Below are 288,358 nucleotides of genomic sequence, written 5' to 3'. Positions count from 1 at the left end.
GGAAGGACTGTATTTACGTAATCTCACTTGGACGGCATTGTCCAGGGGTTCGCCGTCCTTCGTAAAAACGTCCACGTACCAACCGTCAAAGAAAACTCCGCCGTCCGGAGCGTACTGAAAATCAAGAATGTCGCTGGCCAGGTATTCGATTATTTCCTGACTGCCACTGCCAGCAGGATTTGTCCGGTTTTCCAGGTTATCGATCCGCTGCTGCTGCCTCGCGATAAGTTTGGTGAGCTACAGAATCGCGTTCTACAAATACGCATAAGATATTTTCGTCAGGCTTTAAAACATTCATTTCTCTTACGTTGCCAATTGTTGTAGCCCTCCCCAAGGTAATAGGTTGGTAGTTCGGAGTGACTAAAACAGGCTACCCTTCTTGGTGGTTGACTAACGAATGATAATCTTTATTGAACAAATTAAATTCATAGCATTGCCAGAGCAAGGCCTACTAGAAAGAGTTATTTGAACTATCGTAAAAATTCACTTCAAACTTTTTATTGGATTTTTACCGGAAATTTTCTTTAAATAAACTAATCTAATTTTTCTTTCGATTTCTCAAAAATGGAAAAACATTTGCAAACATTTAAATTTGAAAGCCTATCATCAGCACATAAAGTAATAAACAGCTTGGAGCCTTCTAGCAGAAGACAATTGTTGATTTGGAACTTATTATAAACTAAATTTAAAAATCTGTAATGGATAGATCGCTGCACATAGTTGACAAAAGTGATGTAAGCATTACTAAAAAATTTTTCCTGATAAACCCAAAAAAAATCTGCTTTTGAAGTTCCTAGATATAAATCTGGCTGTTTTCTTTAAATTATGAACTTTAAATTACAACAGAGAACCTTCTCCGATAAGGCTATCATGAATTTTTCAAATTTCGATTAACTTCCCTCACCTGAACGGCCAAGAAAACACAAGACTCAAACGTGACTGGGAAAAAAACCACATTAAAGCATACTCTTCAAAATTTTGAAGGACCGAGCTTCCGCTGTCGATCAATTTCTACCCATTCCTGTTCCCCGCCGACCAGGCTGCCAGATGAAACGCATAAAATTTGCGCTTCCGTTCTTGCGTTCGCAGCATCCTACACACGGCAATCGAGTTTCCCCTCTATCGTGGCATCCAGCTTCCACTTGTACGCCGACGACCCGACATGCAGCAGCACAGAGGACTTTTCGTACGTTCCACCACCCACCACCAGCCAGCACCACCGTGGAGGTCAAACCAAGGTTACGGCGAAACTCACCCGCCGCTTCCGGGCCGTGGAGAAGTTTGTTGCCGAGCAATGTGTCATCATCCCACAGGCGCAGGCTGCCACGCACTGACTGGGCTGCACAAGTGGGAAGCTTTATCCTGTGCGCAGGCTGCAGCAAATTCTAACCAGAAGACCCAGTGCAAAGAACGGGTTGGTTGCTGGCTGACCGAAAAACAAAAAGTTTATGATAACCTCACGCTCTGTTAGCTTTTTTCCTCTGCCGCCCCCCACCTCAACCGACTTGTTTGCTATCTTTTTATCGTCGACCGAAAGGGCAGCAGCAAAGTTACGATACCGGAAGTGGAATTACTTACTTTTTTTTATTTGCTAAGTTTCCGCCTCAGTGAAAAGGACTACTAGATCGAGGGGGTCTTCTTTCAAGTGGTAGTGGATTTTGCGTCCCAAAAAGATAAGGACGCAGCTGGAACGGCCTGTCCGGGCCCAAAGGGGATGTCTGCTGTAAGCTAAAACTAGGTCAACTGCTTTCGGCAAAGTTTTCAAGTAGCGAAATAATGAAGGTCATGTGCGAATCGTCGCCCATTGGCATATTGTCGTTTGTTTGAACGGATTTGCTGATTAGATTGGTTTGACCGGATTAATATTTTAACTTTTGAGTCCTCCGTTAGCGTAGTGCAAGATGGGGCAGGCTAAAGTTCTAAGTAATTTGTTTTGAAAATTGATGGTTTTGTCAGTGACGCAAGATGAAAACCGTAAAATGTAAAACTGAAGTAGTTTAAATGAACAGTAGATTAAAGTAGATTTGAGGGAGAGGAAACTGTAGGAAATGTTGTCTGGTAAAAATAGATATTTATTATTATGAAATTTACTGAATTTACTCCAATTTAAGAGTCGCATCACTGCTTCCAAAAGAGACAGAAAAACTTTGCAGAGCAAACGAAGAATTCTGCTGAAGGACCTAAGTAACAATGAGAGATTCCCTTCGTACATCTTCTTTTTCGTTTATTACAGCGATGCAAACGAACTTTGGCACAGCACTATTCCAGCTTTGCAGGAAACGGTTACTGGCGTCACTAGCCAGTTAACCATCAAGAAAACTATTCAATGTGAAATTCAATATCAAAATCAAATTTCAAGATGAGTTTCAAGCCTGATTCAAGCTAAATTTCAATTTCAAATTCAATTCTAATCTTGAGTCCAATTTTAACACCCATTGTTTTAGGACCAATTTTAAGTGCAGTTTCAGATTCAATTCCAAATGCAATTTCAAATATAATTTAAATCCAATTTATATCCAATTTCAATTCCTTGAAGTGTAATTTCTTGTCCTTTGCCAAGTCTAACTTCAACTTTGATTTTAAGTCAAGCTTCAAGTATAATTTCAAGTCCAATTTAAAACCCATTTTCAAGTCTAGTTCCCAAGTCTAGTTTCAAACATAATTTAAAACAAATTCATTTCTATTTGTAAGTTCAATTTTAGGCTATGTAATGATGGAAAACTCCAAAAAAAAAGTTGAAAAATTGTGGCTGGTAGCCAGTTTTCCTGAAAAGGTATTTACCTGATTCAAAAATTCATATCTCATGAACTAAATTACGTAGAGCAAACAAATTCCTATGAAAATGTTAGTTATTTTTCTGAGCATATATTCACAGATGGATCCTTGATAAATCTAGAGATAGTCCGTTTCTTCTTGGTCTTCAACAAAAGCAAAAAAGGAAAAATGAGAGAATGAAGGAGAAAAAACGGATGAAAAAACTAAGGAAAACTTACCAAAAACTGGACAAACGGGATGGAAAAAGTGGAAAAACGTGAGAGGGAAAAAATACTGGGAGAAAATTTAAATATTCAAAATAGAATTTCTATATATATAAAAGTGTGCGTGAATATTTTTGTATGTTTGAATGTCTGTTCCACCATAACTTCAGGACGCCTTGACCGATATCCTCCAAACTTGGCACACATATTCCTTGATATAATGGAATCAGCACTGGGGGGTTGATAAGAGGGGGGTTCGTAACAAGAGGCCATAACTCCGGAATGCCTGGACGGTTCTTCATCAACTTGGCACACATGTTCCTTGGCATAAGGGAATCAAAACTCAGGGAGTTGACAAAAGAACGGGGTCATAACAGGGGGGAACCAATAACTCCGAAATGCCTAGACAATTCTTCATCAAACTTGGTACAAATGTTCAGCTTGGCATTATGGAATCAGCACTGGGAAGTTGACAAAAGGGGGAATCCCTAACAAGGGGAGAGAGATCTAAATAAGTAAAAGGGGTTGCGTTTCTCTTGCATTTTGAACCGATTGCAGTTTTGCATTGCAACTGACTTTGAGAAAAGAGGGGGAGAGATTTTTATAGAGCAAACCGAAGCATAATTAGCTACCTGACAGAAGGGGGAGCCGACTAGAAAGGAACCTTCAACAGGAACTTTCGCACTGTTCTGCATCAAACGTCGTTTGTCAAACATATGTTTTTGGCATAAAATAATCAGCACCGGGGGGTTAACAAAAGAGAGTAACCGTCTCTTACAAGGAGAGAGAGAAGTTCAAATGGGTAAAGGGGTGCGTTTCTCTTGCGTTTGGAACGATAGCAATTCTACAAGTTGTTTTATTTCTGAAAGGGGGAATAGAGTGGCCATTAAAAAGGGGGAGGTTCCGTACCGCACCATTCGAACGTGTTCTGTTCTGTTTGCTGCTGTACTCCTGAACTGCGGCTGTCCACGTGTGGGACCATGTAGCTGTCGTCCTACACATTCCGCGTGCACACTAGCACCCTCTGTTATGCATATTACGGAGTAGCTTATATTTGTAGGGTTTTATATTGTGGTGTTTTTACAATTGTATGGTTTTATACTTAACACTCGAAGCCACACTCAAGTGCCACCCACGATGCGAATTCAAATAATGCAAGATAAACACCTCTTTGTTAATTTTAGCCTCCTTCTCACGTTGCGTACTTTCGTTTACCTTCGTTTAAAAAAATCCTATAATGCAGCAAAGCAAAGCTAACTAACCCTCCAACGAACGACTTTTTTGTGTGAGCCACTCTGAACCGCTCATTTGCTGCCGCGAACCGGTTCAACGCGCGCCTAAGTAACAATTCCAAGTTTTATTACATTCTTATAATGGTTTTCACGACCAATTTTATAAAACTGCTAATAAAACTATGAACTCCGCCAGAACTTTCTGATGTCTTCTATAAAATTGCCTTCTGAGCAAGTGGCCCACTCCTCAGCAGTACAGCAGTTCAGCAGCACATCCAGCACTTAAGCACCGAGATGAATAGAACCCGTGAGCAAATTTGTAGGCAGCGAGCTGAGATTTTTGCTACGAAAACACGACATCCTGTCGAGGGCCTAGTTTTGGTCACCGACAACAATTTTACGACGCCCTGCCGGGGACCTAGTTTGATTACAGACGAAATAAAACGCTTAAAGTATTTAGATTTTCCACACGACGATAACTAAGTCGGATTACCATTGGTGGATGGTGGGGTCCAAGCTTAGATCGAAGATAAAAGTCTATGAAGCAAAGCTATCGCACAAAAAAATTTGACTTCAAACTTCATTTTGCTCATCTTATGCATACAGAGGCAGAGCAATCTGCTCTTCACAACGATCAAGTTCAAGATCAAGTTTCCTCTCCCTCCGAACGATGCCTGAATACTGTTTTCTCTTACGACCACTCATCTTGCGCGGAAGGAGCACAACGACAATCAGAGCTAATATTTTCTTCGCACACTGGTGTCACCAGACTATTCGTTCCGTGTCCCAAAGAGAGTAGCGCTCCGACAGAAAAGAAAGATGAGACCAAACTGATACTGACTTGCTGGCAGAGCAAAGCAAAACAAATCTCGGCGCTTCGAAGAAGGTAGCCTTCGACTGAGAGAGAGCAAACCGATTCGTCTAGTGCGCTTTGCCAGTAAAACGCCGAGAATTAAAAGTTTTTTTTGCAGAGCACGGCAGAAGCCTGTTTGACCTTGAAAGTTTTCGTAAATTTTCACTATCTAACGATTGGAAAACAATGCGAACCAACAGAATCCGTTCTGAATAGGAAAAAACATTAACGTGACAACGTAACGCTGGCTTGAAGCTAAATTTTGGATTGACACCCTGCGCAGACTTAGTTCTACGTCAAAAGATTAAAAACTGGCATGAAAAAAACACGATAGAAAAACACCTACCCTCATAGACATTGCAGAATAGGAGGGGGAATAGGGAAAACGAAAAGACTGGATAGAAAAAGATAAATAACTAAAAAGAAAAGAAGAAAAATGAAGGAACATAATAAAGAAAGTGAAGAAAACGCGAAAAAGAATGAGGATAAATTGGAAAATGAAGAGAAACCAGACAGAAAATAAGACAAGCCGGGATGAAAAAGGAGCAAAAGAAAAAGTTAAATACGGGATCATGAAAATGGAAAAAAGAGAACAGAAAATGAGAAAAAGAAGAGAAAAACTGTAAATGGCAAACAAAAAGGAAGAAACAGAGCAGAAAAACAGAACGTGACAAAAAAAGAAGGAAATCACGACCTAATAACAGGAAGAATTGAACAGATATAAATGTATAATGGAAAAAAGGAAGTAAAATGCAAAGGAAGGCAAAAACCGTGACCGAAAAAAAGAAAAAAGTCGAAACGTGGCAGAAACTGACAATAAAAAGAGCTGAAATTAAAGAAAAGAAGAAAAGTTTTGCCAAATTAAAGTCTACTATTAATCAATTATTCCTGACAGATACGGTTTTTGCCTACGACTTGCCGGCTTTATCAGTGTCTGTTTTCGAACTAGTTCGAAAGGTTTAATCGCCTCGTCGTAAAGAATTTGCTATCTATTGGGCAAGGGACTTTTGTCACTTTTTCTGGTAGGCTTCCCTAACAAAGACATCAAATTGGACAGGGTTTAATCGCGTTCGTGAAAAATTTTGTTGGAACGAGGAAGTCTGGTCACTCTTTCTGGTCAAGCAAAAACATCAAAATGGTCCAGATTTAATCGCGGTGTTAAGAAATCTTGTTCAAACGAGGACACTTTCTCATTTGTTCTGGTTTATTTCCCAAGCACAGATATCAAATTAGACTAGGGTCAATCGTCGCACAGAATCCTCGACTTTATGAGACGGGGAGATTTGATCACTTTTCTTTCTAAAAATACGCTAAAACTATGATGGAGTTTTTTCCCATCACGAAGTGAGTATTTCCAGGTGTATGAAGCTTCATTATTTCCAATTTTTATAAATCAATAGTTTTCTTTATTGATGTTGATACGTAGAAGATTTTCGAACATTGGATCGATTGGCGCAAAAGTATTATTCAATTTAATTCCAGGTTTCGTATTCTACTAAGACGCTCCAAAAACTTCAGGCAAAAATATTGAAAATCGATCGGAAAACCGCTAAGCTATTAGCGCTCAAAATCTTTCATTTTTTCGTGACGCTCCGATTTTGCCCTATTGGACACCCTATTCCAAACGTTGCCATAAGACGTTATTCTACGTCAAAATCGAGATAGAACAGGAGGGAAAGAAAATTAAAAAATACGGGAGCATCAAAAAAGAGAAACGGGAACAGAAAATGAAAAGAGAAACTTAAAACATAAGGCAAAAGAAATTAAATTAAAGGAAAAATAGAACGAACCAAAAAAGGAGAAAATCAGGACACAATAAGAGGAAAAACGGAACAGACGAAAACGAAAAACGGGATATAAAAGAGCGATAAAAGACGAAAACCAGAACCGAAAGTAAGAAACAAGACGAAATGGAATAGATCACGACAATAAGTATTCATTAAGACCGCATTGTGTCCAATGAATTTTTAAATAAATGTCAAATGACAAATGACAAATGACAAACGGGAAGAACGGGACTGAAAACGACCAAAATGAGAAGAAACAAGACGAAAACAGAACAGAAAAAATCAGGACTCAGGAAAAGGGCAAGAAACGGGAAAGGAATAGAAAACGAACAGAGAAAGAAAGAAAGCGAGAGAGCAAAAACGAAACTTGAAAAAGAGTATAGAATAGAAGCAAGAGAAATTAAAAGGAACAAAAGAGAGACAGAAAGAAGAAAACCTAAAGAGGAGATAATGAAAAGGGAAAAAAGAGGTTAAACGGGATATAAATAGAGAAAGATGAGGCGAGAGATGGGAAAATGGGACAACAAGAGTTCAAAAGAAAACCTGAAAAACATGCTTTTCTTTAGGTATAATGGAAGAGAAAAAGACGAAAAACCGGAGATAATAAAAGAAACTTATAGAAAAAAGGGAGAAAAGGGGATCCCAAAATTATTCTGTTTTTGACGTGCCAGAAAGGACGGAAAAGCGGAGCCTCAAAAAGAGGAAAAACGGAACAAACAAAAATGAAAAATAAGAAGAGACCGAGATAAAAAAAATCAAACAAAAAATTAGAAAAAATATCAAACACTGGAAACGAAAAAGAAAAGACGGGAAACGGGAAAGAAAATAGCAAAATTTAGTGAAAAACTTTAAGAAAAACAGTTCTAAAACTTAGAAAAAAGGAGACAAGAAACGAAGAAAAACGATAGAATGAAACAGGCAGCACGGAACAGAAAGAAAGAAAAACGACAGAAAAAGAGGTAAAACGGAAAAACCAAGAAAATGGTACAGAATCGGGTAAAAACCGAAACATAAAGCGGTAAAACGGTACTAGAAAAGAGAAAAATCTGAAACAGAAAAGAGATAAAACTTAAGAGAGAATAAGACGAAAAATGTAAATTATAATTTTGAATAAAACTTCGTATTTAATTTCGTGTCCTTGTCCAGTTTGAAGTAGAACTTCATGTTCAAATTAGTCTAAATTCAAATTCTATGTCAAGGCATATCCGGGTGTTCGACCAATTTCAAGCCTTATTTGAATCTAATTTTAGGTTCAACTTCAACTCAACTTAAACTCTGATTCTAAGTCCAATTTCAAGCACGATTTGATTTTCAGTTTCAAGTCTAATTTCAAAAGAGATTACTAATGTAATGTCGAGCCCAATTGAAATCCAATTTATGTCCAATTTCAATTCCAATTTTAAGTTCAATTTTAAGCTTAATTTCAAATCAAATTTTAATTCCAATTTCAATTTTTATTTCTAATCCAATTCCAAGTTTAATTTAATTCCAAACCCAGTTCCAACAAGATTTCATATCCAAGGAATCAGGTGGAACCAGAAGAAATACCTAATTCCGTTCAACTCTATGAAATCAAGGGGAAGGAAGAAATTGTGAACCTCCCGTACTGAACGCTTCCTGTATAATATGTTTGTTTACAATAGAATCGTTGGGTGAATCTTTGCTAATAAAGGTTAAGTACTTCGGACCCTCGAGGATGAACTAATGGCATCTAGAGCAGAAGCCAAACTGCATTTGGCCAAGGATATCTGAAAATAGATTAAAGACACCAACACCTGAAAATAAAGTTGTTTGGTTCAATGGTTAGATGGCTAGATAGGGGCTTTTTTTGGTTTTTGTTAGAGGGTTTGACCACTGTGACCATTATTTTGATCTATTGTGGTATAGATAGGGGCTTACGATGGCTAGAGCCATGTTGGTCGCTTCTTCTTAGATGTCTTCCCCATTTCTTACCCAAATAAAATTTCATGTCCAGCTTCAAAACTTGTACAGTCACCCCAGTATTATGGGCCACCTAGTATTATGGGCCAGTCTATACTTTCCGTTAATTTTTTACGCAACAAATTAATATTTAACTATCGAGAATGAGTTCAAAAGATAGCAGCAACATTCTGCTGCATGGTTGACAGCAATACACTCAGTTCCAATGCGTTAATTTTCTTAATTTTCCGATAGTTGTCAGTTGGCTCCAATCGACCTTCGATTTGTTGTTATTTTTGCGGTTGTTATAAAAAGTCGGTTGTGAATTATAAGCTGAATAACGGCGTAAATTTGTGTGTCTGAGCGTAAAATGGATGGAAATCGAGAGAATAGGTATGTATTCAAAGAATTACGGTGAAACCACCTAGAAAAATGCATTTTCCGCTTTAATATACGAAATTAAACAATGGCCCATAATACTGGGAGCAAAATTGACTTTTCCCAGTATTATGGGTCAAGCATATAGATCAACAGTATTCGCTGTTTTTGACTATAATTGTAATTTTTTTTCTCAGTAAAACTAAAAAACGTGCAAGGAAAATCAAGATACAGAAATCGAAGCTCCATGATCCTGATATACTGCATTACGCTCTTGATCTAGCAAGACAAACCGAAAAAATTCGGAAAGTTGCAAAGGATCACAATCTACCGTACAGTACAGTTTCGCGTTATTTTTGGAAACCACCCAAAACTAATAAGCCAGGACCAAATACTTTTCTTCTTCTTGAACTTACTTACTTTACTTAGTTGGCTTGCCATTCTAAGACAAAGCCTGATGAACAAAGTTTCTCCAATGCACTCGGTTGTAGGCTAACGCTCTCCAATTTCTCAGGCTCGCTCCACCTAGTCAAACCATCTTGCTCGCTTGCACCCGTAGTCGTCTTATTCCTACCGAATGTGAGGCAAATACTTTGCAGGGTAGTCATTCGGCATTTTTGCAAGTTGTCCTGCCTATCGTATCCGGATAGCATTTTGTACTCTTGGTTTGTCAAGTGCTATCCTGGAGACCATCACTTTGATGAAGCCCTCTGCGTGATTCGAATGAACTTGACAATCTACTCGAAATCCGAACACAGCACTGAGCACTTCCAAGTAACATTTTTGTTGTACAATAGCTTATCAAGTACTTGTTCCACGTGAATCAGCTGTACAACAGTTTAATAAGCTATTATACAACAAAAATGTTACTTGGGCTATCCTTCAATCTATATCAGTTTAATGAGCTTCCTGAAGAAGAAGCTAAAATTGATTCTAATCTCAACTCACTCAGACAGTTGCTGAGTACAGTCCAAGATACAACAAGATCACTAAATCGCGAGAACTGCACACACACACACACACACACACACACACACACACACACACACACACACACACACACACACACACACACACACACACACACACACACAAACACGCGCGCTCGCTTTTCTCTAAATAAAACCGATTTTGTTTTACTGACCCATAATACTGGGAGCATTGACCCATAATTCTAACCAGGTTTAAAAGTGGCCCATAATACTGGGAATGGAACATGCTTACATTTTGTTATTTTGCAGAAAAGTGTGTGATTTTGGAATAAGTTTGCCTACAGAACATCAAATAATGATATATTTACAACCAATTAAGCTATAAATAAACTGTAAATTATTTAAATCTGTGTTTCTACCAATAATTTTGTAGCATCATCATGCTTAACTGGCCCATAATACTGGGATGACTGTAGTGTATCTCTAAAATAATCTAAATTTTGAATCGTAGGAAAGTAAATAACTCTTCAAAACATTGTCAATGTTTTTGGCAAACTCTGTATGGCTAGTTTTTCTTTTGGAATATCAGACAAGCGGTCATTTTCTTCAAGATGCGCTTCAAACAGTATCGAAAACACTGACATTAATGCTGAAATCACACTGAACAATCATATGTTTTACTATGGAACCATAAACATTGTCACTATCATTCACAAAACATTCTATACATTTGCCCTAACGTTTATGTTAGAATGGCCTATTGAAGAAATAACTAAGTCATTTGACGACATAACCTACTTGCTGATTATTTTGTATTTCAACATGATATTCGACATTCATTTCTAATCTCGAGCAAGATCGGACCCTCAACTAGTAATATTATAATGACGAGAAAAACGTTATAATGACGTGCGACCTTCAAAATCGAATCAAAAGACACATCATTATAACGTTCTTCGATGTCAAGAAAACTTTGCTAAATGACGCTAAAAGTTGTTACATTCTAATAGCTGAGATGAATAAGGTGGAATTGCTATGCGAGAGGTCTAACTGCAATTACACATGCCTTTCTAGGCGCTCCACAGGTTAGCAGAGGTCGCAAGCAGGCAGGTCGTAGGCATGTGGCAACACTAAAGTCGGGTCCACTTAGAATCTGGAACTATGAAATCTACTCTATTGATTGGGATTGATTTAACTTGAGAAATATGTTGAGTAGCTAATATTAATGAACGATAAAATACAGCGTACGCTATGCTGCTTCAGTGAATCGTGAATATTTTAGTTATCTTAGATGAACATTAACGACAAGGTCGTCAGAGTACGTTTATGGCACCCTTCCCTTCCCTTCTTCGGTGTACCAACATGCTCCCATCGACTCGGGAAACCATCACAAACAAAAATAAAATTAATTCAACTAACCTGCAAGCCGTAATAAGATCTTGCAACTCAAAGCACTAAACATTGTATTCTATAGGTTCTATTACTTTTTGGGGCATAAATTACACTAAATATTGAGATTTCTGCCCAATTGAAATTCATCACTATATTTTCACTTTTTCGACGTCGATTTTTTACTAATTTTTTTCGTCACATCACTCGCGAAACTTAACTTGAGGCACAGAAAACTTTAATTCACCACCCGAACAGTTATTTAGTAAGATATTATAATGATTTTGCCCAAACTGTTCACTTGAATTGAGAGGAAAAACTTCACTTCGTTTCGATTGCAATTCCGAATCCGCGACCGTCGTTGTTGTGCGTTGCCAAGGGAACGGACGTTTGTATGGAGTGATGCCAACGTAAACATTTGAGCATGAAATTGACTAGTTATTTTCGCTATTAAATTAAAGGTCGTAGAGTGTCGATAATATACTTATAAAATTCACTGATAATAAAATTCACCGTAAATAACATTTTATGTGATATAGAACTACTATAGGATCTAGTTCAATAGCAAAAATAGATACACGATTCTACGTTTCATAATTGTTCATAACAGATTATTACCTACTACTCTCAACAAAACGATAATGGCAACAAGTACTGAAATCAGTAAAAAAGCAACGACCTTCACCTTAACAAAACACCATTAAAAAAACACCAGTCAAAAGAAAGCTTTAGTTCACCCTTCATACGCACCAGATTTGTTGCCGATCGGCTAGCATTTTTTCCAATAGAAGCAATACCTTTTTAGTAGATTACTGAAATTCACTTCTGCTTAAGTTCTAGAATCTCAAAGGACCAAGAACCATTTCGCTACTCGGAATTTTTATTTCATGCCAGAATGATTAGTACGAAGTTTAACTTTCAATGTAAATTATTTTTACATTTTCCAAACCGTGAACATTCCCATGCTCAACCAATGTTAGGTGAACCCAAGAAACCGGACCCTTCCGACCGTGGCGCTTGAATTCCTGGCGATATTACCGCAATCGTACGAATGTTTTTCCACCCGTCGTCGTCTGTGCACCCAGCAGGGTGCTGGCCAGGCTGATAATAACAGTCTTCAACTACGCTATCAGCTGTCCGTATAGGGTGTAAGTACGTAGATATACACACACGTCGGTATCGGTGCAGTGCAGTGTTTAGAGACCTTAACGCGAGTTCGGTTTTCCACGCGAAGCCTTCATTTAGCGGCCTAATAATAGCCTTCCAGGAACAACGCGTCTAACTGCTACGCTATTGATGGACGGTCGGTTAGGCCGGTGCCAGCAGGACGGACGGTGCCATTTCAGAAATTCAAAATGCGAGGAAAAGTGGCTGTATTGCGTTTTTCTCCGACGGACGGAACAAACGGAACGACACGGGTGAGGTGAGTGGTGAGAGTGACTGGTGCGAAGCAGATAACAGATTAATAAGTAATTGGAAGAAATCGTTGCACTTTTCTGCCGTCCGTCCGCGGTTGCAACTGCGCTACTTTTTCAGGTTTTGTGGTGTTGTTGTTGTTGTTGTTGTGTGGAGCAGTTTTACGTTCTTATGCTGCTGTTGATCCCTGCGTGCCTGCTGCCGCACACTGCCGGGAACGACGGTGGCTCGGTCAGTCAATCTCGGGCATCAACCTTTCCGGGCGTCGTCGTCGTCGTCGTCGTCGTTGACGGTTGATGTTTTCAGCAGCAGGAGGCACCAGTTTCCTGGCAAGAGGTTGCTTTCAACTTGCGGATCCGCCAACTCGCGCACGGAGAAGATCTTGTTGGGTGCTAAACGAAGACACGATGAGCAATCGCGCGTCAACCGGTTTTTTTGTTTTGTTCTCGTTTTTTCCCCGGCCATCAGTGCCGGGCCGGGGCCGGATGGTCCGTTGATGCCGGCTGAGCACTGTTGCTGTTTTTTCTTCCCGTCCCGTGTCAACATCCCCCCCCCCCCCCTCCCCTTTCCCGTCGTGGCAGCATCAGCGGCAATCGTCGTCACAAATGATGCTGCAAAATTTGTTGTTGTTGACGTCGTTCGGATGCGCGATGTTTTTTACCGCTTCTTGATTTCTACTGGCCGTTTTTGTAGGTCGCCCTCGCGCCTACCGAGGGTACTCCCCGGCACGGAGAGCATCCTGGGTTTCTCAAAGGCTTCACGCGGGGATTTCACAACTGTAACTTTGATTGCGCTTTGACTTTCTACATGTGATACTTTACAACGCAATTACTCGCCGCTGCGCTGCTGCCGTGAACGGTGCTGCTCAGCTGGGTTGCGCACCGAAGGCTTGGGCCGTTTGCTTGCTATCTAACTGGGCTGGCTTTTGATAACTGTTTACCATCGAACAGATCATTATTTTAGTCAGTACCCTCGTAAAAAAAGAGAAGAGAACAATGTCAATCGATACACGTAGCATGGATTGGCTAATAAAATAACATTCAAAACGTATGAAATCTTCGATACTTGACCAACTTATACAATGTTAGAATGTGCATTCGCTTGCTTCGACCGGTCGACCGGTTTGGTAGCATAAATTTAAATAACTATGTCATGCCGCACGGTCATCGCTTTGGCTTCTTTCTAAATTCAAGCAACAGCAGCAGCAGCAGCAGCAGTGCTTCGATACGGACGAGGTCAAAGCATGTCAAGACTTACCGTGAACTTTATCGGAAATATCAACAACTTCGATGGTTAGGCTACTGAACGCGTCAACGTCGTCGTCTCCAGGCGACCGCAGCACTGTGAACTTTTGGGCAGGAAGAAGTCAATGTGCTCACACGCAACTACTGTCGACGCTCGACTGTAATAAATTCCTGTGGTTTGTTTTTTTCCTATGTAGGTACTTGACATATGTACACATTGTAGAACAAGGCTACTTGGATCGATGCCTGGAACAAAGTTTCTTCGATAGCTCTTATTACCGCTCGATTTATTACTTTGATCGACACATCGTTCGAGAGCTACCTGGCAAGTTGTCCGCTTAACCGTGATGCCAGGTTTTGCTGGAGAAAAATCCGTAGTATTACCATCTGTGTTTTGACGTGGGACTACGTCTTACGGCAAGTTTTGAGATAGGGTGTCATTCCAAAAAATCGAAAAATGCGAGCGTCACGAAAAATGATAGGGTAAAGAACTAGTTTTAAGCAGTCTAAGCGGGTCACTGATTGTTTTACCTTATTACAAGCGATGGGTTGACTAAGTGGGGGATATCAGCATACCAATCTTCTTGCGATCTTTAGTTCTTCGAGCTGTTACCATTGGAAGACACTATTGTTGAGCTAAACTTTTGATTTTTCGCTTAAAAAGTTGGAGCGGCGGAACTAATTTTGAACACACCGAACCCATTTTCACCCGCAAGGTGCTTTTTTAAGCAATCCTGAAATCTGAATTTTTTTACGTCCTGTTAAAAAATCCCTCGAACTTTTCCCCCTATTCAGTAAGTTCGCGTTCCTATCCGCGATCAGTCGATCGGCATCTGATGCGTAATCGGCATAACGTATCGACATAGATGCGTAAAATGCCATCTGTCTAAATTGTTTATCGGGGCATACACTCACCGCACCGTTCGGCAAACGGTATTCGTCGTCTCTTTTATTCTCTGATGTTCTTATGGGAAACTGCGAGTTTGACGTCTCACTCACTGTTCATAAGGATGGTGGGAGAACAAAAGAGGTAAACATATAGCAGTACAAACGATCCGACTCAGAACAGTGTTGTCAAAGCAAATAACATTGAAACACATCGTTGCTTTATTAAATCACTGAGAAAATCTTCGAAAATTATTGAAAAAGCTGTCTTTTGTGTTGTTTTTAATAAAGAAAAATTAATTATGAACATACATTTCTCTTGAAAGTATTGAACCACGTTTTCACTATAGGAGGTTTCAGTTAATTTCAAATTTAAAATTCTTATTTCCAGAACCGAAACAGTGTCTTGGCAACACGATAGTTCATCAGTTGTGCTGCAGCTGCTGCTAGTGGTGAACAGGTTCCGTCAATTCAGAATTTGTTTTCAGTTTTGTTAGAAAATAATAATACTTTCGGCTAGTGACAAAGCCTTAGATAATAGAAAAAAAGAGAGTGAATAATATGGTACCTATGTGACAATTGAGTGCTTGACTTTTAGAGTGGTTGTAATCAGTGCTGAAAAATGTGATGGATTCGTTAGTAGCGAGGTGGCGATTGCCTTCAGCAGCTGCAAAATGTACGTTTTTGGACAACAATTTTTAATTCATCATATTTCTTGTGGGAAACCCAATAAATTGTGTTTGTGTGAATCAAATGTATGGTTAAGTGATTTGTGAAGATAATCCTATCAAAAGATTTTGAAAATATGAATAAAAAAGTGCATTTTCGGCTCATTTATGTTCAACTGATTAAAATAGGTGACACTGTTTAACTCGTTCCTTACCCTAGGTTTTGAGCGCTAATAGCTCAGCGGTTTTCCGAACGATTTTCAATGTTCTTACACCAATCGATCGGAAAAAAAGTATGAATTCTTGATGATGACTACTGAAAAATTGAAAATAATGAACCTATGTTTTACCAGAATTCTCGCTTCGTGATTGGTTGTTGGACATGACGTCATCAAAGTAGAAACGCGTTTTCACGCTTCGGCTTATAATTCAGTCAATTTTCCATAGATTTCCAAGATATTTACACCAATTGATCGGAAAATCGATTTGGAAAATATTGAAAATATAGAAAACTATTAATTTTCAATACGCGTCATTGAAAAATTGAAAATAACTCTAACTCGGTCGTACTAGAAATTGTCGCTTTGTGATTGGTTGGAATAATTTCCAATTATTATCGAACAAGTCTTGGTACAATTCAGGATGCACCGAGAAAGTTAATAGAAAGTTCCATTTAATTCTACTATAACAAAGTTACAAGAGAATTAAATGGAATCATACCCTTTCTCGTTGATTGCTGATTGGCTTGAAAATTCCTTATTGAGATGTACCACCAACGGCAACACGAGCGGTGAGTCGGTGATACAGTCGTGCACGTCTGCAGTTCCCGGTCGGTCGTATTCATCAGCTGCTGCGGAAACGAAAGTATGCAGAGCGTGTGTTGGAGCTGGAGCACTCGTATCGCTGCCGTGAAGGAATATCTGGCTGCTGAAGTTCTGAAATTGGCAGGAAACGACCAGAATTATCGTCACTTGCAGCTAGCCATCCGCAACGACGAAGAGTTGAACAAACTGCTGTCCGGTGTCACCATTGCTCAGAGAAGTGTTTTTCCGAACATCCAAGCTGTTTTGTTGCTGCCCAAGAAGACGGAAAAGAAGACTTAAATTTCCAACATATCACGTCGAAAAACCGTTCTTTTAAGAATGAAACATATGTTCATGAAGATTTAAAGAATTTCCACACACTGATTTTATTTCTATTTATTTTAGTTTGATCTAATTGTTCGCTTCTTATCAAATAATTTTAACCGATCACCTCTCGCGCTTCTGTTCGCTTGTTGCTGCTGGTTGAGTTGGCCGTCTCGGAAGGTACCAAAGCAGCCAGCAAATATTCCAGCTCCAAGTAAATGTATTCGGTCAAGCGTCAAAATGCATAAAACCATGGGTTTAATAAAATGAAATAGTTTTAGTAACATCTTTTGCATCTTCATATGAGAATTTGTTCGTTCTTCAAAGAACGGTTTTCGGTAATTGATGAAAGCTAGGAAACTTGGAACTTAGGGCTTTTTACTCGGTTTTCCTTAGCAATACAAATTTATCCGTCACCAATGCTACAGTAATAATACGTAGCGTAATTTTTCTGTGGCAGCAAAAGGCGAACGGCTCACTGGTAACTTTGTACTTTTGTTCAGACTGAAATTGAAATGCTCCATTTTATTTAACGTAGATGATAGAATGAAGGACCATGAAAAATAGGTGTGGTCGATTCTTGTCGCTTGCTCTGGTACATAACACGAGGTGAGCCGGCGAACAGCATTATTCAAACGCTAGCTGAGCTACTGCCAACATCGTTTGCCAGGGCAAACGAAAGTCACGCTGGACTCGTGCACGTTTGCAGAGTGTGTTCAGCTGCAGTGCATTGTGTTGGAGCTGGAGCACTCGTTTCGCTGCTGTGATGAAATATCTGGCTGCTGAAGTTCTGGAATTGGCAGGAAATATGCTTCTCGCGACAACAAAACGACCAGAAGCATCCCACGTCACTTGCAGCTGGCCACTTGGAGTGGTGTTTCATCGTGATTCAGGACCATACACGAACGGCTTCGTTAATCGCATAGCTGCTGAAACTTTCCGGCTGATCCGTTGCAACAAACCGCACCTGGTTAGCGGTTATCGGTACTCCAATTTACCGAACAGAGAATTACGTTATGTGCGTTAGTGCAAGTTTATTGCAAGCTGGAGTTATGATAATCAAACAATCGGTCCTTTCAAGGGCCACACAACGATTGAAGAATTTAGTATATTTTCTTGCCCAGTTAATACCATAATAATACAGGCAACGAGGGAAAAGCTGAATTTTTCGCCTTTGCGGACGACCAACAAATGACGGAAATAAGTTTTCTGGTCACGGGAGACATTTTCTGAGACTTTCAAAATGTCTGCAGGTTGTAAATGCTTTATTATCAGTGTTGTTTTGTAAGCCGCAGAAAAGTTGCGCAAAATTTTCAACTTTTTGAAAACTCGCGCGTACCGTCTACCGATTACCAGAGAAAAAGCACTATTCAACGTAGAAACATATCATAAAAATTTATTTACTGTTTGGTTTAGAGTGACTTCGTTTCGTTTTAATAAAATAGATTCAATTAATTCATGGTTATAACTCCAAAATCGGTTGAGGGTTGAATGTATACAAGGTTACTACTTTGATAAACGTTAGGTATGTAGCTTGCATACATGAAGAATCGTTTTATTACATGCATGGATACACCCTACTATCGCTACAAAGAGACTTACGTAGTCCTACGTCACCTATGCGGTTGTGTCTTGTGCGCAACCCCTCTGATTTTTTTGTGCTATGCGTACTCTGTCGCGTTTTGCTGTCGCCTTCTTATCGTTTTCGTTGTTGTTGTTTTGACGTAGGACTACGTCTTTGTTTACTATACTGGGACTGGGTATCACTTTGTAAAAACGAGAAATAGAAGTGTAACGTTTGAATGAAATATTTCAAACGCTAATAGCTACTATACTACTGAACGAAACATAACAGTTAATATGTCGTTGGATAGATAAAATGTCCAGCAATTTTATAGTAACATACTAATAATAATTTTTTATACGCTAAATAGTGAAAATGTGTGTAAAGATTCAAGGTCGAATTTTTCCATACATTTCCCTTGTTATCGCCTAGCTTCACAGGCACGGACGACAATTAGATACACCAAAGGATTTGGATCCAAATGATAACCTTGAGACCACTTTGTAAGCCACACCCCTTTTCCAATCCAATCGGCAACATCGATGGCTATTGACGGCAACACCGGTCCCAAAGACAAGCGGAATCAGAGGGCAATGGCCAACGTGAATCCCACACGATGCACTTAACATTACATTTTGCATTATCCCCATCGCAGACATGCGAAATTGTTCGATAGCTTGCTCAATCAGTGTCGGACAATCATTTAAGCAGCAGCAGCCGATATGGTTTCCCCCACCACCTACACTAGCTTACAAGCAGCAGCGGCAGTGCCAGTGACTATAAAATGGTACTCTTGGTTCGCCGTCTGCTCATTCATCGCACAATCGCACTGACGGACGGTCAGTATTTATCATCGACGGCTATTGGTGGCGAAACCAACGGCATTTAGCGGCAAGACCGGTTATTGGTGGCAACACCGATTGTTGACTGCACTGAAGAGGTTGATGTTACTTGTAACCAATGGCCCTTTTAAGGGCCGCAAACTAATTAAATGAAGCATAATCAGAATTTATCTCAAATGTGCAAAATGGTTTTGATTATTATTTGTAACCAACGGCCAGAAACTATTTGAAGGAAGTTGGTTCAAATATCAAACTACGCATAACATATTTATTACAATGATCTGTGGGCTGGCCATTCATTGCTATTTCAACCTTTGTGAAATACAGTAGTGATTTGTTAAAGAATTCGCTATGTCTAAATGGTTGCAGGCGTTATATTTACGTAACCACCGTAAACGTATTCGTGAACAAGTGGCTGGTGTAGTAATTGAACCAAGGATATCCTTAACAGGAGCAGAGCGTACTAGATTATCACGCAAACGAAAGCGTGAGAGTGCTTCTAGTTCGGCAGGTGAAGTTGCAAGTTTGTCGCACGAAGAGGCATCGCCCGCAGATATCAATCCAGCGCATACCGTTATAATTCCGTCACATGAAATGACAGGTAAGCATATTTATAGAAAATTATCGCATGCTATTTGAGCTGTTTAGAAAGAAGTTCATAATAAATTTCGTAGCGAAATTACAAAAATACACTACAACTCAGTGCATTGATGGCAACAAATGTTTGTTTATTCGTGAATCTAAAATTGAATCTAAAATTTCAACTTAAATTAGTTGTGAAAATCTGGTGAATACTTAAATTACATAGTGGATCGTGAAACAATGTTCAAACTATCTCTGCTCTATTTACTCTATTTACTGCTAAATTGCTAGGGAATAGTAGGGAAGTGAACTGCTTGTATCCTCATGACTCAAGAAATGCACCGATTTTATTGTCCAGTCCCAGATACACCTGGCTGAGCTTCTATCAAGCAGTTATTAATAATTGTGTAAGACAGATTATCTAGTTTGACATATTATTTAATGAGTATTATATGACACAGTCCTACGTCACCCTTTCGTACAACCCTTAGGGCTGTATACCTTGTAGTTTTTTAAATTAGATCATAGCTATAACTATAGCTAGATAGATTACAACTTCTTTAGGGTTGGTTTTCTTCAGTTTTAATATAGCATATTGATGTGTTCTGCAAAGTTTTAGAGCATGTTATTATAAGAAATTTTGTTGAAGACAGCAACCTTCTATCTCTTCAGCGAAGATAGAAAAATCTTATTTATTATATATGAATTTGCAAAATCAGTTTTTTTTATTTTAGCTCTTTTTGTAATTGTTGTATGACTTTTTCTTTATTACAAAATTGTTCAAATAGTAAAAATACACAACTTTGTTAAACATAGTATACCTCTATGTTTGCTTGTTTAGGTACTGTAGAACTTTGATTGTAAGAAATACCCTAATTTTGACCCCGAATTGGACTACCAACAGACGAATACATTTTACATTTGCTGATAGGGTATGTTGCTACATCGTCGTAATTGCCTATTCCCGTCCTATCCAACACAAATTATAAAAAATATCAGCATTTTTATGACACACAATGCAAAACTAGTTATTCCCTAATATTTTAGTTAGTTGTCTATCATACGAAATCAATCAAAGTGAGCTGAGATCTATTTAAATGCTTTTTATCATTAAAGAAGTCCTACCAGGCAAATTTCCTACGTTTTTTCGTGCGACGAAGAAGACAATGTCGACTAATCGTTTTAATTTCCGTCATTCATAAATGAAAATAACTTACGCAAGGCATTGTCGTTATTCTACAGCCAGGAAAACTTGCCTGACCTGCAGAAATTTTGCAGAATAACGTTTGTCATGCCGTCCTACACAAATACATGCGCGTAAGCTTCGTAAACATTGTTGTGATTTTTAGTTCGGACGATGAAAAATTTTGTTGGACGGATTTTAAAACGGTACGACGAATTTTAGCAATAAAGTCAGTTGCGTAATTTCAATAATATGCTTTAATAGTCGCTTTTTAGTTATTTCAAAGTTCACGGATCGGAACGTAAGTGTGTTTTAGTCAAGTCAGTACAAGAACTTTTGGAGTATTCACTAAATCCATCCAGCAAATGATGAAAATTAGAATGGCTTTCCTTATTACGACGGGAATTAGAAAAAGACCCTAGTTTTGCTGCATGCAGACACAATTTTTCGATATAAAGAAACGAGAGAAAATTCCAGTTGGGGTCAATTGCGGTACACCTCACATGCCGCTTGCTTCGTTTCTGTGATGTCGTTTTATGCTGATCTATTTTCTTAACAATTTAAAGTATTCCTCTTACAACTTACTTTTACTTGCACTTACTCACATTAGTAACAACTTACTCAGCAATTTCATCAAAAAAGAATCAATAAAAATTTGTAAGTGCTCCTATTTTGTTCAAATTTTGTAAACTTATTCAATTTCCAAAAATTTTATGTAAACCAGCGCATTACGCAGCGTTAACCAACAGATGAATTATGTTCCGAAGACGTGTCGATTTCTATCTGAAATAGCAAGTAAGACCGTATATCAGTATCAGGTATCAGTACTTGTGGCTTGAGCAGCACGTTCTCCTCATTGAAAGTATAACAAAGGTTCCTTTCACCACTAGGTGGATTGAATCGGGTTTTTTCTTGCATTTTTAGAGAAATTTTTTGGTGAATACATGTTTTCATTGTAGTTTTGTCATATTTCGTCTTTTAGCCTACTTGTCACCTCTTCTTTGTCACATTTCCGTAGTCTTTTCGCTGAATGTCGTCGTCGTCCTCGACAGCAACCAAGAGCCGGGTTGGTTCCGGCTGTTTCAAGCAATCGTCTCCATTCGACGCGATCTTGGACCATTCGTCGCCAATTTCCCAGTTGGCTCAGAAGTTGCAACTGACTTTCGACTTGGTCGAACCATCTTGCACGCTGAACCTCTCTGTTTCTGGTGCCGGTGGAGTTGTTGAAGAGAACTGTTTTCGTCGCATTGTCGTTCATGGCATCCTTACGATGTGTCCGGCCCACAGTAGCGCCAGATATACCATGGGAATCTCTCCAAGCAGTGCCTGTAGCTTGTGATATGTCTCCGTTATTCTCCGCTTTCAGTTTGTACTCCACCAAATATCGTTCGCTGTACCTTCCGCTTAAACACGACAAGGGCTCTTATGTCTTCCGTGCGCAACGTCGCGGCTTCAAGAAGTTCATTGCCGTCAATGGTTTCGTCCGTGGGAGGCATGGCCACGGGTTTGGTTCCTTTGAGCCTCTTCCTTTCGTGTATTTGGTCTTCGATGCATTTATTTTTAGCCCAATCCTCCTAGATTCTGCTTTCAATCTGGCGTAGATTCCCTTTGTAAAATTCCTGGCCACAATATTAAAGTCATCTTAAAAACCTAGCAGTTGGCTACCCTTGGTGAAAATCGTGCCTCTCGTTTCGACACTTCCTCTAGAGTGATGCAGGATAAGCCGTCACCTTTGTCTCAACACTCGCCGCGTCTCAAAGGAACTCGAAAGTGTCCCCGAGATGCGCACGAAACTCGTCACTCGATCCAATGTAACTCTGATCAGTTGCGTCAGTTTATCAGGCAAATCGTGTTCGTGCATAGTCACGAACACCGTCCCAATGATGGGTTGACTTCTTAAAACTAGTGGTCAAGTGTATAAATAGTAAACAATTAACCTAAACATAAATAAGAACGGACAAATAAATTAATTGGACCGGCGAAAGAAGCAGTTGAATTGCTCACATAGGGTTCGCCGTGATAGGTGATAGAAGTGAAATATGGATGCTACTTTGTCAAACGTTCCCTGGAGACCGCTACTGAGGGCTCCGTATTTACTGTAGTTCGTACGGTGGTGTAACATCCTCAGCATAGCAATATTTCGAAGGAATCTAGACTACACTTTAAGATCGATTCGCTTAAAGTTTTGAGGGCAGCCTACTTTTCCTCGAAGAGTGTCGGCGACTAGCAGACTTTTAACTAGATGACTAGATTTAACTAGTAAGCAGTAAGTGGTAAGGATTTCGCCTAGGCAACCGATGAAGACTGAAACGCAGGAAACGACGCCGAACGGATTCGATTCGTTCAGAACTGTTGCGGTAGTTCGGGTTCCAGACCGCAGAACTGTACTCCAGAGTTGATCGGACCAGGGAGCACTATAGTGCTTTGGAGTAGTAGACATCTGTGAAACTTATAGCAGTGTATAGTTAAAAAACCCAGCGTCTTTTTTTCGTGAGAATTGAGCGAAAACGGGAGAATTTTTTCAGATCATTGGCATATGATAATCGTGGTCCTTCAAGCACGAGGTTCATGTCGTTAAAATAGATCAGGAATATGAACGGTCCGAGATGACTGCCCTGCGGAATACCTGAGGTGGCACAAAATGTACTGAATCTGTAATCGCCGAAGGCAACCGCTAACGATCAATTAGATATGAACGGAACCAATACAGAAGAGTTCCGCTGATTCCAAGTCTTTCGAGTTTAGTGATTGCGATTACGTGGCTGAGCTTATCAAAGACAACTGACAGGTCGAAATACAAGGCCTGTCGGTTTGCGTCGACGATCTGCGTAGTAAAACATAGCAAATTGCTAGTAGTCAGGGATGGAAGATCAGTGATTTTAATCAAATCTGTGAGTAATCGCCACACGCACAGATCACGATCCGTACAGATCATGACAAACAGTAAATCTTTAGCGTTGATCAGAAGTATTTGTTCTCTAAACAGTCTCAGCAGTCGATCACAGTGTTACATCTTACCTAGCTGCGAGAATAAAGATCACTCATGTTATTTGTATTGTGATTCATACGATGCACACAACCAATCGTCTGTATCTGTTATATTTCTCAACGCAATCATGCAATGAACATGATCTGATATGAGGTTTGTCATAATCTGTACGGATCGCGACAAAGTGTTTGTCGCATACAAGCACTGACGTCAATGAATCTGAATCTGACCGCTTCTATGATCTTGATCGCTAGAAGCGACTTTTTTCCAACCCTGGCAGTAGAGGATCGACCAGGAAGGAATTCGGGACATATCTATCAATGACATACGATAAAACATTTGAGATAGTTTGCGCGTCTGCGCAAACTGTAGCGATGGTGTTGTCAAGATCGTTAGCGTGGTTGTCTTCTACAGACATTATTAACGGAGGATGATGAGGTACGTCTTTAACTAACGGCAGTGGAGCTGTTGAGATAAATTATGTAGCATCTTGTGCAGAGAAGAGACAGAGGTCAAGCCAGTGGTTATGATCATTAACGATGTAATTGATTTGAGACAGGGTGATGGCACTGTAACTGTTGAGAATGCTGGTAGCGCCGGAATGTGCCGTGGGACGACTCTTCGGGCTGAGGCCAGGGCCTTGGCTTGTGGCGCGGAATGAACCGCTCCAGCATCTCTGGCGATCGCTCTGCGGGCGCCATCGCTTCCTTGGCGTTTGCCATTACGACCCTGTAAGCATCACCCCACGGGTTCGCTATGGCACTAGCACATAACCTTTCTAAGCAGGCTCGTTTACTAGCTTCTATCCCACTCTTAAGCACTGCGCGTGCAGCAACAAGTGCTACTCGACATTCAGCCCTTCAGCGTTCGTCCGAACGAGCTCTTTGCATAATTCTCTAAGCAAGCTTCCGACTGCTTGAGCACGCTCAGTGGCCATACCGTCCACCCCACTTTAAGCCTAGCAGCTTTCAGGGCTTCGTTTCCGTCCACCAGCGGAAGTCGTATAGTGGCTACCTGGGTCCCGGCCGGACCCTTCCAAGGGCGAACCGCCTCGGTTGCCACCACCACTCCACTTTGCTCTATGAGAACTTGTACGACCTCGCGCACTTCAGTGATCTCATCCAGGTTCTTAAGCTGGAGAGTCACTTCTGGTGTGAGAGCACGTCCCTGCACTCCGTCCCCGAGCACTCCTTCCGTATCGACTTGTATGCGGAACTCTTCTTGGTGGCGTCCTTCTTTAACTCAAGGATCAGCAGGGCGTCTCCTCTCATGGCCTTCAGAACCTCCGAGTATTTCGACCCGTCGGTTATCATGATAGAAGCGTCGCCCTTCTTCACTCGCTTCCTTGCCGGTTTAGGTGGAGCTGTTTTTTAGTGGAGCTTCCTCTGTTTTTTTTCTTGGTCCTGACCTCGGCCCACGGGCCGCTCGTCTTGGAGCTCCCACTGGTTCATCGGTTAGCTCTGCCAACGCTAGCTTGAGAGCTTTTACCGATCAGGCGATCCGGAGACTGTCTCAGACGCTTGACAGACGACTTACCGCTGCTGGTAGTGCTTTCCGTGGCTTCCTAGGCCGCTTTGCGACACTCCGTCAACGGGCAGGCGTCCGTCTGTACTGTCTTCGACGCTGTCACGGTCACCTTCTTCGCCTCTCCTGCACGCGCCACGAGGTCGTTGTGCGTTTTGGTCGTTGCATTCAAGGTTCTCCGAAGCATGAGCAAGCTCTGCTTCAGGTCCTGGGAGAAATTACCGTGACCTGACGTGAATTCGATGATTATATCGAGCTGCTGTGACGCTGCTACCACTTTAGGTACTGCGTCTTTGATAGAGACTCTCTATTCTTCTCCATCGCCCTGATTAGCACTGGGTCGTTCATCGCTGTGTGGGGCGTGGGAGGCATACCGCTGCCCTTGACACCCACACTGGCGCTTCTATTTGCATCCTTCTCCACCCTTGGTGGAGAACGCTAAATACCTCCACTCGCGAACGAGTTTTCCACCGTATCTGCACTTGTATTTTTGATTTTGTTTTCCATAAGAATCCCACGAGTTGAGGGGAAATAAAAGTCCGCCACATCAGAGACCCTCATGATGCGGCAAGGCCGGATTACTGTGGAGGGCGCCCTCGTACTCCACAGTCTTCGTTTGCGGCAGAGTACTTATAGAATTCAATTCAATTTTAGCCACATGCTGTTATTCGCAATCGGACATTTATACGAAGAAAAGCAGTTTGTTTAACCCATGGTTACTCGCGCTGTTGTATTTTGTAGAAGAGCTGTAGAACGTTAATCTCATCTCGGTATATCTCGCTATTCCAGCAATAAAGAAAACTACTGTTTTCACCAAGGTTGATCCGCAGACTAAGATCTTTTAATCGGTGGACAAAGTTTCATAAGTTTTTCGCCAAGTTGCGCTAGTATTCGAGTGAATTCTGTTCTGTTTTAATATGTCTATGGATCTAGGTTGGTGCGAGTAACTAAAGGTTAAGTATATCCAGCATTCCCATATGAATTTATACAAAGTTCAAATGATATTAGTGCATATGAGACCGCTCATCCCATCAAAAAACACTGGCGCTGGGAATACAATCATTTTTTCCATGCTCAAGCATGTTTGTGACGCTGCTTTTGCTATTGTTTTGCCCCCCGATTTTTCAAGTCAATTTCCAAGGGGGGGGGGTGACAAAAACGTTGAAAATGATTTGCAATGGCTTAATTACGCACCCTTGGAAAGTAAATATAATTACTGCACGCAGAACGTTCTTGTGAATTTTACTGTTAAATAACGAATTTGATAACTAATAATTAAAAATATCGTCGATTCAATTATAAATTTTTCTGAGAAACTAAAAAAAACTTGGTTACAGTCGACAGGCCAGGTCACACCGCTAGGTGGATTCATTCAGGTTTTTATTCTTATATTTCTCTCCCCCTTTTCTATCTCTAACCGGTTTCTCCAGTAAGACCGTTACAAATATTTTTTTATGTTTTTGTCCTTCCGATGCTAGACAACTAAAGGGGAGGGGGGCGAAAAAAAACAAAGAGATTTTTTTAATTAGGCCTTTGCTAATTATTATTAAAGTTTTTGTCAACCGCCCCCCCCCCCCTTGGAAATCGGGGGGCGAAAAAATAATGTGTTGGATAAAAGTTAATTCTGTTTTATAAAATCAATTGTCTGTGGGCTCGACTGCTTGAAAAACTCGAACAATGAGTATACGAGTTGAGTTACCGCTTCTAATACGAAACAGAAATGGAAATTCAAACAATGAAATTTCCGAAAATCTTCTAAAAAAAATTTCTTTCGTTTTTGTCTTTTTTTTTGCATGGAAAATAATAACGTATGTAGTAAAAGCAAAACTAGATTTGGTTTTCAGGTTTAAACTTTAAGTAAAAATGCTTCAAACCCAGATTTTTTTTGCTCGATTAAAAAAATCTCTTTGTTTCTTTTTCGTCAAAAATTTAACTTAAATTGAATTAATATATGGATGTAAATTGGATTGTGTTTGAAATTCGACTTGAAACTAGATTTAAATTTTTCTTTTAACTTTTTACTTTTTACTTTTTACTTTTTACTTTTTACTTTTTACTTTTTACTTTTTACTTTTTACTTTTTACTTTTTACTTTTTACTTTTTACTTTTTACTTTTTACTTTTTACTTTTTACTTTTTACTTTTTACTTTTTACTTTTTACTTTTTACTTTTTACTTTTTACTTTTTACTTTTTACTTTTTACTTTTTACTTTTTACTTTTTACTTTTTACTTTTTACTTTTTACTTTTTACTTTTTACTTTTTACTTTTTACTTTTTACTTTTTACTTTTTACTTTTTACTTTTTACTTTTTACTTTTTACTTTTTACTTTTTACTTTTTACTTTTTACTTTTTACTTTTTACTTTTTACTTTTTACTTTTTACTTTTTACTTTTTACTTTTTACTTTTTACTTTTTACTTTTTACTTTTCAATCCCTTTTCAATACTAAAATATGTTATTCCAAACTCTGAATACGGTCATGTTATTGCTTTGTTATTCAAATAACATAAGTAGTTATTCTTTTGGCCTAAGGAGCAAAATTTTGATATTATTTTTTGTTATTTTACCAACTATGTCAGCCAAAACAAGACCAAATTTTGATACGATTTCCATAACACATTTTGATATTATTTTGCTCTTCGCTCCTGCTCGGGTTTGGACGTAAAACGAGAGGACGTTAATTCAAGTTTCGGATGTAAAACCAGAGGACGTTAATTCAAATTTCGGACGTAAAACAAGTGACGTAAAACGAAATCATGTAAAATGAATGGACGTAAAAAGAGATTCTAGTGTATTACAGAGAAGGTGGAGCATTCGACTTCAAATTAAACAGGAAATTAAACTTGAAATAGAACTTAAAATTGAGCTCGAAATTCAACCTAAAAGTGGCATAAAATTTGACTTAATACCAGACTAATTTAGACTTGAAACTTTACTTCAAATTGAACTGTAAGTTGGACTTTACATTGAACTCGAAGATTTGAAATTGTATCTGAAATCAAATTTGAAATTGGAATTAATTTATTCAATATATAGCAAAGTTTTCCTTAACAGTGTTGCCAGCTTTTCAGTTCTTCGTTTGGTTTATAGCACTAGATGAGGAAATGTTACTTCAAAAAGACGTCATATATACGATAGTTGTTTGATCACAGCCTTGTAAACTGTTTTTCATCTCGCTAATAGACATGAGCTCTTACCTTCCTTGTTTATTGCGTTTATTGTTGCTAGGAGACTAATATTCCCTTAATTAATGTAACTAATTATACGGGAAACTGAAAAGTTGGCAACACTGTTAAAAAAACCTTTTTATATACTGTATGAATGCTTTTCCGATATGCCAAAGTATTTTGCTCTTAGTTTTACATTAAAAATGGGGAACTGCTTGCTTTAAGACGCTGTATCTCGGGATCGGCAAAGAATACAACGGGGCGTTGAGTGATTCTTATGTAAAACTATCTGCGGAACACGATGAAGTTAAAATTTTTGAGATAAAATTGTCTTCATTGAGAGAAAAATGTAAATTTAGTTTAAATTGAGTTTAAAAATGTTTAGCAGCACTGGTGCTCAAAAATAATACACTCAAATCTCGTTTTACGTCCACTATTGGGGGGACGTAAATCAAATCGGTCGTAAAAAAAGTGGGCGTTAATTCAAATTTCGGACGTAAAACGAGAGGACGTTAATTCAAATTTTGGACGTAAAACGAGAGGACGTTAATTCAAGTTTTGGACGCAAAAAAAGTGGACAAATTGACATAATTGGTTCCAACATGGAATAACTCGTGATCCTGACCGTATAGCACGTTGATGTCTTCGACAAAGTTGTTTAGCAGATCAAGGGCTTTTCGTCGGATTGTATGGATTATAGAATTGTCTCACTACGTGGCGCTAGTGTATATGTAGTACTCTTATGCAGGCCATATCTTGCGCTGCTGACTATCTAGAATGTTGCGGTCTTCGGGAAGTTTACTCAAATGACTGACACCTTCAAGATGGTATGGAAAATAATGCAGAATTCGCTCATTACGTGGCGCTAGCGTATATGTAGCATTCTTATACAAGCTGTATCTTGCGCTGCTGACTGTTTAGAAAGTTGCGGTCTTCGGGAAGGTTACTCAAATTACTGCCACCTTCAAGATAGTATGAAAAATAGCGCAGAATTGACTCACTACGTGGCGCTAGCGTATATGTAGCATTTTTATACAAGCTCTATCTGGCGTTGCTGACTATTGAGAAAGTTACGGTCTTCGGGAAGGTTACTCAAATGACTGCCGCCTTCAATATGGTATGGAAAATAGCGCAGAATTGACTTACTACGTAGCGCTAGCGTATATGTAGCATTCTTATACAAGCTATACCTTGCTCTGCTGGCTATCTAGAAAGTTACGGTCTTCAGGAAGTTTCGGAAAAATTTCTGTTTTATTTGTATGAGAGTCCTTATCCTCGTACCACAGGAGTAAGGGGTCTCAAAGCATCGTAAAATAAATTCATGTCTCCAAAAACACCCACAAGCCAAATTTGGTTCCATTTGCTTGATAAGTTCTCGAGTTATGAGGATACTTATATTTCATTTGTATGGGATCTCCCTTCTTAAAGAAGGCAAAGGCCTAAATTCACTATAGAAAAAAATCTTACCTCCAAAACCCCTTACATGCCAAATTTGGTTCCTTTTGCTTGATTAGTTCTAGAGTTATGAGTAAATTTGAATTTCATTTGTATGGGAGCCCCCCCTCCAAAAGAGGGAAGGGGTCTCAATTTATAATAGAAAAAATTCTTGGCTTCTGAAACCTTTATATACCAAATTTGGTTCCATTTGCTTGATTAGTTCTCGAGTTTTGAGGAAATTTGTGTTGCATTTGTATAGGAGCTCCCCCTCTTACGCCCTTCTTAAAATTGCTCTTTCATCCACCCTTAAAATTGCTGGTCATTTTATCTATCCAACGACATATAAATTGTTCAGTTTAGTTCAGTAGTTTAGTAGTTATTCGCATTTGAAATCTTTCATTCAAACGTTACACTTCTATTTTCGTTTTCACAAAGTGGTACCCAGTTCCAGTATAGTAAACAAAGACGTAATCCTACGTCAAAATATTTTAAATGTTTGAGCAGTCAATGAAAACCTTGAGCTTTAACTCCATATTTGGTACCAAAATAATAAAAATCAATTCAGTGGTTCAAAAGTGATAAATTATTAAAGAAGGAAAGCTTGGCAAAAGTTGGGATTTGGGACCACTCTTTCTCAAAACGGGGCTCCCTAAGTGCCAATTGAAAAAATACGGGTGTAAATTTTGTAGAATTTTTATGGACGGTTGACCAAGCGGGAAAGCGAGGGATAAAAAATACACAATCATCCTAAGAAACTTCCCCGGCCCCAAAAACTTGCACGTTAATTCAAATTTTGGACGTAAATCGATAGGACGTTAATTCAAATATCGGACATAAAATGAAATCACGTAAAATGAATGGACGGTTCGGTAACTTAAACTACCTTTCCGAAGAAAGGAACTTCTTGTACAACCAAGATCATGAGTTATGGCAAATACAAAAAAACACACACTAGTGCAGCCGGTTCCATACCACCTTGAATTTTCCATACCATCTTGAAGGAGGCAGTTATTTAAGTAACCTTCCCGAAGACTGCAACTTTCTAGATAGCCAGCAGCGCAAGATACAGCTTGTATAAGAATGCTACATATACGCTAGCGCCACGTAGTGAGTCAATTCAGCGCTATTTTCCATACTATCTTGAAGGCGGCAGTCATTTAAGTAACTTTCCCGAAGACGTTAATTCAAATTTCGGAAGTAAAACGAGAGGACGTTAATTCAAATTTCGGACGTAAAACGAGAGGACGTTAATTCAAGTTTTGGACGTAAAAAAAGTGGACGTTAATTCAAATTTTGGACGTAAAACGAGAGGACGTTAATTCAAAATTTGGACGTAAAAAATGTGACGTAAAACGAAATCACGTAAAATGAACGGACGTAAAACGAGATTCTAGTGTATCTTTTTCGAATTCCTTGGATGATTTCCTTTGAAAATGTGAAAATAGTGTCTTCCTAAACTTAATATTTTCGGAGATACAGTGGTATTCCGATTATATCTACACCTGGTTTAATCTACACCCGAATTTAGGTACCCCCGATTTTGGCTACCATTTAGACCCGGTTTTATCTACCTTTTTTTAAATTGTCATTTCGGCATGAAAATTTGAAAGATTTCATGAATTTATGCATAACAGGGAATATTTCTTTGTATTTTATAGTTTACTATATGGCATCTAAAAATAAAAAAGAAGAAAACTTATCCAATTTAATTCTACTATGTGTATTTTATTCACGACAGATACGTATTTCGCCTACGACTTGCAGGCTTCCTCAGTGTCACTTTTCGAACTACTACTACTAACTACTAAGACGCTCCAAAAACTTCAGTATATGGCATCTGTGGCATGTAATTATACACAGAATGGGTATAATAATGCTGAAGTCAAATACGCAAAGCAACTTCCATTTATTTTGTAACGCATATTTTTAACATTTCATAATGATCCTTTTGATATTTTTCTATACCGTAACGCTTACGGGCACACCCTGTCTCCGCTAGAAACTATGGTTATCACCTTTCTTTCCTTAAAAATACTAATCTTTAGAACCATTGAACCGATTTTAATAATTTTATTACCAATTAAAAGGAATTTCATGAGCTTTTCAGGAAAAAAACAATAAACTGACGTTCAAAGTTTTTTATGATTGCAAAAACATTTTTTGTAGGAGCCTTGAAACTCTTAAAATCACCTAAAACATTTAAAATATTCGTTTTTGCCTTTCTACTATATAAATATATAGTATAAAGGTATAGCAACCACTCGAAAACCCGGAAATGGAAAGAAGGTTTAATTTTTTCATTATACTTTCAACGACAAGCTAGTTGTTTACATACGATATCAAAAACAGACATCTGACATTGTTAGTTTTTGAGATACTCTTTTTTAAGAAATAAAGATACGAAAATGCAATGGACTCACAAGGCGTTTTACTTTAGAAACGCATTTCTTTGTCAAAAACCCCCTTTTATTACAAGTAAAAAAAAAAACCATGCGTCTCCATTGTATTCTCCTTTATGAAAACTTAGAATTTCTTTGGTCTACACACCATGGAAACATAAAAAGTGAATATTTTCAATGTTTTTGCGATAATAAACAAAATTGGGCTTCAGTCCAATATTTTTTTCTGAAAAGGTCATTGAAATACTTTCCATTTGGTATTAACATCATTGAAATCAGTTCAATGGATCAAAAGTTATGAATTTTCAAAGAAATAAAAGCTGGAAAAATGGTAACTTTTGGGACCACACTGACTCAGAAAAGAAAACCCTAAGTACCAATTAAAAATACAGATCTAAAATTTACTGCAAAAGAATAAGTACACAAAGTTTGAATAAAATCGGAGCAATTTTGAATTTCGATATGTCCTTTTCCATAATATTGCTGAGTTGATATGCATTATGGCTAATGGATGATATGAATAAAATGAGCCCTATGCGTAAAATTACGCTAAAATAATACATAATTGAAAAAAATGATCAATATTAACAATATTTTTTGTTCATTTAAATTATTTTGGAGCAATTTATTTTTCCCCAAATTTGGCTACTTTCCAAATATATCTACCGAAAATTTTCGGATGGGTAGATAAAATCGGTAAACCACTGTATAAGCAAAAGAAAATAAGAGGTTTTGACAAAATCGGGTATTTTCCTTAAAAATGGAGGTGCTCCCATTAATCGAGGAAATGTTCGATCCGTACCAAATTTTGGATTTTTACTTTCTGACCGAAAACGAACAATCTAGCAAAATTTGGTTCAAATGCGTGAAGGTCGATTACACGTTTGAACTTTTTCTCGGGCACTTGGCATGGAATGACCCCTATGTTTTTTTTGCTCAATTAAAAAAATCTCTGTTTTTTCGCCCCCCGCTTCAGTGGCCCAACACCGGAAGGAAAAAAACTTTATAAAATATTTGTAATGGCCTTATTAAATTAAAATCTTCTAATCACACCACGCAGAATTATTTTGTTACATTGGATTTAAAAGAGAAGATGTGGCACGTGCCCCAGTGTGCCGCAGCCTGGACACGCAAGTGACTGTCATGAGAATATGGCGGATTGACGGCCCTAATCTCAAAGATCCGGTGAATCCGACAGCTCCCAGTACGCCCCTGGCACGTATGGACATATTATAGAGCAAGGCTACTTGGATCGATGCCTGGAATCAAGCTTCTTCGATAGCTCGCCCTTATTACCGCTCGATTTATTATTTTGATCGACACACCTTTCAAGAGCTACCTTGCAAGTTGTCCGCTAAAGTTGTCCGTACCAATCCGTAATGATTGCGGCCCTTGCTTAAACTGGGGCTAGTTTCCGATGTTTTGCCCGCGGGCTTGCATACCTATCTACTTCATACGTGTTATGTTGTTTCGAATCGTTGAACGCGCAGATCGAGACGCTGAATTGAAATTCCTCGAAATGATGTATGGCTCTGTGAGCTGGATGGAAACCCCTGGCGGGGATATTGGGCGGTTTCCTCTGTCCGTAAATAACTCCAGCCAGCAGCGAAGAGTTTGCTGACATTTTACCACCGCACCGTGAAGCGCAGTGAGTGACCTCATTACGCTCGAAGGTTTTGTACTTATTTATTTATTTATTTGTGTTTTTGTTTCAAGTCCTTTTTCAACGACGAAACTTTTCCGATGCACACCTAATCGGGCCAAAGTTGGTTCTATATTTTCACAAACCTTGAAATTATCCTTTTCTTCACCTTTGAGCACGACTTTCAAAGCTTCTTTTTATCGCAAACCCATTCTTCTTGAGCGAAGAAAAAAAATATTATCATTGACAAGCTCTTTGCACCCGCCGAGAGGGAGAGGAAAAAAAGAAGGAAATCATGCAGGCGCATATTTTTTAAAAGGACTCATTATATCGTCCTTCTCAGTATCCCTTTTTTCAGCGCTTAGATTCACAGCAGCCGCAGCCTACTCCGGCTCCGTAATTTGCCACCTGCTCGAGAATTCGAGAAAGCCAAAACGAGCCAGCGCAATGCCGGGACGGAAGGTACGAATAAATAAATAAGCCAACAACAGCCTTGCCCCTTGGTAGTTGTAGGATACATGGTGGTGGCTCTACCTGCGATCCGTTTTGATGTGATGTCGTTTCTTGAGCACTCAGATTCAAGAGCATGCTGAACACCGAAGAAGAAGAAGAAGTACTTATGTACACGTGGAATTAAAATTATATAAATGTGAGCCTTTCCTTCGGAACCGATTTTATGTGCCTCCTTGTACATGCCACTTCAGTCACAACTCAAAATTCGGTAGATTATGCGATTTTTCCTTGGTATGCGGGAGTTCATAATTCGCCCCGATACTGGTAATGGATCGGGTCTTAGGTTCGCATTAAAGTATTGCTCGACGATTCAGCCGATGGTTTATTGAAGCGAAGCGTTAAATGAGATTTTTTTGGGGATTTGGTTCTTAGCTACTGTCGCATGTTTTGGGAGCGAGCGGAGTGAACCAATTTGAATAGTGTCAATTCAATACCTAGCTTCTTCCGTATCATAAAAATGTTCAACCTAATCCCACGCAATATAATTTCCGCACTCGTTGCCGGTCGGTTGGTCGGTCGGTTGGTCGGTCGGTTGGTCGGTCGGTTGTCGTCGAATCGACAAGTGGCCCCCGGGTGACCGTCGTCTAACGAAATAAGGAATTTGTCATACTGACAACCACTTCACATAAGCAACAACCCCCTGTTACCCACCCACCACCGCACCGCATCGCACCGTAACCGGTGATGCTACTTTGGCTCTATCACACGGCAACAACAAACAACAGGGTCAGTTGTGGTTTTTTGCTGCAAGTTTCGCTTGACCTTCCCACTGCATTGTGTTGTGGTTTTTTTTCGTGCCTTCGTTGGGGCAGCCACCGCAAATAAAGCACACTGCACCACCGTGCACGGTGGGAAACGGAACGGCTCGACAACGAAGAAAAAAATCCTATTGGTATGAAACCAGCAACCAGCCAGTAGTGCCTAGTGGAGAGTCCGCACAATTTATGCAGCAGTCAAATTCGAGCCGAGTGAAGTTCATACATAGTAGGCTAGGCCGCGCACACAGCTGGCCGGTTAGCTGGCTGGGCCGGAAAAATGATCTCCATCGCGCGGATCGGAATGATGAGAATAAATTGTCTTCATCACGTATGTTTCTATTTCTACTGGCAAGCATCATAGGACGGACGGGTGCGTATGTGTTTGTGTGTGGATGTGTACGAACGGGCGCATGACCCAGTTTCCGAGTTTGAAAATAAAAGCCCCATATAAGCCAGGCCGGTTGGTGCCGGCTTGGAGCTGCACCGACGCACGACGCAGGCTGGCTGGCTGGAGACCGAGTCCGGGGAGTAGCGAGCGTTCGAAGTTGCAAAACAGTCAACCTTCGCCTCTCTCCCTGTCCCGGTTCCGAAAGCCGGGATATTGCTATCGAGAAGGAATTTTATGACAACCGTCTGACTGGTTTGGCATTTGAGCTGAGCGTACAAAGAGAGTCTGCCCGCTGGTTGGCTGGCCTGGCTTTATGCTCGCTATCTAGTTATGTAAGTATTTACTAGTTTTCGCGAGTTGTTCTTAGGAATTCATGCAAAACTAATCGAGAGTGTTTTACGACACTATGACTACATTGATTACTGTAGTTTTGGTCTCGAGGCACGTGCGGTAACAAATTGTGCAATGTTGAAAATTAAAGATAAAACTCTCTCTCGCTCTTTCCTTCTCTGCAAAGGTCCCCTTTGGCGACTGGGCTACTATGATTTATGTTGTAAAGTTTTAAGATAGATGAAAAGACATTTCACTCAGAGATGCCAAATGTACTTTTGAAATTCTTATGTAGGTAACACCAGATCATAAAGTTTACAATAAAATTGTACCACACAAAGTTAATTTGCAAAATTCGAGTTTTTATCCGATTGCCATCAAATATTCAGGCCATCAAATATCAGCTTTAATTTATTTTATTTCATCTCCATATCCGACTGCATATATGTTGACCTTAACCCCACCCGTAGGGTGTTGAACGCCCTTGGAATCAACAGGAACTGGTTGATGAATTCGTATATTTGGGACCTCTGGTCACTGCCGACAATAATACGAGTAAGGAGATTCAACGACACATTCAAGCTGGAAGTCGAACCTACTTTTCCCTTCGCAAGACGTTTCGATCAAGAAGCATTCGCCGCCGCACAAAGCTCTACGTAGTCCTCTACGGACTTGAGATAGCAACGTTGCTTACGGAAGATATATTTGCACTTCCAATATTTGAACGAAAGGTTTTGCGGAATATTTTGGCGGAGTCAAACGGAAAGCGGAGACAGGCACTACATGGAGAGATTCCCATCTTACACGTGGCGAAAGTTGGGAGACTACAGTGGGCCGGCCATGTCGGAAGAATGCCGGAAGACTGTGCAGTGAAATCCGTTCTCTTCACCCCACCGGTACCAGAAAAATAGTGGCCCAACGTGCCAGCTGGCTCGACCAGATTGAAGACGACTTGCGCATGTCGAGACGCACAACGAATTGGCAACGAGTAGCCTCCCTACTAGCACAGTTGTTATAAACTAGTTGTGGTAACCGATTAATGACTAATTTCAGTCATAAATAGGTTGCAGCAACCAGAAAAGTGTGCTACTTGGGCTAGGAACGAGTACAAAGGAAATGAATTCTCGATATGGCAAGAGCTTCCTTAGCTTCCGCGGCTGGTAAACAACAGCACTACAGCAAGTCCTTTGCGTAATGGCATGAAGCCAAATCCGGCCAGAAGATCGTATAACAGTTGTGATATTTCAGAAGAGAAAGAAGTCGCTGTTGGCAGGGCCAGTGCTTCCCTTAAGCAAAACAAGCAGCTGCTTGGAGCACCACTTCGAGGGGGCACCATTTCGCCTACATTGAAAAACTTTCCTTCTTCTTCTCTAGCAGCATGAAGCCGGGCAAGTGGTGTACCTAAATTAACTCTCGGCTGTATTGGGCTATTTGCCTCAAATTCGTTGAGCATCTCGACACTAGCAAATCGGCTTCAACCTGGTCGAGCTATCTAGTAAGTTGAGTCTCTCTATTCCTAAAGACCCTCATACACGTGCAAACATGTTGGCCGATAATGTTTATGAATTCATGTTCGGTCAACACTCTTGCCTGTGTATGAGCGCCACGAGCCAAGCAGGCAAAAGAAGAAGTTGGGCTTGTCGCTCGACCTAAATGACCCGACAACATTTCATTCGTTTCCAATCTAACATATGTGTACGTGTATGAGGCCCTTAAGGCCGATGAAGGTCTAGGAGAGAACAAATTCACTGGACAGTCATCCGGTATTCTTGCGACGTGACCGACTCAGCGTACTCTCCCAACTTTTGACAATTGTACTTTGAGAATCATTCCGAGTAGTGCCTGCAGTGCATGATTCACACGCCTACGCCATTCTTCGCTTTTCGTTTGCGCTCCATCTCCTCCTGCTGAATATCTATTCGCAACAAAACACAACAATCAAAACACTCAGTGACTCAGATAAACGTGGTGGGAAAGTGGCATTGATGATACTCAATTAATTAGAAATTTTTCGGGAGAGATTTTCGAATCTCTTCAGAATCCGCAATCAGCAGATTCATCTTCGATGAAGTAGCAAGGCATGAGGGCGAAGTTTTTAAAGTAACAGGAAATATGAACTGAACTTTATCGTTTTTTTATCTTTCTAAACGGGTTTCAAGAAACCGACAATTATTCAAAAGAAATGGCAATTGACTGTGACCAGTGTTGCGAAGCCCGCACTAGTGTGGGCTAATGTTCTCACACACGCGTACTCGTTGTAATGAATACGCCGGCATTAGCATTCCTTTCGGACTCCCGCTTTTGTTTATTCATGCACTACAACGACTTTTGCGAGTGTATATTTTGCTAACAGCCACGGTCGTCACTCTCGCACGTCATTGCAGCCGATCACTCGTGAGGACTCGCACTCCCACCCGCTTGTAGAATCGAGAGCGTAAGATGAAGAAGAAAACAAGAAGTAATGCAAAATCTGTAGCCCTCAAGGGCAGCTGGCTGCTCACGGGTTGTTTACCTCGTGAGGGGTTATGCAGAAAGACGCTACGAGACTGTGCGTTTGCGAGTGTGTAGGTAGTAAAATGCACACAGCAACGCCGGCTGTTTTTCGTTTGTTCTGGGGGCGCCATTTTGAGAATTTGCGTGGAGCGACAAATTGGCTAACGTCGGCCCTGGCTGTTGGAGGCACTTTTTCAAATACAACTGTCTATTCATGGTATCTGTGGTCACGAAAGGTGTACTCCGCTTTCCATAACGCAGCAGTATGGCTTCATCAACTTTTGATCATGTACGGTTTTACGCCACCGTAATCTGTTTTAGTCACGGTTTGACGCCTTCTGAACCATGACCGTACGCAACTCAGCTTAAGTTTTGATCTTCTGCGCGAGTCTTATGCTCAGTATTAGTTTTGGCACAATTTGCCACATCTCGAACGGAGTAGTTACGATCGACAGACGATCTTCGAACCGAGAACGCCGTTTTCCTGAATGTCATGCATCGTCTTCGACAGTGCAAATTCATCGGGTCCAGACTTCGCCATTTTATCACAGTCATAATCGAAACACAGGTATTGTTGAAGTTCAGCCGATTGTCTATCATTATTCCCAGATGCTTGACAGCACGATGTTGAAGCAATAACATGCTCTCAAATGGTGGTAACAGTCCGCTAACACCTCTTCCAGTGACTCGCCGGCCTCCGATAACACAATGTTGTCCACAAAGCCGACGATTACCGCACCTCTGGGCATCTTCCAAGTCAGTACACCATTGAACATCCCGTTCCAGAGCGTAGGCTCGAGAATGGAGACATACGGAACTCCCGACGTAATGTTCATCGTCTTACACCCCTTGGCGGTCTCCCCAGCTAGCACCAACTCGTATATCAGTGTACGAAAACTATCGTAAATATCTCCTAACAAACTCGAAATCGTAACAAAAGCTGGATAAAGTGGGATCAAGTTGATTTTCTGTCGTATATAATGATAATGACTGACATACATACGATTTTTAGCACAAAATCGTAGAGTCGTACGGAGCGACTCGCGCTTAATCGGATATTATCGTATAAAAATACTTATATAGTCGTAACGCTCAAAATTATTCGTAATCACGTATATCGCCTCCAAAATAGTACGGCCAATTTTGCGCATGAAATACGATTTATTTAGCATGTATATCTGTACGTAATGCTGATTTTTACCTTTTTTATACATATGAAAATGCTAGCTGGGTCGTAAACAAGTACCTGGTTCCGAAAGTAACTCTTCAGAATTCTGTATAGATATCCCGGATATCCCTGCATTCTACGCAGCAACTCGGGTAATGATCTCCCAGCTAGCATTGTTGAAAGCGTTTTTTACGTCGATGGTTACAGCGGCGCAAAAACTATCTCCGCTTTGCTTCTGCTTGGACGCCTGTTCGGCTTGCTCGACGTCTGTTTGGATGGGCATCCACAGTGGATCTTCCTTTCCGGAACCCAAACAGACCGTGTTCACCTTCCGTGTACCTAATCCTCTTCCTGGTTTCGGCACTAGCACTAGATTGGTCCGGGAAGTGACCATCTCATAGCAATTTTTGCAGCACCGTCCTGAACATATCCGGAAACACTTGTATTGCAGACTTCAGGGCCACGTAAGAGATTCCATCCAGACCGGGCGCCTTCTTGATTTTTAGCAGTCTAGCCACTCTGCCAATATTTCATCGTTAGAGACTTGCAGACTATTGTTTGTTTCCTTGGAGCCTCTTCTTTTCATGTATTTGGTCTTCGGCGTATTTATTTTTAGCCCAACTCTTCTAGACTCCGCTTTCAGTATGGCGTAGATTGCCTCCACCGTCGCAAAGTTCCTGACTATGATATCGAAGTCATCTGCAAAGCCTAGAAGTTGGCTTGGCTGGTAAACGGCTGAATAATGCGTACCGTCGGTGCCTTGTGCACGTGTAGGCATAAAATAGACCCTACAGTGGTTCATAGCCTCTTATTCAGCAACTCCTATTCCTACCGCCTCGTGGTACCAGCCGGGATACGAGCAACTTTGGTGGAGATCGGGTAACCAACCCCGGTGGAAGCCAAGGTCGTATGCTGACAGGAAAGGAGTGCTCTTTCGAGCTTCGTTGGCCCTCCGGCGAAACAGGGGGTTGGTGTAGCAGGCTTTGCGAGCCGTCACCACCAAAAACACTAAAGCACGGAACGAAGAACAAATATATTCTTACTGGAACAATCGGAATAGACCCACGCGACGAAAAAGGACTATGGATTGGAAACTCGGGACGTGGAACTGCCGATCTCTCAACTTCCAAGGGAGCACTCGAGTGCTCTCCGACGTATTGAAGAGCCGCAAGTTCGACGTCGTAGCGCTGCAGGAGGTGTGCTGGAAGAGCTCAACGGTACGTACGTTCAGAGATGGACATACCATCTACCAGAGCTGCGGCAACACACACGAGCTGGGTACAGCTCTCATAGTGATGGGCGAGATGCGGAAACGGGTGATTGGGTGGTGGCCAATCAATCCTCGAATGTGTAGGTTGAGAATCAAGGGCCGATTCTTCAACAGAAGCATTATCAACGTACACAGCCCTCACCTCAGAAGTACCGATGACGACAAGGATGAATTCTACGCGCAGTTGGAGAGTGAATACGACCGCTGCCCAAAACATGATATCAAGATCGTCATCGGGGATTTCAATGCTCAGGTCGGCCAGGAGGAGGAATACAAACCGGTGATTGGAAGGTTCAGTGCACACCATCGAACTAATGAAATGGGCCTAAGACTTATCGACTTTGCCGCCTCCAAGAATATGGCCGTACGTAGTACCTTTTTCCAGCACAGAATCCACCATAAGTACACCTGGAGATCACCAAATCAGACAGAATCACAGATCGACCACGTTTTGATCGACAGTCGGCACTTCTCAGACATTATCGACGTCAGATCCTATCGAAGCGCTAACGTTGACTCGGACCACTACCTAGTTATGGTTAAGATGCGCCCAAGACTCTCCGTTGTGAACAACATTCGGTACCGACGCCAGCCTCGGTTAGATCTCACGCGGCTGAAGCAGCCAGACGTCGCCGCAAACTACGCGCATTCACTCGAAGCTGCGCTGCCGGAAGAGGACGAGCTGGACGAAGCCCCTCTCGAGGACTGTTGGAACACTATCAAAACAGCCATCAGCAGTGTAGCAGAGAGCTCCATCGGGCATGTGGCCCGGAATCAGCGGAACGATTGGTTTGACGATGAATGTAGGAGGGTGGTGGATGAGAAGAACGCTGCGCGGGCGGCCAAGATGCGCAGTGCCACACGTCAGAACGTGGAAAGACACAAACAGAAGAAGATGCAGCGAAACCAAATCTTTCGGGAGAAAAATCGCACCCTGGAAGAGCAGCAATATGCAGAGTTGGAGCGGCTGCATCGTTCTCAGGAAACGCGGAAGTTCTACCAGAAGCTGAACGGATCCCGCAAAGGCTTTGTGCCGCGAGCCGAAATGTGTCGGGATAAGACTGGCAGTATTCTGACGGACGATCGTGAGGTGACGGATAGGTGGAAACAGCACTTCGACGAACACCTGAATGGCGCCCAGGCGGAATGGCGGCGTGGAAAGCGATTTCGACGGTGCAGCAAACGGGGAAGAGGTGCCAGCCCCAACGATAGGCGAAGTTAAGGAGGCCATCATGCAGCTAAAGAACAACAAGTCAGCTGGAAAAGATGGCATCGGAGCGGAGCTTATTAAAATGGGACCAGAAAAGCTGGCCGTTTGTCTACACCGACTAATTGTTAGAATTTGGGATACGGAACAGCTACCGGAGGAGTGGAAAGATGGGGTTATCTGCCCGATCTACAAAAAGGGCGACAAGTTGGACTGTGAGAACTATCGAGCGATCACCGTTCTCAATGCCGCTTATAAAGTGCTGTCCCAAATCATTTTCCGCCGTCTATCACCAATTGCGAATAGATTTGTGGGAACCTATCAAGCCGGCTTCGTCGAAGGTCGGTCTACAACGGATCAAATATTTACATTGCGGCAAATCCTGCAAAAGGGCCGTGAATACAGAGCTCCCACGCATCATTTATTCGTTGACTTCAAAGCCGCATATGATACCATCGACCGGAAAGAGCTATGGAAAATCATGGACGAGAACAGCTTCCCCAGGAAGCTCATCAAACTGATTAAATCTACGATGGATGGTACACAGTGCTGTGTTCGGATTTCGGGTGGATTGTCAAGTTCATTCGAATCACACAGAGGGCTTCGTCAAGGTGATGGTCTTTCATGCCTGCTGTTCAACATAGCGCTACAAGGTGTTATGAACCGAGCGGATATCAACACGCGGGGCACGATATTCAACAAATCTAGTCATTTCGTCTGCTTTGCCGATGACATGGATATTATCGGCAGAACATCTGTGGCGGTGGCTGAACAGTACACCAGACTAAAGCACGAAGCAGAAAAGATTGGGTTAAAGGTAAATACGTCTAAAACAAAGTACATGCTGGCCAGCGGAACCGAGGCCGAACGACACCGCTTGGGCAGTAGTATATTGATCGACGGCGATGAGTTTGAGGTAGTCGATGAATTTGTCTACCTTGGCTCACTGGTAACGGCGGACAATGATACCAGCCGTGAGATTCGGAGGCGTATTATCAGCGGAAGTCGTGCTTACTATGGGCTCCACAAGCAATTGCGGTCGAGCAGACTAAGTCCCCGTACAAAGTGCACCCTGTACAAGACCCTTATTAGACCGGTTGTTCTCTACGGGCATGAAACATGGACAATGCTCGAGGAGGACCTGCGGGTGCTCGGAGTTTTCGAACGACGAGTGCTAAGAACGATCTTCGGCGGCGTACAGGAGAACGGAGTATGGAGGCGGAGGATGAATCATGAACTCGCACAGCTCTATGGCGAACCCAGTATCCAGAAGGTAGCTAAAGCTGGACGGATGCGATGGGCAGGGCATGTTGCAAGAATGCCGGACAACTACCCTGCAAAGATGGTGTTCGCCTCAAATCCGGTAGGAACAAGACGACCAGGAGCGCAGCGAGCAAGATGGTTAGACCAGGTGGAGCGAGATCTGGCGGAGAGTACTCGGTGTCCGAGGAATTGGAGAGCGGTAGCCCTCAACCGAGCTACATGGAGAAATTTTGTTCAACAGGCTTTGTCTTAGGACGGCAAGCCACCTAAGTAAGTAAGTAGAAGTTGGCTACCCTTGGGAAAAATCATGCTTCTCGTCTCGATTCCCGCTCGTCGGATCGCTCCCTCAAGAGCGATGTTAAACAGCATACAGGATAAACCGTCACCTTGTCTCAACCCTCGCCGCGTCTCGAAGGGACTCGAAAGTGTCCCAGAGATGCGTACGAAACACATCACTCGATCCCATGTAGCTCTGATCAGTCGCGTCAGTTTGTCCGGAAAACCGTATTCGTGCATTATCTGCCATAGCTTGTCTCGATCGACTGTATCGTATGCTGCTTTGAAATCAATAAAGATGTGATGCGTGGGCACGCTGTACTCCCGACATTTCTGCAAGATCTGTCGGATAATAAAAATTTGATCCGCAGTTGCGCGAGCCTCCATGAAACCCGCCTGATAATTCCCTACGAAACCTTGTGATATCGATGACAGCCGGCGTAACAGGATCTGGGAGAGTACCTTGTAGGCGGCGTTTACCAGCGTGATACCACGATAGTTGCAGCAGTCTAGCCGATCACCCTTTTTTTAGATGGGACAAACCACTCCTTCCATCCATTCCTCCGGTAGCTTTTCCTCCTCCCAAATCTTCGAAATAACCCAGTGTAGAGCCTTTGCTAGCGTTTCCCCGCCATGTTTATAAAGCTCTGCCGGTAGGCGGTCCTTCCCAGCGGCTTTATTGGTCTTCAGCAGCCTGATTTCTCGTTTGACTTCTTGGAGATCAGGTGCTAGGACATCACTATCTTCCATGGGCGCTCCTAGGTTAATTTCCGTTCCGCCTCCTTCTGCGACTTCGCCATTGAGGTGTTCATCGAAGAACTGCTTCCACCTGTCGACCACCTCGCGCTCGTTTGTAATTAGATTCCCTCCCTCGTCAGGTTTCGGTGTGTGACCCTTCCGAGTTTGGTTCACCTTCTCATAAAACTTCGAGGTTTGAAGCACCTAACTCCTCGGAAGAAGGCAGTGCCTCATTCAGTACTCGCGCGTAGTTCTCGGCAACCTGTGGGTTATCTAGCTGTCTGATGTTCAGCCGAGGAGGGCGGCTTTGACGTGTCCGGTATACGGTGGACAGCTTTGAGCGCACATGTACTGCTACTAGGCAATGGTCAGAATCAATATCCGCATCTCGACGGGAGCGTACGTTCGTGATGTTAGAGAAGAACCGGCCCTATATGAGAACGTGGTCAATTTGGTTCATTGTACGTTGGTCAGCTGATCTCCAGGTGGCTTTGTGGATATCCTTGCGCGGGAAAAAGGTGCTTCGGATCACCAGGCCTCGGGAAGCTGCGAAGTTTATACATCGTTGGCCGTTATCGTTTGTGTCGGTGTGCAGGCTATGGGGTCCTACCACCGGTCTATACATTTCTTCCCTACCGACCTGGGCGTTCATATCCCCGATGACGATCTTGATGTCCCGTGACGTCGTACGTTGCCTCCAGCCTCGCGTAGAACGCTTCTTTCTCATCGCCGGGTCTACCTTCGCGCAGGCAGTACACGTTAATGACAATGATAATTGAATCGGCCCTTTATCCTCAAAACACACATTCTCTCGTTGATCGCCTTCCAATCTATCACGCGTTCCTGCATTCCGCCCAACACTACAAAGCTCGTTCCCAGTTCGTTGATAGCGCCACCGCTCTGGTAAAACTGGGCCTTTCCGCCACGGATCTTCCATACCTTCTCTCCTTTGCGACAGATTTCCTGCAGAGCTACGATGCCGAGTTTGCGGGGTTCAAGCTGTTCAATCAACACCCGCTCGCAACCTGCGAAATTTAACGAACTGCAGTTCCACGTACCGAGTCTCCATTCGTCGTCCTTGTTCCGTCGTCTAGATCGATGCCGAATATTCCGCCCCGAATTTGCTTGAATTTTGTTAGTTATTTTAATTTAGGTTTGTAGCCGTACTGGGGCAATACTACCGAGTCTCACGATGGGGCTGCCATCTTATAGTGCCGAGACTCACTATACCTTCTTCCCGGTTAGTATATGGCCTTAGTTTCCACTGGGGTTAGTTACCCGATCTCCGCTAAGGTTGCTCGTATTCCGCCTGGTACCACGAGGAGGTCGGGATCAGAGTTGCTGGATACGAGGCTAACGACCACTATGGGGTCTAAATTCCGCATTATCCAGCCATTTACCAGGCATATCCAAGTATCATGGGATGCTATTCCTCAACAAATGCTGCAAAATTTCGTCGAAAGTATACTTACACAGCTCATGGCAGTAATGGAGAATCATGGAGGGCATACGAAATACTGATGTACAAGAAATAAACGAGAAATGGATGTAAAACAGCTGAATAAGATGGAGCCGACAGGGGAGAGGACGAGGAATGTGAGTATGAATGTATGTTCCGCTATAGCTCCGGAACACCTAGACGGTTTTTCATCAAACTTAGCACATATGTTCCGTGACAATAAAGAATCAGCGCAGTGATGTTGACAAAAAGGTCATACAAGGAAGGGAAGAAAGGTTCAAATGGCTTCGTTTCTTTTGCTTTTGGACCGATAGCAGTTGTCCAAGTGGCTGGATGACAAGGGACTTTCTGAATAGGGGAATATGGTGGCCATTGACAAGGGGGAGGCTCAAAAACGCAAAAAGGACTTTGTCTCGCTTTATAGGGATTATCCAAAAGAAGACAGATTTATATGTGACTAATGGACAGCATCAGGGAGGGGCTGACAAATGGAGGAGACACATTCAAATGGAGAAAAAGCGTTTTGTTTTTTGCATTCTGCGAAGTTTCATTACAATAACAGATGTACAAGTGGCTGAGAGACAAAGGAGCCCGAGCAAAATCGGGCAATCAGCTAGTTGTTAATAATAACATAGCGAGACTCTCATCTATTGCATATGAATTCAGCGACTACCCAATCTGTATAGACTGAAAAGATGAAAAGATACTAAAACTTGCATGATACCATTGTGAATGTCCTCCGGTTGCTTCCGTCCGTCGGTCGTAGCGTTAAAGACAGAGTGTTTAGTGTTTTGTCGAAACAAGTTTCAACTGAAAGTTGTATAATTTTTCATTACGGTGACACTTATTATCATACAGTCAGCATCTAATCGGATTTGGTGCCATACGTGTGCCCTCGTGCTGGCTGTGCACAACCGAATCCGTCGCGGTTCAAACAGGTTTCCCCCTCGGGTGTCAAAGATTTCGAAATATCGAAACTTGAAATTCGGCACCAGCCGAAGGCCAACGGGTCGCGCGCTCGAGTCTGGTCTCTCGAGTATCGCGTCATCATCACGGAACACTAAAGCTGAAACCCTATACGATACGAGGATGCATATCACAACGTTAGACGAGAAAAGCTATTTTTCAGCGTGAAAAAAAACTAGCTACTTAATACATTATTAAAACAAACAATCCATCAGTGAATAGTAGTAGTCCAACAAACGGCCGAGCTCGGTTTGGCTCGCTCCGTTTGGAAAAGGCAAACAAAAACAGCCGGGATAGTGTGTTTGGTAAATTCCGCGAAAAAAGGGCCCCGTCATCACCGCGCCGCCGCCGGTTCGTACGCAAAAGTGAGAGCAAAAACAAATGGCCTCCCGTTCGCTTTTCATGAGCTTCGTTCATTTACTACTCATGCACACGCTTACACGTAGGTTAGGTTCGATTGGGAAACGAGGTGCCGTCCAACATGATCTAGTAGATGGGAGCGATCGACGAATCCCCCGTAAACAAAAGCCTTGCCTACCCGGAGCCCCGGCTTCGGCTGCTGTAGGAAACAAAGAAGGCACAAAAAATGAAAACATACCCTCGTCCCTCCCCAACAGCGCCAACTCAAGACACGAAGAGTTCCACCGTTTCGGCCCCAGATTGGGTAGGGGGTTTTGCGGTGGAGATTGTTGTTGTGCCACTCTCATGGCCGCTTCGGTGAAGAGCGAGTGTAAACATCGGCGCAATGTAGGCTTCCAAGTTAGCGGAGCGTACGCTTTTGCCTACTACGACGCGGACGACGACGAAAGTGCGGCCGGGCCAGGAAAGCGGCTACTAACACCACACGCGCAACATAAGAACCCATCTAGCAACCGGGTGCACGGCACGGCACGGCGGCGCGCGGTGATGAACTCTGGAAGCGTTCGCCTATGCTGTGTTTACTATGAATTCCCTGTCCGCTATAGGCCTCGGTATTCCACTACCACTGGCCACCGCCACCTCCACCGCCATCACCATCACCGTTAGGCCGTTATTTATTATTGCCTTTCGATCAACGAGCGGATTTTATGCCGATGACGATGGAAGAGAAACATATGCGCGCGCGCCCCAGCGAAATACCTATGTTGCTGCTGGTGCTGGTGCTGCTGCCGCTGCTGATCCGAGCGAGCGGCCTTCTGCCTAACGGCGCATAACAACCATGACGAAATCGCGGTTGCGGTAGGAAATCGGGATTGGCACTGGATTTAAAGATCGTAGTCGTTTGAGCAGATAAAGGTACAAACGATGGACCACTACTGGGTCTAAATAGCTTGGAGTCGCGGCTGCGACTCAACACTGTTTGGTTTAACAAAAATAACGCCAATTTGATTTTATTCAGTTCGAGGAAAACTCTCCGATAAGCTTGTAGATTCATCTGCAGAAACTTATTGGACTCTTCTCAGAATGTTCATTTCTAACATTCATCATCATCTCGTTGTTTGAGGAAATTCAATCTTACAATTTACTCCACTACCATTTAATCCACCTGGTGCTGGAAGGAACCTTTGTTGTACAATCTAACTTGTTACTTGAGATAGAAATCGACACGTCTGCGGAATATAAATCAACGGTTAGTTGACACTGTGTTAATTGGCTTATATCATTTCTAGTAATAGATAATTAACGATTAAAAAAATACTTCTGATTTTTTACATTAAAAACTGAGACGCTGGAATCAATTTTAATCAGTCGAAACGCATTTTATTTACCAAAGTCCTGAACAGGGCCCGATAACATCACCTTCAATTGCACTTTACTCTCCGACAAATCCTCCAGAAACGTCGAGAGTACAACGTGCCCACGAATCATGTTTTCGTGGATTTCTGAGCTGCATATGATACAGTTGAACGCGAACAGCTATGGCAGATAACGTGCGTGTATGGGTTCGAGTGACGTGCTACGTGCGCGTTTTGGGGATACTCTCGAGTGCTTTCGAATCGCGCAGAGGGTTGCGACAAGGGGATGGACTGTCCGCTATTGAAGATGTGATCCGGCGTGCGGGCGTCGAAACGAGAGGAACGATCTTCAGCAAGAGTAGCCAACTCCTAGCCTTCGCAGACGGCCTAGACATCATTACTAATAACCTTAGGACGGCGGAAGCAATCTCCGTCGGACTAAAAACGGAGGCTAGGATGATAGGGTTACAAAACAATGCGTCGAAAACCAGACATATAGTAGAAAGAGGCTCCAGAGAAAGCAGCATTTGCCTCCCACGGATAGTGACTAATGACGGCGATGAACTGGAAGTGGTTGACGAGGTCGTATATTTGGGATCTCTGGTCACCACTGACAATAATACGATTAAGGAGATCTAACGACACCTTCAAGCTAGAAATTGAGCCTACTTTTCCCTCCACAAGACGCTTCGATCAAGGAGCATACGTCGCCGCATAAAGCTGACGATGTACAAAACGCTAATCAGACCGAAAATAAAACTTTAAGCCCGATCGTCATGATGAAGTGAAATACGTTTCACTGAAGCTGATTAAGGCCAGTTTTGAAGCGAAGCGGTGGTCCTTCAGTTGAAACCGAAGCTTCATTGCTTCACTTGCCGATGGACGATTTGCAATTGAAGGCGACGCTGTCGTGCCCCCTGCTCTAAACTGTGAAATTTCTAGCTTTTGAAAGTGTAGAACAAATTTTCTTCTGTGCGGGGGTTGAGCCCTCCAAATTATGCGGAGTTTCGGTTCATCAAACAATGGCGGCCAGACAGCCATCCCAAGCCCCTACCTAGCGCCTCCACGTGGTCATACCTGGTAATGCTCTATTGAGTAGCCAAGCTAGGAGGTGCGATGCTGGGTGGTTCCCGGCTGCCTGGTCTCAAAACCGCAGTTTTGGGCAGACGACGGAGCCACACGGCCTAGCTAATAGGTAAGCCTAATAAGTTATTTTAATTATTTTTTTTCGTTTTAGCTTATGAAGTATTTCCTGCTATATAGTAAAAACTTTGGCCAACACGAGCTTTAATACTGCACATGGATACCAGAATGAAAAATTAAATTAACTATTAGAAGCACTTATGGAACCTCAAAGCACGCTATTCCATACGAAGGACTGCTGGTGAGATTGTTCTAATTTTACCCATATATGCCATATTTCATCTTAACATCATCCCAAGTAGCACTTGTAACTAATCATAAAAATAAAAAAATACAAAAAGATTGCACAGCAGTTACATTTAGGATACTTGTAACGAGTTAGGTTACATAAAATTAAAAACAGTTATTTTTTAGTTTCCTAGTGACAAAAATCTCAAAAAGTTACCAGGTAGTTACCAAATGACCAAATTGAAACCTTTTTTTCGAACTGTCAACAACTTGGTCGTCGCAAAACAGCCACCTTTTAGTTACGAGTTACCAAATAGTTATCAAGTGACAGAAATGAAACCTTTTTCCAAACTGTCATAAACTTGCTGGTCGCAAAACAGTTAATTTTCCGTTACGAGCAGTTACGATGTCAAAAAAGTCGGCTAGTAACACTTTCGCAACAACTTCTTGACTGTTCCATGTAAACACAATGGATTAAGCAATAACTAGATCTCAAGAATTTCACTAATGGTAAAGATAAACAATTGGTTCACGGGTTGTAAAATGCTCTTGTAAATGCGTTTATTTACTTAATTGATGGTACTTGGAATTTTCTCCGCATAGACATTGATATTAAGTAAACAAATTTTGATTGTTCTCAAACGTCAAAACGATCAAGTTACATCGAAACTAAACCGGCAATGAAAATAGGTTACAGTGTAACTTAGAAATGACGACATAAGAAATAAGTGACCACAACAGATTTAATATTGGTTACCGTAACCGATAGCGTAACCAGGTTGAAGGCTAAGGTTACGTGAAACTAGAATGTAACTGAATTGTAACCTTCTATGATAAACACTGCTGGTAAACTGTTTTATTCAAACTGAAACTATTCTTTGATATTAAATTAACACTTTCTTTTCACAACAATCACTAAAAACACCTTTTCCCGATATCTTTGAACAATGTCTGCTTAAAATCACTCCATGCAATATGCCGACAACGATATAAAACTTCAAGGACGATGGTGTAGTGGCAAAGGCAAAATGGCTATGAATTTTACTAAGTGATAGCGAAAACAATTTGTTTATTAATGATTTCTAGGTGAATGCTCCACTAATTCTTTATTGCTAAGAATAAATTTAAAAAATCAGAAAATTAAAATGTTTTATATTTGTACATATTTGTTTTGCAAAAAATCAATTTTTCAATTTTCAATTTTTCAAGTAACGAAAAGCTAGATTAAATAAGAGCGCGTGAATTTTTCAAAGCTAGAATCATGCATTTCACCATAAATTTAAAGCTGCATTAAAATTTGTGTTGAAATAACAAGTGAAATTTAAACACTCTTCTATATTCAACAATTAAATTTACTGCTTGACGTTGACAGCCATAGATTGCAATAATAAACCTGCTGCATTGTTTTCGCAATGCAATAAAAGTTTCAAGATAACTAATTTGCCACCAATTGAAAGTCAATTTACAGTTTATGTGTAACTTCAATAGTAACCATTTTGTAACCATACATGTTACATATTGGTTATTGAGTAACTGTTAATGTAACCATATTTAGTTACATAAGTTACGCTATTTCGGTTACACAACTGTTATATTTTAGGTTACAGTAACCGAAGTTTTACATTTAAATTTGTCGCATATCAGCCGCTGCGACTCAATTGTGACAACGTGTGCTACTTGGGATATTATTAACAGAATTATTATTGATATCATAAATGTGGAAGACTGGATGATGGAGTGGATTGCCAACCTTAATCCTTAAGGTCTGAAGCAAATATGGCACTTATCAATTTAAAACAAACAAATCATCTCGTGGGTTAAAGTTGGTACTGCGAAATTGATTATTACATGGAAGGATCCTAATGCTGGAAGGCGACTCTTATAACCCCGGAATGCGCACAAGTGCCTCTGCTTGTGGATCCGCACAATCCCTTTTGGTCCTTCTGTAACAGCATTAGTGTGAAATTCATTTGATAATCAAATTTGGATCTACTGTAATTCTACCCACATACATTGGTCCTTGAAATGATGGTGGCTTTCCCCTATTACTACTACTACTACTATTACTAATACTATCAAACAATGGCGGCCAGACAGTGCTAAAGAATTGCGTTCAAAGTGAAAGAAACATGCTGATTTAGTCGCATCGACAACTGTGCAGAATATGATGAGTTCTATTAAGAAAAAATTTCTTAATAGAACTCATCATATTCTGCACAGTTGTCGAAAACAGAAAACAAAAAACAGAAAACAGAAAACAGAAAACAGAAAACAGAAAACAGAAAACAGAAAACAGAAAACAGAAAACAGAAAACAGAAAACAGAAAACAGAAAACAGAAAACAGAAAACAGAAAACAGAAAACAGAAAACAGAAAACAGAAAACAGAAAACAGAAAACAGAAAACAGAAAACAGAAAACAGAAAACAGAAAACAGAAAACAGAAAACAGAAAACAGAAAACAGAAAACAGAAAACAGAAAACAGAAAACAGAAAACAGAAAACAGAAAACAGAAAACAGAAAACAGAAAACAGAAAACAGAAAACAGAAAACAGAAAACAGAAAACAGAAAACAGAAAACAGAAAACAGAAAACAGAAAACAGAAAACAGAAAACAGAAAACAGAAAACAGAAAACAGAAAACAGAAAACAGAAAACAGAAAACAGAAAACAGAAAACAGAAAACAGAAAACAGAAAACAGAAAACAGATAACAGAAAACAGAAAACAGAAAACAGAAAACAGAAAACAGAAAACAGAAAACAGAAAAACTTGAAAATTGAAAATTGAAAATTGAAAATTGAAAATTGAAAATTGAAAATTGAAAATTGAAAATTGAAAATTGAAAATTGAAAATTGAAAATTGAAAATTGAAAATTGAAAATTGAAAATTGAAAATTGAAAATTGAAAATTGAAAATTGAAAATTGAAAATTGAAAATTGAAAATTGAAAATTGAAAATTGAAAATTGAAAATTGAAAATTGAAAATTGAAAATTGAAAATTGAAAATTGAAAATTGAAAATTGAAAATTGAAAATTGAAAATTGAAAATTGAAAATTGAAAATTGAAAATTGAAAATTGAAAATTGAAAATTGAAAATTGAAAATTGAAAATTGAAAATTGAAAATTGAAAATTGAAAATTGAAAATTGAAAATTGAAAATTGAAAATTGAAAATTGAAAATTGAAAATTGAAAATTGAAAATTGAAAATTGAAAATTGAAAATTGAAAATTGAAAATTGAAAATTGAAAATTGAAAATTGAAAATTGAAAATTGAAAATTGAAAATTGAAAATTGAAAATTGAAAATTGAAAATTGAAAATTGAAAATTGAAAATTGAAAATTGAAAATTGAAAATTGAAAATTGAAAATTAAAAATTGAAAATTGAAAATTGAAAATTGAAAATTGAAAATTGAAAATTGAAAATTGAAAATTGAAAATTGAAAATTGAAAATTGAAAATTGAAAATTGAAAATTGAAAATTGAAAATTGAAAATTGAAAATTGAAAATTGAAAATTGAAAATTGAAAATTGAAAATTGAAAATTGAGAATTGAATATTGAAAATTGAAAATTGAAAATTGAAAATTGAAAATTGAAAATTGAAAATTGAAAATTGAAAATTGAAAATTGAAAATTGAAAATTGAAAATTGAAAATTGAAAATTGAAAATTGAAAATTGAAAATTGAAAGTTGAAAGTTGAACATTGAAAATTGAAAATTGAAAATTGAAAATTGAATATTGAAAATCGAATATCAAATGTCGAAGGTTGTAAATCGAATATCGAGAATTAAGAATCGAAAATCGAAGATTGGAAAATCGAAAATTGAAAATTCATAATTCAACAATCAACGGTCAAAAGTAAAAAGCATAAAGAAACAGGAAGAATAAATAAGTAAAAAATAAAAAGTCAAATAGAATATGTAAAGAGTAAAAAGTCAAATATAATAAGTAAAAAGTAAAAAGTAAAAAGTAGAAAGTAAAAAGTAAAATGTAAAAAGTAAAAAGTAAAAAGTAAAAAGTAAAAAGTAAAAAGTAAAAAGTAAAAAGCAAAAAGTAAAAAGTAAAAAGTAAAAAGTAAAAAGTAAAAAGTAAAAAGTAAAAAGTAAAAAGTAAAAAGTAAAAAGTAAAAAATAAAAAGTAAAAAGTAAAAAGTTTAAAGTTGCAAATGGCAGATCAGATGTAAAAAGCAAAACAGTAAAAAGTAAGGACTAAGTACTAAAAAGTTTAGAGTATAGAATGCTGAGTGCAAAAATAACTATCAGTTTGTTCAACTGAGCCCGGGAAAAAGTGAAAGCTTGAATATTGTGCAACTCATAGGTGCAGAAATAAGCTCATAAACTATCAAATACCACCGGGCCAGATCAATAGGAAAACTTCAAACACACTACAATAAATCAACCAGACAACAACCGTTTCATTGCTGCAAGGCATCGATAAACAATTTGCACCTGTGGTAAGTACCTACCTACCCATGTGTGCTCATGTTTTGCCTGCCAAATGTTCACACTCGGAGTGTAGCGACCATAATAGTTGTACCGAAGCCCACCGCCGGCCGTCGCACCATCCAGCTCTGGTGCAATCAATCGGTTCCCGCTCGCGCTCCGGTCATCCGCCGGATCGCCGGCTTAGAGCTAAACCGGCCGAATGAGGAAAACGAAAATTGTATCCATCGCAATCGATGGATCGTTCATGTTCCAGCAAAATCGGTACAAAACAGGCTGGTGCGTGGAAAAATAAGCGAAAAACAAGCAATTTGAGTAGTTTAACGTCGAAAGAAAACTTTGAAAAGCCGACGAACTGTCGACGGCGGTCGGCGATGAGGCCGACACGACGTCAACGGCGCGAGCAGGCGAGCGAGAAAGGGAATGCATCCGTGCGATCGAGTGCTGTCGACGATGAGTAAGCAGGATGCAAAATCTTTCAAGTAGGCTGCTGTTTTGGTTGGACGGTCGGACGAACCGACGGACGGAAGGACAGAGACGAATGGTTTAGAAGAAAACGACTTTCACTTGTAATTGAGAAAGTTTCGTAACATTTTTCCATCGTCAATAAACATAAACTATGCGCAAAGTGGGCATGCAGTAGCCGTGGGTCGCTCGGTTCGGCTTGGCGAAGCTTGCCTATGTCGGAGTCGGCTTCGGAGGTCCCACCGCCCGCCTCGTGTGGGACTTCGAGCGGTTATTTACCGCGTGTTTGTTGTTGACTTGGGCAGGAAAAATGCCGGCCGCCGCCAAGTTTGTGTGCCACTTTGGGAAATTTCACGGAAAACGGCCGAAGCCGATGCATCGGCGATGGAGCGTTGCACGGAGTGCACGGTAAAGTGCATGTTAGTACCGAAATATGTTGAATAATTAGTTGTTGTTTTTTCTTCTTCATCAAAACAGAACACGTTTCGGTAGGCGATCGTTTACCGTTGATGATGAATTTAAGTATGTAAATAGGAAAACTTACATAATTTAAATGTTATTACTGCAGATGTCAGTTGAAATCGCATAGCTTTGTACGGATGATTGAACTGTTTACTAGCCACTTACGAGAGAACAGCTTGTGTCGGCCAGTCAGCAACGATATTGGCACTTTCTGTAATATGAGTCGAGGTTCGCCATCTCTCAGGGCGTATGTTAAAATGTAAACACGAACGTTTTTAGTAAGTAGCGTTGTATGGTCGATAGTTGGAATGCTGCTCCTACACTGAGCGAGTGCACAAGAAATGAAATCGGCAGGTCAACAAGGTTGGTTGATCGGTGAAGTTGATTTTTCATGTTTTGATGGAGGGGGCAACTTTAGCAAGAGGAACAAATCCGTCAAAACGTAGAACGATATAGACAGAAACTAAGGCAATAGACTCAATTTTTCCAGGATAAGAAGCGCCGCCTAGAACAGCTACCTGTGTGAGGATTGAAGTTTTTGGAGCGTCTTAGTAGAATACGAAACGTGAAATTAAGTTCGAAAACAGACACTGATGAAGCCTGCAAGTTGTAGGCGAAATACGTATCTTTCGCGAATAAATATAGATAGTAGAATTTAATTGGAATAGTTTTCTTTTATTTAATTTAAGGCTGTGTGAGGATGTCGAGCGCGTTATCAAGCCCGTTTGAAACACGCAGGAGACTTTTACAAGGCGATGGTGTTTCCTGCCTTCTGTTCACCATCGCGCTAAAAGGTGTTGTGAAACTTGCGGGTTTTAGCATGCAGGGCATGATCTTCATTTAATCTAGCTAATTTATCTGTTTCGCTGACGACGTGGACATTGTGGGAAGGGCGTTCCAGGCGGTTGCTGAACAGTATACCAAACTGTAACCTGAAGCAATGAAGGTTAGATTAGTGATGAATGCGCAGACGTATTTCTGCCGGAAGTCACGCTTGCTATTGACTGCACAAGACCCTAAGGTCTAAGAAGCACCTCCGTGTTTAATAATCATGATAAAAAACACTAATAAGACCTTTAGCCCTCTACGGAAACGAAACGTGGATAATGCTCTACGAGGATTTGAAAGCACCGACCGTTTTTTGAACATCGTGTGCTTAGCCAAATTTGGAGGGGTATGTGAGAACGGAATATGGAAGACAAGGACCACGAGCTGGCGCTTCGGCAAACCCAGAAAGCTGCTAAAGCTGGAAGGGTACAATGGGCGGGATATGTTTTGAGAATGCCGGACAACAATTCCGCAAAGATGGTGTTCACCTAGAACCGGTTGCAAGCAAGTGGAGAAAGACCTGGAAAGTGTGGGACACTTGAGAAATTAGAAACGGACAGCCATGGACCGAGTTTGTTCCCGAAACATTGTTATGCAGGTGAAACCCTTAGGTACATCGCACCAGGGTAGGTACGCAAGTAGCACACTTTTGTCATTTCTGGTTGCTACAACCTATTTATGACTGAAATTAGTCATTAATCAGTTACCACAACTAGTTTATACAACTGTGATAGTAGGGTAAACCATGAAAGTCATTCAAATGCTATTGCAGTTTAATGCAGTCAGTTGTCGAACAGACGACAAGGTAGAGCTTGAAAAATACAGAGAATAGTAATGGCCCCAGGTTACTTCCCTGGGGTACGTCCGAGTAGATCGAGAAGCCTTGCGATTCATAACTTCCTATTTTTAGGAATACCTTTTCATATCCCTAATGCAATGCAAAGTAAACTGTGCTAAAGTTCTTGTTCTTGAGATTTGTTGAAACATATCTTTTGGCGTCCCGAGATTGGTTGCCACCAACTAGGATTGCAAACAAGTTGAAACCTATTACCGATTAGAAAATTACCGACCGATTACCGATAAAGTGGCCGATCCTTTTCAAACTTTCAGACAATAAAATATAATGCTTTAGTAAGCTTTTTGCATATTTATCTCATTCAACTTCAATACCATAACTGTTTGCTCGCACCTTACGCTCAACTCCAGTCATAAGGCTCTGTACAACATCTGGATGCAGTTTCTTCTGTACGGAAACCCACTTTTTCTTCATGTCTCCTTAAAATTTGATCTCCTTGGTATGCTTCCGTAGTGCCTGCTTCACAATTGCCCAGTATTTTTCGATGGGCCTTAGTTCCGGGGAGGGGGAGTTAGGGAAAGGAGGTTCATGTCTTTGGGTACGAATGGTGACGCCATTTTTTCCAATTGTCGAAAAACTGACAGCAATAAAAAATATCAGTGTCAAAAATATACACTCTAAACTACTTCTACCCAAATTTTCAAGAGAAAATAGCCAATGGGTAATTTTCAGGATGTTTATGATGGTTGCTGTAACTATTTATAAGTAGTTTTTGACTTGTATTATCTTAGTATTGCGAAATACCATGATAAAATTTTACATCAAACTGAGCATTGACACGAAATTAGACGCAAAGTTTTACTTGAATTTAAAATTGTCATTTTTCGTCTTATTCTCTCGCACGTTTTACCTCTTTTATGTTATGTTTTGTCTTTTGTCCAGTCCTGTTTTATTGTTCTTTTTATAGTTTTTTTTTGGTTTACTCTCACTTTCTATCCGTTATTCATTTTTTCTAATTTTCCTTTTTTCCGTTCCGTATTTCCTGTACCAGTTTTACTTAATTTCAGTCTTGTTTTTATTTATGCTTTTCACTCGTTTTTTGTATTTTTTTTTCTCGTTTTTAGTCGTAGTTCTTCTCTTTTTCTCTTTTTTTGTTTCCAATTTTCATATTTTTCCTACTTATTATCTCCTTTGTTTCTCGTTTTACATTGCGGGCTGTGCCGTTGACCTCTTGATGGCCTGTTTATCGTTTTTTCTATCTTTTTATGCTGTTTTTGGCTCAATTTTTTCCCTGTCCTCTCCAGTTTCCCTTTTTATCTCCCGCTAATCGTCTTTTTCTTTTCCGTTTTGCCTTTTTACCTTTTTTCTGTCTCATTTTCTGCTTTTCTCTTTCGTTCTTTATCCTTTTTTGTCTAATCTTTTCATTTTTTCCTCGTTTTGCCTCTATTTCTGTTCGGTCTTCTTCTTTTTCACTTTTTTCTCTTATTTATGCACCATTTCTTTCTCCATTCTATCACGTTTTTTTTCATGCCAGCTATATTTTCTCGCGTTTTTCCTCTTTTTATAATCGGTTGATCCAGTTTTTGTCATATTTTTTTTCGGGCTCTTTTACATTTCTTCTCTTTTGGTCTAATTTTTCTTTTTTTCTTCTTTTCTAGAGAGCAGCAGAAGACGGACCAGCTCTTGCTTCATCTTGGTAATCTATCTGTGAATAGCTAAGGAAATTTTCTGGCATTTTCATAATAAATTGTTTACTTTATGTTATTATGTTGTAGAATTTTAGAATTAGGTCAAGCATCTGGGAGTAATGATAGATCCTGGTTGTCTGGCGTCCGGTGGAATGGTATTGCAATGCAGCCGGCGAGGAGGTACATTGATTGGCAACTGTTCTAGTAATGCTGGCCATCAATGTTTCCCTACATTAGATTAAACAGGAACATCCTTTGTTAATTGGTACGTCTTTCTGAAAGTAAATCGAGTTTCATCAGTTGACGCCGAGCTGAATATTAAAGAAGGTTGATTGGTTTGTTCCAGGGCGCAAAAACTTGTTCTGTACTCGCTCGATTACAAGGCCTTACAAAATGTGGGCACCAAACGGTAGAAGTGTAAACCAATATGCTACGCACCAGAGAGCAGCGCAGGGATTTGAGTGCGTAAATGACGGTAAAGCTGGAAGTCGAACGACGACGAATGAATCCTAGTGAGGATAATACCTTCGCGGTCACAATTCCAATATACTCGTTGAATCCGACTTTCGAGTCAATAGTGGCGCCCAAGTCGGAAACTGAGTAAACGCGATCTACAGTATCTAACCTCATTGTTGCGTTGTTGCTTCGAGTGAACGTTACTGTTTTATGTTTTGCCTTTCTACTATATGAACATATAGTATAAAGGTATATAGGAATCACTCGGAAAACCGAAAATCTAAAGAAGGCACAGCGGGACGAATATCAGATAGTATTCGAGTCAGTTTCGAAAACTGAACATTCTCTCTCTCTCTGTGTGTGTGTGTGTGTGTGTGTGTGTGTGTGTGTGTGTGTGTGTGTGTGTGTGTGTGTGTGTGTGTGTGTGTGTGTGTGTGTGTGTGTGTGTGTGTGTGTGTGTGTGTGTATGTGTGTGTGTGTGTGTGTGTATGTGTGTGTGTATGTGTGTGTGTGTGTGTGTGTGTGTGTGTGTGTGTGTGTGTGTGTGTGTGTGTGTGTGTGTGTGTGTGTGTGTGTGTGTGTGTGTGTGTGTGTGTGTGTGTGTGTGTGTGTGTGTGTGTGTGTGTGTGTGTGTGTGTGTGTGTGTCAAACGCATTTATTCCCACTCAATTTTCTCAGAAATGGCTAAGCTGATTTTGATGATCTTAGCGTCAAATGAAAGTCAAATCACAATAGTTTTTAATTGTTTTAATAGATCACAAATGAAAGGGGAGCCATTTCATGGCGAATGGACATAAAAGTTACATAAAGAAATGTGAAAAAAGAGTATTTAAAATGTATTTTTGTTACAAATAAGCATTAATTCAATAAGAAACATTCTACCATTTATTAGTATTTGAAAATTACTGTTGAGATCCTGTTGAGAAGTACCTTATATTAAGCCGTTCAAAACGTGTAAAACCAAAATATATCAATCAAGGGTCGACTGTAATCAATGTATGTGTGATATATGTATGAATGTATATATGTATGTATATATGTAAATATGCGTGTATATGTCCATGTATTTGCAATTTGTTGTGCAATTGTACAATGCTTAAAATATCAAGAAAAGTGAGAAACATTTCATTTGTCATTTTATTCACGTTACTCGCAATCAAACTAGACAAGCAGAAAAGCAGTTGATTTAAGCATATAAGTATAGTGGTGTATAGGATTGGAAATGTTAATGAGTTGATATTCACAAATGAATTTACACAAATTTCAAACAAATTTTGCGCATGTGGGACCGACTGTCGCAGAAGGTAAGCGCTGAAAAACGATCATGTTTCCCAACCTCAAGCATGCTTATGGCCCTGCTTTTGCACTATTTCTTTTATTATCTCGTTTCCTTAACCCTCTAACGGGCAACATCTTATAAACGATGTGATCAGGTTAGGCCATTACAAATATTTTATAAAGTTTTTGTCCTTCCGGTGTAGGGCCACTGAAGGGGGGGTCAAAAACAACAGAGATTTTTTTAATCGAGCAAAAAAAAATATTGATTTTAGGCATTTTTATTTAAAGTTTAAACGTGAAAACCAAATCTATTCTTGCTTTTAAAATATACGTTATTATTTTTCATGCAAAAATCTACGAAAAAAGGCAAAAACAAAAGAAAAATTTTTTCTTCTTCCGATTTTCGGAAATTTCGTTGTTTGAATTTCCATTTTTGTTTCGTGCTAGAAGCATTAACTCAACTCGTACACTTATTTTTCGAGTTTTTTTAGCCCACAGACCCACAGACAATTGATTTTATGAGAAAAAAATTAACTCATACCCTACAAATTATTTTTTTGCCCCCCGATTTTTCAAGCCAATTTCCATTTAAATTATTTGCAATGGCCTTAATGGCTATTTTTTCATGAAAATATAAAATCAAATTTTGTGCAAAAATAATTATCTGAAGAAGTGCCAACTGAGGAAAAGCCCAATTTCTCTGTTTCGTTCTTTATATCTAATGCTCTACCCAGTTATGTTTTCATCTTTTACATTACATTACATTACACATATTACATGATTGAAGTCAAGCATTTAAATCACTCATAGACAACTTTTGAGGTCAATCTTTTTGTTTTAGATATCCTTTTGTTCAAACACGAAAAAGGAAATATTCGCGGAATAATTATTTTTGTAATTATTCAGAATTCTTGTTTTTGCTGTTGTAATGAAGATATTTGTACATAAATTTTTCAAGAAGCTCCAAAAGCTAAGGCCATCTACAGATCTTTTGTGTTAACATACATGTTTAAATCATTCAAATATAAAAAAAGAAGGTGTTCATAAAGTAAATTAAATGATGCTTACAAATAATTCACACCCTGGAAAAGAAAATATAATTATTGCACGCAGTACGTTCTTGTGAATTTTACTGTTAAATAAGGATTTTGAGGGCTAAGGAACTAATATTTAAAAATATAGTCAACTTAATTATAGATGTTCCTGAGAAAAGAAAAAAATAATTTTTGTTGCAGTAGAAAGGCTAGGCCACACCACTAAGTGGATTAATTCGGTTTTTTTGTAGTTGATGCGCGTTGTCATATCAAATTAATAGATTGTTTAGATCCTTTTGCAGTTCCATATAAAGGTATACCTCGATATATGGCAATCAATTATTTCAAAAAGTTGTATTATGTCGAAATTGTCTTATATGTATATCGGAACATGATTTTAAAAAAAATGCATTAGCAGTCGCCAATTTTGCTCTGTGTTGTGTGTTATTGTTTGAGCTATTAGAGCTATTAGTTTTTTTTACAAAGGGATTTGTCTTATATCGAGGTAAAAATTGCCTTATATCGAGGTTGTTTTATAACGAGGTTGTCTTAGATCGAGGTATACCTTTACTTCTATACATATAGTTCCATGTAGTCCGAAACCGTGGAGCACCCAAATCGTTTACGAAAAGATTGAAGAGCAGTGATCCGAGTACGCTTCCTTGGGGTACGCCGGAAGCAATAAGAAGTTCACTACAACGAATTTCGTGCGGTCCGTCAGTTATGAACAGAGCCATTCAGTAATCCAGTCCGGAAAGCCTATGTGCTTCAACTTGTCGATAACTAGAATGAAATTGAGCACGCGTCGGTGCCATTGTAGTGTACGCGATTAGGAATGCAGTCGCTTCTTTTCAGCTTCCCAATATTACCCCAGAAACGTGCAGGGTTTTGTTTAACACTGAGCTGGATCCTAGATATGTAATTATCACACGTTGTTTTTAGTCATTCTTGACTTAGCCTGGAGAAGGGATGCTCAGTCCAATTCTGACATGAAAAGGAAGAATCGTTTTCGAGATTTACGGAGTAAGTTGCACAGGTTGCGCAATTCCGAAGTTCACCAAGGTTTGACAAAGGCAGAGTTAGATGTTCGGTGTCTCTGTGTGGGACAAGATCACTGATGATTCCATGGAGAGTGCTATAGAATACTAATAACGCTGATTTCTCGTAGACGACCAGTTCGTCTACGGCAACCAGACGATCGTCACCACCGTACCGTTCAATATGCTGTAATCGTACCGCACGACAGTCAAGAATGAGACAATCGTCTCGATCGTCAAGTGGGATAAAATCGTCAGTGTTTTCGTTCAATAGTAAAATAAACGTTGCGTGGTGAACGAGATCCATGTACTTAGAATGGTTGACAAAGGCGAGGTCTAGAAGTTTGTCGTTAAGATTGACGATATTGCACACTAGTCGTAATTCCGCAATGAGCAGGTCTTCGACTGTAGCACGCTCGTGTTCGGTTGATATATTGCAGAGAATGAGACCGCCGATATTGTTGTCAAACTGCCAGCGTGAGTATAGGTTGAAGTCTCCTATAGATCAGCATCCGAAGAACGATCTGTCATGTACTGCATAGCCTTAGCATGCGCGGAGCATATTTCATGATTATTTTCGACGTTATAGCAGGCAACATCGACTGTGCGGATATATTGAGCAAACTACGCTTCAACACGCCATCACGGGTGATGCGCCAAACTGACTTTTTTCGGCAATTGCCTCATCGCACTGTTTATGGAATGAATAACCCGCTGGAAGTTTGCTGCAGTCGTTTCAATGAAATTTACTATCTATTCGACTTTGGTTTGTCAAAAAGTGTATTTAGGCTAAGAATTAGTAGTATTTAGTTAGTTAGATAAGTTTTATGTCTGTGCGATGTTTTCTTTATGTCGAAGATAAATTAAATTAAAATTAAAAAAAAAATTAAAAACATAGATCGATCGATGACGCAAATTTATGCAAACTCTTATTTGCTCGAGGTTTTCGCAGTTATCCAGAGACACACAGTACCTTCTTAGATGATTCTTAACACCAATTAGCATGCCGCTAACCCGTGGATGAACGCTGGTTGACGGGTTGTGACGGGCCGGTTGATTTCGCTGCTATTGTAGAACCTTATTTTCGTTAGAATGTCAACGTCGTAGTCACAGCTACTCAATAGCAGCCGTAGTTGAGCGATTGTAGTACACAAACCTCTCACATTCTGATAATAAATCGAAAACAGTTCATCGGAGGCAATATTTTCCTCGATGACGGGCGAATGATGACTGGAAGCATACCGAGTATCGAAATTACTACATTTGGGAGTCAAACGAAAAGCTCAACCTACATCTCAAGTGCAGAAGAAAATGTCATTGTGACTTCTAGAATGAAATGAGCACCGAGAAGCAAGAATTCAATAGGAGACGTCATACAAAACAATGCTTTATGTTGGACGCAATTGGACTCGGAGATGTACTCAGAATATAACTGGAATACTGTTAAATCGAAACTAAATTATAGGTACATTATAACAACAAGGGTTGGCACGCCTCAGCCAACATTTTGTCAGGCATGTTTTGTCAAAGTTAAAGTATGACGTTGGCGTGGAAAAAATGGCCTCAGTGGCGTGGCGGCGTATGCAACAGTGTCAGCGGCGGTGCGCAATGGCGACGCACAGGTCTATCTCATTCGCTTGCAGCATTTATCTGTCCTAATCGTAAAACTTTATCGAAATTGTGAAGAAGAAATTCAGAAGTTTATCATTCATCATGGATCTATAAAACCTCTATTCGAGTACAGAATAACTACTCATGCCTTCTTGTCAATATCATCTCAATCTATTTTGTTTATTTACAAAATCACAAAATGCTAAGCTGAAGCCCTTGATTCGGAACGTTCAACTCAAGTTCCATGAAAACCCATAAAAACTACTTATCACCCCGTAAAACCGGAACCGAATGCAGTTAGTGTGATGGTGACTCATTAGTTTGTAAATAGCCGAAAGTAAAACCTCCGAAACATAATAAACCCTCCCTCTGGCTCGAGGTCGAACTGCCGGAATCTTGATGCGATTTCCATAATAAACCCGGAGCAGAGACAGACAAAAACATCAGCAAGCAACAATCTATGCTATCGCGCCGTGTTGCAGTTGCGCTTCTTTGTCTCCAACCATCGTGGATAGATTTCGGTATTCATCATACACCGACACACACATATGAACACAAACACGGATGTGCAGTTTATCTCGTTGTCTCGATTCGAGTGTGCGAACGCCGCCGCGGCAAACAGAAAATCCGCCAGCAACAGTGTCAAATGTCCGGCACGCGCAATCATCATGACAGCGCACCAGCACAGCAGAGCGCAGCGTGATGACGACGGTCGCCCGTCAGTGATGATCATTGAGCGCGAGCTGAGAAAAATCCCGTCGTCGACGGACAAACCTAGGCCTAGGCTAGGTTGACTCTGATGCGGTTGTGTTTGTTTACCACCACACGCCAATGGCAGTGGAAAAGCAAGTGGTGTTACAGCAGGCGGTGCGATGCGGTGTGCGGTGGTAAGCGCGGCAGGCGAGATCGATTATGATACAAAGAAGGCAAAAGCAACAAAAAATATTTCAATCACGATTTACCTCTCCCTTGTGCCGTCGTTTCCGCTTGCGAAAAGGTTACGAAGGCATTCACCACCATCAGGCGGGCAAGCAGGCACAGGCAGGCCAGCAGGCGAAAGGTATAGAATGCAATGCACAAAGCGCGAGCAACAGAGAGAGCGAACATACGAGGAAAAACAGCTACCCGATCAGCTGGCTTTGCCTTCGGTGCGATGGCCTGCCAGGCAGGCTGTGTCAGCAGGCGGTGTGGTGCGACGATCGAGGAGCGAATGCCGGCCCGACTAACAATGCTCGGCAGTGCAACGAAGACGGCAATCAAACAAATATGCTCCGACCCGTTTCGTCCAATACAGTACAGTGGGGTGGGGTGGTGTATAGAAATGAAAAAACCGGCCGCTTCGTCACCGCACTCGTCCTCACTCACCACCACCACACACACGACCTCCGCAGCATACAGTTTTCCTACACCCCACCAGGTCGGGCAAAGCCAGCCGAGCACCGAGCGTAGTTGGCATTTCTTTGTTTTGTTCGGTCCTTCGCGTACCGCGCACCGCCTGCTCTGCACAACCCAGCCCAACCCGATTCGACCGATCCCGACCGACCGACAAGAAAGAGCCGGGTCAACCAACGAAGTCGAGCCGAACATCTGACTTCGCTTTTGCTCGCTCCGTTCGTTGGATCGGATGGACGGAATACAACCCAGCGCAGCAGCAGCAGGAGGAGGAGGAGGAGGCGAAAAAACGGTTCGTGGCATATATTTTCCATTATATCATTTATCTATGCTCCAAGCGAGATTTTACACAACGGGTTCCGCCCCTCCTTCCGCGGGTTCCTTCCGCTCGCCGATGGACTGTTGTTGGTAGCAGAGCAGCAGTACGGACTTTGCCACTTTGTGTCCCCTTTCTTCCTCTTCCTAGCCTGTTCCTTCTACTAGCCCGTTGACCGACCGGCACGGGAGGGTGGGCTCTACGGATGTAGTGGTGTGTCGGTACCGTACGTACCGTGTTTGCGTCCGTCGTAGTAGGCAGAGGAGACATATGTATCTGTGTATGCCCTCGGGATCGTAGCAGCACAGGAAACAAAAAAACCTGACAACATAACCATCACAGTGTGTGTGAGCAAGTTGCTCTGTACATAGGCCGAGTGAGCTGAGCTCACTTCGTGCATGTGTGTGTGCAACGATTGCTCGTTTCTGCTCGTTTCGCTCGCTCGCTCGCTCACTGACTGGCACTCTGGCTAGCTGGCAGGCAGGCGGACTTTGCGTTGTTTACCAGCAGCATATTTGGTTCAGTTCTCAGTTGTTTTTCGTGTCGGATAGTTGTCACTCGTCAGCAGCAGCGGCTCCACTTTCGAGAAAAGAAGTTAGATCAGAAAAGAAGTTAGTGTGTGCATTTTATTCTAAATTCAGCAAACCATCAGCAGCCAGTGTGTGTTGTGCGTGTGGTTCATTGTGAATGAAAACACACAGTCCCCCACTCCCACGCAGAGACGGTGCGTGTGTGCTTTGTGTGCAGTTTATCGAAAACAATAGTGCTTGTTCTGGTTGCAAAAGTTGCGTTTTACCGTGGCCTACTAAGTGTCAAGGTGACGAAACGAAAAGGTGTTAAGGACATTGCAGCAGCAGCAGCCTACAGAAAGCAAGTGCATTTTTTTGTGTTCTAAATACTTTTATGTGTTCTTTGTGCTCCTTGCGCTACTCGAACCTCGGGCCCTTGGGAATCGTGCAACCCAAGGCCTTCCCCAGTGTATAACTGTGCAGTGTAGTAACAGAGTGCTGGTCTCGGAATCACCCCGGACGACTCTGCCACCCTCGAAATCTGCTGCAAGCAAAATATGATTTGGGATAAGTCACGAGCGAACAATCGGAATCACTGCCAAGATGCATCGACTGATACTGCTCAAGTGACGCGCTCGCAGCTGGTCGTCTTTGCTGCCGCTACGGAACCGGAAGTATCCAACCGAAGCTTGCACCCTGGATACAGCAGCCAACGGGCGCTGTCCAGCCGTTTAGAGTCGTCAGTCATAGTGCCGGAAGTCTACCGGAGAAGCTCGATTACCGAAAGTTACTACAGTCTGGACAAGGTCGTGTCGTGAAGTGTGTGTCGGGAAGTGGTGCACGGAGTGCCGTACAGGCGATAGAAAGCTACGAAAGCGTTGGCTTCAGGTGTGTACAATAGAAAGCTATCAAAACGATATTACGAGTTACGAGCAAAAGTGATAAAGTAAAACTGGAGTTTAGTTTGAGAGTAAAAGTTGTTACCTGTTCCGCCGAAAAAAAAGCAAAAAGTTCGAAGCATAGTGCTTGAAACCTGTTGAAAGCGAAAAAGAAGAGAATCGTGATCGAAGCTTGTGAAGCAAAGTTGTTGCGAAATTTAGGGGGCTGATAGTTTCTCATTTGATATTTATCCGTTTTTTCTGTTTCTCCAATTCGTCTGCATCGTTTGACGTAACGTAAAGTGCTTGTGTGTCAGTGTGTGCGTGCGTGACGAGTTGAGTCCACCCCCTCGTTACTTATGAAAAAGTACTTCCTGAATAAGATGTCAACCGGTAAGCGCTTGGCAAAACGCTCCATCATCGGTACCCGGGTGTGTGCTCCGGGCGCCGATGGTATCTGGTATTCCGGCGTGATCCAAGCGGTTAAAACGCCCCCGTTGGCCAACCAAAAGGACAACACCAACTGCATCAATCTGACGCCGAACACCCGCTACTCGGTACGGTTCGACAGCAAGCAGGACATCTCGCGTCGCGGGCTGGCACGGGAGTTCCGCGAGAGCGAACTGATCGGTCCCGGTTTCCGGGTCATCGCGGACGTCCGGCTGAAGCCGGGCCAGAAGGTGTTCCTCACCTACAATGGACGCGAGAGCGCCGGCGAGGTGCTGCAGCACGATGATCTGAAAGACGAAATTACCGTTAGGATCGTACCCGTTGGACAAGAGGTGAGTCTGGGTAGTGTCGGGGCCCCCCGCTTTGGGTGCCTTTGTGTCAGAACTTTTTCCTGCTCGCGCCTGCGTACGGGGACGGCCCTTCCAGGCAAGGTCGTTTTCGGGATGGCTCTCCTATTCTAGCGGGCATTTTTGTAAGGGTTTCACTCGGTTGAACCATTTTTTTGAAAACTTACTATGCAACATCGTGTGATAAACCATTATTTTTGACGTCTTGCAAGAAAACGGTTTTAATACTAATAACGTTACCATTTCTCACGCAATTCTTAAGATATTTATATCAAATGATCAGACATTTTTCTGCAATTTGAATAATAGGGTGAAAGTAATTTTTATTTGGAAATTCACTATTAAAAATTGCATAATCGTCAAGCATTGTTGTAATTGATAAATCGTAAAAGTGCGCAGCCATTCCATAAGTCCGATCGATTTAAGATTGACGACATTTTTATAGGAATTTTCTCTGTATTCCAAAAAAAAAATTTGCCTAAAGCATTTTCAATGCCTGTTTTGAACCTGGTCAACTCTGGAATTTTAAACAATATAAATTAGAACTAATTTAAAAAAACAATAACTTATAAGCTCAAATGCCGCAATAATGAATCAAAAATCAGCTATAAATGGCAAAACTTGATAGAAAAACGACACTTAAATGTTACAAACATGACAGAAAAATAAATAAAAACACAAAATAATACCCAAAATGACATAATGTTTGAACAAAAACATAAAATTAAATATAAAAGCACAGAGGAAAGAAATAAAAGTCATAGAAATGAACACAAAAACTCAAAAAAACAAAGCTGAAATGAAAATGGCACAAAAATAAGCTATATTAATTGTTTTGGCTAAAAAAGTAAATGTTTTAAGCTTCAAGCACGCCATTTTAAATTATGCTTTATCCAAGAAATAGCACAGAAACCTGAACTAAGATACAAGCATGACACCAAAATGATACAAAAATGGCAGTAAAATTACACAAAAATTATGCTGAATGACTCAAAAATGATACAAACATAACACAAAATGACAAAAATGTACCACATTTACCATTACCAAACTGATCCACATAAGATAAAAACATTGTGCAAAAATGCTACAAAACAGAAACCAACATAATTATGATGCCAAAATGAAAAAATCAAACGGATAAGACCCAACGTTACAAACATTAATTGACACAATGCCACAAGCATAAATTTCACAAAAATGATACAAAATGATGCAAATTGGATACAAACAATGACACAAAACATTGTACAAAAAACTCATCTACACACACATACGCTGCACCAGACGTACGAATGGTTAGACTGGAGGGACGGAAACTAGATGTGAGACTATCTAATGTAGGGTGTCATGTGGTGATAGTTTAACTGTCAAAACACTCGGGCACCAACTGAGAGAGTGCGGGTTAGAGTCCCACTTACCAATTGAACTACGCAATATATTTTTGGCCTCACATCGAAGTTTTGCAGTTTCATCCAGCCTACCATTTCTCTCACCAAAAGTCAGAGACAAGTGAAACGGAAAACATATAAAAATATACCTAAAATGGTGTAAAAAATTGCACAATAACACACAGAGATACAAAAAAAAAAAAAAAAAAAATAACACAAAAAATATAAAATTGATTCAAAACAATGTTTTGATTGCAGAAAATTGTCAAAAAGTTGTTCAGCATGATATCGGATATTTATACAAAAATAATACACACAAAAAGACACAAAAAAGATATGAAAAAGACAAAAATAATACAGATCTCAAGTAACAACGTGAGTTTTATAGTGCTCTTATTACCCTTTTCATGACAAATTTTAGTCATAAAAACCATTATAAGTGTGTAATAAAGCTCAAATTATTACTTGGGTTATAAAATGATACAAAACATAATAGAAAATGACAAAAATAATACTGTTAAATGAATCAAAATTGAGTCAAAGTGATCGAACCAACCCTGACCGTGGGCTTAAACCGTCATTAGACATTACCCTTCTTTATCGACAGACTTCGCAGCCGCAACTGCTTAGAGTACAGAAAAATTACGGGACCAGTGTTACGATCCTACGCCTCAAGGGCGGACAAAATAGTAGTAAAAAGACAATAACACGTAGTAAACAACAATATTAGTAGTGAAACCATTACAACATTCAAATGTGCCGAAATTTTATCAATGCTACCCAAAAGTACTACAAAAATGACAATGAACAACTCAAAAAATGTACTCAAATAATGATATTGGTCCATCTCCATATACGATACAAAAATGCCACAGCAAATGACAAATATTAAAATATTGAACGAAAGTCAGCAAGAAAAACAAGAGGACGTAATTCAATTTTTGGACATAAAAGAGAAAACCGGAATTCAAATTCTGGACGTAAAACGAAAATCTTTTCTGTTCTGTTAGTTTCGGTCGTAAAAAAGAGGATGTTAATTCAAAATTTGAACTTTAAAAGAAAAGTCATTATTTCGAATTTCCTGAGAAAATCTCATGGTATTTGACGAGGACGTTAATTTAAAGTTCAGACGAAACTAGAGAGGGCGTTAACTCGAATTTGAGACGTAAAAAAGGAAAGGACGTTAATTCAAACTTCGGGTGTAAAACGAAAGGACGGTAAAGCAAATTTCAGACGTAAAATGAGAGGACGTTAATTCAAAACTCGGATGTAAAAAAAGAGGACGGTAATTCTAATTTTGGACGTGTATCGACTAGACGTTAATTCAAATTTCGGACGTAAAAAAGTAAACGTAAAAAAAATCACGTAAACTCAGGCTTCATTTTCGATTTTTTGCTCAGTAGATGCTCATTTGACCAGATCGCCACAGCGAAACAGAATTCGAAAAAGTGGGATAAAGAGCCATTGTAGAGGTGATTATTATCTACAATATTGTTGAAGGCAGTATAGTTTTATCTTTTGTACTTACGACGCTATGGGGTTGCTTTCCCGTTTGAAAGCCAAATGAGCGCTCCTTTTGCTACCGATGGCGTCGTAGCGCCATAGCGCCATAAATACAAAAGATAAAACTATACTTTCTTCAACAATGTTATAGATAATAATTAACTCTACAATTGCCCTTCATACTACTTTTTCGAAAACTGTTTCGTTGAGCCGCTGGCTGTAGTCAAATGAGCATCTACTGAACTAAAAAACCGAAAATGAAGCCGGATTTTGCGTGATTTGTTTTTATGACCACTTTTTTACATATAAAATTTGAGCTAACGTTCTCTTGCTTTACGTTCAAAACCTGAATTACCGTCCTCTTTTTTACGTCCGAAATTTTAATTAACGTTTCCTCGTATTACGTCCAAAATTTGAATTAGCGTCCTCGTCGAATACCACAAGGTAATCTCAGGGAATTCGTAATAACCTTTCCTTTCTCTTTGCATCGAAAATTTGAAATAACGTCCTCTTTTTTTACGTCCAAAATTTGAATTAAAGTGCTCTTTCCCACATCCGAATTTTGAATTAACGTCCTCGTCAAACAAAGGGTGTCCCACAGCAAATTGCATCACGGAAAAACGCTGTGGAAAATTGCGCTTTGGGTATTTTCTCTAATTTAGAGTGTATTGTTTATACTGTATTTTTTTGCTGTCAGTTTTTCGAAAATTGGAAAAACGGCGGCACTCGAAAAGCGACGTCGCGACTTGATTTTCCGCAAGCACCTGGAAAATCCTCAACTCTCTCATCGAGACATCGAAAAACAACTCGGAATTGTGCAGTCAACGGTGACCTTTACCAGAAGAAGTATGATTGTGGCCTGATGAAACTCATTGTCGAACTACAAACTCTGAGAGACGGATAAACTGATATACAGAACGCGGGCCTTTAGGAAATTTAAACTTATCTTCTTGTATCAAATTTATAGGAATGTGTCAGAGCATTTATTACAATACTGTAAATTGAAAATTTGCGTGACAAACATTTGCACGTCAAGCTTTGTCGAATTGAACCTACATTCATAGAACCCCTCGTTCGTGCCCCTAAGCAGAGGCTTTCATACTTTTACGTCCAAAATTTGAATTTCGTCCTCTCTTTTTACGTCTGAAGTTTGAATAAGTGTCCTCTCTTTTTACGTCCAAAATTTGAATAACCGTCTTCTTTCTTTACGTCCAAAATTTGATATAACATCCTCTCGTTTTACGTCCAAAATTTGAATTTACGTCCTCTCCTTTTACGTTCAAAATTTGAATTAACGTCCTACGTCCTCTTTTTTACGTCTGGTATTTGAATTACCTACCTTTCTTTTTACGTCCGAAATTGGAATTATCGTGTTCTCTTTTTACGTCCTAAATTCGAAATAACGTCCTCTCGATTTACGTCGGAAATTTAAATTAACGATCTCTCGTTTTACGTCCAAAATCTAAATTTACGTCCTCTCTTTTTGCGTTCAAAATTTCAATTAACGTCCTCTTTTTTAACGCTTAAATTTGAATTCACGTCCTCACATTTTAGGAGCGAAATTTGAAATAACGTCCAGTTTTTCCCGTTCGAATTTTGAATTAACGTCCGCTTTTTTACGTTCGAATTTTGAATTAGCGTCCTTTCTTTTTACGTCCGAAATTTATTTAAATTACCGTCCTCTCGTTTTACGTCTGAAATTCGAATTAACATCCTCTCTTTTGTCGTTCAAAATTTGAATTCGTCCTCTCTTTTTACGTTCAAAATTTGGTTTAACGTCCTCTCGTTTTAAGAGCGAAATTTGAATTAACGCCCTCTCCTTTTCCGTCTGAAATTTGAATTAACTTCCTCTTTTTTAACGCCGCCCAAAATTTGAATCAACATCCTCTTTTTTACGTCCGAAATTTGAATTAACGTCCTCGCATTTTACGTACGAAATTTGAATTATCCTCCTCTTATTTACGTCTGAAATAAGAATTACCGTTCTCTATTTTTACGTCCCCCCAAAAGTGGACGTTAAACGAGATTTGAGTTAAGTAAAGACTCAAAAATTGTTATAAAAATAATTTAAAATGACACAAGAATCATAAAAAATAACATAAATGGCAAAAAGCTATAGAAATAATACCGCAAATGACCCAAAAATAATACAAAATGTACGCAGAAAAGATTTAAAAAGTACAGTACTAACATATATTTCATGTTAATTGTGTTTAGTACGTTTCCATTGTTGACACATTCCAACGTTACGAGACACACAATTAGCAACCATTTTTACTGTGTAAATTGGCTCTTGTTTCACCAAATTTTTAGCAAATAGCTTGTAAAATTGGTGCCTAAAGGGGACTTTACTTTCCAGATGTATGCCAAGGATTTGGTTCAAAAAGAACTTCACAAAAAGTACACAAAAAAGTGAAAAAATAAAAACAACATGATAGAAAAGATTCAGAATGGTAAAAAGCAGAGTAAAACAAAACTGACAAAAAATCTATTCAAAAAAATACACAGAATGACACTAACACGGCACAATAGACGGCAAATGTGAGACAAGAATGAGACGACAATGACGTATTACGAATTCAATGTAATAATCAATGTCGATGTTGCAACGTGTAGCGAGAAGCAAACGATGCCTACTCTCACGCGAGCGAATATGAGAAGCATATTTAGCATCTTACGCTTACGCCACTGATGCAAGCGTACGACAAACAGCCGCAGTTGCTGACAATGCAGACATTCTGCTACCTACACGTCTTTCTGCGTAGCCCACTCGCGAGTTGTTTCACTCCAGCAAATTTTATTTTATTAAATTTCGCCTCCGTATACGAATGCCGGTACTTTGGCCTTAACCCCATCCATAAGATCTTAGCACAACCTCAAAATCGACATGGTTTGCATATTAAAACCCACACTTTCTTCATTTCTTCAACTGTTTTGACTACTTTAGGATGCTTTAGAAGAGGGGGACATTTTTTGCCTAATGCCACTCCAGTACGGCCTTTGCTCAATGGCATGAAGTTCGACATTTCGGGGTTTCGGAGGTTCTCTGGAACATTAAACTTATCCTTTGCAGTAGGTAGAATTTGGGATTCCCAACTTTTTACCGATGATGGCACGATGTGACAGATTCTGATCTTCGATGTATTTGTGCAGAACTTTTTCGCAAACGAGCTGTTATTTCGACGGCATTTTTGATATCTTTGCGCGCCTGATAAAAAGACTCACACAGTATAAACAATGCACTTTAAACTTTCTCAATGCAACATTCTCCAATGCACAATGGGCAAAAGCGAACTCGTAATCCCAAGTATTAGAAGCCGCTGCTTTGGAATCTTACAAGATACCTACTCTTATGTAAAAAAAATGCGAGAAAGCGATTGGTGACGGTTTCATCCTGCGCAGATTTCGGGAAGTGGTGCATTTTGCCCTATTATCCCCAAAAATCATGATAAAAACTAATCAAACAATATAAAAACTTATTTGCCGCCCGTGAAACGAACTCAAATAGCTTCCAAATTTTATCAAAACATCAGAAGAATCACATTCCATCCATTCCATACTGTGCGAAATGAATGTATAGTCCATTTTGCCCAATTCACCCCTAAATACATAGTAAAACCTAATTAGAGCGATTAAAACTAATTCAAAGACAAGGGGGTAAACTCGAATAGTACCAGTTTACTCGAAAGACATCAGGAGAGGTGTTAATCATCGATTAAGAGTAGCCTGATGAATTTCCAATTCGGTCCGTTTTGCCTGATTCTCTCCTGGATCTACAAAAACACGTTTTTTTGCTGTTGCGTAAAAAATCGTAATTTTTCAACAACGGTGTCTTTGGAGAAGTTTATCAACATAATACAGCGCATCTTTTCAAACTATCAAGGTAATCTCATATTCATCTACCAGGGTGATACAAACTTTTGTTTTTTTTGAATTCGTCCAAAAATTTTTTTTTATTCAGAAAAATTATAGAACACACTAGAATGAGCAACTTTGCCGAATTTAGTAACCATCTATCTTTTACTAGTTGCGAGATATAATGATTTATTTAAAAAGTACACTTAAAAATCAATTCTGTACAATAACTCCGCATCCAATTAATTTATTGCTTTCAACTGTTCTCCGAAGTTATTCAGTATGCTAAAATACACATTTCTTTTGAAGGTTGTTTTCACTTTTGAGTTAGTTTTAATTGCTTTAATTAAGTTATCTATGCATATGGGGGTGAATTGGCAAAATGGACTATTCTTACATTTCGCACAGTATGGGATGGATGGAATTTGATTCTTCTGATGTTTTCACAAAATTTGGAAGCTATTTGAGTTCGTTTCACGGGCGGCATTTATCATGATTTTTGGGGAAAATAGTGTAAAATGGACCACTCCCAGAGGTCTGTGCAGGATGAAACCATCACCAATAGATTTCCTACATTTTTTTTTACATAAAAGTAGGTATCTTGTAAGATTCCAAACCAGCGGCTTCTAATACTTGGGATTACGAGCTCGTTTTTGCCCATTGTGCAATGTGTTGCAATTTCACCGTGGACACCCTTTAGCTGAATTTTACACGAGGGTGGAAGTTTGGTATCAGCTATTCGGGCTGCAATGACCAGCGAGAACAACAACAGTGGCTGTTAACTAAATACAAATTTGCCGCAAAAAGTCGTCGCAGTGCATGAATAAACAAGAGCGAGAGCCCGTACGGGATGCTTATGCCGACGAGTGTGGGCTTCGCAACACTGGTAATAACACCACGATTTTATGAAAAAATCATATCGTAGTTTTGAAGTACTCCGAATTGGCACGATCTTTGTGTACTTCTTTTTTCTACTGTCGACGAAATGTACAATTTTTAGTTTTTGAATTGCGATTTTTTAATGAAATAACGACGCAAGAATACAATGGAAACGCGCGGTGATTTGTTTTCACCTATAGGTAAAAGACATGGATATTTTTAGTCCAAAATAGGCCAGAAACATCCATTTGCTTGCCAGCAGGATGCTGCATTACCATCAGTGAATGCTCAAATCCTCTTATATTGACTCACTAGTTGTTAAATTATCACAAAAGAAGATTGCTGCTAGGTAACTGCGTCTATTTATCGTGCTCCAATAGAGATGCAGAAACTTAAACTAAATAACTGTGGGAAATTTCCACCAAATGACTTCAAAATTTAACGAAAGATTTCTAAGATATTCTCCTACAAGAAAATGAGAAAAAAAAATCAATTTTTTGAAAGCCTTCAGATAGGCCTCCTTCCCTTTAGTACGAAACCTTATCGGGGGGTTGAACCAATTTTCGAAGCCTACTTCGAAATGGTGACCTTCCTGTGGATTGATAAAAATCAAAGCTGTTGGTGGTGGTTGATGGTGTTCAGCAGTCCCCCCGGCTCCGAAAGGGTTCAGTTGGAGGAATAAAAAAAAATCCCAATTCTCCGCCGTTCTTTCTTCTTCTGATTCGCGCTCGATCGCCAGGCCGCGCCAGCCAGGCCTCGGCCAACAAACAGCAACAGTCCAGCCAGTCAGCCAGCATAAGCACCGACTAATGACCTCGATAGGTTTTCTTGAATTGAATTAAGCCGCGCGAAGCAGCAAGCACGATCATGTTAAGTGTGTGTGTGTGTGTGCGTTTGCACGCGCTGGTGTGTATCATCACCATCATCAGTATGCATAGAAGTTGTGCGCCAGGCCGAGGTGAAAAAACAGTTACTTCTGGACTTCCTCATTTGCGTTTTAACGCTCGCAATCAAAGTGGGACACGACGGACGCCGTCATCGTCGTCTTCGCCGTCGTCGTCGTCGTTGTCCGTAAAGGGGGCAGTCTAGAACGCAAAATTGAACGATGCAATATTTGGTATTGAGTTCCGTTCGATAAAAAAAATCCAAAAGCGGACAAGTGTGTCGTTCTTTATGTTTAAAAACCACCCTCCCCAACGCATTCGGGGAGGACACAAGAATCGGCAGTAAGTAAGGGAAAGGAAAACGGCCGCCGTCAGCCAACAACTGCCGCTTATTACAACAATTCGAGCGCGAGCGAGTGGTTTCGCCTCGGCACAAGCGCGCTGCGTGTATTTTTTCGGAAACTGGGTCAAGGGGGGAGATTCATGTAAGAGTTCGCGCCTCGATTGCTGAAACTAGGTCAAAACTCACAGTCAGTCACCGCCGCGGCGAAGTGAACTGAGCAACCGAACCAACAATCAGAGCGATGCACACAGCATAGCACAGCACAGCCTGCTGCTGTGCTGTTTCGTCGCCGTAGAGTAGAGCGAGTTACACACGGTGAGTGACTTCACTGAGAGCCAATCGTCCCCCAACCCTACTGCCACCCACCAACCGACCAACGAACGCAGCAACAAGGCTCTCCAGCGATAGATAGTGAGAGTGTGACCGAAAATGCGTTTCGCTGTGCGAAGAATATGCTGCCGTTATGTTGTCTCTGCTGGCTGACTGGCTAGCTGGCTGGATTTTGACTTTTCGCTTTTTCTGCTGATGCTGCCTGCCCCGTCAGCAGCAATTTTTGGGGGATCAGCAGCAAACGTTGCGGTACGGTAGATATGTAGAAGGGCACTTGCGCACGATTATCGAAATAACACCCGCCATGTTTAGGTGCCTGCCCGCTCGTGTGTTTTTGTGGAAGCTGGAGGGGAAGGGTTGCAACATTAGCTCGCGTCGTAGAATGTGACCTGATTACACGGCCTGCTGCGCTGTGTGACGATTTATTTCGTCAAGTTGCCTATCTAGGCGAAAGATTGAATTTGCCGAAGGGCATCATCATCATCGCCAGGTTTGACACATTAGGGGGAGTGTACCAGTGTGGGCCTCCGGCCTTCGGTTTCCTCCCGGTTCGGTCGAAACGAAGGTGCAGCATACTGACTGTGGATCGATAATTCCTGCCCGAACTGGCGTGCGAGTCGTGAGCACTAGTGATACCGCGCCGCTCGCTACCTAGCGAAGTCGAAATTGGGTCAAGGACTGGAAAGGGCATCCAGAGGACACGGAGGGACTCTTTGTTCGTTTCGTTCCCTTTTTTTCGGTTCCCTGCTTTGTTTGCAACGGGATATATGTGGTTGCTTACCCCCGGGAGTGGCAAATCCGTATAATGGGAGGAAAGTTCTAATTTGACACTTGAAAAATGTAGTGACATTCAGTGGATTAGGGGCTCTCGAGGAGGTGGTTCTTTGTTAGTGAAGATTAATCGGATGAATTATATGCAGATATAGATGATATCAGATTTATCTTAATAGTTATTTGGGTCAAACAAATTAAGGTAAAATACTCAGTTTAATATCATAATTAGATGATTGAATTGATTAGTTCCAGTAACTTCTCGGATAGTTTTATGAAAAAACTGTCTTCGAACTCTCCTAACCTTTAGAAACATAATTTTCCATTTCATTTCTGCATGCCTAATACCAATAGCAGTTGAAACTGTTCCTGAAAAACGAAAAATTTAATCGTTTGGCACCTACAACCGAAGTTTTAAACTAAATAAAAATCGAAGCAAATTGTTTTCGTAGCTTGGCAAAGACTTTTATAACTTTTGTGGTTTGTAAACAAAACACAGCCAGAGAAAAAAGAAAATGAAGAAGAATTTTACAAGAATACAATGTTCTAGGCAATTACCGAAGCTCTCAAAATACACGTTTTTGCTGAAGACCGCAAATCTCTAGGACCTTTACTTGCTGAGCTATCGCATATTCATGCTTTAAATTTCCATAGCTTCACGAGCCCATGGGGTAAAATGGGGCAAGTGGATTTTTGAAATCAGCGCTTCATCTTAAAGCCTAAATCGAGTACTATAAACTTGTACGGGTTCCGCTTGTCCCCAACCACCCAAATGAGAGTACGGCAAGTACACGTTTTATGTATTTCGCGTTCGCGAAAGGCTCGATACATGTTTATTTTTTTGTGTTCGCAGATCGACACATGGTTTCTTCGGCTAAGTTATGGAAAATATAAAGATAAACAATTTTTCTAAAGAAATGTCATTTCTATCTCTATCTAGTGCAGAGCTGTAGAGTATTTTCCTTGGAAATTCCTTAAAAATTAGTTTTTCATACTTAGCTTATGTTGGTTGCATTTTACAGGAATATATGGTTCTGTGCGGTTATTGAAGGACTCAAAATACATGTTTTTGCAAAAGATTGTAAATCTCTAGAATCTTTCCTTACAAAGTTATCGCTTTTGGCTCGTGAAGTTAAGGAAAAATAGACCTTAAATAAGCGATAACTTTGTAAGTGATGACTAACTTTTGACAGTTTTAGTTTAAGGGGCATATTCATACGGATAAAAGCGCCAAAGACCATAAATGATAAAATGAAAACAAGAGACACTAGGAGAAAAGTTCCACTTTTCGCCCTTTTGGACTACTGTGCAGCGCTTTGCCTAGTCAACGTTCAATAAATAACACAGAGCCACATGCTAGTTACCGAACAAGATTCGCACTACTGGTTGAAAAATGTACCCAACTGAATGTTGCAATCCTATAACCCAAAAGAAATGTGTGAGTGTGTAGAGCATATAAACGAACTAACTTCTCCTTCTGCCTTTCAACAAAGCAAAAAAAAACATAAACGTTTTATTGTAAACCCAGCAGAGTGGTAAAGATATCAGTCACTGGGTTTTTACGTCTTCCAAACTCGCTGTTTACAGCCCAGTAGTAGCAAGGATACAGCCTTCTGTTGATATTTTCCGAATCATTGCTGACAAAGATCATCATCATCAAGAACAACCAAACTACTGCTGTCCTGTTACCTTACAGAAATCAAGGAACCCTTTCACCACATTAACAACATTTTACCAGTTAGATCCCATTTCATCAGTATCATTTCGTTGCCATAGCAAAATACATTCTCTTTTCACCACTTTTCTAATAGTTAAATTGGCAACATGCGCATACATATAGACATAGATTATAACCGAACACTACAGCTGTAGCGCACTTCTCCAACACTGATATCAAATTGGACCAGGATTAATTAACCTGTTGAGACGAGGAAGTTTTGTCACTTTTTCTGGCATACTTCCCAAGTAGAGACATTACATTGATCTAGGTTTAATTGTAATTGAGGATTTTCGGCGAATAAATAACTCGTTTATGCTTTATGCATTACATTTCAGCCTACTACGTATATTTCAGCCATCTTCGGACGTCTGTCGACGTCCTACAAAAAGCAGTTAACCTACAGCGTGAGTGCGGCAACTTTAGCACAGCATCTGACGGTCTAATACCAAAACTACGTAATATTCAAACTAAGCACAATACAACCCGGCGGGGACTCAACCCGGCGGAATACTAACGAAACTGCGTAATTTGTACGAGACGCTCATGTAGAGTTTAGACGTTCTTTTTGTAAGTGTAAATCATGACTGTAATAATTCAAAATAGTGTAATGTTTTTCTACTGTTTGACTGTTGTTAAACCACGAAATATTTTGCTCGTAGTGACAATTACTATAAAATTTGTAATTCTACTTCCAACAGGCGTCCAGAGATAGCTGAAATATACATAGTAGGCTGAAACGCGTAACGCATAAAGCATAAATGAGTTATTTATTCACCGAAAAATGTCAACAAAACGCTCAATTATAATTGCACGGTGATACAAACAACGGAAATAGGTTTAATTGTGTCAAAGAATCTTCGACCTGTTGGAACGAGGACCCTACCGGAGAAGCGAGGCGATAAAAAAGGAAAACTTTTCGTTAATTTTCAGTCGATCAATATCAAACCCCTGAAATCTTTCATATTATCGTGACCGTAACTAGAATCTAAATCATGGAATGACTCCTACGTCAAAATTATAAATTATGGAATACTCCTACGTCGAAAGGTCCAATAGCAAAATTGAGATAACCTATAAGGGGGTAACTTAAGCATTCTCGAGCCTAAACGTGTCCAATAATATATAATATGTTAAACGCAGATTGTGGAAAATGAGGAATTAAGGCAATGAAATGAAACAGTGAAATGAAGTGAAAAGCTGTGATCTTAAATTACTTCCTTGCAGTAGCTTCTTATAGTGTTCCCGACGTTCACAATTAGCGTGAGGTTTGTTAGAAACACTTGAAACTGTTTGAAAAAAGGGGTGGATACTTTCAACTTCTCTAGTTTTGACAAAAAAAATAGAGCAATAGAAAAATTAACGTTTGCTCCTGCCTTCGAATGATCCCTGAACACTGTTCACTCTTACAAGCACTCATATTGCACAGAATTAGCACAACTGTCAGGCACAGCTAATCTCTTTTTCAAACTCTAGAGAGTAGAGACTATTTGCTCAGTCATCTTCTGCGTTTTGTCAGTCAGAATTGAGGTTATTGTAAGAGCACGGCATAAACCTCTTGATAATGAAGCTATGTTGAAACTTTCGTCTAGTCTAGCACTCTTAATAGAAATTTTCATCAAGTAAAACAATATACACATGAAGAACTTTGAAACAGATAAGAGAACTTTTCCATTTTCTACTATTTATTTATCATTCTGACAGACGGTCATTTTGCCTTCGACTTATATGTGTTTCATCTGTGTCCGATTCAAACTCGACCAAGGTCGAAAAGACATTGACAACGCCTGCAAGTTGGAGGTAAAATGACGTATCTATCAGAATAGTAAATATATAGTAGAGTTAAAATTTGCCGTAACATTTTGACCTCCACCTCACCTCCATGGATCAAGGACTTCAAGTCGACACGATATATACCGGCCTTAAAGCAGCCTTTGATAGAGTCAATCACCATATTCTGCTTGCCAAACTCAATCGTCTAGGTGTGTCATCGCTGGTTCGAGTCGTATCTGACAAATCGCCGACTGTACGTCAAATTGGGATCAACGGAATCAGATGAATTTCACAATTCCTCAGGTGTCCCACAAGGCAGCAATTTAGGACCATTGTTGTTTATCATATTCTTTAATGACGCCTGCCAAGTATTACCGCGACTACCGAAAAGATCTTAAAATCTTCTGGACAATCAGTGCTCTCACAGACTGTCAGTTGTGTTGCAAAAAAGGGTTGACAAGTTTTACGACTGTAATCACGTTGACAAAGAAAAAGAACCCAATTCTATGGAGTTATAGAACAGGAAACGCAGAAATACAAAGATCAAATGTTGTACGTGACCTCGGGGTTTTGAAAGACTCAGAACTAACCTTCCGGAAGCATTATAGTTTTATCGTTGCTAAATCTCGACGGAAACTCGGGTTTATCTTCCGTATCTCAGCTGAATTCCGTGACCCATACCGCCTGCGAGCCTTGTACTTTAGCTTAGTGCGATCAGTATTGGAAACAGCAGCTATCGTTTGGAGTCCATTCCGTAGCATTTGGATCCACAGAATTGAAAAAGTTCAATCGAGATTCATCAGATACGCTTTAAGACTTCTCCCTTGGCGAAATCCAAATGAGCAAGATGCAGACTTCTGGTAATGGATACCCTCCAAAAGCGAAAAAACCTGCAAAGGACGGCCTTTGTCGGCAAACATTTGTTGGGGAAATCGACGCGCCGTGGATTCTCGCCAGAATAAACATAAATGCAGTACCACGACCCCTTCGACGCCGGGATTTCACGAGACTTCAGCAGTACAGAACGTGATTCAAACCTTACATTTAAGCCTTAGAATATTCTCAGTTCTGGGTGATTCACATCGCAGAGAAACAAATCACTGAAACGATTATATTAACGCTATTAGCATTATCAGAATACGAATAATTCGAAAATGAATAAAGTGAAAAGCTGCGATCTTAAGCTGCTTCCTTGTGGTACCATCTTAGAGTGTTCAAGCTCGGCGTTCACAATTAACGTGAGGCTTGTTGAAACTATTTGACGAAAGTTTTGATAAGCGTAGAATAACAAACATTTGCTCTGCAAACATCTCTGAACGTTGTTTACTCTTACAACCATTCCGCAGGAAGAGCACAGCTAAAAGCATAACATCTTTTTATTCAACACTGGAGACTAGAGACTATTGTGCTCTAGTGTGCTCCGGCAGAAACAAGAAGAAGAAACAAAACTGACATTCAGTAGGGGTAGAACAAAGCAGCAAAACACTGCAAGAGATAAAAAAAATCTCCTCGCTATTCGGAAAAGGTAACATCCAACAGGGAGAACGAGCGAGAGAGAGAGAGAGATCCACTCAATTTATCTTCTGTGCTTTGTCAGTCAGAATTGAGATTATTTTAACAGCACAGCATAAGCCTCCTGATAATTAAGTTATATGGAGCATTCTTCTAGTCTACCACTCACAAGAAATGTTTATCAAATAAAACAACATTAACATAAAAAACTTAGAAAAAGATAAAAAAATTTTTTCATTTTCTACTATTAATTTTTCATTCTGACTGATGCTCATTTTGCCACCGACTTGTAGGTGTTTCCGATTCAAACTAGCATTGAGCAAAATTTCCGAAAGTATCGATAATTGAATATCGATACTGAATCTGCAGCTTTATCGATACCCCCGATATATCGCGCGCTATTTAAGGTGGCATTCTGAAATTTGGAAATGCAAAATAGAAAAAAGAAATTTACCGGCTCCAGTAGCTTTGTGCAGAAGCGTCTTGCAAAGGGAAAGTAGGCTCGACTTCCAGCTTCATTGCGTCGTTGAATCTAACCGCCCAGTTAGCTTCGGGGTACGATGCTGGTCTAGCAAGTCAGTCGTCGTATGTTCGAATCTCGGCTAGACGGTGCTGCTAGATAGAGTAGTAGGATTGTTGCACTAACCCCGTAGCTGTCCTGTACTCTACCTGCCGGCTATGAAGTCTGTTGATAAAGAAGGGCCAAGTGTTATAAAGACGTTCAAGCCCAAGGCTAGGCGTCGTTGAATCTTCTTACTGCTGTTATAATCCGCTATGACCAGAGATCCCAAAACATACGAGCTCATTAACCACTTCCAGTTCGACGCCGTCAACAGTCACTGACCGTGGAAGGCCTCCGTCTTGAACCTGGCGTAAATTGCCTCCGCCTTCTTAAGGTTTCTATTAATGATGTCGAGATCGTCTGCGAAGGCTAGGAGTTAGCTACGCTTGCTGGAGATCGTTCCTCTCGTTTCGATGCCCGCTCACCGGATCACATCTGCAAAAGCGATGTTGAATAACATACAGCACAATCCATCTCTTTACCGTAATTCTTTGTGCGATTCGAAAGGACTCGAGAGTGCCCCAAAACACACACATAACACATCACTCGTTTCAGGGTAGCTTTGTTTCAGCCGCGTCAGTTTGTCCGAAAAACCGTACTCGTCCATTATATGACATAGCTGATCACGCTCGACTAAATCGTATGCTGCCCTGAAATCCACGAAAATATGATGCGTGGGCAAATTGTACTGCTGACATTTCGTGAGGACTGTAGTTTATCCTCTCAAATCCTTTAAGGCTATCCGGTAAAGTGCTGTTGCTACCGGTTCTTGGCCATTTTTGTAGAGTTCTGCCGGGAGTCGGTCCTTTCTGATTCTAGCTCTTCACGATCTCTGTCCTCCTTCTGGCACTTTTTGCTCCTCAGGGTCATGGTGAACTAATTCTGCGCTCGTCGTTACTTGGCCAAATTCTTCTTCGCGGCAATGCTTAGATTGACGTAAACAGAAATGTCAGTAATGATGATGTCGAAAATGAGTCAATTCCACTAAAGTAAATTTGAGAATTAAGCTTAGAATTGCTTTCTTGAGCATTTTTTTGCTTACATTCAATTCTTATCTTTTCAGCTGCCTATCCCAGTTTGTCAAAACAATATCGGGATGAAAGTATCGATTTTGCGTACTTATCGGCGTCGTATGAATCGATAAAATATATCGCAATATCGTCCTTCGAGTATCGATATCACGGGTATCGATACGGTATCGTCCAATACTAATTCAAACTCGACGATGGTCGAAAAGACAGTGACAAAGCCTGCAAGTCGGAGGTAAAATTGGTTTGGTTTTTTTTTCATTTTCAGATTTTGCCGTAACGCTTTGATACAGAGCAGAAATAGAAGGGCTCCTAAGGTGCTCCTTTGGGGTACATTGAAAATGTTGCTGCACTTTTTAATATATTTTGAGACTCGGGCGTTTCCATTGAAACAGTTAGATGAAAATTTCCAGTTTATCTAGCTAGTTCTGCCAAGAAAGTAGCAGAATTAATCCGATCCGACAGTGTACTTTCGACGAGTCGTTGAGCTTCCTGCTCGAATTTTCTCGGACCTCAGTAGCAGTAGCTGTTTTTCGGTTGTTGTTCAAGCAAAGTGAAACCGATCAATAAACAATTCTCGCGTAACTTTTCAAAAGAACCTAAGTAACAATGAGAGACTCTCTTTGGTCTCCCTCTCTTTCGTTTATTGCGGCGACATAAATGCATTTCAACAAAAGTTTTCTTGACGAGTAGCTATCGCCGTGGCAAACCGAAACAGAACAGGCACAAAGAGAATCTCTCATTGTTACTTACGTTCTTTTGAAAAATTCCGCGAGAATTATCCGCATTTCCTCTATGGTAATCTGCCGCAAAAACTACAAATGAAGCATTTAGACCGAATGCGTCTAGATCAGAACTTAACCTGTGGATCTCATACAACACGGCTTGTTTCCAATGTGGATCCCACCAGTAAGCAAACAAGATCTTGCATTATACCTGGGTCCCGGAACTATTTCTTATGATAAGCCAGGGGGAGACGCTTCGGACGATTGTGGAAATTTGTGTTTTAAGAGTGAAACAATCGTGTGCTAGACGGCATGCTGTTTATGTTACTGGAACTCCCAGTTTATCAAACTTAGCTAGTAAAATACTAAAAATTTTTACTCAAGTTTAACAATTTCTTTTGCTCCCCGATTTTTAGAGCCGATTTTGAAGGGCAAGGGCGAAAACTTTAAAAATAATTTGCAATAACCTAACAATCCAATCACAGTCCATTCCGATCCAAAACTAAATCTAATTCAAATGCAATCCCAATCCAATCCGATTCCAAATCCTACTCAGTCCAAATCCAATCCAATCAAATCTAAATCCAATCCAACCAAATCTTAATCCAATCCAAATTCATTCCAAATCCATACCAATCTCAATCCAGTCTAATCCAATCAAAATTCAATCCAATCTAAATCCAATTTGATTTCAATTCAAACCCAATTTAAATCCAATCCAAATCCAATCCAGTCCAAATTCAATCCAATCTAAATTCAGCCCAAATTTAATACCAATCTCAATCCAGTTCAATCCAATTCAAATCCAAGTCTAAATCCATTCCAAATCCAATCCAAAATCAATCCAAATCCAATCTAAATCTAATCCAAATCCAAACCAAATTAAATTTAATCCAAATCAAATCAAAAGCTAGTACTCTGGGTGAACACTACGCGACCACGTCTGAAATCCTTCCTCTCGGGGCTGCTCTCAGGAAATTTTAGAAATATAAAACTTTACCAATCCCCAATCACTATATAAACGATTGATACCATCTGATTTCGAAGCCGGAAAAATGCCGCAACTCTGACTGAGAAGAAATCCAAAGTCCTCCTAACGGGTGGCAACTAAAATTTTTGAATATCCTAGCTAACGTAAAAAAAAATCGCCACACGAAAAACGACTATGAACTATAACGAAAAACTGTAATGAAAAGCAGTAAATTTTTGGTTTAAACCAAATCCGTAGAAATTGTACATACAAACCTTTTCGCTACTTAGAAAAGCCGCGTCGAATTTGAATCAAACTTAATTAGGAGATCGAAGAAATATGAATGCGGACTGGGGTTTGGATTTGCTTTGAAGGGAACGAAATGTTGCTTGAATTTGAATTGGATTGGATTCGGATTGAATTTAATTTGGTTTTGGATTGGATTTTGGATTTGGGTTGCATTAGATTAGGAGTGGATTGCATTTGGATTGGATTTGGATTGGATTTGGATTGGATTTGGATTGGATTTGGATTGGATTTGGATTGGATTTGGATTGGATTTGGATTGGATTTGGATTGGATTTGGATTGGATTTGGATTGGATTTGGATTGGATTTGGATTGGATTTGGATTGGATTTGGATTGGATTTGGATTGGATTTGGATTGGATTTGGATTGGATTTGGATTGGATTTGTGTCGAAATGGATTGGATTATGATTGGGATTGGATTGGATTTGAATGGACTAGATTTGAATTTAATTTAGATTGGTGTTTTGACATAAATATTCAAAAAGGGAGCTCTTTTAAGCTTTTAAAAACTGTATTGTATTACTTTTCAAGCAACTGCGACATAAATTTTCATTCACAGATGGTTTACTGTAACAGAGTTCCGAAACTGAAATATTCCAGTTCGTAAAATTTGGACTGTTAACTTCCCCCAATCAATTTAAAGTTCATTAAAATTAAACAGAGTTTTTTTTAACAGAGTTGTTTGAATCTATGCGAACTAACATCGTCAAGTGAAATAGAAATTAAGGGCACTAGTTGTTTCACCTTTTCGCAAATATTTAACTAAATCAATTGAATTCATCGCATAATTAAATACCAGCCAAAATAACCCTTTCCCTTCAGAATCGATTCCATCGCTGCAAAATATGTATAGTCTAATTACCTTTCACCCCAATACAAAAAAACAGCCACAAATTTTAAAATAAATATAACCCGTAACAACTGTTTCGCGCGCCGCGCCGCCTCCTCGCCGTCAACCGAGAACGCGTCCGGCCCGGCCCATCGTCATCTTCCCGAAAAAAAGCAGTACCGGCAGGCATTTTCAGTGTAAGGTCAGTGACCTGGCCGAAAATAAGAACCAATCGTTCGCTCGAAGGAAGAGGCAGCAGCAGCAACAGCAGCATAAAGTAGAATGGCTTTTATATTTATTCCGTACAACAACAGTTCAGCCGATTGTGTTCCCTCACCGACCGACCGAGCCGGTCGGTGCCTGATTCGTGCCCCAGCGGCACGGCACCGCGCGGCGCGGCGCAATTGGCAAAACAATCATACCCCAAAACAACGCTGATGACGCGTTCCCTCCGTCGTCGGCCCGCGGGCGAATATTTTTGCACCGTTTTAAATACATTTGTGCGCTCGCTCGGCAACCGAGCAACGAACAGCAGCGGGAGAGATTTCTGGCTCACAGGGCATCAAAGCAGCAACACGATGATGCAGCTAATGGAAATTCATTTGACACTTCAGCAAAAAAAAACTGTCATAAAAAATTGCCAAGCTTAGCTTTGCATAATGCAATGCCACAACCTAAAAATATCCACTTCAAGTAACCGACCTTCAACTGCAAACCGGCGTGACGATGGTTCTGCCAGGAAAGCAATGCCACTCTCACCCGAAGGTTTGTCTAAATCGAATCAGCTGACATTGTGCTGTGCTGCACATAGCTAGTGGATGCAAAGCCGGAGGACGGCTTACAAACATCCGCGCACCGCAAAATAATAAACTGCAACGGACCGGACGGAACGGAGGAGGTTGGCTGGCTGGCTGGCTGGCTGCTGCATATATACAAATTGCGCATGTACCTACGACAGAAAGCGCAAAAAAACAGTCGTACCGCGCAGTTGAACTAACAACATCAGCTGCAGGCAGCTCAATAACAAGAGCAACAGCCGAGCGACGGACGACGACGACGACGACGACGTGCCTGCTATGACCGGAGTGCGATAACGACGACAGGCGCAGCAGCCCCTGCGCGTCACCATCGTCGCACAAAGGATTACTGTCAGAACGGGTGTACGAATGACGCAGATAGATCTCCCGAGCTACTGAGATGCGGGAAAGGCCCGAAATAAATAAGAAAAAAATGAGCAGACTTACCTGATCGGTTATCTCCTTTTATGAATGAATCCGTCCGTCCGTCCAAAAAAGCCCGATGAGTGGTCGCGCAGTAAATTTTCGGCAGAACGGGATAACGGGGCCAATTCCGCTGGAGGTTATTTGTCCGTCTCCGACCGTCGTCGATGACGACGGTGACGGTCTTAAGTCACGTTTCCTTGTTTCGTTCCCCGAGTCAGCAGAGCAGGACGTTGTTGATTGGTGATTTTCCATTCTTGGCTCGTGTTATGGCCGGGGTATGATGGGTACTTACTATCTACCGTTCAACAAGTTGCTGTTTGTACCTATATTATTGCGGGGTAATAATCGTTTGATACCGGCCGGCTGTTTGACAGAATCACTGTCGCTGGTGGCAATATGGTCAACAAAAGCTTTTTGTTTGTGTTTGCTTTGTGGTAGTTGGCTTAAAATCCTACTGAAGTGATTAGAGCGTGTGCCCACGCTTGAATAGGAATTCTTCTGAAACTTTAAATAGCTGAATATAAAGTTTGATAACCAAATCAATGTGAATGCATCGTTTGTTGTTTGCAGAACAAACTACCCTGCGCCTCCACTATGACCAGTTGTTTCAGCTATCAATGAAAAGAACGAAACTGACCTCAATTTACTATAGGTATATTCACCACACAAATATTTCGATGGGGAATAATCAGAGTATGGATCCAGTTTTTGGCCTACTTTGATAACAATCTGTCATGAAGTGTCATAGAGGGCAAAAGCAGAGAATTTTGTAAGAGAACATATCTAATAAGCAAGGTTTCCGTTTCTATCTTTTGCATTGAGGAGGTAACAAAGTTTCGCTCTACTATCCATTTACATTGAAGTTTTCTCTATGATCGTTTGCTTCGATTTGGACGCAAGCCAAATTATATTACTTAAATTTTGTTCCATAATTCCATAATTTAGATTCTAGTTACCGTCACGAAAATATGAAAGATTTTGAATGCAATTCAATATCAATTATAGATGGATTTTAATGGTTTTGATACCGATCGATTCATAATAGATGTGGCAATACCATTTACATTTAATTAAATGTTTGCAAAAACTCAAAAAGATAAAGCAACTATTGCTTTTAGATTATGTTACTATTGACGATGTTAGTTCGCATGGATTCGAACAACTCTGTTTAATTCTAATGCAATGTAAATTCTTGAATTATTCAGTTGAAATGTCACAACTAAAGGTGGTATCGATAGGGGGAAGTCAACTGTCAAAATTTTATGAACTAGACTATTCGAGTGTCTAAACTGTGTCACAGTACAGCGTCTACGAATGAAAATGTATGCCGCAGTTGCCTGAAAAGTAGTACAAACTTTTAAAAGCATTGAAGAAACCTTATTTCTTAATTTGTGGACTTCTTTTTTCAAAAATTTAAATTAAATCCAAATCCAATTAGAATCCAATCACAGCCCAATCCAATCCAAATCTAAATCCAATTCAAATGCAATCCTCATCCAATCCGATGCTAAATCCAACTCAGTCCAAATCCAATCCAGTCAAATCTAAATCCAATCCAAATTCATTCCAAATCCAATACCAATCTTAATACAGTCCAATCCAATCAAAATTCAGTCCAATCCAAATCCAATTCGACTTCAATTCAAACCCAATTTAAATCCAATCCAAATCCAATCCAGTCCAAATTCAATTCAATCTAAGTTCAACCTAATTTCAATACCAATCTCAATTCTGTTCAATCGAATCCAAATTCAAGTCTAAATCCATTCCAAATCCAATCTAAATCTATGCAAATCAATGCAAATTGAACCAATTCACATCTTCTTCAAATTCCAATTAAATTCAATCCAAATCCAATCAAAAGCTGATGAATTTTAGAAATATAAAACTACCAATCCTTAATCACTATATAAACGATTGATACCTTTCGAAACCGGAGAAATGTCAAAGGCAGACTGAAAAGAAATCCAAAATCCTCCTAACGGGTGGCAACTAAAATTTTAGATTTTTTTCGCGGCCCTTACGCACAACAACAAACGAGCTCAGAGAGAAATAGGAGTATGTATGTGTTAGCTCTCTTTCTCCTCTTTTTGTTAATATATTTTTTTTATTTATGCATGCCCAGTTTTGTGAAAAATGGCGTCGAAACAAGAAGCATTTCGAGAGCGCGTTGTACACTTCTACGAGTATGTTGTGACTTCGACTGTTTACCGTACCCTAAGATGCATAACACAACGCATGCAAGGTAGTGGAAGACCAGACGAATGTTTGAAGAAAATTTTGATCCCGTTTCTACAAATACATAATGCAGTTGGACAATACGTGTTTTGGCCGGATAGAGCCGGATCATCGCATTACGCCAAAAAACGCTATCGTTCCTGAATACCCATTCGATCCCATTTTTACCCAAGAACCACGACCCGAAAAATCTGTCTCAGTGCGCCCGATCGAAGATTTCTTCGGGATTTTGAGTTTCTTGGTGTACAAAAACAATGGGAGAGCCACGAATTGCCAACAGTTGATTGGTAGAATCAAGAGATGCATTCGCAAAGTTGACATGTTGGCCGTACAACGCTCCTGTTTCGACGTCAAACGAAAGCTTCGCCGAACAGCCGATTACGGACAGTTTTCAAATGTACACTAATGTTTTTCCAACAATGGGTAATGTATCTTTAATTTCGGTAAATCACATCTTCTTCATGTATCTTTGTCATTTTTTGACAGCTTGAGAAAAAAATTCCAAAATTTTAGTTGCCACCCGTTAGAAGCAGGTCAACGAACAGCGGAAAGACAACGCCGGCCTTTCTTCAGTCAAGTTCCCCGGGGTAGTGAATTTGTGAACAACATAGAACAGATTTCTGAACTGCTCGCGCGGAACAGCTCCGGTTTTACTTTTTTTCCAATATTGGGCCATATTCTGGGCCAAAACCAAATATTGAACCAGGGCCAAATTCTATATCTTGACCGCATTTTTCATCGGATTTCGGATCAAATTTTGGAACAGGTTAAAAACCAGATTTTGGACTACAATTTTGATCTGATTTTTAGGGTCGCAGTTTTGACGTAGGACTACGTCTTTGTTTACTATCTGGGACTGGGTAGCACTTAGTGAAAACGAAAATAGAAGTGTAACGTTATAATGAAAGATTTCAAATGCTAATAACTACTAAACTACTGAACGAAACTGAACAATTTATACGTCATTGGAAAGATAAAATGACCAGCAATTTTATGGAGGGGGCGAGAGAGCAATTTTATGGATGGCGTAAGAGGGGGGGACTCCCATACAAATGAAACATAAATTTCTTCAAAACTCGAGAACTAATCAAGCAAATGGAACCAAATTAGGCATGTGGGGGTTTATGGAGGCATGTATTTATTTTATGATGGTTTGAGACCCCTCACCCCTGTGGTAGGAGGATAAGGATTGTCATACGAATAAAACAGAAATTTTTGCGTGTGTGCCTTATTTTCTGCTATGTAACAAGCGGTAAGCTGTGAAAGTAAACTAGTAAAATTTTCTCGGAGCAAAAGACTGTGAATCGACGTCGTTAACTGCCTGTTGCCATTCGTGTCAAAAGAGAAGGACATTCGAATGGCACGTCATATTTGCGATGAACGTGCTTTATAATGTTATTTATAACCAATGACCCTTTTAAAGGCCACAAGCGAGTAAAAGTAAGATTATTGAAACATGTCAACCTACGCATAATCATATTTAATACAATAATCTGTGGGCTGGTCATTCATTACTATTTCCACCTTTGTGTTGCACACAAGTGATTTTTAAAAGAAATCTTCTATGTCTCAATGGCTGCAGGCGTTGTACTTACGAACCCCCGTCCACATATTTTCAAAGCCACCATTTCATTCAATAAAGAATTGAATCTGAATATTTCTCTTTTACACATTCACTTAAACAATGGCTTAGATTCTTATAAACATACATATACCAGAAATTCAGTTTACATTAGTCTTTGATCTAATGATCTGATATAGTCCTACGTCACCTATTAGTACAACCCTTAGGACTGTATATCTTGTTGTTTTTTTAGTTTTAAACCGCTATCATCAGCTATTATCATCTTTGTAACAAATTTAGGTTTGATTTTGGACCAAATTTTGAACCACATTTCAGATCAACTTCTGAACCAGATTTTGGATTAGATTTTGAGGTCAGATTCTAGACCTGAACGTTCTGGACCTGCATCAGATTCTGAACCAGCTTTTGGACTACTTTTTTGATCAAATTTTGGACCAGACCAGAAGACTTAGATTGTGTACCTTGCCCTGATTCTGGACCACATCGCGGAGGACCTAAACCAAATCTTAGAGCTGTATCAGACTCTAGATCAGATATTAAACCACATTTTTATCAGATTGGACCAGATTCTGGACTATACTTTGGACCACATTTTTGGCCAAATTTTGGACCAGATTGTGGATCTTGCTGCGATTCTAGACAACATTTTTTATCAGATTTTGGACCAGATTTTGAATCAAATATGGGTCCAGATTCTTGAACTGGACCAAGGTGTAAACCAGATTGTGGGCCACATTTTTGATCAGATTTTAAACCACCAACAAGATTTTGGGACAGGGTTAAAACCATGTTTTGATCAATTTTTTCCCAGAACCTGGACCTGAACTAGGACTTAAATCTGAAACTGAACCGGCTGTAAAACAGCATCAGAATCCAGATCAGATTTTGGACCACATTTTTATCATATTTGACCAGATTTCGGACTATATTTTGGACCACATTTTTGATCAAATTTTGGACCAGATTGTGTATCTTGCCCCGATTCTAGACGACATTTTTTATCAGATTTTGGATCAGATTTTGGACTAGATTTTGAACCAGATTTTGAATCAAATTTGGGTCCAGATTCTTGAACTGTAAACTAGATTTTGGGCCACATTTTTTATCAGACTTGAAACCACCAACCAGATTTTGGAACAGGGTTTGAACCAGATTCTGCTCCTGGCTTAGATTGCAAAGCACATATTTTATCAAATTTTGGTCCAGATTTTATAACAAATTTAGGAACAGATTTGAACTAGATTGTGGACCAGATTTTGGACTGCATTTTTGATTAAATTTCGGTCATATTTTGGATCAGACTGTGGAACTGAACCTAATGCTGACCCCTATAAGGTTCTAGGCCAGATTTATGTCCAGATTTTGGATCAGAACTGAACTAAATTGTGCACCTTGCCCCAGTTCTAGAACAAATTTTTTAGGAGGACCTTGGAGAACCTGAACCAAATCTTACAGCTACATTAGATTCTAGATTAGATTTTGGGCTGCATTTTTATCAGATTTGACCAGATTTTGAACTGTATTTCGGACCTCATTTTTCTTCAAATTTTGGACCAGATTCTGGAACTGGACTAGAATATAAACCAGATTTTAGGCCACATTTACCATAAGATTTCAAACCACCAACCAGATTTTGGAACAGGATTTGCACCAGATTCTGGACCTAGACCGTAATTTGGACCTGGATTAGATTGCAAACCACGTTTTTTTTATTAAGTTTTGTTCCAGATTTTTTATCCTATGTAGGAACAGATTTGAACTCGATTCTGGACCAGATTTTGGACTGCATTTTTGATTAGATTTCGGCCATATTTTGGATCAGATTCTGAATCGGAACCAGATGTTGAACCTCCATCAGATTCCTATTCTGGGCTAGATTATGTACCAGGTTTTCGATAATATTTTGGGCAACATTTTTTATCATATTTTGGATCAGATGTGGGATAAGATTTTAAACTACATTCTGGACTAAAACCAAATTTTGGGCCTAGACTAGATTCTGGGCCACACTTTTGATCAGTTTTTGGTCCAAATCATGATCCATATTTTGAACCACGTTTTTGTTCAGATCTTGGACCTGGAGCAAATTTTGAGCCTTATTTTTAATCAGATTTTAGACCAGCTCCCAAATATTGGATCAGATTGTGAACCAGATTCTGGACCAGGACTGTAGTTTAAGCCTGGGCTATACCGTGGACCACATTTTTTATCAAATTTTGGACCAGGTATTGGACCTGGACCAGATTGTGGACCTTACCTCGATTCTAAATCACATTTTTATCAGATTTTGAATCAAATTTGGGACCATATTCTGATACTGGACCAGAATATAAACCAGACTTTGGGCCGGATCAGATCAAATTTTATCAGATTTTAAACCAACAACCGGATTTTGGCACAGGGTTTGAACCGCATTTTGGACCTGGATTAAATTGCAAACCAAATTTTGTCCCAGATTTTGTAACAAATTTAGGAACAGATTTGAACTAGAATCAGAAGCAGATTTTGGACTACATTTTGGACCAGATTCGGGGCCTGAACCAGATGTTGATCCTCCATCAGATTCTCGGCCAGATTTTGGACCAGGTTTTGGATAATATTTTGGACCACATTTTTTATTTGATTTTGGATCAGATGTGGAACCAAATTTTAAATAATATTCTGGACCAAGACCAGATTGTGGACCTGGACTAGATTTTGGACCAGATTTCGGTCCAAATCATAAATCATATTTTGAACCACATTTTCGATTAGCTTCTGCACCAGATTTTTGATCAGATTTTGGATTAGATTTTGGACCCAGATTCTAGATTTGGTCTGGACTACATTCTGGACCTGCATCAGACTCTGGAGCAGATTTTGGCCATCATTTTTGATCGAATTTTGAACCAGAATCTGATCCTGAACCAAATTGTGCACCTTGTCCCGATTCTGTACCACAGCTTGGAGAACCTAAACCATATCTTACAGTTGCATCAGATTCCCGATCAGATTTTGGACCACATTTCCATCAGATTTGACTAGATTTTGAATAATATTTTGGACCACATTTTTGATCAAGTTTTGAACCAGATCAATCAATCAAATTTGGGCCCAGATTCTGGAACTGGATCAGAATATAAACCAGATTTTGGGCCACATTTTTGATCAAATCTTAAGCCATCAATCGGATTTTGGAACAGGCTTTGAATCAGACCTTGAAACTGGACCGTTTTTCAAAAAGCTGGACATGGATTAGATTGCAAACCAAATTTTGTTCCCGATTTTGTAACAAATTTAAGAAAATATTTGAACTAAAATCAAGCAACAGAAGAAACAGCAGATTTGAAACCAGTACCCAGATATTGGATCAGATTTTCAATCAGATTCTGGTCCTGGACATTTTTTATCAGATTTCGGACCAGATTTTGAATCAAATTTGGAGCGGTCAGATTCTGGAACTAGACCAAAATGTAAACCAGATTTTGGGTCACATTTTTTATCAGACCAGCCAATCAGAGTACCAACCAGATTTCGGAACAGGGTTTGAGCCAGATTCTGGACCTGGATGAGATGAGCAAACCACATTTTTCTATTAAATTTTGATCCAGATTTTTTTACAAATTTAGGAACCGATTTGAACTAGTTTCTAAACCAGATTTTGGACTACATTTTTTATTAGATTTAGGCCACGTTTTGGATCAGATTCTGGACCTGAACCAGATGTTGAACCTCCATCAGATTCTGGGCAAGATTTTGGACCATTTGCCATACAGTTTTAAACAGATTTTGGATCAGTTTTGGGATTAGATTTTGAGCTACATTCTGGACCAACACAACACACATTCTGGACTACATTTTTGGACCAGATTTTGGTCCAAATCATGAACCATATTTTAAACCACATTTTTGAACAGATCTTGTACCTGGAGCAGTTTTGGGTTTCATTTTTAATCAGATTTTTAACTGCAACCAGCTTTATTGGATCAGATTGTGAACCTGATTCTGGACCTGGACCATATCTTGGATCTGGACTGTATTGTGGACCACATTTTTTATCAAATTTTGGAGCAGATTCTGGTACTGGACCAGAATATAAACCAGAATGTGGGCCACATTTGGATGTGGTTTGGGATAATATTTTGGACCACATTTTTATCCGATTTTGGGCCCAGTTTTTAGACCTGGAACCACAATCATAGCGTGACATTGCGGCAGCCCTGGCGAACACCCGATTAGGCGCCCTCTCTTTTCTTAAATCAGTGTTCCTTCGAAGATTCCACGGCGAAAACTATGTCAAGCACTTCGGAATACTGCTCTACTCTAAGCTCGATTTCAAACAACGCATCGCATTGCTTGTCGCCAAGGTCTGCAGGAACCTTTTTCGGGAGTACCACAGGGTAACACTCTAGGATCTTTATTGTTTTAGCCTGCTGACTTACCGGGCTTGGAGCCGTCTGGCATAAGATTATTTTATGCTGAAGACACTCTAAAATCTTCACAATCATCCGGTGCCAATGCCGGTCCACCCTGGCTTATCATAAGCAAGAGCTGCGGGACCCTGTTTAAGAAAACTAGCTAAATAAACTGGGAATTTTCACCACCTAATCTCAATGGAAATAACACATGTTATAATAACACAAGCACATGTGGGGCTCTGCTATTTCTGATATTTAACATCCGACCCTCATCTCTCCTGACAATTTTTAGCCATTTAATGCGAACAATTGTGAGCACCGAGCTTGAACATTCTAGGAAGGTATCGCAAGGAAGTAAGTTAGGATCGCTGCTTTTCACCTTATTTATTTTCGAATTATTCATATTCTGATAATGCTAACAGCGTTTTAATTATTAGTTTCTCTGAAATGTTCATTGCCGAAAACTGAGAGTATCCTAGGGCTAAAGTGTAGTTTATTTCTATCAACATGGTTAAATCAACAACGATTAAAGCTAAGCATTTCAATGCTTAAAATTCTGAAGTATATGCGTATGTTATTTAGATTGGCACAATCTGAGTTATATATATTTCAACGTGTTTCAACACCTGTTCGCCTGATAATCATGACCCTTAATTTAAACTACCTTCAGTTTTTTTCTTCAGACTTCTTCTAACATTTCGAAAAACTAAACCCACTCAAACCAGCAGCGCACGAATCAGTTCTCCATGGCCCTGTTCCCAAACGTTACACGCTCTATTTCCACCGGTTGTCCTTCCACATAGGTCATCGCCGAGAGAAGCAATCAATTACGTCGTCGTCCGCGTCGTCGTCGCCGTCGCCGTCGTTGTCAGAAAACCCCATCCTCCCCTCTATTCACCCATGTGTGATACTATTATTTTAAATCATCTACGGCGGCCACTGCGGCCGGCCACGGTACCGGCCTTTTTCCAACACCGGCCGCACATCATAGGGATCAGGGCTAGGCAATTAACTTCTGTCAACGCGCCAAGGCAAGGCGCAACCGCAGCACACGCGATCAATTCATGATCCTCCCGCCATTGCCGCTGCCGCTGCCGCACTGCCTTCCCATCTTTCGTGACCTATCCACGTTGGGTGAGCCCCAAATAGTGTGGGTGAGATTTCAAAAATAGTAGGTAAACAAAATCGGTCTGACAACACGGCAAATATTTTTGCACCGCAAAAAAGAAAGCGCCGACCGCAAGCGGGCGGTTCTAAAAATACGGTGTCCCTTCCGACACCCTTCGGGCGAGGCTGGACCTCGATTAAGGTGTAGTACACACATGCACAACTATTTTATTAATACTATTTTTCTTATATTTACAATTTTTTGGCTGTGAACAGCCGTTCACTCAAATTCGGAACGACGACGCTAAGCTCCTCTGGTGTCGGCGTTGGTTGACGACATTGTAGAGTCGCATCTGGCGTCCACTGAAACGTTCACATTTTACATATTTTCATTATGCGACATTGAAAGGAGCCGATTTCGTGTCCCCATCCGAGCTTTGATCTGTTCCGATTCCACACACCGCGTCGAGTCGAAACTCGCCGATGATCGAATTAGCCTTGGATTGCGGCGGCTCTCGTCGTGTAATGTATGAAAGGCGTCACGTCACGAGATGCGTCTGTCCATGGCACGCTTGGATTCCGCAGATGCGGCCGCCATCTGCCGGTTGTCGAGGAATTTGCAAGCCAATTGCGCAATGATGAGGAAATGAGCATTTATTGAACCGAGCCGGTTGATTTATGTTTATATTATGCTTCTTTGGATTTGGATTAGTTTCTGCGATTTTAACGGCGAGCAACCGACGATTGTGCTTCGCCCGCCAAGGTCCGTCCGCTAATGGATCGCAATCTGTGATGTTTATTTCAACGTCTCAATCGCGTTCCATTGTAGCGGGCTGATGTCATAACCGAGCCCGGTGTTTCACACTATCCACCGAGTGCCAGATTCCCATGGAAAACAAACACTCCATCGTGTAACTTCGCCGCCGCCGAAACACGGACAAATACCAGACCGCAGCAGCAGCAGCAGTCAGTAAAGAAGGGTTGATTTATGGGAAGCTGGCCATGAAACGATCAACCTCCAAAGCCAACATTAGCACCTCTGCCCTAATGATGAAGCGAAGGAAAATACACAGCACTTTGCCCAAAGCTGATTATGGGCTTCGGAAAGAATCTGCTGGAATTTCATCCGCCCAATTCGGTCCGTGGATCGTGTTACAGCTCGATTGGTACCCGACAAAATATTTACGACTTCGCCGACGATGATCAAGACGTTCGAAGTCGACGACGATCGACTGGCGCTAGATCTTACAGACCGGTCGTTGTTGTGATGATGTGAAAGGAGGAAAACTTGTCTCGTAAAAAGATGATCACTGTTACGAGCGATGTCAACCCGGCATCGTCGTCGTCGTCGTCGTCGTAATCCATACGGCTTGACAAAGAGCTGGGCCTCCACCAGCAAGGGGGCTGGGAAAGCGCACAACAAAGCATAGGGTCGAGCGAAAATGGAAAGTTGTCGGGCAACCCGTTCGGACCTACCCGCTGCGCCCTGTCGCCGCACACCGCACCGCGCGGACGCGCTGAAGAACGCAGAAGACACTTATTCAAACGTCAGCTCGTTGAAATTGATGATCTACACGGTTTTCGTGTAGCACAAAGGGACAACCACGGCGGCGTGGCGAAGTTTTTGTTTCGATGATGTACCGTAAGGCTGCTGGTTGTGACAACCAACGCCACCGGGTGGTGATAATGGCCTGAGACAGGCCGGCCGAGCGAGGCTTTGTCCCCGACGGGAAACCGCCCGGCTGCCGAGTGACTAACGATGATCGTTCAGCTGGAACTGATATTCTATGCAGCGGGCGACGTCGGGTGTAAGGAAAATAACGGAATAACTCAGCTTCTGCCCTGTCCCCGTTGTGGTGAAACACACTTTCTCCGTCGGTGAGTTGTAACTCAGAAACTTGACACATGCAAGTTATTGTTCCGTCACGTATTCTAGGCGTTGAAACAACATTTTGTACTTTCTTTTTAAATTCTATTGCTATTATTTCGATTTTTAACTGTTGAGCAATGTCTGACTCCTAATCGAATCATCAGTTCCGGCGTCCCGGTTAGTAAAGCCTATACTTCAAATCGATTTCGTGCCTTGTTAGCTAATCAGTCTTGCAGGCTTTGCGGGCAGTACACCGCATAAAACGCACTTAAATGATACATCATCGTGATGCAAGCGTTGATCGTGAGATAAAAATCCACCAGCAATCAGATGAGAAACGAACGCAATGAAGCACAATTAGTGCGATTAAATGCGCATCTTCGGCGAACCTCCGCCACTCCTTAACCCCCGCCCCTTGCGAGACCGACATGATGCAATCGACGCCACAGCGCAGCGCAGCGCAGCGCCGTCAGTCAGGTCAGGTGAAAGTGGTTTCTGCCTTTCCAATCGGGTATTGTGTCTTTTCCCGTAAAAATGCGGCTTCACGTATGTACCTGTGGACGGACGGACGTTCGTTGGTGGCATCCACCCCCCTTACGCGCTGCAACCAAACGACGCATTTATTGTCGACCCACCTGACGGCAACCTTCGCGCGCGACGGCAACGGCCATATCGCAAGGACGTGTCAAAATTCGCGCACGCATTCGCGAGACTTCAAGTGCGCGCTGCGCACTGCTCCATTCAGGAAAACTTAAACACGACCATGTTACGTGTTGTTGGCTTTTGCACGGCAACCTTGTCAGCGCCGTAAAAAAAATATAATATTGACAACGAAGGCTAGCTTGCCTGCTAGCAGTGAGCAATGGAGCAACACCACCAACAATCCAAAACAACGAACGAACCAAAAAAACACACAAAATCGATGCCAATCTTCAGGTCCTACTCCTGAGCCGTAAAGCGCTGCGCGTGTAACCTTCGCCGAATTCGCAACTGGTTTTATGTATGCTTAATTTGTTTTCGCAGAGAATCGATGGTGGTGGCCACGGCACGACGCGGCGCGGCGCGGCGACTAGTCGGTTGGTGGAGAATTTCGCGAGCAAAACAAGGAAGACGAATAATAATGACCTCCTTTCGGAGCAGCACCAGCAACATCAGCGAATGTGCGAATATTTTTACTGGCGTTCATCACTCTTGCAAGCAGTGTGTGTGCTTCGTGCTTCGATCCGTTTTGAGTTTGTTTCATCTCTCTTTCTAGCGGCTTGCGTGGTTGCCGCAACTACCGTTTGTTTGTTTGTCGGTGACAAGCCAAAATTCCAAGCGCTCTTTAACTTATCGAACCGAACCGATTGGCTGTGTGTGCGTGTGCGAGTGCCTAATTTGCCTAATGTGTTGGCTAATGGTATTTAAATAGGCGCTCTTCCTAGTGCCGTCCCGCTCCAGCTGAGCTGCCTGCGAACGTATCTTATCTACGCATAAGCCAGCGCGGGGCGACGACCATGTCAAGGCACAGACCTCCGAAGTGATCGAATAAATGCGATTATTGCTGTCGGGTGCCATTTTTAGACCATTTGTTCGTCGATTCATACCGAGTAAATTGAGGCCGGCTAGGCCGGTCCGGCCATGAAACCGGTTCAGTAATCTTTGCTGAAGAAATCACAGACAAATATTCGGCAGCGCCTGGCGAATGCTGGCCGGAAAAATGAGCTGATAATTGGGTCGACAAATAAAAACGCAAGTTGTGCTAGGAGAAATACACGAACGGTTAAACGGCTGTGTTTTACGACAAAAGCTTTGGTTGACTCGGAAAAAAATGGGACAGAAATTATGGAAGATTTAAAATATTTTTAGCTCTAACTATGGATTAGGAATCTCCAACTATGGATTAGGAGCTAAATTTATGTCGTCTTTTCAACGTCATCAATGGTCATAAACGGGCACAGTTTTATGGCAAGCGATAAATTTTGCGCTCAGCCGGAGTCAGTTGCTTTCCCACATACATATGTATGAACGTACAAAGTTATCTTTCACAGTTCGCACCGATTAACTGTTTTTCTTCCACACACCGAAATAGTTCGTTCCGGAAAAGAAGACACAAAAACGAAACAGCCGCTGTTGGGGGGAGCTAATTCACCGTAGCACCGATATAGCTCATCCAATTCATCGATAACAAATCGATCCAAGCCAAAGTTGCTGTTTGGTTGCTCTTTCAGGTCCGTGTATGGGTGCGCGCAAGAAAACGCAAAGCTATTTCACCAGCAAGTAGCATAATAAGGTAATCAACAGCGCGTCAGATGCGCGCAATCCGAGCTCTTCGCTATCTATCACCGCCCCTCGGACGTTCTTCGCCAACCGGTTCATGCTCACGCTGGCTGGCCGGCAATAAAACGGCAACACTATCTCGGCCTGTACGATTTCTACTAGCCGAGCCGTATATGCACGATGCGAACGGCCATCGAAAAGGGAAAAGAAAACGAAACCTCTTGCGGCAAGTGAAATCCACAACATAGCGGTTAATTTTTTTCTTCTTTCTCTCCTATTTCTTCTGTTTGAAAACGGAGCTAGGAAAAAAAGCGCCAAATGCTGGCTGACAACTCTACGAGCGCGTTACGCGAAACCGTAAGAGCCCGTAGTCCGGCGGCCTGTGCGCTGCATGTAATAGTTTCGATGGATTTAAAAAACAATTTACCCGGCTACCGAATGCGCGCCGGCACCCAACCACCGCGCCCCGACTGGAAAGCGGTTTTACAATAAAATTTCCTTGCCTACCGAACCGAAGCACCGAATGCTCGTCAGGTTTTCCTCTCCATATTTGCCTGCGAAAAACACACGCCACCTGCTGCTGCCACCGCTGCTTGTCTCGTCCCATCCGCCAGGCTACGTAATTACAAATTTACGACGATTCGGCTTACATAATATGCTTGCCAAGAGACACGGATTCGCTTAGCTTTCTATTTTAGCTTTATCTCTCCGCGCGATCGGCATGCGACGTACATCGTACGTCGTCTCTAGACCTGCCTGCCGGCAGATCACCTATCGATTACAAATGATTCGTGCCCCCCGGGCACGCCACGGACTGTCACTTCGATTGTAACTCCCATCAAACACATCGGAACTTTTCTTTTTTAATTTTATTTCTATTATTTTTTTGGATGCTTCATGCCAAACCCATTCGTTACCATATAAAAAGTGTCGTCCCGGTTGGAAAAAGTGCGATTCTCAGTACTGATTTTTAGCAGAAAACTTGGCAGCAACTAAGTTGACTTTTCTCACTTTAAAATCAAAGACAGGCATTAAATTCAATCAATTTTAGTTATTCGAGCCACTTACTTGCTGACCATGTTTTAAATCGTTACTTCTCAGGTTACAGGTTGAGGAATTTTCTTTTTAAATTTTATTTCTATCACTTTTTAATCAACCTTTTGTGCTAAACTTATTATTTACATAAAATGTGTCGTCCCGGTTAGTAAAAATGCGATTTCCACTACCTTCAATATTAATTCTTGACCGATTAGGAAGCTCCTAAAGCTTGTTTTTGGCGTTTAAACTGCCTTTGACTTACAATTTTAACTCCCATGGTGCCAATTTTCTGCACTAAATCCTTTGACGACTTAAAAGTCTCCACGCCGGTTAGTGAAAACTTAAGCCCCAAAACCTCCAACCTCAACTTTGGACAGATGAAGCAATTGCTAAGGCAACATACGTTACAACTTCAATCCAGCATAGCACCGAATCTAGCTCCGGTTCCAAGTTAGAATCCGCGCTGACATTGACGAACGGCGAGTAAATTGACCGTGATGAGCAAACATGTTTACCCTTGTTCATCTTCCATTTTTTTCTCTGTGCAGCATTCTCACACCGTTCGTTCGTTCGTTCGTTCAGTTCGCCTGCCTGCTCACGTGGGAGTTTTATGCGAAACCTTTCCCTGCTCCTCCCCTCCCCCCTCTTTAATGCGTACACCGCAAAGCGACGCGTTCCGTTCGAAATTTTCTCACTCGCCCACACGGACGCACAAATTCTGATGACGAAACCGACCGCTTCGGTGACATCATCCATAATGCCCCGTGACACGATGAACCCGTTTTTGCTCCCCTAAAAATGTTAAGGCTTTTTTTTTGAGTTAATAAATATTAACTAATTCAGTCGTGGGGTTTGAAATAAAATTCGAAATTATCTAGTCTAGTCACAGAATCCACACACCGTCGCACTAACCTTGGAGCTAGTTTTTTTTTCAAGCCAAGCGAACCGTTACTACACGTTAGTTGCTAACTGGCTAAACTATCAAGGTTCTGTGTGTGCTCAAAGTGTGGGGCCTTTCGCTCGCCATCTATATATGCGAACGCGCACAGGATTACCTACACAGCGCCTGTCAGCCGTCCAACCAGTTAAGCCACGCCGACTAGATGGTTTAGATATTTATTTTTACACACTCACTCTCGGTACTCGGGCCGCCGGCCATGTGTGCCAGTATTCTACTTTGACTATCTAGCCCATTGATTGTAAAGAACCCGGTTAGGAGGCGAAGAAATCTCTCAGGATTAAAGTGGCTACTCCAAGGACGCCGGCTGAATTTATGGGCCCGGCGTTGGACGCTGCTGCGCTGGACAAAGTGCTGAAAGTGAAACCCTGAGTCACCACCGCGTATCCGTGTTCGATCGAAGCCGTGAACGGGTTTCGAGGCTTTAAACTCTATGACGAAACCGTTCGCTTGATTGGGGTGCAAATAATTTACCCGACTCTTACCAGTTATTTCCGAAACAAGTTTCTCTATTCTTTTAGTGGTAATTATTTTAAAAATATTGGTTTAAAGTTTCTTCAAGCAACGAAATCAAGCAAATCTTTCATAACCGACCAATTAATTGCGCCCTCACCGTTACGCCACCGGTCGGTCGTTCAAAATTCCAGCAAATGTCCGAAAATATTATACCCAAACTTTTAGTTTCTATTGTTTCACATGAGTCGCCAGCGGCGCACCGTCATCGTGTATCCGCAAGACTCGCTTTCGATTCCAATCCAGCGTGTTGGGCTGAGCAACGGGCAACCGCCGCGAAAACAACACGAATTATCAGAGTCCAAAACAGAGAGACGGACAGACAACCCCGGGGAAAAGAAAAGAAGCGAAAAAAAAATCACCGCGTCTGCGTCTGTGACGTGCGCGGAAAAGAGAAAACTCATCAAACACAAATATTTACGCTATTGTATTTACGCTAGTAGCTGGTAGCTTTTAGTGCGGCGTGACTTGATGACGAACCGTGAGATGAAGAAAAGACGGGGGAGGGAGCGGGGAACCGGAGAGCAGCGACTAGAAAAACGATACGCTTCACGGATTCCGGTTGGAGTAAAGCTCGACAGAAAACCGAAGCCGGCCAACCGAAAATTCCGTACGCACGCACGAACCGCACCGCATCGCACCGTGCCCCGTACCCCATACAGCTCCGATGGAGGTCGCGGCCACTGCTCGATTCGATTGTTGCGTTGTTGTGTGCTCATTAGCGGCAGCCCGGTCCGGTTGCTCTTGAGAGTGGCCTCAATCAATCGGTTTGTGCGTAAAGCCTTCAAACGCGGGGCGCGGGTATTTCCGGTTGGATGGCTCGCGCGAAGTTCGCGTTCGCGTTGATTGCGAAACTACTAGCAGCACTGGCGGATAAGTGACCGGTTATTTAAAAGAAAAAACATTCTTCCTGGTTCACAGGAGCGACATTCAGCGCGCTCGATTCGCTGCTATCTAACTAACACTCGACATTCCATCGCCATCGCCATCGCCATCGAATGCGCGAATGTGTGCAATGCGATTTGCAAGTTGCCATTGAGAAAACGGCTACGCTGTTCGTCGTTGCGTTCGAAAAAAGCGATTTTTTTCGTGCCCAACAACACACGTCCGTATGTGTGCTCGCTTTCGAAGCGAAGCGGTAAACAGCGACGGCGGCTTGTAGCCGGCCGGTTTACTAGTTGGACTTGAGCCAAAACCGAGAACGCACATATTTTGCCGTTGATTTTTTTCTGAATGCGACGAGAGGTTTCTGGGTTTTGGGAACACACTCCGCCTGAATAGAAGAGTACTACTAGAGGAGGATACTACGACAACGACGACGACGACATCGTCGTCGATGTCATCGCCAAGTGGAGAAATACGATACAGCGCGGCACGGCGGTGGCGGTGGCGGTGGCGTGACGTAAGATTCTGCGAAGAATCGGCACCGATCCGAATGCCGGCGTGGCATTCGGATTTCTACGCACGAACACATGCCGGTAGGCAGGCGCTCGATAAGACCAGGAAAAAAACACCTGTCAAGGCCACATGACGTCAATCGACGTCGCTTCTCTCGAGCCGCGGCTCGTAGGGGAGGTTGTGCTGAATCATGCTTTGCTTTGCTCGAACTATGTAGAGACTCCACGCGTGTGCTATTATCTACGGTAAACTATGTATATGAACTAACGGCAGGCAGGCGAGATAAGGCACGTTCGTTGACCCGCTTGCGAAATTGCCCTTGCCTTTGCGCGTTTACTGGAGAGTATGACAGTTTTGATTGATGGAATTTTTCGTCGGTTGCACTAATTGAGGCCAATATTGCCTAACGGGAAAGTTCTTTTTGAGTTCTATTTCTATTACTTTACGCACTGAATAGTGTTAGTTTTCAGCAAACCTCATACTGCGATAAGCTTGAAGTCCCGGTTGGAAAAATCTTGATTCGAAGGTCAAGCTGTATGAAAAAAAAACTCGGTTGTTAATTTACCATTTTCCTGATAGACACTCATAAATGTGTTTATCTTGTTTCGTTTAGCACGCATTTGTTATTTTTACTAATCATAGTGACACCAAGAGTAACGTACGGTAATTTGGACTGTAACAAGCTTAAGCCAAACAGCTTTCAGTCAAAAAGTACTGGTATATCATCTTTGATTTACACTTTAATGTGGTATTTTCTACTGAGCAAGAGCTGGCTTTCTCTTGCAACGGTTTTCATTCCTTTTATAAGAACTACCATTCTTTGGCGTATTCTCATCGTATTTCATTTTTTCCACCGTCTTTTTACCTACTTGTCATCACTTTTTCGTCATCTTTTCGCTAGCTGGTTACCGCCTCTTCGCTGTCTTTTTGCCATCACTCTGTCTTATTTTTGTTTTCCTTTATTGGTTTTTCTGCCATCTTTCCCTTGTATTTTTGGCTTCTGTTAATCTTATTTTAATGTCTGTTTCTGGCAGTTTTTTCGTCGTCTTTTCTGCCTTCTTTTTGTCCTCTTGCCTTTGTGAGGTTTTTTGAATAACTTTTTGCCATTTTCAGTTGTGTTTTTTGTTCTTTTTGTCGCTGCTTTGCCATCTTTCATCGTATTTCTGCCACCTATGCATCGTTTTTTGCTTCGTTTTCAGCATTTTTTTGTTAATTTTCATTGTCTTTTGTGACGTTTTCGGTTGCGTTCGATAGATAGCACCTGGTTCTCATCATTTGCAGTCTTTTTTGTCTTTCCTTTTGCTATTTTGCCTTTTTACCGTTTCTTTATCGCTCTTTCTGCATTTATTTATAGCCTGTTCATTGGTTTTATTGTTACTTCTTTGGCGGGCGTGTCCTCTTTGTATTTCATCTGTTTACTTACTTGTCATCTCTTTTTCGTCATCTTTTCGCTGGCTGGTTACCACCTCTTCGTTGTCTTTTTGTCTGCTATTTGCTGTCTTTTCGTCGTCCTTTTGTCATCATTCTGATGTATTTTTGCCATCTTTTCCTTACATTTTCGGCTTCCGTTAATCTTTTTTAAATATCTGTTTCTGACAGTTTTGATATTATTTTGGCGTCTTTTTTCGTCCTTTTGTCGTCTTTTTTTCTTCTTTTCGTCCTTTTAACTTTGTGAATTTTCTGAATTACTTTTTGTCATTTTCAGTTGTGTTTTTTGTTCTTTTTGTCGCTGCTTTGGCGTCTTTCGTCGTATGTTTGCCATCGTTTTCAGCAATTGTTTGTCATTTTTCATTGTCTTTTGTCACATTTTTGGTTGCTTTCGATGGATGGCGTCGTTTTGTCGTCGTTTGAGACTTTTTTTTGTCCTTCTTTTTAATGCTTTGCCTTTTCATCACTTTTTCTGCATCTGTTTATAGCCTTCTTGATGGTGGTTTTATTGCCGTTTTTATTGCTCTTTAGAGGTTATGGCGTCTTTTTGTCGTATTTCGTCTTTTTCCATCGTCTTTTTAGTTACTTGTCATCACTTTTTCGTCATCTTTCCGGCGTCCTTTTGCTGCCACTGTAGCCGCCTCTTCGGTGTCTTTTTGTCTTCTATTCGTTGTCTTTTTGTCTTCTTTTAGTTGTCGCTCTGCCCTAGTTTTGTTGTCTTTTGAAGATCTTTGTACTATATTTCCATCGTATTTTCAAGTTCTGTTCATCGTTTTTCACTGTCTGTTTTTGGTAGTTTTGCCGCGTTCCATTTTTACCATTTTTATTGTCTGTTTTAGCATCATTCTGTCGTCTGTTCATTGTTTTTTCGCGTCTATTCTGTCATTTTTATTTTTGTTTTTACTTTTTTCGTCAACTTTTAGCTTCTCTGTCATCTTTTTTGTCATTTGGTTTTAGCGCCTTTTTTCTGTCCTGTCGTCGTCTTTTTATCGTTTAACCGTTGACGTCGTTGCCGCTTTTTAAATGACTTTTTGTTATGTTTTTTTGCTCTTTTGCAGCTGTTTTGGCGGGTTTTCATTGTATTTTTGCCACCTCTGCATCGTTTTTTGTTTCTTTTCAACCATTTTTTTTTACTTTTTTCATTGTCTTTTGTGGCATGATTGGTTGCTCTCGATGGATGCTTCTGGCAGTTTTGACATTATTTCTTTCTTCCTCCTTTCGTCGTTTTTTCTTAGTTTTTTTGTCACCTTTGTATCGTCTTTTGTCGTCCTTTTGCCTTTGTTAGTTTTTTTTGAATTACTTTTTGTCATTTTTTGTTCTTTTTGTCGCTGCTTGTGACTCTCTTTCTGCATCTGTTTATAGCCTTCTTGTTTTATTACCGTTTTTGTTGCTTCTTTGGCGTTATGGCGTCTTTTTATCGTATTTCATTTTTTTCCATCGTCTTTTTGCCCGTTTGTCATCACTTTTGTGTCATCTTTCCGACGTCCTTTTGATATCTCTGTAGCCGCCTCTTCGTGGTTCTTTTGTTTTCTATTTACTGTCTACTGTCTGTCTTTCGTCGCTTTTTTTTTGTCATCGCTCTATCGTGTTTTTGCCATCTTTCCATCGTATTTTCGGTTTCTGTTCATCGCTTTTTTACTGTTTGTTTTTGGCAGTTTTGTTGCTCCCTACGGAGGCTTTTCACCAGTTTCGTCGTCTATTTTATTGCCGTTTTGACATCATTCCGTCGTCTGTTCGAGGTTTTTTACGTCTATTTTTAGGAATTTTTCTTGCTTTTTTCGACGATTTTTTGCCCTTTTTTGTCCTCATTTAGCGTCTTATTTCGTCCTTTCGCCGACTTCTCTCTGTTTTCAAGTATTTTTTTTATAATTTTGTCATCATTTAGCCTTTTCTGCGCTTTTGAAATGACTTTCTATTGTGTTTTTTGCTCTTTTTATTGCTGTTTTGGCGTCTTTTCATCGTATTTTCGCTATCTCCACATTGTTTCTTTGTTTCCTTTTAGCGATTTGTTGTCATTTTTTATCGCTTTTTGTGACCTTTTTGGACCATCGCTTTTTTGACGTTTTCTCGGCGAGTTTTCATCGTACATTTGTCGTTTTCCGTCAATTTTTTCTGTCAATGGGCTTCACACCTATTTGTCATCACCTTTTCGTCATGTTTTGTTGTCTTTTTGACTGTCTTTTTTTGTCATTTTTCCATCGTATTTCCGGCTTTTGTTAATCGTTTTTCAATGTTTGTTTTTAGGCAATTTTGTCCCTTTCTACGGCGGATTTTTACCATGTTTCACTATTTCACTTGTTGTTCTTCGTTTTTTACCATTTTTTTTGCTTTTCCGACGACTTTTTTGGCATCTTATTTCCGTCCTTTCGCGAGAAAAGATTGCGTTTTTGTCACTTCCTTTTTATCGTCTTCTGTCGTCGTTTGACCTTTATGGTGCTTTTTGTCATCTTTTTATTTTGCTATTTTGGCGTCTTTTTATTGTATTTTCGTCAACTCTACGTCACTTGTTTGTCTCTTTTCAGTGATTTGTTGTCATTTTATATCGCATTTTATGGCGATTTTGGTTGATCGCTTTTTTTGGCATGTTTACGGCGTCTTCGCATCGTCTTTTTGTCGTCTTCCGTCTTTTTTCCGTCAATGGTCTTCGTGCAGCTTTTTTGTCGCCTCTTCGCTGTCTTTTTGTCAGCCATTGGCTGTCTTTTCGCTGTTCTTTCGTCGGCTGTTTGCGATCCCTTTGTTGTCTTTTCTTCGTACTCGGCGTCTTTTAGCCATCTTTCCATCGTATTTTCGGCTTCTGTTCATCGTTTTTATTTAAAATAAAAATTGTTTTGGGTAGTTTTGTCGTTTTCTGTGACGGCTTTTCATCATCTTTGTCGTCTTTTTTGATGCTGTTGGCGTCACACTGTCGTCTTTTTGTCTTTTTTACGTCTATTTTTGGCATTCTTTGTTGCCCTTTTCGACGGCTTTTTGTCGGTTTTGTCATCCTCTTTGTCATTGTTTTATTGTCTATTTTCTCATTTTTTGTTACCTTTTTATCGTCTCTTGTCCTCGTTTTGCCTTTTTGACGATTTTTCAATGACTTTTTGTCATTTTTTGTAGTGTTTTTTGTCAGTGTTTTGACATCTTTTCATCGTATTTTCGCCATCTCTACGCTGCTACTTTGTCTCTTTTCCGCAATTTATTTAATTTTTTTAACTTCTTTTATGGCGTTTTGAGTTGACCGCTTTTTTGGCATTTTTTCAACAGGTTTTCATCGTATTTCTATCTTCTTCCTTCTTTTTTCAATGGGCTTCTTGCCTATTTGTCGTCACCTATTCATAATGTTTCCGTCGTCTTCTGGCTGCTTTTTTGCCGCCACATCGCCGTTGTCTTTATGTCAGCTATTTGCTGTCTTTTTGTTGTTATTTAGTCGGCTTTTTGTGAGCTCTTTGTTGTCGTATCTTCGTATTCGTCGTCTCTTTGTCGTATTGTTGTTGTGCCTCCATCGTATTTTCGTAATCTGTTTGTCTTTTTTTGCTTCCCGTTTTGTTGCTTTTTTCAGCGGCTTGTGCCGTTTTTGTTTCTATCTTAGCGTCTTCGTTTTTTGTCATCTTTTGTCGTCATTTCACCATTTTCTAATTGTCCTTTCATTGCCTTTTTGCAATTTTTCGTTGGTTTATTTGCTGTCTTTTTACTGCTTCTGTGTAGTTCTTGCGCCGTATATTCAGCATCGTTTCGTAGTCCTTTCAGCTTGTTTTGTCGTCTTTTCGACGCATTTTGAACCACGTTTTGTTACTTTTTGTTGTTCTTATTCTGTTTTGCCGTCTTCTCGTTGTTTTTTCGTAGTTTTTTTGCCATCATTCCATCGTATTTTCGCCTTCTGTTCGTCTTTTTTTTTTGCAGTTTGTCATTTTATGGCGTTTTTTCGCCAAGTTTTTATCGTTATCACCTTCCTTTTTTTTTCGAGGGGCACCTATTGGTCGACGAACTTTTCGTCATGTTTCAGTCGTCTCTTTTCTACTTTTTTGCAGCCTTTTTATCAGCCATTTACTGTCCTTTCGATGTTCTTTCGTCGGCTTTTTGACATCTCTTTGTCGTACTTTTGTTGTGTTTTCATCGTATTTTCGTAATCTGTTCTTCTATTTTTGCGTCTGTTTTTATTTCCTTTTCCAGCGGCTTATGCCTTTTTGGTTGTCTGTTTTTTGCTGTTCTAGCGTCTTTGTTTGTTGTCATCTTTTAAATATCTTTTGTCGTCGTGTCACCATGCTTTAATTTTTCTTTCATTACCTTTTTCCCATCTTTATGCCTTTATGCCTTATGCCTTATTTGTAATTCCGTCAACTGTTTGTCGTTTACTTTTCACATTTTTTGTTGCTTTTTTCAGCGAATTTTGTCGTTATTGTCACCTTTTTTGTCATTGTTTTGGTGTACTTTTCCGTTCTATCATCACCTGTTCTTCGTTTTATGTTACCTTTCTATAATCTTTTGTTGTCGTTTTGCCTTTTTGGCACGTTTTAAGTTGCTTTTTGTTTTCTTTTTTTGTTCTTTTTGTCGCCGTTTTGGCGTCTTTCCGTCGTATTTTCGCCGTTTCTACTTTGTTTCTTTGTCTCTTTTCAGCGGCTTGTTGTCATTAATATTAATCGCATTTTATGACGTTTTTGGTTGATCGCTTTTTGGGAGTTTTTTCGACGGATTTTCATCGTATTTTTGTCGTCTTCCGGCTTTTTTCCGTCAATGGGCTGCTAGCCTATTTATCATCACCTTTACGTTACATTTCCGTTATCTCCATGCTGCTTTGTTACCGCCACTTCGTGGTCTTTTTGTCAGCCATTAGTTGCCTTTCCGTTGTTCTTTTGTCGGTTTTTTGTCATCTCTTTGTTGTCTTTACATCGTATTCGTCATTTTTTGTCATCTTTTCATTGGCTTCTGTTCAACGTTTTTTTTTATTGTCTCTTTTTGGCAGTTTTGTCGCTTTCTACGGCGGTTTCATACCATATTTGTCTTCTTTTTTATTACTGTTTTAGCGTCATTCCGTCGACTGTTCGTCATTTTTACATCTATTCGTAGCATTTTTTGTTACTTTTTTTTTGACAACTTTTTCGCCATTGTTTTGGCGTCCTTTCATCGTCTTTTTTGTCACCTTTTTATCGTCTTTTGTTGTCGTTTTGCCTTTTTGACGCGTTTCCACTGTCGTTTCGTCACTTTTTGTCGTGTTTTTTGTTCTTTCTGTCACCGTTTTGGTGTTTTTTCATCGTATTTTTACCATCCCTACATCGTTTCATTATCTCTTTTCAGCGATTTGTTGTAACTTTTTACCGTCTTTTATGGCGTTTTTGGTTGATCGCCTTTTTGGCGTTTTTTCGGCGTGTTTTCGAACGTATTGTTGCCGTTTTCCGTCATTTTTCAATGGGGTTTTCGCCTATTTGTCGTCACTTTTTCGTCATGTGTCCTTCGTCTTGCTATTGCATTTTTTTGCCGCCACTTCATTGCCTTTTTGTCGTCTTTTTTGTCATTATTTTAGCGTCTTTTTCCCGTTTTGTATCACCTTTTAATCGTCTTTTTAACGTTGTTCTGCCTCATTGACGTTTTTGAAAAGACTTTTTGTCGTGTTTTTTGTTCTTTTTGTTGCTGTTTTGGCATCTTTTTATCGTATTTTCACCATCTCTACATCGTTTCTTTGTCTCTTTTCAGCGATTTGTTGTCATTTTTTATCGTTTTCTACGGCATTTTTAGTTGAAATCTATTGTAGCGTTTTTTTCGGTGGTTTTTCATCGTAATTTTGTAGGTTTCCGTCTTGGTTCAAATGGGCTTCTCACCTTTTTCTTGCTGCCTTTTTGCCACCACTTCGATGTCTTTTTGTCAGCCATTTGCTGTCTTTTCGTTGTTCTTCCGCCGGCATTTCGTGATCTCTTTGTGGTCATTTCTTCGTATTCGTCAAAAATGCCATCTCTCTGTCATATTTTTGTCGTGTTTTCATCGTATTTTCGTCATCTGTTCGTCTTTTTTGCGTCTCTTTTTTGTCTTTTCAACGTATTCGTCGTTTTTTGTCATCTTTTCATTGCCTTCTGTTCAACGTTTTTTTTTAATTGTCTCTTTTTGGCAATTTTGTCGCTTTCTATGGCGGTTTCATACCATTTTTTCGTCTTTTTTATTACTAAAAATAAAAAATAAGAAAACTTATCCAATTTAATTCTACTATGTGTATTTTATTAGTTTTTTATTACTGTTTTAGCGTCATTCCGTCGACTGTTCGTCATTTTTACATCTATTCGTAGCATTTTTTGTTACTTTTTTTGACAACTTTTTCGCCATTGTTTTGGCGTCCTTTCATCGTCTTTTTGGTCACCTTTTTATCGTCTTTTGTTGTCGTTTTGCCTTTTTGACGCGTTTCAACTGTCGTTTCCTCACTTTTTGTCGTGTTTTTTGTTCTTTCTGTCACCGTTTTGGTGTTTTTTCATCGTATTTTTACCATCCCTACATCGTTTTCTTATCTCTTTTCAGCGTTTTGTTTTAACTTTTTACCGTCTTTTATGGCGTTTTTGGTTGATCGCCTTTTTGGTGTTTTTTCGGCGTGTTTTCGTCGTATTGTTGCCATTTTCCGTCATTTTTCAATGGGGTTTTCGCCTATTTGTCGTCACTTTTTCGTCATGTTTCCTTCGGCTTGCTATTGCATTTTTTTGCCGCCACTTCATTGCCTTTTTATCGTCTTTTTTGTCATTATTTTAGCGTCTTTTTCCCGTTTTGTATCACCTTTTAATCGTCTTTTTAACGTTGTTCTGCCTCTTTGACGTTTTTGAAAAGACTTTTTGTCGTGTTTTTTGTTCTTTTTGTCGCTGTTTTGACATCTTATCATCATATTTTCGCCATCTCTACATCGTTTCTTTGTCTCTTTTCAACTATTTGTTGTCATTTTTTATCGTTTTCTACGGAATTTTTGGTTGAACGCTATTGTGGCGTTTTTTCGGTTGGTTTTCATCGTATTTTTGAAGGCTTCCGTCTTTTTTCAATGGGCTTCTCGCCTTTTTCTTGCTGCCTTTTTGCCACCACTTCGATGTCTTCCGCCGGCATGTTTTTGATCTCTTTGTTGTCATATCTTCGTATTCGTCATCTTTTTACCATCTCTTTCGTCGTATTTTTGTTGTTTTCATGGCATTTTCGTCGTCTGTTCGTCTTTTTTTGCATCTCTTTTTGCTGCTATTTTCGGCAGCTTTTGCCGTTTTGGTCGTCTTTTTTGAGGCTGTTTCGGCGCCCTTGTTTTTTGTCATTTCTTAAGCGTCGTTTGTCGTCGTTTCGCTATTTTTTAATTGTGCTTTTTTGTTACTTTTTTGACAACTCTTTGCCGTTTTTGTCATCTTTTTATCACTGTTTTGGCGTCTTTTTCCGTTTTTTGTCACCTTTCTATCGGCTTTTGTTGTCGTTTTGCCTTTTTGATGCATTTCAACTGTCTTTCCGTCATTCTTTGTCGTGTTTTTTGCTCTTTCTGTCACCGTTTTGGTGTTCCATCGTATTTTCACCACCCCTACATCGTTTCATCATCTCTTTTCAGTGATTTGTTATAATTTTTTGCCGTCTTATATGTGGTTGATCGCCTTTTTGACGTTTTTTTCGGCATGTTTTCGAACGTATTGTTGCCGTTTTCCGTCATTTTTCAATGGGGTTTTCGCCTATTTGTCGCCACCTTTTCGTCTTGTTTCCGTCGTCTTCTTATTGCCTGTTTTTGCCGCCACTTCGTTGTCTTTTTGTCGTCCTTTTTGTCATTGTTTTGGCGTCTTTTTCCCGTTTTTATCGTCTTTTTAACGTTGTTTTGCCTCTTTGACGTTTTTGAAAAGACTTTTTGTCGTGTTTTTTGTCCTTTTTGTTGCTGTTTTGGCATCTTATCATCATATTTTCGCCATCTCTACATCGTTTTACATCGTTTTCTATGGCCTTTTTTGGTTGAACGCTATTGTAGCGTTTTTTCGGCGGTTTTTCATCGTATTTTTGTAGGTTTCCGTCTTTTTTCAAATGGGTTTCTCACCTTTTTCTTGCTGCCTTTTTGCCACCACTTCGATGTCTTTTTGTCTGCCACTTGCTATCCTTTCGTTGTTCCTCCGCCGGCATTTTTTTGATCTCTTTGTTGACATTTCTTCGTATTCGTCATCTTTTTACCATCTCTTTCGTCGTATTTTTGTTGTGTTTTCATCGTATTTTCGTCGTCTGTTTGTCTTTCGTTTTTGCGTCTCTTTGTGCTGCTTTTTTCGGCAGCTTTTGCCGTTTTGGTCGTTTGGCTGTTTCGGCGTCCTCGTTTTTTGTCATTTTTTAATCGTCTTTTGTCGTCGTTTCGCTATTTTTTAATTGTTGACTTTTTGACGTATTCTGACTTTCTGTAATTTTTATTTATTCTATTGCTGTTTTGACGTCTTTTCGTCATTATTTCAAAGCTTCTTCGTCATCATTTCATAGCATTTTCGTCCTCATTAAGCCGTCTTTCGTTTGTACCGGTTTTCTGTTGTTCGTTGGTTACGTGTCGTTCTTCCGCAGTATATTCGACATTTTGTCGTCGTCTTTTTAGTATGTTTTATCGCCTTTTTGACTCATTTTAGACGGCTTTTTGTCATTTTTTGTTGTTTTTTTTCGAGGCATTTTTGTTCTCATTATGCCGTCCTTTGATTTTGCTGTTTTTTTATTGCTCGTTGGACATCACGTTGTTGTTTCATCAACGCCTTCTGGTCATCTTTTCTTTATATTCGTCGTCTTTTAGTCATCTCGTCGTCGTACACTGAAGTCGCTTTTACGCGGTTTTTTTACGCGACTATTTTTATGCGAATTTCGGAATTTACGCGGTTTGTTTTACGCGAATTTCGGAATTTACGCGTTTTTCGGAATTTACGCGGTTTTTTTTACGCAAACTTCGGAATTTACGCGGTTTTTTTACGCGATTATCGGAATTTACGCGGTTTTTTTACGTGATTTTCGGAATTTACGCGGATGTGCTCAAAACGTCTAGTTTTTCGCGTAGTGTTGAAATCCACAGATTTTTTTCGCGAATTTTGGAATTTACGCGGTTTTTTTTTCGGAATTTACGCGATTTTTGGAATTTACGCAGTTTTTTTAACGCGAATTTCGGAATTTACGCAGTTTTTTTACATGAATTTTAGAATTTACGCAGGTTTTTTTACGCGGTTTTGATTTACGCGGGACGTATCCTTCGCCTAAAAAGCGACTTGAGAGTATTTTTGCTATTTTTTCGTCGTCATATTTTCTTCGACTGTTCGTCGTTTTATCGGCGCCTGCTTTTCATATTTTTTATCACTTTTTTCGGGTGTTTTTGCTACGTTTATAGTTTTTATTGCCACTGTTTTGGCGTATTCGTCGTCATTTCTTTGTCTTCTGGCGTATTTTAGTCATCACTTCATCGTCTTTTTATTGTGTTTTCTGAAGGCAGTTCAACAGTTCTCACAAAAGCATTCAGGAAGTCTGTAAGTAACAGTTGTAATACGTATCTGCGGAGTATTTGTGTTAGTGGATAATTTGAATAGCTACGTTACAGTTGGAGTATAATTAATAGAATAGCGACATTTTGTAGTTATTTGCAAGATAAATATTGTGTTTGGTTTGGTTTGGTTTATTTTAATTCAAACCTATCCCAACAAAAGTTCTTGAATGGTATTGAAAATTTTCACCCCCGATTGCTTTGATTTGTTAATTTACCAATCAAACGGTAACCAGGGTTGCGGGCTTTGACACGTTTGCCTCACTCGTGTGCATAATGTTGAAAACGGTTATGTAGCAGAATAAAATGGAAAGCTTTTTCTTTAATTGTTTTTGTGCTACCCCCACGTCCCCGCATCAGTTGCAGTTTATAAAATATTTGTAATAGCCTTATTATTTCTGCGATATGTTCTCATTATTTTCTATTTCCTATTCGCCGTTTATCGTCATCGGCAAGCTATCAAGAATATTTTATTAAGCATGGGGACTAATTTTTGAATGTAAAAAAATCCGGTAGGCTTAATCGTCAATTTCAACAACAACATGCACTTCTTACAAGCCTTATCCGTACAACAAACGTATGATTTGTCCGACAGCACAAATGTAAAACAGCGCACCGGGAAAAAGACGCAAAGGCAAAGACGAAGAAGCGCAAATTGCCTGCAAACGGTAACATGTTTGACCATCCGGAAATGAAAGTTTTAACTTGCTCGACTATGTTTTTACCTCCCTACCCCCCTTCCTATCAGCTCACACCTTCCCACTCGCTGTTGGTGCCAACACTAACTAACACTGGCTGTCGTCGTTGTCGTCCAACGTAGGCACAGCAGAGCAACAGCAGGGAACAAAGAAAATTTTTCCTAATGGCACTCACCGAACCGAACCTGGTGGTGCAACCAACGGAAATGGCTTTCTAGTTCTCCTTCGGCCAGAGCCAGGCAGGCCAGGCAGGATTGCTGGAGCCGACAGCAATCTTACGCCAATTGTTCTGAATATTTAAAGCACCTTTCAATCGATTTGAAACGAATTACGATAGCCAATTATATGACAACCGTAGCATTCGAAAGTCGGTAATCCAAACATCCGCCTTGATTGATGGGCTCGTAGACTACGAACGCACAGTAGGCTTAGCCCAAAAGTACCGCCTCGAAACCGGTTCGACAAAAATGGTAAAACATCGAAACATCGCACCCATCAGAGCGTGTGTGTGTGCAGTGCAGCAGAGTAGGCACAACCCTGCGAAACCGAAAGTGCTAGCCTTTCGAAAAACCAGGCCAGCTGAGTAAAGTAAGTAAGTAAGTACTCACGATGCCGTCTCGTTCGTTGTCAGCTGTTTCTACACCGCACCAGGGGGACACCAGGCGTTTAGGGCCGACCTCGAACGGCTTCGGCGGCAGCGGCACCAAACCGGTTTGGCCAATCCGGATTGAGGCAATCGGTTGCGAAATCAAACCAGCCAACCAGCCAGCGTCGGGTCCAAACTTTGCTGCAGTAGGTACTCGCGTACGGTTCGATTCGCGGAGGATTCTCGTAGAACCACACGATATTAAATTCTTCGTCGAATCACGTCATTAATCTTCACTTTTCCAGCTAGCCTAAACGTCCGGGTTGAGGAAAGGCACATGAAATCACCCTGCCCGGCCGGCGGCACGGCGACGGCCTGGTTAGACGTGATCAGCTCCGATTTGCCGCATGCAACAACTAACCCAACCGACATACATTGGTAGAAACCATGCAGCAACAAAAGTGCAGCACCGCATGCGGAAGGCCTTCATTAGCATATTTTCAATACCTCTAGACCGCCTGGTCTATGGTGGGGGTGTAACACTGGGGGGGGGGGGAGGGTCGATACGGTTCTCTCGGTGGCGTCGGAATAATCTCGGCTGTGTTTGTTACAAATTGCATTCAAAGCATCTAATTGTAATCAACGTGCGAAGAAACCTGCGCCGTAAAACCGTGGCCTCCTTCGATGTCGCACGACGCCATTCGATGCGCGAGATAGGTTAGGTTAGACGGTCTTCTAAACCGGTGGCGTTAGGCTCCGACACAAATGTTACGGAGCGCCTACTTTGACTACACCACGGTTGAATGTGTGTGATGATGGCAGGTCTAGAGCGAGTGGCTCGGCACCAACATAAAGTCCTTGGCTTACTTTGGGCTGACATAAAAAATAGAGTTTGCCACGGGGTGGTGGGTCGGCTCGGCTGCGCCGAGGCAGCTATGCAGCTTCGGTTTCTATTTCGTAAAAGTGGGGTTTTCAACTGGTGCTGCTGAATGTTTGCCGTGGTGCAGCCTTCGGTCGGTTTGGTGGTGGAACCTCCAATTACCTACTGCCAAGGCTTGCGGCAAGCAGTTTGCAGGCCACCACTTTCCGTGTACTTCGCTGCTGCCGTGGGCCAAGGGAACGCTAGGCGCGAGCGAGATTAGAATCACGATTCGTTGCAAAAAGGAATTTCTATTAAGATTGGGGCCGCAGGCCTCGAAATCAAACCAATCAAACTTGATTCAAGATTTACGCAGATGTATCTAACGAATTACTGTTTTCTCTCTCTTTTTTTACAGGTAAGCCAACCCAGATATGTTTGTAACCGACTGGAAGCATAAGTACTCACCGTAAAGTCACCACTGCCTGCGACGCAGTTGATCGCGTACACATTCGCCACCGGCCCTGCGGCGGAGTAGTTTCCTTCTGTTTACGAAACGGTGTGTACGTCAGCGAGAAAAAAATGGCGTCGACCGTGGCGTGATGTTTGCAACCGGAAGAGGTTGGCAAAGTCTCACGTCACACACAGCAGGGGAAAACTATCCTAATCACAAAAACAACAACAAACTGCGCATCAAAAAAAGCTCAGTCCAACTGTCCTAGCCTTTGAAATCATTAGCGCCATCTGGTCACCTGATAAGCAGATCGTACGATCTTCGGCATGTGATCCAAGCAACAAAAGTGCGTTGTCAATGCTTTCGTAGCACCCTTCTTAGCAAGTGATAACAGCGCTCCGCGCTGACGTCATCGTTCGCTACCTTTGTTTATCACTTCGAATGCGTTGTGATTATTTTTCGTCGCCCGTCTTCTTGAGCCCAATTTGCGCCACCACAGCCAGCACAGGTTGAAAACGCGATAAGGGAAAAACCCAACCAACCGGACCAGCCGGCCGGCCGGTTGGAATCGGGGAAGTTCAAGGGCCTTGTTGTTGTTTTCAGATTTCTACGACGTTGTCGCAGTTGCTAGTGCGACTGCAACCGCAGTCGTCGTCGTCGTTTCCAATGTCGATGTGTTGACTGATAAGGTTTCAAGGTTTCCAGTTCTCCCAGTCCCACTCACACAGACAACGGCTGCGCCGCCACCGAGGCTATTTTCAGAGTGCACTGCAGTGATAAAATTAGCATGTAATTAGCGTTAGAAATGCACATTTTCAAGGCGCATTTTGAATATTCCCATGATAAGCCGGTCAGCGGATAAGCGGAGCGGAGTTGAATGTGCGTGATGTCGTTTTGAGCCGCGCGCGCGAGGTGAATGACCGCGGCCGCGCCGCGGTCTAATCAGCAATCGAAGGTCGCTTTATTTCGGTTGCCTCTGTCGGGTGGGTGTCGATGCAATCATTGGTATGTCCGGACCTTGCACAGAAAGGTGAAGCACCAAACTTTTACAACATTCAATGAAGTAAATCAAATGGTGTCAGATTCGTCATTCAGCATTGCGAGCCTCTATTTTAGAGGATGAGCCAACCGGACGCGAAAAGATATTTTTCACAAGTCAAGTTAAGTGAACTCATCTTAATTTGTAGTTTGAACTTTTATCAATAAATATTTTACTTTTTTGGGAACCCAATGAGAGTTCAAGTTGACTGATACAAATATCTCTGGTTGTATAGCTAATTCTCATACAATTAATGACATTCAAACCTCATAGTCAGAAGCTATCAAAAGGCAGTCATGGCTTACCATGATAAAAATCAACAAACTAACTTTCTTGTGTTAGAAGATAGTGAAATCTTTTCTTCGACTAAATTGTAGAAAAGATAAAAGCAAGCAATTTTGCTGAAAAAATGAATTTTCTGCCTCTATCGAGTGCAGTGTTATAGAAAAGAATGTTCTTTGAAAGTTTCCTAAAAATTAGTTTTTCCTGTTTAGCTTTAATTAGTTGCATTTTACAGGAATACATGGCTCTGAATAATTAGTGACGCACTCAAAACACACGTTTTTGCAGAAGACCGTAAATGTCTAGCGCATTTCCATGCAAAGTTATCACATATTTAAAATATATTGTTCCTTGACTTCACGTATCTATCCTTTCTTTCTAGTTTTTCATCTTCACCTGCTCCGTTTTTCCTCTGTTGGATGTCCCGTTTTTCTTTTGTATCACGTATATTCTATTTTTGGCTCCCTTTTCCTGTTTCTCTTCTTTTTCTCCTTGGGATACACTTCTCTTCGACTCCGCTTTTTATCTTTTTCTGTTTCATTTTTTCGTTTTGTTTCTCGTTTCATCTTTTTTTCCTCTTTTTCAGCCCTGTTTATCCAGTTTTTGTCACATTTCCCCCGTACTCTTTTCCGTTCCTGGACAAAATGAGATAGTAAACGAGGAAAACATGAGAAAAAGAGAAGAAAAACTTGAATAAAGAGATAAGAAAACTAAACCGTAACAGAATGGGACAAATAACTGGACATAAAAGGGAAAAAAGTGAAAAAAAGTAAACGCAAGAAAACATTGGAATCGGGGCCTGCCACAAAAGACGATCGTTAAGATTGTCGCAGTGGCCTTTTAACCAAATGCCCTTCTGGTAGAAAAAAAACTGACATAAAGAAACGAAAGAAAAATCGTGACACAAGAGAAGGGAAAAGAGGAAGTAAAAGGGAAAAATGTGGAAAGGAAAAAACGGGAGAAAACAGGAAAAACGAGGATAACAGAGGAAAAAAGAAAAATTAGAGAAAAGAAGGATAAACGACTTAAAAACGCATGAAAACCGAGAAAGAAAATGAGAATAAACTAAACTGAAAGGAGAAAAAACGAAACAAAAAAACAGGATAGAAAAGTAGGTAAACAAAGGGAGAAAACACGGAAGCAGGAAAATTGAGAAACGAGAAGAGAAATGTTTTCTCTTTTCCTGGAGAAAAAAATGAAAACGGATAACAAGCGAAATAAAAGGCGAAATGCGGTAACAGAAGATGTTCTGCAGAGCACAAACAGAGCAAGAACGGTACAGACGAAAACAAAATACAGTAATGTTCCGATTTTGTCAGCCCCATGTTGAATTTTGGGCTGATAAAATGGGGAAACTGACAAAGTCGGGAATTTTTTTTTTTTTTTAAATTCAAAAATAAGACCTTGCAATATCGAAAACTTCTACTAAAATTTAAATTTTAACCCTCAGTTGGTCAACCGAAAGCTCAATGAACCGGGCACAGCACACTGGTCCAGAACCTTTTTTGGTGGGCATTAGCTTTCAGCAGAAAAACTTGGTTTTAGGTTTATGGAACCTTTGGAAGAGTTCCTTAAAAATAAAAGTTCTATCGTACAGCGGAGTTCAAATTTAGATTAATCCCCCTAAATGTGCAGTAAAAAAATTATTTTTCTTCAGTTTCAATATAACACATTGATGTGTTCTGCAAAGTTTTACAGCATATTATTACAAGCAATTTTATTGAAGACAGTAACCTTCTATCTCTTCAGCAAAAATAGAAAAATCCTATTTCCTATAAATGAAAAATCGTTCAAATCAGTTTTTCCATTTTAGCTGTATTTGTAGTTGTTGTATGACTTTTTCCTGTTTTATAAACATGTACAAATGGTAAAAATACGTAACATTGCTGAATATAGTATACCTCTATCTTTGCTTGTTTAGGAACTATAGAACTGTTGCTATAAAAATACCCTTATTTTGTCCCCGAATTACTGGCAAGAAGGCATCATTTTATTCAAAAACTCTCCCCAGAGAATCAGAATAGTTTCATGCAGGCTGAAAAGTTTTATAAATCATGTTTAAAAGCACAAAAGTTAAACAAAATTTATAGGCTGAGAAAATTACGATAAAAAGCTGATAAAATCGGGGGTAGACAAAATCGGAACATTACTGTATGTTGTTTTCGGGACTTTTGTTCGTATGAATACATCTTATAGTCTTTTTTTTTTTTTTTAACGAGTGGGGAAATCTGCTATCAGACACCTGAGAAGACAACTCAGGGAGTGGGGTTTGGTATCCCGACCCCCCTACTGGGGCGTGAGGATCCAGACCCACTAAAACCCTACTCGAGTCTCCACCCTCAATCCCCCCTGGAACCACCTTATCGGTATTACTTCAGGGAGGGGCTATGCTATACATACATGGGCTATGGCTATACATCTTATAGTCTGAAAGTATCAAATGGTAGCTATGGCTAATGGCTCACTGTGATAAAAATCAACAAACTTACTTTCTTATGTTAGAAACTAGACATCGTTGCTTCGGCAAAATGGTAGAAATTATAAAAGTAAACAATTTTGCGAAAGAAATGACATTTCTGTCTCTATCGAGTGCAGTGTTATAGAGCATTTTCTTCGGAAGTTTCCTAAAAATTTGTTTTTCATACTTAGCTTTTGTTAGTTGCAATTAACAAAAATACACTGTTCTGAAGAGCTATCGAAGCACTTAAAACACACGTTTTTGCAGAAGGCCGTAAACCTCTGGCGCATTTCCTCGCAAAGTTATCGCACATTAAGGCTGCATTTTTCCTTCACTTCACGAATTTATCCATTCTTTCACGTTTTTCATCCTACCTGTTCCGTTTTTCCTCTTTTTGATGGCCCGTTTTTTGTTCGTTTTTTATCACGTTTACTCTGTTTCTGGCTTCCTTTTTCCCTTAGTTCTCCTTTTTTATATTTTGTTTTGCTTCTTTGTTTTCCCGGGAAACGTTTTTCTTGGGTTCCGTTTTTTTCTGTACCATTTTCCCGATTTTTGTCTTATCCTCTCCTTTTATATCCGGGTTTGATCCGGGTTTATTTTCTCTCCGCTATTCTTTCCTCTTTTGGTTTCACTTGCTTTCTGTTTCGTTATCCCTTTCTTGTTTCGTTTTCCTTTTCTTCTATCCAGTTTTCCCACATTTTTTGTCACTTTTTTATGTTTCTGTACCTTTTTCCCTCATATGCATAGTTTTCCCTCCTTTTTCTCTCGTTTCTCTTTTCTTTTGTTCTCTGTTTTTTCCTTTCTCGCTCTTTTTCTCTACTCCGAGTTTCCCCTCGTTTCTCCTGTTGATTTTCGTTTTTCATTTTTGTTTATTTATTATATTTTTTTCATTTTCGTCTGTCTTAATCTTTTATATTCTCCTTTTTTTGTCACATTTTCTTTTCCGGTCCCTCTTGTCTTCCTTTTTTTCCTTTTTTTCTTTTTTTCCTGTGTTCTCGTTTCTCCAGCTGCCTTTTTTCTATTGCATTTATTCGGTCGTTTTCCTCGTTTTCTTTGCTGTTTTTTTGTTTTATCTCATTTTTCTTTTTTTCTCTGCTTCTTTTGCCTTCTTTTTTGCCTCCTTTTTTTACCTCCTTTTCCTTCTTTTCTCCCCCATTTACTTTTGTCTAGTTTTTTCTCTTCTTATATTTCATTCTTACTCCCATTCTGTGGCGGTTTAGTTCCCCCCCCCCCCTCTCTCTTGTGTTTTACTCTTTTTCTATCCCGTTTGTCCAGTTTCTGTCACATTTTCCCGTACTTTTTTCCATTCTTGGACAACTTATTTACTTACATAGATGGCTTGCCGCCCGAAGACAAAGCCTGTTGAACAAAGTTTCTCCATTTAACTCGGTTGAGGTACTCTCCGCCAGATCTCGCTCCACCTGGTCCAACCATCTTGCTCGCTGCGCTGGTCGTCTTGTTCCTATCGGATTTGAGGCGAACACCATCTTTGCAGGGTAGTTGTCCGGCATTCTTGCAACATGCCCTGCCCATCGTATACGTCCCGCTTTAGCCACCTTCTGGATACTGGGTTCGTTCGCCATAGAGTTATGCGAGTTCATGGTTCATCCTCCGCCTCCATACTCCGTTCTGCTGTACGCCGCCGAAGATCGTTCTTAGCATTCGTCGTTCGAAAACTCCGAGCACTCGCAGGTCCTCCTTGAGCATTGTCCATGTTTCATGCCCGTAGAGAACAACCGGTCTAATAAGCGTCTTGTACAGGGTGCACTTTGTATGGGGACTTAGTCTGCTCAACCGCAATTGCTTGTGGAGCCCATCGTAAGCACGACTTCCGCTGATAAGTCGCCTCCGAATCTCACGGTTCCGCTCGCCAGCATGTACTCTGTTACTTTGTTATTCCTGGACAAACGGGATAGAAAAAGAGGAGATAACTGAGACAATAGGGGACGTAAAAAATGTAGAAAAAAGAACGGGAGGAAAAAGGGAAAACGAGGTAAACAGAAGAGACTGAACAGAAAAAAAAACGGAAGGTAAAAGAAGAAAAATGAAGGAAAAGAATTTTCTGCAGAAAAAAATGAAAACGGATAACGAACGAGATAAAATGCAAAATGTGGCAGAAAAAGAAGTACACTGCAGAACACAAGAGGACGGAACAGACGAAAACACTGGTTACTGGAGCAGAAAGCACAAAATCGAGACTGAAAAAGAGGAAAAATGGTAGAAATGGAAGAACGCAACAGGAAAGAGAAAACCAAGCAAAAAATCAGGACATAAATCGACAAAAATGGGAAAGGAAAACAAAAGAACATAAAGCAGAGACTTTGAGGGCAAAAAAATGAAAAACGAAGGAGAAAAGGAGAGAAAACGAGTCAAATAGAGGGAAGACGAGTCAGAAAAGAAAAAGAAAACGTGACTGAAAGGTTGGGAAAAACGGATCAAAGAGGGGGTCAAACTAGAGAGAAAAAGGCGAATTACGGAAGATAAAAAACCGCAAACCGCAGAACAAAACGAAAAGTGGGAGCCAAAAACAGAAAAAAAAGGACAGAAAAGAAAACAAGAGGAAAAACGGCTCAGGCGAAGGAGGAGTGGTAACAAAGGCGAAACAAAAAAAGAAAAACGGAAGAAAAAATTACAACAAAATAAGTAAAAAACTAGTTGGAAAACAGTGCTGTAAATAAGAAGAAACGGGACAGGAAACGAAGAAAAACCGAAGAAAGACAAAATCGAAAGAAATTGTTTTTACTGCTTTTCAGTCATTAAATCAAGTCATTAAATTGGTATAGCTTCCACTTCTGTTCCATCCTAGCAGCGTTAACATTCCGTACAGTCATTTTTCGGGTTCTTTTGGGCTACAGAATCCACTAAACAATTGCTTTTGAACTTTTACTTAAAGTTTAAATATTAAAATCAGTTCTATTCGTGTTTCTCACTATTTTCCATGCAAAAATCTACGAAAAGAAAGACGATTTTTTTTGCCGATTTTCGGAAATTCCACTGTACACTCATTTTTCGAGTTCTTTAGGCTCTCGAGCAAACAGATAAGGCTGATACAAATTTGAAAAAAAGTTTATGTCACCCCCCCCTTTGAAAATTTTCGAAATGTGAAGGGGCAAAAAATAAAGTGTCATATTAGTCTGCTGCATTTTTTAGTGACAAGCGGATTTTTTCACAGTTCAATGAGTTTACATCTCTAAATTATCCAATATGTGCAAAGTTATAGTTATCTCGTTAGTCTCGATCAACTTTCTTTCACCAACTAAGCTTTCTGATTCTGCTGCAAGTCATAGGCAACTATTGTGCTTAATCTTTAAGGTCCCGACGTCGAAAATTGGTGTCCTTGCAATCAGACTTTCGGCTTGATTCCATTTTAATTTACCATGTTTTAAAAGAATTAGATGAAAGCAACAATCAATTAAACAATATATTAGTGAAATTTGGTACCGCTTTTGACGGAGATATTCCGATTTTTGAATTGCAGTGGGATTATTTTTTCCCTCAAAGGTACTAGATAAGATAAAAATAGAAACACAATTTTTCGGGTTTTCGGGGCTCAAAATTGGTCGTTTTACTCCGTAATGTCCAAGTAACTACCGTAATTTTGAAGGTACTCAACGATATAGTTTTTACCATTCATTGGATGCATGCAGCATGCAGGATGTCACTGAACTGTTCGAACCTTGAAATTTTCGAAACGGTGTGCATCCTTAATAGACAAAGGAGAGGCCTCCTGAGCAAGGATTGACAACAAAAGTTTATCAAAATTATTACATATTCTGCTGTTGATATCAACTAGAAAACATGTTTTGTTACCAACTCAAAATGGCACTTATGATGTATCAGACTTTGCTATCATTTTGTTTTCATTTTTATTGAAAGAAAATTTGTTGACAGATTCTTTTTAATGTGTAAATAAACCTTCAATATTTAAATTAATCTATTTTCATATAATTTTTTCTCTAGTTAAATGGTTGGTTCAAATTATATGATGATAGCAAAATGATGATGATATAATAGTAAAATGACAACTAATTCTGCTTTCCTATTAATATTGTGTAACAGCAAGATAAGTATTCCGTTTGATATTTTTGATAACAAAAGTAGTATTCAATTTAATTTCACGGCTTGGAATTTTTGCAATCATTTTTGATATTTTAACCGCTAAGTCGACCAAAATGAAATCACACCGAGTATTCAAAATCCGTTACATCAAGATATCAAATTTTGTTTTAAATTTGCTCTAAAACTTTGCTCGGGCTGATATTCATGACTAAAAGGTTGACCAAGAAACGTGAATAGCTTCAGAGATTTGTTTTCTTAAAACATGTCGATAGCACAGCATAAGTGTTCCAAGTAATAAAGTGGTAGGGACCCTAGGCTTGGGTCGAAAATTTTTGAAGTTTGAAAGGGTTGAACTAAAATTTAACTACTGTACAAAATATTTGTATTAAAATTTTAATAAATATGGAAAAATAAACGCTGGTTTCTTCTCTTTTGTTTGGTTATTGAAGGTTTAATATTATTATTTTTTTCTTGCCCCCCCCTTCAACAATATTTTGAGACCAGGACATAAACTTTTTTTCAAATTTGTATAAGCCTAATTGATTTTATACAAAAAAATTTGACTTATATCTCACAAATTATTTTTTGTCGCCCGATTTTTCAAGCCAATTTCAAAAAAGAGGGGGGGAGGGGGTAAATTGAAATGCAAATATAGATATTCAATATACCGTTCTGATTCAAACTTAGAACAGTCTCAAACTTCGAACACTTCCGAATAAAATGCTCGTTAGTATCGCTAATATGATAAAATATTATGCTTATTGTACACCAACGTGTTCGTTAGAATGTCCTCTGTCCGGTGAGGTATGACATTGAACTGTAGGACTCCTTGTAAGAAATCAGCAGGCGCTGGAAAAAAGTGAGAACTCAGATTTTAACTTCGTTCGCATACTCTTAGCGTTTCGTACAAAAGTAGCTGTTTTTTCGTTTGCGTTATTTTACCAATTTTAGAACATTTACCTTCCCACTTCGCGATTATTAGGTAAATGCAAGATATATACGTACTAAAGCATAGTTAAAATACAATATTTCATGCATTATTTCAAAGATATTAGATAAATAAAAAGTGTTCGGACACCTCAAAACGTGATTCAAACTTCGAACACCCACGAATATTATCCGGTTTTTCCGGATTTTCCTTCGGGAAAATGAATTATCTGCGTTGTAAAGCTGTTCAAAGTTAATTTGCTTTAGATGTGGTACATGGAGTTTGAAAATATTAGCAATTTACTACGGAAGTACGGATTGAAACTAATTATTGTGTGAAAAATTTAAATCATAGGTGGATTTAAAAAGACAGAGTTTAGAAAAAGGATGCAATTTCACTTATTTAAGTTGAATGACACTATAAACATTAATACTTTTCAAAGTAATACAAGTGTTCGATGTCTGAGACTGAAATATTCGAGCTTTGAATGTCGACCATGAAAGTGTTCGAAGTTTGAATCAAAACCGAACAGCAGTTTTTTAGTGTTTTTCAATATAAATTAACATTTTATCCTCATTTGTAAAATTTTAACACGAAAATAATTAAATTGTCATGCTATTAAACTATTTATGGGAGTAGAACAAAGATGTTTTCGAACATGTTTCTTTGAACAAAGTTTCAGCATAGCTTAAGTATTCGAAGTTTGAATCAGAACTGTACAGAAAACTACCTAATTTTACTTAAAAAGAATGTTGTGAATGTTGTTGCGAACATCATTGACAAATGTTTGTGTTTAATTTTCTCATAATCATGATGGTTGGGCCTTCCACTGGAAAGGATTCGGTTGACTTCAGCGTGGACTTTGGCACCTACTGTCAGGAATTGAGGTTCGAAACGTAAATTTACGCCAATTATAGAAACTAATATAATTACTTAATCAACTTTAACGATGAACAGCTAATTCGACAATCCAAGACCGAGTGGCGAGTTGATTATTGACATTCCCATGCCTGAAGTGAAGATGACTCACCTTTTCTGAAGTTCTGTAAAATTTGAACAATTATATTCTCTCTCTCTCTATCTTTCATCGAATTTGATTCGTAACCGAATGTTATCGAATTTAACGGCTCAATCAAAGAAAAATTTAGGTTGAACATAACAGCCGTCATGGCTGCTCCAGCGACGGCATTTAACCATCGTCGTCCTCTTCGTCGTCGTAGTCCAATTAAAATACCAGGCCACAGTGAGTGTGGCCTACTGTGTGTGTAGCGCCGGTAGCGGCAGCAGCAGCAGCACCAGCAACAATGTATAAATTCATTGCCTTGGCTTGGGTCTGGCCAAAAAAATTGCAACGCAATAAAAACACGGTGCGCGGCGGTGGCCGGTAGCTGGTGCAACCTTGTGACACACTTTCAATGGCTGCGGCGGCGCCGCCGCGACCGGCAGGCAGTCTATATGCCATCGATGTCAAGTTGACGCTTTCCTCGAAAAATGCCGAGCGCAGTAAAGTAAGCCGCGTGTTGCATGTTGCAACGCCACAAATGTCAGCCTGTTTCGGGGCCCACAGCCACAGGGTTTCGGCGGTTGATAACGGTGTGCAGTGGTACTGGCACTAATTGTACTTTTCTATGTGAAAAATTACCAAAGAAAAACAAAATTGTACCGTTTCTGCGGTGTTATGTCAGTGGGCAAAAACATCGGTTTCGATCGTCGATCGTGCATGAGTGTGACTGCCAGAGAAAGGGGGATAGTTTTTAGGCCAACTACCGGCGTGTCCTACTTTTTCGTTAACGCCTTCCTTGGCTGCTAGGGGACGGAGTCCCCTCTCGCTTTTTCGGTCCTGGGGCGGTGGAATTACGAAACGGAAAGTTTCACTTTTCATGATCGTTCCATCATGAATCACACTCTCCATACAATCGCGTTGATCACTGGCTGGCTGAGGTGGCGAATGTTGGGGAAACTGTCGTTGTTTTTTTTTCAGTTTTTTTTTGGTAAACAGCTTCTTCGGCGGAGCCGACGACGACGCCGCGAAACGGAAGTAAAGCAGCGTGGAATATTGCGCAACCATTTGGTCGACCGACGATGGATGGGTGGCTGCCATAGCATATATGATCTTCCTCTTGTCGATGGGATAATTACAAACCCGGCGAGAAAGCTCTTAATAATGCGAAACGAGTGAGCGATCCAACCATCAATCAGTTCCGAGGTGAGAAGCACTTTTGATGCCGCCTGCTGCCTGCCTGAGTTGAATTTCGATTCAGACATCAGCAGCCACAGCAGCAGCAGCAACAGTGGCATTGGGCGTTACGATGGTGACGACCTTCCTGGATCCCGCTGTTGTGTCGCTGTTTGTTGTTTTTTTTTCGGGGTTTGTCAATGCAGCAGCAGCAGCCACTATTTCAAACCAGTCAAATCACGCAAATATGCAAAGTTGTGCAACTTATAATGCTTACCATAAGTTTCGAAAGCGTTGCACCGTGGACTGGGGTGCATTTGGGAACGGACGATTAGCAACAGTTGAGAGTACAGACTACGGTCTAGCTTACGGTACCCTCGGAAATGCGCAAAGCTGACGGGTGGTACATTGTTCGTATTCTTTTTTTTCGATTGTTTGTTCGTGGGACGACGACTCGACTCGATTCGAGCCTCGGCGGCCGGCACACGGATGGCGACGGCGTTCGCAGATGGAGGTAAAAGTCAAGGATTTTCGATTGTGGCATTTTTCTGTACGGTTTTGACTAATTGACGTTCGTCTGCCGGGTTCCGTGAATCATGGCACGCTTGCCACCAGTGAATAACGAAATAGATTTTTTGATATCAAACTTCAATCAGATAAAACCAAAACAAGGTTGTAATTTGTTTAGAATTGAAAATCAACGAAACTTTTGTTCTATAATAGAACCATTCAACATCAGTCACGTTTTTACAACGAAACACGCGACACCCTGTACGAAAATATGAGGGTAATGCTGCGCACTGCAAGTGCGTGGCACGGCGGACAAAACCTGCTAGGTAGTTTGTCTTTCTTTCTCGCTGTTCTCTTTCCCAGGGCCAACGCTGAATGTCACAACAAAAGTCGAGAAAGTTGGCATGCGCTTTTTTCTGTTCGCTTCTTTTTTTTCAGCGAGGAATGCGCGATTTAATTCTGTCGCCACGACACATCGCTGCTACTGCCGTCCGTCCGGTCGTCCGTCCGGCCATCCGTCACCGTCGCGTCGTCATCGTCGTCGATTGGCCGGCGATGAGTCAGCTAATGCGAAGGTTTTCTCCGATTTCACGCTTGCCTTTTGTTGCCATATAGCAGATGATGTCGATGATGACCTATTATCGAGTGTTTAAATCGCATTCTCCTGGCCGGCCGTGGCATTCCAGCTCAAGCTCAATCTTCACGCATTATTTGCACGTCGATGCTTGACTTTTCAAGTGGAATCCATTCTCCAGATTCCACGTAAAAGGTTATCCTTCTAGGTTATTAGTTTGACAATCAAAGCAAACAGGTTTCAGCGCAGGTCGGGGTGTCACTTTCCATATAAAGGCATTAGCGATGACGCAAACGCGTTCGCGTCCATTACCAACCCATTTGACGGTGCGATACCGGAGTCCATTTCCGATATCAAGGTGCAATCGAGCGGAATGCGTGCCTATTAATTCGATTCCGAACAGCATTCGAAGCATCCGGTTTTGGACCATCTGTGTGTGCCTGTGTGCTTTCCACACCTCCGCGCTTCGACTGGCGCTACCGACAATCCAATTTGCATTCATTCACAGCGCAGCGGCCCCACCCGGCATATGGCTAAACCACTTTCGGCTCCGCTTGGCTCGGCTGATCGAACCGAAGGCCAGCCACATTCGGAAAACCTTGCCTCACCCTTGCTCCCTTCTTCCGAATGGTTTAATTATTCGCTTTTTTTAAGTTATGTTTCATGGAACCGCTGGCCCTGCCTGCGGCTTGATGTGATATCGTAATTATAATACATTCTAATCACGCACACTGCACTTTTCCTCCAGCCCGCAACAGGAAAGCCATGATTCGTGTTTGCATTTTCAAATTTTCTCCGTTGGATTTGATTTCTGACCAGGGCTTCGACCGATCCTTTTTTTCTACCGCAGTCCCATCAACGCGCATTCAAGTTCACACCGTCCGTTTAGTGATGGAATACGAACGCTATGCATAACACAACTGGCAGTTTGCTCAGTCAAACGCCGATGGCACGCAGTAGTATGAACGCATTCTAACGCTGTTTAACATTTTCGTTTCGATCAAGTTGCCTTTACCGTTTGGAGCAGCGAATGACTGCAAAACAGTCAAATGACTGGCAGTCACCACGCTTACGAAAAGCAACCGCACAATCGTATGATTCAATACTACAAAAAAACAACCACTACATGTGCGTGGAAGAAGTCGGTGGGACTCCGTCCAATACAAACGAATATTTTGCTTGCGTCGGACCGACGTCCGGGTGACAAACTATTACTGTGAGCAGCCGATTTGGAGACAAAAAGAGAAACGAAAAAATACGTCACCGTATGCTTCCAGTCAGTTTGCAGTTTATATTCTCAAAGCGCAAAGCAAAACGGGAGATTGACTGTTTGCTTCTACAGAGATGCCGCATGAATTGTAAGACGGCAGCAGCGCAAGCGGGAGATTGACTGGATTGAAAAAACAGTCAAATGATCGTTCAAAAAGCGGAGTTTGAATGCGGAAAGTTCGCATTCACGGCAGTCACATTCAACTTGCGATCCCTTTTCAAGCCCTGTTTCTGACAGCTTCGAGCTGCGCTCGCTTTTGACAGCTGGCTGCGTACATGCATTAATCCCCTCGTTACAGAACAAAACTGATGAAATAGGTCAAATTATTATCCAACCGCGTCAGATTCAAATTCAAACCTTACTAGAACCGTCATCTTCATTCGTATAGACGGTTCGTAATGGAGTAGGCCAACAGATTCCGAATCACGCCAGCATTGACGGTGGCATTCGGCATACAATATGCGGGAGTGGTCCACCCCTCGTTCAACGCGCGAGCGCGTGTACAGACACATACATAAACACGATGGCGCAGAAGTACACAATCCGCTGATATCAAGGTTGGTGGCGTAGTGCAGCACAGCGCAGCGCGCTGTCGTGATCACACTTAGCGCTCAGACCGACCGGGTTGTCACATATTTACACTAACATACCGTCGTAGCGTCGTAGGGAGCCGGAGCGCAAACCGCCACCGCCCGAAGGGACAGCTCGTGAAAAATGTGGACAATGGGACCGAACGTCGAAGAGAACCACGCGCCGATAGACGAGCTAGAGGAACAGTAGAAAAAAGCAGCAGATTGACCTAAATAGCGAACTGAATTTATTACATTAGAGCGCATTCAAGCGCGTCGTCGTCGTCGTCGCCGGCAAACGGAGGAATGGCTGAGGGTGCACCTTTTATGCTTCACCAATCAGTATCAGAGCCTGCACCGGGGTGTCAGGAAAATATGCCAGGTTACTGTCATGACACGAAAACTCCTCTAGGCTAGGGTCAACCCAAAATACCGGTTAAGAAATCCTCCAAACTACAGGTATTCCAATCTGCGAACTGACACCCCCCTCGATCGGTGTACTCGTTTGACAACCGGAGCAAATTTTGTGCTAGATCGTGCGGTTAAAGCAATCACTTCTGCGGCCGCAAAAGGGGAGGGGAATCGTAACGAGAATTGAGTCCACGACGACGACGACAACGACGACGACGGATGGTCCGGTCACCGGTGTCGGTCGGAAGGAACGAACGAATGAGAACTGGCTGGTTGGTGGAACACCTGTTTGCTGGGCCCGGCCCCGACCGACCGACCAACCGACCAACGGGTCAGACTGACTGATTAACGGGGCGGAAAACAGGAGAGGAAACGATTGTAGCTAATAACGGGGCCGGTTCGCCGCGAAACGGTAGGCCTACTTTGATTTGATTGATGTACTTTACAAATGGCGTTCTGCTGCTCCGACGTAAATGGCATTATGGATGCTGGAGACAGGCGCAGCAATTTGCTCCGTTGCAATTAGGTACATTTTTTGAAAGATTTGTGTGTAAATACTAGTTCTTTTATGGGGTCGTAATTTTTACGAATCCAACTCTGATACTATGAGCTAAGCTTGTATTCGGCTCTTTACGAGCCATAATGGCGGACGGCAATATCCGTGTTCGTAATATTTGAACATCATTTTTGACATTTCTATGCACATTGCAGATTTTCCGCACGTTCTTTTAGTTTTAGTCATGAAATCTAGGTCAAAAATCAATAGAATCGTAGCTTTGTGAAGGGGGTGTGATTTCTGTTAAATAAAAGAACAGAAGATCGACTTCCGAAAGCGGAACCTAGTACCAAGTCCAAATCCAAGTCCAAATTTATGTCTAAGACAAAGTTCAAGTTTGGAAATTGGAATCTAAGTCAAAATACAGATCTAGCTCGAAATCTTAGTATGAGTTCAAGCTCAAATCAACGTCTAAGAATTAGTCTAAATATTCAGTTTTGGTTCAAGTGAAAATTGAATTCGGGACACAAGTCCAGGGCCTAAAGGCTCCGCTGTTCATTTCCAATACCAATTCCAAATCCATATCCGAGTTCAGACTCAGTTAAGGCCCAGTTTCAGGTCTAATCTACGTTCAATACCAAGTGCAAGTTCATGTTCAGCTTCAAGTCCGAGTTCAGGTTAAATTTGAGGTTCAAGGAAAGGTCCCATACCAAGTTCAAGTCCAATTTCAGGACTATTTGCAAGTTCAAAGTCTTAGTTTCATCACCAGCTCCATGTCCCAGTCCAAGTTTAGGTCCAGTTGTACGTCCAAGTCCTGGTTTTTATCATTTTAACAAATATAGTGTCTTCGAAGATTTTGCAGGAATACCCCCCATAATCTGAAAGTGTCAAAAGTTAGTCATCGCTTAATATAACTAAATAACACATTTTACAAAAATTCATTGTTCTAGGCAATGGTCGACGCACTCAAAACGTACCTTTTTGCAGAGGACCGCAAATCTCTTGGACACCTACCTACTAAGTTATTGCATATTCAAGCTTTACTTTTCCTTAGCTAAGTGAGCCCATGGGGTAAAATGGGGCAGGGGATCTATGAAATCAGTGCTTAGGTTGAGTACTACAAACTTGTATAGGTGTCGCTTGTCCCTAACCACCCATATGAGAATACGACAAGCAAGTTTAATTTAAGGTGAAGGTCATCAGAGGTCAGCTGTTTTTTTTACTGATTTCAGTATTTGTTTTCACTATCGTTTTGTTTATGCTTAGTTGTTAGTAGTAGGTAATAATCTGTTATGAACAATTATGAAACGTAGAATCGCTCATCTATTTTTGCTGTTGATCTAGATCCGACAGTAATTCTATCACATAAAATGTTGTTTACGATGAATTTTATTACCAGAGAATTTTATAAGCATATTTTCGACACTTTACGACCGTTGATTTAATAGTGTAAATTATTGGCCAATTTCACGCTCAACGTAAATATGGCATCACTCCCGTTTCCTTGGTAACGTATCAACAACGACGGTCGCGGATTCAGAATTGCAATCGAAACGAAGTAAAGTTTTTCATATCAATGCAAGTGAACAGTTTGGGCAAAATCATTATAATATCTTACCAGATAACTGTTCGGACGGTAAATTAAAGTTTTCTGTGTTTCAAGTTAAGTTTCGCGAGTGATGTGATGAATGGAACGGCCGGAAAAAATTAGAGAAAAATCGACGACGAAAAAGTGACAATATAGTGATGAATTTTAATTGGGCAGAAATCTCAGTATTTAGTGTAAGTTATGCCCTAAAAAGTAATAGAACCTACAGAATGCAGTGTTTAGTGCTTCGAGTTGCAAGATCTGATTACGGCTAGCAAGTTAGTTGAACTAATTTTATTTTTTTGTGATGGTTTCCCGAGTCTATGGGAGCATGTTGATACACTAAAGAAGGGAAGGGAAGGGTGATATTCGGTGCCATACTGACTGCCATAAATGGACTCTGACGACCTTGACGTTAAAGGTTCATTTTCAAGTCCAGTTTCAATCCTATTTTCAAGTCCAATTTTAAGTTCATTTAAAATCCATTTAAAAGATCTTTTTAAAGACCATTTTGAAGTTTATATTTGAGTCCACTTAAATGACCATTTTAAAGTCCATATTCAAGGTCATTTTCAAGTTCATTTTCAAGATCAGTTTCAAATCTATTTTCAAGTTTATATGAATTTAAGCCCATTTTTGAGTACTTTCTCGAGTCCATTTAAATAGTCATTTCACTTTCAAGTTAATTTTGAATACTTTTCCAAGTCCTACTTTTCAAGTCTACTTTCAAGTTCATTTTAGAGTCCAGTTTTGAGTCCATTTCCATGTCCATTTTCAAGTCCGTTTTCTAGCTAATTTGACTGGTAAACGGCTGAATAATGCGTACCGTCGGTGCCTTGTGCACGTGTAGGCATAAAATAGACCCTACAGTGGTTCATAGCCTCTTATTCAGCAACTCCTATTCCTACCGCCTCGTGGTACCAGCCGGGATACGAGCAACTTTGGTGGAGATCGGGTAACCAACCCCGGTGGAAGCCAAGGTCGTATGCTGACAGGAAAGGAGGGCTCTTTCGAGCTTCGTTGGCCCTCCGGCGAAACAGGGGGTTGGTGTAGCAGGCTTTGCAAGCCGTCACCACGAAAAATATTAAAGCATGGAACGAAGAACAAATATATTCTTACTGGAACAATCGGAATAGACCCACGCGACGAAAAAGGACTATGGATTGGAAACTCGGGACGTGGAACTGCCGATCTCTCAACTTCCAAGGGAGCACTCGAGTGCTCTCCGACGTATTGAAGAGCCGCAAGTTCGACGTCGTAGCGCTGCAGGAGGTGTGCTGGAAGAGCTCAACGGTACGTACGTTCAGAGATGGACATACCATCTACCAGAGCTGCGGCAACACACACGAGCTGGGTACAGCTTTCATAGTGATGGGCGAGATGCGGAAACGGGTGATTGGGTGGTGGCCAATCAATCCTCGAATGTGCAGGTTGAGAATCAAGGGCCGATTCTTCAACATAAGCATCATCAACGTGCACAGCCCTCACCTCAGAAGTACCGATGACGACAAGGATGAATTCTACGCGCAGTTGGAGAGTGAATACGACCGCTGCCCAAAACATGATATCAAGATCGTCATCGGGGATTTCAATGCTCAGGTCGGCCAGGAGGAGGAATACAAACCGGTGATTGGAAGGTTCAGTGCACACCAGCGAACCAATGAAATGGGCCTAAGACTTATCGACTTTGCCGCCTCCAAGAATATGGCCGTACGTAGTACCTTTTACCAGCACAGAATCCACCATAAGTACACCTGGAGGTCACCAAATCAGACAGAATCACAGATCGACCACGTTTTGATCGACAGTCGGCACTTCTCAGACATTATCGACGTCAGATCCTATCGAAGCGCTAACGTTGACTCGGACCACTACCTAGTGATGGTTAAGATGCGCCCAAGACTCTCCGTTGTGAACAACATTCGGTACCGACGCCAGCCACGGTTAGATCTCGCGCGGCTGAAGCAGCCAGACGTCGCCGCAAACTACGCGCATTCACTCGAAGCTGCACTGCCGGAAGAGGACGAGCTGGACGAAGCCCCTCTCGAGGACTGTTGGAACACTATCAAAACAGCCATCAGCAGTGTAGCGGAGAGCTCCATCGGGCATGTGGCCCGGAATCAGCGGAACGATTGGTTTGACGATGAATGTAGGAGGGTGATGGATGAGGAGAACGCTGCGCGGGCGGCCAAGATGCGCAGTGCCACACGTCAGAACGTGGAAAGACACAAACAGAAGAAGATGCAGCGAAACCAAATCTTTCGGGAGAAAAAGCGCAACCTGGAAGAGCAGGAATATGCGGAGTTGGAGCGGCTGCATCGTTCTCAGGAAACGCGGAAGTTCTACCAGAAACTGAACGGATCCCGCAAAGGCTTTGTGCCGCGAGCCGAAATGTGTCGGGATAAAACTGGCAGTATTCTGACGGACGATCGTGAGGTGACGGATAGGTGGAAGCAGCACTTCGACGAACACCTGAATGGCGCCCAGGCGGAAAACCATGGCGGCGGGGAAAGCGATTTCGACGGTGCAGCAAACGGGGAAGAGGTGCCAGCCCCAACGATAGGCGAAGTTAAGGAGGCCATCATGCAGCTAAAGAACAACAAGTCAGCTGGAAAAGATGGCATCGGAGTGGAGCTTATTAAAATGGGACCAGAAAAGCTGGCCGTTTGTCTACACCGACTAATTGTTAGAATTTGGGATACGGAACAGCTACCGGAGGAGTGGAAAGATGGGGTTATCTGCCCGATCTACAAAAAGGGCGACAAGTTGGACTGTAAGAACTATCGAGCGATCACCGTTCTCAATGCCGCTTATAAAGTGCTGTCCCAAATCATTTTCCGCCGTCTATCACCAATTGCGAATAGATTTGTGGGAACTTATCAAGCCGGCTTCGTCGAAGGTCGGTGTGCGAGACTCGACACGGTCCGGCTCCTTATCGTCGGCGGAGCCTGAAGGGTTTTCCGGTTCACCGGTTTTAACGCGAGACTGGAGGGTTCGAATTAGAAAAATAATTTAATTTTATCCTGGTCTGATTTAATCGATAGTCAAACGATAACTCGTTGGAAAATTAAAACTAGTGGCCACTTATATCTACAGTTTACAATGTATATCGGTACATAAGCATTTATATATTGTTCTTCGGTTCTTCGTGACTTGCTGCAGCAATGTATATGTGCACACTCGGGACAAAATCGCTACGATGTGCAATGTTCGAAACACGACGATAAGACGATAGGACGATAGCGCTGTTGCATCTTTCACTCGTTATTGCAGTGATGCCGATTCGATCAGATTATTCTGAACATCCTCCCGCCGTTGAAAGGTGTCCCTTTCGAAACTCTGCTCTGGGTCGATGGGTAGAAAGCACAGCTTCGATACAGGTCTTCGCAAAATTCCATTCTCTGTTTTGACGTCGACGACTCGTACAACACCTTCGGTACCAGGGATGACCTCGATAATACGGCCAAGTAGCCATTTCTGAACTGGCATGTTGTCCTTTTTGATGAGCACAAGTTGACCTACTTCGACTTCTACCTTCTTGTGCCACTTGTATCGTACTTGTAGCGACGAAAGATACTCCGATTGCCAACGATTCCAGAAGTGCTGAATGATAGCGGTGATGTGTTCATTTCGTTGCCTAGGATGCTTACGTTGATCGATGACTACGGGACGTGCGACAGCGTTCAAAGATCGAAATACCAAAAAGTGTCCCGGAGTTAACGCCTCAAAATCCTCTGGGTCGTCCGATAGCGGGGTGAGCGGTTTTGAATTTGAAACCGCTTCAATTCGACACAAAACGGTTGAGAACTCTTCGAAACTCAGAGCTGCTGCTGCTGTATGCTTCAACAATAACACCTTGGTTTGACGGATGTTTGATTCCCAAATACCGCCGAAGTGCGGTGCCTCTGGGGGATTGAAGTGCCACTCGACACTGTTGCCGTAAGCTCGTAGAATGTCGTCTTGGTTGTCGAAACTCTTAAAAAACTTCTCCCATTCTTTCAACAAATTAGCGGCGCCAACAAAATTTGTGCCGTTGTCGGTCCAAACTGCGATAGGTCTACCTCGACGGCTAACGAAACGATCGAATGATGCCAAAAATGCTGCGGTTGATAACTCGCTGACCAACTCGAGGTGGATCGCTTTTGTTGCCAGACAAATGTAAAGCACAATCCATCCTTTATACTCGACGGTGGAACGTTTATTGCGCTGCTTCAAGAATACTGGTCCACAGAGATCGATACCGACTCGATAAAACGGATACTGTCCTTCCACACGGCAAGCTGGCAAATCACCCATGTACTGTTGAATTGGACGGGGATTGCTCTTGAAACAAACGACACAGCTCTTGATGACCTGCTTGACCACGCTTCTTCCTCTGATGATCCAAAATTCCCTTCTGGTTGCAGCAAGTGTGACCTGAATACCGGCGTGCATATTGGACTCATGGAAAGACCGGATGATTGCACCTGTGACGGGATGGTTCTTGGGAAGGATCATCTGGTGTTTTGTATCATATGAGCAGGCCGATTTCGATAGACGTCCACCGACCTTCAGTAGTCCGTGGTTGTCTACAAACGGAGAAAGCGGTATTAGCGAATGGTTCTTCGATGTTACCTCCTCTCGTAATTGGGCGAATACTTCCGGAAAGCTCTCCTTCTGGACGAGACGAACAATTGTAAGCTTGGCGTATCGCATTTCCTCTGCGCTAAACTCTCCACGACGTTGATTCTCTGCACTACGCTGACGATTCTGGAACATGCGCTTGATACGCGCGACGACTCGAAGCATTATGTTGTACTTGCTGCAATTGTCGAATAAATGCAGCCTTTCGACCACTGCGGGCATGGCGGTAACCTGGATCAATTCTGGCAGCTGCATGGGGTCAACCAGCTGCACTCCCTTTGGCCAGACGATATCGTTTTTACGTAGGAATGGCGGTCCACACCACCAAAGTTTAGATGAATGAAGCTCTTGGGGCATAATTCCACGTGAGACCAAATCTGCCGGATTGTCATGCGTGCTGACGTGACACCATTCGCTTGGGTCGGACAGCTGTTGTATTGCAGCGACACGGTTTGATACAAAAACATCCAGTTTACTGGGGCAAGTGTTGATCCAGCTGAGAGCAATAGTGGAGTCGGACCAAAAACGAACTCGGTTCACGGTAACTGGTAGGGATCGTCTTACATTATCTGCTAATTGAGCGAGCAAACGAGCTCCACATAGCTCTAGGCGCGGAATCGTGGTTCGATTTCCCTTGATAGGTGCGACGCGAGATTTTGAGCATAGTAAACGAATGGAGATTTGACCTTGCGAGTTTCGTGACCTTAAGTACAAACATGCTCCGTAGCCCTTCTGCGATGCATCACAGAACCCAGCAAGTTCTACAAATTCTGTTTGCAACAATGGAAGTACACAGCGACTAATCCGAATTGTGTTCATCGTCTGTAACTGTAGTCGATACTCGTTCCACCTGTTTTCTATACCAGCTTCCAGCGGCTCGTCCCAATTTAGTTTCTCTTTCCATAGTTCTTGCATGATGAGTTTGCCCGTCATAATAACTGGTCCTGCTAGGCCAAGTGGATCGAATAACTTTGATATGTCTGAGAGAATTGTTCGTTTGGTCGGTACTCCTTCGTCAAAGGCAATTGACATAACTTCGAAACTGAATACATCTTCATCGGGTTGCCAAGTTAACCCAAGGGTTTTAGTTCGGCCTTCTTTGTTCAGCAGTACCTTTTGCTCCAGCCTGGCTTCGGGAATATCAGCCAACACCTCTTTGCTATTTGAGCACCACTTATGCAACTCGAATCCTGCCTTTTCGAGCATAGCAGCTAGTTGCCCTTTCAACTCTCGTGCTTCCTCTACCGTATCAGCACCGAATAAAACATCGTCGACATATACCGATTTCTTGCCAACTTCTGCTGCAAGGGGATACTGCTCTGCTTCATCTTCACAAATCTGCATTAGTGTCCGGACTGCCAAAAACGGGGCGCTGGCAGTACCATAGGTAACTGTCGTTAACTGATAAACACCGATTTCATCCTTGGTACTGGATCTCCAAAGAATCTGCTGGAAACGTCGATCTTCTTTGCGTACTAAAATTTGTCGGAACATTTTCGAAACATCGGATGTGACCGCGACCTTGTACGTTCGAAAGCGAAGCAGCGTATCGACAAGCTGGGGTTGCAACGTTGGTCCCACCATAAGTTGATCATTCAGCGATTTTCCATTGCTAGTTTTAGCCGAAGCATCGAACACCACCCTGAGTTTCGTCGTACTACTATCTGGGCGTTTGACAGCATGATGCGGCAAAAAATACTGCTTTTCCGATTGCAACTCTACTGGGTTGAACGTGCCAATTTGTTCCATATGGCCCAGGTCGATGAACTCCTGCATAAATTGTTTATAATCAGCGTAAAGTTTCTGATCCTTCGTGAGTCTCGCCTCCAAAAGAAGGAACCTGCGGTGAGCCATATGTCTAGAGTCTCCAAGGTCAATTTCCATGTTTCTGAACGGTAGCGCTACAGTATACCGACCTGTAACATCACGACTGTGGTTCGATACAAAATGATCTTCCGCGGCTTGTTCTTCGACGGACCAACTATTTTCGGAACCGTAATTTTCGATACACCAGAATTTCGAAACTTGTTTGTCTAATTGTTCATTCGTCACTGAGAGCACTTGCACTTGAGGGTAACTATCTCTCTCCTTTACATGACCACCTGCAACCCAGCCAAATACTGTCTGTCGGAAGGTCGGAAGCTCTTTCGATAGTGTATAGGACTTAAACAGCATCATTTTGTCCCATTCAACGATTCCGAAAAGGATATCAATTTTCGCTGTTTTATTAAACTGTGGATCCGCAAGATCTATCCAGTCGGGAATATTCCAATTCGCAATATCAAAAGATCGCAACGGTAATTTATTTGTGATTCGAGGGGTAATCAAAAATTCAGCCATCGATTCGAAATAAGATGACCTTGAACTAACATGGGCGACAACTGATTCTGTAATTTGCCTTCCTGCTCCCCCAAATCCAACAACAGACACGTTCGATGAAAAAGTTTTAAGTCGCAACCTCTTTGCACACGCAGTTGTCATAAACGTCGACATCGCACACGAATCGAGAACAGCACGGCATTCTTGAAGTTCACCACTACTGCTGCGAACCTGTACTAAAGCAGTGTGCAACAATGCTTGATCGTTTACTGCCATCAACTGAACCTTTTTTGACACTGTACTTTCGCTCGGAAAACAATACGCCTCTGGTCCGTGCGTATTCATCGAGGCAGAGTTAAATTGCTCACACGACTGGACTGGTTGAAGCATTGTGCACAACTCGACACGAACGGGATTGGACTTCGTGTCGGTGTTCGCATCCGTTGACTTCGTTTCAAAATGTAGCAAAGTATTATGACGAAGATCACATTCCTTACACGTACCACTTTTACACTCGGCGACAATGTGACGGTTGCTGAAGCAATTTACACACAGTTTAAGTTCTTTCACTCGTTGAAAACGTTGGGTTGGGGATTTCGACAAAAAGTTGCGGCACTCGTTTATATAATGCCCGCCCTTACAATTGAAACAGGCAAATTTGCTTCTATAGTCTGAATCACGATTAGAGCTCACTAACACATTCGGCTTCCACTTGTTTGCCGACGGTTTTGTATTACTGTGGGACGCCAAATTATGATCTTGCTCTAGATTTTCTAGAATGCGACAACGATTTTGCAAAAAGTCAACCATTCCTTGCCATTTCACTAGCTTTGTACCGACCACGTGGGACTCGAAATCTTTATGTGTCTGTTTATCGAGACGAGAAGCAACCACATGCACTACCATACACTCGGAAAGTGCATCGAGCGGCAATTTTAACGACGACAAAGCTCGGAGATTCTTCTGTACGATGTTAATTAGTTCGCGCAGGGCAGAAGAAGATTCAACTTGAATTTGCTTGAGTTGAAAAATGTCTGCAAGATGGCGGTCAACTAGCCAGCGACGATTTTCGTAACGTGCTTCCAACGCCATCCACAAGGACGCAAACGATTCTTCTGGTGTTTCAATTGTGGCAGCTTCACCGGACAGACACGACCGCAAATAATGTAACCGCTGTTGATCGTTTAACGAATCATTTCGACGAACAAGCAGATTGAACTGACTGCGAAAATATAACCATTGTTCATAATGGCCATTGAACTTTGGCAACGAAATTTCCGGTAGTTTTATGCACAAATCGGGGTTAGGTTTCTGGGCGAAACTTGTATCTGAGGTCATTGCTTCAGGAGGCTTTGACAACGCCTTCACCTTTTTCATGATTTGGTACCGAATTTCACTCAATAAGTCGAAAAACTCTTCACTTTCCTTTTCGATTATAGGGACTTCATCGTCTTTAACTAGTCCATACAACTTGCTTTCAGTCTCGAAATAGGTAATTCGCATCTCGTCTAAAACCTTTCCACGAGTTTCTAGCATTAAAGGATCATCTTCATCTTTGAACGCGGTCACGAAAATCATTATTTTAGAGGCACGCTGTTGAATCGCACTTAGCGTCCTCTGTAACGACAAAATGGTGGCTTTTTTCTCGGCAGCCATCGCGAAACGCGCACAAAGGAATCAAGCCGTCTATACACCGAATCGAAACGGCAATCACGAAACGTATCTCCAATTAATTTCTTCAGCTCACTTTTACCGGTGGTCCATCCGGTTCGAAGGACCGATTGATGTGCGAGACTCGACACGGTCCGGCTCCTTATCGTCGGCGGAGCCTGAAGGGTTTTCCGGTTCACCGGTTTTAACGCGAGACTGGAGGGTTCGAATTAGAAAAATAATTTAATTTTATCCTGGTCTGATTTAATCGATAGTCAAACGATAACTCGTTGGAAAATTAAAACTAGTGGCCACTTATATCTACAGTTTACAATGTATATCGGTACATAAGCATTTATATATTGTTCTTCGGTTCTTCGTGACTTGCTGCAGCAATGTATATGTGCACACTCGGGACAAAATCGCTACGATGTGCAATGTTCGAAACACGACGATAAGACGATAGGACGATAGCGCTGTTGCATCTTTCACTCGTTATTGCAGTGATGCCGATTCGATCAGATTATTCTGAACAGTCGGTCTACAACGGATCAAATATTTACACTGCGGCAAATCCTCCAAAAGGGCCGTGAATACAGAGTTCCCACGCATCATTTATTCGTTGACTTCAAAGCCGCATATGATACCATCGACCGGAAAGAGCTATGGAAAATCATGGACGAGAACAGCTTCCCCAGGAAGCTCATCAAACTGATTAAATCTACGATGGATGGTACGCAGTGCTGTGTTCGGATTTCGGGTGGATTGTCAAGTTCATTCGAGTCACACAGAGGGCTTCGTCAAGGTGATGGTCTTTCATGCCTGCTGTTCAACATAGTGCTACAAGGTGTTATGAACCGAGCGGATATCAACACGCGGGGCACGATATTCAACAAATCTAGTCAATTCGTCTGCTTTGCCGATGACATGGATATTATCGGCAGAACATCTGTGGCGGTGGCTGAACAGTACACCAGACTAAAGCGCGAAGCAGAAAAGATTGGGTTAAAGGTAAATACGTCTAAAACAAAGTACATGCTGGCCAGCGGAACCGAGGCCGAACGACACCGCTTGGGCAGTAGTATATTGATCGACGGCGATGAGTTTGAGGTAGTCGATGAATTTGTCTACCTTGGTTCACTGGTAACGGCGGACAATGATACCAGCCGTGAGATTCGGAGGCGTATTATCAGCGGAAGTCGTGCTTACTATGGGCTTCACAAGCAATTGCGGTCGAGCAGACTAAGTCCCCGTACAAAGTGCACCCTGTACAAGATGCTTATTAGATCGGTTGTTCTCTACGGGCATGAAACATGGACAATGCTCGAGGAGGACCTGCGAGTGCTCGGAGTTTTCGAACGACGAGTGCTAAGAACGATCTTCGGCGGCGTACAGGAGAACGGAGTATGGAGGCGGAGGATGAACCATGAACTCGCACAGCTCTATGGCGAACCCAGTATCCAGAAGGTGGCTAAAGCTGGACGGATGCGATGGGCAGGGCATGTTGCAAGAATGCCGGACAACTACCCTGCAAAGATGGTGTTCGCCTCAAATCCGGTAGGAACAAGACGACCAGGAGCGCAGCGAGCAAGATGGTTAGACCAGGTGGAGCGAGATCTGGCGGAGAGTACTCGGTGTCCGAGGAATTGGAGAGCGGCAGCCCTCAACCGAGTTACATGGAGAAATTTTGTTCAACAGGCTTTGTCTTAGGACGGCAAGCCACCTAACAACAACAACAACAACAACAATTTCTAGCTAATTTAAAGTCCATTTAAAAGATTATTTTAAAGTCCATTTTCTAGTTTATATTTGAGTCCATTTTTGAATAGTTTTTCAAGTCCATTTAAATGATCATTTTGAAATCCATTTTCAAGTTCAGTTTCAAGTTCAGTTTCAAGTTCATTTTGAGTACTTTTCCAAGTCCGTTTTCAAGTCCACCTTCAAATTCATTTTAAAGTCCAGTTCCAGTCCGTTTTCGAGTCCATTTTCATGTCCATTTTCAAGTGCGTTTTCAAGCTAATTTAAAGTCCATTTAAAAGATCATTTTAAAGTCCATTTTCTAGTTTATATTTGAGTCCCTTTTTGAATAGTTTTTCAAGTCCATTTAAATGATCATTTTAAAGTACATTTTCAAGTTCATTTTAAATACTTTTCCAAGTCCGCTTCCAAGGCAACTTTCAAATTCATTTGAAAGTCCAGTTTCAAGTCCAGTTTCAAGTCAATTTTCGAGTCCATTTTCATGTCCATTTTCAAGTCCGTTTTCAAGCTCATTTAAAGTCCATTTAAAAGATCTTTTTCAAGTCTATTTTAAGGTTTATGTTTCAATCCATGTTCGAATCAATTTTTCTGGTAAATTTTAAAGTTCACTTTCAAACTCATTTAAAGTCCATTTGAAAGATCTTTTTAACGTTCGTTTCCAGGTCTATTTTTGAGTCCATTTTCATACCCATTCCTCAATTTTCATGTCCATTGTGAAGCCCATTTTCAAGTCCAGTTTCAAGTCTATTTTCAAACCCTTTTACATATCCATTTTCAAGTCCATTTTTAAGTTCATTTAAAGTTCATTTGAAAGATCTTTTTAAAGTCCATGTTCAAGTTTATACTTGACTCCATTTTTGAGTTCTTTTTCAAGTCCAATTAAATGATCATTTTAAAGTTCATTCTCAAGTTCATTTTCAAGTTCAGTTCCAAGTCAACTTTAGGTCCACTTTTAAGTTTATTTTGAGTACTTTTCCAAGTCCGCTTTCAAGGCAACTTTCAAATTCATTTTAAAGTCCAGTTTCAAGTCCATTTTCCAGTTCATTTTCATGTCCATTTTCAAGTCCGTTTTCAAGCTCATTTAAAGTCCATTTAAAAGATCTTTTTCAAGTCTATTTTAAGGTTTATGTTTTAGTTCATGTTCGAATCCATTTTTCTGGTTAATTTTAAAGTTCACTTTCAAGTTCATTTAAAGTCTATTTGAAAGCTCTTTTTAACGTACGTTTTCAAGTCTATTTTTGAGTCCATTTTAATGTTCATTACTCATTTTTCAAGTCAATTTTCATGTCCATTGTGTAGGAGATATAGTAGGCATGGCGTAGAGTAGAAGTATATATAAGTGTGACATTCACTGTAAAATTATTAGTTGCATTCGAGAAGTTTACGAATATACGTTGTTCTAATTGGCTAATTGGCTACAATTATCAGAAGTGGGATTATTCTACGTGCCCGTTTGAGTGCCATATATACGATCAACATTGCTGCAAAATTTTGGAAAAAACGAAGGTTTATTTGCAATACAAATTTCTTCAAAACAATCGACAAACGAGGGAAATCTGAATTCGGAGTAAAATCACCAGTTTTATGAAAGTCCAGATGCAGATCGTTTGATTGTTGGAGCTATCATAAGCGAGACTTGCGCTGTAGGAGGAGCAACTAATGAAATCGCCAAAACTGTAGGAGCAGTTAAATCCGTTGTTAAAAGAACTACGGGGACCTTTTTATAATGAAACCAGGGCCGTTGGTGCGACTACTGGAGTGACTGTTGTAGCAGTCAAAATAGAAACAAAAGCTGTTGGTGCAGCTACTAGAGCCGTTGGTGCGACTTCTGGTGTGACTGTTGGAGCAGTCAGAATCAATACAAATGCTGCTGGAGCAGCAACTAATAAAATAATGTACATCGAGGGCGATGTATCTTGTCAGGATGGCCGAACTGTAGGAGATATAGTAGGCATGGCGTAGAGTAGAAGTATATATAAGTGTGACATTCACTGTAAAATTATTAGTTGCATTCGAGAAGTTTACGAATATACGTTGTTCTAATTGGCTAATTGGCTACAATTGTGAAGCCCATTTTCAAGCCCAGTTTCAAGTCTATTTTCAAGCCCTTTTTCATATCAATTTACGAGTCCATTTCGTGTCCATTTTCAAGTCCAATTTTAAGTCCATTTTTAAGTTCATTTAAAGTTAATTTGAAAGATCTTTTTAAAGTCCATGTTCAAGTTTATATTTGACTCCATTTTTGAGTTCTTTTTCAAGTCCAATTAAATGATCATTTTAAAGTCCATTCTCAAGTTCATTTTTAAGTTCAGTTCCAAGTCCATTTTGGGTCCACTTTTAAGTTTATTTTGAGTACTTTTCCAAGTCCGTTTTCAAGTCCACTTTCAAGTTCATTTTAATGTCCAGTTTCAAGTCCGTTTTCAAGCTCATCTAAAGTCCATTTAAAAGATCTTTTTCAAGTCTATTTTAAGGTTTAAGTTTTAGTCCATGTTCGAATCCATTTTCTGGTTAATTTTAAAGTTCACTTTCAAGCTCATTTAAAGTCCATTTGAAAGATCTTTTTAACGTTCGTTTTCAGGTCTTTTTTTGAGTCCATTTTCATGCCCATTGCTCATTTTTTCAAGTCAATTTTCATGTCCATTGTGAAGCCCATTTTCAAGTCCAGTTTCAAGTCTATTTTCAAGCCCTTTTTCATATCCATTTTTAAGGCCATTTCGTGTCCATTTTTAAGTTCATTTAAAGTCCATTTAAACGTTCTTTTTCAAGTCTATTTTGAGGTTTATGTTTTAGTCCATGTTCGAATCCATTTTCTGGTTAATTTTAAAGTCCACTTTCAAGCTCATTTAAAGTTCATTTGAAAGATCTTTTTAAAGTCCATGTTCAAGTTTATATTTGACTCCATTTTTTGAGTTCTTTTTCAAGTCCAATTAAATGGTCATTTTAGAGTCCATTATCAAGTTCATTTTCAAGTTCAGCTCCAAGTCCATCCATTTTGGGTCCACTTTTAAGTTTATTTTGAGTACTTTTCCAAGTCTGTTTTCAAGTCCACTTTCAAGTTCATTTTAAAGTCCAGTTTCAAGTCCTTTTTCGAGTCCATTTTTCAGTCCGTTTTCAAGCGTATTTAAAGTCCATTTAAAAGAACTTTTTAAAATTCATTTTTAGGTTTATTTTCAAGCTCATTTTTCAGGTTCAGTTTGAAGCCCATTTTTAAGTCCAGTTTCAAGTCTATTTTCCAGTTCATTTTGATGTACATTTTCAAGGCCATCTGAATAAGCGTTTTAAATCAATTTCAAGTTTTTTCATAGCTCAATTTAGAAGCCCATTTTCAAGTCTATTTTTAAGACCCGAATAAGAAATTAAAGGTACTAGAATGAAAGCAAAAATTTATTTTTTTAATCCATTTTTATGTACTTTTTCAAGTCTATTCATTCAAGTCATTTTCATGTTTATTTTCAAGCCTGTTTTCAATCCCTTCTGCAATCCTATTTTCAAGTACAGGTCCAACTCCTCGGAGCACAACCGTTGTTAAATAAATTTTAGTTTGAAGAAAATATGTTTTCGGAAGACCGGTAATATTGAACTGATAGCTTGTTTTATGATTTTGGTCAACCATGTTTGGGAATCTACATTCTTCAAGAAACTCTTGTTTTAGACCAGCAAATATCGTCGCCCCAATTGAGAGTCTAAGTTGACCGATTTTACTGACAGAGGAAACAACCCTTCCACAGATTAAATCACCTTTGGAGTGTAATCAACGCAAACATCTTATTTAGATTAAGTTACAAATTACAGCAAAGCAATAGCTTGCTTTGTTATTTCGATCAGAAATGACTATTGATCTCTTTTCACCATCATCATCACAATCATCAGCGCAGCATTTTTCTATCTCGGAAGATCACGATCTAGACATTTCTCTTTGTAATGGCAGTCGGTCGGAGCTTGCTTCGACGAGACCGAACGCTCAAACCGTGCGCTTACATAAGTTAAACAAAAGAAAACCATTCATTCATCGCGCGGGGTGATCCCGTAGAACTGATAAGCTGGTCTATTTGACGGCGACGGACGGAGGAACGACAATCATCGGAACGAGGGCACAAAACACTGGGCTCGTGATCTGCGCACGCTTTTATTTTTGTTTTTTGTTTTTTTCTTCAGTCGCTCGCAAATCAAACGAGGTTAGGCTAAACTTGATTTATGTAGGTACCTACCTAGTTAGTTAGTAAGGTGGCACATAGTTTTGTGGTTGAACAAATGAAAACATAATGGGCCGGCACGGCCGGTACTGACCGGGGCGGTTGTGAAGTCACGTAATGCGACTGTTTTTCTTTCAGCAGCGGCCCGTGATGAAAGTCAAGTACGTGAGGTTGCCTAAAAGTGAAAATAATTAATCGACAAAGGCATGTCGAAGTAAGGTAAACAGAAAATTTTTGGTTGACAGACAGAATGGCGTAAAACTGTGAGTTTTCTCTCGGAACTGCGACGGAAGATATTTCTTTCAACTTTCAATTGCAGCAGACAGATTTAAATGCAACGCTAGTCTATTGCGTTTAAAGCACTCTTGTGCTGCTAAGCGGGTGTGGAAAATTGAGCACTCAACGAAAGGGAAAAGTGTGGTGACAAAGCTTCTCCCTTCGGGGTTGCGAAAGAAGAAGGTTGGGTTATAGGTGGAAAGAGCACCGGTTATGGCGAACGCGACATCCTTTGAGGATTCCTGAATAGAAGGCCAACTGAGATGTGCATTCATGTCGCTGTCTAGGCAGGCGATGCGTTCTCGTCTGACTCATTACCTACATGCTGCACTGGGCAATGTTAATGTAAAAGCGACAAAGTGAGAGAAACAAGGAGGTATGAGTGTGAGGGTCACCATTAGTGCCGTCTAGTCGCCGGGTAATCATTCTTATCAGCATAGATTCTGTCTGTGCGACTCCTTTGTTTGTTCCTACAGACTTCCTAGCAGCTCAGGCCGTGCTGCCAGGATCGGTGTGTCACATCGCAGCAGCCGGTTTCTCAACAAACTAATTGCCCATAGCAATGGAACGTAAAACTTGTCAATCCTTCTTCTTGTCGCTAATAGCCATCATACCGTTTACTTCTGTAATCTAATTCGCGCACCGAAGCGGCAGTACTTTTCCACTGAAGCAATTTGCGGCAGTTTCTTTTATTATTACTGTTATTATTACTATTATTATTCAGATTGCTTTCGTTCGAACTGGCGGCCCCACGAATGTGCACTCGACCCACCTCTCCCTTTCACGAGCCATTGTTTACTCGAATCGGTTACGTGATCGAATGCCTACCGAAACCGCCTCAGACACTGCGTCTCCGGTGGTGCAGCTTGGGGCCGGCCGGCTTCGCTTGTGCACGGTGCACCTTCTAACAAACAGCTCGGCAACACACCCTTCAGTTCCTTACCTCGACCTTCCCGGGGTTTGCCTTTTCTAGCAAACCGTGTGCAATTTGTGCTCGTGCAATAATAAGCTTATTAGAGGAGCGCAAAGTCCCACCTTAACGCGAACACCGAGGCATCAATGTCGCTCGTTCGATCGTTCTCCGTCATGCTGCGCCCGTCCTCCCGTCAACCACCCCACCCACCCGCATGAAACTGGTTTTCCAGATCGCGATCAAGATTCTGCCCACCCTTGCCGGGCCAGGCCGGGCGCGCGCGCGTTTGTGTGTATACATTTACACGAACCGGTGCACAGCAGCTGATTGCGAGCCAAGGAAAACACTAGGGTGGATCTAGCCCGGCTCAAAACACTCACCAATCAAACCAACCGATCAACCTTCACTAAAACATCATCACCCTAGCGGACACGCGAATCGAATCGGCTGCAACAGCTGATTGGGAAATAAAACACACAACTTACAGCCTGGGCTGTTGGTTGATGGGAAAACTTCTAGTTCTAGATGACGAACACCGCGGCGACGGCACGCGGTGGGTTTGGCTTCGCGATCGCCTCTGGTACCCAACCAGAACTTCACCAGCAATCTTAGGCGATACTGTATCGAAAATCGGGGACAAGGATTTTAGGTGGTCGGTAGCTAGCTAGCTAGCTAGCAAGCCCTGCAATTGCAAGTGACCGCAACCAGTCCGTAGTGAGTGCGATGGTAGTACGTGTACATTTCGTAATAATTTACGTTCCGTTGCAAAATCTTGGCAGAAAGAAGAAACAAGCTAATCAAGACGGGCAAGGGCGTCCTTGTGGTTGCTGTTCTAGAAAGCTTTGGCTAAAAGGATTTTTGTAGCCTGTTGGCAGCAAATTTTAAAACCATTCTGGTTATGAAAATAGATAATGAAAATGGTTTACTCAACTTTGAATGGAAGAAAAATATTCACAATTCAAGTTAAACTTTATGAACAAACCAAAGGGGCGCCCATGGGAAGTCCACTTTCACCTTTCATCGTTAAAATTTCTGTGGTAAACATAAAAGTTAGTTTGTAAAGTTAGAAATTTCTTACCAGATACTTTGAGGTGATATCTGACTTGCCGAGCTTTGAGCTTGAGCGTGGCTTTTTTCTCAGGCCCCTCATCACCGTTCTTTCATGCTGAATCCCTACATTATCCCGATGAAGCCTATTGATAGTACAATAATGTACTGATTAGCTGCGCCTGGGATAGGCTATGATTGGAGACAGCACTGTCATGTGAAACGAGGTGGGTAAAGTAGCAAGTAGCAAGCATTGAAGGAAGGGTAAACCCAATACACACAAGCACGCATAAAACAAATTAATAAGCTTACCTCTCAGTCGATAGCGATAATAGCAAAAAGGCTATGCAGTACAAGTTACAATAAACACGCGGGCGATATCACATGAAAATGAACAGGAAAATAGTTTTGCAAAATGGACTTGAAAAGGTACTAAAAAGTGGACTAGAAAACGGAACTTGAAACGAGCGAAGCTTTGAGCCTAAACGTCTTTCTAAGACTTGACGTTCTTCTTTATCGACAGACTTCGCAGCCGGTTGTTAGAGTACAGGATAGTTACTGTGAGGTTAGTGAAACAATCCTACTGACTCTGTCTAGCAGCACCGTCTAGCCGAGATCCGTACATACGACGACTGGCTTGTCAGACCAGCATCGAACCTCGATGCTAATTGGGCGGTTTAATGAACTCAAAAATAGATTTGAAAATGGACTTTAAAAAGATCTTTTAATGAACTTGAAAGTGGACTTAAAATGATTGTTTAAAATGACTTGAAAATGGACTCGAAAATGGACTTGAAACTGAATTTCAAAATGGGATTGAACATGGACTTCAAAATTAACTTGAAAAATGAACTTAATAATTAACCTTGAAAATAGATTTGAAATTGAACTTGAAAACGGACTTGAAAATTAACTTGAAAAAGTACTCAAAAATTGACTTGAAGATGGAAACAAAAATAGATCTGAAATTGGACTTAAAAAAAGATCTTTTAAACTGAGTTTAGGTAAATTGAAAATGGTCTTAAAAATGGACTCAAAAATTGTTTTGAAAATGGACTTGAAAATGGGCATGAAAATGGGCTTGAAAATGGACTCGAAAATGGACTTTTTAAATTAGCCTTGTAGGCTAATTGTAGGCTATTAGCGATGTTGCTGCTTCGTCGTAATTGCCTATTCCCGTCCTACCCAACACATATTATTAAAAATATCAGCGTTTTTATGACACACAATGCAAAACTAGTTAATCCCTAATATTTTAGTTTGTTGACTATTATTCGCGATCAATCAAAGTAAGCTGAGATCTATTTAAATGCTTTTTTTCTATTAAAGAACTCCTAGCAGCCAAATTTCCGACGTTTTTTCGTGCGACGAAGAAAAAAATGTCGACTAATCGTTTCAATTTCCGTCAGTCATAAATGAAAATGACTCCCGCAACGAATTGTCGTTGTTCTGCAGCTGGGAAAACTTGCACGACCAGCAGAAATTTTTACAATCATGCCGTCCTACACAAATACATGCGCGCTAATTTCGTAAACATTGTTTTGATTACGACGAATTTAAGAAATAAAGGCAGTTGCTTAATTTCAATAAAATGCTTTAATAATTGCTTTTTAGTGAATTCAAAGTGCACGGATCGGAAGGTGAGCGTGTTTGGGTACAATCAGCATAAGAACTTTTGGATTATTCTTTACATTCATCCAAGAAATGATGAAAATTGAAGTGGCTTTCCCTACTACGACGGGAATTAGAAATAAACCCTAAATGAATTCGAAACTGAATGTGAAAATAGATCGGAGACTGGACATAGTAGCGGACTTTAATATGGTCTTTTAAATGAATTTGAAAATGGATGCGAAAATGGATTTGAAACTTAACTTGACAACGGACTTTAAAATTGACTTGAAAATGGACTCAAAAATGTACTTGAAAATGGACTCTAAAAAGATGAACTTCAAAATAAATAATTAAAACAAAATATACTTTAACATGGATTTTAAAACTGATTTGAAATTGGACATGAAAATAGATTCGAAATGGACTTGAAACTGGATTTGAAAATGGGCTTGAGAATGGACTCAAAACTAGACTTCAAAATGAACTTTAAAAAGATCTTTAAAAGGGGCTTTAAAAGAACTTGAAAATGGTCTTCAACATGGACTGGGAAAACGACTTAATAATGGATTTTAAAATAAATAATTAAAGAATATAGACTTCAAAATGGATTTTCAAATAAAGGTGATATTGGGCTTGAAAATGGACTCGAGAAACTTGAAAATGGATATGAAAACGGACTTGAATATGGTTAAAAGCCCATATACAAATTCCCATATTCCCATATTCAAAGTTGAAAAATGGACTTGAAAATAGACATGAAAATGGACTCGAAAATCGGCCTAAAACTGGACTTGAAAATGAATTTTTAAATTGAGTTGAATGGACCCGAAAATGGACTTAACCATTAACCCTGAAAATCGATTTCAAAATAGGCTTGAAAATGGACTTTAAAACGATTTTTAAATTAACTTGAAAATGGACCCGATAATGAATTAAAAATAAACTTTAAAATAGACTTTAAAATAAATAATTTAAATGAATTTCAAATACTTTTTCCCTTATATATGACAATTTTGCAATCTATGAAAGACTTGTAGGCCATATAAATATCTATCTTCAAAAAAATATGTTAATTTCTGAGCTGACCTATTTTGGAAAATGGATTTTTAGTTTTTAAACTGTTTATTTTGTTAAAGAAATTTATTTTTAGTTTTTTCAGTATTATTTTTTTTTAAAGAAAACTCAATATTTTATAAAAGTCTCCCATAGATCATTTATTCGTAGGTAATTTATGAGTTATATTTTTCATTTAAAAGAAGAGAAAAAAATTCAGCCCTTTCCAGAAGTTAGTCTAGACCAATTTTGGAAAAACTTCCAACCAAACCATTAGCGGGGCAAAAGTGCGAAGCTCGAATCCATGAAATTAGCACAGCAGTATCTAACAAAACCATATTATCTCCGCCTCCGTCAGATCGAAAAGTTTACCAAACGTTTGTTTTTTGTTTCATCAGCGGAAAAGCATTGTTTTCCTTCGGCCAACAACTGTAGAGCACACAGTTTTCTACAGATCTTCCATTTCTAGTATCTGTAATATAGTGCCTAAAGCTGTATATAATTAGCTATACATTTTTGCCTCGTCCATGAATCGCACTTTTGCCCCGTCCGGGAATCGAACTTTTACCCCGCTAGGCGCTTGACGGGGTTTGATTAAATTATGGCAAAACGAAATATATTTTGTAATTTATTTTCACCGTATTTTCAAAACAGGTATGTGAGTGATGTAAAACGCCGCCTCAAATTTTCAACAAGTAATATCCTCCTGTTGATGTCGTATTTCCCGTATAATGAAATATTACTTCAAAACCGCTCTGAAATAACATTTGCACATAACTCAGCAACTATGCTTCGTAAGCAACCAAAGTTTACGTTAGATTCAAGCTGTCAAAGTAGTCACCCATCCATGCCAATGCAGTCAATTTACTCGGAATCTGCACCGTTAAATCATTGAATCGCACTTTCACCCTTCACCCCCGCACTTTCCTTACTCTATGCAAAGTCGCTTATTTACATGAACTGTTTACACACACACACAAAAGTATCACTGAATGCTGAGAGAGTGCTGCCAACCCCATAGACGACTTGGCCTGAAATCCATCATTAGAAGAACAAGCACATTTCGAAAGGCATAATGTTGAAAGACGAGATCTCGAAAAGTACAGTTTCAGAGAGGCAGTATTACCACAAACAACATTAAAATGTAGAACTACGCAAACCTAAAATAAGGCAGAATAATCGAAAGGCAGAATAATCATATGGCAGAACAGTCCAAAATGAACAGGATCAAAAGGCAGAACAATCCAACAGCAGAATAAACAAAAGGAACAATACCCAAGACTCCAAGTAATCAGGGCAGAATAACCCAAAATAGAATTAACAAAATCCTATGTAGAGTATAGTAGAGTAGAATAGAGTAGAGTAGAGTAGAGTAGAGTAGAGTAGAGTAGAGTAGAGTAGAGTAGCGTAGAGTGGAGTAGAGTAGAGTAGTGTAGAGTAGAGTAGAGTAGAGTAGAGTAGAGTAGAGTAGAGTAGAGTAGAGTAGAGTAGAGTAGAGTAGAGTAGAGTAGAGTAGAGTAGAGTAGAGTAGAGTAGAGTAGAGTAGAGTAGAGTAGAGTAGAGTAGAGTAGAGTAGAGTAGAGTAGAGTAGAGTAGAGTAGAGTAGAGTAGAGTAGAGTAGAGTAGAGTAGAGTAGAGTAGAGTAGAGTAGAGTAGAGTAGAGTAGAGTAGAGTAGAGTAGAGTAGAGTAGAGTAGAGTAGAGTAGAGTAGAGTAGAGTAGAGTAGAGTAGAGTAGAGTAGAGTAGAGCAGAGTAGAGTAGAGTAGAGTAGAGTAGAGTAGAGTAGAGTAGAGTAGAGTAGAGTAGAGTAGAGTAGAGTAGAGTAGAGTAGAGTAGAGTAGAGTAGAGTAGAGTAGAGTAGAGTAGAGTAGAGTAGAGTAGAGTAGAGTAGAGTAGAGTAGAGTAGAGTAGAGTAGAGTAGAGTAGAGTAGAGTAGAGTAGAGTAGAGTAGAGTAGAGTAGAGTAGAGTAGAGTAGAGTAGAGTAGAGTAGAGTAGAGTAGAGTAGAGTAGAGTAGAGTAGAGTAGAGTAGAGTAGAGTAGAGTAGAGTAGAGTAGAGTAGAGTAGAGTAGAGTAGAGTAGAGTAGAGTAGAGTAGAGTAGAGTAGAGTAGAGTAGAGTAGAGTAGAATAGAGTAGAGTAGAGTAGAGTAGAGTAGAGTAGAGTAGAGTAGAGTAGAGTAGAGTAGAGTAGAGTAGAGTAGAGTAGAGTAGAGGGTAGAGAATAGAGAGCAGAGAGTAGAGTAGGGAAAACTTAATCCTTCAGCATTGCAGTTATAATAGTTCTTCTTAAGGTAAAATGAGTCGTCATTGATTTTGTACATTTCAAGAGCAATTTTTTTGCTTGAAACAAAAGTTCTCTTCATGAAAATATATTCGCTGTTTTCAGATGGGCAAAAATAATGCAGTGAATATTACATACATTTTTACATACAGAACCCCTGTTTTGTGCCCCAAAAGTGCTTCCGAAATTGGGCTTTTCGACGAAAAATTATTGACTGCTAGTTTCCCGTTAATAAAGCATTCGAGAATTATTTTATTTTTAGTTTTTTAACGTTCTGCGACATCATTGTTGGGAATAGTACCGACTATGATCAGGCAAAGAATTTAAAATCACTGATTGTAGATTATAAACGAAATTGTCCTGCACTCTAATAGCTGGTTGTCGATGTCGATAAAGAAGGGTCAAGTTTGAAAAATGTTAGACGAGAATCGAACCTTGAAGCCAACCAAGCAAATTAGTTTTGAATAAAACTACTGACTATAAAAAAAATAGAATCCAGTGCACCAGCTACTTTGTTGTGTAAAGCTTTGATGAAAATAGTGCGGATTTGGACAACCAGTGACCAATTCTGGGTGGAAAAACCCTTAGAAAAATTTCAAAACAGGCGACGAAAAGCGTTTTCTACATCCACATCTTCATATGTCATGCACAAGATTCATTTTGAACACTACGACATTCCACCTATGCGTCGCGACGCTCCCTATTAGAGTTAAATCCAGAAGCAGTTATTCTGCCAATCGTAGTAACCCAGCAGTAGAAGCGAAACGACAGTTTTCTGTTTACATTTGTCATATTATTTTGTGTTCGTGCTTTGTAGTTTAAAGTTTTTTATAATTAACGCTAGTGCAAAGAACGAATTCTCAAGGTAAGCAGCAAATCTGTCCACGGGTCAGCCGTGACAGTTCAATTTATACCCTATATTTACAAAACACCATTTTGGTTCGTGGTTAAAAGTGCTTGGAAACAGTCACAATGTTGCAACAAGGCTACGACGGTGTCGATGGATTTTTATTTGCAATTACTCATCATGCAACATGAATTCTTTGGAATTCGACACGACTCAATTTTGCTCGATGATTCATTGGCAAAGTAGCCAAGTAACGAATCGAATTCCAGCCATTGTCCGACGGAAGATGATCCTCAGCGTGTCCATTTGAGCCGCGTGATTCGGTCAATAACGGGTGCACAGGAATGTGCGTACGTAGGTACGTACGCCTGTCTGTTCATGTCTCTCCCACGGACAGTGATGTTCAGTTTGGCTCCCTGAAGGCTTGCTGAAGGTGTACACCTTCCAGTAACCGTCGTCATCGGTGCCGGTGCCGGTACCGGTACCGGTGAAATCCGATACAATGTTACAAACGTAAATGCATAATTAGCGGCTTGCTACTCGCGTTCGCCGCTCGAGCGGCAGTAAACTTTAATGCACTATAATCATACCATATCTACTGCTGCTGCTGCTGCTGTGCTGCAGCGAGCAGTTCTGATGTAGTATTTATTACAACGGGCAGAGAAAATAACGGAGCATAATATCAGTAGTGGGTACTGTTCGTGTTGCTTCCGCTCTCAAGGTTGATGTCCTGACGTACGGAGCCCCAGGAACAAACAGTTTAGCGGATGGAAAACTGTCCGATTTTAGAATCCATCACCTGGCAGGTGGTGATGGCATTTACTCTCTCAATTTGTGGCAGATAACGATCGCGATTCAGGGTTGTTTTTCCCCGCGGTGGCCATTGGTGAAGTCATTTGAATTAGTCGAGAAACCCTAAGCGTTGCAGCTTGGAAGCATAGCATAGCATAGCATCAGACCGTGGCAATTTATGGATAGTTATTAGTGTAAAGTAATCCGTCAATGATAATTGCTGCATATACTGCAAAACAGATGTTTGCATGCAATCGTGTGGCCTGCAAGGAGCCTGGCGTCAATTTTCGGTAGGCGCGGACGTCTTGCTTCATCGCGCTCGTTTGAGCAACATGCAGTTACTTACGGTGCTATGCGCTTCCCTGCTACGAACAGTATGCTCCGTGCGTACTCCGTCCGTACACAACCGGCTGAAAGTTTTTGAATCACTCATGGGATATCTATTTCTATGAACTATGAACGCCAACGATCCCGCGTTGAGTCGGGGGCCTTCCGTTATTACGATAAAAATTAAAGGTCATTCGAAAATTGCTCTGACAATCTCTACTTGACTTTTACTTTAATCTGATACATATTATCGGACTTGCACTAACTTTAGCTTAGACGCAAGTTTACGCACATGCGACCGACCGAGTTCGCGCTTTTCTTCAAACAATGCGGCTGTGTGGCTGTGGACGGGCGTGTGGGTCTCTGTCCAGTCTGTAAGGTCTCTCCACTGCTGTTTACACAAGCAACGGCGATCTTGACGGAAGATAATGCCGCTTAGCTAATTACTGTAATGATTGTTTGAATGTATTAATTAGCGCAGTATCGCGCGGCTATTGCGTTTGCGCCCGTTCGCTGCCTGTTGTCAGGTTGGAAATCAAAGTCAGATGTGGAGCCGCTGAGCGCTGTGCGCTGTGTAACATACAAACAAGCCTAAATTGTTCGCAACTAGCGATTCGTGCGCGATTCGATTTCTCCACGCCGCCGAATATCATCTTTCGTAATTATTTTGCCGTGTTGCGTTCCACGACAGCATCGATTTTACGGAAGTGTGTTCGCTAAATTGTTCGTTTGCTGTGATGATATCGCAGGCTATTCAACCCAGATTTACGATGATTATTTAGCAGCGAACCCTATTTTAATGGCATTAATTAACCTATCAGATCATAGTCATATAACTGTTATTTGGAAGCACTGACCTATGCATTTGAGTGCTCCACAAGGAAGTAATCTGCGATTTTTTTCTTCCTACTTCTACTAAGATTTAATTCAATACGTTTTTCTTACGTTTTCACAATAAAGAATAAAGAAAGGGAATTGGATGAAAACTACTTTCAAACATAACCTAGCTTTAACGAAAGGACACCGCCTATAACAGGCTTCGCTGCTTGTGCTGAGGATAAGCAAAAAACAACCTGCCTCGGTCGAGGTCTTTCAAGTTATAGGATTCGTTTTCCTCTACTACACAAAGGTCGCATGAACAACACCAGCCCGGGTGACACCGGACGGCGGATAGGTGTCAAAACGTGTACCCGTTGTTTACCGTGTGCAAAGTTCAGCTCGGCGGAAAATATGTCTCAAGTGGAGCGAAAATGGTGGCGTTGGCGTTGACACGATGCTTCCCGCATTGGCCAGCCTAGCAGCAGCAGCAGCAGCACCAGCATACATCAATCATCGTCTATCGAGAAAGCTTTCGGTGATTGGAAACGGGTGTGGTGTCACTGAGCAGAATCAGCTGATTTCCTCCGCTCGTTGCGTCTGGTAGTACTCGAGGCACGCGTCGCACGAAATACGAAACCCCCGAAATTGGCAGCAAACACAAGCCGAGCCGGGTTGCGTTGCGAGCCGGCTAGACAGCTTGCCTCTGGCCTAAGCCAGCCGGCCGCCGGCCGTCTTGCCATCGCCGTCGTCGTCGCCGGCTAGTCGGTTGGAAAGTGAAAATGTGCAAAAAAAAAATATTACGCGAAAATCCATAGCCACGGACCACTGCTTACCCTCACCAGCGCAGCGTCCGCCGCGCTGTGCCATTGGGTTTCTCTCATTATGTACTATCTTCGCGTATGGAGGAATTTCGCACAGTCGAAAACCCAAACACATTCGTTTTCTACCCGCGGCCTGCCTGCCTGCCGCAGCCACCGCTGCAGATACGGGCACACAGGTGAGACCCGCCAGCGGCGGTAGTCTACTTTCGATTTTCATGTTGCTTCACCTCGCGGAAGTGGTTTCTAGTGAGCTAAAATGCGCCTACTTTCAATAGGAGCGCGCTCAATTTGTGCGCCGATTGAAAGCGTCGCGTCCCGGCGAACAAGAGGTCCTTTAAACGTCACCCCCGTCGTTTCACCCGGGTGGTGCGATACTAGACAACGCACAGTGGGGCGACTCCATACAAATGCTGGCCAAGCATAAAAATCTCTTTAAATCAAGGATAATATGTGGTTCTTGAGTAATTTTGGGGTGCTGAGTCCGAATTTCAGGTTTATTTTGCATTAGAACGTATATTTTTTGTGCTAGGGAGAATTTTCGACTATTTTTCAAGTATTTTTTAAGTATAATGACGTATAAGAAATGAGGGTCATTTGCAAAATTATTGCAAATGGATTTTTATAGGATAAAACATTATATAAAACAATACAAAGCAAGTATGAGCTTTAATAATCAACACAAAATCCATATGAGTTAATATTAATCAAAAATCAAAACTTTTCCCCTTATTAGTTTTCTTGATCTTCTTTATCTCCTTCTTCTTTTTCTTCTTCTTCTTCTTCCTCTTCTTCTTCTTCTCCTTCTGCAGAATCACCCGTTTCACGTTTCGTCTTCAATAGTAATATAGCGTTCTCAGAAAGATTTTTCTAATTACATTTTTCCGTTTCGAAGAAGCTGTAACCTTTATTCGGAGGAATAAGAAGACTAATAATTCTATCACGATTTGTATTTTCACGCTCATTTTTGCATGTAAAATATTGTCTTGTATTTTTATCACTATTTTTAGCATAAGGCAATAACCTTATTTTCGTGAGGGTCAATACCGGTGTAGTGGCTAGCATTCATGCCTCTCACACTGAGGACCGTGGTTCAATTCCCAACCCCGCAGAAGTCACGAATGTCCCGAGTTGTTGAAGTGACTATAATTAAACAAAAAAACTTATTTTTGTGCTTCTTCTGTCATTCGTCCTATCAGCAATATGGTTGTCTAGATTCATTTATGACCGCGAATTCAAATTCTTTGCATTGCAGTGACGTATTATATAAGGACTATACTCTGACATAAAGGTTTTTGGTATACAAACAATAAGTTTCGAATTTTTCTGAAATAATGTGTTCAAGAACTTGCTACAAAAAAATTCTCAACTTTTTAATTAATTTCATATCTATACCCGTGATTCCAGAACTAATACCCGGATTGGCATAAGATCTTCGAGCTGTATTTCCGTCATTACTATCGCTGTATCCTCCAGATTTCCTCCAACCTCTAAAATCTAGTCAATATGCAATATGGACCATACATTCGAAGCAGCTTATCCAACCATGTAAAGAAGATATCCCATAATTAAGATATCTTACGTTTGCTTTGAGTGTTTGCATTTTGTCTATATTGTTGAATTCTGATATAGTAGCCTTACAAGCGTAACATCTGTGCTCTGCGCTACTCTGCGCTAAATGAGACTATATCCATTTGAAAGCTTATATTTTACGCTAACTTTTACCGGTAGTGTCAATAGTGGCGAACCTTGGCTTCAAAACTTTTAAGTGTGTTTTACGCGAAAATATGGCACTTTTTTAATAAAAATTGAAATTGTGGCATACTATGATAAAATTACTGCATACTCACTTAATGGGTTTTATTCAGCACTATTTTTTGAAGAACTTTTCCTTAGACACCGTTGAAATCCGAGCTACCATTACACCTCTAGCATGTTTTGACATATTGGGTTATTTTTCAAAAAAACCCTAAAACATGCTGAGATAGCATACTTTAAAGATTCATAGAAAATTCAAATTTCGTCATATTGCTCTAAAATTTTGGATTTGAACACTTCAATAGTATAGAATTACAGGAAAAATACAACGGAGAGTCGAAATGAACTTTCATTTTTTGGCTGCTGGCTAGCGATTCCCCACTGTGCAACGCGGAGAGGTGAACTCATTCCGGAGCTCTTAGAGGGTTAGAACGGAAAACTTTGTCATGATGATGACGGTAGGTCAATTGTTTCGAAACCCAATGGGTAAAAATTCGATTTTGCGAAGGGGAGGAGGGTCGACTATTTGTGAACACTTTTTATTGTTTAGCTGAAAACAGTTTAAACTTTTCTTGAGTAAGGTTGTTAATTATCTTTATCTAAAACAATTATAAGGAAAGTCCAAATCCGTTTCGAAACGTTTGCGTAAAAGATAAAAAAAATAGTCTAATATTTATCATTGAAGGGCCCAAAATTTACTTAATTTTGTCAACTATATTTTGCAGTTGAATGCAAGCGTTGGACAAAGGAATATGTAATGCTACCCCATTTACTTAACTTCGTGCAAGAGTGCATAGAATCACAGTAGGCACTTGTGCTCAGGATAATTTCATTTTTTTCACGCTGTAATGGCGTCGCCGGAACAAGCGTAGAAGGAATGGAAAGAAAAAACGTTAAGGCCGTTTCCGGAACAATTCCTGGACGAGAATTATGCACGGAAATAGAAATCATGCAAAGTTTCTATACGAATAGGAAATAGAAAATAATGAGAACATGTCGTAGCTTGAATCTAGCGAAAAACGCTTACAAAATCAAATAAAGAGGTACCCGTTGCATTGCGTGCCATTAACCCAATAAAAATAGGAAATAGAAAATACTGAGAACACGTCGTAGGTTCAAGAAAACCAGATAAATATGAGACATGGAAATTGCCCTACCTACAGGAATTGTTTATTGAACATAGAATGAGAACATAACGTAGTACGTAGCTTGAAATTCAACTTTGTACACAGTTATTCAGGCATATAGCCGTTTCTATTACTTTAGCAACCACCAAGCTACTTGCATGGATAGAACTATCCTACCGTGTGATGTCCCGCTAGAAAAGCTACGTTGTGCTTACAACACACTATGGGCCAGAAATTAAAATTTCGGGACAAATATATTTGCGGTTAAACGGCATGTCTCAGCTCAATGTAATCTTCGGCAACTTTTTGAATGAAAAAATGATGCATCTTTTGAAAGGGTCGTCCAATATTTAGGTGTTACTTTAACAACAATTTAAGTATTAACTTTTTGAGTAAATTTTTTTTCACCTTTTTGGTTTCAAAATATCAAAGATAAAGCAATTTCAAGTATTTTTTCTGAAGATATCAAACTTCTACCTTTTACCCATTTTCAGCACTAAACCTTTGTTTATAAACGACCCCTCAAATCACATTTCTTCTTGTGACATGTTTATTTCAACAGACAGCTCAATGTGATGTTCTAGACAACATTTTGCACATAAAAGAGGAATATTTTTGCTGAAGACTATTTTGATTTTTCTGCATTAATTATTAAGATATAACTGTTTTTAGGCTAAACACCGTCTGATGAAAAATGGTAGGATGGTAGCTCGTCTCCATTCCATCCAAGATTCCTGAGAGCAAACCTTACAAATCTTTTCTGGATTCTCTCAATCCGTTGAATATGCGTAATATATTGTGGACGCCAAACAACGCTAGCGAAATCCAGTTTGCTTCTGACGAGACCTTTGTAGATCGCTAGTATTGCATACGGATCATCGAGATCACGGGCAAACCTCCTGACAAGCGCAAAAAATTTCAGGCTCTCATTAATCACGTTGTCGATATGTCTAACAAAGGAAAGTGACCTAGCGAATGTCACCCCTAGGTCACGTACATATTCTGCACGCGGTATAGTACTATCCTCGGTGAACGTAGTCGAAGATCATGGTGCTAATTTTCCTAGTAAATGTCATCACTGAACACTTATTCGTATCAACCTTTAATCCGCAGTTATCACAGAACCTTCCAAAATGCTCTAAATCGAGCTGCAACTTTAGGCAGTCGTCCGTGGTACTTAAATTGTTGTTTAAGTACCGCTTAAGTATTGGACGACCCCTTCAAAATATGCATCAATTTTTTCATTCAAAAAGTTGCCGAAGATCACATTGAGCTGAGACATGCCGTTTAACCGCAAAAATTTTAATTTCTGGCCCATAGTGCAACAGTAGACATGAGCCAGTTCAGGCAAACAATGAGTAAACGATTCAACTTGACACACTCCGATTTTCTATGAAAGAAATGATTTATTTTTCACAGATCAACAGACCAATACGCTTCAAAACAAATTTTTAGTAAGGGCGTATAAGTTTGTACATAAGTATAAGATAGAAGGAGTAATAACTCGTGAACTGTTGGTTCTAGCGGAATGGTGTCCGAGAAATAGTTATAGACAATCAATTGAATTTAAAAGAAAATTGTACACTAAATTTTTTGACGTAGAACTACGTTTTTATAACGGATCATCTAACGAAAAGCGGTTACGTTTTTAATGCATTTTAGAGATATTCGCGTCAATTAATAGCATTTTTTTTATTCATCAATTGATATGGAGAATACAATAAAAAATTATCGAGACACCATTAAAATGAACAAAAGTATCAGGTACTGTCAAGAATGAGCGAATCTGCCAATCACATAAAAGCACACCGATTATGTCGATAGATTGTAGAAATTCATTTTGTTTATTTATTTGCGAAGTTTGTCGGCAAAGAAGGGTCAAAGTTTTGCTTTTCCTTTCAAAAATCTGAGAAACTACTGCATTTCGAGATGGCACCTTTCGAAATTCTACCATTTTGTCTGCCGAAATTCAACCTTTCGAGGTTCTGCTTTTAGGGAACTGCCATTCAAGACGCTATCTTCCGGGATTGTTCCTTTGAAGGCTCTGCCTGTCGAAATTGTGCCTGTTGTTCTGCCCTAAGCAAATTATTCACATCTTCATTAGTTTCTTGCGTCATTTTCTTGGTCTATTGTAAGGATTATTTCGTCGTTTGAGATTCTACTTTTCGAGGTCATGCCTTTCAAGACTCTGCGCTTCAAAATGCCAGCTTGCAAGATTCTGCCCTTTGAACTTTTGTTGGAGTCTTTTGATAGTTTCTGCAATTTTGGGCAATGATGATATTTGAGATGCACTCTTTCGAGACTCTGCCGTTTTGGGGTTGCCATTGCCAAAGTTTTCATTTGAATTGAATTTTGTTCGTGGATCGATCCCTAATTTCTAAACAATGGTACTTTATTTTCAGTAATCTGATGAATAGGAAACCATGCGCCTACTTTTGGCACGGAATCTTGTCCCAAAATGGTAATTTACGTATTTTCCTTACGTCTCACCTATTTGTATGATCATTTTGACTTGCGTAACTTATGCTTCTCCAATGTGCAGCCGTAATGTGTGTCAACCTGATGCTGACAAATGGAAAACGTTTAAACCATTGTAAATTCCGCATCTTTCGAAAGGCCGCACAAGCCCCTCTCGGTCAGGTGCTACGTACGTACGACCGACTGGCTAGGGGCCTGGGGGGCGACGCCTGCGAGCGACTCCTCTAATGGGGTCCGACTCCAAGTCAAGCACTTTTACTTTTTCGTTTGCCATGGCCTACAAACCGAACCGAACCGAACCGAACCGCGATAGCAACATTTCAAATTATGTCTATCCACCTGGCCGCCAGCGAACCGTGGCGCACGTACGTACATATGCTGCCGCCGCGCCGTCGTAACCAACAGCATACGCGGACACGGGGCCGTTCGACACGCCGTTCGGTTCTGGCAGAAATGCAACCTCGAAGAAAAACTTGTTCCGCCCACTCGCATCGAAATTCCACCGGCAGCCGAGTGCCAAGCTCGGCCGTGTTCGATGAAGGGCAGCCCGGGCACGCCGGCCGCCACCGTCGTCGTGGTCGTCGTCGTCGTTGAAAAACATTTTAATCAAAGCCTCGGGCCCGCTACCGCGGACGCCGCTCTGTGTTGCCTAGACCTACCTCCACCTCCACCTCGTCGAGGTTATGCAAAAAGACCGTGGAAATTTTAACGCAACACCCTCCTAGCCAACACAATTAGGCGTGTGCGCGCGAACGCGTCTGTGTGTCTGTGCGCCCGCGAAACGCGAGTTGCGCGATCATTGCGCTACCGAAGCGGCAAACATTACGCGACCATTGCGCGCACTACAAGACCACCAATCAACTTATAACAACTTTCAAAAAATAAAAAAAAAACTCACTAATAATCAGGTTACAAAATCTACTCAAACCTAGACCCTAGAGGTTCAGCCGGGGCATACTTGCAACCGGGCAGCGAACCTACCACGGGCAAGCTTCTCTAACGAAAAACTATCGAAAATCATAAATCTTAATCAGCTCCAGAGGCTGGAAGCCGGCAGCCATTGCTGCGCAATGGTGTTTCATGTTTGACCCTTTAACCGAAGGAGCTGAGCGGCGACGGCGACGACGACGACGACGACGGTGGTAGTCGAGCGCGCTAATTTATGCGCTCTGTTGACCTACTTCGGGGTCTCTGCGCTAAAAAAGTGAGAGGAAACTCCGGAGCAGCCCCGTTGTTGTTGCCGTCCGTCGCGTTGGGGTGATATTGTTTGTATTAAAAAAAACCGACCGACCGACCGACTGACTAGCGCACACAGTAGGTACGGGGTACTTGCTAACCTACTTGAGCGTTCAACAGTTCAAATTGCGACATAACCTCAATCGAGCCTGCCTGCCTGCCTGCCTGCAATGCGCAGCCGGATATCATTCATGATGCAAGCTCCGTCGAGAGGGCGAGTGCAATTTGTCTCGATTTGACGGTCCCTCCGGTTCGCGGCAAGGTTGCCCGCCGAAATGCCTGCCGAGCACGGTTGCTTTCGGTTTCTATCGGCATACCCGGCCGGCTCATCAAAATGACGACGACGACGACGCAATGGAGTTTGGCTAAAACGGTTACGTTACGGCAGAGCGTCAATGACATTTCCCGTAAAAGGCAATTTCCTTGTGCGGTTGCGGCGTAGCATCGCGCAGCGCCGCAAAGTGCCAATTAGGGGTGCCCTTTTCGGAGACTCCGATCCGATCCGAGTGCGGGCTGATGTTTTCAAGGTTCCACCTCCGGTGGCGCCTCCATCTTCGTTGTCGTCGTCGTCGTGCAGGGAGGTCGTCAGATGATGAGTAATAAGCGGCGTAAAAAGTTGCACCGCAAATTCTCAGCATCATCAACAGCAACAACGTTGGGCCCCTGCAACAATAACAGCAACAACAACAACGAACGGTACAATTTATTAATTTGTTTTGCAATTTGCGCCGGCTGAAAAAGTGAACGAGCGAATGCTGCGCCGAACACATGCATTGCTGATATTTCATCAGTTCAGTCGTGATGAGCTCGGCGCAGAAAAGTGCAATACTTTCACGGTTGTTTTTCTTTTGCTTTTTTTTTTTTGTTTTGATGCAGCAACAACCAACGGCAACGGCCGGCGTGCGGCGTGATGACCCAGTTGCAGGGCTGCTTCGAATGAAAAGAATGCCATGCGATTTGGTACACTTCGAGAGATGATTATTCCTCGCTATTGGGTGTGTTTTCCATGGTGACGGGCAGAAGATCCAGTTCTATGTGTTGTTTTGAAATTCTACCTAGGACATTTGAAATTTAAATACTAAACTGACGATAGATATCTGAATAGGTAGTTATTGTTGTTACAAGTTTGATGACTTGGTGTAAAAATATATTGTTTCCAGATTGCTTTGATCAAGGCTGACTAAATCGACTGGTCAATTAGACGTCAAATAATTGGTTTGTGCTGAAGCGTCCTAGATTTTCATGAAATTTTATACATTTTATGCAATAAAACCTTCCTCACGTAGCTATTCATTCGGCCGTATCTGGAACACAACCCTTCTGTTTTTTTCTAGAACACTATTTCTGACAGTCCAAGTTTATGAAATGCAACGTTTCAAACTCAAAAAGTAGAATATTGAATAACCGAATTTCGAAAGACACTATCGCAAACGACAGAATCGTGAAACGTACCGTCTTAAACGAGAGAATTTTGGAAGACAGATTCTCAATCTTTTAGCGGTAATCTTTACAGTAGAATATCTAAATGTACAGACTTGAAAGACAGAATCTCAAAAGGCATTATTTCCAAAGGTAGAATATCAAAACTTATCGAAAGATATCGAGAAATTCCATATCTCAAGCAACCGAATGTTGGAATCCAGAGTTTTGAAAGACAAAATCGTTAAAGACCGAATCTCGAACAGTGCCATCTCAAACGGTAGAATTTTGAAAGATAGAATTTCGAAAGGCAGTTTTTCGAATGGCAGATTCTAAAGCCAGAATGACGGAAAACAATAAAGCCTTAAAAGGCAATAACACAAAGTAGAATCTCTTAAGGCAGAATGATCGAAACCGAGAAGTAGGATTTATAAAGAAAGAACCGTGAAAGACCAAATCTCTGGAAACATCGGCACAAACCATAGTACAGTGGTTGATATATGCAATAAAGGGGAAGAGCCAACTTTTGTAAACGCAATAAGGCAAGAAGTACTTGACTTAACACTATGCAGTCCAACGATGACTGATAAAATAAAAAAATTGGCATGTATCGAATGAAGAATCCTTGTCCGATCACAAGCAAATCATATTTGATTACGAAGTTAATCAGCAACTTAAAGAAATTATAAGAGATCCCAGGAAAACAAACTGGGATCAGTATAATTTGAAACTGAAGGTTTGAGTCAAGAACTTGAAAGGCTGCTCAAGGACATGTAAAGCACTTGAGGACAACTCAAAACAACTTTCAAACCTGATCCAACAAGCTTATCACGAAAGCTGTCCTGCAAAGGAACGCTCTACGAATAGAGATGTACCTTGGTAGAACAAAACTTTGGAGAAATTTAGAAAGAAAACTCGGAAACTATTTAACCGGGCAAAAAGAACACAACAGTGGGGGGAGTATAAACAAATTCTAACTGCCTATAATAGGGAAATACGAAGATCAAAGAGGATTCACTGGAGGCACACAAGTGAAAACATTGAAAATACTCCAGCAACTGCTAGATTGCAGAAAATCCTCGCTAAAGATCATTCCAATGGGTTAGGTACTTTGAAAAAAGAGGATGGCTCTTTTACTAACTCAACTAAGGAAACTTTAGAGTTAATGATGAGAACACATTTTCCCTGTTCAATCATTAATACATGCGGAGACCAAAGTGCACCGGCATTGAGAACTGTAAATCTTGAAACCAAGACAGACATTCACGAAAAGGCGAGTGAAATGAGTGGGTTAGATAGAAACAGGAATGATGCTTGTACTTTGACCAAAAAATTTTTTACAAGAAGTAAGGTCGAATGAGCGATTGACACTTTTGAACCCTACAAATCACCGGGTAGGGATGGAATTTTTCCTGTACTACTACAGAAAGGCAAGGCGTTTTTAACACCCATTCTAACAAACCTTTTTCAATCAAGCCTGATTCTAGGCCATATACCAGCAGTATGGCGACAAGTACGGGTCACGTTCATTCCGATGGCTAATAAGAAGGATAAGACATCACCAAAATCCTTCAGGCCGATAAGCTTATTATCTGTTATGTTAAAAACAATGGAAAAAATAATTGATGAGCATGTAAAGTCATCATATTTAGCCAAAGAACCTTTGAGCAAATATCAATTCGCATATCAAGAAGACAAATCTTCAATAACAGCAGTACAAACTGTTGTAAAAAAAAACTAGAAAAGTCTTTGGAAGTGAAAGAAATTTCACTAGGTGCCTTCCTTGACATAGAAGGCGCATTTGATAATTCATCTCATAATTCAATGATTACGGCTATGACGAAACGTGGTTTCGATATATCCATTATCGATTGGATTAGCGAAATGCTATCTATGATGATCTTCTTCAAAAGTTGACGGCGCTTGGCTTTGAAGTAATTGGTTTCGCAGATGATATAGTCATAATTGTTCGAGGAAAATTTGATTCTATTATCTCTGACCGAATGCAAATGGCTTTAAATTTGATTTCATCATGGTGTGATAGGCAGGGCGTCAGCATAAATGCCAATAAAACTACTATCATACCATTTACGAGAAGGAAAAAATTCACATTAAATAACATCAGACTGAAGGGAACACTTTCAAAACTTTCAGACACTGTCAAATATCTTGGAGTATTTCTTGACAGAAAACTCAATTGGAACACACATCTAGAGCAAGCAGTAAACAAAGCAGCAAATGCTCTATGGATATAAAAAAGAACTTTTGGTAAGCAAAGGGGACTGAAACCGAAGATGATCCATTGGATCTATTCGGCCATTGTCAGACCCAGGATTACCTATGCTTCGTTGGTCTGGTGGCTAAAAACGAAAGAGAAAACTACCCAAATAAAGCTGGAAAACTTCAAAGGCTAGCCACTCTCTCAATAACAGGTGCAATGAGAAGTACACCTTCGAAGGCATTGGATGCTTTACTCTATATACTTCCATTGCATCAGTTTATACAATTAGAAGCTGAAAAAAGTGCTCTGAGAATGAAAAGATCAATGAACCTTTTCGAAGGGGACTTAACAGGTCATCGTAGTATTCTTTAAACTATTAGTATTAATCCTCTTGTAACCAGTAATGAAGATTGGATGGAGAAAAAATACAACTTCAATCGAATATTTCGTGTATTTGAGCCTAGACGTGATTCCTGGTAAGATGGTGGTCCTGATCTGCGTCCAGGCTCGACAGTTTTCTATACAGATGGTTCAAAAATGGACAATCAAGTGGGAGCAGGAGTAACTGGCCCAGGAATAGACATGTCAATTTCTATGGGTAGATGGCCAACTGTATTCCAAGCTGAAATACAAGCAATTCTAGAATGTACGACTGTGTGCTTGCGCGCAGGAACTATAGACTTTCACATATATGCATCATGTCCGACAGCCAAGCAGCTCTAAACGCTCTAAAGTCGGCGACATGCACATCAAAACTTGTCTGGGAATGTATTCAATCACTCCAAAAACTGTCTTGTCGTAACCAAATCAACTTGTACTGGGTCCCAGGTGACTGTGGAATTGATGGAAATGAAAGAGCTGATGCGCTAGCAAGACTCGGATCATCTCATCAATTTGTAGGACTTGAGCCCATCTGTTGCTTAGTGTCAAAAGTTAATCATGGCTATACTATGATAAAAATGAAAAACATAACTTTTTTGTATCAGTAGTTAGACATTCTTTCTTCGGTACAGTTGTGGAAAATGTAAAAACAAGCAAATTTGCTAAAGAAATAAAATTTCTATCTCTACCGGTATAGAACATTAGAGCAGTTTCTCAGAAAGTTCTTTAAAAATAAATTTTTCATACTTAACTTTTGCAGGTTGCACTTCACAAGAACATATTGTTCTTGGCAATTAACGAAGTACTCAAAACACACGTTTTTGCAGAAGGTCGCAAATCTCTAGGATATTTACTTTTCAAGTTATGGCATATTTAATCTTTTTGTTTTTCTTAGCTGCACAATCCTTTGGGTTAAAACTAACGGGACAGGTGAATATATCAAATCAGTACTTCATCTTGAAGCTTATGTTAACTACCACAAACTTGCGCGGGTGCTACTTGTCCCCACCCACCCATATGAGAGTACGGCAAGCATAGCTTTTATATCGTTTTGAGTTCGCCGTAGTCTTAATACACGTGCACCTTTTTTGTGTTGTGTTCGAATCTCGGCTGGGAGGCTGTTAGAGTTAAAAGGATCGTTGCAACTGGCCCTGCAATTGTCCTGTACTCTAACAGCTGGCGGCGAAGTCTGTCCTATAAAAACTAGCTCCTAGGCTTTGCTTTGCTTTGCTTAGATAGAGACATGCTTTCTTCGGTAAAGTTGTAGAAAATGTAAAGGCAAACAACTTTACTAAAAAAAAAACTTTTCTATCCCTATGGGGTGCAGAGTAATAGAGCATTTTCTTAGAGTGTTCTTTAAATATTAGTTTTTCGTGCATAGCTTTTGTTGGTTGCATTGTACAAGAACACATTATTCTTGGTAATTATTCAAACATTCAAAATACATGTTTTTGCAGAAGGCCGTAAGTCTCTATGACCTTTCCTTACGAAGGGATCGCTTATTTAAGCTTTATTTTCCTTAACTTCACGAGCCAATAGGGCAGAATGGGGCAAGTGGAGACATGAAATCAGTGTTATGAGCTCCCTCACAGTTAGATCAAGTATTATAAACTTGTATAGGTGATCCTTGTCCTCACCCACACTTATTAGAGTACTAAAAGCAAAAGTTTTAATAGTTTTTTTTATTATTTCATTATTATTTTTTGTTCTAGACAGAGCCATGACTAAGTTTTGATCCACTAATCTGAGAGTGAGGGGGGTGTTCCTACGAACAACAGTTCCGAAGTCACTATATTGCTAAAATGAAAGCAAAAAACGTTAGGATAAAAGCTCCGTTTTTCAGCCTTTTGGACCACTGTGCATAGAATTCTGAAAAGCACAATCTCTTACAGTAGACTCTCGATAAGTAGATAAGGTATTTTATTTGATAAACAGTCGATAATAGACTTCCGATAAGTAGAAAGGTATTGTCTCCAAACCACCACCAGCTAGCAGATTTTTGGAAGGCAGAATCTAGAAAGAAAAAATACCATCTAAAAAGATAAAATCTTAAAAGGCACAATATTCAAAAGGCAGAATATATAAGTGACAGAATAAACCAAAGGCCAAAATTGCCAACAGGCAGAACAAGTCGGAAGACAGAATCTCAATTTTTTGTGGTAATCTTTATAATATAGGAGGAAAATGGCAGAGCAAATTATTGACATTAAAGGTGTGAATAGTATCCGTACTTCCTTAGAGTAGTACAAGGAGTGGAAGAAAAAAGTGTAAAATTAGATCATACCTAGTAGTATAATTGGGAAGAATCTCAAAAGGCAGAATTAGGGCAAACATAACCTCACAAAGTAGAGTAATCCTGGAATAATGTCTTAAAAGGAAGGCCTGTTAAAGCAGAATTCTGAAAGGAAGAATTTTAAAAGGCTTCATTTTAATCCTATCGAAAGACACCATCTCAAAAGGCACTACGTCAAGCGGCCGAATCTACGAAGGCCGATTTTTGAAGGGCAAAATCTTTGAACGCGTTCTGCCCTAAACGCAGAATCTTGAACGATAGCATTTCGAATGGCCGACAGAGTCGGCAAAACCAAAACCACGAAAGACAAGGGGCCTTTGAAATGAAGCAGAATAACTGAAAAGCAGAACCCCGACAGACCGAATCTCGGTAGGCAGAATCTCCAATTCCCAGAGTTTCGACAGACCGAATTTCAAAAGGCGTCAATTTCGAAGGCAGAATTTAGGAAAACCGGAATTTCGAATCGCATTATTTTGAAAAGCGACTGTCTCAAATGACCGAATCTTGGAAGGCCAAATTTTGAAAGACGGAATCTTGAAAAGTTTTAAAACTTTGAATGGTAGAATCTCAAAAGGCAGAATCCATTATTTATTTAAAACGGTAATCTTTACAGCATAGATGAAGGAAAGGGTAGCCCTAAGAGGGCTTAGGACAGGGTAAGGCGCGAAGTGACGAGAGGTTGAGTTCCGAAAGATGGAATTCAGGCAGGGTTCTCAAAAATTCAATCCCGAAATGTAGAGTCTTAAAAAGCAGATTAGAGAAGACTCTCGACAGCCTAGAGATCTAGAGAGTCTCGAAAGACAGAACCTTAAAAGGCATCCATTCCATAGGCAGCATTTCGAAAGACAAAAAGCAAACTCAAGCAATAGAATGTTGAAAAGTGGAATTTTGAAAGGTTAAATCTTCAAAGGCATAATCTCGAATGGCTGCATTTTGGAAGATAGAGTCTGCAAAGCCCGAATCGTGACAGAGACAGAGTCTCCACCCAAGCAACAATGTGAGTTTTATTGTACTTTTATGGCGGTTTTCATAACCAATTTTGGTCTTAAATGCCATCATAAGAGTGTAATAAAACCCAAATCGTTACTTGGGCAGTTACAGACAGTTTTGAAGGGCAGACACTCTAAACGGAGAATTTCAAGAGGGAAAATAACTGAAAAACGGAGTCACTTGAACTAAGGTAGACAGAATTTTGAAAGGCAGAGTCTCCATAACTCTGCATACAGATCGATTCTTAAAAGGCATTAATTCCAAAGGTAGAATCTTGATCCAAATTGGCCGAATCTTCGCAGGCGCAGTTTTGAGAGCAAAAATCTGGAAAGGCAGAACATCAAAAAGCAGAATCGCGAAAAATGAATTATGAAATTCGTCTAATCCCGAAAGGCTGAAAAGGGGCGGCAACAATTTGGAAGGTTATTCTTTCGAAAGACAGTATTTTTAAACCTAGAATCTCGATAGACACCTCTAAAATGTTAGAATATTAAAACGTAGAATATCGACAGTCAGCATTCTGAAAAACAGAAGCTTGAAAGGTGAAATTTCTTTAGAACTTTGACGAGCCAAATTTAGAAACGCACAATTTCAAAGGAAGCTCAAAGGAACAAAAAATGTTACAGTAAAACATAGAACTAATATAAAAATGACAAATAAATGGCATATACATACAATAAAACGAAAAGGAGGTATAAATAGTTAAAAAATGACAGAAAATTTATTCAAAAAATACACAAAGATGACACAAAATGATACAATGAATTAATACAACAATAACAGATAAAAAATCAAATTGACAGACAAAAACAATCCCAAAAACGGCACAAATTCAACACAAAAATGACACATAAATGACACAGTAATGGTATAAAAACGCAAAAATGGTACAAAAATAAGTTCACCCGATTTTTGGGTTAAAAAATTAAATGGCAATACGGATTTACTGAATGTCCAACACCGCTAAATAAACCACACCCCGTCTTTGAACTTTACACTCTGTAGTTCTTACGTGATTACAGCGTCCACGATGCCTCGCTTCCAGCTCTTCCGAACTTTTATCGTCGCAGTCGACCATAGTTGCCCTCTTTTAGTGGCTTATGGGATCGTTGGCAATCATTCCGCATTGCCTTATCAAGTTCCGTTGGTCCACCTTCCTTTATCGATTGCACCTTACGTTCCCAGATCCCACCCATGTGCGACGTTCCAGGAAAATTGAAATCAAATCCTAAGCGGTAGAGAGGCTGGCCATACTTTCAGCACACTGTTGGTTGGTTGGTTGATGGTCGCTGCCCTAATTATTCTGTTGAGTGCTCCCTGAAAACATGTAGTACTGTCGAAACAGTCATGGCTTGGCACCCCGAACTTGTTACGGAAACGATCATCCGACGAGACTCCGTCGTCAGACTGTACACTACTTCAAGGTAGTGCAGATAGAGCCTATTGACCAGCAATTCCGTTTCGATTTGCATGAATTTCAAAACTCATAATTCGTCACCAAGCATCGTAGAACAATTTCGACGTAGGACTACGTCTTATGGTAAAGTAGCGACAATATAAGATAAAAAAAACAGAGGAAATGAAATGTGACATTTCCATGTGTTGTCTCGTTGGGCGCTCCACCGGCAACAACCAGCTGGCTCTCCGATCGCAGCTGTATTTCCCATGATCGGCTGATCATGATCTCATCAAACATTCCGCTTTTCCTTCGAATCGTCATCTGAACTGCACTGAACAATGACGGACACAAACGTGTCCGTCAACTGCTCGATCCTGCAATTCCGTCTTTCTTTCCTCACCTCACTAACGTCAGGCGACTACATTCTAAAGCAGGCGGACCGCTGCACAAAGGAACAAACATCCGGCAGTCTGAGCAAAACAGTTTAGCCACGTCACCGCAATCGATTATGGCTGTTGGATAGGAAAAATCCCGTCCCAAGTTAATTACTGCAACCCCTTAATGAGCCGTCCTCACGCCAACAGCCGACAGGTGAGCTCACACGGGCAATTCATGCAGGCTAAGTTCAATCGACCCCGGTGGCCCTATTTGGGGCTGCATTTGCAGCCCATTTTCAAGAAATGATCTCCGCGATCTCTTTTTGTTGTTTCTCGCGAACGCGCGACAACCCGCTTATGGTGCTGCTATGGGGTTATGGCCTTACACGGCTCATTATGGGTATTAATTGCATTCTCTACTCACAGCACAGAGGAGATCCGGCTGAATGTCGGCCGTCGTCCGTCGTCGTTTAATTAAAAGATCAAAACGAACGTGTGTTGGTCCACGGCGGCACAGCCGCCGCTCTAAAACGCCCCGTACATATTGATTGACATAGGAGGCGGGGTAGGAAATCCTTAGCATGCGATGTTTGTCGTTTCTATGCGACGTTAATTGCTACATATTGGCTCGTGATGGAGGTGATTATGGTAGGACCTTCGCCGGTTGCCACCGGCTTTGAAACATTTCGAGTAAATGATTCTCATCACGGAACCTCGCGAACGAAACTTTTTGCCAAATATGGCCACGGCTTGGTGGGTGGTGGGTAGCAACTACCACAAGCTAAAAGAAATTTTTTGAACTCCGCGATGCACCGAAATTACATCACATTCCTTCGACCGTATAGACTATTTTTATGCATTTATTTTCGCACTCGCACTACGTCACCCGCGCCGTAAGAGCGGGTGCAACCGAGCAGCAATACGATTGCCGTTTTTATTGGGCCATCATCACCAATAGGTATACTAGCTGGGAGAAAAATCGGTGAACCACTTTTTCAGTCAGTCATTCATAAAATTGTTTCTGAACCATTTTGCGTTAGGCAATGCGGCAATAAGGAGACCGACGTACCGACAGACCGACAAATGACTCACAGCCTACTTATACACGGCCTGACGGCTCTAGTCGCGTTATCTGATTGCTAACTCTTTTCTTTTTTTCTCCGTTTTCACTATTTTCAGGCCCCCATCGAACTGACCAAACGATTGGACGAGGTTCGCCTGCTGGAATCACGCCGCTCGCCCCGTCTGGCGGATCAGGAAAAGGACACGGACTTTGCCCGGCTCGCTGACATGGCCGGCGACCGGCGGCGACAATCACACAGCATCGACGTGCCATTCTCACTCACGCAACAAAATGGGTACGTAACCGGTGTCAGTTTATCGGCTTCAAAGGGGGGTTTTCTGGTCAGGAAAAAAATGTCATTCGTCAAATTAATTGTAGGAACTTGAATATGGGGTTACATTTAAATATTAAAATTTACACTTCGGTTATTCCCGGTGACGGTTCTCAAAATTAACCAAAAGAACTCGTCAAAAATGACGAATCCAGCCGGGCCAGACGGCATTTATCTCTCCACGCAAAAACGCTGCCACCTTGCGCCGGCCGCTCAGCCGCGCCTCCTGTTTAGCATATGAACTAAAACCTCCCCGAAACCGACAATTACTCATCATTACTCGAAGCTGTCTGTCTAGACACCCAAAATACAGTGGACCCACCTTGCAAAAACCGACAACGACGGCGACGACGGAGCGCGTTTCCGCCCCAGTCGTCACCGTCGTCGTCGTCGTCGTCGTCGCATCGTCATCATCATCATCGTCGTCGTCGTCCGTCGGTCCTAATCAACAGTGGCTCATCTCTGCTCTGCTCTGTGCTGTGCTCTGCCTGTGGTGGGTGCGCGCACGAAATGCTGCGCTGCGCTGCGCTGGCCCCCCTCATCTTTTCCGCGCATCGCAAATTCACTCTCGCTCACTCGCTCATTCGCTCGCCCGGTCGTTCGTTCGGCACCCAAAAAAAATCGTTATCCCTGACCTTGGGTAACTGCAGTTTTTGCACACCCGCCCGGTTCGGGTGGTTGGTGGTTGATCGCACAGGAAACACAAACACACAAACAGGCGCACGGCGGCCCTCTCCGTGTGCAGCAGAGCAAAGTGCGAGGCAAGGACCGGTTTCGCAAAATGCTTGCGATCTATCCGGCACGGCCGGCATCTGCCAGCCAGCACTTGTACGTAGAATTTCGATGATGGATTCGATGGTTTAACGATGATGAGGTGCGGATGCAATGGAACTGAAAATGAATGATTATGCGAAATAAAACTGCGAGCTGTGTGCGAGTCTATGTGTGCGTGCGTCTGTTTATCGCGCTTAAAGGTACTGGTTGCTACGAAACGCATATGGCGACCGTCCGTCAAGTGGTTGTTGCCGATCGACAGGGCAAATTTGCACATTGAAACGTCTGTCAATCAGCTGACAGGCGGAAATGTGGTACGCAGCAGCGTGAATTTGGCAGGGTTGACAGAACTGACAGAATTGACAGCCATTGTTTGTGCGCTCCAGGAAAGAAATTACTTTACAGAACACTGTTTTTTTAGGCCCACATGAAATGCGTCAATTTGGGTCACCGTATAAAAGGGGATCGCCTTGATGGATGCGCCACTATTAACGTTTGCGAAATCAATTTGACCGCTCGCTCGCTACCCGGTACGTACAGGTGCTTTTTCGTCGTCGTCCATGAATAGAGAGGATACTTGCAACCGCTTCACAAGTTGCTTTTTTTTCTTGCTTCTTGCACAGGTTGCATTGGGTAAATATTTCGGCCGCGCGTGTATTGGGACGGTGCCAAAAATGCTTCTCGCTTCTCGCCGGGCCGGCCGTTTCGGCCGTCAGTCCTCGTTGTCTTTGAAGCAGATCAGTAAAGTGGTCCCAAGTGGCTCAATTTTGGCATGTTTCAACAAACACTTGTCCTATTTTAGAAGCGAAAATTAGCTCTAAGCTATTTTATTATGCCAAGATCCACTCACAACTAATGTATGACCTAGTTAAGCGAGACACATAAGCGCCTGGCATGCTCCTTGATGAAGTCGATGGTTCGTTCGGCGTCGCCATCAATCCACCTTAGCCTAACCCGGCCAGACAGAGCGAAACTTATCTGCAAAACTTCACCGAAGCTTTTTTTTCCGTCAAAATTGCACTTTTCCAAGAAGAAGATGATAGCACTTATAAGGATTTGCAGCCCCGGCAAAGCATTCACTTTTAATGTGTACTGCTGTTTTTACGATTTGCACTTCTTCTCCCGTTGTTCACTGTTCAATTCGTCAGAGTATCCCCGAAAAAAAAACCCTCACCTTCAGACGACCTTCCAACCAGTGGCAGTGTGTGCATTATTATTGGTCTCGCTCGATGTGACTCGGTTTCCATTTCGGGGGAATTTTGGCCACATACACCGCTCGGATCCATGCATCCATCCATCCATGTATACACTATACATTACGGGGGGGATTTTGCAAGTACGAAAAACCAACAAACAAAAAAAGCAACCAGCAAGTTTAACATTATGTACGGCAGCTTTTGTCTATATATGTAGGTACAACCCGCAGCAACAACCCGTTCGCCTCAACGCTGTCTCGGTTGAGGCATCGTCGTCAGTCCGCTGAGTCTGCACGGAATGCCAGACAAAACAGCTGAATCCAACCGAACCGCGTGGTGTGGACGGAACGTGGTGGTGGTGGTGGAACGAAGCTAGTTTTTCGATTCGATTGCAGCTCACAAGCCGAAATGTCCAATCGCAATTCGACAAGAAGAAGCGGGATCGAAACCGGAATGTGCTGCACCGCACAGCACGGTGCGGTGGTCTATTTCTGGACCACCGTCTGTCCGTCCGTCCACCGCCGGTCTACCGATCGTCGTCGTCCGGAGGCCAGTACAGATCGATTTTCGATTTTCGAAAAGGTCAACCCTGCCGGAAATACGAGAGACATTCTATTTATTTAACTACTTCATTGATCGGGAAGAAGCTGGAGATTAGCTTCGAGATCGGTTATTTCAAGGATAATATAGCAAATACCATAATGAGATTTTTACCAGATGCCTCATGAAAATAAAATAAACAATGTAAGGGTTCGTCAAACAGTTCAAAACTTTCACCTGGTTTGATTTTATGACTTTTTTTGCGATTGAACTGCATTTGCTTACATTCCATGCATTTTGATATCATTATCTAGTGGCAAAAATCAGAAAGAAAAAATAAATTCAAATTGGTTAAATATAGAAAGATAAGCCATCACCTAACATAATACAAAACATTCCATTCCTTGATGGTATTGCTTTGTTTACTAGCAGTGAACAATTTCGTCTGTTTTCGATAATCTTGTTAGTCACGATCGAAGCAAACTGCGACCGCTAGTGGACCCACCAAAAAGTCACGCATTAAGTTTTTCTTCGCCTTTTCATTGTGTATTATCAAACTATGGAAGTTTTCTGGAAGAAAATTATTAAAGTTGTGCAAGTTGGATTCGTCAGAAGGTAAAGCTTTGTATTGAAACAAGAACACAATACTTCTGTTCATTCTGAAGTGTTACAAAATTAGAGCGACTGATTGAACTGCAAATTAGATTGTTAGAAACATCTGAGTTTCTTGAAATAATCGCTAAGCACAGTTGACTTGGAAGGCCGTAGCCTGCAGTACCTATGGGCTATGGACCGTGTGTTGCAGCAAAACTTGGTAAGATGTTTCTTCCATAACTGTTTTATTCATGATGACTGTTAAGTAGATCTGCAGATTGGCGTGCCCAGTCTGGCACCTTGTCAATATAGAACAAAATAATCTCTGTAAACCAGAAGTCCGCGGTTTGCAATGTCCATTGCCAAGACTAGTTCCAAGTACAATTTCAACTTTGATTATAAATTCAATTTCAAGCACATTTTCAAGTTCGATTTCATGTCCAATTTTAAAAGTTGTCTAGTTCTACTTCTAGTCCGATTTAAAATCCCGTTTTAAGACCAACTAAAACCAAATTAGTTGTATGAATAATTCTCGTTGAAATGGGGCCACTACTAACACGAGGTTCTAAACTATTGGAAATTTTGTACTTGATTGGATGAAAATGGTGCATTAGGCCAGTGCAAATATTATATAAAGTTTTTGCCCTTCCGATGTTGGGCAACTGAAGGGGGGCGCGAAAAAAAAACAGAGTTTTTTTATTCGGGGAAAAAAATGCGTTTTAAGGATTTTTATTTACGCACTTATGTGAAGTTACCCCCTTTAGGAGAGGAGGGGTGCTAAAGAAATGACATTTCTATCTCTATCGAGTGCAGAGCTATAGAGCATTTTCTCTGGAAATTCTTTAAAAATAAGTTTTTCATACTTAGCGTATGTTGGTTGCATTTTACAAGAGTTTATGGTTCTAGGCGATTATTAAAAGACCCAAAACACATGTTTTTGCAGAAGGTTACAAATCTCTAGGACCTTTCTTTACAAAGTTATCACATATTTAAGCTTTATTTTACCTTAACTTCACAAGCCAAGAGCGATAACTTTGTAAGGAAAGCTCCTAGAGAGTTGCAATCTTCTGCAAAAACGTGTATTTTGAGTCCTTCAGTAATCTCCTAGAACCATACATTTCTGTAAAATGCAACCAACTTAAGCTAAATGTGAAAAACTATTTTTTACAGAATTTCCAAGGAAAATGCCCTATAGCTCTGCACTCGATAGAGATAGAAATGTCATTTCTTTAGCAAAGTTGTTTGGCTGTATATTTTCCATAACTTTGCCGAAGAAACCATGTGTCTATCTAATAATACAAAAAAATTGGACGTGTATCGAGCCTTTAGTGAACGCGAAACACATAAAACGTATGCTTGCCGTACTCTCATTTGGGTAGTTGGGGACAAGCGCAACCCTTACCAGTTTATAGTACTCGACTTAAGCTTTAAGATGAAGCACTGATTTAATAAATCCACTTGCTCCGTTCTACCCCATAGGCTCGTGAAACTACGGAAATTTAAATTTTTTTTTTGGCGGTTTTCTTGAATTTAGTCGCCATATTGGATTTTATCAAGAAATCGGCGCTTTCCCCATAAGCCCCCGAACCGATTTTCTTGTTAAGATCACCATTGCAAAGCTAAGAAAAAATGCTATGAAATGTATGTAAGAAATTAGACGTGCATTTGCATTAACTAATTGAAACATCTAATTATCAGAAGCTAGGTTCTTAATTAATTGGAAGAAAAAAGAAAAAGGCAAAAAAAACAGGAGATCGGACAAAAAAAGGAAGAGAACAGAAGCAAAATGAGAACAAAGAGAGAAAAACAATAAAAATTAAGAGAATAAATGAAAACGGAAGACGTGACAGAAAAGGAGGACATGCTAAGAGGAAGAACGGAACAGACGAAGATGAAAAAATAGGGAAAAGGACGAAACATTCAGAACAGGAGACTGAAAATGACAAAAAACGGGGAGAGAGAGAGGACAAACAAGGCAAAAAGAGAAAAGACGGTATAGAAAAATGAAAAACAGTACAGAAAAAGTCAGAACACAGGAGCGAAAAAGGGCAAAAACGAGACAAGAAAAGAAAATAGGAAAACATGATACAGGTAAAACCAAAAGAGAAGAAGAAATTCCACGGAGGAAACGAGGAAAACGGAAAATCAAACGGGATACTAAGGGAGAAAGATGGGACTTAAAGCAGTAAAATGGGGCAGAAAAAAACATAACAGAAAACAGTAATTTTACAAAGAATCAACGAATAAGGTAAACGGTAGAACGGGGATAAAAGAAATACTGGAAAGCAAAGGAAAAAAGGGAACCAAAATCAAAATAATCGTGACAGAAAAAAGGAAAAACGGAGCATCTAAAAGAGGAGAAACGGGACATATGAAGACGACAAATAAAAACGGAGTTAGAAAAAGATGAAAACTTGAAACGTCAAAAAAAAGGGAAGTAAAAAGACGGAAAACGGGGAAGGAAATAACAAACAAAACGAGTAGAAATAGACAAAACGACAGAAAATCGGGAAAACGAGACAAATAGAGGAAAGATGAGACAGAAAAAGAGAAAACGTAGCAGAAAGAGTGGAAAACGTGACAAGAAAAATGCATAAACGAGACAGGGAAAGAAAATTGGAAAACAGAAAAAGAAAAAGTTAGTAAAAAAGAAGTCTAAAAAAGAAAACCGCAAAGGGAAAAAAGGGAGCCAAAATTAGAATAAACGTGACAGAAAATGGAGGAAAATGGAGCATTTAAAAGGGAAAAAACGGAACAGGCGAAGACGAAAAATGAGAAAGGAGTTAGAAAAAGACGAAAACTGAAAACGAAAAAGAAAAAAGAGAAGTAAAATGACGGAAAATGGGAAAGAAAATAACAAAACAAACGAGTGGAGACTACAGCAAAAACAGACTGAAGACCGAAAATGAGTAATTCTCGCTGAAACGGGGCCACTACTGACACGAGGTCTTAATTGGTTGAAAATGGGTAAAAGTTGAGAATTACACTTTTGATACCTCGAAGCAGTGGACCCATTGTTCACCAAGGGGCCTAACAGTTTAAAAAAAAAGTTGAATTTTTAGCAAACCTTTAGATCATGTAATACTTGTCAATTTTCAATGAAACAGTGAAACAATTGACCGATTCTGTAAAGAAGAAGAACAGGGCTTTCAAGTGGAGTAAAAAAATTTTGGCGGCCATCTTGGATTTGGCCGCCATATCGGATTTTCTCAAAAAATCGCCATTTTCACCATGAGCCTCCCAACCGATTTTCATTTTAAGACCACCATTGGAAAGCTGAGAAAAAAATCTAGAAGAAATATGTATAAAATTAGGTATTCAATGGCATTAACTAAATAAAACAATCAATTCCAATCAATTTCATCAGATATTCCAACATATGAGAGTTGTAAACCTTGATACAGATAATTAACTGTTTTGTTTATTTAACACCACTACTCATCTAATTTGATAAATGTTTCTGATAGAATTTTTTCTCAGCTTTCCGATGGTGGTTTTAAAATGAAAATCGGTTGGGGGCATCACGATGAAAACGTCGGCTTTTGGATAAAATCCAATATGGCGACCAAATCCAAGATGGCCGCCAAAACAAATTTTACTCCATTTGAAAGCCCTGTACTTCTTCTTTACAGAACCGGGTCATTTTTTAGTTGATTCGTGGCATATTTACGAACTATGACATGATATAGATGTCAAGGTTTGCTCAAAATTCAATTTTTTTTTAAACTGTCAGGCCCCTTGGCGAACGAGGGGTCCACTGTTTCGAGGCATTAAAAGTGTAATTCTTATTTTTTAACCATTGTCAACCAATTAGGCGCAAAAGTTCCAATATTTGAAGACCTCGTGTCAGTGGTGGTCCCGTTTCAGCGAGAATTACTCAAATGACAAAACAAAAAGGAAAAACGAGCGGAAAATCGGGATTGGAAAAGCAGAGAAAAAAGAGTAAAAACGAGACAAATAGAGGAAAAAGGATACGGAAAAAACGTGTCAGGAAAAGTAAAAACTGTAGGCAAGCAGCGAAAACGAAACAAGAAAAAGAAAACAAAATAAACAACAAGTGAAACCCAATGCAATTATCAAAGACACCATACTTATATCTCTTCATGGAAATTATCTATGAAGCGTTATTCGTGGTCAAACCCTTTAAAACAGTTTTTAAACCCTGACTTATTCTGATCAATTTTTACGTGTTCTTAGTGTTCTAGAAAGTTGTTTATCTTGTTAAAATCAACGTTTCTGTGGAGCATTATTATATGTTATTTTTTAGTGTCTCGGAGATTTTGAGCTTTTTTTGGTGAAAAATAGTACTATTTGAGCTTTAATATTTCCCAAGGTCAAACAACTCCTACTTAAAAGTGCAACAAAAAATCTGTAAAAGCAAGTGTCAATTGACTGTACCTGTTTGAATCCTCAAAAGTTATAGTTATTTTAAAAATCCATCTCAGTCATGTTTACAGAACAATTAAACTATACTTCGGATGCAATAAATGCCATTTTGTTTACGTTGACGTTGAAAAAATTTGTAATGGCCTAATAAACGATAGAAACAAAGGAAAAGGAAGAAAAGTGAGAGCATAAATAAAAAAATGATACAGAAGAGAAGAAGAAAGACCCAAAAAAACAGGAAAAACGGAACTGAAAAAGAGGAAAAATGAAACAGAGTAGAAATGAAACGTGTAAGAGAATAAGACGAAAATTCCAAACCTAATTTCAAGCTAAATTTCAAAACTAATTTCCATATCCATGTTTCTAAGTAAGTAATAAATTTAGGCGCTGATTTGAAATCCCATTTCTAACACGAATTGAATTCCGATTTCAGGTCTAATTTACGTGAAATGTCGTGTCTGTGTCTGTGTCCGTGTCTATGTTGTCTATATCTGTGTCTGTACCTGTGTTTGAGTCGATCTGTGTAAATGTGCAGGGGTGTACATTTATATGACTACAAATATTCATTATAAAATAATTCGTAAATCAAAATATTCACGTCTAAATATTACACAGATACGTCACGTGTGTTTTCCGATTGTGACTTATAACCTTCTTCGCTAGGTAGCGTGAAAAATCACTATTAAATTGTAGCAAATTACCATGCGCCTCCATTCTTTCACCAGCGATGGAAGCGCCTTGTACCTAATCGATTTTCATGTCGGAGAAATAGGATTTTTTTAAATTTCACTTGTGTTTTTTTTCTATTTTCCCAGTAAATTCAATTCAATGCAGGGAAAACTTGTACCGACTAGTATTGTTTTACGTTCCATTTTTACTAAAAATTATGATTTATTTTTTCTCGAAAATATTTGTTAATAAATCTCGCGTAACTTTTCGAAAGATTTAATACAACATGTGCACTGCTTGAATCGGTTGCTGGCATCATTAGCTATAGCTAGAATATCGTTAGAAATGTCTTTAAAATCGCACACCATAAACATCAGATGGATTTTCCTGAAGTTATTTTGTACAATGATTTAAGAATTGAATAAAACTTTCCTTCATTTCTGCGTACCTATATAACAATAAGGGTAAAGTTTCATACAAGGTTGAAAATTATTCACGTATTTAGAGAAAGAAACGTCCATCCAAATGCTACGTTAGTATTTTGAGCATTAGTGTGGCTGTTTGACAGGAAATCGCTTGACCGACCATTGTGGTAATTTATCGCCTGGAACGAACATCATTATAGTACAACAGCAGACTAAGTAAATGTACCGTGGACAGCATAGTCGACTTTCGGTTCCGCCAAACAACAGCTGAAACATGCAATAACTAGCTGTTGTTCAAGTTATTGTTTTGATTATTGGACAAAAAGCTGCGCCTATCATTAACATTAGTGCCATGCCTGTCCTATTTAGTGATTAAAGGCTACCACTTCAAATTGTAATATAAATCTTCACCGAAATCTGTTTTATCTTATAAAAATTCAAAATTCTCAAAGGGTTTGTCGCCTTCGCCACCCCAAGGTGCACGAGACTTTCGACGCTAATCCTAATAATAGTCGCATTCCTGTGACCTTCGTCCATGTAGTTAGTCAGTTCGTTAGGTAGGCCCCATAATTGGCCGCTAGTGAAAGGTCAGTCTGGTTAGCAGTCTGGCTCACCGGAATACACACCTATCAATCATACAGCAGCAGCAGCAGCGACAGCCAGAGCCAACCAACCAACAGGGGCCATAGCCTCCCGGGAGCGAGTGGTGTCACGGCGAGCGTTCACCGTCTCGGAACAGCCGGCGTACCAATCACCGAAAAAAAAAACGCTGAAAACTTACGTGTCGATTATCATGACCTAGACAATGTCAAGTATGGTCATACGCTGCTCTCCGGCGGCGGTTGTCTCCCACCTTCTGGTCTGCCAAGCAAGCATGGTACGTAGTCTGAAATCCGGCCAGCTCAAAACAGTAGTGCCATCGACAGTGGCAGTGAGCCGCAGCAGCTTCGGCGGCGGCGGCGACGACGGTTCTCCTCGGTTCCTCGAGACGGAACCATCGAGCTTGCTATTTACCGATGGTTTGGGTAACGTCGCGCAAGATTGTTTCGTTTTTTCCGCTCTCTCTCGCTCTGTCTGTCGTTCTGGGGGGGGCTCAAGATGCGGCCGGGTGGTAGGCCCCGGGCGGGGCGGGCGGATCTCCAGGGCGGCTATATTAGTGCAAAATGACGCACGCGGTCGGTAACAAACAAACTACATATTCATACATCGCCCGTCCCGGCAACAGTGCGCCACTGTCAGTCAGTCAGTTAGCCCATCGGGGAATCCAGGTCGATGACTAAAAGATTGCCTGCGACCAGACGGGGTGGGTTTTTGACGGGCGCAGGGAGTACCCGGTTGATAACACGGTGGTCGTGTCCTCATTTCAGCGCATTTTGGCAATGGTTTGTTAGGTTAGGGCGCCGCTGCTGCTGCAGAAGAAGATGATGTTTTCGGCATGGAGGTGTGAAAAGTTCGCAGACGGTGAATAATCAGAACGAAACCAGATTGGGTCAATGTTTGCCATCGCATGCGAATTGACTTGTTTTCACGCTTGGTCTGGCTTTCTGGCACGGTCCGGTCCGAATGAGCAGTAATTTTATCAAAAGCATAATCCTTCACAGTCACTTTCATAAAGGCAACAATTAGTTGGTAATGTTGGTCATCCAACAGACAGACCCATTGTGTGTGTCTACAATGAAAGTGAAACTTAGCCTACGGCTGGTTTCAACCAGACGCTGGCTGGTTCGAGTTTGAGTTCGGTTCAGGTATTAGAAAAGTGAAGGGGGGAGCAACCGAATCCAGGAAGCGTGGGCTTTCTCCAGCTCTAGTGTTCGGTAATTACGGACACGTGTGCGTTTCCGTCTTTATCATTTTTCGGCCCGTTGCGGATGTGCTCAAATTTGCCCGAAAATCAGTTCATCCGTTGAAAGTGAACTCGAAGTCGTCGAGAAATGCGCTGCGCTCGGTCGGTCGTGGTTGATTTCACTTTTTTTTTCGCTGTGGCTTCCTCTTCGCCGCCACTTCATCCATCCTAGTGCATCGCACCACTCAATTCAAACCATTACAGTGGTTATGCGCGCAATCGAGGTTGCCAATCAAATTTAATGTTATTTCATTATGCTGTTTAACGTGGAACCGTAGCATGCCATTGTTCCATTTCATAGAATCGCAACACTGCAACCCGATTGCTGTATGCTCGGTTGGTTGCTATACATTTCGAAGGATTATTACTTGCAGCATTTGGCCCTCGCCTACTGCAACTACTATTGGTGTAGGTTGAAATTACAACAGTTCGATCACACGCGCTGGCGCCATCGCCATGGCAGACGTCGAGGTCGCTGGCTGGCTGGCTGGCTAGCTGTCAGTGTGCATCAGCAATCTCGAACCTCAAGTTAAACTTTCTTAGACAGGCACCGGCTGCCTGGCGGCAGCAGCAGGAAAGTTCGTCCTCGCCCGATCGGCCGACCGACCGACCGACAGTGTTCATGACCTTAGAATGATTTCGTCCTTCTGTGAAGGTCGAATTTGGGCTGCCAGCGACTGGTGCGCTCGAGTACCTACACGTAGAGACACCATCGCCGCCACCGCTGCCAGCCAGCAGCAGACACATTCCGCTGGAGGTGCAGCTCCTATGTACCTACGGTATGGCGTGCACTACGTAAGCTTTGCTGCTGCAGACGGGTCTTATGTACAGCAGCATCGGCTGCTTCTGTTGAATTTTCGGTTGAAAGCAAAGATAGTCGATTCAGATGAATTGATAACGTACGGTTGTTCCTCGGAATTAAACCGAGCAACGTTTTACAATGAAAGTTATTTTTTGTTTTGGAAAATTAAATTCATGTCATATAATTTATGAACACTAGAGAATCGAATTCCAATTCGGTTGATTTAATCGATGTCACCTTCTTGGAAAGAGTGGATAAAACCTGACGAAACTTGAATCTTATGGGCGTGAACAAGCATAAAGATAAATTTAAACATTAGTTAAGGGCATCGTCGCAGTTGTTTGCTAAATAAATTACGCTAATAATGTCGAATGTCAAGCGCCCAGCCTCACTACTCCACACGTCGTTCCTTTCTCAAGATTAACCTCTGTAGACCGCCTTCGATCTCAAAGCCTCGCAAAGCTGAATTTGAATATGTAATTTGTTTCGAATCAAAAATTTAAAAAAATGTGTTCAAAACCCTTTTATGTTACTATTATTTATGTAACATCCTGAAAAAATAGATTTTTTACTGCTATTATGAAGAGTATTACAGTTTAACAGTATTACATTTTTTTCATACGGAGCTGTTTTTTCATATTGCTGTTTTCCAGCATTTTTTTTTTTTGGTTGCCACACAACAGTGTTTAAAAACAAACCGTGAGTTGCTGAGAAGAAGTTATTATTAATCGGTTTTCTTGTTAGAATGCAACTAGAATGATTTTGCTCGAAACTAAGACTGACTAATCGAATATATTTATTTTGTTGTTGTTGGTGTTGTTGTCGGCGCGTTAATTTTAGCCACTAATCATTCCAATATGCACGATAAAGTTCAATGCGCATGTGCTGCACAACAACGGAAAGTGCTAAAAATTTGCTAGATATTCTTTCGGATATTTTATTACGGTCACTGAGAATCAAATCGATCAGGTTGGTCTGACAGTAAAACTTTACCTAATCTGCTCACAGCTACATTTTTTCCAGTTAATAAAGCTGTTTGGGTGATTTGACGAATGAAGCGAAAAGCTTTGTTAGAGTATGGCGGTTGCCGTCAAGCAGCGAAAACCTTAATCGGTTCTAGTTAAGGTTCTAGTGTAACTCAGAGTTTTATTGCCAGTTTTATGAAATTAGACATGTAAACCTCTAAAGGAGCGTAATAAAACTTAAATAACTGCTTGGTCAGACAGGAGCACAATATTCTAGATTGCAGCACACTGATACACAATAATGAATAGCGGCGTCGGTCAGCAGATTCCCAACTTTTGATTACAACTTAAGGTCGTCGGCAAACAAGAGCCGCAGACCTTTAAGCTGCAAATTGACATCATTGAAGTAGACAAGGAATATTAAAGGACCGAGATGGCTGCCTTGTGGGGTTCCTGAGGGACGGTTCTTTAACATTTACCTTTGGGTTGCGATCGGATAGGTGTGAGCGGAACCAATGCAGCAACGGGCCAGCTATGCCAAGCCTATTATCAAGCTTGGTAATGGTAATTCGATTGTTCAATTGTCCAAAGCCGTGGAAAGAGCAGTTTGCTGTAACATCTGTTTGCGAACGGGTCATCGAAGCTGGTTATCACGTACGCCATGCGAGTCATAATATTGGTGGAGTGCTTTTGAAAAATGGAACTTGAAATTAGACGTTTAACTAGACTTCGGATTGGAGGTGAAGTTGGAATTAAATTAGACATGAAATTGTATTTTAAAAAGAACATTAAATTGGACCTAAATTGTATTTAAGATCGGAGGTTAAATTGGAAATAAATTATACTTGAAATTAGACTTAAAATGGGACATTAAATTAGACTTACATTGGACTTAAAATTGAGTTTGAGATTTGATTTGAAATCGGGGTTCGAATTGGACATGATATTAGACTAGCATCTGAACCTCAATAGGACGTAACATTACACTTTAAATTGGAAATGAAATTGGAATAATGGTCTTGAAACAGAGAGAACATTAAATGTAGATAAAGCTTGCTTCAGATAGTATTGGAACAAAAACAGTTGCGTGTATTTCAGGTATTTATTATTGAATTCAAGATCTTTTTTTACACAAATATATCATTTTCTGCGTACTTTTGAGAAAAATTACGGATAAAATTATTCGTCACGGCTTCGAAGGAATTCTCGAACTTTTCCTGTAATATGGCTCATTAGGCGGCGCACACTTTCTTCGTCCATCGTTTTGGCTATCTTATTCTACCAGGTCTTCATCTGATTGATGTCTTTGACAACTTTTCCCTTTGCCTTGAGTCTCCTCTTCATGATTGCCCAGTATTTCTCAATAGAGCGGAACTGGGGGCAATTGGGTGGGTTAAGGTCTTTCGGAACAAACTGGATCCCTTTCTCTGCATACCATTCTTGAACGACTTGGCTGTAATGGCAACTTGCCAAATCTGGGATCAAATATACAGAAAAATTCGTCTTTGGAGACACTCTTTTTTCTACAGTTCCGACGTCATTGTCTTATTTGTAAAGAAAACTTTCGTTTTTCTGCTACAGCTGGAAATGCCCTGCCAAATCATAAATTTTCGTGCAAATTTGTCGTCAAAAAAAAAATTTAAATTTGCTTGGAGCATCCCTCCGAGCCGTTGCTAAGTCAAATTTTTGACCTGGCATTCGCCCGAAGTCAGCCTTGGCATAGGTTTCATCGTCCATCAGAAGACACCCATCGAACTTGGTTAGCACCCGGTCGTACAACTTTCGGGCACGGATTTTGGCCACACTAATCTGTTTTTTGGCTCGGTTTGGCCGTTTGGCCTGCCTGGAGTCGTATTCTCGAAATATTACCGCGCAGTTTCCGGTCGACAGTTCCACTCCGATGATTAGCTTGAGGCTTCCGAATCGTCGTCAATGTTTACTTACACCGTTTGATAACGCGTCATACGGTATTTCTGGGCAATTTCTGCTGATTAACTAGCCTAGATGCCGACCATAATGGATTTTCCAAATAACTGCGCACAAGTTTTTCCCTTCTTTTGGCTTCCAAAAGCTACAAAATACAGTCGTTTTGCGGAACGTCAAAAATACTTAGGTGAAGCTAACAAAATTTCCGACACGTGGCCGCCAAGAACTTCCAAATCCGTCCACCAAGAACGCCACATTATGAGCAAAAGTTTGTTCCAGTTCTAATTGAAGGTTGAAGGCTTTATAACATTAAATTGGAAATGAAATTGGACTTAAAATGGGACATAAAATTAGACATGAAATTGGAATTGAGATTGAACCTCAATTAGGCTTGAAATTATAGACGAAATTGAAGTCAGAATAGACTTAAACTGGGACTTCGATTGGGACATTAAATTGGACTTAAAATAGGACTTGAAATTTAATTTGATATTAGGTTTAGAAATAGACATGGAATTAGACCTGAAATTGAACTTCAATTGGGTTTGAAATTGGACTTCAGTTGAGCTTAAAAATGCAATTGAAATTGGGCTTGAAAATGGTAGATGAAATCGGACTTAAATTAGACTTGAAATTGAGCTTCGATTGGCACATTGAGTTTGACTGGAAACTGGACTTAAAATGGAACATTAAATTTGACTAACATTCGACTTGAAGTTAAGCTTAAAACTTGGTTTGAAATTGGGCTTGGAATTGGCCATGATATTAGACTAGAACCTGGACCTCAATAGGATGTAACATTACACTGGAAATTGGACTCGAAAACGGAAGTGAAATTGGAATTAAATCAAACTTCAAATCGGCCTTGAATAGAACATTGAATTGGAATTGAAATTGGACCTCAATTGGACTAGAAACTGTAGTTGAAATTGGAGTAAGAATAGACTTGACGTTGAACTTCGATTGGGACATTAAATTGAACTTAAAAATAGGGCTTGAAATTGAACTTCGAATTTCATTTGATATTAGGTTTAGAATTGGACATCCTCAATCCAGGACAAGCCTCAATTGGGCTTGAAATTGGACCTCGATAGTGCTTGAAAACGTAATTGAAATTGGACTTGAAAATGGTAGATGAAATAGCACTTCAAATAGAAATTAAGCTTCGATTGGGACATTGAATTAGACTTGAAATTAGACTAAAAATGGGACATTAAATGGGACAATAAATTGGACTTAATTAATCTCGAAAATTGGTTTGAAATTGGGTTTGAAACTGGACATGATATAAGACTAAAAACTGGACCTCAAAAGGACTTAACATTACACTTGAAATTACATTTCAAATCGGTGGTGAAATTAGTATAAATTTGCCCCAAAATTGGCCTTGAATATGACACGAAACTGGATGAACTGGACTGGACATAAAATTAGACTTGAAATTTGACTTCAAATTGTAAAATTGAGGTTAGAATAAACGAACTACGATTGGGACATTGAATTAGACTTGACTTGACAAAATGGGACGTAAATTGGCCTAACTTTAGACTTGAAATTGAACTGAAATTTAGACCAAAAACTGCACCTCAATAGGACGTAACATTATGCTTGAAATTGAACTCAAAATGGAAAGTGAAATTGAAATTGAATTAGTCTTGAAATTGGCATTGAATATAACATTTAATTGGAATAGAAATTGTGCCTCAAGTACTCATGAAACTGTATTTGAAATTAGACCTGACACCTAAAATGGTCCTAAAATCGACAGTGAAATTAGTATTAAACTTGACATGAAACTGGACTTAAAATGGGACATTAAATTGAATATGAAATTGGACCTGAAATTGAACCTTAATTGCACTAGAAATTTGACATGAAATCGCAGGTGAAATTGAAATTGGAATAGACTTACAGAAGAGTTGAATTTTGTTTGGGACATTCAATTGGGCTTGAAATAGGACTTGAAATTTGATTTGAAATTAGACATGGAACTAGACCTGAAATTGAACCTCAATTGGGCCGAAAAATGCAATTGAAATTGGACTTGAAAATGATAGATGAAATAGGATTTAAATTGGATTTTAAATAGAGCTTCGATTGGTTCATTACATAAGGCTTCAAATTAAACCTAAAATGGGACATATTAAACATAAAATGGGACACAAATTGGACTTGGAATTGAACTTGAAATTTGGTTTGAAACTGGGCTTGGAATGGGACATGTTATTAGACTACAAACTGAACCACGTTTGGACGTAACATTACACTTAAAATTGGACTCAAAAACGGAAGCGAAATTGACATTAAATTAGTCTTGAAATTGGTCTTGAATAGAATTTTGAATTGGAACTGAAATTGGACCTCAATTGGGCTTGAAATTGTTTTCGAAATTGGTCTTCAAATAGGACCTGAAATCGAAGGTGAAATTGGTATTAAAGTAGACATGAAACTGGACATAAAATGGGTCATTAAATAGGACATGAAACTGGACTTGAAATTAAACCTGAATTTGACTTGAAATTGTAGGTAAAATTGAAATTAGAATAGACTTGACGTTGCACTTCGATTGTGACATTAAATTAAATTGGACATAGAATTAGGCCTGAAATTGAAGCTCAATAGAGCATCGATTGGGACATTAAATTAGACTTGAAATTGGACATAAAATGGGACATTTAATATGACTTCCATCGGACTTGAAATTTGGTTTGAGATCGGGCTTGGAACTGAACGTGTTATGTCCTGAAATCGAAAGGACATCAAATTGGACATGGAATTGGACCTAAAATTGGACCTCAATTTGACTAAAAATTGTAGTTGAAATTGAAGTTAGAGTAGACTTGACGTTTGTGAAATTGATATTAAATTAGACATGAAACTGGACTTAAAATGGGACATTAAATTGCACTTGAAATAAGACTTGAAATTGAATTTGAAATTTCATTTGAAATTAGGTTTAGAATTAGACATGAAATTAGACTTGAAATTAAACCTCAATTGTGCTTGAAAATGGAATTGAAATTGTGCTTGAAAATAGTAGATCAAATAGCCATTAAATTAATATTAAAATTGAGTTTTAATTGAGACATTAAACACGACTTTAAATTGGAACTAAAATGGGACATGTTTAATTGACAATGAGACACATAAATTGGATGCAAAATTTTACTTGAAATTGAACTTAAAATTTGATTTGAAATTGGGCTTGGAACTGGACATGAAATTGGCCCTCAATTGAACTTGAAGATAAGATCGGAGACTGGGGGTCAGTCCCTGGGGTTATAGTGGCTAGCATTCACGCCTCTCACGCCGAGGACCTGGGTTCAAACCAAGCTGTCAAAGTGACTAAACTTTGCAGAGAAGGTGATGCACGTGTTCCGGTGTGCCTCAGACCAAAACATGAACAAAAGGTGGGACATCCAACCATTCAAAAGCATGCTTCATCCTTGAAAAACGGAGTATGTAATTCTGAGATGGCGAATCTGTTATTATTTATCACAGAAAATACCGTCCGATTTGCTTGGAAACTCCGCACTTTTTGTTGTAATCAGATTTAAATCAGAGTTAAAATGGGACTAGGAATTAGGTTTGGAATGACACATAAAATTAGACTAGAAATTGGACCAGCGTTGAAATTTGACTTAAAATTGAACCTAAAATTGGAATTAAATTAGACTTGAAATTGGGCTTGAATCGGACAAGCAACCAGACATGTAATTAAAGTTAAAATTGGACATTAAATTAGACTAAAATTTTGACCTAATTTGACTTGAAGTTGTACTATTACAACTTCGTGTACAGGAACACGAAATTAGACAAAAAGATATAGGTACTTGAAATTAGAATTATCATTTTTCGTCTTATTCTCTCACACATTTTACCTCCTTTCTGTTCCGTCGTTTTTTTTTACAATTTCCAGTCTCATTTTTTCACTTTTTGTTTCGTTTTTTTCCTTTTCTGTAGCGTTTTCTTGGTTTTTGTTCTACCTTTCCTTTCGTTTTTCCTGTTTTTCTTTTGTTTTCCTTTTTCTGTCCCGTGTTTTCTGTTTCATTGTTCCGTTTTCCTTCGCTTCCTGTCAATTTTTTTTTATTTTCGGTTTGTTTTTCTCCCATTTTTTATTACTTTCTTTCTCGTTTTCGTGTTTTTCACTTCTCCTTTCCCTTTTTTCGTCTCTAGTTTTCTCCTTTCCATTTCGTTTTTCGTCTTCTTCAGGTTCAGGTTCCGGTTTTCTTCTACTTTACTCTACTCTACTTTAACCGTCTTTTCCACGTTCATTTTGTTTTTGGCTACCCTTACCTCTCCGGTTTTCTTTTTTCATCTGCCTTTTTTTTTCTTTTACTTTTCGGCTTTACGCTTTTCTCTTCCATTTTTCCTGCTTTTCTTTTCTTCTTTTTCTGTCACATTTTCCCGTGTTTTGTCCCATCCTTCTGCTTTTATATCACATTTGACCTCTTTTTTCCGTTTTCCACGTTTCCTCTGTCGGGTTTCCCTTTTCCCTCTCGCCATTCTTCTTTTGCCTTTTGATTTCTCTTGTGTCTTGTAGGGATACAGACTATTTCTCGTCTCGTTCTTCCTCTTTCGCTCGTTTTTCATCCTGTCCTGCTCTTTCGCTTCATCCTGCCCGGTGTTTCTTCTTTTCCTGTACCGTACCTGATTGCTCGCTTCCGTGTTTTGTCTTTTTTCTTCCGCTTTTCCTCTCCACACAGTGCCCGGTGTTTCTTCTTTTCCTGTACCGTACCTGATTCCTCACTTCCGTGTTTTGTCTTTTTTCTTCCGTTTTTCCTCTCCGCACAGTAGAGTTTTTTGCCATTTCTGTCCCGTTTCGACTTTTGCGGTGCCGTTTTTCGTTTTATTTTTCGCTTCCGAACTCCTCTTTAATCCGGTTTTTCGTTTCAATTTGCTTTGTTCTTTCTTTAATTAAGTGCTGCTTTTCCTCCTTTTCGGTTCAGTTCTTCTGTTTTTTTTTCGTTTTTGTTTTCTTTTGTCTTCCGTTTTCATTTTTTCTCTCCATTGTTTTCTTTTTCTGTACCGTTTTTTCTGTTCTTGTTTATCCATCTTTTTGCTCCCGTATGCCGTATTATCTCTCATTCTTTTCCTTCTTTTCTATCCCATTTTTTCACATTGTATGTTTCTTTTATAGTTGAGTATTTCTCGCTGAAACGGGGCCACTACTGAGATGAGGTCTTCAAATATTGGAACTTTTGCGCTTAAATGGTTGAAAATGGTTAAAAAAAATAAGAATTACACTTTTGATACCTCGACCCCTCGTTCGCCAAGGGGCCTAGCAGTTTCAAGAAAAGTTGAATTTGGAGCAAACCTTGAGATCTATATCATGTGATATTTCTTAAATTTGCCATTAAACAACTAACAAATAGCCCGGTTCTGTAAAGAAGAAGATTAGGGCTTTCAAACGGAATAAAAAAATTTTTGGCGGCCATCTTGGATTTGGTCGCCAAATTGGATTTTGTCAATGAATCGCCGTTTTTACTATGAGACCCCCAACCGATTTTCATTGTAAGACCACCATTGGAAAGCTGAGAAAAAATGCTACAAGAAACATTCATTAAATTATGTGTGCAATGGCCTTAACTAAATAAAACAACCAGTTATTTGAAGCAAAGTTCACAATTTTCATTTAATTATTGTTATATTTCTAAAATTTGATATGAAACAAACTACAAACGACACGATTTTGTAAAGAGGCGAGATAGGGTTTATAAACGAAGTAAAAAAATCGACGGCCATCTTGGATTTGGTCGCCATGTTGGATTTTATCAAAAAATTGCCGTTTTCGCCATGATCCCCCCAACCGGTTTTAATTTTAAGACCACCATCGGAAAGCTAAGAAAAAATTGCTCAGTTAGTCCAGTTCGACCTCATTTCATTTCACTCTATTATCTAATTTGTTGGAAACACTGTTAAGAAAAACCATTTTATATACTGGATAAATGCTTTTCCGATATGCCAAAGTATTTTTACATTACGTAGAGAATTACTGCTTCAAAAATAAGTTATTTTGCTCTTAGTTTTACATTAAAAATGGGGAATTGTTTGCTTTAAAACGCTGTATCTTGGGATCGGCAAAGAATACCTCGGGACGATGAGTGATTCTTTAAAAAAAAATCTGCGGAACACGATGAAGTTGAAATTTGTGAGATCAAATTGTCTTCATTGAGCGAAAAATGAAAATTTAGTTTTCAAATTGAGTTCAAACATGTTGGGCAGCACCGGTGCTCAAAAATAATATATTTTTTGAATTCTTTGGAGGATTTTTTTTGAAAATGTGAAAATAGTGTCTTTCTAAACTTAATATTTCCGAAGATATAAGCAAGCAAAAACAAGAGATTTTGACAAAATCGGGTATTTTACTTAAAATTGGAGGCGCTCCCATTAATCGAGGGAATGTTCGATCCGTACCAAATTTTGGATTTTTACTCTCTGACCGAAAACGACCAATCTGACAAAATTTGGTTCAAATCCGTGAAGGTCACGTTTACACGTTTGAACTTTTTCTCAGTCACTTGGCATGGAATGACTCATATTTCAAAGCATTCCATGTGACAGAACATAATTTTTCAAACTTTCTATTGAGTTTTCCACTAACACTTGAATTGAAATTGGATTTGAAAATGGTAATGAATTGGAGTTAAATTGCACTTAAAATTATATTTGAAATTGGAATAAAAAACTAGACTTAAAATTGAACATAAAATCGGTATTGAAATTGGACATGAAATTGGAATTGAATTTAAACTTAAAATTAAGCTTAAAATAGACTTGAAACAGAACTTAAAATTCCCTTTACCGCTGGACATGAAAAAGGGGGCTTGAAACTGAAACTAGATTTACGCCATTAATTTACGGGCATGAAAATCGATTACGTTAAAGTACAAGGTGCTTCCGTCGTAAGTGAAAGAATGGAGGCGCATGGTTATTTGTTGCTAAATTAAAGTAATTTTTTTTATGGAAATTCGCGTTTTTGTGAAACATTTTGCAGTAAACATTTTGTTTTACAAATTATTTGATAATGCAGCTAAAAATATGACAAAGTTTACAGCAAACTCGCTAACCGTTCCCTTAGTAACGTGATTAACAGTATCGGCAACAGCCTGCTCTTTTCCCGATTACTTTAATTGTCAGACGCTTCCACTTTGATTGTCATCCGATGGCATATACCAACTAAGATACAAGATAAGCTATCTTGGTGATAGTCGGTAGGCCGTCATTACGTCTTCTGATATGGACATTTCAAATCACAACATCCACATCCATGTGAATACTTTATTCAACAGCTCTGTCTTTCTACCAAGCAAATGCACAGCTCTTGTGTTATCATTCAACTGCATTGGTCACAAAAAAATTCGCACAAGTGCAATGTGAGCAATCGATTGACACACTATCGGTGCAAGTCGAGTCAGCCGCACGGTAAACAGGCCAATTCCGATCGATTACTCCGCCGACCGACCACCTTCGGTGGGTCGTCGCTTGTGCCAAAGACAAAGGTAGCTCCAACCGGCACTGCAGCGGCGACAATGAATAGGTGCAAGGTTACACACCACAATGCCGACCGGCCGCGCGACGTTGGCCTCGATAAGACTTGTGTCCAACCAACCAAACAACGTGAGCCCGAGCAGTGAGCCGGCTGCAGGTCCGGTTCGGTTTCTGCAATTTTACGGTCAAAGTAAATCGTTATCAGTACTGCAGTAGCGCGGTCGGCTTTTGTGGCCTACGTTGCACCGCGCCGGCCGTGAAGACAAAGAAACTGACCATGATGAGAAGGAAAGTGAGTTTAGTCTCCGCTCTCGTTCGTTCGTTCCGCTGCCCGTCGATGTCTCCTCGTCTCGGCTGCATCGCATTCGCCACCGATGCAGAGCTCCAAAACGATGTTATTGACCGATAATGCATTGAACTTGCAAACCGAGTCGGTGTGGTGTATGCAAGTGGCAAGTGGATCGCTGCGTCAATATTACTCGCTAGAAAGTGTGCATTTCATTCCATCCAGATAACAGCTCCAGTCAATGCAGCTGATCAAATCTAATTCATACTGTTCTCTTGTCCTATTTTGCAGATCTCGTAAACGACGCCCGTCATACTCACAGGACGATCGGGAATACTTCAGCATCAACGATGACGACCCGATGGACGAATGCAATGCCGCCCTGGTACTTATGAGTTTGTCCTGTTCGCCAAATTCTTCCGTGACGGGTAAGTTCGTCTAGACTTCCGCGAGCTTGCTTCAACTTGCGCAGAATGTTCTAACACGCTCTAACACACACGTTTAGGCTGGGAAACTGTGCTGGGCACCAGCTCGAGCAGTAGCACCACCTCGTGGAGCACCGGTTCGACCACACCGCCGCTCAGCGAGGATGGCCATTCCACGCCGCCGAACAACAGCGTCAGTAGCAGCAGCGGAATCAACAGCAACGGAAGCAGCCCAGAAAATAATAACAACAACAACAGCAACAACAATAACAATACCACCGCTACCAACAACAACAACAACAACAACGCGTCGATCACCGCCAACAGCAATTCCAGCAGCAACGAGACGGTCATTCGCGGACCCCGGACAACATCGTTCTCTGACGAAGGCATCGGAATGGATTACAGCGAGGACATGAAAAGAAAACGACGGGTAAGTACCTATAGCGCTGAGCTCTCAATTGAACTGGCAACCCGGTCCGGCCATCGAACGGCCGTCGTCGAACGTCCGTCGTCGCCAACTTGTCTGCCTTCGACTAGAGTGGCCTTTGACAAATCACGTGTTTGCACCCAGCAACGAACGCGCCCGAGTCGCTTCCTCAATCGTAGTTCCTCCCTCCAGTTTCTCTACCTAATTATCAGCGAAATAAGTTCAGCGCTCATTATTTCTAGACTGGCCGCGCTCGCCGCCATGTTGCATAAAACCAACGAAATGAGCCTGTTGTATGTACAATTCCAATTCGCGATAAGTTGTTCGTTCGGAAAATTAGCTGCAACGAGCCAAAGTCGAGCCAGCATATTACTGCAAAACTCGCAACATGCGAATTCAATCGAAAAAGCTCATTACGAGGTTTATTCATCAACCCGTTGGCTGAGGCGAATGGCGGTGGGTGTAGGCAGGGCGTCGGGCGGGGGTGTAAGGCACGCGCCAATCTTGCATCAGTATCGGCGGCCGCCGTCGTCGTCGTCGTCGTACCGCGATTGTAGTATGTACTTAGCTGCAGCAGCAGCAGCACTAGATGGATGCAATTGTACGGAGGGGGCGAGAGAGAGAGCGAGAGAAACACTAATGCGGAAAAGCGATCGGGAAATTATTTAACTAATCACCTCGGTGGTTGCTCTACAGCAGCGCTGCAGCGCAGCGGCAAGGCTGCAAGCCAGATCAGCTGTGAGTGAGCTTGCCTGTCTGCCCGCGTTGCCCGCGTTGCTGCACCGGCCGGCCGATCGGTTCCTGATGCGGTGCGGCGGGGTAAAATTTGAGGTATGAGCCGAACTATACTACGGCTAGGCAGGGAAAAACGGTCCCGTTTTGGGCGCAAAATTGGTTCCGTCCAGAGCAGTAGGTGCAGTCCAAAGGCCTTAAACTTCTGCCTTCTCCAATTTTGAGGAATCCCCTGTTCGGTATTTTGTAACCCTTGAACCATAGAGGACAGGTAACCTCTCCAACCCTTACAAAAGCATGCGACGTCTTCCAGTCTCCGCCATCATTTATCATTTTTATACGCCATTTCTATTTTGGTTAAGTCTGTGAGAGCAAATTGCATAAACTAGCCAACAAAGTCTAAGCTCATGTCCATTACCAAGTTCAACTTCAAATAAAATTTGATGTTCGATTTCGTGGCAAATGCCAAATCCTTTCAGTTCAGTCCGATTTCATACCCAGTTTCAAGTGCAGTTTTAGGTTAAGTGAAAACTTACTTAGGTGGAAAACTCCAAATAAAAGTCGGAAAAATATCTTCGGAATTTTTTAATGATAACACTTTTTTGTAGTTGAGCGATGGCCAAAAAATTCAGCTTTCAGTATCAGCATCTATATCAAATCTGTCTCCTGCTGGTCCTGAGGAAAAAAAACGGCAAAGAGCTCCGTCCGGAGAAAAAAGAAAAATACCGTAAGACAAACGGGATATAAAAAGAGGGAAAACGCGACAGACAAAAAGAAGACAAAAACTGGCATGAAAAAAAGAAATACCAAAGAAAACCCGTAACAGAATGCGAGGGAAAAGTGGAAAAGGAGAAAATGGGAGAATGAAAGGGCAAGGACCGAGGAGTCTGGAGAAAAATTAGAGAAAACAAAAGAGAAAATAAAAATAAGAGATAGGAAAGAAACACGATTAAGAAAACGAGGAAAAGAGGAAAGAAAACGATGATAAACTATACAGAAAAAGAGAGAAAATGGAACAAACGATCAGGAAAAAAAGGGTAGAAAAGTAGAAAAAGGAAAGGAAAAGGAAAAGGCAGAGGTTGAACGTCACAAACGCAAACGAAAAATTAGAAAAGGAGCTTACGGGGCAGAAAGCGAATGAGACTGGAAAAGAAGAAAAAATGGGCCTGAAAATGAGGAAACGCGGAAGAAAAAACACAAAAATATGAAAAAGAGAAGATAAAGAGGAAACAGCAGGCAGAAAAAAAGGGGAATACCAGAAAGCAAAGGAGGGAAAACGAGATAAACAGAGGGTCGATGGTACTGAAAAGTTGAAAAAACGGGGAAAAAAGAGAGAAACCGGAACAGAAAACAACAGCAATCAGAAGGGAAAAGAAGACTAGCGAGAGGGAAAAAACCGAAAACAGAAAAAGAGCTCAAACAGGATATAAAAGGAAAAAGATCGGACAAAATGGGATGTGAGAATGGGACAGAAAAAAAGAAAAGAAAAGTAAGAAAAACGGACCATAAAAAGATAAGAGAAAAAGATGGAGAAATGGTAGATAACCTGTTTTAAAGGGAAGGCTGGAAAACAGGAAGATAAAAGAGAAAAACGGAACTCACAGAACAGAATAAACATGATAGAAAAGAAAAATGGGGCAAAATGAGGGAATAAAAACGTGACAAAAATTACCAAAAAAAAAGATTAAAAACAGGAAGAAAAAAGAGTAAATGGGACAATAAACGAAGGGAAACGGAACAATACAACAGAAAGCACGGGACAGAAAGAAAGAAAAACGAAAAAATAAGAAACAAAAACCAAGCAAAGGGTGAAAAAAGAAGAAAAAACTGAATAAAGAGTGGAAAAAGCGGACAGGAAAAGAGAAAAAGAAGAACAGTAAATAGGTAAAACGTAATTTCAAGATAAAATTCGTGACTGTTCAAATCTAATTTAAAGGTCCAATGGGAAGTTCTATTTCAAGTGTAAGTGTATGTCCGATTTTAGGCCCAATTTAGTTCAATTTCAAGGTGAAATTAAACTCTGATTTTAAGTGCAATTTCGGCCTAAAATCGGACGTGAATTTGAGCTTGACGTTGAACATTAAATTAAACGTGAATTCGAAGTTTTACTTGAAATTTGAATTTATTTATTTTTCCTCTTTTCTGTTCAGGTTTTTTCCAGTTCCAGTTTTTTTCGCATTCCGTGCCGTTTTTTCTTTGTTTTTTTTTTGTTCAGGTTTGCTTTAAATCTCTATCCGTCATTCTTGTTTTCTCTCGTTTTTCTTTTTTGTCTCGTGTTTTCTGTTCCAGTATTACTTATTTTCGGTCCGGTTTTTCCTTATGATTTTCACTGGTTTTTTGCTATTTTCTTTCCCGTTTTCAGTCTTTCTTCGTCTCTTTTTCCCTTTTTTTGTTTCCAGTTTTTGTATTTTTCCTTATATTTCGTATATTTCCTTATGCTTTTCACTGTTATTTTTTTGTTATTTTTTCCTATTTTCAGTCTTTCTTCTTCTTTTTCCCTTTTTTGTTTCCAGTTTTTGTATTAATCTTCTTTCCTTTGTGTTGTATGTCTTCCTCTGTGCCGTTTTCCTCTTTTTGATGCCCGTTTTTCATTGGTTTTTTGTCTTTTTATTCTGTTTTTGGTTCCCTTTTTCTCCTTTCCTCTCTGGTTTGCTTCTTTTATGCGCCGTCATTATCTTTTCCGTTTTATCTGTTTTTAGTTTTGTCCCATTTTCATTCGTTTTTTTATCCCATATTTCTCCTTTTATAACCCGTTTGACCTCTTTTTTCCCGTTTTTCTCGTTTCCTATGTCGGTTTTCTTTTTTCTTTCGTAATTTTTCATTTCCTTTTGGTTTCTTTTGTCTTCCGTTTCGTATTCTCTTTTTAGTCTTGTTTTCCTGACTTCTGAAGTGTTTTCCCATTTTCAGGCCCGTTTCCAAACTTGTTTTTTGTGGTTTTCTGTTTCGTTTCAAATTGTTTCTTTAATTTGGTTACGGATTTCGTCTTCTATCGCTTTTTAACTCCTTTTCTTGCTGATATCCTTTTCTGACACGTTCTGTTTTCCTCTTTCAGTTTATCCGTTTTGTCTTCCGTTTTCGGTTTTCTTTCCCCATTTTATTTTATTTTCTGTTCCGTTTTTCTTATTTTTCTGATCATGTTTCTCTGCTCTCCTGCTTCTGTATTTTCTCCTTTGCCTTCCCGTTTTTTGTCCCGCTTTTTCTCTTTGCTTGCCCAACTTATTTTCATTTAGGGAATTCTGAAATTAACTTGAAATTGGATTTAAAATCGGAATTAAAATTGGATTTAACTTGTACCTACTCGAAATTGTGTTTGGAATTGGACTACAAACTAGACTTGAAATTGGACTTGAAATCGGAGTTGAAATTGGGTATGGAATAAGAATTCAATTTTAACTTGTCTTCTTCTTTTACAGCAGCATAGAGCCGGGGTTTCAAGCACTCGTCTCCATTCAACTCGCGTTTGTTTCCTTTGAGCAATCTTCCTTTCATGCATTTGGTCTTCGATGCATTTATTTTTAGCCCAGTTTTCCTAGACTCCGCTTTCAGTCTGGTGTAGATTGCCTCCGCCGTCGCAAAGTTCCTGGCTATGATATCGAAGTCATCTGCAAAACCTAGAAGTTGGCTATCCTTGGTAAAAATCGTGCCTCTCGTTTCCATGCCCGCTCGTCGGATCACCCCCTCAAGAGCGATGTTGAACAGCATGCAGGATAGACCGTCACCTTATCTCAACCCTCGCCGCGTCTCGAAGGGACTCGAGAGTGTCCCAGAGATGCGTAACTTGTTGTTTAACTTGTCATTGATCTTAAATTAAGCTTAAAGCTACACTTGAGATTTGATTTGTACCTAACCGGAATTAAAATTGGACTTAACTTAAACTATTTTTACGCAATTAAGTACTTATCGCGAAAATAGTGGCTGATTAAACTAAAAATTGGGGACTTCTGAATTATTTTTACTTTTATTGGGCTATTTTTACACAAATCTAATTCGAGATTGCCAAATAGAACTTATTTCGAATAGTATTTAGCCTTTATCAATAATGAAGAGTAGGTCAATTTACCTCCTACCATAAACAGTCTAGTTTTTAATTAAAATATAACATACCTTCCGTTGCCGGAACACGTGGATTACCTTTTCCAGTTCGAATCCTCACGATTCGAACCTTCCAGAGGCTCAACGCAACCTCCAACGCACTTCCTACAACCGCCTTACACGCAATGCCCCCAGCCGGACTCCATTAGTGCTAGCTAGCCAGCTGTGCAGCCCCATCCGATAATGCTGTGCCGCCGCTGCCATATCCTTGCACACAGAACGTGTGTGCACGCATTTTCGCTTCGAACGAGCTCCAATTCGCCTAGCCTATAAGGCCATCCAGTCCTGCAGTGAAGTACCGCGCAAATCAAAGTGGCCCGTGCCTTGTGGAGCATATATATTGCAATTGAACACTTGGCTTGGCTTGGCTTGGCTTGACTTGATTTGGCTTACTTCGGGTTCGTGCGGTACCTACGTACCTACCTAGTATACAGTGTTGAAAATTACCACATGCCACTCCACTGAGCTGCCGCTGAGTTGTGCCGTGCTGCGCCACGCCGACTCGTTCGTAGTGGTGGTACTGGCAGCAGCAGCGGTACAAGTAACGCTACCACCCCCTCCCGGTCGTTGGTAACCGACACGACTACCAACAACCGGGTCCCAGCAAGCGCTGCTGAGCTGCGCTTCGCTGGAGAACTCCACTACCAACGAGCCACACGATCGGCGCGCTGTTCCGCGATGGCACACAGCTGGCCCGCTGGATGACGGTGTGCGTGTGCATGCACAGTCGGTGTGCGGGGAAAATCATATGATCGAAGCGTGTGTAGGTTGTCTGAAAGTCGTCGGGCCCGAGACTTCAGTCATTAAAATTTGACAGTGCGGTGCAGCTGTGTGCAGCAGCAGTAGCGCGGTAGCAGCACGAATCGCGGCGGCTTTTCGCGTTTTTTTTCCTGCTTCTTCGCGTTCGACGACGACGAGGAACGTTACTTTATTTTTGGGTTGCCGTGTTATTATTTGCCTACAAGAAACTGCATTTTTTCGAAGGTTTAGTTGCTATTGTTGTTGTTCCCGGATATTGCAAGGATAGCCGGAACTGTGTGTGCGGTTAAACCTGTGCTTGCTTGCTTGCCTAGGAGTGGGAGTGCAGGAGAGAACAAAAACCGGTCGCCATTCGGCGCAGCGGAACGAACGAGACGGAGCACACGGTCGCGCGAGTGAGACGTGAGTACACTTTGGAAGATGTGATCAGTTTGCCATTATGTTTGAGGTTATGGAGGATGATCTTTGCGTGAGACGCAACAACCGCTCTGCGCGATAGTGCCATGATGCGCACACATCTTTTGGGACTGCCGCCATGTTTTCGAGTGATTAGACCACTGCAAAACCGTTTGCTTGCTTTACGGTACGGGGGGAGTGGGCCTTTGGTGGTCACATGCTGTACCAAAAGATGGCTGCCCGCTGGTGGGAGCGGGAGGGTGGATTAGTGGATCGAATGGCAAGCAGTCGAACCGCAGTCGAAGGATGCGGGAAGTGGCGGGACGAGTACAAGGTCCAAAATATGCGCTACAATGACTGTAAAGTAGATTGAGTAATGAGCACTCGGTATTGCTCGGTCGATTGCCATGGATTGTAGCGAGGGGGGAGGGGGGGGGGTTGGTGGCGAGCAGGTACCAGAGGCCAGGGGATGTGTTGCTTAGCTGTTTTGTGTTGTTGTTGCCGCTGCCGATCAGCGCCAGCTACGATGCGATGGTGGTTACGATGCTGGTGGTATTCGTGTCATTGATATGCGCGCGAACGAATGTTTTCACGATTTTCTGTTGCGCTTTTTTTTTCCTTGTACTTTACATACAAACTGCAATACACGAGTCGGTCTTCATCGGCTTCTTCAGAGTGTTATTATATTTATATTGTTGTTTATGGCTGCAGTCGGTGGTACCGTAGCCGTCATTATTACACAAGAACCTTGAAGCAAAGCCAAGCAATATCCATGCAGCAGTGCCGCTGCTGCAGTGGTGTATGAAAATTTCGTTGAATATCGCGTTATGGCATGGCTTTCAGCAGCAGTGCACGGGTTTTCCAAGTGGAACGCATGCAGAAGCTTCGAATGAATGCATGGCTCTGTGGTAACCAACAGATTGAGGGGGGAAAAGAAACAAAATCAGCTGAATGTCACTTCATTTTTTCGAGAAAGAGCGATATATGACCACTATCGGGTTGATGATGTTACGACGTTTGATGAGACGCTGAAAGTGGACGCCAGCTTCTGACTGGAGTGCAAACTAATGGAAAACGCAGATCCGTCTCCTATACTAGTTTTGCTGTGAATTTCGTAATTGGACGTCGAAGTGTGCTTCAAATTTGAGTTGCATTTTTCCTCGTGAACCAATCAAAATGTTTGAATTTGTTAAAGCAATACCAAACGTGACCAAAGTGTAACCATTTGTACAAAGTACATAATACATTCCTATGGAGATCTCCTGATGGATTTTTTTTTGTAGACAAAATATAGTACTTTCCTATGAAAGTTACCCGAAATTCAAAAAAAAAATTGAATAGCGGGATTTTTTTTATCTTAAATATTTCATAACTCATTAAATATGCGTCCTAGCGACAAACAGTCTTCAGAGAAAATGTGTATTTTAACATACTGAATAACTTTGTAGAATACTCGAAAGTAATAAAAAAATCGTGTGCAAAGTTATCGAGCATAATTGATTTTTGAGTGCCCTTTTTTAGCACATCATTGTATTTCGCAACCGGTAAAAGATAGATAGTTACTGTATTCAGCAAAGTTGCTTATTTTATTATGTTCTGCAAATTTTTGGATTAAAAAAAATTTTTTTTTAATAAAATTTAAAAAAAAACTCGTATCACCCTAATAGGTGAATTCACGGTGACCCTAATAGCGCAAAAAAATGCGCTATATTTTGAAGATAAACTTCTCCGAAGACACCACCCTTGGAAACTTACGCATTTTTTACCCAATTGCTAATGTCCGCTTGTTTTCGAAGCTGGACCACCATCTTTTTGTCTCTTTCCCGCGATTTGTTATTATTTTTTATTGTCTTTCGTAGCGTTTTCGGTTGCATTTCTTATCGCTATCGTTTAATCGTCTCTTCAACGCATTTTCTGCGTTCTATTTTAAGTCTTTTCCTTTTAAGTTTCTGACACTTTTGGTCACTTCTTTGGCGTTTTCCGGTGTCTTGACGTCCTTTATTTTGATCGGCTTTTCGCCTTCCTTTTATCACTTTTTCGCCGTCTTTTTTTCATCTCTCTGTCTGTCTCTGTGTTTTGTTGTCTTTTCATGGTCTGTTCGTCACTTGTCGACCTCCGTTCTTGCAATTTTTCATAGCTTTATTCCGACGACGGTTTTTTACCGTTTTCGTCGTTCTTTTTGTTGTCTTTTTTCCATTTTTGTTGTCTTTTCATCGCATTTTTGGCACTTTTACTTGTCTGCCTGTTTGTTATCAAGACAAGCAAAACTGCCACAAAAGACAATCTTTAAGACAATGTTAACCTGTTAACCCAATACCCTTCGGGCATATAAAAACAAACAGCCAATATGCTGTTTTTCACTGGCCTTTCGTCGTCCATCCTATATTTTTGATGTAGGACTACGTCTTTGTTTACTATACTGGGACCGGGTAGCACTTTGTGAAAACGAAAGAGAAGTGTAACGTTTGAATGAAAGATTTCAAATGCTAATAAAACTACTAAACTACTGAACGAAACTGAACAAATTATATGTCATTGGACAGATAAAATCATCAGCAATTTTATCTAGGGGGTAAGAGAGCAATTTTATGGAGGGCGTAAGAGGGGGGGGGGCAATGGAACCAAATTTGGCATTTGGGGGTTTTTGGAGGCATGAATTTATTTTATGATGGTTTGATCTTGTAACCTGTAATCTTGTAATTTGTCTTGTGATTTTATAATTTGTAACTAATGGCCCTTTTAAAGGCCACAAGCGAGTTAAAGCAAGATTATTTAAACAAGTCAAGCTACGCATAATCATACTTGATACCATAATCTGTGGACTGGTCATTCATTACTATTTCAACCTCTACGATGCACACAAGTGATTTTTAAAAGAAATCTCTATGTCTCAATGTTTGCATTTGCAGGCGTTGTACTTATGAACCTCCGTCCACGTATTTTCAAAACCACCATTGCATTCAATGAAGAATTTAATCTGAATATTTCGCTCTTCTCTTTTATACATTCACTCAAATAATGGCACTGACAGATTCTTATAAACATACATATGCCAGTAATGCAGTTTACATTAGTCTTTGATCTAATGATCTGATATAGTCCTACGTCACCCTTTTGTACAAACCTTAGGGCTGTACACCTTGTATTTTTTCCTTTTTTTGTCCGTTTGAAGCGTTTTTTGTTTTCTTTGTCGTTTTTGTTGCTGTTTTGGATCTTTTCGTCATCTTATTGGTGTCTATTCAACGCCTTTTTACCATCTTTTTTAATTTTTTGCTGTCTTTTCTTCGTATTCGTCGTCTCTCTGTTGTGTTTGTCGGGGTTTCGTTGAGTTTTTTGTTTTTTTTTATTGTTTTGGCGTCTTTACATCGTTCCTTTGTCATATTTTATCGTCTTTTATGGCTTTTTTGGTTGATGCCTTTTTTGATGTTGTTTCGGCGGGGTTTCATCGTAGTTTTGTCGTCTTCCGTCTTTTTTTTTTCAATGGGCTTTACGTCTATTTATCATCCTCTTTTCGTCATATTTCTGTCGTCTTTTTGCTGTCTTTTTACCGTTCTTACCTTTTCTATTTTCGCCCATTTGTTGTCATTTTATCGTTCTTTCGTCGACTTTTTGTCATCTCTTTTTTGTCATTTTTTTTCTTGACTTTTCTCGTATTATCATTTATTCGTCGTACTTTTGGTAGATTTTTCATCATATTTTCGTCATCTGTTCTCATTTTTTTTGGATCTGTTTTTTTACAGTTTTTATCGCATTTTTTGTTGCTCTTTTGGCGTCTTTTCGTCGTCATTAAATCGTCTTTTTTCGTTTTTTCTCTTTTTTTCGTCGTCTTCTGTCTCCGTTTCGCCATTTTTTTTCGCCTTTATGACGCTTTTTAAACGACTTTTTGTCATATTTTTGTTATTATTGCTGTTTCCCGGCTTGTCACGCTTTTTTCGCTTCAACTTTGCTCTTTTGATTACTGCGCCTCTGCCAAGAAGAATTTTTAAAAGTGGTGTATAGGGCATTTGTAGAATTAGCTACTACCTGCAATATTGTTGAAGTAAGCATTGCTCTGTCTTTTGTATTTATGGCGCTATAAGGCTGCTACCCCCGTTGGTAGCAAAAAGAGCGCTCTTTTTGCTACCAACGGCATTGCAACCCTATAGCACCGTAAATACAAAAGATCAAACTTTACGTTCTTCAGCAATATTGTAGATAATTACTAGCACTACAAATACTCCATACACCACTTTTTCAAATTATACTGTGGTATAGTCAAAAGAGCAAAATCAAAGGAAAAAGATTGTACCAAGCCTGGCTGTTTTTGTTTACATCGTCTTTTCCTCAACTTTTCATCGCATTTTTATCATCATTATGTCGTCTTTGGTCGCCTCTTCGTCTTCGTCTTTTTGTCGTATTTGCTGTCTTTTCGCTGTTTTTTTTTTGCAAAACCTCGGCTTTTTGCCAGTGATGTACAATGAGGGCGAGCGTAATCAATTCACATTTTTCTCACTAGCTTTTGCGTCGACGAGTCATCATGAATGAATAGGATAAGACAGAGCTATCAGTTGACGAAATTTAGATCGCTGATGAGCTGGCGAAGAGTCATCATCGCGATGGAAAATAGCAACATTGTTGTCTTATTAGCCCGTCTGAATAAAAGAGTTTGCTTTGCTTTTCCCGTGTAAACCTTAAGGAGAAAGGAAAAAAAACTGTCTTATTCATAAGGCCTATTGTCAGCTTAGTGTCATTTTTCAGCTTTCTTTTCTTCGTATTTTTGTTATTCGTATAATCATGATCAGCTCGTCATCGTATTTTCGACGTTTTCTGACGTCTATTTTTGGCATTTTTTGTTACTGTTTTTGACGTATTTTCGTCGTCATTTTATTGTCTTTTCTTCGTTTTTTGTCATGTTTTTATTGTCTTTTGTCCTTGTTTCGTCATGTTTATTGTCTTTTCGTCACTTTTTCCCACTTTTTTGTCTTTCTATTTCAATACAACAAAAATGTTGTCTTTTTACTGCCTTTTCGTCTCCTTGCTGTAGTGTATAAGTCATCTATTTGTCGCATTTTTGACGCTTTTTGAATATCTTCTTAGAGTTTTTTGTCGTGTGTTTTTGTGAGTTTTGTAACTGAAAGAAATTGAAGTTTATGAACTTTATAAAAATCCATAGATTTGAGCACTTGATCCGTAGAAAATTCCTGTACCGTAGAACTACAGATAAATCCGTAGATCTGGCATCACTGCTTGGGACCCCTTTATCTCTCAGCACTTATAACAACGGAAACGTCCAAAATACAAAAATAAAAATCTTTTTCCTTATTGGGTGGTTTCGAGGTACGATTCTGGTCTAACAAGCCAGTCGTCGTATGTTCGAATCTCGGCTAGACGATGCTGCTAGATAGAGTCAGTAGGATTGTTGCAGTAGCCCTGTAACCGTCCTGTCCTGTGATAGGCGGCTGTGAAATCTGTCGATAAAGAAGGGTCAAGTCTAAGAAAGACGTTTAAGCCCAAGACTTTGCTTTTTTTACGTTCTTCCCCAATTGTAAGCTCCCCATCTTTGTTTCCACAGCCACTTGCACAACTGTTTTCTTTCCGGAAATCTCTACAAAGAAAGACAAACAAAGATATTTTCCTTATTTTAACCTTTCTCTTTTGACAATGGCCACCTCATCAACAGAAAATTAATCAGCTTCCTCTGGTCAGCATACCCGCCCAGTTTGCTCCGGGATAAGATGCTGGTCTAACAAGCCAGTCATCGTAGGCTCAAATCTTTACACTTTACAGGATCTTTACACTAGCCCCGTAGTTTTTCCTTTAGTCTAATAACCGGCTGCAAAGCCTGTCGATAAAGAAGGGTCAAGTTCTTAAGGACGTTTATACCCATGGCTTTGCTTTACTTGGTCAGCATCCCCCTCGGCCACTTTTGTTCCTCAGTCAGTTATGGAAGAGAAGTAAATCATTTTTACATATATTTCTCCTCAGTAACTTACCTTCCAACCCCTCTCCCATCTAGCTCTCCATAACCTCCCGCGTCTTCTTGCGCAACTGCAATCGCTCTAGAGGCAAAATAAACACAACCCCTTTTGCTTATTTTGACCTCCACTCTTTGTTAGTAACCAACCCCTTCTTTGTTGAAGTTCTTTAAGCATTAGTTTTCTATACTTAACTTTTGTTAGTTCTTTTTTGGGGAGGGAGATACTGTCTGGTGGGAACTTGATGAAGTAGAAATTGTCAATATGTAGGTGAATTGTAGGTTGGATTGTTCAATGGCAGGTGGGGCTCGCTGTCACGCTTTTTCGGCTGGTACCCGAATGTTTTACTAACTAAACTACTGGCTCATCCTTATATTAGGTAGTCTAATAGACAGTTTTGTTTTATTCTCCCTACTCTATCACTCCACGCACCACGCACTCCCCTCGACGAAAGTTATTTTTTGTTGAATTGCGCTTTGTTTCTACCACCGAGAAGATAGACTGTTCTGTTCTCGATCGGTGCGATAGAAACACGTAATCTGTTGTCGGACGTCGATAAGGCAAACCTAGTGTAATTCACCACCCCGAGGTACAACGCAAAACTTACGTTTTTTGCGGAAGTTTGCCAATCTCTGGGACGTTTCCCTGCAAAGTTATCGCATATTTTTGAAGCTTTATTTTGATTTAACTTCACAATTCACTAGTGTAGAGAGTGTGGCAACTTGAAACATTGAACTGTACCAGTCTGAAACCGTATTGTTTAAACGGTATCCTATCAACAGTTCTGTAGTACAACAGCAAAATGATGAACTTTCAGTTTGAACACAATTGTTTAATGCATCTGATCTGGAAGCCCATTTTTACACATTTGAACAACTAAGATGGAGAATGGTCTGGGGCTAAGGATACGGACACAAACGTGGGCCTCATGTGCGTGCCCCTGGCTACATATCGTACTATTTCTAATATTTTCTAATCTAATCTAATCTCATACTAACGCAGCCAATACTTGAAAGCATCCTGGCCAAGTACGCGGAGAGAATTCCAGGGAATTCAGTGAAATCAAGGAGAAGGAAGAATCCCAAGCAACAAAGCGAGTTTTATTGTACTCTTATGGCGGCCTTCATGACCAATTTTGGTCTTAAATTCCATCATAAGAGTGTAATAAAACACAAATTGTTACTTGGGATGTGTGGACCTCCCGTATCAACCGCTTTTTATTTATAGTCGTTGGGAGTATCTTCACTAATAAAGGTTAAGTGATACTCCGGACCCTCTGGGATGAACTAATGGTATTTAGACCAGAAGCCAGGCTGCATTTCACCAAGGGTATTTATAGCGCCTTATTTCGCCTTATATTTATTATCTTCAATATTTTGTTAAAAATATTAAGAATTCTATATTGTAGCAAATTGTACCAACTAAGCCTTGTTGCTCAACCTCTCTTCACGGTAGTACAATGCCGAATGCAAAAATAATGTTCATAACCGACCAACCAAATTTCTTTCAAATAAACAAAACAACGTGACAACGTTAATTATCCGTGGCAATTGCCAGCTTTTAATCATTCTTTCGATGCCTCCGAAACAAGTAATTTTGACAGATTTTTGTCATCCCTGGCGAAATATATTATCCATGTAATGACCATTGATGAAACAAGGCGATACCTCTTTATCGCCGCATTATAGACGGATGTGGAATATAATTGTATCCAAGCGTTTCAGCACCATGGTCAAAAGTTAGGATCTAACACAAATGAATTACTCACGGTTGTATGGTTAGGGTCCTCATTTAAATGCTGCCGTAGTCGCTTCTTACGAGGCTCATGGACAGGCTTCTGTTTGCTCATCTTTACAATAAGAAAACAGAGAAATCTGCTTCTCGTAGCGACTTAGTGCACCTTGCACAACTCAACAATCTCCAGAAGCCAAATCATTTGCTCTGAACTCTGAACCATGCGTGTAGCGGCCGTTTGAGATTCGGCCATTTATGATTCGACCATTGGATCTATTCTGCCAGTTGTTATTTCATCCATTTGTGTTTCGGTCGTTTGGGATTCGGCCATTCGTAGACAATCCGGCTCACCCTAGCTTTTTAAAATTCTAGCGTCTTTTGCTTTCATTTTATCATTTACGGTCTTCAGCACTTTTGTTCGTATGAATATCCCCCTTAATGTAAAACTGTCAAAAAAATATCAAAAAAATAAAAATATAACTTTTTTATGTTACGAAATATAGACATAACTTCTTCGGCAAAGTTGTGTATAATGTAAAAACAAGCAACTTTGCTGAAGAAATGAAATTTCTATCTTTATCGAGTGCTGAACTATAGAGCTTATTTTTTTTAAAATTTCTTTAAAAATTAGTTTTCCATTCCTAGCTTTTGATAGTTGCATTTTACAAGAACACATTGTTCTAGGAAATTATCGAAGCACTCAAAATACACGTTTTTGCAGAAGACCGCAAATCTCTTGGACCTTTACTTGCTAAGTTATCGCATATTCAAGCTTTAAGCGAGCCCACGGGGAAAAATGGGGCAAGCGGATTGCCTAGAACATTGTAATCTTGTAAAAGGCAACTAAGAAAAGCAAAGTATGAAAAACCAATTTTTTTAGAAGTTTTGAAGAATATGTCCTATAGTTTAGCACTCGATAAAGGTAGAAATTTCATTTCTTCAGCAAAGTTACTTGTTTTTATATTGTTTACAACTTTGCCAAAGAAGCTATGTCTATATTTCTTAACACAAATTTTTTTTTTTTTTTATTTTCATTATTGTAAGCGATGACTAACTTTTGACAGTTTTAGATTAAGGGGGATATTCATACGAACAAAAGTGCTGAAAACCATAAACGATAAAAAGGAAACAAAAAAGGAAAAAAGTTCAACTTTTCGCCCTTTTGAACTACGGTGAAGTGCTCTTCACCGAAGAACAATGACGAATGCGTGTAATAATTTTTGCAACTTTCGTATTTGCATCGAGGATTAAATTCTCAAACTATGTTTATTTTTGAAGGGTTCTATATTCACAAGGTTAAAAAACCTATTGGAATTTGTTCAATAGTAAATACTACAACAAGCTCTTTTATTCAATAGTTAACGATATTCGAACAATAAAGGATAGAGCTTTCAATACCGTTCAAAAAAATGCTGTTCATTCTGACAATTTGTCTCAAATTTCAAAACTTATGGCATGCAATTTTCTAGATAAGTGATGACACGCGTTCACTCTTGGCACGGTACTGCCAGCTCAAGCCAGCTCACTATAAAAGATAAATCAAGTACACTTTATCACAGCATAAAACTAAGGAAAACCACAAATTTAGCAAAGCACATCGTAAACTTTCAGTGACGACAATTTTACTCCTACCTACCTCGTCTCACCCAGCCCCCCCGACATGATTAATTATGTGCACAACGAATGCACTGTAAATCATCTACCATTCAGTGTAACGTGTAACGTAATGTCCCCTTCTGGTTGCTCCACCGCCGCCTCCACTCGGCACCGTACCGTGGCCAATGGTGTCAATCCAATTGCCCTAGTGGCTCAAGCCAACCCTTAAAGCAACTCATTCCACTCAACACGTCGTTCCCGACAGCAAAATTTACCGCCCGGCTTGGTTCGGACTTAACCTTGTCCGACAGTGCTCAAGCTCAGTATAGTGTCGTCCACAAGTTAATGACGCTGCTGTAAAAGAAGAAATCTTAACCAAACAATTCGGCGGACGCAACAAAACGGGACGGGACGGCGACGGGTTGGTCATAAATTCTAGCGCTAAGCATGCCACCTCCTGCTGACATTGCCAACAACGCAACGGTTTCAATGATGACGATGATCGAGTGCATTCTCAGCAGCGCAATCATTATCAGTGAGCTGTCCTCAATCTGGAGTGTGTTCCTGTTTGGTGTCAGCTACTGAATTCCCCCCACCCCAACAATGCCAGTGGCTACAGGGAAAAGTGCATCCTCTCTATGTTTCTGTATGATGACCGATTTTCCCTCGCCAACTCTCACCGTCCAATCTCCGCGGCAACCGTTGGTTGCCGCGTTGTTTGTGTGAGTGAGTGCAGCGACACAGCACCAGCATTATCTAGGTAAAGTGCATTCCGATGCACTACCACTAGCGCGTGACACGTGCCATCGAGCGGTTCCCGCAAACACCACCCGCCATCCCAGTTCCTGCCCCCCGCCCGCGCTCGTTTACCCCCGGGGGAGCATGCAAAGTGTACCGTGTGCCACACAGCAACCATCGAGCACTACTTGTCCCGGATGACCGGCATTCGGCATCGGGGAGCGAAACGATTTTATGCTTGAACTTGAATTTTTACGCTGCCAGCTAGCTAGCTAGCGGGCAGGCAGGCAGGCCGGGCCGGGCTGGCAAACGAGCGCTATCGAACAGGAACCGCTCGTGTTTTGTTCGAACGAGGCGACAACTGCTGCTGCTGCTGCTGCTATTAAAGCCGTACCAAATTAGCATGAAATATGTTCCGCGGGATTGCCGGCTTCCGGAATTGAGTCAGGGGACACACAAAATAAGCGGTTTAATTCTTACCCGGTTCGATTCAAAAGTAACAGTCTGGACAATGGTTTATATTTCCAACCATTAAATACATAATTCATTGTTCGAAATTACATAACCTTGATGGAATATTCGGCCATCAAAATCACTGCGATTTGCCTTTCATTGAGTTGAACAGCAACTAAATATTGAAATGCTACAATCTTTACATTCACTTCATTGGAAAAGCCTTTCAAATCCAAATTACCGGCATTAAGTCGCTATCAATAAATTATACTCATAATAATTGTAAAAACCCGTTCGCAAACAATGTCACATACGAGGCTGGGCTCGCCTACTCTTCGGGCTAATAATTTTGACGTTGTTGCCAAGCACCAAACTAGTTCCTATATAAACGACCACCTGGCAAAACAAAGAGAAAAAAAACAAATCCGGGCTTTATTTTTCATTCACTTGAAGTGGCCCTCATTTACGATGCCTTGTTCGGTGCACCATAAAAGTTTCGATTTTTTTTCCGAAACTGCAATTCTCCTCTCATCATCGCCGTCATCATCGCAGCAACGCTAAGAGCGTCATCAGGCATCATCAGTGCCCGATTCGTTGCAACGACGAACACAAGAGTCAAAGATTCGATGTCTTCTCTCAGACCGGTACGGTGTGTGCCGTTCCGTGCCACGGGAGAGCGATGCATTCAAGCTCGAGAATCGAACCTGCTCAGCATTCGCATTTTCCACGCTCAACCACCATTGCCATCGTTGCATCACCATTGGCGTCATCGCCATCATCATCACCGTCATCACCGTCATTGCCATCATCTACACGTGCGACCTTTATTCCTCCGCGCACCGTTCAGTGCGCCCTTTCCGTTCCAACCCTTCGGCAACGTGTGCCGCCGTGCGCGCATCCATGGCTTGAGTCAAGGTCAGCGGCAACAGTAGCAGCAGCAGCAACAACAATAAGGCGATGTTCCGCTCAACTCACCTTCCTCACCCACCACACTCGGGGTGCATGTTTGCCGTGGCAAATGCAACCCTCGTTTCATATAGGTCAAACTAGACAGGGAAGTTGCCCGAAAATTTTCCTCATCCAACAACCGTGCGACTCCACCGAACACCGTGCGGGACGGGGGTTTAGATGGAGACGAATGGTGGTCGATCATTTCACTTTGATCGGGCTGTTTTGAACTATCGATTATTGGCCTTGAAACAAACCACTTCAATCGATTTTCGTTCGTTCTGTGTTGCTGCTGCTGCTGCTGCTGTATGTACAAAAATGCAAATTTTACATCGCCGTTGTCCGTCCAGCAATAGGCAGGCTGGCAGGCAAACAGGCGAAGCAGGTTGTTTCGAGCAACCTGCTTCGCGTTTGTGCACATATTTTTCCGCAATTCAAAGAATTGCCTGCATCGTCATTGTCCGACAAATTGCTTCATTAAATTAAACCACAGCCAGCGCGCGGTGGCAGCCATTTTGATCGTGCCTCCATGTTACAGCAAAAAAAAAAATAAGTTGCAATGACTTTCAAATCTGCTTGATGTACTACTACTGTACGTATGTTCGTTCGTTCGTTCGTTCGTTCGTTCGTACGTAAGTGTTCATGGAATCAATTTATTGCAATGTACGAATTAGAGTGCTCGAAAATAAAAAAAAAACACTGACGACACGCTGCAAATAGTATACTTACAAACAAACGGCTCTCGTCTGGCCTGTGCCAGTACAAATACTTAATAACAATGAGTACAACATCGCACGCTTAGATTCCTAGCTTGCTGTGCCCGTGCGTTACGTGTGTAATGGCGACTGCTGCTGCTGTTGCTGCTGCTGCTGCTACCAAAGCAAGCGGGCAGGTTGGCAGCCGAACATGATGAAGGTGAAATATATTTTGTTTCCTACCTCACCTCACGCCTGCCAGCCTGTCAGCCTGCCCAGGCAACCACTCGCACTCGCAGTCGCGTCTAAAATTTACTGCATTAGGAAGTCGGACGGAATCAAAGCTGGCGTTGCATCTAATCGCGGAAGCTCCGCGATCCGCGCGCTCTGCGAGAGTAGTTCACCGCACTGCACTGCGTACGGGGCTTTGTTGCTGTGCTGTGAGTCGATTTTGAAGGCTGCACAATTATACCTACTTACTTGCTGATTAACAAACACAGCAGCCGCTACAGCTGAGTAGTCGCTGGTTCAGTGCCTGATGCCTACTTAGTTAGTGTTGTTAAGTTTTTTCTTAGCCTTTTTAAATTTACTAATTGATTAATATTAGAGCAGTAATTTCTATGCTCTTGAATTGCAAAATAAACATCGTTTTTTTTATGTAACCAATCATAATCTATTATTAATTTAACGTCAATTTTGTTTGTCAATTTGTTTCTCCGTTACATGAGGAAATTATTGCTTGTAAAATTACATATATAAACAGATTAAAATTACTTGTTACTTTCTAAAACAATTAAGTAGCTACTTCAAAACACACTCTCGGCAACAATTGCCGGAAGGATTTTCACTTTTGCTTTCGAAAACTGTGCCCAGATAGCAGACTTTAGGTACATTCAGTAATGGCAACTCATTGGACTCTGTCACTGCACTGGCGTGCCCAGACTAAGGCACAGGCCCCAACTTTCCGTCATAAATTTAATGTAGGTATAACAAAGTCATGACTTATTTCGCAACCGGGAAATCTAAAGTCCAATTTAAGTAAGTTTTCAAGTGCGATTTAAAATTTAAATTCAAGTCTATTTTTATGTAAAATCACAAGTTCTTGAAAAAGAATTGTCCAATTTCAAATTTCACCTCCGATTTCGGGTCCAATTTCAAGCGCAATTTAATGTCCCATTTTAAGGCCAAATTCAAGTCTAGTGACAATGTTCCTTTTTAAAGCCAATGTCAACTCCAATTTAAGGACACGGTCCCGTAGACTCGGGAAACCATAATAAAAATAAAATTAGTTCAACTATTCTGCTAGCCGTAATAAAATCTTGCAACTCGAAGCACTAAACATTGCATTCCATAGGTTCTATTATTTTTTGGGGCATAACTCACACTAAATATTGAGATTTCTGCCCAATTAAAATTCATCACTATATTGTCACTTTTTCGCCGTCGATTTTTTTTTTAATTTTTTTCGGCCGTTCCATTCATCACATCACTCGCGAAACTTAACTTGATACACAGAAAACTTTAACGTACCACCCGAACAGTTATCTGGTAAGACATTATAATGATTTTGCCCAAACTGTTCACTTGAATTGATAGGAAAAACTTTACTTCGTTTCGATTGCAATTCCGAATCCGCGACCGTCGTTGTTGATACCGTTACCAAGGAAACGGGAGTGATGCCATATTTACGTTTGAGCGTGAAATTGGCCAAAAATTTTCATTATTAAATTAACGGTCGTAAAGTGTCGAAAAAAGTACTTATAAAATTCTCTGATAATAAAATTCACCGTAAACAACATTTTTTGTGATAGAATTACTGTCGGATCTAGTTCAACAGCAAAAATAGATAAGCGATTCTACATTTCATAATTGTTCATAACAGAATATTACCTACTGCTAGCAACTTAGCATAAACTTAGCATAAATAAAATGATAGTGAAAACAAGTACTGAAATCTGTAAAAAAGCAGCTGGCCTCTGACGACCTTCACCTTAATTGAGGACCAATTTCGTGTTCAATTTCCCAGCCTAATTTCAAATCAAATTTAAAGTTCAATTTCAGATCCAGTTTAATGTCCCATTTTAAGTCCAAATCCGAGTCTAATTTAGGGTCACATTCAAGACTGAAACTAGACTGTGTAATTTGAAGTTCGACCTTAAAGTCTAACTTAAAATGCAATTTGAAGTGCAATTTCAGTGTCCCATTTAGAAGCCAATTTGTGGTCTACTTTAGTTACAGTTTCACTTCTGAATTCAGGTTAAACTTCTAGTGTAATTTAATGTCCGATTTTACGGCCAGCTACAATGCTACAAGTTTCAAGTGCAAATTGAAATTTAATTGAGGACCCAATTTCAAGGCCTCATTTTTTAGACCAATTTCTAAGCCAAGTTAAACTTTAATTTTACCACCGATTTCAAGCCCAATTTAAGTCCCATTGAGGTCCAATGTCATGTCCAATTGTAAGTCTCCTTCCAAAGTGAACTTTACGTTCGATTTCAAAGTCAAATTTCCCCATATTAAAACCAATTTAATGTCCCATTTTTTCAATTCCGAGTATAATTTACTTTCAATTTCAACTCCGATTTCAAGTTTATTTTAAGTCTAATTTTAAGTCCAATGTAATGTCCCATTTAAGTTCAATTTAATAACTAATTTAATTTCAATTTGAAGTCCTTTTTGAAATCCTATGTCAAGATTAATTTAAAGTGGAATTTTAAGACCAATTTTCTGTACAATTTGAAACTCGATTGAGGTCCAATGTCAAGTCTGCTTTAAAGTCTCATTTTAAAGCCAATTCCAAATCGAATTTAATTCCAATTTCAACTCCGATTTAAAGTCTAATTTCAAGTTCAATTTTATATTTCATGTCCAACCACGAGTCTGTTTTCAAATCGAAGTTCAGTTTCTAAATCCACTGTAAGTCCAATTTCATGTCCAATTTGATGTTCCATATTAAGTCCAATTTAATGGCCCATTTCAAGTGCAATTCCGGGAATTCCAATTTCACCTCGGATTTCATGTTTAATTTAAATTAAATTTTGAGTGGTACAATGTAATGTCCTATTTTAAGTGGTCCAATGTTATGTCCCATTTTAAATCCAATTTCATGTCTAATTGAATTCCAATTCAAACTCCGATTTGAAATCCATCGTCAAGATTAAATTAAGGTGGAATTTCAAGCCCAATTTTAAGCACAATTTGAAGTTCAATTGAGGTCTGATTTCAGGTCTAATTTAATGTCCCATTCTATCCCCATTCTATGTCAAGATTAATTTGTGTTGGAATATTAAACCCAATTTTAGGTACAATGGGAACCCGATTGAAGCACAATTTCAAGTCTAATTTAAAATCTCATTTTAAAGCCAATTCCAAGTCGAATTTAATTCCAATTTCAACTCCGCTTTAAAGCCTAATTTCAAGTTCAATTTTATATCCGATTAAAGGTCCAATTTCAATGTCCCATTGTAAAGCCAATTTGTAATCTACTTTAATTACAATTTCACCTCCGATTTCAGGTTAAATTTCTAGTGCAATTTGATGTCCGATTTCAAGACCAGCTACAACGCCAGTTTCAAGTGCAATTTGAAATTCAATTGAGGGCCAATTTCAAGTGCCCTATCTAAAAACCAATTTCTAGTCAAGTCAAATTTTAATTTTACCACCGACTTCAAATCCAATTTCAAGTCTTATTGAGGTCTAATTTCATGTCCAATTACGAGTCTGCTTTCAAATTCAAATTTCAGGTTCAGTTTCGAAATTCACTGTAAGCCCAATTTCATGTCCAATTTAATGGCCCATTTCAAGTGCAATTCCGGGTATAATTGAATTCCAATTTCACCACCGATTTCATGTTCAATTTAAGTTTAATTTTGAGTGGTCTAATGCAATGTCCCATTTTAAGTGGTCCAATGTAATGTCCCATTTTAAGTGGTCCAATGTAATGTCCCATTTTCAGTCCAATTTCATGTGGAATTTTAAGTCAATTTTAGGTACAATTTGAAACTCGATTGAGGTCTAATTTCAGGTCTAATTTAATGTCCCATTTGAAAGCCGCTTCCACTTTAATCCCAATTCCAACTCTGATTTAAGGCTTAATTTCAAATTCAGTTTTATGTCAAATTTTATGAATTCAAATTCAAATTCAGATGCACGCGCTAATCTAATGTCTAAATAAGAGTTTGAAATTTAATTTCAAGTCCCGTTTAAATTCCACGGGTGGGTGGGCCCAGACTAGAACACTGGTTTTTGCTGTAAAAATACAATTAGTTCTTCTATCGTCTCATCTACTTTCTAGTCATTTTGACCAACATTTGCGGTCATATTTCACAAGCAACCAGCTTCAAAAGCGTCCACTATGAGCTCACAGTTTAAAATTTTTGTGTGCGAAACTGAAATTTTTAAATTAAAAAGTTCAACCTTCAAAATAATGGAATGGTATAGCATTGAGCTTAGTAATATTTTACACCGCCCCCCATTTAGAAGAATGATGTGTAGACATTCGAAGGGAAAATTAAACACCAAACTGGACTATGACTGGTTTATGACAGTTCTACGGTATTCAAATCATTTGTTGCATTTTTTATTTATTGCTTATTCATTAGGTGATTTTTGAGGGGTTTGTGTTCTAAAAATATTTCGTGGATTTTTTTTCGAAAATTAGCATACAAATTGAGCCGAATAAAAACAAATTTTATGGACAAGAAACTAACGCAAATCTGTCATATTTTGATCAACATCCGTTAATTAAAAAATTCAACTCCTGTATCAAGCTTCGGGCAACAAAATTCCTTAATGAAACTGTAAGCTTATTTTCTCTGTGATTAAGGAAAAATATTTCCTGAAATAAGTTTTCATAGGTGAAGTTCTGAAATAAGATTTCATAAAACAGTTATAGCACTCATATCTGAAAAGTGTTTTAAACATGTTTATCGTTGAAGTAATAAATAATGGATTAACTTGGAATTTCAGAACGGTAGAACTTTACTGTTTCACAACCGGACGGACGCCATTTTGCCAAAATCAATACAATATTTTTAGAGTATGTGATGTCACCTAAAATTAATCTATATCATGAAATAGAGGTCCAAAACTAAGGTTATATGCAGTTTACTGACCTATTCCATTCTATTTGATACACCCCAACACCCTAACAGTACCCCAATTCATTTTTTTCGGAGCGCGTTGTCCCTCAACCTCTTAATAATATCAATGCAGAAATTCCAACAATGCAAGACAAACAAAGCCGTTTTCCCTCATTTGGAGAGGAGCATTAGGCACGTTCCCATCTGCTTTTGTATCGAAAATCCCCATAATAAAAAATAAGCCTTATTTGTTCTTTATTTGGACGTTTCTCCCTCACCACTTGTTAGTCCTCCCTTCTTACCCCGATAAAGTCACCCCTTTTGTGCCGCAATCACTTAGGCATCGGTTTTCTCGCCCAAAATCCATATAATTGAAGAGATACAGAGACTTGAGTTTATCTGTCCCGTCTGTCTTTTTGTTCCGTCTATCTGTCTGTCCCGTCTATCTGTCTGTCCCGTCTATCTATCTGTCGCGTCTGTGTGTCTGTTCCGTCTGTGTGTCTGTCCCGTCTGTCTGTCTGTCTCATCTGTCCCGGCTGTCTGTGTTCTGTCTGTCTGTCCCGTCTGTCTGTCTGTCCGTCTATCCCGTCTGTCTGTCCCGTCTGACTGTTTATCCTGTCCGATTGTCCTGTCTGACTGTCCTATCTTTTGTCTGTCGGTCCCATCTGTCTGTCTGTCTCGCTTGTCCTGTCTATGTGTCTGGCCTGTCTACCTCGTCTACTTATCTGTCCCATCTGTCTGTCTGTCCCGGCTGTCTGTCTGTCCTGTCTATCACGTCTGTCTGTCTGTCCCGGCTGTCTATATGTCTATCTGTTTGTTTGCCCCGTTTGTCTGTCTGTCCTGTCTTTTGTCTATCTGTCTTGCCTTTTGTATGTCTGTCCCGTCTGTCTGTCCCGTCTGTCTGTCTGTCCCGTCTGTTTATCTGTCTGTCCCGTCTGTCCTGTCTGCTTATCTGTCTTGTCTGCCTGTCTGTCTGTCCTGTCTGTTTATCTGTCCCGTCGCCTGTATGTCCCGTATGTCTGTATGTTCCGTCTGTCTGTATGTCCCTTCTGTCTGTCTGTCCCAGCTGTCTGTGTGTCCTGTCTGTCTGTCCCGTCTGTCTATCTGTCCCTTCTGTCTGTCTGTCCCGTCTATCTGTCTGTCCCTTCTGTCTGTCTGTCCCAGCTGTCTGTGTGTCCTGTCTGTCGGTCTCGTCTGTCTGTCTATGCCATCTGTTTATTCTGGCTGTCGTCCTGTCTGTCTATCTTGTCTGTCTGTGTATCCTGCCTGTCTGTCTGTCTGTCTGTCTGTCTGTCCCAGAGATGCCAGATTTAGCTGACAAATGTCTGCTACTGCTCGAAAACGGGAAAAAGCTGCTCGAAATCCGGCTACTCGAATTTTCTGTTGGAAAAATAATCTGCGAAACATTTTCAGCAAGTCTGTGAAAACTTAAAGAGCTTCGAACAAAAAACTGAACCAAAGTAATGGAAGCCCTAAAACCAGCAAATATTTGCAATTTTTTTATGATCTCAAGGCGAACTCCAAAAACTTTAAATTTGCAAACAAATTTGGTATCCCTGGTCTGTCCTGTCCTGTCCTGTCCTGTCCTGTCCTGTCCTGTCCTGTCCTGTCGGTCTGTCCTGTCCTGTCGGTCTGTCCTGTCCTGTCGGTCTGTCCTGTCCTATCCATCTGTCCTATTTGTCCGTCCTGTCTGTCTATCTTTTATACACTTAAAAACTACTGAACCGCTCACCATCAACATTATATTCAAATGTTTTTCGGGTACGGGGAGCGTTTCTGTGCTATCGGTTCCGCTCTCAGGCTCTGTAAAGTATGTAGTTCAAGGGAAAATATGTTTTATACTTTACTGGGCGAAAAAATTGAAAATTTGTGTGTTAGCTTTACATTCCTGAAATATTGGGGTAACTGCGAACACACTTCTAGCTCTATTTCAGTTGATTTTTGTTTGTTTTTTATGCAACTAGTTCAAATACAACCAAATCACATTCGCTTCGTTTGGGTTAATACGAAAGTACTTCAAGGTAGTAATCTAGGTCCATTATTATTTCTAATGGTCAATGATTAATTCGCTTTTAGATATGTTGTCCAATGCTGTTACTTGACAGAGATAATTTTATAATTTATTGCTCAAATAGTGGCCTTAAACCATTAGCATAGTTAAAAGATCAGTTCGGACTTTTTACCATCAAATCGAGTTTCAATAGTCCTGGTAACAAATCTGTTCTTGTCTGTAAAAGCGCTAACCATTCGTGTGCTAAGAGTTATATTGGATCCCTCACTTTCTTTTGCAACAATTGTATAAACAACATTATCAACGACAAATTAAAACTGTGCTCTGTGGTAACACAAGAGGACTTTATTGTCGAAATTAAAATCACAGTCTGTTTTTTGTTTAAGATTTCGATTTAGTTTTTTATAAGTCTTTTTTCTCGAATCGTTTTACTCGTGATTGTATTTTGATCACGGAGCATACCTACAAGTTTTACGAGGTTCGAGCTTCATTTTTTAAATACTTTACACGGGAGTAGTGACAATTTGCATCGAGTTTGTTTTCTCGAATATTCTGAGGGAAACTTTTCGAATTTCTCGCGTATCGAATCTCCTGAACCAAGCATCGTAGCAGGCAGGTTCTATTATTCTCACTCACATCACTGCTCGAGTGCTCGACTATTGTCATCTCACTTCTCACAGAGCAGAGTGTAGTGAGTGAGCGTACTGAGAGACAATAAAGGAGCCCCAAGTAAGATCGGGCACTCAGTTAGTAGGTAAATAAATTGGTGGTGATACAGAAGAACACTTCAAAGAATATACACGACTTAATATCAGCTTGTCTTCCTTTCAACAAACTTTGTGTAAGATTTCAGTCTTAATAAAGGATGATTGCGGCTATTTTCGTACATTGATAGACGTTCATTGATAGACGATTTATGATCTACTAGGTTGGCAAGTGCACATTTATTGTTGTTGCCCTCTTAATTGATCTACACAAAAGCCATTAAGCATTGTTTACATGCAATTCATTAATTATTGTATTTTTTCTCTTCCATTACAGGTAAGCATTGAAATTTTCATTGGGTTTCGTATACCGTAAGTACTAGTTACACGACTGCATTGTTCGGTGAGTAACCTTGGATTGAACGATTGGTAAAATTTCTTTTTACTACACCAATCAATTGAAAAAGTATTTTGCTTTTGAATGCGACCAAAACTCGTTTCACTCACTGTTCGATCTTCCAATCGGATGAACTTACGAGGGAGAGAAAAAGACCCTGAAACCTGACACCTGCAAAACATGTTTCGAATAGAAATATTTCCCTGCCAGCTCATAGCAAAAACAGGCAAAAACCACCACCGTAATCAGATCGCAGCATGCCTGTCTGTCAGTTTGCTGAAACAATTACGTCATGTTCCCGAAAAAAAAAACAACAACACCATCCAACACAGAGGAAAAATTGATTCATCCACCGAGCATGCATGTGAAGCTCTCCGGGGCGAAGGCCTGGACTGCCTGCCTGCCTGCCTGTCTATAAGCGATACGAAAACCATAAATCAATAAACGCTGCTCTACCTTCACCCCGCCGGAACGAACGCGTGCTGACGCGGGGCTGAGCTGGTCTTGAAAAACATGGCATTCAAAATGTGCAGACGAAAAAAAATCGACCGATATCGACGTCACGGCCATCTTTCTGTATGTCTGTAGGCCCGTAAAGGAGGAGAAGATTTGCCTAAAGCGTTTGATGACTCGAACGAGCAGAGCAAAAAAAACAGCTAACGATCGGATCCCTCGCCTCCTTTCTCCACCGCCGAACGACTGCTGAGCTGTCGTGCCTGCCTGCCTGGACTGACAAGTCAAGTCACAATGTCCGTCAATGCAAACAACGTCAGCATCAGCATCGGCGTGCTATTGTTAGGTTCATTTTTAAGCGTTTTTTTTTCGCTCTTCAACATTGCCGCTGGCGTGGGTCCGAAACAGGAAGTCCCAAATCAGGCAGCCGATCTCTTGCACAATGCAACGAACTCCTCCGTCAGGGTTTCGGCTGACTGCCTGCTACTGCACGCATGCCAAATTTGAGCGACTTGAACTTGACCTGCTTTTTTGCTGGTGCTGCTGCTGCTGCTGCTGACGCTGACGCAAAGTGCACCGACACAGAAGACCTTCAAATGTTTGCAGTTTCGTTTTTATCCCGACCCTCACCTCAGACAGACCGACAGACAGTTGGATATTTGAAGGAAACAAACCCGTTCAATTGAATTTTGCTACACTGTTATTCGTGGTAGGAAATTGTTGTGGAATTTCTGGTGAATTTTAGTACGTCCTGTTGGGTGTAAAATTCATCCCACGCAGGTTTGCATAGCAACCTGTGACCTTAGCAACACCTAGCATTTTGCGTACTACACCACCCACCCACACACACAGCACAGCACAGCCCACCGCCAGTAGTAAGCAAGCCGGTAACTGACTGGTGGCGTGCGTGGGCGTAGGAGTAGGTTTTTGATGGTTAAAAATCGATGACGTAGAATCCTCCTGAGGAGCCGGCCGGTTAATCCGGCTTCCTAAATGGAAATTGTTGTTGTTCTCAACTCCCACAATCATGGCCTCCTACGTGGCGGCGTGGCAGCAGCAACGCAACGGTTTGTTTTATTTATCATTTCGTTGCCACTTTGTTTCCTCTACGAGAAAGGTGAATGAAACTTTCTGAACTCACTCACAACAGGCAATTATAATAATACGCCTGGCATGAAAAAAGCAATTGAAAGGTGAACATACAGCGATTAGCGCGTTCAGACGTTACAATGTTTCCGATAGTGCGGAGCCGAGCGAACCGGCGGTTGGCGGCAGCCAACTAAAGGACATTCCTTCTTCGGTGCTGAACGTGCACAGCACAAGAGCGAGCGTAGGAACGATCCAGATCGTGAGGATTAACTTGGATTCGCCGCGCGAGCGCGGTCGCTGAACCCGGCCCGACCATTCCTCGACGAAAGGAAAAACTGCAGTGCAGTCGTCCTACCTGTCGATTGCTTCTGCGCATTGCCTTTTCCTTTTAGCCTTCCGCCGAACAACAATAATAACCTTGATCGCGGTTAATCGTTAAAAGTTCAGCTGCAGCTCCCTTTCCCGTCGGTACAGTAGAGGCCCCGGTGCGGTAGACGTTATGCGACAAACTCAATCGTGAACGAAGTGATTCACATTTCCGTCCTCAAGGTCAATCAACCCGCCGACCGGTGGTGGGTACCGAAAAACAAAACTTGCTCCCACAGAAGCGATCCTCTACTGTAGCTGCTCGGTTCATTGTCCGCAAGGCGAAGATCCAGAACAGGTACCACGACACGACCGACGGCCTGCCCAGCCAGAGCAGCTACCTTCCTTTTTTTGGCTTTCTCTCTTTCGATCCTTCTCCTCCGTCTCCGGTCTCCGGTCTCGGTTTCGTCTTCCTTTTCAGCAGACTTGCCGCTCCAGCTCCATCCCGCCACACCCGGTACGAACGATCACGTCCGTCGAACGAACCAAAACCAAAACAATAACATCGACCTCTCGAAAGCTGGAAAGGACAGCCGGCTGAAGAAGGCAAAGAAGACGAGACAGAGAAAATACGATCACGCCGGCCGGGCCGGGCCGTGCCGGTCGACCGGTCGGCCGGGCGTGATGGTGATGCACCCGAAAGGGCGATGCCTTCGCGCGGATGTTGAACTTTGAATCGGTCCCACCACCCGGCAGTGGTGCCAGTCCAATTTCCCAGTTTCCCCGAGTAAACAGTAAAAATACCGTACAGTAAGTTGTTTCATTTTGATCAGTTTGGTCACACTTGCTGCCGGCTCCCGCGTGAGCAACACCGAACGAGCAATTTTGTTGTTTTCCTCGGGATTCCTCTTTCATCCATTCTTTCTCCCCGTGTGCTTCCTCTGGTATTCCTTCGTGTCCCTCCGCCGTCGTCACTCCAAACAGCAGAGTGCTCGCTTTTTGTGAGCCGTTTTGAACTGCGCTCCTTCCCCCATTCGAATAAAAGAAAGAAAAAAAACTGTAATAAAGAACCGGCAAGCAACCGGGCCAGTTGTCGGCTTGCCCGGCCGGCCGGCCGGCGCGTAGGAGAGTCCCCGTCCCGGACCGCTCTGCGTGCGCTCACATCCCGACCCGAATGCGAAGCTAATTACACGCTTCATCGTCAAGGCTGACTGTTATTATATGTGTACGATTATGGGATCGCGGTGCGTGACGTGATCTCGCTGGAAACAAACAAAGAACGTCATTCTTTGTCCCCGCGGGGCTGGCTGAAACATATATGAATGCACGCTCCGCCGTCCTCCCGGGCTCGATCGAGCTTATGATCGAGTCCGTGCGGATGAATCATGGGGAAACGAGATCGAGATCGATTAGCTGGAAGAAGCTGCCCTCGCCCCGTTGCATCCTCTCCCGTTTTTCTTCTGGATGCGTAATCGCGATCAAACAGGTTTCTCGCTCGCCCTCCAGCAGGCAGACTTTTTCGCTCAGCCCAGGTCAAAGGCCTTCTACGCTGTTCCAGACCTGGCCCCATCGTACAGCACAACTCTGGTTCAACGGCCTACTCGGCTTGGTTGTTGCTGTGGGGCGAATTTTGCAACTATGTTGCCACATATTACTGCCGTCACAGCGTAGGTGCACGACCCCGAAAAAACCGTGCACTTTTAGCTGTTCGATCCTACCAAACTGACCACCGACCATATATGGGTTGTTGACCGGCACCGTTTCTTCTCTAGTCACGCTCGCTTTGTTTTTTTGCGCTTCCAGGAATCGTGCCGGACGTCGAACCCTTCCCGGTGCCCTGTAATTTTCATTTCACAAGTGCACCCGTTTCCCACCACTGCACTGGCAAACGGATGGGGAATTTGTTTACATTCTATTTCAGGTGCATGAAATGTGAATTGTGCCCTGCAGCTAACCTAACCTGCAACCGCTGCTACATCGCATCGTATTGACGTTTGTTCATAATAAATGCACCGAACAAAAGCCTTCTACGATTGGCCTATGCGTGTCGATAATGAAGGATGGCTTCGCTTGCTTCACCTGCGCTTCCTGCGACCGACCGCTCGGTCGCTCGCTCGCTTCGTGTCATGGCTCCGATTTGCAAATCGAAACGAAACAATAGAAAAATGGTTTCCCTTCTTCCGGCCCATAATCTATCGAACACAAACACAAACACAGAAACCCCAGCAGGTCAGCCAGCCTTGTTACAACGAAATTCCACGAATCGTAATTACGCTTAGCGGGTCCACCGTAATTGTTCCACCAACCCGCCTGCGCCTTCCAACTACCTGACTACCTGCCAGGTGTCGTGGTGGAGCAAACAAAAAGCCGGTGGTTTTCTTCCTTTACAGCTCGTGCACGATTGGAGTTCGGTTTAAATATTTTATCACAAATTCATTCCCGGTAAAGTTGAAGAAAAAAAAGTACTATTTTCCGCTAATAGCTTTCGTGAATGCAACCGCTGGCGCTGCTGACGCTGCTGAAAAGTGTGTCAGAATGATGCGGCATCTAACCGACCGGACCGGCGCGTTGGTTGCCCCGTTGCACTATACACTTCACTGTCAAAGTGTAATTGTTTCAGCAGAACGTTTTAAGGGCGAAAAACTAAAGTCCGATGGGACACATACTATCCTGCTCTGTTAAAACTTTGGTCTATTATTAAACGTAGGTAAGTGCTGCGATATGACAGTGCAATTGTGACACAATTTGTGACGGAGCAATATCTATAATATTGTGGGTTTGCTGTATTAGTTATTCAACAGGGAACGGAGGGGGTTTATCTGATCCATTGCCAGTGGCTATCGGTTCAAAACGATGTTGTTTTGCTGCAAAAATAAAATGCACAAATCACCCTGCAAAAGTCACGAGACTGAGCTTTAACGTATCGAAAATTCAACAGAGCTTGAAAGGTTTGCTAAATTTATTGCCTGACTCGAGTATTGTTCTTAAGAAAACATTTACGTTGTTGAAAGAACTAATTTCGTTGATATTACCATTGATATCGGGATCAATGAATTCACACTTCTGCTTTGTAATTCTATTGAAAAGAAGAACGACTTCATGAGGTAATTACTTCACATAGCTGTACAAAAACCAGGTAAAAGTTTATACTTGACACACATAAAAGTCTAACTTATCATCCAACTCGTTTTTTTTGGAAAGTAACGATAAAGATTTTGTCTATGGTAGGCACCAAAGATTAGTAAGAGAAACTTCAATTCATTTCGATTGCAATCGCGAATCTATGACACTGATTTGTTTACACGTAACCAAGGCGACGTTGATGGATTTTCAGGGATGTCAACCTAAATAATTGAGCCAGAAATTGTCTACATATCTTTGCTATAAAATTAACGATTGTAGAGTTGATTACTCTTATTACTATGTTATGCCATGCAGTAATTTTAATTTAAATTTAAATTTAAATTTAAAATGTATTTTGTTGTTGAAAATCAATCGAAAATTATTGCAAAAGAATTTTCTTTGACCTCCCCAAAACTGATTTTTATTAAAAAATGTAATAAAAAATCAACAAATTTTTCTCAAACCGCATTATGCGGTGCAGATTCACAAACTTCACTCAGGAGACACGAAGAGAATCTCTCATTGTCCCGTACCCGAGTACAAGTACCCGAGAAATATGGTTTTGATTGATGTCAAGTAGGTGTCTCTGTAATGCAATACTCGTTGTCTCACTCTTCCCACCTATTGGTGAACAGTGAGACAAAATTGCACCTTCAGATTGGGGATTATAACTAATTTAGGTTATAACTAAAACGACAAAAACTTTTTTTCAAACAACTAGAAGAATATACCTTTCAAATAGATTAGTAACTATCATGAACTTTTTTTAATTTTGGGAAAAAAGTGTCTCACTGTAGACGTCTCTCCCCTACACAAGTGTATACTGTATGTGTAGAAATTGGGTTTGTTTTATCGTAGCTGGACTCTGAAAGCCATCACCTTAATTTATCTAAATAGTAGTGAAGACCAAAGCACTGGTCTATTACGCGCAATTATTCGTTCGCGAATGGCATGTTACGCCGTCTTGTTGAAACCTTAAATCCTCCACATTCCATTTAGCCTAAAATGTGCTTAATCGCTACGGAAATTAGCCAAAAGTGAAAATAAAGAAAGAACAAAAGGACCTTTTTCCGGCTAAATTCTTCTAGTTCTACCAATAACTTGTGCAGGCTTCATCATCATTCATTTAGTGCGAAACGGACACTGATAATAAAGCTTGCATGTCGTAGACGAAATGTGTACCTCTCAGGCACTGGCGTGCCCAGACTGAGCCACACCCAACCTTCTCGGTAAAATTTAGAACAAAACAAAATTATTTCTGTAACCCAGAAGTCGCCGGTTTTTAATTTAATTGGTTACTATTTTTGCGATACATAAAAAGTCCAATTTTAAGTCAAATGATGGTGGAAAACTCGAAATAAAGTTGAAAAATTAGGTTCTGTGACAAGGATTTCTTTGAAATACCTTAAACGCAGCTAATTCCTTGCATGCTTCCTAATTCTGTGCACCGCATATTGTTCCATTGAAACTGTAATTCTCAAATTAATTCAGCAACATGTACGCAAATATTCATAGCAAAGCAAAGCCTAGGTACTACATTATTCATAGACGGGTTAATTGAGTTAAAAATTTGCAGGAATTCGGAAGTTTTCATAGAAATGTGGGGTGCGCAGATTTAGGAACCTTGTGCAAAATTAGGTGCGTTGGCGGTAATTTATTTAACTGAACAAATGGGAGAGAAAAATAGAAAAAACGCGAGACAAAAACTGACACACAAAAAAACACAACAAACAAAGGAAAAACGTGACAGAATTAGGGTCTTTTCCCTCCCACAGCACAACAAGAAAAAAAATGGTAAAGAAGAAAACGGGAGAGAGAAAAAGAAAAAGATGAACGAGGCAAAAATATTTTACAGAAAAAGATTACGAACGGGAAAGGAAAGTAGAAAAATTAGAAAAAAGAGGAAAAACCGTAAAAAAAACGCCGAAAAAAAGAAACGAAATGAAGATAAACTGGAGTAAAACGAAGAAAAAATGGAACAAAAAAGATAAAAAAGCAAAGGAGAAAACACGGGAGCATGAAAATCGAGAAACGAAAACGAATACGGAGAACTACGGGATAGAAAAAGAAAAAGAAATGAAAAGAGAAAAATAAAAACGGAAGACAGGAAAGAAACAGAAAGGAAAAATAGAAGAACTGGACAGAAAAAGAGAGAAAAGCAGGACGTAATAAGAGGAAGAACAGAGCTGATTGGAGCAAAAAAACGGGATACAAAAGGACTTGAAAACGGGATACAAAAGGAGCGAAAAAAGATGAAAACTGGGTCCGCAAAAGTCGTCAACGGACAGGAAATAGGGGAAAAACGAGAAAAAATTGAGGGAAAACCAGACAAGAAACGGAAAACAGAACCGGATACAAAAGAAACGAAAACGGAAAAGAAGAATATCGAGAGGGAAATGGGAAATGCGATAGAGGAAACGAGAAACACGGAGAAAAAAGTTCAAACGGGAGCATATAAAAGGAGAAAGATGGGACGAAACGCGGAAAATGTGACAGAAAAGGAAGGAAAGTAGAGTAATTGAAGCAGAAAAAGGAAAAACGGAAAAATAAAAGACGAAAACGGTAAATGAAAAAGGAAAACGGTAGAAGAGAAGGTAGCTAAAAACAGAATGAACGCGGAAAAGACGGTAAAAAAGGGCAAAAAAGGAAGAACAAAACAAACGAAAACAAAAAACGAGAAGGTAAGGAAATAAAGAGCTACAAAAATCGAGATCCAGAAACGATAAAAAAGGAAAAGCGAAGTGAAAACACCGAAAACGGGAAGAGAGTGTTTGAAATATTTTAGACAAACAATTTTCATAGCATATTTTTAGAAACTTGATATGTTTACATCAATTTTATGAAAAACAAAAATACCATCCAAAGAGAAGTGCTCTATTTAACGACGGAAACCCTTAAATGGTGCGCCGGGATTCAGATCGAACAGTGAAAAGTAAAAAAAGCAAATCCTTGGCCTTAAACGTCTTTCTAAGACGTTTAACCCTTCTTTATCGACAGACTTCGAGGTCGGCTGTTAGAGTATACAGGACAGTTACGGGGTTAGTGCAAAAATAGATATGTATAACCTGTAACCCAGAAGTCCGCAGTTTTTAAGTTTACTTTCAAGTCTGTTTCAAGCTCAATTTTAAGTTCGAATTCAATTCTAATTTAATGCCCAATTTCAGCACCGATTTTATGTCCAATTTAAGGTCTAGTTTCTATTTCAATTCCAAATGTAGTTTCAGGGGCAATTTGAATTCAATTCATTTCCATGTTTAAGTCCAATTTTAAGTTGAGTGGTGGTGGAAAACTCTAAAGAAAGTCCAAGAATTATGCTCTGTCACATGAAATTCTTCGAAATATTTTATTTAACTGGACAAACAAGAGAAAAAACGCGAAATAAAAACTGACATGAAAAACAAAACAAAAACCAAAAAAACGTGACAGAATGAGAGGGACAACAAGTGGTAAAAAAGTAAATTAGGGAGAAAAAGACTACAAAAAATAACGAGCCGAAGAGAAAAGTAGAAACATTCGAGAAAATAAGAAAACAGCATAAATAAATAAAAAAAATGAGAAATGAAAGGAGGATAAACTAGACTAAAATAAATAAAAACGGGACAGAAAAAAAACTTGAAACGAAAGACAAAAGGAAACAGGAAAAAAAGGAAAAGCAGGACATAATAAGAGCAAGAACGGAGCAGATTGTAACAAAAAACCGGTTACAAAAGGCGTTAAAAAGACGAAAACCGGGATAGAAAATGACAACAAATGAGACAGATAATGAGCAAAAACGGAAGGAAAAAATCGGAAAACGGGAACAGAGGAAGAACAAAGATGAACAAAGATGAACAGCGAGAGGGAAAAAAGAAACGCGGTAGAGGAAACCAGGAAAACGAAAAACAGAGGTCAAACGGAATATAAAACGAGAAGCATGGGACAAAAAACTGAAACATGTACAGAACAGTGGAAATGCAGGACATAATAAGAGGAAGACCATAGCAGATTGAAACGAAAAACGGGATACAAAAGGAGTGAAAAAAGACGAAAACTGGGACCGCAAGAGTCGAAACGGGACAGCAAATTACAATAAACGAGACAGGTAACAAGGAAAAACGGGAAAAAAAGCGGAAAACGGAACAGAAGAATCAAGACTCAAGAAAAGAGCAAAAACGGTACAGGAAAATACGAGAAATGGAAAGCAAACGAAGAAACAGCGGAAAGGAAAAAGGAAAAAACGACAGTAAAAGAGGGAAAAGAGATAAGAACCAAACCAAGAACTAGGAAAACGGAAAACAGAAGTTAAACGGGATATAAAAGGAGAAATATTGAACAAAAAACGGAAAACTGGTCAGAAAAAAGCGGCAGGTATTATGAGGAAAAACGGAGTAAACCGAATATAAAAGTAGTTAAAAAGCGAAAAAAGACGAAGACCGGAACCGCAAACGTCGGAACGGGACAGAGAATGACAAAAAACTATACTGGTAACAAGGAAAAACGGAAGAAAAACGACGGAAAACGGGACAGTGGAATCAGGACTCAGGAAAAAAGCAAAAACGGTACAGGAAAAGAAGACAAAAGGAACAGAAAAAGAGGAAACAGCGAGGAGGAAAAAGAAAAAAAACGAGTGTTAAACAGGGGAAACGAAACAAGAAAGGAAATACGGAAGAGGGAAACCAAAAGGGAAAGGGAGAATAGCGAGAGGGAATAGAGAAAACGAGGAAAACGGAAAACAGAGGTCAAACGGGATATAAAACGAAAATGTGGGATAAAAAACGGAAAAATGTACAGAAATGTGGAAATGCAGGACATAATAAGCGTGGTCTTCCGCAGATTGAAAAGAAAAACGGGATGCAAAAGGAGTAGAAAAGCGAAAAAAGATGAAAACCGGGACAGCAAAAGCCGAAACGGGACAGAAAATGACAGTAAACGAGACAGATAAACAGGAAAAACGGAAGAAAAAAGATGGAAAACGGTACAGAGGAGTCAGGAAAACGTCGGAAAAAGGGAATAGCGGAATCAGCACTTAGGAAAAGAGCGAAAATGGTACAGAAAAAGAAGATAAACCGAACAGAGAAAAAAGAAACAGCGGGCAGGAAAAATGAAAAACGGGAAAAAAGAGGGAAAACGAGACAAGAAAGGGAATACGAATCAGGGCACAAAAGAAACAAAAGAAAAAAGATGAATAGCGAGAGGGAAAAAAGAAACGCGGTAGAGGAAACCAGGAAAACGAAAAACAGGAGTCAAACGGAATATAAAACGAGAAACATGGGACAAAAAACGGAAAAAAGAGGAAGACCAGAGCAGATTGGAAAGAAAAACGGGATACAAAAGGAGTTGAAAAGCGTAAAAAGACGAAAACCGGGACCGCAAAAGCCGAAACGAGACAGATAAACAGGAAAAACGGAAGAAAAAAGATGGGATACGGAATAGAGGAGTCAGAACTCCGAGGAAAAGGGCGAAAGCGCTACAGGAAAAGAAGGGAAAAGGAACAGAGATAAAAGAAACAACAAGCAGGAAAAGGGAAAAATGAGAGAAAAAGAAGGAAAACACGACAAGAAACGGAATACAGAACATGGCACAAACCAAATCCAAAGGAAAAAGAAGAATAGCGAGGGTCAAAAGAGAAACCCAATAGAGGACCCGAGAAAAACGAAAAAAAGAGGTTAAATGGAATTTAAAAGAAGAAAAATGAGACAAAAAACGGGAAAATGTGACAGAAAAAACAAGAAAAAGGAGTAGGAAAAATGGAAAAGAAAAAGGTAAAACGCAAAAACGGAACAAAAGACGAAAAACGGGAAGGAAAGGAGATAAGAAGAGATAGAAAAAACAAAAAACTAGCAACGAAAAAAAGGAAAAAGTGAAAGTAAACAAAAACAAAGAAAAACAAAACTTAAAAAAAGAAAAAATGGGTAGCAAACGAAGAAAAACAGAACAATGAAACAGGAAATAGGGGTCAGAAAAAAAGGAAAATAACATTAAAAACGGAAGGAAAGTGAGCTAGAGAAAAGGAAATAGCGGAACACAAAGTTGAAAAACGGGACAGACAAAGAAGAAAACCGAAACAGAAAAGAGGTAAAATATGTGACAGAATAAGACGAAAAGTTACATTTTTGTTGAAAACAAGGGGATTTTTGTGATGAATAATAATAAGAGATTCGCCATCCTACGATTACTCCGGTTTTCCAGTCTAAAACATTCTTCTGAATGGTCACCAGCCATTTTGCCTGAAAATTAAATAAAAAGAAAACTTATCCAATTTAATTCTACTACGTATATTTTATTCTTGACAGATACATATTTCGCCTACGACTTGGATTGGATTAGTTTTTAAATTGGATAAGTTTTCTTTTTATTTAATTTCCTGGTTTGTATTCTACTAAGACGCGCCAAAAGCTTCAATCACCCAGCTTTTGTTCATGTCTGGAGCAGTGCTCAAACAAATTGATAGCCCTGCATGGAGGCAAATTTAAAACGCATTCAGTTCATGCAGGTTTGCCCCGTGCAGTATTCTTTTATTTCTCAGCTCATGGACATAACTACTGAACTGCTGACAGTGTTTGTCTTTCTCAGTTTTCTACCCTTCAAAACAATTCAATCAAAACAATGAGAACAACAGTGCTGAATGATTGCTCAAATAGTCAGAAAATTTTCTTGCTCTTGACTAATATTTTAGATCTTAAATTGAATGTAGAGAACAACACGAACATGAACAGGTTGGCAACGCTGAGTTCATTACATCTGCACTAGAAATAGTGAAGAATGAGCAGTATATTGCATCAATTCAGGCGTATTGCATAAATTGAAAATGAGATTTCTAAGCACTGATCTAGGTACGCTAGCGCTTCCTAGAATAATAAAATAACTAGTAGAATCCAAACGGCAAAAAGTTTCTACTTTCATATCTTAAAACATGGCAAAGCAGCTGGAATTAAACGGAGCGGAGAAAACCAAAATATTAAAACTTTTTTATGAGTTTAAAATATTTTAGACAAACAATTTTCATAACATATTACAAAAAAAAGTTCGATATATTTGTTGTATGTTTCATGAAAAAAATACTATCCAAAGAAAAGGTTCTATTTTTGAAGTAGGACTACTTCTTTGATTTCTATATTGGGGTGCACTTCAGAAAAACGAAAAGGGAACATGTAACGAAAAGTGGTTATGGTTTACACGCTTATAACTCAGTCATCCCTCAATAGATTCTAGAGATATTGGTATCAATCGATTGGAAATTTTTCAAAAAATCCATTTCTACATAGTTTATTACATGTTTCCCTAACAGACATGTAATAATTAAGAAAATATTAGACGAACATTCATTAATTCAATATTTTCATTTTTTTCCCTCCCCACGTCAATGCTTCCCAAGCACAGATGACAGAAATATATACGAGATGAGCTATGGTTTAAGCTTCCTTTGATTGTATTTAGTTTACGCCTTGTAATAGAATCCGTTCGAAAATTGTTAGGGTTTAGCTGTTGCTGCTTGCTGCTTCTCCGGAATAAGGCATCGAAGACATCCAAATTCACGGAGCGAGACGCCAACAAACCGAAGAAGCCATCGACTCGTCCGCCAGCGAACGATATGGTTTTCGCTGCTATCAATGCCCTGAATAATCAACGGATCTTCGCTGCAAGCCGTCTTCAAGTAAATCGCCGCCAGCCAGCCAGGAGCTTCTGATGGCCACATAATTTACCACAACCCGTCCTTTTTAGGACGAACGAATTTGTTTATGAAGAGATGAACATTTTCTAAATTTTCTATACTAAATTTCTTTAATTAAATTTCCAAATGTCTCTGATTCTTTAAATCATGAAGAATTTCTTCTGATTTGATCTATAAAACGTTAAATATGTGGTGACTCACCATGCGGTCTTCTAACTCATGACGTTGCTTTAATTTTATTTTTGCTAAAAATTTTTGCCTTCCCACGCCAACGCTTCCCTAACACGGATGACAGAAATATATAGGAGAAGAGCTATGGATTAAATTCCCTTTGAATCAAAGGGATCAAAGTTTGATTGTATTTAATTTACGCTCTATATAATCCGCTCGAAAATCGTTGAGCTTCAGCTGTTCTTCCCCGGAATAAGGCAACGAAGACATCCAAATTCACTAAGCGAGACGCCAATAAACCGAAGAGTCAACGGATCCTCGTTGCAAGCCGTCTAGAAGTATATCGCCGCCAGCTACAATTGTGACGTTTCAAGGTTGGACACATTCGTGAAAAAGGCTTTGAAGTTAGTTTTCAACAAGAGAAAGCTGGTCCAAACAAAGAACTGGCGCTTCCGGTTCGTTCGACTACCAAACTTGCTAGCGAGAAGCAAGATTACTAAGTCAAAGAAGACCATAACAAAGGCACCGAAAACTCCAAAGCCAAAAGAAGTTGTTTTAACGGAGAATGTGGTTCGAAAAAGCTGCTGCCAAGCAGTAAATTTCTTCGATTTGTATTATTAACAGCTGGTAGAAAACAATCAGTTCTTTTAAGAACTACTGAATAAGTATATGAAGCAGTTGAATTGATTTTGCGAACGGCATCATTTTCGCGTTGTTTGGGTTACAAATAATAATGAGAGTTACGATTTTATCTCCCTGTCCGGACGCGGCAAAGGTGGTAAAACTCGGCAGCAGCCGATTATTGTTTGGTGTGGAGTGGAAATTACGCCGACCGTGTTGGATTCGACACATCGATCTATTTAAAACAAAGCTGCCAGACTGGTGCAGTATTTTGCTTACGAATGATTAAATTGAAACTTTCATTCTTTACTTTGCTTTGCTACTTTGTTATTTAGCTGCGAAAATAGTAAAACTTCTGCGACCTTGCCATTTCCAGCACACCACAGACGACCTTCATAGCGTAATGGTGAATTGCTGTAAATTACGGCATTACGAAATAAAATACAGATGCCAGCGGTCCAGTGCCAGTCCAGGCAGAAATTCTGCCGCAGAATCTTAATCGTGTTCCCAACCTTCCTTAACAAAACAGCAGCGTGTCCATGATGTAGTCGAAACAAATCATATCACATACACATGTGTATAAAGCTGCCTAGCGGAACCAGGGATGCCAGATTTTTGCAAAAAATAATCTGCATTTACCCGAAACTGTTCGAAATAATTCCCCAAATCTGCACCAACATGTATCACATGTAAGAACACAATTCTTTAATGCGCAACTTGAGTATCTATATATGAAATTCATTCAAATATCACCGGCTTTAGCATTGGGAGACGAATTGCACTACATTCGTAGTCCTACTTCAAGCCTGCGCCCGTGCCACTAGGCATGGACCCTTGTACTTTTGTATAAAACTTGCCTACTTATTCCCATTTGGCATTTAGGGTGCTAACTTCTGGTTCCAAAAATCATCGTTTTTGCGTGCATTCTACTCTCCACTAGCGCAATCGGTTGCGTTTTAAACTCGGGAACATTGTTTGATAAACGAGCTAAACACGCGACATCGAAACGTTCTCTTGATGATGGGATACAACAACCGAAAAGTGAGAAGTAAAGATGTAAGCGAAAGAAGGGCAAACTTCTAGAGCTGCTGGCTTAACATTTGTGTCGCTTCAAGTTGCATAATTGCATTGTCTATCCAGTAGTTGGCTTCAGTGTATGGAATGCACACTGCCCCCCTTTGGAAGAATGATGTAACAAAGTGACGATATTCTAAAATATTGCCATTGTGTTCTTCAATTGTCTCTTGAAAAGATTCAACTTCATTTCTCTTATCTAGTCCAAGACCAAGACGAAAATCTTATAAGGCTTTTCGGAGAGCAAGAGACAGATGTATAAGAGACTACGTAATGACGTGAAAGGAACAGCCAACAGGCGGGGCCGAGGAATGTGAGTATGAATATCTGTTCCGCTATAACTTCGGAACGTCTAAACGGCTCTTCATTAAACGTGGCACACACGTTCTTTGACATGACGCAATCAGCGGAGGGCGGTTGTCGAAAGCGGAGAGAGGGTTGCAAAAAGGTTATGTCAGAATAGATTGATTTTCTTGAACATCTACCTGCTTCAAAAATTCATATTTCTGGGCAACCAAGATTATGGTAGAGCAAAAATTTTTTTTATGAAACAAATTCGGGTCCATCAAAAAAGGCAGCTTTTGGCTGTTTTTGCTTGGATGGAACACGCACTCGCCGCGCAGCGCTTCAATTCGTACGAAAGTTCTTCCAAAAATGTGGGAAAAACGCCTAATGAATCTTTGGTTTCTAAAGAGGAAGAGTTTTGGTTTGGCGCGGCATCCATAAATTTTCAAATAAATGCGAAAAATCAACTTTTTGTTTATTTTATTTTAATGGAGACGAAAGGTGTATTACTTTTAACTTCAAGGAAACGGTTGATACTGGTAATGGAAAACCAAAAATATACGTTTTTGCATCTCGCAATTCTCACAAAAAAAAATCGAGGTTGTTGCCCAAACAAGCGACGAAATTGTCTTTGCTTTCACAAATTTCCACAATCAGAGTATAATTCCACGTGCCTCTAAGTGGGACGTGGAAAGAGAGCGAAAAACTATTTTAGTGACAAGGGTCAAGATTCAATCTGTTCTCCTTACTCGTGCAATCGTGACATACTCTTGCTAAGTACTACTTATCCCTGACATTTTTGTGGCACCACTCTCCCTGATTGGTAAATTAGAATATCACGTAGTAAAAGATAACCCGTTTCGACTGGTTTCCATTAAGCCGACACTTTGATGACTAATTTGCAGAAAAATTCAAAGTTTAATTTCTATTTTTCTTTCTCCCTCATTTTTCTCGTAAATCCACCCACCTCTACGGAGGTGATGATTATTCATCATTCGAGCCAATTTTTTTTTTGTTGTTGTTGTTCGGAATACTTTAGCACACTATTCATAGAACGAACTAGCAAAATTGTAAACAAAAACCTAAAAATAACGCCGCACATACCGGCGGGGGCATGCGCAGACAACGGTCCCGGCAAAAGGCAACCAGCACCGGATTGACCTTGATATTAGAGCGTGCACTAGTGGCACATACACTCCACCGCACCGGGGGAGAATTGCGCTTGTGGGAAAGAGACTAACTACTAAATAGCTACTACTAAACTATTCCGTTGGTTAATCGCCAAAAGTTTCAATAACAAAATTAAAATTTCTAACTGAAGACCTTTCCTTTCAATTTCCAATGTTGGTTTTTAAGTATTGAAAAAACAACACGAAATTCCCACAGAGCCCGCTGGTCCCGTTGAATCCTTTTCCCACGGTACGCGGTGGCATGACCTTCACAGCCTGTATGTTTTCTCTTGCTCTCTCGCTCGCTCGCTCGCTCTCTCTCCCCCGGCCCGGTTCGGTTCAAGGGAGAACCGAACCAAGAAGAGTAAGAAATTTTCCCGGCCGGCATAATTTTGCACACCATACTCGGTCGTAGCAAAACCCACACACCTAGACACCGGCAGCCGCGAAATTGATTTTTCCTTCCTCCCGGTCCCGGTCGGTGGTGCTACTACAAACCAACCCCAACCGTTCCACCCGGACTCGCCACGGGTCTCGTCCGTCCCGAAATGCTCTGCTCGGTGCTCGTCGTCGTCGGTGAGAATCCTTTTCATCAACACCTTCAGCTTCGACCGAATACATTCGTGGCGCTGAGCATGCGCTCTGCCGGGCCGGCCGGGGGAGTCGGAGAATACCGGCTCATTTGCCGCTTCCTGGAAACCGAACAGTGCTGCCAAACGGGATGGTCACAGTTATTGCGTTGCTCCTTGATACTTCTGCTTGACTATTGATTGCGAAGCAATCCTCCGAGAGCCATTAACTCTCAAGCCATAAATCTCTCCGAATTCGAGGAAACACTTAAGAATCATCGATTTCCGACGTTTTCGGAACGACGACATTTCACCAGCAGTGCTGGCAGTATGCTTCACGTTCGCAGAAAGCCACAGAATTTGACAGGACGAATAGAGGAGAGAAAGAGAGAGAGAGCGCGCGTGTGTGTGGGTATGTCTGCAAAAGCAAATGAGAGCAGTCTCCTTTGTCGCGAACGAGGAAACAACTGTTCCATATAGGTTACAATGTGGAGCACTGGAACTGATCCCTGCGTTCTGTTCCATGTCGAACGAAACGGGCTCGTTCTCGTTTTTCTGAAAGTGCCAAGCAGCGCGGCAGAGACACAGCTGGTTCGGAAAAGCCACCAGAAGAGTGTGCCATCATCAGTGAAGCGCTGTGAGTTTTAGGCGAAAATTCTCCGTCACCGTCGCCGCAGGAAAATTTGTGCGGAAAATCCGATCCCCTTTGAGGGCTCAAGTGGGTGTCACAGTGAAAAAAAAAATAGTGGTACAAGTGCGAAACTGTTCAGCGGGTTAAAATAGCGAAGAAAAGGACTCTCCATCAGCAGCGGGCGGAGGCGAAACGACTTGAACTATAGCCGACCGACCGACCGTCCGTGTCGAAAAACCCGGCACCACCCACCCGGGCGCTAGCCGGTAGTGTGCGGATTACGCGGTTACGAAAGTGTGCATTATTTTCATTTTTTTCTCACATACCTCCTACCTGCTGCAGTTTTTTTTCTTTTTTGCATGTTGTGCTGCACCCGACCGCGGTTACGACATCTGTCGCGGAGGTCCCTCTCTCTCTCTTGCTCATCTGCATGAGGTGCTAAGTGTGCCAAAGCTGCGACGAGAGGTGGCAAGCATACCCGTCATCGGTTTTAGTTATAGTACATAGTGTGCCAGTAGGCCGTGCTTTGTGGTGAACACTTTTCTAGCCACCATTCGAGGGAACAAATATCAACACCACCGGTACCGGGGGGTGTAACAGTGCGAGTCAGACCAGAAGAAACATCTTAAAGTTTTACATGTACTTTGATCCGTCGTCGGCTTAGGCAGGCAGCGTCAGGGCGATCCCTGACAAGTGGTCACAAGTGTGTACACCAGTGTGTCTGCCAGTGTGGAAGCAGGATCGTACCGGCCGTCGTCGCCGCGGGAAGATACGAGCCTATGAAAGGAGTCGTTCAGAGAGTAAGCGTGCTTTTCAACTGCAACACAAAAAAAACAGAGTTTTTTTTATCAAATACCATCATCATCATCCGTATCGCCAGGATGAAACCTTGGTGCCGTGCAAAAAGAAGCACTTCAAAGTCCGTACATCCGTCCGTTTCGCCTAGACAAACACTCCAAGATTACATATTTAATGTTGAATAAATGATTGACTTGACAAAAAAACAGACGCCCACACTCGACTCTGGCGGAAGTTCCACTACTGCATAACGAGAAGAAGCTGCTGCTGGAGTGCACTCTCCCACGCATGGGATTCCTAGCGTGTGACTTGCTTTGGCACGAATTGTATCATATTGATGTTACATATTTGCAATTCCAGTAGGAAGCTAAAAAGGTTGCCAAATACTTAACCTTGTGCATGGGGTTTGCTTTAGCTCTAACAGTGAACACAGTTTACTCTACTATCTATAGTTTGAACATAATTTGTTCAACTGATATCCCTGAAATCCATCCCTTTATATCTCTCAAAAATGGTCGAAGCAAAGAACAGATTTTTACTAGGCCAAGGCTACGGAAAGGCTGTAATCTCAGCAGGAAGGAGCTGTTAGATTCAGTAGGCTCTTGACACTGGCTTCATGGCTCACTGCGACCAACATGTATGTCGGTTGTTCTGACAACCCCGCAAAGCAACTTAGGAATGTATTCTAAATAATGCTGATTCTTTTTTAGTAGTACCTACCTAATTCCAGGTCTGCTAGAAAATCTTTCAGCAATGGGATTTTAAAAGCAAAAATACTAGATTTAGCCTAGAAAATTGTCGGTAAAAAAACCGGAAAGACAGCAAAAAATGACGGCATGTAAATTTTTCGGAATGCAGCCTAAAACAGACAAAAACTGCATACCTACAACTTTAAATCTGTAGATCAACCACGTATTTTGTTGTATTAACCGTTATAATAAAGTCAAGCATTGTAGTTTGGTTCGAACGACGGATTCCCCAGCTTGAATAAAAAGCAACGTTATACAAACTTAATAAGCGTTGCTTCAAAGATCCTTCCTTACCTCATTTTCCGATCTTTCCTCTTTGCGCTTTATCTCCTTTGTTTTTCTACCATACACGCACCAAGAAAAAATGTCCTGAGAGAGATGACATTTTTTCTCTCTGTGTCGTGTACACTTCGGTACGGTACAGACTCTTCTCCATCCTTCTAATGATATGCAACCCAAAAAATATATTAAGTGTTTGCAGACTATGATCGCTCTTGCTATAACGAATCCAGACATGTGCTTTTTTGGAACTTTATTTTGTTCTCTAGTGCGTAAGCACAAACGGAAATTCTTAACCCGTTATTGGTGTGCATTTGTTCAGTATGCCGTGGATCCCCGTTCGTTTGACCGTTTTTAATCTGAACACTTTTTAATTTGAACCCCGGTTGGTTTGCGAACAATGCACATAAACACGATTTGTTTGTACTGATCTAGCGTGTTTAATCTGTTTCACATTGCATTTTCCCGCGTTTTCCCAACGGTTATGGTAGAAATCCGATCGAAAAATGAAATATTCGCTGCTTGCAACTGCCAACTGAATCAAACCACCAAAACAATAACAAAGAGCAGGGTAGCCAGCTCACACAATCTTCAGCATATTTAGGGTTACTAGTTGTTCAAATTAAAAACTAACCCCGTTAGTTTGCATGAGGAATCATTCAAACGAACGGGGGTCCACTGTATCAGGGGATGATATTCTACTATAGAGTAGGGCAGGGCATAAGTGCGATGTTTGAAGTTGTCATCAATTTTCGTGAGATATAAAGAAGGACAACAACATAATATATTTTATAGTGGTGCAGTAACTCAATGTCTTCACATTCAACTATAAATCATCTGCGGTAATAGTGTTTTGCAAAATAAATTCTTCTTTCTTCTGATCAAGTGCAGATTCGCACTTTTACCCCACTAGCGGGGCAAAAGTTCGAAGCTAGAATCCATGAAATTAGCCCAGCAGTAGCTAACAAAACCATATTATCTTCAATCTGTGTTAGGTTTCGGTAAGGAATATTCTCAATTTGCACCTTTTCTATTTTGCGCTGGTGTATTGCAGCCTCCGTTAGATCGAAACTTTTCCAAACGTTTGTTTTTTGTTTCATCAGCGGAAACACATTGTTTTTCTTCGGCCAACATCTGTAGAGCACACAGTTTTCTGCAGATCTTTCATTTCTAGTATCTGTAATATAGTGCCTGAAGCTGTATATAATTAGCTATACGTTTTTGCCTCGTCCATGAATCGCACTTTTGCCCCGTCCGTGAATTGAACTTTTACCCCGCTAGGCGCTTGGCGGGGTTAGATTAAATTGCGGAAAAGCGAAATATATTTTGTAAATTATTTTCGCCGTATTTTCAAACAGGTATGTGCGTGATGTAAAACGCTGCTACAAATGTTCATCAAGTAATATCCTCCTGTTGGTATCGTATTTGCCGTGTAAGGAAAAATTACATCAAAATCGCCCTAAAATAACATTTGCACATAACTCAGCAACTATGCTTCGTAAGCAACCAAAGTTTACGTTAGATTCAAGCTGTCAAAGTAGTCACCCATCCATGCCAATGTAGAAAATTTACTCGGAATCTGCATCGATAAATCATTGAGTCGCACTTTTACCCGCATCGCACTTTTACCCCTCGTTACTCTATGTGCCCGAATAAATAAAACAGTTTGCTTTGCTTTTCCCGAGTAAACCTTATGGAGGAAGTATAGTAAACTGTTTTATTCATACGGCCTATTGGACTTAATCACATCACTACACTGCCGCTACTCGCATAACAGTACCATTTTCTATGGAGTTTCCTATAAAAATGGGACTGTTATGCGAGTAGCGGCGGTACAGTCTCCCTAAAATTTTAAGTTAGTTTAATGGTGCCGCTAAGTTAAAACCAGATTAATAATTTACACCTCGTTTTCGTTTGTCAAGCAAAAATTGTAATTACAACTGGTATGCATAAGCGGCAAATCCACGTTATTTCAACATTACCACATAAGATGTTACGACAGTAAAAAAATGTCATGACATTTTAAATGGTCACCGTGTATAAGAAAATGTTTACTTACTGTCATGTACGTATTCGCGTTGCTCTCAACTCTCGTAAGCGATAGGCAAAGTCGATACAAAACCAGTACGGAACGACGGTTTTGATTTAGAAGACGACATGACTGTGCTGGAAATTGTAGAGAAAAAATGTCAACCGTTTTGGTCCCTGCGTAGGACCACGCAAAGTTGGTTAAAAACCAACTTACTTATATACTGAAGTCGATTTTTACTGGGTTTGTTCTCTACGCGAATTTCGTAATTTACGCGGATGAGCTCTATAAGTCTAAATTTACGCGTAGTTTTGCAATTCACGAGGTTTTATTACGCGAATTTCGGAATTAACGCGGTTTTTTCTATGCGGTTTCGTTTTACGCGGAACGTATTCTTCGCTTAAAAAGCACCTTGAGTGTACTTAGGAGCTTGCTTATTCAAATTATTTGTATGAAAACAAAACATACAAACAGATTTTAGTCAAGAAAATGAGCAAATTTATGCGTATTTCATAAATAAATACTTCAATTTTCAATATTGACTTGAAATAACAAAATAGGGAGTAAAGTATCAAAAGAGAACAAATAAAAATACAAAAAAAAACTAAACAAAAAAGTCCAGCACCTCTGTGGTTCAAAAGATCATTACCACCGGCTGGAGTCCTCCAGCCTATTTTTATACGAGCCTGAACCACTGCGACCATTAGTTAGATCAATTGTGATAATCCCCCAGCTTGGATAAAAGATTGCAATACACAACTTCCTAAGCGTTGCTTCATATGACCCTCCCTTACCCCCTCATCTTCCGCATAAGTAGTATAAGATACAAGTAGGATTTATGTATTTATTAAATACGGTAGGTATAATGGACGCTAGGCATAATGGACGATAGGCATAATAGACGATAGATATAATGGACGATAGGCATAATGGACATTAGGTATAATGGACGGTAATCACAATGGACGATAGACGTAATGGACGTTAGGCATACTGGATGGTAGGCATAATGGACGATCGAAATAATGGACGTTAGGCATAATGGACGATAGGCATAACGGACGATAGGCACTGGCGTGTCAAGGCTGGGAAACGTGCCCCACCTTCTCTAAAAAATGAACAAATAAAACTATTCCTCAATGTATAACCCGAAAATATGGAAATGTTATTTTAATAGTCGGTATTTTTATAATTAATATCATAACACTAGATTCAGTCAGTGCAGTTCCAAGTGCAATTTGAAGGCCAAATTTAAGTCCATTTTCATGTAAGTTTTCCAATCCAAAGTAAAGTCCACTTTCCAGTCCAATTTCATGTCCAATTTTATGTCCCATTCCCAATTTAATTTGGAGCAAAACTAAGCAAAGTAAATTGATTCCATTTTAGGTCCATTATTAATTCAAATTTTAACTCCAATTCTAGGTCCAGTTTCAAATCTATTTTCAAGTGCAATTTTAAATCCAATCCAGTTCAGTCTTAAGCTCAATTTCGAATAACACTTAAACTCCAAGTTGAAGTCCAAATTCAAATTAAAATCCCAATCTAATGTCAAGTCCAATTTTAGATTTAACTGCCAATTAAATATCAAGTCCACTAGTGGACCGAGGCCGGTGCACACTTTCTGCCTCCCCTATAAAAGTTAATATAAAAAGTTAATATTTTTAACCTACTCGGCCGGTCAAAACATGCTTTCGAAAGGTCGGTGCCTCACCTTCTGTTTAGTTTGGCGCCGTTAGCTTACAGTAAGCGGTTCAATCGGCTCATAGTTCCATATGGGGTGAGTCGAATGGTTACCTACGAATGGCCGAACCACAAATGACCGAATCACGAATGGACGAAATAACAAATGGCGTAGTAGATCTAATCTCCGAAGCCCGATTGGCCGAATCACAAATGGCTGAAATACACATGGTTTCCCAGCTGTTCTTCCAAGAGCTTTGTCTGTTTGTCTGTGTCTACTGGTTTTAAATCCACTCTACTGTTTGTACTATAAATAATTACCAAAATAAAAAAAAATAAGGTGCAGAGTATGAGTGTCTTGTTGTTCTGAGACTCAGGTGCCAGTATTTTACGAAATACTTTTTTCTCCTCCATTATTTGATATTTTTCTTAAACACATAAAAATATCTTAATTAGTTTGTTAATAGCTTAACCAGCTTAACGATGCCTACTCTCACGCGAGAGAGTATGAGAAGCATACAACATTCGGCTACCCACACACTCGTGCCCGCCCATCCTCACATCGTTTTCTGCGTAGCTTATTCGCGAGTCAAATAATGAGTCGTGAGCAATCAACTGCCCGTGACGCTTGTGGTGCTCTGGGATAGAAATTTTGCATTACTTTTTTCTTTTCTTCCTCATCTTCACCCTCGATTCTACTCACGGGCGGGAGCCCTCGTGAATAATCGGTGCCAGCAGCTAGGGCTGCTGCAACGACGAACAGAAGCGACGACTGTAGTTGTTAGCAAAACACACACTCGCTTAAAACTCGTTGCAGTGCATGAAGAAATAAGAGCGAGAGTCCGAAAGGGATGCTTATGCCGGCGTGTTCGTTAGAATGAGTACGCGTGTGTGAGAAAATTAGACCACAAAAATAACTTAACCTTGACCAGTAGGGCAACGTATTTTGGACCCTATCAGCAGCTGAACATAGGAAACTTACAGCAAAATCAAATGGAAGTATCCAACAGCTGCTAATGGGGATCAAAATTGAAAAGGTTGTATGCCAGTAAAGAAAAAAATATAATATTGTAGGCAACTTGTGCCCAATCCGATTATTTAAAAAAGTCCTCCATTCGTCAGGCCAAATTATACAAAAAATTATCCTCCCGCTCAGCAGCGACGGAAGCCAGTGAGGCTGACTACACACCCAACCTGCCGGAATAGTGGTGATGAGGGGGTTGCCCATAGGTGATCCTATGGTTTGTTTTTGAAAATTACCTCGAGTCGAGTTTCGCGTCAAATTTAAGCTGTGAATTGCCAAGTGTCAATAGAAACGATGTACCACATTTGCCTGCTCATTACTCGCTTCCGGAACAGTCTAATTGCTAGCAAAATAATTGAAAATATTTCGTTTGACTCGGACAACACCCACTTTTGAATATACACAACTCAGGAACCATAGAATCCAATTTTTTCTGATCAAAATATTCTCAACAATTTTCGGAAAATATAATCTTTATAAAGTCTTCAAAAATTATGGTGGAATAAAGTTTTGTATTACCGATATTTTTACACACAATTAGAAGACAGCGTTGGGGAAAAGTTTTCACAGAAGTAGTTTTGAAAGTTGCGTATAAAGTCGTGTAACTCATCGTCAGTTTAGAAACTTTTAACAAGGAAAAATTAAGACGCAGATTTTTTAATTTGAAATCCTGTTGACCCATCTTTTACGATTATGAAAAATTCCCAGCGACGACAACATGCGAAACCTTCAAATCTACAGACAAAAAATTAATTTGCAAGTCACCGAGTCACAGACAAACTTTCATAAAATCAAGACGTAAGCTCAAAAAAAAAAAAAAAAAAATGTATTTAGCTAAGGTGTTATCCTAATATTCAAAAATTACAAATTCAGTTCGAAGCTCTGCCGTTTTTCTTTAATCACCATTCGAAGACGTCTAGAAAATGGACTGCAGCTGGTACGCACGGTTTCCTGAACCATAGCTTCCCGAATAGTAACCAGAAATTGCTGGAATGGTTCCAAAGTGGGACCTTTTGTGCTTTCAGATTTACTGAGCATATATAATACCTTTGCAAAGTAATGCAAGGGATTGAGATCGGGTGATGAAACAGGCCATTCTTGTGTTAATATGAAACGTGGTAAATTCTGACGACACCACTCTTATGTTGCTTTTCACTGCTGATTATGGACAAAATCCTATTGAAAGCAGTAATTTGCATCTGGAATTTATTTCCTAGCAAGGAAGCTACTTATTCTTAAAAGTATGTTCTATCATATTGTAATTGGTACTGATTTTTACTCCGGCTTTGATAAAAAAAAGCAGCGGAAGTTAAACATTCCGTAGAACCCCGCATTTTCACCTATCTTTTTACGTTGCCACAGGGTAAATTTCTCGTTGATGCTCATTCCCAATCGGTTTTATTTACTATTTATTAAGTTTTTTGGTGTCAAATTTTCACAAGAAAGTTAAATTTCATCAACAATCTAGACTGTCAACCGCTTTGTGGGCGGCATACTTTTACGCTTAGGATTGCTGTCCTATTGTAATATATTGCTAATTTCGGTTTCTTTCCATTTTGAGCAATGATTTTGCGAAACTTTCACACAAAATGTCACTTTACAGATATTAATCAGATTAGTATCAATGCTAGGTAGAGGTAGGCCATGAAAAACAGCAGCCCCTAACCATAACTTTTCCTCCTACGTCAGTACGTGCTTCATGCTTGATTGGAGCCTGTCCGTTCTGCAACCCTTGTGCCTCTTCTCCACCATACTACAGATAGACTATTATTTTCTTCTGGACAGTTCAAGTTTTGATTTGATTTGATCTGATCAGGCGAAAGCTTGCTTATGTAATTCCTTGTGAATGTTTGATATTTTCCGGGCAGAACGCCCCTCAACACTCACACATCCAGTAATGGTTTGTCATTGAACTTCTCCGTTTCTGGTCGAAATGCGCCATGACCCTATATTTTTGGTTTAACTTCTTCAACCACGTACGGTACGGGAATTCGAACCTCTATTTTATTTTTGTCACTTCACCCAAGCCATCACGTGAACTTTATGGTTCGTCAGTAGGCGTGCGTTCAAAGCCAACATAAACAATAAAACGTCAATACCTACCATAAAATTCGATCTAGAATGCGAGGGGTGTGGAAATGGAATTATGTCGAATTGATATTTTTCGAGTGTGGTAAGGTGCGTATTAATAATTTATATGACGTTATGACACACCAAAACCCTTTTATAGAAGTAACCAACCGATCATAATATTTTTCTGACTTGATATCAATGCCAGTGGCTCATGAATTCCGAAACCAGGTCAACGTGTGAAGCTGTACTTAAAGCGTGGCTAACCTTCGCAGTTACAAAATCAGCTAAAATGTCAACTCCAACGAGCGCCAGTGTCGTTTCGTTTCGTTTCCACAATTCCCATTGTGGGCAGATAGCGTAGCAGCGCTAAACGAGGCGCTATTGAGTCCATCCGTGCTTCAACGGGGCGTTGAAAAGACCGTTTCTTCGCACCTCGGGCTTCACGCAATAATTGCATAAATTACTACTAGCGAACTCCGAACGAGGGAGAAGCCAAGCAAAGAAGCATCCGCAATGTGGGCACAGCCATCGGCAATTATAGGCTTACTGGTTCGAATATCACGCTTCGACAGAACAACGGTAACATTCCTCTGCACTCTCAGTTTCAGTGCTGTCACCTTGTTTCGACCAAGGTCATCCTGCGAAAGAACTCCAACCCCGCACCAAACCAAAGGCCACGGTTAATTACATTAGAACTAACCTTGCGGCAGTACATGACTAACCTGGTGAAAGAATCCTCATGCGACATCAAGTTAAAGGCCATTACCGAAAATTGTAATTGTACAAGCAAGCAAATAACATTTTCCCCACCACCTTGGGCAGACCGAACAAACAAAGATTAGTCCGAAGACTATTTCCTTGATCGATGACGGTTTTGCCATTGAAAATGTTAAACGTTAGTAAAGTTTACCTGATGCTCCCACTAATTTGATTTGCTGGGTTCCCAGCAAACCAACCAACCGGAGCAGAGGAAGCCCTCAAATTCCTCCATTTCGACAGCAAACAAACATTAATCATTCTCTCACCCCTCGCGGGCATGACGACGACGTCGTCTCGCAGGCCAACGGACCAAAGCGTAGGCTACGACGATGTCTGCGTGTTTAGGCCAACATAACAAATGTTAAATCGCTTCCCGTCGTCGTCGTCGTCGTCGACGTCGCCGTCGCCGTCCGTCGGAGCCTACTATGTGGTGCAGTGTGTACGCAGGTCCACGGGGGATGCTCAGCAAACTCAGGCACAACACTCACGCAGTCACTCACCCGGTCCGGCATCGGAGAATATTGTAACACGCAATTCAGAGAGTTTCACCCACCATGTAACGGGTGACCCGACTCTGCGTCGTCGTCGTCGTCGGGAGCAAACGGGATCACGGGACCAAATTTCCCGAATATATAGGTTTCGGGATCAAACAGGATGATCGAAATGGGGGGCACATACAGCAACACTCTGTGCTTGATGCTGTTGTTGCTGCTGGAACTGTTGTGGAAAATAGATCGGGAGAGCGTCCTATGTATAGGCGTAAATCGAAGCAAGCGTCGTCCTGTACTTGACAACCGTCGGGATTCAACCGCCCGAAGTGGGTGGCTGACTGGCTGGCTGGCTATCCAGAGCTCCGGTACATACTTTGTATTACATTGTAAGCCCCCTGTGTTAGTGTAACCTATTTATTTACTGCTGTTTTACAAACTGTACGAAATTTTGTGTCTGTATGCGTGTGTATGTGTGCGTGTGTAAAATATGGGAAAAAACGGGAACAGTTTAGGAGGACTTTACCAAACTGTGCCTAAACCGAGCCAAGCGAGCGTGTGTTGTTCACCACCACCGCGCCATACCGCACCGCACACCATATTCCGATCGATTTTCCCTCATTTACATTCCCGGCCGGTTTCGGGTGGCCGTTCGATTCCAGGAAAGCACACACAAACACAACCCCACCGCACCGCAGCACGCCACCGGGTGGGAATCTTTCTGCGCGGGAATTTCTATTCAAATGGCACGGTTTATGCTGCTGGTGCCGCTGCCGCTTGTATGTTGCCATTTTTTGCGCTGCTGATCGATATAGATTAGGCTTGGTGCTTTGTTTGGTTTCACCCATGTTATTTACTTGCACACGGAAAAATAACATTCCACGAGATCCGGTAGGATCGGAAGAAAAATGATTAGAGCTTTCATTTTTTTCCGAACAAAAAAACTGCCACCGATAAATCACTGTCCATTACTCGAGCAGTGGTAATGTGTTAGACGATGAGTTTGGGAAAAAAATAGCGCGATTTGGAGAGAAAAACGCAAAACGAAGCCTTCGGCTTCCGTTTTGACCTTGCTTTCAATAAAATAGGAAATGCAAAATGGAAGCCCAAATCGGGAGCCTGTTAGGCTAGTCCTTCGATAGGTCCCGATCGGGTTTCCGGCTAGCTAATTATGATGCCATTAGGGGTAATTTGGACAGGAAACAAGTGTTTATGAGGTTTTCGGCTACTTCCGACAGCGGGGTTTTTTTGTGCCTGAATAACAAATCGATGGGTTGTTTTTCTTTGGATTCGGGATTTATGGGTTGACTGTTCGGTAGTGGAGTATTTACTTATGTATGTGTGTACACGGCAGTAATATGTACGATGTTGAATTGATAAGACTAACAATATCGATAATATACATAATACATACAAATATTAATACTTCTCTACACAACGTCCTAAAGCAATTAGTGAAATTAGCTAAAAGTCAGGTACTCCACTTGAGGTGCAATTTTATGTGAAAAATGGAGTTTATTCCGTCAAAGAAGTGACAGTAAAAACTAATGTTAGATTCTGTAAGTTGATGCTTCTTAATGGATCGTTTTTATAGTTGGTATTTGATCTTAAATAAGTGTTTCTCAGGATCCTTAATTTGTATTCAACGTTTTTCAAACCTACTACAGTTGCTCTCAACCTGTGCTACAGCACTGGTAAATTATCTTGAAATTAAATAACAGCTTTTAAGGACAAGGTCGTCAGAGTACATTTATGGCAGTCAGTAAGGCACCGAATATCCTCTTCCCTTCCCTTCCCTTCTTCAGTGTATCAACATGCTCCCATAGACTCGGGAAACCATCACAAAAAAATAAAATTAGTTTAACTAACTTGCTAGCCGTAATCAGATCTTGCAACTCGAAGCACTAAACATTGCATTTTATAGGTTCTATTACTTTTTGGGGCATAACTTACACTAAATACTGAGATTTCTGCCCAAATAAAATTCATCACTGTTTCCACTTTTTCGCCGTCGATTTTTCTTTAATTTTTTTCGGCCATTCCATTTATCACATCACTCGCGAAACTTAACTTGAAAAAAAAAAGCTTTAATTTACCACCCGAACAGTTACCTGGTAAGATATTATAATGATTTTGCCCAAACTGTTCACTTGAATTGATATGAAAAACCTTACTTCGTTTCGATTGCAATTCCAAATCCGCGACCGTCGTTGTTGATACGTTACCAAGGAAACGGGAGTGATGCCATATTTACGTTGAGCGTGAAATTGGCAAATAATTTTCACTATTAAATTAACGGTCGTAAAGTGTCGAAAATATACATATAGAATTCTCTGATAATAAAATTCACCGTAAACAACATATTGTGTGATAGAATTACTGTCGGATCTAGTTCAACAGCAAAAATAGACACGCGATTCTACGTTTCATAATTGTTCATAACAGATTATTACCTACTACTAGCAACTTAGCATAAACTTAGCATAAACAAAACGATAGTGAAAACAAGTACTGAAATCAGTCAAAAAGCAGCTGGCCTCTGACGACTTTCCGACCTTAAATCGGATAGTTTTCAAAATTTGAAAAGCTCCAGGTGAATGAAAGAAAAGTCGAAACGATTTTCACCTTTTAATTCCTTTATTCCAAGTACTGAATTGAGAGTGAAATTTATTCCTGAAAAACTGGCGCACTTTTGATTTCAAACAATTATGTAAACATTTGGCTAAGCAGAATAAAGTCGTTTTAAAAGACTCGTCATCTCGTCTGTTTACTCTTTATTTTTTACTCACGTTTTGTTTCTTGTTTTTCAATTGATCATATTCCCAGTTTCACTGATATTTTTTTCCTTTTTCGGCATTTCATTTTATACTTGAATTTTTGATGTTAAATTTCTAATCTCCCATTTTTCACCTTTTACATTATAACAGATCGAAATGTAAATCGCAAGAAACAAAACCCTTTTTCTTCATTTAAATGTGTATATTCACTTTGTCAGCTCCTCCCTCCTGTTATCTCCCAGCCACTTGTAAATATGTCTTCATAAAGCGAGACAAAGTCTTTTTTTACATTGTTGAACCTCCCCCTTATCAAATGGCCACCCTATCTCCCCCTTTCAGGAACTCCCTCTTGCATTCCAGCCGCTATCGATCCAAATACATCTATAATTCATCTATAGCTCTATATTAAAGAATATGTGTGCCCGACCAAGAACACATTCTCACATTTCTGGTCCCCCTCCCCCTTCTGTCACGTAGCCAAAAATGCATCTGTTTGCTCTCTGAACATCCCTGTAACGGAAGAGAAACAAAACCATTTTTCCATATATCCCTCTTTGGTGGACTCTGCATACTCTCCCCCTTGCTGTCTACAAGCAACGTGCGCATCTGCATTCGATATAAATGCAAGAAACAAGCAACCCTTTTACCTTTTTTGAAACCTAATCCACATTATTAGACAACACCCCCCCCCCCCCTCTTATATGCTGATTTCCTTGTGTCAAGGAACGTGTGTGCCAAGTTTGGTGGAGAACGGTCTAGGCCACTGGCACTGGCCCGTGCAACACCTTCTGTAGCAAACCGGGAAGTTTGGAGTTGTAAATAGTCCGACATTAAATGATAAGCAATAAAAAAAATAATTGCATAACATTAGGCTCAGCCTCAAGTCCAATTTAGTTTCAAGTGTAATTTGAAGTCTAATTGAGGTCGTATTTCAATGTCCCATTTTAAAGCCAATTTCTAGTCTGATACAATTACAATTTCACCACCAAATTAAAATATCACTGACGTTTAATTTCATGTTCAACCCACAGTCTAATTTCAATTCAAATTTTAATTTAGGTCCGATTTCATGTCCCATTTTTAGTTCAATCCCGAGTCTAATTTAGTTCCAATTTTACCTCCGATTTCAAGTTTAATTTCTAGTGCAATTCAATGGCCGATTTCAGGGCCAGCTACAATTCTAGTTTCTAATTTCAGGGCCCCATTTTAAAACCAAGTTATAATCAGCATCTTTGACTCGAGCAGCACGTTCCTTACAATCATGTGAAAGATTTGTGCCTTATAGTCAAGCTAAACTTTAACCACTGCTAAAAACCAGCCAAATTCTAGCACTGATTTCAAGCGCAATTTTAAGTCTCAATGAGGTCCAATTTCACGTCGAATTGCAAGTGTCCTGCAAGTTCAATTTCAAAATCCAATCTAAGTCCAATTCGATGTCCCATTTTAAGTCTAATTTAACTCCAGTTTTAACTCCACTTTGAAATCCTTTGTCAAGATTAATTTAAAGTAGAATTTCAAGCACAATTCAAAGTTGAATTAAGGTCCAATTTAATGTCCCATTTTGAAGCCAATTGCAAGTCGAATTTAACCCTCTCTGTCCCAAGGGCATTCTGGTAATTTACTGTTTTAGGTAACCTGAAAAAGCTTTTAATAACCAATTCGTTAAGCAAAATTATACCGCTTGTACAATAATGCTTCTACTACTTCTAGATATAAGAATATCCATATTTAAATGCCTTAAAAATTTTATCGGCTGATTTTAGTATCGAAAGTCATGAATCCGCTGTGCTAACATGGGGCAGAGAGGGTTAATTCCAATTTCAACTCCGATTTAAAATCTAATTTCAAGTTCAATTTTATATTCAATTTCAAGTCAAATTCAATGCGAATTTCAAGTTTGCTTTCAAGTGCAATTTCAAGCCCAATTTGAGCTCAACATCTAGTCTAATTTAATTCCAGTGTCGCCTGCGATTTAAGGTCCAACTTCAAGCGTAATTTAATGTCCGACTTTTAGGTCAAATTCAACTTCAATTCCTAGGCTAATTTAATTACAATTTCACCACCAAATTAAAATATCACTGACGTCTAATTTCATGTTCAACTCTCAGGCTAATTTGAAATTAAATTTCAATTTAGGTCCGATTTCTTGTCCAATTTATTGTCCCATTTTAGGTTCAATCCCGAGTCTAATTTTTTTCCAATTTTACCTCCGATTTCAGGTTTAATTTCTAGTGCATTTTGGCGTCCAATTTCAATGTCCCATTTTCAAGCCAATTTGTGGTCTACTTTAGTTTCCATTTTACCTCCGATTTCAGGTTAAAGTGCCTAGTGCAATTCAATGTCCAATTTCAGGGCCAGCTACCATTCTACTTTCTAATTTCAGTGCCCCATTCTAAATATCCAATTTCAAGTCAAATTCAATGCGAAAGTTTCCTTTCATGTGAAATTTCAAACCCAATTTGAGCTCAACATCTAGTCTAATTTAATTCCAGTGTCGCCTGCGATTTCAGGTCCAATTTCAAGCGTTATTTAATGTCCGACTTTTCGGTCAAAATCAACATCAATACCTAGTCTAATTTAATTACAATTTCACCACCAAATTAAAATATCACTGACGTCTAATTTCATGTTCAACTCTCAGGCTAATTTGAAATCAAATTTCAATTTAGGTCCGATTTCTTGTCCAATTTATTGTTCCATTTTAGGTTCAATCCCGAGTCTAATTTTGTTCCAATTTTACCTCCGATTTCAGGTTAAATTTCTAGTGCAATTTGGCGTCCAACTTGAATGTCCCATTTTCAAGTCAATTTGTGGTCTACTTTAGTTCCAATTTTACCTTCTATTTGCGGTTAAATTTCTAGTGCAATTAAATGTCCGACTTCAGGGCTAGCTACCATTCTACTTTCTAATTTCAGTGTCCCATTTTAAAACCAAGTTATAGTCAAGCTAAATTTTAATTCTACCACTGATTTCAAGCGCAATTTGAAGTTTCAATGAGGTCCAATTTCACGTCCAATTGCAAGTCTCCTTTCAAAACAAATTTCAAGTTCAATTTCAAAATCCTATGAAAGTTCAATTTCATGTCCCATATTAAGTCCAATTCGATGTCCCATTTTAAGTCTAATTTAACTCCAATTCCAACTCCGATTTGAAACCTATTGTCAAAATTAATGTGGAATTTCAAGCACAATTTAAACTTCAATTGAGGTCCAATTTCAAGTCCAATTTAATGTCCCATTTTAAAACCAATTCCAAGTAGAATTTAATTACAATTTCAACTCCGATTTGAAGTCTAATCTCAGGTTCATTCATTATTTTTTTATTAGGGTACGGAAGAGTATTTTCAGCATGTTTCTAAATTCAGCCTATTTGCCTTTTCTTTCGCCAATAAAAATACTTTGCCGACATACAATTTTAATATGTTATAACTATTTTCTCAAGATTGTAAGTAATCTAATATTTTTTATTCAAAGAACGTCAAAACCACCAATTCTTCCACTAGAACTAGGCCATAGGCCGAAAAAATAGATGCCATCGCTTAATGCGCTGAAAATACCCTCCCATATCCTATTTATTGCTTTTCTTTTTTGGGATTCTAAAAATATTCGTTCTACCTCTTAGCAGAGCAAAGCAAAGCCTAGGTCCTACATTCCATTTTCGAAACTTTCGACCTTCTTTTTGGTATGCAGACAGACTTTGCAGCCAACGGTAAGAGTATAGGACAATTGCGGGGCTAGTGGCTCGATCATATTTAACTCTCCAACAGCCTCCCCCGGCTGAGCTCCGAGTTTTTTACCATTTGCCCCATAATCAATGGTTTGTTTTGCATTTTACTTCATTTTGTTACAAGTTTTTTAAGGTTTCATTTTACATTTTTCCAATCAATACTTTGACTGAAGAAGATCTCACGTAGGAAACGAAATACGTATCTGTCATTAGATAATAACATGGTAGAAGAATTAAAGTATAACGTTAATTTTTGCTTTCTTTCTTATTTCCAAGCATCAATTCGAAAGTCACTTGGTTTTACCAGAATTTTATATAGGTTTTATTGCGATATTAATCATTACCTCTGATTTTATTATGGTATTACGCGATACCAAGAGACTACGAGTCAATATATCTCACTAATCGTCGAATGCATGTGAAGCTGGGCTTCCATGAAACAAATAATTTTTTGAAATCGCCTCTGGTGTACCACAGGGAAGTAACCTTGAACTACCGCTTTGCTCCATATTTTTTCGAATGTGCCTTTAACTCAGAGGATCATTCACCATTTTTTCTCCACAGTTATTAACGATGTTTGCTTTGCTATACCCAACGGATGCAGACTGTTCTACGCTCCTGTGATCTGAACATTTACTTAAAGGTTTGAAGTCTATTGAGCATTGCAGAGTGGTCCAAAAGGGCGACAAGTGGAACTTTTTTCCTAGTGTCTTTTGCTTTCATTTTATCATTTTTGGTCTTCAGCACTTTTGTTCGTATGAATATCCCCCTTAATCTAAAACTGTCGAAAGTTAGTCATTGCTAACTATAATGAAAATAAAAAAATGACTTTTTTGTGTTAGAAAATATAGACACACTTTCTTCGACAAGGTTGTAAATAAGGTAAAAACAAGCAACTTTGCTGAAGAAATAAAATTTCTATCTTTGTCGAGTGCTGAACTATAGGGCATATTCTTTGAAGTTTCTTTCAAAATTAGTTTTTCATGCTTAGCTTTTGTTAGCTGCATTTGACAAGAACATATTGTTCTAGGCAATTACCTAAGCACTCAAAACACACGTTTTTGCAGAAGACCGCAAATCTCTGGGACTTTTACTTTTTAAGTTATCGCATATTCAAGCATTAAATTTCCTGAGCTTCACGAGCCCATGGGGTAAAATGGGGCAAGTGGATTTATGTAATCAGTGCTTCATCTTAAAGCTTAAGTCGAGTACAATAAACTTGTATGGGTTCCGCTTGTCCCCAACCACCCAAATGAGAGTACGGCAAGCATACGTTTTATGTGTTTCGCGTTCGCTAAAGGCTCGATGCACGTCAATTTTATGGTTTCTGCGGCAAAGTTATGGAAAATATAAAGACAAACAACTTTGCTGAAGAAATGACATTTCTATCTCAATCGAGTGCAGAGCTATAGAGCAATTTCTTCGGAAATTCTTTAGAAGTTAGTTTTTCATACTTAGCTTATGTTGGTTGCTTTTTTCAAGAATATATGGTTCTAGGCGATTATTGAAGGACTCAAAATACACGTTTTTACAGAAGATTGCAAATCTCTAGGACCTTCCCTTGCAAAGTTATCGCTTTTAAATTGTGAAGTTAAGGAAAAATATAGCTTAAATAGCTTAAATAAAGCTTAAATAAGCGATAGCTTTGTAAGGAAAGGCGCTAGAGATTTGCAATCTTCTGTAAAAACATCTGCTTTAAGTCCTTCAATAATCGCCTAAAACTATATATTCTTGAAAAATGCAACCAACATACGCTAAGTATGAAAAACTTATTTTTAATGAATTTCTAAAGAAAATGCTCTATAGTTCTGCACTCGTTAAAGATAGGAATGTCATTTCTTTAGCAAAGTTATTTGCCTTTATATTTTCCATAACTTTGCCGAAGAAACCATGTGTCTATCTACTAACACAAAAAAAATTGACGTGTATCGAGCCTTTACCGAACGCAAAACACATAAAACGTATGCTTGCTGTACTCTCATTTGGGTGGTTGGGGACAAGCGGAACCCATACAAGTTTATAGTGCTTGACTTAAGCTCTAAGATGAAGCGCTGATTTGATAATTCCGCTTGTCCCATTTTACGTCATGGGCTCGTGAAGCTATGGAAATTTAAAGCTTGAATGTGCGATAACTTAGCATGTAAAGGTCCAAGAGACTTACGGTCTTCTGCAAAAACGTATGTTTTTGAGTGCTTCAATAATAATTGCCTAGAATATTGTATTCTTGTAAAATGCAACTAAGAAAAGCTAAGTATGAAAAACCAATTTTTAAAGAAGTTTTAAAGAATATGCTCTATAGTTCAGCACTCGATAGAGATAGAAATTTTATTTCTTCAGCAAAGTTGCTTGTTTTTATATTGTTAATAACTTTGCCAAAGAAACTATGTCTAGATTTCCTAACACAAAAAAGTTATTTTTTTATTTTCATTATAGTAAGCTGTATAACTAAATTTTGGCAGTTTTAGATTAAGGGGGATATTCATACGAACAAAAGTGCTGAAGATCGAAAATGAATAAAGTTCCACTTTTCGCGCTTTTGGACTACTGTGGATTGCAAGCAAGTACAATGGATGATAGACTTGTTTGTAGATTGGTGTTCTGCAGATCGCTTGGAAATCAGCGTGGAAAAAATGTGCCGTATTCTCATACACTCGAAAAAAGCATCCACTACTATGGCAGTACCAGATTGAGGCCTATTCGATTATCTGTGGGCTCTACAGCCTGAAAAACTCAAAAAATGAGTGAACGAGTTGAGTCAACGCTTCTAGCACGAAATAGAAATGGAAGTTCAAACAGTGGAATTTCCGAAACTCGGCCAAAAAAATTCTCTTTTGTTTTTGTCTTTTTGTTTGTAAATTTTTGCATGAAAAATAACAACGTATTTATTAAAAGCAAGAATAAGATTGGTTTTCACGTTTAAACTTGAAATAAAAATGCCTAAAATCCATTTTTTTTTGCTTGATTAAAAAATTCTCCCCCCCCCCCCTTCAGAGGCCCAACACCGGAGGGACAAAAACTTTTTTAAATATTTGTAATGGCCTTATTTTGTTAAAACAACCAGTTTACGAAAATTGAAAAAAATCAATGGCGCGTTGATTTTACCCACCAATTATATCCATTTATCTATTTGCACGATAAAATTTAATGCGCATATGCTGCAAACCAACAGAAAGTCTATCATTGGTTCTATGGGATATTTTATTACGATCGCAATAAACCAAATCTATTCGTGCTGAACTTCAATTTCCAGCAAACTTTGATAGATATTTTCAAGTTCCATCACTAGCAGAGTAGCAGGACATTATAGCTTCGATTACTTATGAGACAATTTGGTATTTTAAGTGTGTAATAAACCACAAATGTAAGGTTGCCAACTTATATCTATGTCACTGTTATCCCAACATTTTCAGTGACAATTGAATAGCCCTAATAGGATCCCAAAAATACGAACGACCGAATAAAAACAACTCAATAATCAATAATGCATTGGCCTGCTCAAATCCATTTAACCGGGCTGAACTCACCTCGTCCACAGAAAACCATGCGCATCCTCGAACTGCTGCTGCTGCTGCTGCTGAAAATTTTTACCAATCACCCCGATAATTGCTTTGTTAGGCATGCGAATAAATTACGGCGTGTTCATCTTCCATTCAGAGCAATCCAAATATACGTACCAAAATACCGTACCCGCCGCACACGATCCGATTCTCGCCATCGAAAACGAAAACAAAACGTTCGTTCTGCGAAATACTCTCGCTTTTACTGGAAGGCATAAAAAATGCAGTACCAACTATGGAAATAAAACTTTCCGTTCCGTGTTTCAACCAGCAAGAATTAAATTTTGATTGCTGCTCAACCAGTCCCGCCGGGGGGAAAACACACGCGATTACCACCGATACGGCGGCGTTGCCCAATATCATTTTTCCCGCCCCAAACAAGCAAAAAAAAAACAGTAACTAATCATGCTCTATCTCCGGTAGTGATCGTTTCGTTCCGTGAAGCAGCCAGCCAGCAAGACCATGGCGCACTCCAAGAGGCCAGCCATCCATCCATCCGTGCTCCGGTATCCTGTGCTGGCTGCTCCTGTGCTGTGGCCATTTTTTTCTCCACCGCCATCCACAGAGCATAATCACAACAATGAAGTGAACAAAAAATGCCGTCCCTCACCGTCGTCGTCGTCGTTTCAAACTAGGTCAATCGATATCGTACGCTTTCCCTCCGTGCTGATGCTAACTTCCCTTGAAAATATTATACACTCAACCGAGCCGCGCGAACTTCCCGCTCGCTCGACCCTCCCGGCTGTGTTTTCCCGCCCGCGAACTGTGAAACTAACATTTGCGAAATGTGTTTCTCCCGGAAGTGCTTGAATCGGACGGCCCTATGTATTGGTGTGTGCGAGTCTGTGAGTTTGAGTAATTCCACATCCACCCATCCATCCGATTCCGAAAGCATTTGCGCGATAACGAAGGAAAAAGCCGGTTTTCCCGACCAATACTGCTTGCACCTGACGACGTGCACAGTGAGGCTACAAGGCTACAAACGGTGGCCAATCCACAAATCATCCCTTTGTAACGCAAATTTTACCCGTCACGACGCTACCCACTGTTTGCCACTAATGGCAGAAGAACCCCAAAATTTTCGAGCTCAGTAGAATATGTGTCAGGTCAAACCGACCACCGCACAACGACAGCACAACTTTGTAAGGGCTGCTGTTTGTAGCCCACATCTGCCCCTTTCCGTTTGCCCGCCGGGAGTAACGAGAGCTGTTCCAGATTCTGCCCACTTCCCCGATTGATCCAGGACCGTGTGTTTACTACATGGGATGGCCGCCAAATGATGAGAAGAGAGCTTATGTACTGCTGCCCTGCCTTGTGCTCATTGAAGCTGTGACGCCGGGCGGAGGAACGGAGGGACGGCGGGGAGAACCGACACCCATACATTGTAAGCCGACGTCACTACATAGCCCTTTACGTATGTAAACCGCGCGCTAAAATAGGTCAGAAGTGCTAACGCTGCCACCGCTCTGGCTGTGCGCCCGCCTCGGTTTCGCCAGAGTCCTGGCAAATGCGATTGTTCCACCACAGGTCGTGTTGCGCTATTAACTAGGTCTCGGCTTGTTTTGTTCTCGGTTCCCTGTTGACAACGCAGTTGCAGTCGCTATGATGATCCGATCGCTGGTCGCCAGCGAAGTTCCACTGGTGGCATCCGCTTCGAGGTCCTTTGTAGCCCGTCGTACCAAAGTGTTCAAACCGAAGGTTTCGTGCCCTTTACTTGCTTTGCTGCAGTCAAAATTACCCTGACCTGATTTTGCTTATCTTACTAACATCTTTTTTTCTCGATCTACTTTTCTCGTTACAGGCAAGTCAACCAATTTACAAATGCACCTGGAAGGGTTGTGGAGTAATCTACACATCTTGTTCTGAGGTCACCGCTCACGTACGAAACGCACATCTTGGGTAAGTTATTGTTCGGCCAACAAAAAAAAAACTCATCAAACCGATTCGCTAATCGAATGCCGTTCGATTTGTTGTTTGTTTCCGCCCGCGCAGCCCGGACGCGGCCAGCGACGACGAGGATTTCTACTTTAACGAGTTCGAGGATGAGAGTGATAGCGGTCACAGTGCACCCCATCCGCCATCGCCACCGACTCTGAGCCACCGCGATATGGCTCGACCTCCGCACGAGGATCCGGAGTACCAGCGGCAAATCGTTGGCAACTACCGGCAAGGGCTGCTGTCGATGTCGTCCGCCGCCCAGCAGCAGCAGCAGCAGCAGCAGCAACATCATCACCACCAGCAGCAGCATCACCAACACCATCAGCATCAGCAGCTGAGCTCGGCTGGTGCCATCAAACCCCCACTGCCACTGCCGGGAGCGGCCACGGCTGCCGGTCATCCGCTTCACCATCCGGGGTTAAACAATAATAACAACAACAACACCATCATCAGCGGCCAGGGCAACAACAGCAGCAGCACCAGCAGCAGCAGCAACAACGGAAGCTCCGCCAACAGCAGTAGCAACGGCAGCGGCGCCGTGCATCCACACAGTAATACCTCGCCGCTGATACACCACAATTACACCTGGACGCAGATTAGTCCGGTGAGTATCTCGTCGTCCTATCCGCACAGTATTCTGTATTTCTGGTCCGCCTATCAGTAGCGGGAGAAAATGGGAAAAGAAAAACACTCCATCCACCAATTGGTGTGCCCTTTAAACCGTATCAGGTGCTGCAGCAGCAGCAGCAAGCCATGATCCGAACCAACAGCACGCGCTCGCGGTTGTTAAGTGAAGAGCGTTGTATCCATGACAACAGGCAGGCAGGCAGGCAGGATGTTCACCATTTCCGTACTTACTGTCTTCGATCTGCCGCTGCCGCCGACGCCAAAGGACAAAGTGATTTGCCTGGAACTGGAACGCAATTATTCTGACAGTGACAGTGAACAATATTCTATCGGTTTCCAGTGAAACCCTCGCGCAGTGTACCCGTTCGAATGTTTGGTTTGATTTCGGGTGTTTGTCAAAGCTAATGGTTATTTTTTTCCACTGACTGCCTACCGCTTGGGAATTATTTCCGGCCAATGGTTAATTGAATTGAATTTCAGTGGACATTGCGTCAAGTGTTAGTAATAATTTTCCACCGTGAGTGCCACTTTCCTAGTGCTTTATTGTGAAAGTGCTGGTAAGTGCGTCATTTTGAGAATCTCCGCAAGATTTATTTCCGGATGCTTGTTCGGTTTGATATCTATGAAATTTAATAAATTTTTGGTGCATTTATCCACCAGCTAGACACTTTGTCATAATGATAACTCAATAAAGGACACAGAATGATAGAAAGCTACATAAAAGTGGCACGTTACTCTTCCTATCAGCAATAAGTGATACGGGCGAGGATGACGAATGGAAAAAGTCCCATATGCCTGCTTTTCCCACAGGCCACCGCAATGAATAAGTCAACGATTCTGCTAATTCATGCTTACTATGGATTTTACACAATACCAGTAAAAATAGAAACTAACACAGCTTGTTTTATGCAGTCAAAGCTGGCATAAAGTAATTAAACTTAACTTTACTTCTTTTTCGCTATTTTTATAACGTTTGTGTCAAATTATACTTATGATACATTCTATAACAACCTTCTAATTCTTGATATTAGATGTAACTTTGGCATGCCCAGACATAAACAAAAGGTGGGGCATGAAAAAACAGACTAATCGTAGGCTGACGAATCTATTATTTATCACACTCCGGACTTTGACCTTGGCATTGGGTAGGAAATTAAACTTGAATTTAAACTTTCCACGCTCATTCTGTTTTTGAGTACCCTTTTCACTCCGGTTTTCCCTTTTCATATACCGTTTTTGTCTTTTACCTGTTCCATTTTTCCTACTTCTATTTTTCTGCCACATTTTTGTCCCCATCTTCTCTTTACCACCTTACCGCGGTTTTTTTACGCGACTATTTTTACGCGAATTTTGGAACTTACCCGTTTTTTTACACGAATTGCGTTATTTGCGCGGTTTTTTACGCGATTTTCGGAATTTACGCAGTTTTTTACGCGAATTTCGGAATTTACGCGGTTTTTTTTACGCGAATTTCGGAATTTACGCGGTTTTTTTTACGCGAATTTCGGAATTTACGCAGTTTTTTTACGCGATTTTCGGAATTTACGCAGTTTTTTTACGCGATTTTCGGGATTTACGCGAATTTCGGAATTTACGCAGTTTTTTTACGCGATTTTTGGAATTTACGCGGATGTCCTCAAAACGTCTATTTTTTACGTAATGTGAAATCCACAAATTTTTTACGCGAATTTCGGAATTTACGCGGTTTTTTTTACGCGAATTTCGGAATTTACGCAGTTTTTTACGCGATTTTCGGAATTTACGCAGTTTTTTTACGCGATTTTCGGGATTTACGCGAATTTCGGAATTTACGCAGTTTTTTTACGCGATTTTTGGAATTTACGCGGATGTCCTCAAAACGTCTATTTTTTACGTAATGTGAAATCCACAAATTTTTTACGCGAAATTTTGGTTTTTTTACGCGAGTTTTGGAATTTACGCGGTTTTTTTTACGCGAATTTCGGAATTTACGCGGTTTTTTTTACGCGAATTTCGGAATTTACGCGGTTTTTTTACGCGATTTTCGGGATTTACGCGGTTTTTTACGCGAATTTCGGAATTTTCGCAGTTTTTTACGCGATTTTTGGAAATTATGCGGATGTTCTCAAAACGTCTATTTTTTACGTAATGTTGAAATCCACAAAAAAAATTTTACGCGAAATTTTGGTTTTTTTTACGCGAATTTCGGAATTGACGCGTTTTTTTTTACGCGAATTTCGGAATTTACGCGGTTTTTTAACGCGAATTTCGAAATTTACGCAGTTTTTTTACGCGATTTTCTGAATTTACGCGGTTTTTTTTACGCGAATTTCGGAATTTATGCGGTTTTTTTTACACGAATTTCGAAATTTACACGATTTTTGGAATTTACGCAATTTTTTTACGCGAATTTCGGAATTTACGCGGTTTTTTTTTACGCGAATTTAGGAATTTACGCGGTTTTTTTTACGCGATTTTCGGAATTTGCGCGGTTTTTTACGCGAATTTCGGAATTTACGCGGTTTTGATTTACGCGGGAAAAGTAAAAAGCGTATAAAGCGACTTGAGTGTATTCCGTTTGACCTCTTTTTCCGTTTTCCTCGTTTCCTCTTCTCTTGTGCCCTGTTCCGTATTCGCTTCCGTGTCTCGTTTTCCCTCAATTTTCTTTCGTTTTTCCTTTTTCCTGTCCGCTATTTCTTCTTTCGTTATACTTTTTCTCTTCTTTTCCTCTAACGTTTTCACCCTTTTTCCTCTATTTCCTGATTCCCGATGTCCTGATTCCTCTATTTCAGTCCCGTTTTTTCTGAGTCTCTTGTTTTCTTTTTCTTACATAGTTTCATAGTTCCGTTTTTCTTCGCTTTTTGCGGTTTTTCCTCTTTTTCTGTCCCATTTTACTGTCTTTTCCACGTTTACTCTGTTTTTGGCTACCCTTTCCTACTTTTCTTTTTCTGGCGCATTTTCCCGTTTCCTGTGCCATATTTCTCCTTTTATATCCCGTTTGACCTCTTTTTTCTGTTTTCCTCGTTTCCTCTTCTCTTGTGCCCTGTTCCGTATTCCCTTTCTTGTTTCATTTTCCCTCAATTTTCTCTCGTTTTTCCTTTTTCTTGTCCGCTGTTTCTTCTTTCTTGACTCTTTTTCTCTTCTTTTCCTGTAACGTTTTCGCCCTTTTTTGAGTCCTGATTCCTCTGTTTGAGTCCCGTTTTTTCAGAGTCTTTGTTTTCTTTTTCTTACATTCCATTTGTCCTGTTTCATAGTTCCGTTTTTGTTCGCTTCAAGCTATGTTTTTCTTATTTTCAGTTTTATTTTTCTTTCGTTTTCTTTTTACTTTCTTTTTCGTTTTCAGTTTTTTCATAATAGGTTTCGTCTATTTTAACTATTTATCTCCTTGTCTTCTCGTCTAAGAAGACGAAACTGTTCCGTTTTACCTTTTTTTCTATCCCGTTTTACTGTCTATAATCGTTCACGTTAATTCTATTTTTGGCTAACCTTTCATCTTCCTCGATTTTTCTTTTTAATCTGCCGTTTTCGTCTTTTATTTTTCCATTTTTCCTACTTTTCTTTTCTACTTTTTCTGTCACATTTTCTCGATTCTCGTTTCAATTTTCTCCTTTTATATCCCGTTTGACCTCTTTGTTCCATTCGCCTCGTTTTTTCTCTATCGAAGATGTCTTTTTCCTCTCATTATTCTTCTTTTCCCTTTGGTTTTTCTTGTGCTCTGCTATCTCGTTTTCCATCTTTTTCTCTCGTTTTTGTTTTTCGCTGTTTCTTCTTTCCTTGTTCCTTTTCTCTTGTCTTGTTCCGTTTTTGCCCTATTTCTGAGTCCTGAATGTTCTGTTCCCGTTCTGTTCTGATGCGGTTTCTTAGTTTTTAATCTCAATTTCCGTTTTTTCTGTTTTTCTCTTGTTTTCCTTTTTTTCTGTTTCACTGTTCCATTTTGCTTCGTTTCCTGTCCATTTTTTTGTTTTGAATTTTGTTTTTCTTTCGCTTTTTGTTACTGTCCTTTCCGCCTTCGGCTTTTACACTTCTCTTTTTTACCTTTTTTGGTTTATGATTTTCGTCTATTCTAACTCCTTCAAGCCTCGTTTCTTTCTCGTTTTACGTCTTTTTCTGTTCTGTTTTTCCTCTTTTTAGCTCACTTTCTTTTTTCTGCGTCCGTCACATTTTCCTATTTTTTGATCCCATACATATTACTCCCTTTCTATCCCGTTTCACCTCTTTTTTCCATTTTCCTCGTTTCCTCTATCAGGTTTCTCTTTTCCCTCTCGTTATACTTCTTTCCCCTTTTAGTTTCTCTTGTGCCCTGTTCCATATACTTTTTTTGTACGCCAGAAGTGCATTGCGTTAAAATGCCACTGCCACAGTCTTAATGATCGTCTTTTGTGGCAGTACCATACCATATAGCTTTACTTATCTCGTTTCCCTCCATTTTCTCTCGTTTTTCCTTTTTTCTACCCGCTGTTTCTTTTTTCTCTGTTCCTTTACTCTTTTTTTCCTGTGCATTTTTCGCTCTTTTCCTGAGTCCTGATTCCTCTGTTCCGTTGTTCGTCTTTTTTCTTCCATTTTTCCTCGTCACCTGTCTCGTTTAGTGTCATTTTCCGTCCCGTTTCGACCTTTGCGGTCCCGGTTTTCGTCTTTTTTCGCCTTTTAACTCCTTTTGTGTCCGGGTTTTTGTTTCAATTTGCTCCGTTCTTCCTCTAATAATGTTCCGATTTTCCTCCTTTTCTGTCCAGTGCTTTTGTTTTTCTTTCCTGTTCTGTTTCTGTCCCGTTTTTCTTCTTTACTGTTGTCGTTTCTCCATTTTCTTGCACCCGTATTTTCTGCCTTTCGTTCTCCTCCTTTTCTATACCTCCTTTTATGTTTATTTTTTAGTTCAGTTCATTCTCATTTCATTTATCGTTTTCTTCGTTTTCTCTATAGTTTTTCCTTCTGTACTCTAATTTTCCAACTTTTCTCTTCCATTCATCATCTCTTTCTGTGAAATCTTTTTTTGCCCTTGTTTTCCATATTTTTCTCTCCCGTTTTCTTCTTTACCACTTCTTTTTTTTCTTTTTCCAGTCCCGTTTTCCCACTTTTTGATCCGTTTTTTTCCTTTTTGGTAGCGTTTTCTTGGTTTTGGCTATCAATTTCCTTCCGTTTTTTTGTTTTCTCTTGTTTTCCTTTTTTCTGTTTCGTGTTTTCTGCTTGTTTATTCCATTTTGTTTCATTTTTTGCCTATTTTTTCTTATCTAATTCTTTTCCCGTTTTTTTTTACTTTCTCTCCTGGTTTTAGCTTTTCGGCTACTAGTTTTCATCTTTTCTAACTCTTATCTCCTTTCTTTCTCGTTTTTCGTCTTCTTATGTTTAGTTTTTTAACTTTTTCTTTCCGGTTTTCCCTTTTCATCTATCATTTTCGTCTTTTACTTTTCCATTTTATCTTTTTTTCATTTTTCCTACTTTTCTTGTTTTTATGTCATATTTTCCCGGTTTGCCCTAGCTTTCTCCTCTTATTTTACAATAAGATAACAGAAGATTTACAAAAAGGCCAAGAGATTTACAACAGATAACAAACATTTTATAAGAAACCCGATGTCTTCAACAAAGTTGTGAAAAATGTAAAAACAAGCAAACTTTGCAGAGGAGATTAAAATTGTCGATTGAATATAACAATAAGGGTTTTATTCCAAACATTTGCCAAAAAAAATTAATTTGTTCTTAGTTCAAAGGAATTCTAATGTACAACTTTCCGCTTTCTCTGAATTGAAATAGAGCCACAGACACACTTCACATAGTCATAGTCACATAGTCGAACTCCCTGTAAATTTTCACTTTTCAGTTTAAAAAAATTTGAAAACAATTTTCCTTCTTCTTTCATGCCACTCTGAGCAAAACTAAAAGCACAGGAAAACTAGCCACACTCGAAAATCCTTACATGCAAAAAGTAAAAAACTACTCTGCCCTTTGCCCAAATCGTTAAACCACGACCACAACAGCACAGCAACACTACCCTTACCCGAAATTTTAATACACCAATTTTCACTGTTTGCGCTAAAGTAAAGTAAAGTAAAAACCCTTCACTGAGATTAAACGAAACTGATAGCACTGAATGCACTTCCCGCACGCAAAAAGCTACCAATTTTCGTGAATCTACAAAGGAAAGGATCGAATTCTGAAAGTGCAATACGATGTAGATATGCCTTGAACCGGTAGTGATTTGACGTAAGTCGAGATATCATTCAAATGAAATCACGATTCACATCAAAATGTTTGGGCCATCCTCCTAGTTTCTTATTGTTTCAAGAATTTTGCAAACTAAATATTGTCCTCGACTACAATAAAGCAGCAAAATGTTCATTAATTAGATGAAAATTGTCTAGATTTATCACCATAGACAAATCTATGGTAAAGGTCCCTCTTAAGTATGGTCGTTTCAAACCATATAGTACCAAACCATATAGTTCATCGGACCGAATCATTTTACTTATTAATGATCGAACCGAACCATTTCATTCATCTATGGTCGCACCGAACCATCTGCTTTATTCAACAATGTTTTAGTCACCGCGTTTTTATGTGCATGTGCTCAAATTGATTTCAATAGTTGAAATATTAAATTTTGTTGATTACGTTTCAGTTTACTATTTTATTCGGCCATCATCAGATACCCACATAAAACAAAACAATTGTGAAAATGGTCATAACCATGCCGCTATCATAATCTTTATAATCCTCATAAGGTCTAAGGCTTGCAATCTACATACAATACATTCCAAAACCAGAATTCTTCAACGGCGTTACCATTTATATCATGATTCAACCATTATCGTTACGCTCATCATATTCTATACTTTAAAAAAATGTATGAAAAAACACTCGTTTTCGTATGCTGAACATTCTTAACGACCTGAAATATTTAATATTATACCAGGCAACAGCTTGGATATGATACCCAACCATTTCACAAATGGCTCTAGATTGGAAGATAGGGGATAATATTTATGGCTATAGTACGGTTCCAATTAATGCGGGTATCCACTTTATTGAACAATAAATGTACCGAAACATTACATTTGTCTATGGTCGAACCGGACCATTCAATTCTTTGCCATAATGAACCATTTTATTTACCAATGATCGGTACCGAACCATTTATTTCATCTATGGTCTTACCGAACCATATACTTTATTGAACAATGATCGTACCGAATCGCTTTACTTATCAATGGTCGTACCGAACCAAGCTCCAACTGCGCGTAAAATTTTTTTCTTGTTAACTGGTAAATTCGGAAACTTACGGCACACCTTCTGTAATGCTATAACCTCGAACTTGGTACCTTTTAATATACTTCAAAGAGCGTTCGAGTGATCTCTTAAAAGTTGATTCGTGTTCCAGAAATAAGCCAAAACCATTTATGTCAAATGGATAATCAAATATTCTCACAAAATATCGCTAACCTGCCATCGTTTGTTTCCTCTTTGCAGACCTCTCCCCAGAAGCACGTCCGCCTATCGCCCCGACCGTCGGCCTCCTACCCATACCCGTCGCCAAACTACTCAAACCAAATAGCTCAACAACATCACTACCAACAGCAGCAGCACCTCGGCCAAATCCAGCTCTCGCCGGGCGGTACCAACTATCACCACCAGTCGACGATTCCGCTCTCCACGGGCAGTGCCGGCGGTCAGGTGCAACCTCTCAACGGTTCCGGGGCGTTCGCGACGCCCGGCACCAGCCCTGGCGCCGCCAGCAACCGGTCACCGCTCTCGCCGAACCGCCGGACGCGGGGCGAGAACAAAAAGTGCCGCAAAGTGTACGGCATGGACCACAAGGATCAATGGTGCACCCAGTGCAAGTGGAAGAAGGCCTGCAGCCGCTTCGGGGACTGATCCAAGTCGCGCAAGCATCCGCCGCAGCCATCCGTGGTGACGGCGGCCACCACTGCGTCGACAGCGACAACAACGGCCACGGGAGCGTCGCAGCAGGCGACGTCAGCGGCTGTTGCTGCGGCCACCGCGGCAGCAGCGCCCCTAGCGGTTGCACTATCAAACCACCTTCATCACAACCACCACCACCACCACCACAACAACAACAACCATCACCATCACAACAATAGCAGCCAGCAGCAATCAGTCTGATGTGTGCAAAGAGCATGCCTGCCGTGTGGTTCTGCGTGCGTGAGTGAGTGAAACAACAGAAAGTGTGCGCGATCGGTATGCTTGCGTGTGTGCGTGTGCCGGAACGGATGAGCGAGAATGGAATGGAAATGTGTTTGTGATGTGTCAGAGAAGCGCGCGTGCACTGTAAATATAACCGTGATATATTTTAGCGAGAACAATGAAAAAACCGATTGAAAAATAAGTAAAAAATGAAAAAATCAATTCGTAAAGTTTGTAGGTTCTATTGAGTGTAATAATGTTAGTTATTTATATTCTCAGCAATCGTGTGTAAAGTCGCAGCCAATACCAATTGTACAGAAAGAGGATTGAATAGAGTGGAAACTACCTAAAAACGAAGAGAAAAAAAAAGAGAGTAAAACATAGCGGTTCTAGTTGAACGAACATTATTTTTATACTGCAAAACAAAAAAAAAACAATAGTGTGACTCTAAACAAAAAACTTTCTACTACAGCACATTGTTGCCAGTCTACATTTTTCTTTATTTGTTTCTACACTGCACATTAAGCTTACCCACTATACACTGAAAAAAAATGGAACGCAATTTTAATCATCCACTGCAGAAACAGAAAAGTTTAAGCTTCAAGTTGAACTATGTGATTTTAAACTGTTGACAATTTTTTCAAGGAAAAACGTACTACAAAGCTAAGCATCGCTGTTGTTCTAACTACTCTTTTTTGTTGATTTTAATGCATAGTAATGGTCTAAATGTTGTACTCTATTACTCGTTTTTTAACATACCTACACACCATCGCATCGGAAACAGTATAAATCAATCAATTGCGGAGCAGGCAAGTTGAACAAAATTCGCTTACAAAACAGCATCAATAACAAGCAGCAAAAAAAACATAAAGAAAATGGCAGTGTTTCTCTAGAATACCTTCAGGAAATACTAAATACTAGCAAGCAAGCAAGCATTGTGGATCGCGCTAAGAACACTGAATCGGAGGAGAATTTAAATTGGCTTTTGGATGACGATTGTCCTATCTCTTTATCGAATTACTCGAAAAAATCGGAAAAATAATACAACCATTAATTAATGCAACAAGACTTTTAAAGGCTGATTTAGTTTTTAACGAACAAAACCAGAATAAAAACGATTTGATGTAAAACAAAAAAAAGCATTCGTCAACGCTGCGAATGCGAAAATTCATGGAAAAAGTGGATCGTACTGACACACACAAACAGGTCATATCAGCGCGCATTCTTATATGCAATCAAAATAATAAAAAAAATTAAACAAAAAATCCAAATGCAATTGAAAATACCCCAGCCGCGTTCCGCGTCCCGATCAGCACGCGAGGCAAAATGCGGCCAATGCGGGCTACGCGCAGTGACGTGGGTTTAAGTCCCCAACACGACACCAACACCAACATCCGTTCGTTCGTTCGTTCGTACGTTCGTCACTGCGCATGCAGTGTGACATAAAAACAAAACCAACTCACAACAAAACAAACACACAGACACACATGAAAATGTGACAAGAAAAGCGAATAAAATCACTGCCAATAATATTAAAATCAACCAAGCAAACGGGGGATAAACCAGTAAAAAAAAGCGAAAACATCTAAGCCGTGAAATTACATTAAAACTTAATAAACAAACAAACAAAAAATTATATCGACTAATTAATCTAGCTGCTACAACGGTATGTACGTGTGAAACCTAAACGTGTTTGACTTGTTTTTTCCAACAAATAAAAAGAAAAAGAAAAGAGGAAAACACACACAGTAAAGAGTAAAGCGAAAAAGTAAATGGAAAAGAACAAAACGATGATTGCTATAACGTTAAGCCAACTCTATCTCTCTCACCTCTATCTCTCGTTGAAGTGACTAAAGTTTAAGAGGAAAAAAACGTAAAAAGTAAAACAAAACAAAACGAAAAAAAAAATCGCAAACCCGTGGCAAGTTAAGTCTAATAATTTACGGTAACATTTAAGCATGAATACTGGAACTAAACACGAAGAAAAAAAAATCAATGGAACAGGAGGAAAACAACAAAACATGCAAAGAGAGAGAGGACAGACAACCGGTTTGAAATGTGATATACCCCCTCCCCCCTATGGTCCAAAACAAAAAGCCTGGGCCCGGGAAGGGGGGGGGGAGAAAAACGAAGCGAGTTTCGACTGCTTTTTTTTGTGTTCTCAATTTTTGCTTTTTTTTTTAAAAAAAGGTACCTTTAATTTATATTTACAATGATCCCCCCACCCCTGGCAGCGCAGAAAAAAGTGGATGTGCTTACCCCCACCTCCCTCCCCCCCTTGCCTCCTCTTTTTGAAAAAGGGTTTGAACGGGGATTTGGTGAGAGGGCAGTGTTGCCGATGAAGTGTTTTTTTAAATAGGCTTGACAAAGACTGCCTTTTTTTTTACAGTTGGACTTCAAATATTTTATCTAATTCTAAGAGTATTTATTTTTAGCTTAAGTACACGGACGGGTACGAAACTTGGCTAGAGAACTGATTGATGGCCGGCGCCGCCGGTTAGTATTGTGGGTTTGAAAAAAAAACAGGAAAACAGGAAAGGAAAAGATGGCTAACTTCTTGCTGAAGCACATCCATTTGTCTGTGATTTTTTTTCTTTCAAGAATGTGGTAATGAAGTTGAACGACTGCCTTGAAAGGCAGCGTTTTTCCTTCGGTAAGAACGGGGCAATAAGTGCAGTAAGGTACTACTGGTCTGTGACGATCCCTGAGCTTCCTTTATTTTTCGATAATTTCAAGTTGCAATACGAGGGCGCTTCCTTCAGCAGCATAATGTCTAGTCGTGGTTTTAATTAATTCGGTGGAAATTCCAATTTCACGACCACGAGCAATAGTTGCCGATCGTAGCAACCGGTCTGAAAAGTACCCCATCGCCATCTCAACGGAAAGGCCGTTGGGTTGTTTACTTGACAGTTGCTAAGTTTCAGCTGCTAGGGAAGCGCACTGTGATACGCGTAAATTTTGTTGATCTTCCACAAAAGTATCTGTTGATAAAAGTTGTTTTTTTTTTAGTTTTCAAGAACTTAACGAATATGAAACTACGTAATGACAAAGAATGAAAAAAAAAACAAAATGGAAATCTGTTAAACCATAGTAAGTAGTAAGAACAAGCTGATCTCCTAAAAATTGTAGAAAAAAAGGCTTTTATCGAATTCCGCGTAACGATTCTTCCCCGCTGTGTGTCGCATAGTTTGAAGAAGCTGTCAGTGAGACAAGCGGCGGTGCGTTGTAGTGACATCATAAAGAGGGCAATAAATTTAAAAATGAAAAAAATAAAACGTTCCCCGTCCCTTTGAGAAAAAAAAGTGAAACCCAAAATTGACTGAAAACAAAATTCTACCAAATTGAGCTAATTGAAGATAATCAAAATGCGTTAAAAAGTGGATGAGACAAAGAAGAAAAAAAATTAACAACACCAACTCTCATCTAGCAAGCAAGCAAGCAAGCAAAACACAAAAACAATACGGAAGCAATCGATCGATATTGGCATATTGTACTCGCGCGTGCGTGCAAATTAATCCAACCACAAAAAAAACATAAAAAGAGAATCACACACACAGATAATCGTGACAATCGTGAACATAACGGAAGCAAATGCAAAACATTGAAAATGTATCGTAAGTACCAATCGGTTGTTTCTTTGTTTTTCTTTCTTTTTTCGATTCTGTAAGAGGAAAAAAAACCAACACATTTTGAGGTTAGAGATTCGACGACGCACACCACGCATACGAGCAAAGCAAACCAAAACTGACTAAATTAGACTCGAAAATTTGCGCGAATGAAAAAATACTACAAAATAAAAGACTAAATTTTTTGCCTCTTTATATGTACAAAACAAAAAAAAACGTAATTCAATACTTGTATTTGGGTGCAACTTTACCGAACAGGCGGCGCGGAGGTACTAGGCTACATGGCGACCGTCACGAAACCTTTGCGCAGCAAATTTTTGCATCTCATTATAGTAGGCCAACGCCAAATGAAACAAGAAGAAGTAAAAAAACGCACTGCAACCGAATGCAGCAGGCGAAGACATCCTTAACAAAGGAAAAAAAACAACCAACTGATCGCATGTAAGCTAAACTAGGTGTTTGTTTACGTTTCTATTCTGTTTGTTAGTCGGTGAAGAAACTACATACCAGAGAACGAGCAGAAGGAAAATAATTGATGTTGGCTCTTCTTCATCTCTTTCTACACCCACAACAGACCTGTTGTTACGCTTTCGACAGCCGCTGAAGAAGTGCTGAAAAATAATAGGGAAAAACTGACGCACGCACATAGAAAATCAAAACCAAACCAAACACACACACACACACTCGGCAGAGATTCGATCGATATCCCTCCAACAAAAGTGAAGAAAACATAACATTAGGAAGTTATCCAAAGCAAAAACTAATGCTATCAACCACTCTCATTCTATAGTAAGCTAATGTTTAAATATTCGTTGGTGGTTTTGAGGGTGGTGACGTTTGCTCGTTCGTTGGAGCTGTCAAATTCTTTCACTGTCCGATGGGCGGCGAGGCCTACTTTGACGGACGGACGAACTTCATCGCCCCAAACCAGAAAATATTCGTCGTCGTGAGGTAGAGAACTATGCGTCTAGAGTACGAGATTGATTCACACTTTTTTCTACAACTCCCAATCATTATCGGATATAAGATTGTTGTTAACAAATGAAATAAAAAAAACTTTACTCCAATCCCAAAAATCAAAAATAACAAAACAAAAAAAAAATACGAAAACCTGAGCCAGTAAATCCCATGGATCCCACAGAGCGAGTCCTTCCTTTCCCCATTCCAAAATCCCCGAATAAGAAGTAAACTAACTAATAAATTGAAAACTGAAAACAGGTGTTATGAAATTGAACTGTAGAATTTAAATGTTTTATTCCTCCCCGAAAGAAAGAAAGAAAGAAAGCAAGAAAAAAAACAGAAAGAGAGAGAGCGAAAGCATGAGCGTCCAGGTTTCTACCCATCTGAACTCACCTCCCGGAAGAAGAAAAAAAATGAGAATCGTTATCAAGTCGAGTTTATTGTCGTCATGGAAACAAACAATTGAAAGAGAGCGAGCAAACAACGCAAAGCAGGCGATGAAAAAAATGAAGCAAAATTGTTAACAAAAAGACAGTCATAAGAGAGAGAGTAAAAACAAAAAGCGCAAGAACAAAGAGACAACCAAATCATTCACAATGGACTAAACTAAATGGAGACGGAGGATCCGCAACTATCCGATGAAACGAAAAGCCAAGCAAACACTAAAAAAAATAAGCGCGAGAAAAGAAGCGGAGTAATATTTCAGTATTTTGTTCGGTTACCGTCGTCGTTTGAGAGAGAGCAAAACAAAAAAACAAAACAAAACAAACATCTTCTGTTCGTCACCGCAACCGTCGTTCGTCGTCAGGCAAAAGAAGAAGAAAAATCAAGGAAAAGGAAGTATGTATGGCGCAATGTGGACGCCGAAAGCAACACAAAACATTTCTTATATGAATATTATTAAAAATATCGTTATTATCACAAAGTCACTACAGCGTCTTTCTCATTATGCTAAGTTAGGCAGAACCAGAAGCGAAAGCGAAAGCAAGGCGAAAAAAAAACCCGCTGTATTCGAGGTTAGGTTTTTTACGTTTCTCACCGTGAGGTTAGGTTAGAAAAGATCTTGTACTATTTTTCTTTTATTTTATTTTTGACTTTCGGAGAAACTAGAGAGGAGAAAAGAAAAAAAAACAATTTTATTTATGCCATTTACCTAAGATTATACATTATCAACTTAGTTTTGTGCGATGTGCGGAGCGATTTGTGTTTATTTTTTATTCCGTTGCTTCGGCATTCGATCTAATTTCAGAAGAAGAAAATATATATATTAAAAGAGAAACCTTTTATCCGTTCTAACGTTTGTAAGTAAGCAAAGAAACCAATAAACTAAGTGAAAACAAAAGATAAGCGAGCGCGAGGGAGAAGTAGAAAACGGAAGAAAAAATGTACCAATTATATACTATTTGTCTCTAGGAAATAATTATTTTTACATACATAGATACACACAATCTTAGATTATATTCATATACATTTATTTCTTTTTTGTTAACATTATTTTTATTTATTTATTATTAGAGCATCAGAAAGCTTAACTATTAATGAAAAAAGATGTAGCATAATTTTACACCCTCTCACAATGAAAACAACAAGAAAACACACACAAACACGCCACACACTCACATTCTTACACAACACCCGCCTGTAAACATAGCCACAGTCCAGCCGACATCACCCTCAAAAGATGATGTTGACAGTTGACAGAGTTGTACATAGCAAAAATGTAAACTAACAAACAAACAAAACCGAAGCTAGCGAAAAAAGGAAAAAAACAGAACTTGTAAAAAATACTAAACAAAACCACACAAAACGCGCGCCAGATTTTGTTTTCTTTGTTCTTCGCATACCCCGCCTACTACATATTATGTACTACCCGGAAGAGGAGGTCCCGCACCCTAACATCAACAACCCCAAATTTAACAACCAAAACTAAACCAACCAATCAATCAACCCAGCAAGATTAAGATCACGTTGACCGGGGCGCGAACGATTGCCGGTTACCTGCGCCTCCGAAAGGGGCAGGTCCCCCGAGCGCAGGCCGGCCAGAGCAACGCGCCCAAACCCAGACACACAGACACACAAACAGGCAGTGACCGTTAGATTTCATACCCTTGCTTGAAAGCCGCCGTCAATCGAGCCGTGTCCCGTGAGCTGCTTAACAGCTTAACACCCGCGCAGGGAGATGAGGTTCAAAATTTAGAATAATTCACCCACTATTCGGCCGGCTGCAATCATTCGGACTGCACTGGACACGGCTCGGTCGACTGGGAAGCAAATAAAACAAACAATAACACAGACGAAAGAAGAAAGAAGAAGAAGCGGGGGGGGGTTGCCTCGTAGGATAGTGGGATCAGAGCAAAAAATAGTAAGGAAAACCAGTAAGGAATTTTCTCTTATAGCTTTTAGTTGTACCTGTAGTGTTTAGTTGTCTCCCCGCCAGCCCCAGCCCCTTTGTTCCCATTCCAAACACCAACCCTCCCCCCCCCACCCCTCACCCGAAGCCCCTTTATTAGCACACTGGTTCTTTCGAGCGTTCACTTTTGTTTTGGTTTGGATGTACATACTTATTGTCTTATTATCTTACTTTGTTTCGGTTAATTTTTGTCGTCTGATTGATTATTTACTCCCGGAAAAAATAAATTTTAAAACCATAAAAGTTATGCAAAAAAAAAGAAGAAAAAAAAACTAAACAAGCAAACGCTGCTAAATACCACACATGTGTAATAATGACAAACATAAGCAAAGCAAAAAGAAAGAAGAAGAAAAAACCCGTGTTTGGTGTGGAAGCCGAAATCCTGGTCCACACAGACACCTAGACAGACAGACAGACGGACAAACACATACACTCCCACTCTCGGAAAGAGCGAAGTTGAAGTTGAAAAAAAAACAGAGTTAGATTTATGCAGAAAAAGAAAAAGAAGAAGAGTAATGTGTACACCCATTGTGTAATTTGCAAACAAAAAAAAAAGAACACTGAGATGAGATAAAACAAGAATAGACATTAAACAAAACAAACCGTGTGGAGATGATGATGATGATGATGATGATCGAGGAGGAAGATGTGGTGATTACTGGAATGATGATGATTATGTTCAACTCGAGAACATACGCAGTTTTTTTAGTTCTAAGTAATACAATATTATACATATTATGAATATATACACGGTATTAGATAAAGCAGCCGGCGGGCTTTGTATTGGTGCTAGAACTATCCGAACGTTTCCATTGTTAAATAAATGCAGTTTTATTATACACTTCGATCAAACCGAATCAACTCTTTTCCTGATAAGAATTAAATTTCTGGTATACGCCAGCCGTATTAAATTTCTGGTATGAGCCACCAACACAGAAGGAGGTTAAGAAGGCAATCAGTGAGCTGAAAAACGGTAAGGCTGCTGGGAAGGACGGTATCCCGGCTGAACTTCTAAAAGTGGGGAGCGAGCGGCTGTACGTAGCAATCCACCGGATCATTTTCAGGATCTGAGAGGGAGAACAAATGCCGGAGGAGTGGTTGTATAGCCTCATTTGTCCAATTTCCGAAAAGGGACATCGATTGGAGTGTAAAACTATCGAGGAATTACATTGCTCAATTCTGCCTACGAGGTGCTTTCCCGTATCCTTTTCTGCAGACTGAGACCGTTAGCGGAGTCCTTCGTCGGCGAGTACCAAGCTGGTTTTTGTGAAGGTCGCTCCTCGATAGATCAGATGTGGACTTTAAAGCGGCGTACGATTCAGTCAAACGAATTGAGCTGTGACAGATAATGATAGAACATAGAACATTTCCGACGAAACTAGCTACGCTGATTCGTGCGACACTGGACGGATGCAAATCATGTGTTAGAATAGCAGGTGAGACCTCAGCTGCTTCTGTGACGTTGGATGGACTGAAGCAAGGGGATGCGCTCTCTAACCTGCTATTCAACATTGCCTTGGAAGGTGCATTACGAAGGGCAAACGTGGGAAGGGAAATGGAACTAACATCACGAAATCTCACATGCTTCTTGGTTTTGCGGATGACGTCGATATCATCGAAATCAACCGTATAGCAGTGGAAGAGACCTTCAGGCCCTTTAAAAGGGAAGCGGCGAAATTGGGACTTACGATTAACACCGCCAAAACGAAGTACATGGTTTCTGATAGAGAACGTGGGAGTCCAAATGGCGTTGATGCCGAGGTGGAGTTAGATAGGGAACGATATGAAGTAGTGGAGGAATTTATATGCCTTGGTACACTCGTGACATGTGACAACGATGTGAGCCGCGAAGTGAAAGGACGAGTTGCAGCCGCGAATCGGGCTTTCTACGGATTACGTAGCCAGCTGAAGTCCCGTAATTTGCAAATTCGCACAAAACTGGCGCTCTACAAAACACTAATGCTCCCGGTGCCCCTTAACGGACACGAATCATGGACGCTAAAGGAAGCTGATCGGCGAGTGCTTGGGGTTTTTGAGCGTAAAATTCAGCCAGAATGCCCGACGAAAGAGTTGCCAAAACTATTTGCAGCAGAGAACCAGGAAGAGGCTGTAGATTCCGAGGCAGACCCCGCACCCGGTGGGTGTGCGCTGTTGAAGACGATGTACGTTCAGCTGGTGTTCGCAGGGATTGGAGAACGGCAGCCTAGGACCGACGGTACTGGAGGACCATAATTCGTTCGGCGCAGGATCAGTAACGGATCGTTGCCACTCAAGTAAAGTAAATAAGTATATTTGTTCGGTGTTAAATCAGACCGGACCAAGTCGCACCGTTGTTTCATTTGTCATTTGTCATTTGTCATTTATTTAAAAATTCATTGGACACAGTGCGGTCTTAATGAATACTAATAATAATAATAAAAATAATGCTAATAATAATGGTAGAACAAAAACTTAAATACAATTACTCTACACACGAAGAAACACATAACTATTGTCTTTGGGAGAGTCGTCTTCTAAAAGTATCGATTGAGATGTCGAAGTCAAATAATTCGTAGACTGTGTTGAACTTGGCTGCCATGTACCTTGTTGGGCTAAATAGACCGTAGTTGACTCTCCTTGCTTCGAGATAGAGAAAGTTCCTCGTTCGAAGAGCTCGTTCTGGGGCGTAGAGATTGAGCTGTTCCAATAAAGTTGGGCAATCAATTTGTCCGTTCAAGAGCTTAGCAACGAACACAACTTGGGCGATGTTGCGCCTTTTTTCGAGCGTTTCGAGTCCCAACAGTTGACACCGTGCAACATATGGGGGTAGGTCCGACGGGTTACTCCATGGTAGCATGCGAAGAGCGTAACGTATAAACTTTTTTTGCACCGACTCAATCCTTGCAATCCAGTTAGCTTGAAACGGGCACCAGACAACTGAGCAGGATTCGAGTATTGAGCGTACTAAGGCGCAGTATAGCGAACGGAGACAGTAAGGATCCTTGAACTCATCAGCAATTTTAAATATAAAGCCAAGCTGCCTATTAGCCCTAGAGACAATCTCTTCAAGATGCAGGCGAAAGGTAAGCGCACAATCGAGATTTACGCCTAAGTCACGAACGTGGTCAACTCGTTGCAGTGCATGACCCAGAATGCAGTAATTGAAAATAATCGGGCTCTGATTGCGGTGGAACGTGATGACATTGCATTTGAGGACACTAATTGTCAGCAAATTTTTCGTGCACCAGCCTTCAAATGACTCGATCATCTGTTGTAGTCTCGAGCAATCAAGTACGGTTTTTATAGTCAGGTATATCTTTACGTCGTCAGCATAAAACAAGCGGCATTCATTTGGTAAGACTATAGAAAGCTCGTTGATGAGTAAAGTAAAGAGCAATGGGCCTAAATTGCTTCCTTGAGGAACTCCCGAAAGATTGCAAAACAATTCCGACTCTTCTTGACCGATTTTGACGCACAAACTACGGCCGGTAAGGTAAGACCTCATCCATCTTGTAAATGCAGCAGATATTCCAAGTTTCTCCATCCGATTCAGCAATATTTCGTGGTCGACACGGTCGAATGCAGCTTTTAAATCTGTGTATATCGCGTCTACTTGCGCGCCTTTCTCTAGGCTATTTAAACAAAACGAAACAAATTGCGTAAGATTCGTGGCAACAGATCTTTTGGGGATAAAACCGTGCTGATCGAGAGATATGTAATGTAAGCTACTGCTGAGAAGTGCGTTATGTACAATTATTTCCAAGACTTTCGAGCAGGCACAAAGTGACGTGATGCCGCGATAATTTTCCATGTTTCTCTTATCTCCCTTTTTATGCACGGGAAACATAATGGATTTTTTCCACAATGTGGGAAATACATTCTGCAGCAGCGAAAAGTCAAATAACATTGCTAGCGGACGAACAACAGCTGTGGTACATTTTTTCAGAACGCACGAAGGGATTCCGTCTGATCCAGCAGCGAGGGAATAATTAAGCTTTTTGATTGCAGTTTCAACGAGATAATCAGTTATATGGAAAGTGTTCAAATTGATCATATCAGGCGGTGTGTCTTCGACAGCAGAGGCTACTTGTGCTTCCGATGCAATAAAAGTGTTGAAGGAATTTTTGAAGTGGGCAGCAAAGAGTTCACATTTTTCACCTGCTGTGTTCGCGCTACAGGTACCCAAAAACATGTTCACAGGTAGCCCTATCTCGTTTTTCTTAGAATTAACGAACGACCAGAACAATTTTGGATTTTTACGCAACTTGGCTTGAATTCGTGAGGTAAATCGTTTATATAGCGATCGATTGTAAGCTCTGTAGTTACTGCTCGCTATATTAAATTGTTGCTTTGAAAAAGGACAGCGGAGCCTGGTGTATTTTCGTAGGGCAGAAGATCTGAGACGCTTCAAAAACCGCAGATGAGCGTCACCCCACGCTGGTTTTCGAGGTGAGTTGCGGGTGGGCACACAGTTAGAGATGAGACGTGTCATAATTTGAGTGAAATGACTAACGGCATCATTAACATCCGTAAACCGGTCAAGGCAACGCCAATCAACACGAGCAATAGCTTCGGTAAGAGCGGGAAAGTCTGCCCTTCGAAAGTCCAACTCTCTTGCGTCCGAGGTATCTTCAAACTCAATAGGTGCTGATAAATCAACTGTAACTTCCAGAGCAGGATGGTCAGCGTCGAGTGGGGTTATAGGATCTACTGCTTCCTGTACTGAACAAAACGGGGTTGCACATTCATTGACCAAAACTAAATCGAGAAGACGTGAGTTTCGGTTGACTACCGTATTAATCTGCACCAAGCCTTGGAGATAAAAACCATCCAGAAGAGCAGCGCAAGCCGTCGAAATATGCGATCGCAAACCATCGACCATAGGTGGTACACTTGATGAGAAATTCCAGGTGAGACAGGATTGATTATAATCGCCGAATAACAATGTGAGATCGGAAAGGCTTAGGTCCGAATAAACAGCTTCGATAGAACGAATGTGATCCTTAATACTATTCGGATCCGCTTTACGGTCGGGGGGAAGGTAAATTACTCCGATGCTCATCGTTTGACCGGGCAACCTTACTCTTACCCATATTTGTTCTAATGAGTTACATATGGGAATGGGATCGATGGAAGCGCTTAGCCTCGTGGAAACCGCGATCCGCCGCCACGTGATTTGTTGCTATTGTATGAGCTCCGGTCACAGCGGAATACCGTGAATGTGCTGCCGAACAACTGCGCAGAGTAGATTTTCTCGTCGAGCCAAGTTTCAGTGAGGACGATGATGTCAACATTGGATTCCGCTATAGCAACGAAAAATTCGTCGATTTTAGTGCGCAAGCCTCGCACATTTTGAACATTCGTTCCTTTCACATAACATACTACACGTTTTATCGCCATCTTTTATAATTCTTGTATAAAGACAGTAGTCATGCATTGACCTATGGAAATTCGAATCCATCAGCTTCTGAACGAACTTCTCATTCCAGCACCTTGGAAACTGCTTCAATCCATATAACGACTTGAGCAGTCGACATACTGTATTTGGTGGAGCATTTACACCATCTGGAACAGCAATGTATATCATTTCCTTGCGATTGCCATGTAAAAATGCCGTCTTGACATCCATGTGGTGGTAAAAGAACTGAAGGTGCACGCCTGCCGCTAAAATGGTTCGGATAGTCGCAAGCTTAGCATCTGGAGCAAAAGCTTCCTCGTAGTCTAAACCAGGCTTTTGTTGGAATCCTTTCGCTACCAGCCTAGCCTTACACTTCAGATTGCCAACTGCGTTGTCCTTTAGTCGGAACACCTACCTTGTCTTCAGCAATCTGACTCCTTCTGGACAGTTCGTGAAGCACCAAACCTTATGTTCTTTCATGGATTGCAATTCGTCGTTGATAGCTTCTACCCACTTGTCCCGATCTGGATGATGTGTGAGCCTGCGCTCCCGTTCGCTGTGCCTTGACGACGTTTCTCCTGGAGTCACGTGTCTTCCTGATTGTGAAGAGATCGCGTCGTCTTCTTCTGTGTCTGATGGTGCACTATCAAATTCTGATTCACTGCTAGCGATTTGCAGGTTCATCTCTTCGGCAACAATTTCATCACAGGGCTGTGTATCTTCCCCCTCTTGCTCGAACGAGAAATGAACCAAAAACGGAACATCTGCTTTATCTTCCACCGAGGCAGCATATGGAAAAAAAGACTCTTCAAACTTGACGTAACGAGCAATGACTACCTTTCGAGTGCTTCGATTCCAAAGTCGATAGCCATTTGGTGCATATCCAATCATGATCATCTCACGACTTTTCGGGTCCAACTTCTCACG

The 288,358-nt window shown here is 40.5% G+C and overlaps 1 protein-coding gene across 1 annotated transcript; it reads left to right on the top strand.

Annotated features, from left to right (window-relative positions):
- The first annotated feature begins 66,377 nt into the window (after positions 1 to 66,377).
- Positions 66,378 to 279,968, top strand: LOC128743191 (zinc finger protein 395-like). The gene is made up of 7 exons (XM_053839719.1): positions 66,378 to 68,036; positions 178,044 to 178,222; positions 200,447 to 200,583; positions 200,661 to 201,013; positions 266,183 to 266,280; positions 266,374 to 266,923; positions 274,384 to 279,968. The coding sequence occupies exons 1-7, from the start codon at positions 67,614 to 67,616 to the stop codon at positions 274,786 to 274,788; spliced, it is 2,145 nt and encodes a 714-aa protein (XP_053695694.1). The 5' UTR covers positions 66,378 to 67,613; the 3' UTR covers positions 274,789 to 279,968.
- The last annotated feature ends 8,390 nt before the right edge of the window (positions 279,969 to 288,358 follow it).

The sequence above is a fragment of the Sabethes cyaneus genome, chromosome 3 (genome assembly GCF_943734655.1).
Source record: "Sabethes cyaneus chromosome 3, idSabCyanKW18_F2, whole genome shotgun sequence".
In the NCBI taxonomy this organism is placed as follows: Eukaryota; Metazoa; Arthropoda; class Insecta; order Diptera; family Culicidae; genus Sabethes; species Sabethes cyaneus.
The sequence above is the reverse complement of the archived record's forward strand: the minus strand, read 5'-3'. Positions and strand labels throughout refer to the sequence as shown.

Excerpts from the sequence above, each read along its gene's own strand:
- LOC128743191 (XM_053839719.1), top strand. The coding sequence starts at position 67,614 with ATGAAAAAGTACTTCCTGAATAAGATGTCAACCGGTAAGCGCTTGGCA. Across the intron at positions 201,014-266,182 it reads ACATGAAAAGAAAACGACGG|GCAAGTCAACCAATTTACAA; the intron begins GTAAGTACCTAT and ends TTCTCGTTACAG. Across the intron at positions 266,281-266,373 it reads GTACGAAACGCACATCTTGG|CCCGGACGCGGCCAGCGACG; the intron begins GTAAGTTATTGT and ends CCGCCCGCGCAG.